General features: G+C 42.1%; 20 protein-coding genes, 2 long non-coding RNA genes and 11 other non-coding genes across 48 annotated transcripts; 18 read left to right on the top strand and 15 right to left on the bottom strand.

Annotated features, from left to right (window-relative positions):
- The first annotated feature begins 10,426 nt into the window (after positions 1–10,426).
- LOC122845422 (hepatitis A virus cellular receptor 1 homolog) lies at positions 10,427–14,102 on the top strand. Of its 3 annotated transcripts, none has more exons than XM_044141713.1 (7): positions 10,427–10,514; positions 11,629–11,830; positions 12,381–12,520; positions 12,608–12,679; positions 12,824–12,897; positions 13,126–13,234; positions 13,330–14,102. In XM_044141713.1, the coding sequence occupies exons 1-7, from the start codon at positions 10,481–10,483 to the stop codon at positions 13,407–13,409; spliced, it is 711 nt and encodes a 236-aa protein (XP_043997648.1). In that variant the 5' UTR covers positions 10,427–10,480; the 3' UTR covers positions 13,410–14,102. The 3 variants fall into 3 exon arrangements, with proteins under 3 accessions (XP_043997648.1, XP_043997649.1, XP_043997650.1); XM_044141714.1 differs by having other exon boundaries at positions 13,126–13,228; XM_044141715.1 differs by having other exon boundaries at positions 12,459–12,520.
- A 17,524-nt stretch (positions 14,103–31,626) lies between these two features.
- Positions 31,627–33,316, bottom strand: LOC122845283 (hepatitis A virus cellular receptor 1 homolog). The gene is made up of 3 exons (XM_044141491.1): positions 33,181–33,316; positions 32,719–32,843; positions 31,627–32,087 (listed from the first exon to the last, which is right to left on the bottom strand). The coding sequence occupies exons 1-3, from the start codon at positions 33,215–33,217 to the stop codon at positions 31,821–31,823; spliced, it is 429 nt and encodes a 142-aa protein (XP_043997426.1). The 5' UTR covers positions 33,218–33,316; the 3' UTR covers positions 31,627–31,820.
- A 2,052-nt stretch (positions 33,317–35,368) lies between these two features.
- On the top strand, positions 35,369–55,712 carry havcr1 (hepatitis A virus cellular receptor 1). Of its 6 annotated transcripts, none has more exons than XM_044141721.1 (7): positions 35,369–35,524; positions 35,862–36,203; positions 50,342–50,410; positions 50,629–50,690; positions 51,934–52,018; positions 52,982–53,006; positions 54,561–55,712. In XM_044141721.1, exons 1-7 carry the CDS (start codon positions 35,488–35,490, stop codon positions 54,703–54,705), a joined length of 765 nt encoding a protein of 254 aa, XP_043997656.1. In that variant the 5' UTR covers positions 35,369–35,487; the 3' UTR covers positions 54,706–55,712. The 6 variants fall into 6 exon arrangements, with proteins under 6 accessions (XP_043997656.1, XP_043997654.1, XP_043997653.1 ...); XM_044141719.1 differs by having other exon boundaries at positions 35,371–35,524; positions 50,626–50,690; XM_044141718.1 differs by having other exon boundaries at positions 35,372–35,524; positions 51,931–52,018.
- trnad-guc lies at positions 47,344–47,415 on the top strand. The gene has a single exon. It is a non-coding gene; the product is annotated as a tRNA-Asp (tRNA).
- A 1,050-nt stretch (positions 55,713–56,762) lies between the features above and the next one.
- On the bottom strand, positions 56,763–60,637 carry LOC122845425 (phospholipase A2 inhibitor gamma subunit B-like). The gene is made up of 5 exons (XM_044141722.1): positions 60,010–60,637; positions 58,863–58,967; positions 58,614–58,769; positions 58,428–58,535; positions 56,763–57,175 (listed from the first exon to the last, which is right to left on the bottom strand). Exons 1-5 carry the CDS (start codon positions 60,056–60,058, stop codon positions 56,883–56,885), a joined length of 711 nt encoding a protein of 236 aa, XP_043997657.1. The 5' UTR covers positions 60,059–60,637; the 3' UTR covers positions 56,763–56,882.
- Positions 60,638–60,779: 142 nt separating this feature from the next.
- On the top strand, positions 60,780–62,400 carry LOC122845427 (cornifelin homolog B-like). The gene is made up of 3 exons (XM_044141724.1): positions 60,780–61,302; positions 61,589–61,743; positions 62,212–62,400. The coding sequence occupies exons 1-3, from the start codon at positions 61,197–61,199 to the stop codon at positions 62,332–62,334; spliced, it is 384 nt and encodes a 127-aa protein (XP_043997659.1). The 5' UTR covers positions 60,780–61,196; the 3' UTR covers positions 62,335–62,400.
- Positions 62,401–63,253: 853 nt separating this feature from the next.
- On the top strand, positions 63,254–64,811 carry nhp2 (NHP2 ribonucleoprotein homolog (yeast)). The gene is made up of 4 exons (XM_044141723.1): positions 63,254–63,563; positions 63,652–63,721; positions 63,950–64,055; positions 64,397–64,811. Exons 1-4 carry the CDS (start codon positions 63,395–63,397, stop codon positions 64,520–64,522), a joined length of 471 nt encoding a protein of 156 aa, XP_043997658.1. The 5' UTR covers positions 63,254–63,394; the 3' UTR covers positions 64,523–64,811.
- Positions 64,812–72,704: 7,893 nt separating this feature from the next.
- Positions 72,705–83,779, bottom strand: lcp2a (lymphocyte cytosolic protein 2a). 3 transcript variants are annotated; one of them, XM_044141726.1, is made up of 26 exons: positions 83,723–83,779; positions 83,033–83,093; positions 82,664–82,745; positions 82,456–82,523; positions 82,053–82,365; positions 81,796–81,972; positions 80,966–81,028; positions 80,834–80,880; positions 80,636–80,698; positions 79,762–79,787; positions 79,397–79,434; positions 78,549–78,726; positions 78,356–78,441; positions 77,500–77,551; positions 77,023–77,100; positions 76,902–76,927; positions 76,690–76,709; positions 75,078–75,188; positions 74,986–75,004; positions 74,862–74,871; positions 74,693–74,777; positions 74,003–74,043; positions 73,809–73,879; positions 73,526–73,600; positions 73,294–73,443; positions 72,705–73,174 (listed from the first exon to the last, which is right to left on the bottom strand). In XM_044141726.1, the coding sequence occupies exons 6-26, from the start codon at positions 81,865–81,867 to the stop codon at positions 73,028–73,030; spliced, it is 1,458 nt and encodes a 485-aa protein (XP_043997661.1). In that variant the 5' UTR covers positions 81,868–81,972; positions 82,053–82,365; positions 82,456–82,523; positions 82,664–82,745; positions 83,033–83,093; positions 83,723–83,779; the 3' UTR covers positions 72,705–73,027. The 3 variants fall into 3 exon arrangements, with proteins under 3 accessions (XP_043997661.1, XP_043997662.1, XP_043997660.1); XM_044141727.1 differs by having other exon boundaries at positions 74,862–74,874; positions 78,636–78,726; positions 83,723–83,772; XM_044141725.1 differs by having other exon boundaries at positions 74,862–74,874; positions 83,723–83,771.
- Positions 83,780–89,204: 5,425 nt separating this feature from the next.
- On the bottom strand, positions 89,205–92,264 carry zmat2 (zinc finger, matrin-type 2). Its single transcript, XM_044141729.1, has 6 exons — positions 92,160–92,264; positions 91,088–91,187; positions 90,850–90,973; positions 90,699–90,772; positions 90,271–90,416; positions 89,205–89,714 (listed from the first exon to the last, which is right to left on the bottom strand). Exons 1-6 carry the CDS (start codon positions 92,175–92,177, stop codon positions 89,571–89,573), a joined length of 606 nt encoding a protein of 201 aa, XP_043997664.1. The 5' UTR covers positions 92,178–92,264; the 3' UTR covers positions 89,205–89,570.
- Positions 92,265–92,365: 101 nt separating this feature from the next.
- On the top strand, positions 92,366–99,409 carry slbp2 (stem-loop binding protein 2). The gene is made up of 9 exons (XM_044141728.1): positions 92,366–92,559; positions 93,851–94,006; positions 94,457–94,528; positions 95,272–95,352; positions 95,480–95,623; positions 96,434–96,586; positions 96,669–96,819; positions 97,774–97,900; positions 98,836–99,409. The coding sequence occupies exons 1-9, from the start codon at positions 92,507–92,509 to the stop codon at positions 98,898–98,900; spliced, it is 1,002 nt and encodes a 333-aa protein (XP_043997663.1). The 5' UTR covers positions 92,366–92,506; the 3' UTR covers positions 98,901–99,409.
- A 1,537-nt stretch (positions 99,410–100,946) lies between these two features.
- Positions 100,947–109,173, top strand: fam53c (family with sequence similarity 53 member C). Its single transcript, XM_044141731.1, has 5 exons — positions 100,947–101,326; positions 103,870–104,228; positions 104,307–104,364; positions 106,805–107,802; positions 108,491–109,173. Exons 3-5 carry the CDS (start codon positions 104,358–104,360, stop codon positions 108,776–108,778), a joined length of 1,293 nt encoding a protein of 430 aa, XP_043997666.1. The 5' UTR covers positions 100,947–101,326; positions 103,870–104,228; positions 104,307–104,357; the 3' UTR covers positions 108,779–109,173.
- Positions 109,174–112,859: 3,686 nt separating this feature from the next.
- Positions 112,860–114,492, bottom strand: LOC122845435 (heat shock protein beta-11-like). The gene has a single exon (XM_044141732.1). The coding sequence runs from the start codon at positions 114,475–114,477 to the stop codon at positions 113,773–113,775; it is 705 nt and encodes a 234-aa protein (XP_043997667.1). The 5' UTR covers positions 114,478–114,492; the 3' UTR covers positions 112,860–113,772.
- A 2,081-nt stretch (positions 114,493–116,573) lies between these two features.
- trnaa-agc lies at positions 116,574–116,646 on the top strand. The gene has a single exon. It is a non-coding gene; the product is annotated as a tRNA-Ala (tRNA).
- Positions 116,647–119,615: 2,969 nt separating this feature from the next.
- Positions 119,616–123,664, bottom strand: ccdc65 (coiled-coil domain containing 65). Its single transcript, XM_044141733.1, has 9 exons — positions 123,558–123,664; positions 122,762–122,948; positions 122,260–122,427; positions 122,023–122,192; positions 121,662–121,812; positions 121,423–121,581; positions 120,933–121,151; positions 120,753–120,860; positions 119,616–120,129 (listed from the first exon to the last, which is right to left on the bottom strand). Exons 2-9 carry the CDS (start codon positions 122,888–122,890, stop codon positions 119,770–119,772), a joined length of 1,464 nt encoding a protein of 487 aa, XP_043997668.1. The 5' UTR covers positions 122,891–122,948; positions 123,558–123,664; the 3' UTR covers positions 119,616–119,769.
- A 2,182-nt stretch (positions 123,665–125,846) lies between these two features.
- Positions 125,847–128,694, top strand: LOC122845437 (early growth response protein 1-A-like). The gene is made up of 2 exons (XM_044141734.1): positions 125,847–126,329; positions 127,463–128,694. Exons 1-2 carry the CDS (start codon positions 126,140–126,142, stop codon positions 128,494–128,496), a joined length of 1,224 nt encoding a protein of 407 aa, XP_043997669.1. The 5' UTR covers positions 125,847–126,139; the 3' UTR covers positions 128,497–128,694.
- A 1,441-nt stretch (positions 128,695–130,135) lies between these two features.
- On the top strand, positions 130,136–141,197 carry LOC122845448. Its single transcript, XR_006373048.1, has 3 exons — positions 130,136–130,232; positions 138,708–138,837; positions 141,129–141,197. It is a non-coding gene; the product is annotated as an uncharacterized LOC122845448 (long non-coding RNA).
- On the top strand, positions 130,750–130,822 carry trnav-cac. Its single transcript has one exon. It is a non-coding gene; the product is annotated as a tRNA-Val (tRNA).
- On the bottom strand, positions 131,475–131,547 carry trnav-aac. The gene has a single exon. It is a non-coding gene; the product is annotated as a tRNA-Val (tRNA).
- Positions 131,751–131,823, top strand: trnav-cac. The gene has a single exon. It is a non-coding gene; the product is annotated as a tRNA-Val (tRNA).
- On the bottom strand, positions 132,566–132,638 carry trnav-aac. The gene has a single exon. It is a non-coding gene; the product is annotated as a tRNA-Val (tRNA).
- Positions 133,068–133,139, top strand: trnad-guc. The gene has a single exon. It is a non-coding gene; the product is annotated as a tRNA-Asp (tRNA).
- Positions 133,595–133,667, top strand: trnav-cac. The gene has a single exon. It is a non-coding gene; the product is annotated as a tRNA-Val (tRNA).
- On the bottom strand, positions 134,093–134,165 carry trnav-aac. The gene has a single exon. It is a non-coding gene; the product is annotated as a tRNA-Val (tRNA).
- On the top strand, positions 134,277–134,348 carry trnad-guc. The gene has a single exon. It is a non-coding gene; the product is annotated as a tRNA-Asp (tRNA).
- On the bottom strand, positions 134,640–134,712 carry trnav-aac. The gene has a single exon. It is a non-coding gene; the product is annotated as a tRNA-Val (tRNA).
- Positions 134,776–141,482, bottom strand: timd4 (T cell immunoglobulin and mucin domain containing 4). Its single transcript, XM_044141743.1, has 8 exons — positions 141,122–141,482; positions 140,260–140,438; positions 138,662–138,824; positions 137,531–137,635; positions 137,345–137,424; positions 136,979–137,090; positions 135,818–135,851; positions 134,776–135,667 (listed from the first exon to the last, which is right to left on the bottom strand). The coding sequence occupies exons 1-8, from the start codon at positions 141,210–141,212 to the stop codon at positions 135,583–135,585; spliced, it is 849 nt and encodes a 282-aa protein (XP_043997678.1). The 5' UTR covers positions 141,213–141,482; the 3' UTR covers positions 134,776–135,582.
- Positions 141,483–142,301: 819 nt separating this feature from the next.
- On the bottom strand, positions 142,302–155,475 carry si:ch211-197h24.8. The gene is made up of 6 exons (XM_044141742.1): positions 155,100–155,475; positions 153,267–153,790; positions 151,729–151,934; positions 149,676–149,781; positions 146,811–146,988; positions 142,302–144,098 (listed from the first exon to the last, which is right to left on the bottom strand). The coding sequence occupies exons 2-6, from the start codon at positions 153,669–153,671 to the stop codon at positions 144,088–144,090; spliced, it is 906 nt and encodes a 301-aa protein (XP_043997677.1). The 5' UTR covers positions 153,672–153,790; positions 155,100–155,475; the 3' UTR covers positions 142,302–144,087.
- Positions 155,476–164,125: 8,650 nt separating this feature from the next.
- On the bottom strand, positions 164,126–177,970 carry LOC122845439 (GTPase IMAP family member 8-like). Of its 4 annotated transcripts, XM_044141737.1 has the most exons (8): positions 177,830–177,905; positions 176,516–177,048; positions 175,774–175,979; positions 175,568–175,682; positions 174,963–175,149; positions 174,662–174,781; positions 173,260–173,648; positions 164,126–165,988 (listed from the first exon to the last, which is right to left on the bottom strand). In XM_044141737.1, the coding sequence occupies exons 2-8, from the start codon at positions 176,981–176,983 to the stop codon at positions 165,932–165,934; spliced, it is 1,542 nt and encodes a 513-aa protein (XP_043997672.1). In that variant the 5' UTR covers positions 176,984–177,048; positions 177,830–177,905; the 3' UTR covers positions 164,126–165,931. The 4 variants fall into 4 exon arrangements, 3 of the variants coding, with proteins under 3 accessions (XP_043997672.1, XP_043997675.1, XP_043997674.1); XM_044141740.1 differs by lacking the exon at positions 176,516–177,048 and having other exon boundaries at positions 177,830–177,970; XM_044141739.1 differs by lacking the exons at positions 173,260–173,648; positions 174,662–174,781; positions 174,963–175,149; ... (1 more) ...; positions 175,774–175,979; positions 177,830–177,905 and adding exons at positions 167,752–167,856; positions 168,435–168,621; positions 169,030–169,144; positions 169,462–169,664; positions 170,416–170,754 and having other exon boundaries at positions 164,126–166,377; positions 176,855–177,366.
- Positions 177,941–182,750, top strand: pgap2 (post-GPI attachment to proteins 2). Its single transcript, XM_044141744.1, has 6 exons — positions 177,941–178,599; positions 179,805–179,973; positions 180,719–180,968; positions 181,041–181,147; positions 181,817–181,925; positions 181,997–182,750. The coding sequence occupies exons 2-6, from the start codon at positions 179,806–179,808 to the stop codon at positions 182,125–182,127; spliced, it is 765 nt and encodes a 254-aa protein (XP_043997679.1). The 5' UTR covers positions 177,941–178,599; position 179,805; the 3' UTR covers positions 182,128–182,750.
- Positions 182,751–183,696: 946 nt separating this feature from the next.
- On the bottom strand, positions 183,697–197,938 carry rhogb (ras homolog family member Gb). Of its 3 annotated transcripts, none has more exons than XM_044141746.1 (5): positions 197,767–197,938; positions 191,122–191,243; positions 188,404–188,550; positions 186,552–186,722; positions 183,697–184,895 (listed from the first exon to the last, which is right to left on the bottom strand). In XM_044141746.1, exons 3-5 carry the CDS (start codon positions 188,530–188,532, stop codon positions 184,620–184,622), a joined length of 576 nt encoding a protein of 191 aa, XP_043997681.1. In that variant the 5' UTR covers positions 188,533–188,550; positions 191,122–191,243; positions 197,767–197,938; the 3' UTR covers positions 183,697–184,619. The 3 variants fall into 3 exon arrangements, with proteins under 3 accessions (XP_043997681.1, XP_043997680.1, XP_043997682.1); XM_044141745.1 differs by lacking the exon at positions 197,767–197,938 and adding an exon at positions 196,381–196,743; XM_044141747.1 differs by lacking the exon at positions 197,767–197,938 and adding an exon at positions 195,792–196,039.
- LOC122845438 (stromal interaction molecule 1-like) lies at positions 192,805–211,441 on the top strand. Of its 2 annotated transcripts, XM_044141735.1 has the most exons (15): positions 192,805–192,926; positions 193,016–193,149; positions 198,807–198,944; positions 202,205–202,335; positions 202,403–202,517; positions 202,671–202,782; positions 202,853–202,968; positions 203,451–203,625; positions 207,215–207,392; positions 207,461–207,628; positions 208,356–208,456; positions 208,567–208,802; positions 208,920–209,006; positions 209,088–209,151; positions 210,812–211,441. In XM_044141735.1, exons 1-15 carry the CDS (start codon positions 192,820–192,822, stop codon positions 211,260–211,262), a joined length of 2,313 nt encoding a protein of 770 aa, XP_043997670.1. In that variant the 5' UTR covers positions 192,805–192,819; the 3' UTR covers positions 211,263–211,441. The 2 variants fall into 2 exon arrangements, with proteins under 2 accessions (XP_043997670.1, XP_043997671.1); XM_044141736.1 differs by lacking the exons at positions 192,805–192,926; positions 193,016–193,149 and adding an exon at positions 198,089–198,221.
- A 1,244-nt stretch (positions 211,442–212,685) lies between these two features.
- On the bottom strand, positions 212,686–221,431 carry LOC122845447. Its single transcript, XR_006373046.1, has 3 exons — positions 220,292–221,431; positions 218,976–219,082; positions 212,686–214,274 (listed from the first exon to the last, which is right to left on the bottom strand). It is a non-coding gene; the product is annotated as an uncharacterized LOC122845447 (long non-coding RNA).
- Positions 213,678–221,820, top strand: dub (duboraya). The gene is made up of 7 exons (XM_044141741.1): positions 213,678–213,780; positions 218,982–219,071; positions 219,145–219,213; positions 219,920–219,985; positions 220,059–220,268; positions 220,351–220,902; positions 221,359–221,820. The coding sequence occupies exons 1-7, from the start codon at positions 213,775–213,777 to the stop codon at positions 221,371–221,373; spliced, it is 1,008 nt and encodes a 335-aa protein (XP_043997676.1). The 5' UTR covers positions 213,678–213,774; the 3' UTR covers positions 221,374–221,820.
- Positions 221,821–224,461: the final 2,641 nt, after the last annotated feature.

Genomic DNA, 224,461 nt, shown 5'->3' on the forward strand with positions numbered 1-224,461 from the left:
CTCTGTTTTAATGTCCATATTCTACTGGATAAAATATGAAAATATAACCGAACATTAAACCGACGTCCTCGTTGTGTGAAACTCCCTGGGAGACGAGGCAGCAGGCTTTTCGCTTTCACCATGGAAAACTGCCAAGAACAGCTTCCATGCTCCAAGTACAACTGTTGGTGCTTTTCTTTTCTTCTTTTTATTTTTTTATTCACACTTCTTCAGTTGGATTTACTTTTTCCTGCAGCAAAAAGTCCTTTGGTTTATGAAGAGAGCCACAAAAATATCAAGAATCTTTGTCCCTTGTACACAAAGAAAGAGAAACATTCAGGTTGTTCATACTAATTCACTCCTGCTTATGTTGTTGAATTTAACTTTGAACGTTCCTGGATTTCCAAGGTCATACTGATTTTCCTGAAATATAAATATTATGCAATCTGTGCTTCTGAAATCTTACACATTTCCAAATATGTAAGAGACTGTACAGTGGCTTATTTGGTGGTTAATAATTTTAATTGTTCTTTTTTTAACCTTGTAGAAGTGATTTTACTGAGTATAATGTTTAGTTGCTTATTGATTTTACAGTTACTAATTATAAATGTAACTTTTAATTTAGCTTGCTAAAGTTCTTTGCTTTAATCTGTTAATTTATACTGTTTTAAAATGTGGTCAAAGGAAACCTAATAGTTGCTATAAATGTACATTTAAATAAATTAGGACCAAAGAGAAATCTAAATTAAATCTAATAATGTTCTTGATTTTATTTCTGATCTTTTGGTTTTTATTGATATAAATATTTTCCACATTTGAATTTCTCTCATGTTGTAAATCAGTTTCAACATTTCTTTAAAAATGTTTCCACAGCTACATTGCATTATGAGAATATTTTTTTAATGAAAACTAATAACTTAGTTTAATTTTGTATGCTTTAAATCTAAGTTCTGCATATTTCTTATATAAATAATATATAATTTATATAATAATCTTATATAACAATCTGCATATAAATAATCTTTCTTCTTGCGTGCATTAATGATTCCCTTAATAATCCTGGGATTCTCCACATGTTTGTTTATTTACATAATGAGAGGTGATTTTCATGTCCGGTATTAAAATGGCCTCTTAGCTTCGTGAGCCTAAGCTACATTTTAATTAAGTCAGAATATGTTTGACCTGGTTCAATTTATTATCTTAAAAAGCAACATGAAGAGACAGAAGATCAGTTATATCATTAAATTAAACATTTATGCTCAGATTTTATGCTAATGTTGCTATAATCTGAGGTAATAAAGTCTGTTATGTTTCTGTGATCAAATTTAACAAATTAATATTCAGATCTTGACAATTTAAATATTCTTATGCTAATTTTAAAATGCAACAATTACATTATCCAGAAATATATTAAGACATGTCCTTGAGGGTTGATTTATAAAAATAACACAATTTTATACTCCCAATATTAATTCCTAGAGGTAAAAATTATAATTACTTTTAATTTAATTTGGACAGACTTTGTTGTTTAGAAATACAGTATCAACATAACATCCGATTTCCCTTCACTTTCAAATAAGTGCATATATATTTTTTAGATTAATCTCATTAATTTTATTAGGACCGTGCACATTAATCAACAGAAACACAATTCACAGCAGTGTAAATATGCAGGAATTAGTATTGAAGCTAACAGAAGTATAAAAAGCTTCAGATGAAAATCTGCAGAATTTTCCAATTTTTTATCCAATTAATAAGATAATTATCAGAATATTTGATAGAGCAATCGATTACTAAAATAATCGAAAGTTCCAACTTTTATACTTATGCAAAACTCAACTTTCTGGTAGCAATCCAATCAATCAATTTATCAGTCAATCAATCAAGATTTCACTGATGAATAAGATATTCATCAGTGAAATCTTCATAAATTCTGACTCTTTCCTTCCTGTTTCTTTGATTATAAAAGTCAAGTTGGTAAACAGGAAGTGCACCATGCTCATTTACCTTTAACCGATACAACAAGCACCTTTAGAACAGACACTTTTCAGCAGAGAGCCTGGTCTGAACTGATACAAACAGACGTTTCTTGAAGAGCCTCAGTGGGAGTTTAAACCGCAGAGCAGAAAATAAATCTCCCACAACAGAGGAGGCTGATCCACCTACAGCAGCTCGGCTTAACTCCTGCAGATGTACAGCTCGATAGATTTATTCTTTCCATATTGATTATTTATAACCTGACCCGTGTGCGTGTGTGCGTGTGTGTGTGTGTGTGTGTTTATTCTTGTCTTTCTGTCTCCAGGGGACACAAGGCAGAAATGAACTTTGTGAGGACATCATGTCAAATCTTCTAATAAAAACAAAACTTCTACTTTTTTATCTGGTGACTAACCTAACATTTGAATTCTTGTGAATGCTCTTAAATTTTTTTTGGTTTGTTTTTGACTCTTACTTTTTTCTAATATGATGTTTATCCTCTTTGCAAATTATAATTTTCTTTGTATGTTTTTGTTTTTTTGTTTTTTTTGCTTGGAGCTAAATAGGGTGGATGAAAGATGCTGAAATACTTCCATCCTTTACACTTTCCCTCATCAGGTTAACATAGAGACCTGGTCAAATTAAAATAGAAATTTACTTTACCTAGACATGTGAGAGTTTAACAATATCTAAAAAAAATTTTCCTCTATTATAAAAATTATCATTTCAGTCTGTAGTCAGAGTAGAATCAGTCTAAGCATAATTTAATCTGTCTGTGTCTAGCTTAATTAAATAATAGCTATATAATTGATTGCATTGATGGGTTTTTCTTAAGATTAATAATTAATGTTCATTTCAGAATTGGTCCCAAATAAATCTGATACAGGTTTCGCCTTGCCTCTTTCATCTGTAGTAGATCTTTAACTCGATTCATCCCTTGGATTATGCAACTGATTAGTTTATGAAAATTAAAATCATTCATTGTGCTTCAACATTTCCACAGTTGTACATTAAATTCAGCAAAATAAAAGTGAGGTTTAATATTTTGTAAACATCGTGTAAAACATCAGAAGCGATCGGTTTAATGCAGCAGCCTCCAGTCGTAAAGCACTTTACTTTATGAGCACTGGCTGGCATGTTTCCATCTCGGCTGTTTGGGGCTGAGCGCAGATCAGAGAGAATCACAGCGAACATCTAAAGCAGCTGCTGTCTTTAATCCACAGCTGCTCTGAAAGGATCCAGGTATTTGATGTCGTCTCCGCTCCGTAAACAGCCGGCTGCCCTGAGTGCTCGCATTAAGGAAGGAGGTGAAAACATGAATACTGAGTGGCCCCAACATCACACAGGGAAGCTGACAATGGAGGAACATCTTCACATCAAGTCAACCCTGAATCGTCTCTTCATCATTTCCATGAGGAACATAAAAATATGAGCTCAGGGACCAGCAGCTCATATTAATGAGTAATATGGAGAGTTACTCATATTTTTAACATTTTTATGTACTTTATTGAGTTTTAATGTCACAGTTTTCCATTTTCTTCCACTTTATTTTTAACTTTATTCATTAATAAATATGAATAGTTTATGTAACAATTGAAAGAAATCCTGAAAGAAAAGGAGCAGAAAGAAGTACAAACTTATTGTATTTAAATTAACCCTCTAATTAGGTTTATTATTTAGCTACATAAAGACAATATTAGGGATTAATCTCAGGAGACTATAAGACCATATTTTAAATACATAACAAAATATCAGTTCATTCAAAGCCATTTTGCTTCATCATGATTTTCAAATGCCTTTTTTCATTTTTTGTTAAGTTGTATTTGCTTTCTTTATTTATGAAGTGGTGAATAATTTTGAAATGAAAGGAAAATAAAGTAGTTTTTAAATTATTTTTCAGAATTTTAGTTCATCATTCTGCTGAGAGAGGAAAACATTTCAGAAATTCCAACAGATTCAGTCCAATCAATTAACCAATTAATCGGGCAATAAATTAAAATAAGTTAGATAATTTCCATTCTGATGATTCATATTTTTTGACGGATAATTTTGTTTGCAGAATCCCTTTCGTTTTGATTGTGTTTGTGTTTTTAAAATTTTATTTCCAGTTTTATTTAAATTTTTTGGTTGTCGTATTTTATTTTGGATATTGCAAATATCTTTCAGTTCAAGTGTGAAGTGATCTTTACAAGATCTTATTAAAGAGCTTGAACTTGCATTATTATACCATTATATGTATATTACTTGAAAATGGTCTCAACAATATCATAGTTTATTGCAATAATCATTGGGATAATTAATCATCCACTAAAACTTGCCATTGTGACAGCCAATGATTCTTGTAATGTGGCAGGAAATGGATAAAAACTACTTGAATTTGCTTGATAAAAAATAATATTTAAGCACACACCTGTTCCCTTAAAGTGTCTATTTGTGAGTTTCACTAAAGGGCCACATGGGAAGCTGCGGCGGGCCAGATTGGGCCCCTCCGCTATCAGTTTGACTCATGATCCAAACTCTGCTTTCATTGATGTATTTATGGCTTGACTGTGTGCATCTTCTGCATCTGTTGCTATAGGAACATCAGGTCTGACATGTTGCTCCATGCCTCATCCACTCCAGCGTGCATTAGCCTCCAGCTAGCCACTGATTGCTTTATGCTAATGTGAGCAGGCGGTGGCGGCGGCCATCATTAAGGCTGAGAGGCTCCATGAGCTGCTGCTGCTAAAAGGCCTGCAGCTGCCCTGCATGAGGCTAATTAAGCCGCTAATGTGAGAATGAGTCGCTGATGACACTTGAGTTGTCGCGCCCGTCATCTCTGATCTCATCCACAACCAGAAACTTAGCAGCTTTGATTCAACACTTTCCCGGTTTAATTGGTTTAATCTCAGTAATTGGTCCCGTTTACATTGGAAGAGTGTTTCCCATCTGCATGCAGAGATGTGTTTGTTGGAGCTTTTTAGCACCAGGCAGAAAGACTTTGGATTTTTGAGGAATATGTATCGATGCAGGAGTGTGGAAACGTCAGTCACAATAAGAGCTTTTTAAATCCATCAATCCTTTCCAATCTGACCTGAAGGATGATTCTTCATCACTTTAGGATACAAAACATCAAAACATTACATCAGAGAGATGAGTCAGTTGGAATGTTATAACGAATTAATGTTTTCTGATGTGTATTAATATTCAGGGCTCAGAATTAGAACTTTATAGAACCTCGTTCCTCTGTAGGTCCACTGGGTCAGAACCCTGAATCTGCTTTGGTCTAATCAAAGCGTTTCCCCACAACCCCCCCCCCCCACTAAAGCAATGCCATTATTTTTGTAAACTTGTTGCTCTTTGTACATTTAATTTCCATCCACACACGTTTGACTGATGTTCTGTGGTTTACAGGCTTTAGATTTGTTTTAAGAGCTTGTTGTGAATGAACAGGCAAAGCAATAAACTTGATTTAAATGTTGTAGAAATAAACACATTAATAAATGGACGCCATTTAATTACATACAGTCAACATTTTACAAATAAACCAAACAATCCCAGTTTTAAATAATCCGATGCAGTTTCATTAACGCTAAACTGGTAACATAAACAAAACTGGGCCTGAAAACAGATTATAGTGGTAAAATTAACAACCCTCGACAAAACGATACGAACAACCTGAATGTCGAGTAAATCAATGTTGAATTTTGTACGTCCATATCAAGTTTTCACAGCCGGCAGTTTAATGACAGCGTCCCCAGTGGCTGGATGAATGAATGACTTGGTGAAATGACAGCAGTTACTTTTTCTTGCAGATTTTTTTTCCCCTTATTTTTCCTTAAAATTTACGATGACAAAATTAAAACATTTATGGGGTTCCATGTTTTTTTACATGTTTTTTCTCTTTTCTCCAACTTTCTGGCGGCCGTCCCACTTTGAAAAACGTTGCTCTACAGAATCTCTGAGACCAGAACCAGATTAAACGGGCCTCTGGTGGGTTCTGACCTCTGCAGGTTTAAATGGTATTTATTGGCGTAAAAAAAGGGGAGAATTTTTAGCTTGTTTTGGTTAAAAAAAAATAAATCCATCCATCCATTTTCTGGTCACCCTTGTCTCTAATGGGGTCAGGAGGGTTGCTGGTTCCTCTACTTTCTGGGCGAGAGGCGGGGTTCACCCTGGACAGGTGGCCAGTCTGTCGCAGTGGTAAAAAAATTTTAAAAATAAAGAATGTTTTCTCCTCCATGTGGGACGTTTTGTTGCTTGATCCAAAGTTTTCAGCCTGGGTTTCTCTGCAGCTCGTTCTAGAAACTCAAAGCTGTTTTCCTGCCTTTAAGATGCTGGAAGAAATAAACATTTAAACACAAGCTGCTGCCTGAGGTTGCCATGGCAATCACCAATAACCTGACATCAGACGGCTGCAGGTTGGCCTCGTATCCGTGGCCAGGTTAACGAGTCCCTGACCTTCATCCTCCTCCTCCTCCTCCCAGCAGGCGCTGTGTTCCTGTTGTTGATGCTGCAGCAGCGACACGATGTTCTGCCGCTCAAATTGAAGCTGATTGCAGTTTAGTATTCAGTCAGTCAGGAGACGCTGCTTTATGAAACACAAACTGAGCATTTCAGGTTCTGCATAACTCAGATATAAATATTTACATTCAGACCCGCTGCCGGTTCTGCTGTTTTTACTACAACGGTTCTGTTAAAACAGGAAATGTTTGTTTCACATCACACATATGCAAACACACCCAGTAATGTCACACTAAATGTTTCCCAGCAGCTGAACTTTGACCTCCGTCTGACTGGTATTTCACCTTTGACTCTAAGAACTCATTTGAAATATTAGAATTTAGATTTATTTCATAAAGGGGACAGTGCATATTAATCAACATGAATAAATCACGTAAATATGAATTAACACACATGAGCTATAATTTATGACAGATTTCAATGTATAGCTAAAAGAGAAATAATTCACAGTAAATATTTACAATAAAGATAAAAACAAGTCACAGCCGTAACAAAAAAACCCATGAAAACATTAATTTAAAACTGATCAAAGAATGAGAACAAGCCTGATTATCTAGTAAAAAGTGATTTCCTGAGCGAGTTCAGCAACGTGATATTTCATAGTTTTACAACTGGAAAACCATCACACAGAATAAAATGCACGTTTTAATAGAATAATTGAATTTCAATTCAGTTAAAAATGTTGCAGTGTGTTTTATCTTCGCTGTCTGTGGAATAAAAACTCTTCTTCTCTTGAGGCTACAACTAGCTGAAGAAGGTCTGAGCTAAATTAGCTTCATTCTGCAGGATTAAAACCGACACACGAACAGAATTTATGAATTAACTTCTTGTTTCTGAATATTCAGCTTGCTGGTTTCTGCTCCTTCCTGCACACCTGGTCCTCATTTCCTCATCATCATCTCAGCTGCACACAGTTAGTCAGAGGCTCCGTAGGTTATAAATACTTCCCAGGATCTTCTGGGATGTTAAACATCAAACATGAACAAACCAGCAGCTCCTTGTGAAGGTTTGGTTTTAGTTCAGGAACTGGATAAAAAGTCATCAGTTAAACACACTAGCATTGATCAAACCATTTATCAACCAAATAAGCAACATTTTCAATTCGAAACTTCTTTTAGTGCCAATTCATTGAATAAACAGCCACAGATACTTATAGTTTTTAATCTGTTCAGGTTCTTCAACCATCAGATTTGGAGCAAAGTGTTTCAGGACGTCCTGATCATTCATGGAGCTTCCAAATCCAACTCTTGAATCACACTTTTGTTTTTTAGTGTTGACGGCAGGAGTTAAGGCTGCAAACAAAACTTACATAATTGTCAAATGTTGCCGTTGTTTTATTGATCATTTCATATCATAATTTCTGGCTGATCCTTCAAACAAACGAATATATTAATTTTTACATTTATAAAATTGCTTATTAGCACCTAATTCCTGACGGGGAGCTTTTTTACTCCTAGATAAAATAGAAGACATATGTCTCTGTAATTTTCAGCTGAGTCTCCTCTTCCTGTCTAATAAAACTCTTGAATTGTCTCAGCTCTTGTTCCCTCCCTCTGTGTTTGTTGTGATCTGCTGACATGAACTCCCATCCGCTCTGCTTTGTCGGCTGTTTGATGGTTTTGAATCTTCTGTGTAAATACCAAAGTGAACTAATAGCTGCAGTGTTTGTTTGTGTCGTGATGAGCTTTGAGTCCACAAACAGACGTCTGCCTCTCGGCTGCTGTTCAGACGGAGTTTATAAATAAAGGTTGAACTGAATCTGGATTAGGCAGATGATGGGAGCTCCACCGCGACATGAACTCACTTTAATATGCTACAAAAATACATGAAGTGTTTTCCTCCCAGCTGCAGGAATGCCATTAAACAGGAATGTGGCACAAAATCATGTTGGAGAGACCAGGAGCTAAAAATAACTGACCTTTGACCTTCCAAATATTTTCACTGACTGACGGAGTAGAAGAGGCAATACTTTCTGAACTTTAACTTTTATTTAATTATAACATACTGGGAAAAAAACAGAAAATGATACAAAACAAAGATTTTCCCCATATAGAATAACATTCGCCCAGCGGCGCTGCGCTGCCTTACCAGAGGAACCAAACTGAGAAATATTTGAGATGAAGGGCCGGCCTTCAACATGGCCGAAGAGGCTCCACCTTTAAATCTATGACAACCTCAGGTCTTCTGGGAAGATTTTCCTAGAGAATTAGGATTGCTCATGGGAATTATTGACCACTTGTGAGGTCAGACACTGATGTTGGACGAGGAGGTCTGATCACTAATTCAACCCAAGAGTTTTCTATCAGGTTGGAGTCAGGCTCTCATTCATCTGTTTATGAATTTTCTTCATACACATTATGATGTCACCAGGTGACTCTGAACACACCCAAATTGATTCAAGGGTGCCAATACTTTCTCCAGCTGAGCAGAAGCTAAACACAAGTTATTAAAGAGGAACGACCTCGAATCAGCACACAGAGAACTAGAGATCAGGATGAACTGTGGGTTTGAACATTCAGAGTCACAAAAAGGCGGTTACAAAGTCAGCCTTCCATCAGCTGAAGAACGTTTCTGATACTTTAAAGATCTGCTGCTGTATCAACCTTCATCTGAAGAACGAAACATGGAGAAACAGCATTCAGCTTCTACGCACCACAATCTGGAACTTCCAGAAAACTAATAAACTGCAGAAACACTGAGTTTTTTTAAATCTAGAGTGAAAACCCAGTTAGTTGGAGCAGCTATTCATTCATAACGACTGGAACATTGATCAATATATTTCAGTATTGATGATTTTGATAAATTGTAAAGCTTATCATTTCATTCATTAAGATAACTAAAGTTAATTTTAGTTTTATCTTCTGACCAGCGACACAGAGCAGTGGTTCTGGTAGAGACGGTTCAAAGATACCAAAACAAACTAAAGTTCTTCTTTATTTGGACTTTCATTGTGAAAGTCCAGCAACAGCAGGCCTGTTTTCTGATTGGCTGCAGTCGGCTCATTAAGCATTTGGTTTCTGTCATATTCATTCCCAGCCATCTGTTACTAATGATGTTTTACACTCACACACTGATCAGTCACTAAAATTATATTAAACACATTTCACCAATAATCAGGTGTAACAAAGTGATTAACGGAGGCTAAAAACATTCTTTACCTACAAAAATAACAAATCGTGCAAATAAGCAGATAAAACAAATAATTATTGATAATAATAATAATAATAAAAACACCAAATAAAAATGAAGATACATTGATCAGTTACTTTGGAAATGGTGAAGATTGGTTAAAAGACAATGGAGAGATTTGGACATTTTAAACAGAGAAGGATTAAATAAGTAAGTAAAACATTAAAGTTTGGACCAGATGATAAAAGAAACCAACACAAAGTGAAAGCTGGAAGGGAGTGGATGGCGACCTGAGCTGGATCAGGATCGATGTAGCTTCAGTTGAGCCACCAAACCAACAGGGTTTCAGTTCGATATTAAATTATTTAATCCTCCTGGTAAATCAGAAGCCGAGCAGAGCCTGCACTTCTCACCATGATGTCATGAAGTTTCCACTTCAGACTGAGTGCACCTCTCATCATGCTTTAAATACTGAATGAGTTTATTTCTATTCTGTCAAGTCAACCTAACATATGACTTAACTGATTTAAACCAGTAAAACTATAACACATTAATGTTGGACCTGTCTGGTCATGTGACCCACCGATGGAACGGATGGACGATGGTTTGGTTTAATGTTGGGCCTGACAGTGAAATTTACTCCATGTTTCTTTTATCAGGGAGAGTAGTCCACAGCGCTATGCCATGTTTCCACATCATAAAACATGGAGGCCTTGTTTTATGATGTTTCACTCTGAATGTTGGACAGTTTGAGTTAAACTTCCAGGCCGTTTTGTAACAACAGTCTGGCTCTATAAATACCCGGCTGGATGGAAAAGGGAAGTGAGGAAGTTTAGTCATCTGTCTCGTCTCTCTGTCCGTCTCTCTGTCCGTCTGCAGGACACACAGCAACATGCTGCTGCTCTCCTCCGTCTGGCTCCTTTCAGGTGAGAGACCATCGGGGACAGAGGTCATTAAATGGCTCTTTGATTAAATCAGGATTTAACAGAAAAGAGCCATTCGAATAGTTCACAAGGTTGATTTTTTTTTTATTGTCATACCAACAATTTATTTATAGATTCTTATTTCCTGAAACTCCCAGATTTGGTAGAGTTTCAAACTGCACAGTTTCTGTACAAAGTTAGAAACAAATTATTACCAGGAAATATTAAAAAAAATATATTTACTGATAGAGTGGGGGGACACGACTACAGAGAAAACCTGAACTTCAGAACTGTGAATGTTTGAACAACAATGAAGAGAATGTGCATTTCTGTCATTGGAGAGAAGATCTGGAATAAACTCACTAAAGAGCTGAAGCAAAGTCCAAGCATGAGGCATTTTAAGAAAAGACTCAAAATGGTTACTATTCAAAAGTATAAGGATGAATTTGGCTGGGAATTACAGCACTGTGGATGACTTGGGCAACTGGTCCAGGTGTGTGTAAATAGATATATATTATTTATGTATATATGTAGGGAGATGCGTATGTATATATGTATGTATTACTTCCATCTGGTTCAGGAAATATTATTGTAGTTATTATTATTATTATTGGGGTTTTTTTAGTTTGGAAAAAACAGGAGTACATTTACGCCAAAAAACTTTGAACTTCATCTGTGAAGTTTTCTAGAAAAAACAAGGAAATTTGAGTTTAGAAGGTCAACATTTTACCAAAAAAGCCCAGAAATGTTCAAATTAACCTCAGAATTTTTCTAGAAAAATAAAAATTTCTGAATGTTAAGATAAAAATCTACAAAATTTGAGATAAATTTTCTTTTAGAAAAATCCTAAATTTTGGTTTATTTTGTAATGAGAAAAAAGTAGGTGTACATTTTTCAGCTATTGTTCCACCATGTTTAATTTATGAATTTCTGTTTCAAACTATTTAGTTTGTAAACTAAATATTTAGTTTACAAACTAACTACGAGGCGTTTCCTAACTACACGGATCAACTCATTCAGTTCTGGATTGGATAATCACTTCAGGAACCCAAATATGAGTCTTCAGAACAACAGAAAATGGGAAAATTACTGAAGCATCCCTCCGTTTCTGTATCAGTGGCGCTACGTATGTCAGCTGTTGCCACGGAGACAGTGGTGGGTGTGGCCGGCCAGGTGGTGAAGCTCCCATGTCGGTTGGAGGAGGCAGGGAAGAGCGAAGTGGAGGTGTGCTGGGGCAGGGGGAAGCCGTCGCTGTTTACCTGCCACAACACCTTGATCAACGGCGCCGGGGGTCAGGTGACCTACCGACAGTCAGACAGGTACGCCACTGATGGTCACACAGGTGCGGGAAAATTCTGATCCGCCTGAACATCTCAAACTTGTTAAGGAGAGAAAAATGTTTATTTGATTGTTCATCATGCTAGCCAGTGAGGCGGTGTCCATCTGTCCTCTGTAGGTTCTCGGTGTCCATCTGTCCTCTGTAGGTTCTCGGTGTCCCTCTGTCCTCTGTAGGTTCTCGGTGTCCCTCTGTCCTCTGTAGGTTCTCTGTGTCCGTCTGTCCTCTGTAGGTTCTCTGTGTCCCTCTGTCCTCTGTAGGTTCTCTGTGTCCGTCTGTCCTCTGTAGGTTCTCTGTGTCCGTCTGTCCTCTGTAGGTTCTCGGTGTCCGTCTGTCCTCTGTAGGTTCTCGGTGTCCCTCTGTCCTCTGTAGGTTCTCTGTGTCCCTCTGTCCTCTGTAGGTTCTCGGTGTCCCTCTGTCCTCTGTAGGTTCTCGGTGTCCCTCTGTCCTCTGTAGGTTCTCGGTGTCCCTCTGTCCTGTGTAGGTTCTCGGTGTCCCTCTGTAGGATCTCGGTGTCCCTCTGTCCTCTGTAGGTTCTCGGTGTCCTCCTCCACCTCCGCTCTGTCCATCTCTGGGTCTCGCCTGTCAGACGCTGGTTTCTATCACTGCAGAGTTCAGCTGCCCGGACCCTTCAACGACCAAACGTCCACCGTCCACCTCATCATCATCCGCCGTACGCTCGCTCCTCTGATTCTGATGACGTAGGCTGTCACGTCTCCAGCTGCTGGCCTGAATCGTTTTGTCTTCTCCCGTCTTGCAGCTCGATCTGTGATCTCCAAACCTCTGGGCCGCGAAGATGTGGAGAAGTTCAACACACCAAACCCCATAACGAGTAGGTGCAATCTGATCTGAGAGCAGGCGGTATTATGCTAACTCAACTAGTCTTAGTTTTTACATTTTTTAATGCTATACCCTCATCAAAAACAAACTGACACTTTCAAGCGTGATTTCTAAACTATTCTGGATTTATTGACAGGTTTCAACACAAATCAAAGAGGAAGTGATGTCACAGGGGGTGCAGGAACAGAGCCAATGGTAGCTCAGGTTCAGGTGGGCTTACACCATCAATTCAACATCAACTTGAATCATCTTCTGCACCAAGAACAAACTCAAATCATTGTTGATCAATTCATTAGTTTTAATAAATTAGTAAACAGCTTTTCTTGTCTAAATTGTTTTTCATTTGTTTTAGTTTTGTTTTTGTACAAAATAATTTTCATACTTCCTATTTTTTTAAATGTTTGTACTGATCCACTGCCTGTTTCTTCCTCCGGTCAGTCTCCTGTCCAGGAGGAGCCGGTGGACTCTCTGCAGACCTTCATTGGAAGCACTCTGAGACTGGCCTTCATCATCTTCATCCCTGCTGTGCTGTCTGCTGCTGGTTACAGTCTGTGCAAAATAACAAACTGAATCAAAAATATTTAGCAACATTTTTAAAAATGGTTTAAAGTCGAACTCTTAAAACTCATCTGTTGGCTGCAGGAGTTTGGAGATCTAACCGGGAAGCAGAGACTGAAAGGAGACTGGACCAATCAGAGGAGGAGGAGAGCAGCTCCGTGTGAAGATGAACAATCACCAGATCACTGTGACCCCTGACCTTTAAGCAGCTTCTCCAATGGTCCTCTTTCAGGACTTAAAACGTCAGAGTGCCATAAAACCAAAAGTCTTCATTTATTGTTTTCTCTGCCAGAACTGAAGCATGAAGCCTTCATCTTAAGAACAGAAAGATGTTAAAGATTGCCTTTTTTTTCTTACCCGCATTGTGTTTATTTTATTCTATACAGATGAGATTTTGATCAACTGTTCTTGAGGCCAATTTTCTCCAGTAACTGCTGATGTATTTCTGTCTTCATTCTAAATTCTTACAGCAACTCAAGAAATTCAGCCTTCTACAGAAGCTGCTAATCATGTTTTCTATCTCTATTATTCAGTCTGTCATGCATTCATCAATCACTGTGTGGACAGAGTACTGGTCAGCACCATGCAGTTTCTTTCCCCACTACTCAGTTGTTCTTAAAACAAAAGTTTTATCCTTTAATCAAACTTATTTTTCTTTTTTGCTTAAACAATGATGGAAAATAGTACATGTACATATTATTCTTTTATCCTTATTTTATTTCTTCTAAAGCTTATACATTTAAATACTTTGTCTGCATACTGTGAGTGTTTGAGACCAAAGTCTGTTTCCTCATTTTCGCACTAAATCTTGGCCAGTAAAGTTGTTCTAAGTAGAAATAAATGTGGCAAATGACAAAGCGTGCTTTCTATCATTCAATGTTGTTAATATTCTAACTGAGGTTTGACCATTATGAGTGATTTAGATGTGGAGGTGGACCTGGGGTTCCCACCTTTCAGAAATTAAAATATGGGACGCCCAGCATGGTGCGTCACCCTGCTGTCATGGGACGGGACGTTTGCTGCAGTGATGGACATTATTGTATGGCAGTGTTTTTGTTTTTAAAAAGTGATCCATGGAGCAAACGTTCATTCATAGAGCTGTTAGAATACCCCAAAATTTAACTCCAATCAGGGTAGCATACCTTAAACACGTTTAATTAAACAAGTACTTGGTCAACTACTCAAGTACTGAGTAACTGATCACAACACCTGATTTAATATTTAAAATGTATCCTCAGACAGCCAAAAGTATAAAAGTTATGTGAACATTCTGGTATTTTACAGAGTATTACCAAAATATTTATACAAATGAGGAGTTAGGTTTGGAGTCTGGTTCTAGACCAAATTTACCACAAACCCAGGGTAGTCAAAACTTAAAAAAGAATTAAACAAACAAAAGAGAGCAATATTTCATCATTTGATGTATTAAGTGAGCCATGGAGCCACTTTTGTCTCCGGAGACCCAGGTTGCAGATCCCTGCAGATGGAAAGCGTGATCCTATACAGCAGCTGCACTGTAAATTTTAATTCATTGTTAAAGTAAAATTGTGAAGGTTAAAAAAATTCACCACTGAGTATTAACATAAGACATTTATTTAGTATAACTTCTTTGGCACCCCGTTGGCCCCCGTCTAGATCCGCCCCTGGGCTGCAGGTCTTTGTCTGGTGCATAAATGACCCCTGAACAATGAATTCATAAAATATATAAACATTTCAAAATAAGACACACATAAATCTCTAACAAACCTTTTAAAGTAGGAACTATTTATGTATTTACTGTTAATCTATTTGTATGACTTCTTCCTTAAATGACCATTTGTATTATTTTGGCTGATATTATTATACATTAAATAAGCAATTACTCATAACAATATCGTCGACTAAAAGCACAATAAGAAACTTAATCATAGCTGAATGTTCTGTACTATGTCAGCCTCAGGAGATGATTGATGATGAAGAGACGGTGCTGTCTGGTTCCTTAGGTTCTGCAGTTCCTCTAATGATCCATTCTGTCTGATATCATACAGCAGCACAACGCGCCATGATGAACACTTTTTTTTATTTTCTGTCCTTTCACCAACATTATTCAACCTGGGATTTGTGTCTTCCCTATCACGTATGTATCTTTACGAGAGGTTTTACTTCTAAGAACGGTGGAGAACGAGGACGTTGTGGACGTTTTAAAAAGACGCGTGTTGATAGCAGCTCACCGCAGCTGCGCAGTGTCCGTCTCTAGGCAACCGTGACAACAGCGTCGGTCCGTAGCGTTCCGGGGTCCTTTAGCTCCCGCCATGACAATTTAGTTTGTTTTTTTTTATTTGTTTTTTTAATTTTTTTTATTTTTTATTGCAAACAAACAACATATATGAACAACATAGAACGTTAATAATTACACAAATACAACATCAGAGGGCTTTACAGAACATAGAACAATTATTTCACAATGTCAAAATTAAATCGGTGCTCGAGGGTTGTAGTTCTTTAAGGGCAGTTATGATTTGAATGGCTTTAACATTTGAGCTGATTTTTAAAGATTCTTTAAAGATATTAATAGAAGATAATAAGATCTGGAAATTAGGCTTTTGTTGTAAACATTTGGAGGTATGAATATGATATTTACCATAAATAATAAAAAAGTTAACAAGATATAAAAATTCTTTTTTGACAAGTTCACATTTCTCTATCCCAAACAAAATATCCTTATCTGTTAAAGTAATATTGAGCTTTTTTGATGAAAAAAAATTGACATATCTCTCCAGAATATTTTGGTGTAATTACAGTCCCAAAAAAGATGAACAAGCTTTTCTTCATTATTTTTACAAAAAGTACACATAGGGTCCAAATTCCATTTATATCTTTGAATCAAAAAGGCTTTAACGGGATAAACATTATGAATAATTTTATAAGAAATTTCTCTAACTTTATTGTTTATTAAGTATTTTTTTGGGAGTAACCAAGTCCACTTCCAATTTATACTTTCAAAAATGCTGGACCAATAAGATATACAAGCCGGTGAAAAAACAACATCTCGCAATAGAATATTTCTTAACATTTTGTTGGTTGTTTTCTTACTTAAAAAAGGGCAATCATAATCAATATAAATGGAGTTTGGATCAAAATTTGGCATTAAGTGGATTTGACCTGAAGGTATAGATGATAAAAGCTTTAATGACCCACTGGGGATTGCGTCAAACACAATAGCATATTCTTTAGGGGTGTGTTAGGATGGCCCTTAGCGGCTGGTTTACAGAGGAGTCTTGAGGCAGAGAAATAGTGCAGACCAACCAGGTGTTTATTTTCCAACATTTAACATGGAGACAATCCTGCTTACAATGGCCATGGGTCTTAGCAGCAGCCACACCAACTAACCTGCAATGTGGCCAACATACAGGTTTTTATAGTCCCTAGCTGCTCCCATTAACAACCCCACCAAGAAACAGGGTAGGACAAAATACCTATATACAGACAATCTTAACAAAACAACTAAATCTTCAACATAATCATAACACTCTTCATTTTTAAGCTGCCCTTTCATTTCTAAAATACCTTTCTATAAATATAAATCCAATCATTACACTTCTAAAATACATAGTTTCATCGCTCCCCCTCTTCCATCTGCATTTGGTCTCTTCCGGAACCTTTATAAGGTGTTCAGGCCCCCGGGGAATCTTTTAGCCTGAACACCCTGCAGAGGAAGAGACAGAGGTAAGCCATTTCTACAAACATTTCAGTTTATTTCAGACAGTTACAAAACCCATCCATTTGTTTGTTTTATTTTAACAGGACACCATCAGTTCCAGCTGAGGTGCCACTCGACAAAACACAAACAATAAAATACTTCAATTTGTATTTGTCTCCTCATTCAACCCCTTTTAGGTGTTTTTATATAAGTAATGAAAACCTTCATTACAGGGTGACAGGAAATTGGAAAAGTAACATAAAATCAGAATAGGATAATAAATGACCATTTGGATTTAATAACTGGCTTACAAGTAATATTCCCCTATCAAACCATTTTCTATAAAAAATTGTCTTATTTTTGTATTTAATGTCTTCATTATTCCAAATATAGTATTTATGGGGAGAAAAATTGTGTTTGTACAAAAGTGACCAGCTTAACAGCATTTGTTTATGAAACGTAGATAGTTTTAGGGGTATTTTGGGTATACTATAATTGCATCTAAGTAGAAAGGGTAATCCTCCAATTTTGTCAAAGTTGTAAATGGGAATAGCATTCCATATAGAGTTTGGGTTTTTTAGAAGATTTTTTAAGTATTTAATTTTGAATGAATTGTTTAAAGATGTAAAGTCAAGAGCTTCAATTCCACCTTTTTCAACTTTATTCATTAGAATATTTTTCTTGATGAGATGGCATTTCTTTTTCCATAAAAAGTTAAAGTTTATTTTATTAATATTATTACTGATTTGTTTGGGAACATCAAGAGCAAGGGCCGGATAAACGAGTCTAGATATGCCTTCAGCTTTGATTAATAATGAACGTCCTAAAAGAGAGAGATCTCTCTGGAGCCACAAATTAAATCTTTGTTCAACTATTTTAATTATAGAGTTAAAATTGTCTATTGATCTTATATTTTGATCTTTAATTATTGTGATTCCAAGATATTTAACTTTGTCTTTTATTGGAATATTGAGGTATGTCCCTTTTAAATTAGATTTAATGGAAAACAGTTCACATTTGTTTAGATTTAAAGTCAAACCAGATGCTTTGGAGAAGGTGTTGATGATTTCAATAGAGTTTTTTATTTCATATTTATTTTTTAAAAAAAGTGCAGTGTCATCAGCAAGCTGGGAAATTATGATATTTCTATTTGCAACATTAATCCCTGTAATTTTTTCCTTGATTTTAACTGAAAGAATTTGCATGGCCAGAATGAATAGATATGGGGAGACTGGACACCCTTGTCTCAGACCTCTTCTCAAATAAAATCTTTTAGAGCAACCATGTGACAATTTTACAGATGCATTACAATTCCTATATAACATTTGACAACTTTTAATTAAGACTTGTCCGTATCCAAATACTTCTAGTGCTTTAAATAAAAATGTATGTTCCACTGTGTAAAAAAATCTAGAAATAATATAAGACCACCCCCCTCTATTAACTCTGAGTAATCTAGCAAATCCAAAATAAGTCTAATATTATTAGTTATGAAGCCTAGGCGAAAATTCAAGCTGGGAGACAAAACACAGCTGTCCCACATCAGACACTCAACACGCCCCCGCTGCAGCCAATCGGGACAGGTGCGCCGCACCGCTTCAGCCAATCGTCGTTCACGGATCCCTTCAAAGGACAAGCTTCCCCGGATCTTCTCGCTCGTCAGCCGTGCTTCGATTCTACGTATGCGCTTTCCAACCTCTCCCACATTCAGTCAGCTAGTCAGCTGCCTCCCGTCCGCCAGCAATACCGGTCCTTCAGTCCCTAATTCAGCTCGCAGAAGCACCTTCCGATCATCTTCGCCCTCTTTCAGAACCAGATACAGGGAGTGTCCCTCACCTGCCGGCTGCGCTCCTGTCGACTCCCAGTCATTCCTCACCGATCTAACCACCCCATCAAGCCTGCATTCGGCCTCCATTGATGTCTTTCCCTCATTGATGACGCAGGCGTCCTCTGCCATCCGCCTGGCTCCCCGCTCCGGCTCACCATCGTCAGCTGCTACGCCTCACTGGTGCTGTCAACCTGCAGCCAAGCGCTGGTTGTCTCCACGATCCGCCGTGGCTCCATTGACGCACGTCGGCTCTTCCTCCTCGTCCCATCATGGACTCTATCCGTTGCCCCATGTTCTCTACCAGTCCACCTCCAGGAGAAAACCGAAATCAGACCGCTACGCTCACCTCCGCGTATCTCAGCTCGCAGCTGACTCTTCAGCCCCATCAACCGGGAACTTCGTTTACGCCCATCGGGCGTCGTCTAGGTAAGACGTACCCACTCCTGATTCGTTCATTTGATATGCATCATGTCACCGTCAGCGCACCAGTACCTTTAATTCAGTTTATCTCGCCTCCTATTGCTGGTCAGTCGGCATCTTCAGGGTCTCGAGTAGCTCAATTAGTTAGAAGAGCCGGGGTTCCCACGGCCCGCCATTTAATGGCGGACGCTCTTTGTCAACCTCATTCCGTTATTTCCCCGCTCAGGCCGCCGTAGCCCTCTCTTTCCTCTGTTGCTTAGCTCGCTCCAAATTCTGTCAGAAGTCCCAGTTTGTATCTCAGCACATTCTGCCCTCCAGCCCAGCTGCGCTGGTCTCCTAATCACAGCACCATATTCTTTAAGCTCTTTTCACTAATAGAGAGGAGTCTTTTAAAGCTACACACGAAACGCACCTGAAAACAAACGAGTTTGGTGCAATCTTTTATTTACAAATTCCTCTTTTATTGGAGGGAGAGAGAAAGAAAAAAAAACAAAACAAAAAAAAACACGTTGGACCTGCCGCTCTCGTCTAGTTTCACACTCCTTTTATCAGGGTCAAAGGAGACGTGCTTGCCCGTCTTTCATCCACGTAGTTCCAGTCGCCTGTGTAACTGGGTTTATATTGTTAGTTATATATTTCCACAAAATGTTTTCTTTAATTTATTTGTCCTCTTATATTTGTCTATCCTTGTGTTCCTCTGTGTCTGCTATTAGGGGTTTGGCCCTCCAGCTCCGCCCTTCTTTCTTCTTCTTTTGTTCAGGGTCCTCCAGGACCATTATATATACTCAGTTATTAATTTCCTCTTCCCTTTTGCTACTTGTTCCACTGGGGAGAGGCAAGTTTTATAATCCGTTGTATTCCTTTCATTTACATTGTTCGAATGTTTATTTTTCCGCCTGTATTAATGATGGCTATTTTCAGTTTAGTTGCTATTACACCTTTATAACATCTGATGCATGTTAATACTGTTATTTTGTACAGATCGGGCTGGCGAACTAGAGCACATGCTATGTGCTAATGCTAATGTCTCCCGATTGACAGGTATGTTAGCGCGCCCTTTTGTTACTTGTTCCACTGGGGAGAGATTGGGCTGGCGAACTAGAGCACATGCTATGTGCTAATGCTAATGTCTCCCGATTGACAGGATAAATAAACGGAGACCGCCTCCAAACCCTGATTCGGAGTTTTGTGGTTTGTCTGATTACCACACACAACGCAGAAGTGCACCGGTCACACCTGCGTCAACCTCAACCCTCTAACAGTCAGTTTTCACCTGCACAGCAATCCGAACTTCACGAGCGTCCTCTTTCAAGTCATTCACACGTGGCAATACCACCCGCACCGACGGCTTCCTTTCCTCCTCATTCAATGGTTCCGACTCCTTTCAAGGAGGCACTCACGCAGCGAATAAGCAGGCATGCGCTCTAAGAGGTCCGTGCCATCTGCACAGTCGCCAGTCCAACAAACGCGTCAGGATACGACTAGCCAGCGTTTTGATAAATGCACGATCTCTCATGTTTGTCACAATTGCTACGTAATCTCTGCTGGAGCTATTCGCAGTGAACCACAAAGCGCACTCGCATAAACAAGCAGCGTCCTTGATAGCCTGACGGCTTATCACCAAGTCTAACCGTTGTGGGGAGGCCAAGTTAATGTAGAAAATATTCAGTTACTGTAAAAAACTTATTCGTTTAATTAGTAATTTAATAAGAGAATTTGTTGAGGTTTAGGAAGTATTATTATATTGCATGTAGCTAAATTCATAGTGTTTTAAGTGTTTTATTTTAAGTTTGTATGCCTTATAACTTCATTGGCCACTTTGCAATTTATGCAAAAGAGGCGAGGAGCCTGGTGTTAACGGAAGGGAAGAGAGGGAAAAAGGCGAGGTCGCTGCAGTGAGAATTGTCAGAGCCACACAGTTTCAACCGTAGTTTGTATTATGGAGGTTATTTAAGATTTGACTGCTCATGTAAAGGATAACACAAGAAACTGTGGAATAAATCTTTTTGTTTTACATCTTTACATCGGAGCGCTGTGGAAGTTTTTGTTTTTCCTCCTCAAACACACAAGTGAAATCAGCGAAATTAACCTTGTGGCAACACACGTCGCCTGCGATAAAGCTTACAAAGATCTAACTTCCCTGGCATGTGGCCGTTTACCTAAAACCGTTATCGTTTGTCCCTCCCCGTCGGTTGCAAACGTAACCCAGGCTTTCCCTCTTCAAACCTGCAGCTGGTGGAGACACCCTATGGGTTCTGCGTTGCGTCATGTTGTATGTGTGAAGGTAGGATGTGTTCCTTACAGAAGAGTAATCAGGCGCAGGGCTGTTCGTTGTGGGGAGACAACGCAGCTTACGGCCATCAAGTCTCACAGACTGCAGGTCCCTGTCCACGCGGCTCGCGCCTAACAAGTCTCACAGACTGCAGGCCCCCGCAGCGCAGCTCGAGCTAACAAGTCTATCAGACCGCAGGCCCCCGCAAAGCGGCTCGCGCCCAACAAGTCTCGCAGACTGCACACCCCACCACGCGGCTCGCATTCAGCCAACGTCATTCTCTCGACCGACTCGCTTCAGGTCTTCACGGACGCCGCCCCATCCTCTGGTTTTGGGGGCTTTAAAAGCTAAATGGTTGCTGGAAAGTTGCCTTCCTATTTTCCTCAGTCCGAATCCTCTACATTTTATGAAATATTTCCCTTTGCCGTAGCTTGCCGCCTCTGGGGCCATCCTTGGAGCAGAATGCGTTTATTAGCGCGCTGCGATAATATTACCATGGTCCAAGCATTAATAAAGGCCGCCCATCCGTTAGCTCCATTATGCTTTTCATTCGCCGCTGCACATGGCAAGCTGTCAACAACATTTCATCATCTCAGCTCAGCACGTTTCCGGTTATTACAATGCTATCGCGACTCTCCGTCCCGTTCTAAGTTTCAGGTTTCGCTGTCCATGCCTTGCTGCCGATGCTCAACCCGAGCTAACGCAAGCCTTCGAAGATCTGACGCTTTTTAAATGGCTCTCTCCACTCCCTCTCGCGTCATCACGCCACTACATAAAGTCGGGCTCCGCCCCATCTACCCTCTTCACATACTCTCGCCCGGCAAACCTTCACCAAGTTCTGCTCTGCTATCAATTCTCCCCTTTACCCTGGTAGTATATCCACAGTTCTCGCTTTCATCACCTACTGTTTCGACCACCGTCGATTCGTACTGTCCTACATCCGCAGTCCGTTCACGGGCATCAGTTTTTACGTGAAGCTACAGAAACCTAGTTAATCACCTAGCCTCTTCTCGAACTCTGCTGCGAAGCTCCTTCTCAAAGGGATTGCTAAGCACAGCCCCTCTATTCCCGATAGCAGAGACTGATCACACTCCTACTACCTAGGAGTCTCATCACTGCGCTCCGTCCAGAGCTTTCTCCTCCTACACCTAAGCGCTCCTCCATGCGCTTTCCTGCTAGCCTTCCATGGATTTCTTGGGCTGAGTGAGTTCACGTCTGCATCGAAAGTATTCAGTTTGTCATGAGATTTATCTATATCTGATCTAAAATTCTTCGCGGACCACTACAATCCTTCACATCAAACACACCAAAACGAAAGGTTTGTGTACTATCGCTATCGCACGCATGATCGGTCCGTTCTGTCCTTTTTGCTCAAATTCACATGTAAAGACATCAACTCTGCCACGAATCCAAATCTCTGTTTCTCACACCTGAATGCTTCGCCGTGACTGCTAACTGGTTCACTCACCACCTCAGACTGACGTTAGCAGCTTGCGGTCTTCCACCTAGTCACTTTTCAGGCCATTCTTTAGAATAGGCGCCGCTACATCTACTGCCGTTCAAGGCGTCCCTGTAGCTTCTCTCCTTCAGCTCGGACGCTTGGCGTCCTCAGCCTTCTCATCTTACATCAGACCCGATCTCTCAATCCTACTCAAAGCTCAACGTTCCATAACTGCAGGTGAGCATCTCGTCATATCTGGTGGTGGAGCGTTCTGCCATTTCTAACATCTCATTCTGCTAGGAGATCCGGCCGGACCATCGGTCCTCAGCCCTCGGCTCGACAGCAGCCATTCCATCCTCCACAGGTCACCAAGCGGTTCGTGCCTAACAAGTCTATCAGACTGCAGGCCCCCGCCAACGCGGTTCGCGCCTAACAAGTCTATCAGACTGCAGGCCCCCGCCAACGCGGCTCACGCCTAACAAGTCTTGCAGACTGCAGGCCCCCGCCAACATAGCTGTGCCTAACAAGTCTTGCAGACTGCAGGCCAGCTAGGCCTCAACCCGGCACCCTCTTTTGGGGGGAAGACTACCCCGAGCTAAACCTGGACCGATCACCTGCCTGGTGATCCTCAGCTCACAAGTCTTCCGCCGGGTTCGAGCGCCAAAAATTTCGGATCATTAAATCCTCTAACTGCTTCTCTTTCTCTGTGTGAGTCTATCCAGATTGAAATGAAGCCTAGGCGAAAATTCAAGCTGGGAGACAAAACACAGCCGTCCCACATCAGACACTCAACACGCCCCCGCTGCAGCCAATCGGGACAGGTGCGCCGCACCGCTTCAGCCAATTGTCGTTCACGGATCCCTTCAAAGGACAAGCTTCCCCGGATCTTCTCGCTCGTCAGCCGTGCTTCGACCCACCTCCTCCCCATCTCCACCATCATCCCAGGGACATCTTCCTAGCTCCCTCTCTGCTCCTTCGTTCAAGGCTCCGTTCCACCACCAGTATTCGGACCGGGGGGAAGACTACCCTGAGCTAAACCTGGACCGATCACCTGCCTGGTGATCCTCAGCTCACAAGTCTTCCGCCGGGTTCGAGCGCCAAAAATTTCGGATCATTAAATCCTCTAACTGCTTCTCTTTCTCTGTGTGAGTCTATCCAGATTGAAATATGTCTACCTGGTATGAATCCAGACTGAGTTTCATCAACCACTTCTTCAAGAGTATTCTTAATTTTTGTAGCAATACAACCTGCAATAATTTTATAGTCATTTTGTAGTAATGTAATTGGTCGCCAGTTATCCAGAAGTAGCTTGTCTTTTTTTGGTTTTGGAATCAGTGTAATCAGACCTTGGGTCATTGTTGGTGGAAGTGATCCAGAATCCAAACTTTCAAGATAAACTTGATGTAAAAATGACAATAGTTGATCTGAAAATTTTTTATAAAATTCTGCATTGAGGCCATCAGTCCCTGGTGATTTATTTAGTTTTAGTTTATTGATGGATTTTTGGATGTCATCAAGTGAAATCAAGGAATCACATTCTTCTTTATTATTTATACTAATTTGTTGCATTTTATTCAAAGAGTTAAAAAATTGTGTAACAGTTTCATCAGAACATCTTGACTGATAAAGTTCTTGGAAAAAAGTTTCACAGTAAGTAGAAATTTGAACAGGGTCTTCACAGATATTATTATTGATTTGAAGTTTCATAATACTGTTAAATATTTGGTGTCTTTTTTCTAGACTAAAAAAATAAGAAGAATTTTTTTCTCCTTCTTCTAACCATTTCTGTCTCAATCTGATGTAAGCTCCTTTAGCTTTGGAAACGTAAATATCGTCCAGGTTCAGTTGTAAATGGTTTAATCGAATCTTTTGTTCTTCAGATATATTTTCTGGCAGAACATTGTTCAATAAGATAATTTCTTTTATTACTTCTGATTCTACTTTCCTTTTTCTTTTAGCAATCTCAGCTCCAGTTTTCATAAACATTTTTCGAAGTTCATATTTTAGAAGTTTCTAATTTTTACTAAATTCCTTCTGACTGCAAGCTGTATTCCAATACTTTATAATCTAACAGTGTAGAATTGAGTTTCCAGTAAGCTGTAATTTTATTTTTCCCGTACTGGTTTAAATTAGTTTTTTCCATTAAAATAAGCTTATGGTCTGATAAAGGAGCTGGAAGAATCTCCGACTTAATTTCATCACCTATTAAATCAGACACCAGCCAGAAGTCAATTCTTGATTTAAAGGAGCCTGTTTTGTTTTTCCATGTAAATTCAATTTTGGAGCAATTTTTTTGTCTCCATACATCAATCAGGCCAAAGGTTGACATAAAGTTTTCTAGAACTGTGTTTGTATTTGTATTAGCTTTTGGAGGAAATCTATCCAATGCATCATTTAGAGTCAAATTGAAGTCCCCACCAATAATAATATTCATATTATGATATTTTCCATAAAAGTAATTAACCCCGTTACTTAATCTATCATAAAGTTGCATATTTTCTGCTTTGGTATTGTATCCATATACAGAACCCAACAAAAGAATTTCTTCATTTATTGATATAACTAATAAAGCAAAATGTCCATATGCATCTAAGAGTGAACATAATACATCTCCACTGAAGTTGTGTTTTAATATTGCTACTCCTGCTGATTGAGTAGTGCCATGTGCCAGCCATAGTTCGTCCCCCCATTGACTTTTCCAGAATTTGGTATCATTTGCAGTTGAATGAGTTTCTTGGATAAAACAGAAATCTGCTTTAAAATTTTTAATATACAAAAAAGTTGCCTTTCTTTTAATGTTGTTCCTTAACCCTCGAGCATTGAGTGAAATAACTTTAAAAAAAGAAATGCTACTAAGTGTTGTAGCTTCTAACCCTGAAAATTGAGTTGCAAAACAATCTAACAAGCTCTCCCAATAGAAAAATTATAGAATAAACGGAGCTCTTTCAATATTTAAATGTCATTACTTAACTTTTAGTTCTGATTCTCAAGATGTCTTCTAGTCACTAGCAGGTTCAAGTTCTTTTCTCTTTCCTCCTTTGTCAATAACAAAAGCTCTGGGACCGATGTAAAAGGCTGTTTTCCCTTCTTCACGTGCTTTTTTCACCAGTGGCCACAGCATGTTTCTTCTCTGACGGTCCTCTGGGGAGAAGTCCTCCTTGAAGCGCAGGTTGCTTGATTTCAGAAAAGATGACTGTTTGGCCGCCTTCCATACTGTATCCCTGTAGTGTCTCATGGAGAACTGGATAATCACTTCTCGAGGACGACCAGTGCCTGTAACGCGACCCAGCCGGTGTACGCTGTCGATGACGTCTGGTAGTTTCTCTTTGCATCCAGGCGCTGTCTTCTGGCAAATGGAAATAACCTTGCTACGAACATCTTCTCCTTCTTCTTCGTTTATTCCCGAAAGCCGCAAGTCCCATCTTCTTTTATAACGTGAAAGTTCGAGCAGCTTATTTTCCATTTGCAGCACCTTTTTTTCTGATTTCTCAACTCTCTTGACGGTTTCGGTCATCTTTTCTTGTATTTCCTTCATTTCAGCATGGATATAATCCACCGAATCTTTGAGATCATTTATGCTTGCTTGAAGACTGTCCGCTCTCTCGTTTATCGTCAACTTTAAAGTTGTTATAATATTTTCAGCGAAGTCATGGTCTTCCGTCGATTTATGACTTTTAGCCGACATTTTAGTTGGTGTATTTTCTGTGCTAACGGATTTGCGCTTACCACTTGCAGCCATTCTTGAAATTATTAGGACGTCTTTTTCAATCAGCTTTAAGCACAATATTTGACGAATGTCTCAGAATAAACGCTTCCCTGCGTTAAAACAGCAATAATAGCTCCTTATCCAGACAATCACGGGAGAGCTTGCAAAGAACGACCACTCACGCCGCCATCTTGTTCGGCTCCCCGACAATTTAGTTGACCGTATTATTTCCTGTGTTTTATTTTTGTCATTATTTATGTGTGCGATAGGCATGTCTATCGGACATTTATATAAATACGGAACAAATAGGGTCCCATATCGGTTCAATACGGGACACAACATTTAACAGCCAAATATGGGACGATTTCGTATTTTACAGGACGGATGGCAACCCTAGGTGGACTAGATAGCAGCTTAGCCCCACGGTGGTTACATACTCTTCATAGCCCTTTAGCCAAGACTCCTTTGGCTAATAACTGAGATGGTTAAGACCACAAGAACAAAAACAAAATGTAACAGGATTTAAATATCTGAAGAATGTATTTCTTCTATGTTTCTATTATTAGAAACCTAAAAATAAAGTTATTAGCTAAAACGAATAGTAGTAAGCTAATAGTTGGTCACGTGATCCAACCATTCCCATGTGGACCGTCGCCATCTTTATGGCATTGGAGCACATGCTGGAGACAGACTGAGGGGTTTCTGGTTGGGAAAAATGTTGTTCATGTGGAGAAAGTAAGTTTTAAGTAAGTAAGTTTAACATACATTTCCCTGAAACTAACTGCTGTGATGCAGTCTGTCAGCGCCATTCCATTAGTTTAGGGTGACCAGATTCGGGTTTCTGAAAAGTAGGACACTTTATTTTTTGTTGGCGGGGGGGAATTGTGTCTCATTACTGACCTTATACTGCTTAACAGTATGGAAAGCAAAGCTGCCTTCTGCTGCAGTGACGGCTGCACTGTCGGACTTTGTCACAAAGAAATTTGTGACTTTAGCCGAAGAGTTTTCGCCTCTGGCTGCTTTCACGTGCTTTGCTGAATTCACGTGCACTTGCAGGTCGTTGGCACCTTTATTTGCCACAGACACATTAGTGCCTGCCTTACACGTCAAACACTCCGCCTCATAGGGATCACGACCTTGACGAAAGCACGGGAATCTTTTCTTTAATTCCTCCGTAAACGTACACTTTCGTTTAGGCATTTTTGCCGTAGAATCGGCGGACACACATGTTCTATCGCCTGTCACACTTAAGATTTAACTAGTCTAGCGGCCGGTGTACAAGTCAACTCTGCTATCTTTACTTTTCCCGCATACACTCACACACATAATGCAACGTGATTGGATTTGGGGAGAAGGGCGAAACTAATTTGCCATACAAAGAAACCTGGAATGGAGTGGCAATGTAATCACAATGCACTGTAAGCTATGTAATGTGTTTTGAGGCAGTTGACCAAAATCCCGGATGATTTTGAAATTCCCCCCGGACATTTTTTTAGGTCTGAAAAGTAGGACATGTCCGGGAAAAAGAGGACGTCTGGTCGCCCTACATTAGTTATAAAGCAGTTTTAATCTTGATTTGTTTTAGACTAAACTTGGTGTAACTATAAAAACGACCAATTTCGGACTGTTTTCGGTTATGTAAAGTGTATTGCAGTTAGTTTTCTACTTCTATACAAAACAGTGTTAATTTTATTTTTCTTTACACACAATGGACCTTACCAAGCTCTGCTCACAACCGACCCACGTGACCACAAGTCTCAAACAAAGCCTCGTAGCACATTGTTTCCATGTAAACGTGACTCCATTAGTGCATCATTTTTACTGGATCTTCACACTATATCAGCTACTACAATGGACAGAGGAACTAACAAGTTTATGTCATCATCTGGGAGGAGGTTACTGGTTTCTCAGTCACAAGCTGGTTGCAAACCTGAGGACAGCAGGTGTCAATCAGTTATGGAAGATCTGAAATTTGGTTTGATGACCTCAATATGAGAAGCTATAGACTGATAGGAGGAACCAAAGAGCTCTGTTAAGGTAAAGGCAAATCTTCTCAAGCTGGGATATAATTAACTTAATTTTACATAATTATCACGGTAAAAGCCATTTGTTTGTTAAAATTTTATGAAATATATTTGTTCTATTTGATGTTTGTTGTGAATGACGTATAGTCATAAATGAACGAGGTATTTAGTCCAACGTTTAGAAACTACAGCGGCTGTAATGAGCCACAGCAAAGGTAAACAAAGGTAAAATAATCCGAACAAGTGATCAACTCAAAACCACTCCTACCTTTTTACTCTCCCTCTTTGTAGTTTAAGCACACCTGTTACCGTGGCAACCGCCTGCTCCCCGCAAGACGAGCAAAGATTACGTTAAAAACATAACATTCAGTCCGTTACGATATCAAGTTTTAATTTATTAATCAGCGCTTCCCTGAACACAGCGATGGTTGATTTACTAGCTGTACTTCGTGCTAGAGTGGCTAACATGAGTAACAGTTTAGTCCAAAGCCTTTTCTGCTAAAATAAAATCTTTAATGTATGTCAGATACAGTACACATTGCATATTGATCTGTGTAGCTAACAGGCTGTAGAAGTTGTATCAGTACTGCCATAATGGTGTACTTCGCTAACTGGGAAGCGTGTGTTTGTGAGATGGCCACGCACATTGTAGCCGCAATAACTACGTAGAATAGCATCAGCCAACGGAAAGCGGCCCCTGTGGTAAGGTCCATATGGTCTCTTCATACCTTACAGCAGTGGTCCCCAACAGGACCGGTCAAGACTTGGCAATTTTGCTGCGGCCCGAGGGGACGGGGTGGGGTGGGGAGAGGTGGGTCAGATAATGCTTCTGCATGTTGGCGTTCCAACTAAAGCCTTTTTTTTGTTTTACTTTTATCAGCTCGTGTCATCGTGCCATGTGAACCAGACCTAAAACTCACAAGCTCCACACCTCTCATCTCGTCTCGACCACTGCTAACACTCTCTGACTCTGATCGCTATGGTAACATTTACATATCCCTTCAAAATAAAATACAGATGTGCTGCAAAAGTGAACATTTTACTTTTGTGAAAATTTTAACTCTCAATAAAGACTAATGTGAGCCCTGAGCTTGTTTCTCTGCAACCAGATGGTCCATCTGGGAGTGATGAGAGACATTGACACCCAAAGTGTTGCTTATGCTCAGGATGTTTGGTCTCTACGTGGCGAAGCAGTTTGAAGCTTCAGTGCCTCATTAACGAGCCGGTCACCACATCATGCAGGGCTTGGAATGTGGGAATAACCTACCGGGATAAATCCATTCTTCTTTGTGGTTCTCAGCGAAGCAGTGATGGTCTTCTGATCATAGAGTCCAATCTCTCCGTCCAGCACATTTTTGACTGAGGACAGGAAAGACAAGTGAGCGTGCTCATACTTCAAATGAAGGGCCTCGTTCAGCTGATTGGCCATATCATTTGGAGATCTCCCTGAGCGCCGCAGCTCGTCCATCACGGTCCTACATAAGCCTTTTTTGTGTGTCAGATAGGAAGGAAAGATGTTCTTGAGTCGACCTGGCAGCATGTTAATCCATTGAGGCTTATCTGCAAACCAGTACTTTTTACAGCCTCTGCAGCTGAGCCATGAGGCCAGGATGTAATACTGGCAGGTTGAACTAATGACAACACGGGGCTGGCCAACTCCTGATGACACAACATGGGGTTTTGTACAGCTGTAAAGACATGGAAGTGAGTAATTATTTCGCACTCTTTCCATTATGGCATGCTCAGGTTTCCAGATAAAAAACGGATGGAGATGAAAATACTTAGGTGATGGGATGTTTTGGATAGAGTCAATAAGCTCAGGCTGAGGATGGTAACGCCACAAAGAAATCATGTTCATCAGATGTCTCACTGGACGAGATCCAGGCCACAGACCCAAGGATTCCATCTCTGTTTTCATCCAAATCCTTTGCTGGTGAGAGCAGTTCCATCGCTTCACATCCTGGTCGTAGCTGGGGAGTGGTGGAGCCGTTGGCTGGTCACCAAACGCAGCTGTAGGATCTCCTGCTGAGGCTGCAGGAAATGGTGAAGGTGGAGCAGGTGTGGTGGAGTGTGCCACATCTGGCTGACCAGAAGCTGCTGGTGATGCAGAGGAACTTGAGGATGCTGCAGGGGTTCCTGGGAGGTAAATTGTACAATGTAGGTAAGCATAATTAAACAAAAATGTATCAATGATGATGATCTGTTTTATTCTTGAAACAATATACAGGCTCTGGTCTTAAGGGTGGTGTGGTTTTGCTTAATGGAATTTTGAGAGCAAGCAACCTTGGAGATACTGGTACAGGACGCTTCGAAGAAACTGGGGGAAAAAAACTGAAACTTAGTATTCTGTAAACACATCAAATGCACCCAGATGTGCATTTATCCACCTGATGTAGGAGCGACAGGTGCTGCAATCACCAGCCTGGTCTGGTTTTGAGACTGCTGCCGCTGCTTTGAAGTTTCCTGAAGCAGAAAAATATATTTTTACCACAATTACCCACATATGTCTTCTTGAAAAAATACATATAAAGATAATGGATGTCATCAAATAACATGTGGGTGTGATATGATAAATGATTTATAATTCTTTAGCCTATTTAATTATGTGGTGGGTCATCATCTCAGTTTGAATGAACGATGCATTTTTAAAAATCACACAATCACATTTATTTTTCTTTCACTCAAAAATCAATTTCATATTACACCTTCAGCGTGTAATAGAACACAAACATGCAAATCTTAAATTCTTACCCTCAACGACGCAAAATAAAAGCCTTCAGAGAACACAATGAACACATACATTAGATCAAGCCTGAACGTGGCCAACCAAGAAACGAGAACGACGGACAATAAAAAGATCAATTCATGTCAGAATAATCTTCATGGTTGGAAGGAAGGAAACCTTTGGCCATAGAGACTCCATCTGAAGCTGAAAGCACAGCCAAGACCATAACATTAACAAAGCAGTCATGACTTCAATGCCATTATTTTTGCTGTAACAGAAAAATTTAAATATTGTAAAACTGAGCCCTTTGTGATACTAACATATAATTGAGTTTAGATAAAAATGTACAAGGTCTGTGTTGTTGAAATAAAGCAATTGATTAATTAGAAGATTTTTATCAAAATCATTTAAACATTTGAATTGTAATTTGATGGTTTTGTCCAGTTTTTGATAATTGGCTTCAGAAAATAAACATTTAAATTAAAATCTGAGTAATTTCTCATCTCTTTCAAATGCCAAGTCAAATTGATGTTTTTCATCATTGAACGGTCCTGTTATCTGCACTCTGCAGCCGTATCTTCCAGCATCTTCGTCTGTGAAGTTGAGGATGGTCAGAGAAACGTCTCCTTGATCCAGTCGTCCCAGTAGCTGATACCTGCTGGAAGCTCTGGTCTCAACTTTATATCCTTTTGTAGAGAGGAGCTGATTGTTGCAGCCATATGCTGGTGTGCTGTAGTGTTGTTTACACTACTCGGGTTCAGAATGAAAATGGTGATCGCAGAATGTGCACCAATTAGATGCCCAGATGACCCCGAGCCAATAATGAAGCCAGGTGATGGTTTGACTCTTTAATCAGCCGGTTAAAACTGGTTTACAGGCCGGATGTGTGGATTGAAGGAAGGCGTATGCATAAGTGTGTGTGTGTGTGTGGTTCTACAAAGAAAAGAATAAATACAAATTACAATCCACCATGAATACAGATGCTCATTTACAAACATATTATAATCATATTATATGTCTGTTTCATTAATATTAAAGTTAAGTAAAGCAAAGGAAAGCAACTAAACAGAATATGGTTTACCATTTAAGAATATAAATTAGCTTAGCCTAGCCTTCGCTTGTTCTAAAGAAAATCTTACAACTGAAAATGTTCGAAGTACTAAAACACACATATAATGCTACTAAAACATAAATACACTGCAACCTACCATTCATATGGACGCACACTCGAACAAAATCCCAAAACCACCTTCAAACACCACGTCTACTGGCCTGCACGGCTTCTCAAACAATGTTTTGGTATGAAAAAGAAATACTACTCACAAACGGCCGCGCCACCTAGTGGCGAAGCTCGGAACTACAACATGGCCTTCAGAACAGCTGGTATTTCTCCTTTTCCCCAGCAAACTTCTACTGCTCCATGGTATTTTATATCATATTTACAGGGCAGAGTCACATTCTGACCCGTCTGACCAACAACTCTCATGCCGTCACATCCTGACACTGAAAACAGAATATTAACAAGTTAAACGTCTCCATCTCTGGCTCATTTCACAGACAGAAACCAGTTTATTGTAATTAGGTGGTTTAATATAATTTTATGTTCATCATTGACTTCAATGACTCTTAAAGTCTGAAACTAAAACCAACTGAAACTACAACATGTCAGTGATCAGCAGAGCTTCGTCTCTGCAGCTGATTTGATCTGAGAAAGTTTCTAACAAGAACCAGAACCTTCAGAGACAAGATGGAAGTTCTTCAATTAAAAACACTGAACATCCTGCATGTAGAAACACACAGAACTGTAACAACACAAACTAGATCAGAACAGGATGATTACCTGTGAGCAGCACCATCAGCAGCAGCACAACCTTCATGATGAACAAGCAGCACGTTTTGACTACCAGCTGCTGAAACTCTGCTGTCACCACAGCTGCTTCACACGGGGCGGCAACAAGAACTAAACCTCAGAGTGGTCTGAGAGGAAGTAGAGAGAGCTGAGGGACAGAAAACAAGCCTTCACAGCTTCCTGGAACTGGAGACACCAGTTTATTAGTTAAATAAATTAACTAATAGACTAAAAAGTGATAAAATACACAGGTTTCTTTAGCTATAGCTTGATAGATTTTTAAAAACTTTTAACATCTTACCTGTTTACAATTGGATTTTAATATAAGCTAAAGTTGCTAACTTGTTCCAAATCTTAGGTAGTTTAAAATTAAATTAAATTTAAAAAACTATATATATAACTAACATTCTGCTGAAAATGATCATTTGCGTTATTTGGAGAAGGATGGATACCTCAGATGCAATTGTGAGGGAAAGTCGATCAGTGATTAAAGTGTTTTGGGGATTTTCCCGACGCTACTGAGTCGCTAGATGCAGCCCGCCAAACACAACAGCCTCAAAGTTCTTCCTTATTGAAATCACAGAGAAGACGTGGAAACAGCGCCCCCAAAATCCCGCTGCTGGTCAAACGGCGCATTACATCCGTATTGTTAAGAACTACCATAGAGAATGGATGGGAAAAGTTAAGGAATTTAAGCTTAACTATTTACGCCGCCCGCGCGGGAGACCGGGGTTCGATTCCCCGACGGGGAGGCACAACTTTTTAATTTTTTTTAAGCAAACAGTTTAGACGCATACAGCCGAGTTTCCAGGCCAACTAACATGCAGAGCAATTATTTCACAGTAGCTACTGAGGGAGGTAAATATGTCCATTTACTTTTGAAAGTAGTCATTGCTCTATTAATAGCAATGAATTAAATGGAGATCAAACAACAAATACAGTAAATTTATTTAGTGTGGTGAGGTAGATTTGATCATTAATAAGAACTCATAAGGATTAGATTGTCCTGTCAACTACAGGAGTTAGTTTATGATTGTATCAAGAGCAGCTTTGATGTTGTATGTTGGTCCTTTTACTTTGTATGAGTGGCGCCCCCCAGTGGACACTAGGGCAAATAGACGGTGTTTACAACGTAAACTCTTATTGATGATATGTATTAACTTGGTGAGACAGCCAAGATCTGGAGCCAAGACCCAAAGTAAGTTTTATAATCTATTTCTAGATATTCATTTATAGAAATGAATATCTAAAAGCTTATTGTCGGTTTTGTTTGTCTAATAATTACCATCATGTTGTAACCACAGTAGAAACTGAGACCTCTGTGGTCTCTGTCTGTATTCATAGCAGGTGTTTTCTGCAGAGCTGGTTTCTGCTCTCGCCTCTGAAGAGAAAAATTACATAAAATGCACATTTTGAGGCTGAGATACAGAGAGTACTGACAGAGTCCAAATACTTGGTCATTACTTGGACTGAGTAAGTTTCTGACGATGCCAGAGACATTGAGGCTCTCTGGCATCGTCATGAAGCAGAAGGTCTAAGTTGTGATGCGCTGTTAATTTTATTTTTTTTCCCCTGTCATATAAGGGCCTACTGTCCCTTATATGACAGTAGGCTGACAGGAAAGGGGAAGAGAGAGGGGGGAAAAGTCGCCGGGTCTGGGAATCGAACCCACGATGGCTGCATCAAGGACTCAAGGCCTCCAAACGAGGGTCACGCTATCCCCTACGCCACCACAGCACGCCCCCATGTGCTGTTAATTTAATCTGACTCAATGACTTGAGCTGTTATTTGTGATCATTAATAAAACAATGATGTGGTTTTGCTGCACATCCTGTTGATTCAGTTAGTGTGAAACTAAACTTATTGTAACATAATATGAACAACGCCTTGATTCTGATGAACAAAACGACCCACTGAAGCCACTAAACTTTGAAATTATTGCATGAATAATTTAAAGTTGAGTTGTAAAGTTAGAAATAATGTTTATCATTTTATTAAAAGCTTATATTATAACTGTTCGCTGCAGAGACATTTTGAGACTCTATGAAACGTGAAGCTGTTTCAGATTAAAGTTGTTTCTGTCGTTTAGATATTCATTAAAAGATAAGAGGAAGCAGCAGGTCTGGTTTGGTGTCTCCAGTTCCAGGAAGCTGTGAAGGCTTGTTTTCTGTCCCTCAGCTCTCTCTACTTCCTCTCAGACCACTCTGAGGTTTAGTTCTTGTTGCCGCCCCGTGTGAAGCAGCTGTGGTGACAGCAGAGTTTCAGCAGCTGGTAGTCAAAACGTGCTGCTTGTTCATCATGAAGGTTGTGCTGCTGCTGATGGTGCTGCTCACAGGTAATCATCCTGTTCTGATCTAGTTTGTGTTGTTACAGTTCTGTGTGTTTCTACATGCAGGATGTTCAGTGTTTTTAATTGAAGAACTTCCATCTTGTCTCTGAAGGTTCTGGTTCTTGTTAGAAACTTTCTCAGATCAAATCAGCTGCAGAGACGAAGCTCTGCTGATCACTGACATGTTGTAGTTTCAGTTGGTTTTAGTTTCAGACTTTAAGAGTCATTGAAGTCAATGATGAACATAAAATTATATTAAACCACCTAATTACAATAAACTGGTTTCTGTCTGTGAAATGAGCCAGAGATGGAGACGTTTAACTTGTTAATATTCTGTTTTCAGTGTCAGGATGTGACGGCATGAGAGTTGTTGGTCAGACGGGTCAGAATGTGACTCTGCCCTGTAAATATGATATAAAATACCATGGAGCAGTAGAAGTTTGCTGGGTAAAAGGAGAAATACCAGCATATGGCTGCAACAATCAGCTCCTCTCTACAAACGGATATAAAGTTGAGACCAGAGCTTCCAGCAGGTATCAGCTACTGGGACGACTGGATCAAGGAGACGTTTCTCTGACCATCCTCAACTTCACAGACGAAGATGCTGGAAGATACGGCTGCAGAGTGAATATAAGAGGACCATTCAATGATGAAAAACATCAATTTGACTTGGCATTTGAAAGAGGCAGACCAGCTGCAGCTCAGACTGCAGGTAGAAACCTGCAGCAAGAAGCTTGTGTCTGCAGGGTCCAGATGATTCAGATTTTAATTTAAATGTTTATTTTCTGAAGCCAATTATCAAAAACTGGACAAAACCATCAAATTACAATTCAAATGTTTAAATGATTTTGATAAAAATCTTCTAATTAATCAATTGCTTCATTTCCTAAAATGTTGTCAGCTTTGATGGGTAGAATTGGTTCCGGACTGAATCAGATGGTGAGCTGTCAGATGAAACAGTTCAGTTTATTATCAACCAAACAGACTAGCAGCACCTAAAATTCTCCTTCTTAAAATTATTCCTGGCTGTAATTTATGACACAAACACTTTTCTTGTTTTTCAGTAACCCCGTTAATATTTTATTATAAGAAGAAGTCAAATCTAAACACTAACGTGTTGGGCTTAGACACTTTGTTAGCATCTTAACTCGTTTAGGTAGAAAATGTCCTTCTTTTCAACCAACAGCTCAATCACTAAAATTTAATTTCTAACTTTGGGATTTTTCAGATGTTCAGTTGAACACGACCTGGAAAGAAGTTTGTTTTGATTGAACTTGATCCCTGATGATGCTTTGTTTGTGTCCAGCTCCAACCAGCTGGGCTCCATCAGAACCTCAGACGTCCTCAGAGAGACCAGCTGCTGCTCAGACTGCAGGTAGAAACCTGCAGCAAGAAGCTTGTGTCTGCAGGGTCCAGATGATTCAGTCTGATCAAAGTGTGAAACTTCCTGTTAGTAAAACAGGAAGTTGATTCTAAGACAGATAAATCAGAAACTGTCATGTTTGTTCTGTCTGCACAAATCTCTCCCTCTTCTCTGTAATCAAGCTTCTGATGCTGCTTGACTTAAAAAAATTATTTATCTGAAGATTGTATTTTGAGACATGACAGCAAAATTACGACTGATTTAAAAAATTTCTTTCTCTTTCTCCACCTGAAAGCATTTTATTATTACAGATATTTTGTGGACATATAAGGAGCTTTTATAACAGGATGTCTGTGCATCCTTAAAAAGTCTTAAATTCATGTATCTAAAATGAAGGCCTTCAAATGTCTTAAATTAATTAAGTCGGCCTTAAATCCATTAATCTCAGGCCTTATTTTTTGTTTTGAAAACTGTTTAATCTCTTATATTCCATGTAGATTTTTTTCTGTTTTGTTGTTGTTCTTGCTGGTCCTTTCTGTCAGGAAAAAGCTTGAGTCACACTCAGAAATTGTCATTGCGTTTTGCTAAGGTTGCAGCTACCGCTAACTAGCTGCTAATATACCTTTGCTACCTATCATGGGTAAGTCCAAGTTCATCGTCAGTTGGCCGGACGATCCTCAGTTTTGTTGCTAAACCCGTACAATGCTAGGTTCTAAACACTCGGCCTTACGGGGTTTAGGCTGCAGAGATCCATATGCAGAGTTAGAGTCACACAGCTGCTGCCCAGAGACAAACAGACCAGAAATGTCTCAGTTGATCTGCTCTGGCACGACTAAAGCTCCCCAGGAAACGACCGGTTCTGATGCTACTTCAACCTTTCAGTTCAATTCAATTGATCAACGCTTTCACACTGTTCAGTCACCTGTGATTTTTGACCTTGCAAGTAGGATTCACATCTTTCTACAAGTATTCACAACCCCCGACGTAAGACTTTGTTCACTCTAACAAGCTGTTCTAAAATGATCTGCTTTCATTTCCTCTTTCAGCAGATCAGCTGACCACAGAGAGCCTCCTGACTTCAGCTGAGGTGAGGAACATGATGACCCAGTCAGCTTTAATTAATGTCTGATGTGACTGAGGGAAAACTGCAGTTAAAACCTGGATGTTAAACAACACAAATGTAACACACAGACAACATTCAAACAGTGACAGTTTTCATCGAACCTGTCCCTGTTTGAAAACCGGAGCTGATTTTAGAGACATTTAAAAACAGCAGTGCTTCCATCCCAGTCAAACAACCTGACAGGTTTCTGAACAGTAATGATCACTTCCTGAAGGATTTGATGATCATTCATGTGTCTCTGTTGCAGCATCAGCAGGAGGGCAGCATGCTGTCTCTGGGTCTGCTGCTGGTGGTTCTGGTCACTGCAGTTGGACTCTTCAGGAAGGGTGAGTTTGCTGTGGCTGATTTAGCATCAGTCAAGGACAAATGGTGAATGTGTGAACCTTTAAAAGGGAAATTCCTCAAAATGAGAGCCAGTTATCATGTTTGTTGGACCCTGCAAACCGGATCAGCGAGATACTGCTCTCAGTTTTATCAGAACTGCCCCACCACCTGCTGAGCAACCTGGCCACGCTAACAAAGGCTGTTCATTTTTATTTCTTAGCAATAACTTCTATTTAAAGCATGGAGCGGCTTCTTCTTGACTTTAACTAGGATAAAGCCATAAACAAAAATCACTGTTTTATTAGAGATCGGTGGTTTTTATCTCCCATCTCAGCTTTTGCTCTGCTGACTTTTTCTACTTTACTTGCAATGTGTCACATTTTGTTTCGATGGCAATTCTTGGATATGTTTGCACAATATTTTTGCTTTTTTTTTGTCCTTGTTGTCCTTAATTCTACTAATTAAATACGATCACATACACAGAAGATGAACATAGCTGTCATTGAGCAGTGCACCAATGATGGCCGTCGGTGTCTATGGGTGGATTTTAAAGCATGGTCACCAGATCAGAACCGGTGACCATGTTTATGTTCTTCAGCCATTGTTTATGTTGAGATTGTTGTCTGTTGTCTGGCTTCTTCTGCTGCAGAATTATGACGTAATTATGACATAAAATTATGAGATAAAATGCGATCTAACTGTTCAGACTGCAGATGCTTTGAAATCTATTAAATGCTTATCTGATTTACTTCCACATATAGTAGTTGCATAAATTTGATTTTTCCTTAGTCTTTTTTACAGCAGTCTGAACGGCTCAATTCAGATCTATTCAGACTGACATTGGGTCGCATACGCCTGCAGTCTGAACGCAGCTTCACTAGACTAAATTTCCCACTCCTGCTGCACATGGTGAATTACGGTGGTAGAGGAATGGTGATCTGGGTTTGTTTTTCCCCCACAGGACCAGAACACCTCGAAGACTGTGATTGGACCAGAACCTCCTGTGTTTACCAGACAGTTCTGGAGTCAGAAGTGAACCAATCTGTCCAGCAGCTGGAGAGGAAAACAACCACTGAGGCCGTTTACTGCTGCTGGTGATTCTACCAGCTCTGGGACAAGAGTTGGGCTCGATTATTTTATATTTTTAAAATTGGTTCTGGTGTTTTTGTTTACAGCAAGATGCTGTGACTTGACTGTGACTCTTTGATTCTCCTTCTGTTCGTTTCTAGAAACTCTGAACCGTTTCTGACATCAAAAGGTTAAAGGTCGCCGTCAAACTGAACTGTGGATTCATTCATGACTCGGCTTCATGAGCCCCTCCTGGAAACTTTGATGCATCGTCATCGTCATCACTCAGTGATGAGAGGAAGCGGCTGAAACCTCAAACCTCATGGAAAGTTTCAGTCCAACTCAGCCAGGAGTCGCTTAACTCCCAGGATGCAAAGCGTCCCCAGGGGTTTTACATTTTTCCTAGTAGCTAACATTTGACCATGATGTGTGCAGTTCTGACTTTAGCCCAGGTGATCAATACAGGTAAGAGAGGAAAGAAGGATCTGAAATGGCCAGACATGTTAATAGAGAAGCACACGTTTGTTTAATATGGTGTCACTTTTTTCATTTTTATCATGTCGCTTTTATTTCAATGTTATTAGAAGAGGTTCTTAAAAGAATGTATTAAAAATTAAAAATGGACATCTACAGCGGACACAAGGAAAAGTACGTAACAATGCCCAAACAACATGCTCAACATGCAGTTTCAACATTAAGCAGCTAAATAAAAAACATGCTAAAGTTTCATAGTCGTCAAAACACACTGCAACACTATAGTGCAACACTGTCTTGGCAACATAAGCAACCTTTAATGTTAAGGCACAAAAACATAAATTCAGCATTACCATTAATGTTATATGGTCTTAATCCGTGTTATATAAAAAATTCCCACTTGGCTCCTGTAATCTGTAATCCCTGCATCATCCCTGTGGGCAATATACATTTTGTAAATCCCATGGATTCTATTGGCTCTGGAAATTTTGGGAATTCCTCCTGTGAGGCCTGCCTGCATGGACTAATAATAATATTAAAATGCCTAATAATTTGATGTGTCCAGGAGACATTGTTTTAAACTGTAAGCTTTTTAAACATCTGAGCTGTTTCTATTAAGTCGATCATATAAAAGGACTTTTTTAATATGACAAAACTCTCACTGTTTTTTAAATGTATTATACAATTATAGTCCTGTGTTGATAAATTCAATTTAGAGAATCTGTATCTGTGTGACTGCATTTCATAACTTACACTTATTTTGACCATTATTAGTCTAATACCAAGACGTAGTTTTGGTTGAGTAACCATTTTACATTATTTTTTTGCACGTTGTCCTGGAATTTTGTCAACGTCATGTAGCTACATTTGGAATTGGTTTTGGTCTGAACAGTCTTGACTCCATCTCTGGTCATTACAGAGATGGAAATAGTCACCCAGAATAACAACAAGTTGAAGCGGATTTTAAATATCTGAAAATCAATTTTCTTTTTGTACAAATGTAAAAACAAAAAATGAATAGCATAAAGCTAACGTTAGTCACGTGATCCAGTCAGTCCCGGGTGTGGACCGCCGCCATCTTTAGGAGATTTGAGCGGCCATGTTGAAAACGAGCTGAGAGATTTGGAAAAATGTTGGCATCTCCCAAGGAAAAAGTAAGTGTGGTGTTCCAGATAGTAAATATAACAATTCGCCAGTGGTGGCGCTCTTGCGTTATACAAGAGCGTGAGCTGGACCGCAGAAGAAGAAAAAGGGGTTCCATGTTCGATAATAAAAGTTTGCCATGTGTTGTTCCAGTTGCCTACTTGGACATCATTTATTTTAACCCAGTGTTTCATACACAACAGAATTTTGGCGACGAGGATGGGATGTTCAAGTTGGAAAGCACAGAGTACGCAGGGAGCGGCTCCATAGAGGCAAAACGGGACCGTAAAAGCCGAGCGTTTTGGTGAGTGAAAGGACCGCCGAACCAGAGCTACAAAGATGGCGTTTGGAAAGCCAGAAGATTTTCACTTCGAGGAAAGTGAGGAAAGTTTTGACAACTACCGCGAGCGTTTGGAGCAGTATTTTGCGGCAAACGACTTGGACACTAACGAGGAGAAAACTAAGTCGGTGTTTCTCACGGTGGTGGGAAAAAGATCCCATAGCTTGCTCATGGACCTATGTGCTCCGGATAAACCATCAGAGAAAAGCTATGAGGAGTTGGTGGAGTTGCTGCAGAGGCACTACGTACCAAAGACGAACTTTATTGCAGAAAGGTGCAAGTTTCACGGAAGAAACCAAAAAGACAACGAAACTATCAGTGAGTACGTGGCTAGTTTACGAAAATTAGCAGCTACATGTAAATTTGGGACTTTCTTAGATGAAGCACTGCGTGATAGATTTGTCTGTGGGGTAAAGAGCAGTGAGCTCAGAGATCGGCTGCTCAGCACCGCGCACACCAAAGACTTGACGCTGCCGCTGGCTGTAGAAATGGCGTTCTCCTTTGAAGTAACTAAGGACAGTGCACAGCAATTTGCACAGAAAGCGTTCAAGGCTCATGTAGTGGATAAGAAAGCTAAAACACAATACCGCGAAGCTGAGAAGAATAGAGCTACCGGGAAGCCCTGTTATCGCTATGTGGAAAAGTCACAACCCAATGACTGCAGGTTTAAAGAAAGCGAGTGCCATGAGTGTAAGAAGAAGGGACACATAGCAAAAGCCTGTCGACATCAAGAAAGAAGGAGGCCGTTCGAGTACGACCAAGGGAACCATGCATCTGGATGTGAAGAGACGATCCAGCGCTCTCAAGCAGCGCCATGATGTCGGCGTTCTTCAACAGCAGGATGTCTGCAGCTGGCCTGGTCCGCAGTACCCTCATGAAGGTGCGCCTCAGTATGCAGATCCTGGCAACAAGCACGAGTTTAAAGGGGATTCAGACGACAACCAATTTCTGTCACATCAAGTCAGAGAAGACAGAGCAGCCAGTGATGTTGTGGTTCAGTGCAAAATGGAAGCTGCACCAAACTCTGACACTATTCCAGATCGGGCATCGGACAGTCCAGATTTTGGTTTGTTTGAAATGAACACAGGTAATGGTGACATTGTTAAGCCTTATTATGTGTATGTCAGTGTAAATGGTTCAAGAGTGAAGATGGAACTAGACACTGGTGCCGCAGTGTCAGTGATATCTGAAAATCTGTATAAGCGCAGATTTAAATCAGTCAAACTTAGTTCAGCAAATTGTGTACTTAAAACGTACAGCCAAGAGTCATTACCGCTGATGGGTAAATTTGTGGCAAAAGTGAAATGTAAAGAGACCACTAAAAAACTAGAACTGTTAGTAGTAAAAGGAAGAGGCCCTGCTTTGATGGGTAGAGACTGGATTAGCCAGCTGAAGCTAGACTGGTCACAGGTGAATAGAGTGGCTCCAGAAACAGTGGAAGATGTATGTGCTCAGTATGCATCAGTGTTCAACCCTGAGTTAGGCAAGTTGAAGGGTATTAAAGCCAAGCTACATGTTGCTCCAGAAGCAGTGCCGAAGTTCCATAAACCAAGAAATGTTCCATATGCATTAAGAGAAGCTGTGGAAAAGGAACTGACTAAATTGGAGGCAGAAGGAGTTATTTCACCCACTAATTACAGTGAGTGGGCTGCTCCAATAGTGTGCATACCTAAAAAGGATGACAGTGTGAGATTATGTGGAGACTACAAGGTCACCATAAATCCATGGTTAAACGTGGACCAGTATCCACTTCCAAAAACGCAAGATCTGTTTGCAAAATTAGCAGGAGGTCAGAAATTCACCAAACTAGACTTATCTCAGGCTTACCAGCAAGTCCAGTTAGAGGACAGCTCTAGGTGTTACCTGACCATAAACACTCACAAAGGGCTGTACCAATACAACAGGTTGCCTTATGGTGTTGCAAGTGCTCCTGCAATTTTCCAGAAAATAATGGATCAAGTACTTCAGGGCATGGATGGGGTTATCTGCTATCTTGATGATATTTTGATAACTGGTAAAGATGCAGCAAGCCACCTGACTAACTTAAAGGAGGTCCTTAAAAGGCTCGAAAGCTACAACCTTAGGGTAAAGCGAGAAAAGTGTGAGTTCATGAAAGACAGTGTTTCATATTTAGGACATGTCATTGACGCCACCGGCATTCATCCTATGAAGGAAAAGACAACTGCCATTCAGAAGGCTCCAGTTCCAAGAAATGTAACTGAACTTAGGTCATTCTTGGCTCTGTTAAACTACTATGGAAAGTTTATTCCAAACTTATCGACTCTTATCCAGCCAATGTCAGCATTGCTGCACAAAGACGCAGACTGGGTTTGGTCAGAAAATTGTCAAAATGCCTTTGAGAATGCAAAGAAGGCTCTTCAATCTGACAAAATATTGGTACATTTTGATGCAGAACTGCCAATTATCTTGGCATGCGATGCATCTCCTTATGGAGTTGGTGCTGTAATCAGTCACCAAATGAAAGATGGAAGCGAAAGACCGATTGCATTTGCATCACTTAATGCTAACTAAGACAGAACAAAATTACTCACAGATTGAAAAAGAAGCACTTGGTTTAGTGTTTGGTGTTATGAAGTTTCATGACTACCTTTATGGTAGGAAATTCATTTTGGTGACGGACCATAAACCATTGTTAAAAATCTTGGGACCAAAAACAGGTGTGCCTACGCTAGCTGCTGCTAGATTGCAAAGATGGGCTCTAATCCTAGCTGCATACAAGTACGAGATTCAGTACAAAAGATCTGAGCAACATAGTAATGCAGATGCTTTATCAAGGTTACCGATGAAACCAAGTGTGGATGTGGTGTCAAACCCTATTTACAAAGTATCTTACCTTGACGAGTTACCTATTACTGCAAGGGAGATAGCAAAAGAAACAGACAAAGATCCTGTGTTAAAGGTGGTGAAACAGTTAGTGTTAACTGGCTGGCCTAAACATGTGCAGGATGAGTTGCTGAAGCCATATTTTCAGAGACGTTTTGAGCTGACTGTTGAAGATGATTGTCTGCTGTGGGGGTTACGAGTGGTGGTTCCTAAGAAATTAAGGGATCAGTTGATTTCTGAACTGCATGAACACCACTGGGGCATGGTAAAGATGAAGTCCCTCGCCAGAAGTTTATTCTGGTGGCCAGCAGTAGATGAGTGCATTGAACAGGAAGTCAGTGAGTGTACCATTTGTCAAAAGCAGCGTAGTATGCCTTGTACTGCACCAGTGCATAAATGGAAATGGGCTGCAAGCCCCTGGGAGAGAATCCATCTAGACTTTGCAGAGGACCACAAGCAGATGTTTCTGGTAGTTATGGATGCCTATGCTAGATGGCCTGAGATTATTCCTATGCATACTACTACTTCAGTTAAAACCATTGAAACACTGAGGAATTTGTTTGCTGCTTACGGGTTACCAAAAGAAGTTGTAACAGATAATGGTCCTCAGTTTGTTTCACAAGAGTTTGAGGCATTTCTAAAGAAAAATGGAGTGCAGCACATTAAGTCACCTGCATACCACCCTGCCAGCAATGGATTAGCAGAGCGCTTAGTCCAAAATCTTAAAAGGTCGCTAGCAAAGAATCGAGCCATAGGTGGTATGACACTTGAGCACTGTGTTGCAAATTTTCTTTTAGGGTATCGAAACACACCCCATACAACTACAGGGAAAACTCCTGCTGAGTTATTTCTAAAACGACAGGTTCGAACAAGACTGTCACTCATCAGACCCCAGTTCTCTCAGAGAATGCAAACCAAAACAGAACCAACTCTTCCACGTGTTCGAGTTTTCACAGTAGGTCAACCTGTATTGGTTAAGAATTACAGGGGAGGGGAGAAGTGGTTGAATGGAGTTGTACAAGAAATCCTGGGTCCTGTAACTTACAGTGTGGAAGTAAATGGAAAGTGTGTTAAAAGACATGTAAATCAGATTCTGGGTGTAAATGGAAATCCAGCTCATTTGACACAAACAGACTCTGGTGCTGGAAACTTTTGGAATGATGATGATCTCGATACAACCGAAGATGTGGATCAACAGATGGAAGAAAAAACTGTTGGGAATCAACCAATAGACTTGCCATCATCTACAGTTGAAAGAAACACTCGTCCAGTGAGGAACCGGCGACCTCCTGATAGACTGAACTTGAAATTGCAACTCTAAATGAGGGTTTAAAAAAAGAAAAGTGCTTCTTAATTTTCAGTTGTATTTGTTTTAAAAAAAAAAAAAAACTGAAAAATGTTTACTGAAAAATGTTTGATTGAGAAGTATTGATTTTACAGGGGAGGAGCTGTGGTGTTCCAGATAGTAAATATAACAATTCGCCAGTGGTGGCGCTCTTGCGTTATACAAGAGCGTGAGCTGGACCGCAGAAGAAGAAAAAGGGTTCCATGTTCGATAATAAAAGTTTGCCATGTGTTGTTCCAGTTGCCTACTTGGACATCATTTATTTTAACCCAGTGTTTCATACACAACAGTAAGCGTATTTAATATTTTACTTATTTCAGGTTTAATGGCATCCTTTCAACCTTGTTCTTTTAAGTAGCTGTGTAGTTTCGCGGTGTTTTTTCAGCCATTAAAACATCGCTAACTGAGTGACGCAGTTAAATTTATTCTCTGTTAGCACCGCTTGGTTAGTTGTGAAAACAGTTTTTGTTGCTACTCGGCATGTTTACGCTTTCTTAGGAAAACTGTAACTATAAAAACGACCTAATATTTTAGGCTAAGTAAGATATATTTTAGGTGTTTACATGGTCTTTTTTTTGGACTGTACAGCATAGGCGTAACTTCCCGAAGAACTGGTGTGGACATGTCCCCACCAATATTTCCTTCATTATTTTTCTTTATGTGCCTGAATCTGTGTGCGGACAGTAACTCTGCAGCAGCTGCGCGCTGTATTCAAATCATTAACTTACAGTTAATGTTTGTAAAACGTAAATGGCAAGTCCGCTCATTGATCTAGTGGATTGGACCTCATGTGGCTTACTGTGCGTGGCAGTGCTTTACATGCTCTATTGTTTTACATTGAGTCAGTAATATCAGTGGTGGGGAAAAGACACAATCAAGCAAAGAATCTGAAGAAGGAACGAATAGTTTTGATATTTATTGTCAAGACTACGACAGCAAGATGACAAGGTCCAAATGGATCACATTTCACAGGTAAACCTTTAACAAGGTTTAATTAATAAATATATATAAAGAAAGTGAAGAGTGGGTTAGCTATGCTAGCTGTGCTGTTGCTGCGCAGTTCACCAAGTGAAAGACATTATGTAGATTAATTAGATTGCGTTCATTTTAACATATTTATATTTGTAGTATGTTTAATACATGCTAAAAATGTACTTTTGAAAGGTACTATTAATCTCACAAACCTGATCAGGATATATAAAGGTATTAATTAAGACTTTAAGGCACTCACATGTAAGTTTTGGCTTTATTCTTAGCACTAAAAAACACAAGGTGCTGTATTGGTATTAGCTCGTCATCTTTTAGCTAACATTACCTGAATCCAATTGCATTACTGAACTCAGTTTGTTAGTTTGGGGGGAAAACTCAAAGTTATTTGCATTTTGCTGGTTTGCTGCCATCATTCTAGCACACACCTGAGTAGCTCTGCACAGCAGCAGCAGCAGCAGCAGGTCTCCTTCACTGCCGCACAGGTATAAACCTGCGCGAGCGTCAGTGACCAGGTTGTATTTAAAGGAGGCGTGGAAAAACAAGTTACGACGTGTTAACGGATTAAACAGTTTTCCCTACTGAAAAAAGTGACAAAAGTCACAGACATGGGAAGTGCGGAAGTCCATACTGTATCAAATCGATATAGGATTAACAGAGAGTTGGCCTCTTTAAGGTGAAAACAACAAACAGCTTCCAGTACAGGAGGGTCAAGGTTGACTCTGTGGGCAGGCTGTACCGCCACATGCAGGCAGCCACTCCGTGTTCTCACAGTGGATAAAATCGGTACAGGCATGGTGCGTTTTCATGGCATTCCTCGTTAGTATAGTGGTGAGTATCCCCGCCTGTCACGCGGGAGACCGGGGTTCGATTCCCCGACGGGGAGGCACAACTTTTTAATTTTTTTTTTATTTTTTATGTAAACAGTTTGGACGCATACAGCCGAGTTTCCAGGCCAACTAACATGCAGAGCAATTATTTCACAGTAGCTACTGAGGGAAGTAAATATGTCCATTTACTTTTGAAAATAGTCTGTCATTGCTCTATTAAAAGCAATGAATTAAACGGAGATCAAACAACAAATACAGTAAATTTATTTAGTGTGGTGAGGTAGATTTGATCATTAATAAGAACTCATAAGGATTAGATTGTCCTGTCAACAGGAGTTAGTTTATGATTGTATCAAGAGCAGCTTTGACGTTGTATGTTGGTGCTTTTACTTTGTATGAGTGGCGCCCCCCAGTGGACACTAGGGCAAATAGACGGTGTTTACAACGTAAACTCTTATTGATATGTATTAACTTGGTGAGACAGCCAAGATCTGGAGATGTTATCAAAGTAAGTTTTATAATCTATGTCTAGATATTCATTTCTAAAAATAGGAATGAATATCTAAAGGCTTATTGTCGGTTTTGTTTGTCTAATAATTACCATCATGTTGTAACCACAGTAGAAACTGAGACCTCTGTGGTCTCTGTCTGTATTCATAGCAGGTGTTTTCTGCAGAGCTGGTTTCTGCTCTCGCCTCTGAAGAGAAAAATTACATAAAACGCACATTTTGAGGCTGAGATACAGAGAGTACTGACCGAGTCCAAATACTTGGTCATTACTTGGACTGAGTAAGTTTCTGACGATGCCAGAGACATTGAGGCTCTCTGGCATCGTCATGAAGCAGAAGGTCTAAGCTGTGATATGCTGTTAATTTAATCTGACTCAATGACTTGAGCTGTTATTTGTGATCATTAATAAAACAATGATGTGGTTTTGCTGCACATCCTGTTGATTCAGTTAATGTGAAACTAAACGTATTGTAACATAATATGAACAACGCCTTGATTCTGATGAACAAACGACCTACTAAAGCCACTAAACTTTGAAATTATTGCATGAATAATTTAAAGTTGAGTTGTAAAGTTAGAAATAATGTTTATCATTTTATTAAAAGCTTATATTATAACTGTTAGCTGCAGAGACATTTTGAGACTCTATGAAACGTGAAGCTGTTTCAGATTAAAGTTGTTTCTGTCGTTTAGATATTCATTAAAAGATAAGAGGAAGCAGCAGGTCTGGTTTGGTGTCTCCAGTTCCAGGAAGCTGTGAAGGCTTGTTTTCTGTCCCTCAGCTCTCTCTACTTCCTCTCAGACCACTCTGAGGTTTAGTTCTTGTTGCCGCCCCGTGTGAAGCAGCTGTGGTGACAGCAGAGTTTCAGCAGCTGGTAGTCAAAACGTGCTGCTTGTTCATCATGAAGGTTGTGCTGCTGCTGATGCTGCTCACAGGTAATCATCCTGTTCTGATCTAGTTTGTGTTGCTACAGTTCTGTGTTTCTACATGCAGGATGTTCAGTGTTTTTAATTGAAGAACTTCCATCTTGTCTCTGAAGGTTCTGGTTCTTGTTAGAAACTTTCTCAGTTCAAATCAGCTGCAGAGACGAAGCTCTGCTGATCACTGACATGTTGTAGTTTCAGTTGGTTTTAGTTTCAGACTTTGAGTCATTGAAGTCAATGATGAACATAAAATCATATTAAACCACCTAATTACAATAAACTGGTTTCTGTCTGTGAAATGAGCCAGAGATGGAGACTTTTAACTTGTTAATATTCTGTTTTCAGTGTCAGGATGTGACGGCATGAGAGTTGTTGGTTATACGGGTCAGAATGTGACTCTGCCCTGTAAATATGATATAAAACGCCGTGGAGCAGTAGAAGTTTGCTGGGAAAAAGGAGAAATACCAGCATATGGCTGCAACAATCAGCTCCTCTCTACAAACGGATATAAAGTTGAGACCAGAGCTTCCAGCAGGTATCAGCTACTGGGACGACTGGATCAAGGAGACGTTTCTCTGACCATCCTCAACTTCACAGACGAAGATGCTGGAAGATACGGCTGCAGAGTGCAGATAACAGGACCGTTCAATGATCAAAAACATCACTTTGACTTGGCATTTGAAAGAGGTGAGAAATTACTCAGATTTTAATTTTCTTAAGGCAGCAGCTCTTCACACGGGGCAACTGTAGTGACTGTTAATGAAAACTATATTTTCTTAAAATTCATAAAGCTTAGAGACTAAAGTTTAGTTTAACTCTGAGATGTTATCAGTGAAGAAGTAAAGTATAAAGCATCTCCTCTTCCCAAACAGTGACAGCAGCCGATGTTTAGTTCACCTGAATGGTTATGACGGATATCAGGTCTTAATCCTTCAGAACCTGAAGAGGAGTCTATAGAGTTTATAGTTTTAGCCTCCTGTTAAGTGTTGTTGAAGGAACATGGTCCACCATCCCTGAGCAGAACCACATCATTACAGAACAGAACAGAACATCCATTCTTCATTTTCCTTCCAGATTTACCTGTAACCTTCAGAAACTGGTCTAAATTATAATTGTCCAGCTCCTGTCCTCTTGAGTCATCGTCCTGTCAGTTTTAGTTGAGTCTCTGCTCCATCATGGCTCATTCAGGTGGTCCAATATGTCCTCAACATGTCCTGAGGTTCTGCTGAAGAGCCATGACTGGATTCAGGTTTGTGGAACCAGAGAAAGAACTGAAAGATGCAGCAGCACAGCGGCTCTGGAGGACTGACTGTGGACACCATCAATAGTTTTAGTTCTTCAGATATTTGTTGGTTAAAGTCCAAATACCTAAAACTCATCGCTGTATCGACACAGAGCAGAGACACTGGCAGAGAATCATTTAGGTCTGATCTTTTGAACTTTATTAACATTATTTTGGAGAGTTTTCTGAGACGTTTGAACATCGTGTCTCATATTGATCTATTAGTTAGCCGATGATGTTGATGGTGATGCTGTGTTTGTGTCCAGCTCCGACCACCCGGGCTCCATCAGAACCTCGGACGTCCTCAGAGAGACCAGCTGCTGCTCAGACTGCAGGTATCTGTGCATGGAGGCTGCAGGGTCCAGGATGACTCTGTCTCATCAAAGTGTGAAAGATTAAATCTTGTTTTTAAAACAGGAAGTTGGTTCTGAGAAAGAAACATCATTCCCTGTTGTTTTGTAATGTATTTGGTTCAGCATGACTCTCTCCTCTGTTGTCAAGCTGCTGATTCTGCTGTTCTAAACTCATCTGCTTTCACTTCCTCTTCCAGCAGATCAGCTGACCACAGAGAGCCTCCTGACTTCCTGTTCGAATAGCAGCAGCTTCACACAGGAGGTGAGCACCATGAGGTCATCCTGAGAGGCAACAACCAGAAAACACAGTGGCCGATGCGTTCCAGTTAGACTCGTTTCTGCCTCTAGACCAGTGGTCATAATGTTCTGCTGCTTTACCAACATGAGTTTAGAGTGAAATAATTGGTCCGGGTCGCCACAGTGGCAGATTTTATCATGTGTTCTACTTTTAAACCAGAGCTGTGGCTTTCTCAACCAGATGCGGTTCAGAACCACATCGACCATCTGGATCAGACGGACCGCCATGTTGGTCCAGTTCCTGTTGGATCTCAGCAAACAGATCCGATTTGTAAACACAGTCTCATCATCAGGCGGGATCCAAAGCTCATGAACTCTCAGTTGTGTTGAAGCTCAGAACTTGCAGATGAGGATTGCTAGCCTCGTGTTAGCTAGCCTCCAGGTTTGTTTGTTGTGGCTGAAAACTAAAACTATGATGGAACTACAAATCCCATAATTCAGATAATTTATCCCAAGTTTTTCCTGCTTTCAACCTCCTGAGAACATCTTGCATCATCTACATGATGATGCAGATGATTCAAGCCTCTATTGGCTAGTGGACAGTTAGCTAACGGTTGTGAAACTGTCTGTGCACTTGTTGAAGTTGAGTGACCAAGGGTCAAAGTTCACATGGAAGCACTGGAAAACACCAGCTGACAAAGCAGAGCCTGGCTTCCTGAAGATGTAATGCTAATGCACTAATGGCGGAGCAAAGGATTTTTCTTAGCTTTAGCTAAATATTATGCATGTATAGCGCTTTAGCAATAACTGAGGTAATATTTGTAACTAGTGGACTTGGGTAACGCAGCTAGCTTGAATATAAACTATTTCGTTATATTCATGCTGTTTTTTTATATTTGATGTTGATCATAAATTCATCTTAATAATTTATAGAAACTTGCAGAAACTCTTCGTTTCGCTCCATTTCTATCTGCGGTGCTAACTGAGGTTAGCATGGAGCTCTCAGTGTTCTGATTGGTTGCTGCTGTCCATGGCCCCGCCTCCAGATGCTGATGGAAGTGGTTCCTTCAGATCTCCAGTCCTGCTGCTTCCACATGCATGCTGCTCAGAGTTCTGGTTCCGATCCATTCTGCCGGTCCGGCTGTTGGAGAGCAGATAATTGTAGAAGCAGCAGGAGGTTCGCTGGAGTTTGGTTCTCCAGCGGACGAACCAAACTCATCGGTTGATGAGTTTGGTCTGATGACGCTTCATGGTTCTGTCTGCAGCAGCAGCAGGAGGGCAACATGCTGATCGTGGTGCTGGTTCTGTTCCTGCTGGTGGTTCTGCTCACTGCAGCAGGACTCTTCATCATGGGTGAGTTTACTGTGGCTGATTTAGCAGAATAAAGAGCAAAGAGTGAACATGTAGAGGAAGCAACCAGAGCTAGCTGCTAATCAGTTTGGTCCAAACATCACAGGTTTCAGCTGAAGCAGAACCACATCAACAGCTAGAACTTCCTATTTTAATCAGCACTAGAAAACAGACCGTTTGTTCATGAATACGGGTCAAATTTTCACAACTAAACGAGTTCCTGGAGTCAGAAGTGAGGCTTTAGCTTGTCTAATTCAGTTGGTTTTAGTTAGTTGTTTAAAGTGTTTCCTAGTTTTTATTAGTTAAATATTGTTTAGGTAGTTTTAGTTTTTTCACACTTTGGTTGGTTTTTAGGTGGAGAATTCAAAAAAGGTGAAAGTATTGTGATTATGTAAACATGGATTGGGTCATGAATACTCAGCAGAAGAATCCATTTTCTAAAATTTTATTTGGTTTTTGTTGAACAACCAGCTGACTGGAGTTTTCTAACAACTTCTGCTGCTGGCATTTTGTGGCCTAGCGTAGCCTAGCCTAGCCTAGCCTAGTGTAGCTTAGCATAGCGAAGTCGCCAGGAGGAATATAGAAGCCATGATTTACAGACGGCTAAAAAACTAAAATATCACTAAAACGTAACCTTTGAAAGGCTAATGAATAAATTCATAAACACAAAGGATATTAAATCTATAATTTTTGAATGTTATTGGTAGTTTTATAGCAGTTCCAGTTAGTTTTAGTTTTTTACCATTAAATACTGTTTCTATTTATTTCAGTTAACAAAATGTTTCAGTTTTCATAATTTTCAGGGTTTGTGGTCATTTGTTTTAGATTTTCCTGTTTTTGCATCCGATATGCTTTAATTCTTACATTTAATTAAAGTTATAATCTGAAACCAGCCAGATTAGCGTGAAACTGTCAGAGGTTGTACTTTCTGTTTTATTACTGAATCCAAAATGTTTCTGTTTGCAGCCAGAAGATGGAAGCAGCTCAAACTGTGAGTCTTTGATTCTTTCTGTTCATTTTTAGAAACTGAACTGTTTCTGTCACCTAGAGGTTAAAGGTCGTCGTTAAATGAACCGCTGATTCACTCATGACTCGGCTTCTCCTGGAAACATTGATGCATCTTCATCATCATCATCATCTCTCGCCTCGGTGCTCAGAGTGAAACTCAGGCAAAGCGGCTCAATCCTCACCGCAGGTTTCAAGCCGTTTAACTCCCATGATGCAACGCGGCCTTCATCAGCTGCTGCTTCATGACCCGATCAGGAGGTCTGAGCTGAGACTGTCCAGACTTTTAACAGTTTCCAATCAGGCGGTTCTGCTGGCGGTTTAACCCATTAACCCTTTACTGCCTGGATTAATCTGATAAACCAGTTTGATCCGCTCACTCTTTATATTTCATATCTTACTAGTTAATCAGCTAGAAACAACCAAACTCTGCAGCTTTAATATTGAGACCCCTTAATAAGTGAAGCTCTGAGTCAGATTTCCTTTTTCACAAGAAAGCGAAACCTGAGCGTTTTTCTCTGACTCATGTCATCCTGTGGGCGTTCAGCTGATGCAAACAGTTTAAAATGTCACGGTTCAAACGTTGCGATGAGAGTCGAACGTCACGAGACCACCGGGAAGACAAAGAGTTAACCACAGGGTGACAACAAGCTGCAGAAGAAGAAACGACCTTTAATGTTCCTCTCAGTCAGCCACAGAGTGACCCACATCTGCACGTTTAAAGGAGCATTTCTCTCTAAAACCCACGAATCACCACAGCAGGAGTTTCACTCATTCATTTCAGTTACTAAATCAGACAGAAAAACTTTGATTCATTCTCAGCAGAAGAGTAAACTAGTTAAAATTATTTACTTCCTTTAATTTTTATGATTTCAGCTCAGAGAAAAAAACCAAAAAATCTGACAATTAAAATAAAATACAATAAATAAATCTGATCACCTCGAGGTTTTCTTTTATCTCTCATTAAAAATAATAATCCATTAAATTAATTTTGACCTTTAATATATTCCACTGTCTGTTTATTTTTGGAAAATCTAAAATACTTTGGACAAAACAGCCAGAAAAACATAGGAGAGGTTTAAAGATGTTGATTTTATTTCTAGATTTGGGTCTGAAGGTGTTGAAAAGATTTAAAGTGAAACTTTTATTTTTGTTTCCCCTGAAATGTAAAAAGTTGTGTCAATTTAAATGTGCTTTGAGGGTTAATTTATGTCAGTAATTAACTTTAAAATGTGTCAGTGTTTTTTCTACCACAGTTTTTCCTTCCAGTCAGTTTTCCATTAGCATGTCTGGAAGCAGCCTCTGAATTACTGGCCTTTTGTTGCTTCTTTTTGTCCTGGGGAAAGTTAAACAGCTGAACATTTTTCTGTTTTTAATATTCCCACTTCCTGGATTTCAGTTTTTATTATATCACTGAACGATTCCAGCTTCTCTTTGCTGAGTTTCTCTGCAGTTTGTTGTGATTCTTGTAGCTTTAGTGGTTATTAAATCTCAGTGGGTTCTGCTTCATCAACTGGTTCTGGTTCTGGTTCTGGTCCAGGCCTCCCCAGCAGCAGCAGCTCCAGATCCAGTTCAGCTCCACCTCCTCCACCCTGCAGCTGCACCAGCGGGCCTCCGTCGTGGAGAACGTCTACCAGATAGACGGAGCCGCCGACAGGGGAGGAGACTACGAGTTCTGCCCCTGAGGCTCCGCCCACTTCCAGCATCGCCATGGAGACGGAAACATAACGGGAGCCGTCCAATCAGAGCTCAGTTGGCAGGTTGATGTTCAGGTCAGAAGGTCAGGTTAGGATGAGGTTCATCATTAATATTATTATCGTTACTGTTACTAATGTCTGACATGAAGCTTAAATGTTTAAAACGAGGATTAATGAATCATTTTTAATGATCTGAGCTTCGTTTCTGACCGTGATGCTAAACACTGAAACACTCATGAATCAAAACCTGGAAGGTCAGGGGTCAGAGGTCAGAGAGTGGAATGACCTCACTAGAGAGGAAACTTCCTGCTGGGAACCGTTAAACTCTGTGGGGAAACATAAAACTTTCTGCTGGATCAGAACCGGTTCTGGTTGGTGGGGGAACCCAGCGCTTCTGGTTCTGGTTCTGGTTCTGGTTCTGGAGCTCCTGTAAGAAGCAGGTTCTAACCAGACGGCTGCCGTTCTTATTTTTCTGTTTGTGAACTTTGTGATTTTATTTCTGTGTTGATAGAAATAAATTTGACTTATTAATTTCTGCCTGGAAACCTGAGAAACTGTTGATCCATTAAATCCACTGAAAACTTTTTACTGCAGACCATGAACAGAGTCTGACTGACTGAAGGCTGAGGCTCATAGTTAATCTTAATCCCAGTGTAAAGTCAGATTAAAGTGTTTCTGTATTTTAACATCTGTTTCTTTGATGCTTCGTCTCCTTTTTTGTTTTTTTCTTTGTCGTTTTGTGAATCCGTCTGGTTTCCTATGGAAATAAAACCTGACGGTTTTTTTCCAGTCACCTGCCGACATTTGAGACGTTGAACGTGAATCTACAACAACAACCTGGAATATAATCCATATAATCCCTCCCTAATCTGCTCCTCTAAAGCTGAGCTGGGAGTCAGACTGTCTGGATGCTTTGGTCTTCTTCCTACCTTGAAATAACTTCACTATTTATCAGTAATTATATTTAACATCTCAATAAAATCTGTTTAAATTCACTTTTTTGTTATTTTGTTTAAAGTTGAAGCCTGAAAAATGAATCCAGCACTGAGACAAATTTAGACAAAATAATGCAAAACTGAGCAAATTTACAGGAAAATGACAAAATTCATAAAGAAAAAACAAATAAACCATTTAGACTATTTATCAGCAAACAAAAACAAATGACTTAGGTTTTAGTTACACTTTAAAAAATTAATCCAATGAGTTAGGATTTGTAAAAAGATCAGATCGTCCAATTTATTATGATGAAAATTATGTAATTAGACAAAAAAAATAGAGACCAAATTCTGGAGTTTTAAGCATTAAAATTATTCTGAACATTATATAAAACTTTTGAAAATAATACAGCAAGTAATCTAAAGTGTTTAGTATTTTCACTTGGTCTCCAAATGTCTCAGCAGACAGAAGATAACAGATTAATTCATAACGCTGAAAAGTAACCGATGTGTTTTTGTAAAGTGAGTACCTGGTACCCGGCCGGTCCCAGAGTGTCCGATGACTCACAGTGAATCAGAACCAGAGGAAAGAGAAGCTGACCCAGAAACGTTTCCAGTTCAGCGTGACAGCAGCAGATAGCTTCTGTTTGCCAATGAAATCATGTTGCTCTCATATTTACTCGCATGTCATTTCATTCTTCATGTCTCCTCCTCCCAGGCGCCTCCAGCCAATATAACGTTACAGTCTCAGTCATTTCCCTGTTGTTTACGACATAAAGGCCTCCAGGAGACGAAAAACCAGCCGAGAGCCTCTAGAAAACAAATTCTGTTGAGCTTCTCCCAGACAAACTAACGTTAAAAAACTAAGATAATAAAACATTTTATCCACTTTGTGTCGGTTAATATACTGAGAACAGGAGAAACCCGAAAACAAAACCCTGAGGAACTGAAGGAATGACACAATCAGATCTATATAACAAAGAAAAATGAAATCTAGACCGGTCGTCGGCTGATTCATTACAGATGATGATCAAATAGAAAGAAATTGCCATTTTTTAATTCAGAGGAATCTGAAATTAAACGAGACGTAGACTTAAAAATCACATTTAATCTGTTTTATCAGCTATTAAAGGCTGAGATAAAACCAGGAAAACCAGTAATTGACTTTTTTTTTTTACAGTTTTATACAATTAAACTTATTTAAAACATATTAAGTGCAATATTTAACTCCTACCAGCCTTGCATTGATTTGTCATTGATTAGAGTGCAGACCAGCAAACCAAGCAGCAGCTGGAGCAGCTCCAGTTTCACACCAGAACCACCACTGGTTGGTGTAGGCTTCGCTAGTGGTACTGGTTTCATTGGTGGTACTGGTGGACTGTTGCACAAACTGTTTCCACAGCAGCTCAGTCTGCTGATGTTGAGAGGAAGGTTGTCTTCCTGGAGCAGGCTACCCAGGTCGGCGTTACACAGGTTACGAGTCATGCAGCCCATAAATGGATAAGCTTGGTTGTCAATATTCACTGTGGAGAGAAAAAGCAGAACTGATCAATCAGATCAACCGATATTCAACAACTACTGGAACTGATCGATCAGATCAACCGATATTCAACCACTACTGGGACTGATCGATCAGATTGACCGATATTCAACCACTACTGGAACTGATCGATCAGATCAACCGATATTCAACCACTACTGGAACTGATCGATCAGATCGACCGATATTCAACCACTACTGGAACTGATCGATCAGATCAACCGATATTCAACCACTACTGGAACTGATCGATCAGATCAACCGATATTCAACCACTACTGGAACTGATCGATCAGATCGACCGATATTCAACCACTACTGGAACTGATCGATCAGATCAACCGATATTCAACCACTACTGGGACTGATCGATCAGATTGACCGATGTCCAGGAACCACTAGGAAGGAAATCCTGGCTTCCAGCTGCTCTCAGCCTCCCTGCGTCTGCAGGGCCTGAAGTTTGATCCAGGATCTGCTGATGATGTGATTTATCTGCGTCTGGATGAAGGACAAAACCTCTGGGACAGTTTATTCTGGACAGATGAGACCAGAATGGAGATGTTGGACCAGGATGGTCAGAACCAAACACCCCATAGTGGCACCGCTAACTAAACAGCTAAACCCTAAAGCATTAATCATAATGCATCATATGCATTAGTTTACCTAATGCTAACACTAACATGGTTTTAGCATAAGCTAATGTTGAAGCGCTACATTCTATCATGTTCATACCCACCATGTCTCAATGGGTTTGAACTTTATTCATCTCAAAGTTTACAAAACAGCCAAGACTTTATCTGGAGAAATTAATTGAGGAGAAGCTAAAGCCGCTAAGTCTAAAATTAGCTAATCTGCTAGTGGATTTGCAGAAGTGTGCTCTGATGCCAACTATCGAGTATGGTGGAGGAGGTGTGATGGTTGGGCTTGTTCTGCGGCCATAGAACCTGGACAGCTTGGCATCATTGTTTGGACCAGGTGTCCAACAGTTAAGACTGGGTCATCAACAAACCCAGGAGCTAATCTACAGAAGAACAGCTGAAATTATTCCTGGTCCAGTCAAAGTTCAGACCTGTGCTTGACTGAACCATGGGACCTACAGGGAGCAGAGCATAAATCCACCACAAGAGGCTGCTGAGGTCAGACAGAAACCTTCTGCTGGACCGGGGGGTGTACTTAGTTTGACATCAGGTTGTTTCTCTCAGTGAGTTGTTCAACTGTGACCAGCAGAAACTCACAGGTTGATGTGAAGCACTGACTCTCCTCTCCTGAGCAACTGATATTTCTGCAGTCAGCGAGGTCACAGGAGACACACTGCAGGGTGTTTGGCACTGGAGAAGCAGGGACTGAAACGAGACGGAGAGAACATCTCAGGGGAAAAGAAAATTGAATCAGAACCAGCTTTAATGTGTCATGAATCTCACCAGGGAGTGTTGAGTTGTTGCAGTCGCTGGTGTTGCAGCACAGAGCAGATGCTACGATAGTCGTCTCACCTGTGCTGAGTGAAAAGGTTGTATTGCCTGAGCTCAGACACTCAGAGGCAGATCCACAGCCTTTATAAATGAGCTGTTTTTCTGAAGCTGAACCAACAGGAGAATCAAAGAGTTGTTAAGAGTTGATGGAAACCAGGCAGAAGCTCATTTCATCATGTAAGAAGACCAGGAGGACGTTACCAAGGATAGATGCTGTTATGCACATCGACTCAGATGAGGAGCATGTCTGTTTTCCTGGGCTGGCACAACGTGGGTCTGTGCAGTTATAACAGCTCAGAGCTTCAGCTGCAATCAGGAGAGGAAGATCCAGAGACACACTGTCAACCAGTGGTGCACACAGCCAGTCAGAATGTTAGCTGCACTAACCCTAAAGCACTAACTGTAAACATTAGTTCCACTAACCCTAAGGCACTAACTGTAAACATTAGTTCCACTAACCCTAAAGCACTAACTGTAAACATTAGTTCCACTAACCCTAAAGCACTAACTGTAAACATTAGTTCCACTAATGCAAACTCACTACACACAGTATTAAATGGAAGCTAATGCTAATGCGCTGCACCAACACATTTAACACAGTTTCAATTCTCCAAGTTGCAGTAAACCATAAATTGATTCATCTTCTGTTTCAGTGTTTTCTCTGATCATTCCTTCTGAAAACCCACTTTTTATTATTGTTAAAAGAGAAACATTACATGCTGACCGTATCAGGGTGGACACATGCTGCATTGATACAGTAATTCATGCAAAAGGAGCCCAGACCAACTGCTGAGAGCAGGTGCAGTTCTAGTGGAGTGCCAGCGGTCCAACAGAACCAGCCTGACAAGTTTCCAGCATGTTGTTCCAAAACAACAGAACAAGCAATCATTAACTTAAATTTATAGGGTTCTGAAACTTTTGGTGTTTTCCTAAAATTATTCACAGCCCTGCAAATTCAGAAAGTTAAAGATAAAAAAACATTACAGATGGTTAAAATGCTTTTGAAAACAGAGAATTATCCTGTTTTTAATTTTTTTAATTATGTCCTTTGCAATAGTAAATAGAAATATCATTATGAATATTACAGTAAAATAAAAGTGTCTTCTGGTTTTTCTCCCTAATCTTCACCTAGCGTCACAGATTCTCTCAGTCAGGACTTTGACTGGACCGCTCCAGAACCTTAGTATTCCCTCCAGTCAGCAGAAACTTGCTGGTTTCTGGTCCCTTCAGCGCAGGTTCTGTTCTGACTGAACCAAAGTGATCCAGATAAACAGAGAATGTGTTTGTCTCTCGCTGGTGAGTCAGTCCTGAACTGAAGAACTTTTCCATCATGTTCTGATGTGATTACCTGTTCTACAGAGGGTCCAGATCAGAGTCAGAGAACCGATCAGCTTCATCCTGATGTTCCGCTGGATTCTGATACCAAACACACAAACTGAGCTGCATTTATATCCAGGACAGAACCGCGTCACTGACCAAAACAACAGCAGGGCTGGATCATTGGTCCGGGTCAGCTGGTTCTCCTCCTGGGCTAAAACCAGAAACCAGTGGTCCAGATGGACCTCCTTCTACTGGTTTCATCATGTTTCATGTTCCTTTTGTGTCCATTTACTCACGTGTCATTTCCTTCTTCTTCGTCTTTATCTGCCTCCATTGTTCATCCCATCCAGACTCCCAGGAGGCATCTTGGAGAAACCAGGGAGCCGAAAATGGGACACAAAATTTAGAAACAGTAACAGATACGGAGCATCGTTTATAAAGTTACCAAAAATGAACAGCAATAACCTGGATTATTTACTCTCAGAAGACAAGGAATGGGAAGTCACATTTTCATCATGTTATAGTATAATTTATAAATGTTACAGTTTCAAACACAATGCTTAGTTAGCAACATGTAGTTTGGAGCAAATATTAGGTTAGAAAGCTAATTATTTAGCTCCAATTTAAATATTTATTCAGCTACCAAGCTAAATATCTAGTTTGTTAACTAAAACTTTAGCTTGCTAATTAAATATTTAGTTTGAAACCTTGACATCTATTTTTTTCTCTTGTGACAGGCTAAATGACTCAATGTTATGCTGTTAATTTTTGACTGTTGAACTTCATAAACTGATTTTAGGAGGTTTAGGTGATGGACATTTTTGTAGAAAAGCTAAAACAACGACTGAAGCTCCACAGTTTCATGACGCTACCAAACCAGATTTCTCTGGGCCTCATCTGAACAATGTGGGATTGTCAGATCTGCTCCTCCCTGGACTGGTTCCACTGGACCGACTGGACCCAGCTGGACACCTGCAGAGGAATCAGGATCATTATAATGAACCAGTGGTTCTGGATGAGTCAGGATGACAGATTCTCCTGAGACGGATGCAGTGACAGACTCAGGAGGAAACCAGCGGAACGCGCCCATCAGGTTCACCTGCAGCCCTGCTCCGTCCAATCAGAGCGCTCCGTCTGGCCGCTCCCAGGTGAGCTTCCTCGGCGTTCAGGAGCAGATTCTACCTGTTAGCTGCTGAGGTGAGATCCTGCTGCAGGATGAGCTGGACCGTCTCCACGCCGCCGCAGGCCGCCGTGCTGGTTTCCTCTGAGGAGGGCGACTGGTCCACCGGGATCTGCGACTGCTGCCAAGACAAGAAGCAATGTACGTACACAGCACACACTAACACTGACCCGGACCGCACTGTGAAACATGGTGGTGGCAGCGTTATGCTGTGGGACCTGCAGGAGGCTGCAGACCAGAGAAAGAGGTCAAAGTTCAGCTTCCAGCAGTACAACCACCTGAACATCCAGCCAGAGTTATTATGAGAAAGCAGATTCATGGGTTAGAATGGCCTAGTCAAAGTCCAGATGTAAATCCCACAGAGAATCTGTGGTAAGATGTTTAGTAGTGAAGGTCCAGACCCTGAGCGCCTCCTTGTGGTCCTCAGGCTGCTTCGCCTTCTGCTGCTGCCCCTGCTTCGCCTGTCGGACCACCAGGAAGTTCGGCCAGTGCCTCTGCCTCCCCCTGCTGGACGCTCTGGGCTGCGTCCGTCCCATCGCCATGTCCGTCAGGGTGTCTCTGCGCCAACGCTACGGCATCAGAGTAAGGACAAAAAGCTGCTGCCTCCGTTCCTGTTCCTGATTAATTCAATAAAATATTTTACTGAGTCTAAATATTAACATCAACGGCTCAGAAAATTAACATAAAAATCTGATAAATTGGTCAACAAAGCAGATTTTTATCTTTAATTAATTTATTTATTTTTGCTGAATTTAATTAGAATTATATAATTAACTGCTTATTTAAACATTATTTAATAATAATAATGTTTGTTATTATTATTGCTCTGGTTCTGGTTGGACCCTCTGACTGGTTTTGGTTTTGGTTCTGGTTGGACCCTCTGACTGGTTCTGGTTCTGGTTCCAGTTGGACCCTCTGACTGGTTCTGGTTCTGGTTCCGGTTGGACTCTCTGACTGGTTCTGGTTCTGGTTCCAGTTGGACCCTCTGACTGGTTCTGGTTCTGGTTCCAGTTGGACCCTCTGACTGGTTCTGGTTCTGGTCGTTTTCAGGGCAGCTTGTGCAGCGACTGCTTGTGCTCCACCTTCTGCCTTCCCTGCGTTTGGTGCCAGATGGCCACAGAGATGGAGAGGAGGAAACTCCCGACTGTTCTCAGTGACATCATCAGCAGATGATGACGACATCGACGGGCGATGACGTCATCATCAGTCGCCTTTGATGAATTATTTCAACATGTTTAATTGATTTAATATCCTCCTGTTTGTCATGTTTGAATATTCTCATTTTTATTCAGTTTGTTTCTCAAGTTTTATTTAATTTACTTTGTTTCTGTTTTTATTTTTAATCTTTTTTGATGTTTTGATGTTAACCTTGGAACTTTGTGAAAATGCTCCATATAAAGATTTTATACATTTTATAACTGTCTATTATTTATGTTTATTTCCTTATGAAAATATGATAATTATGTAATAGAAACATGAAAGAGGAGCACCCTGACCAGGAAGTTAAAAGCTTTGTTCAGTGGAGAAAAGCCCTGAAGGAAAACTGTGAATAAAGAAACAGAAAATGTTCAGATAAAATGAACCAGAACCAGAATACTGGTACTGGAAAACCATCGTAAATATAGGCTCAGTTTCATCAAACAAAAGAATGTAAACATTTATTTTTTTATTATTTAAAAAAAAAAACATAAGAAAACAGACAAATTACTCTTATACCTCTAATAAAAAGCAAAGAATAAATATATTAAAAGTTTTATTGAAGGGTCTCAGACAGAATCTACTAAATACTCAAATATTTTTGACAAATGCTCAATAAAAATTTTGTTTTACTTTATTTATTTTTTTTAAACCTGCCCTCAGCCATCAATATATTATAAAAGAATAGAATAGAACATAATATATCAATGTCAACAGCTTTTATATCTATAAACTAATTTAAACACTCTAAAAACATCAAAAACAGAGTCAGATTATCAATTTAACTGGATTCAATGTAATTTTAATAACATAGTTTAATTAAAATGATATTCTGCTCCCATCTGACGTGGAAAGATTTATTGTAAAGTAATAATATAACGAGTGCAGTTCCCTTTCTTGTCGCTGGTGGCGCTGTAGTCGTGCTGTTTTCCGGTCAGAGCAGAAGAAGAAGCTGAACCTCGTGTGTCTGCCTGCTGGTTGTTGTGATTGACTGCGATCATAAACCAGGCAGCAGATCATCGATTATCGATCAGAAATGACTAAAGTGAAGAGGGAGAAGGTTTCGGACGGAGAGGAAGCCGCGGCGGCGGAAGCGGGGGGACCCGAGCGGAGCTACGCCGAGCTGGTCGCTCACCTCAACCCCATCGCCCAGCCGCTGGCCTCCAGGAAGCTCAGCAAGAAGCTCTACAAGTGCGTGAAGAAAGGTAGGAAGCCCGGGAAGGTTCTGCACGTTTCCGCGTCCCGGTTATCTGGTACTGGAAGTTCCAGCTGCTGTTTGTGTTTCTTCTGTAGCCGCGAAGGGGAAGAACATCCGGCGGGGAGTCAAGGAGGTCCAGAAGTTCATCAACAAAGGAGAGAAAGGGTGAGTCCCAGGGGTCAGAGGTCATATAAGCTGGTAGCTGGAGGGTGCTAATACTTCGGGGAAAGTATTCACACGCTAAACACGGAAAACTTTAATAACGACTGGTTCTGATACCAAATATTAATGGAGAACATCTGAAGCTCTGAGGGCTTTTAAACATGTGAACAGGTATAGCTACCCATCATGCACTGGGGCTCAGGTGTGCTAACGCTGCTGCTCTACCTGCAGCATAGTGGTTCTGGCCGGAGACACGCTGCCCATCGACGTCTACAGCCACCTTCCGGTCATGTGTGAGGACCGCAACCTGCCCTACGCCTACATCCCGTCTAAAGTGGTGAGTGGGACCAAACATCCGGTCCTGTTTGGTTCTGTTGCTTTAAAAACCCGTCTGGGCTGGGGAAAGAACCCCATCTACAACCTGGAAAGTTTTTTTTTCCCTTCTGCAAACGTTTATTGTGAAATGCATGTTTATTTCTGGCATTTATTGTGAAAAGTTTCAAGGGGGCTTATTTTGAAGAGCACAAATTTTATTGAAGCATTTTGAAGACTCCTGATGTATTTTATTGTGAAAAGCTGGTCTGTTACCACTCTTACTTTGAAATCTGCTGCTTTTAATTGACTTTTTCTTATTTTGCAGTCTAATTATGTTCCTCTTACTTTGAAATGCCTGTGCAGGATCTGGGCTCTTCCGCCGGCTCCAAGCGGCCGACCTGCGTCATCCTGATCAAACCACACGCCGACTACCAGGACGCCTATGATGAGTGTCTGGATGAGGTGTCTCACCTGCCCAAACCGCTCTGAGCCAGTCAGGATGCAGCTCATCTGAACTCAGCCAATCAGGACGCAGCGCCCACCTTACATTTAAAGGCGCAGTACGCCCTGATTCCTCCCAGGTTTCATGTTTCTCTGCTGCGCTAGCCGTTTTTACCTGTTTCCAGTGTTTGTGCTAAGCTAATGATGGACTGAAGGACGCTGCCCCCTGCTGGACACTGGAAGCCGTGTTTCTAGTTTTTTTATATTAAAAATGTTAAAACTGGAGTTTTTGGAGTTATTTGTTTGAATAAAGATTATTCATAAAGTGTTTAAAGGATAAACGCTGCAGGAACTTGATTTTCCCGGTTTCTCTTGTGCAAAAGTTTTCAACCCCCTTACTCTTTGTGAACCCTGGGAGAAAAATATTTAAAAAAACAAATTTTTCATTGCCACGAAAAGTTAAATAATTAGTTCAATATAAATATCACTTCCTGTGTGTTTTGTAACACATATATTAAAAAACTGAGTTTTGTGTTTCTCACTATAACCTCATTAAATGTTTTTAGGTTTTTCCAAACAGTTTTGTTTAAAACATTTCTTCCACTTTACATAACACAATTTGGTTTTCTAAACAGAATAAAACTATAATAGCTTCAGTCATGAGATTTGTTGAGCATCAACATTTTTAAGTGAGTTAGTTTAAGAAAGTGCTAAATTGTTGCAACAACATAAAAAGCCCAATCATTCCACCAATATCAATTTCATTTAACATTTGAAAATCTGTTTTCTTATGAGCTGTCTTTTATTATTTCTTAAAACTACATTTTTCTGCTCGGGCTGTATTATTAAATGGAACATTTTTAGTTGTGATGTGCGACTTTAAAAAATTTTTGTATCTTTAATAAAGATTTTTTTAAATCACCTGCAGTTCTGCGGTTTGGCCACGTGGTGGCAGCAGATCTCAGTTTAAGCCGAGATTGCGGAAGAACAAGTCCCATTTATTGCCATTAATTTATTATAAATGTTTACTTTTACTTATCCGTGTTTTATTCTCTTTTTTTTGTCGCAAGTTTGTTATTTTAAATCTAAACTTTAAATGTATTTTTTTATTATTAATATCTACAATTAACCTGACCTCCGGACCGGTTTTATTAACTGGACCGGTTCTGCTGCGGTCCGTTTGTCGAACCGTGAACTTTGTTCTCAGATGTTCTGAAGAGTTCGGGTTCTGTGAGTCCAGAACCGGTTCCGAACTCTCAGTAGCTATAACCCGTTCGGAATAAACCCGTTCTGACCCATAGAACCTCTTCAGTTCTCTCTTTTATCTCCCTCACCTGCTGGCCTGACCTATGACCCCGACACTGCTGAGTCCGTTTGGGCCGGCCGGTTTCCGACGGCTCCGGAACTGCTGCAGCAGCTGCAGGTTCCTCTCCTCCTTCCCGCTGCAGACCTGCCCGGGCTGGCCCCGAACCGACCCGAACTCAACCCCCCGCTCCTCTCTCTCCACCGTTGCCCGGGGCAACGGGAACTTTCCACTGCCGAGCCGGAGGAGAGAGATTCTTCTGTCAGCAGGTAGCTACGGGTCGGTTCCGTTAAAGCGGGCTAGTGGTTCTGACGTTTTATTAAGAACCTCACAGTTCTGCCAAATCGTCTCGTGGTTCCATTGGGTTCTGTTTCATTTTCCAGCTTTGTGTCGTTCGTTAAAGAGTTTCAAATGGACCCCAAAGGTTCCAGAAACTAGAAGCTTCTGCTGACCCAGAAACAGCTGCTCAGATTAAATCCATCCTCCCATGTCTGGACCGGGTCTGGAGAGGTTCTGAAGGTTCTTAAATTTGGTCCAATCATTTTTGTCTTTCCGGTTCTGATGCGGTTTCAGGTGGATGTGTTTATGGGTCCATAAAAGGTGTTAGAAGTTCTGGAAGAATTATTTGGTTCTGAAGGTTCTGTAGATGTTTCTGGGTTCTTTAGATGCAATAGCAGAAAGAAGAAGAGAATAAAAATATTAATTCATTCATTCATTCATAAGTTGAACATCATTCATGTTTCACTGAATGATTTATTCATAAATGTCAATTTAAAAATTCATCTAGCAAGATAAATAACCTGATTGTTGCTTTTAAATTTTCACTCTGACTTTATTAGCTCTAGTAGTTTTACTGGCTCTTTGTGATTAAATTTCGTTTTTACATTTATTGTTGGAAAATCAACTTTTTCTGTGATTTTTATCGTCCTGTCTGTGTGATGTGTGTGTTCTGCTTCAACACACACACAGTCTGCTGCTGTTGGATGTGTGTGTGTGTGCATGTGTGTGTGTGTGTGTGTGTGTGTGTGTGTGTGTGTGTGTGTGTGTGTGTGTGTGTGTGTGTCTGGGGGGCTCAACCATCTAACTGCCAGTAAACAAAATTACTGCCTAACATTTGCATAAAGTCACATACATACACACAAACCCCACCTTGATGGAGCCTCCAGGATGAACCAAATATCTCAGCCTTCGTCTGTCTGACTCTTCATCGCCTCAGTTCGTTATCTCTGAGTCAGGAGAAAAAACTGAAATTAATAATAATAATAATAATAATAATAATAATAATAATAATAATAATAATAATAATAATAATAATAATAATAATAATAATAATCAGAACCGTGAAGCTCGGGTTTAGACCAAACAGAGTCCAGCAGAGTTTAACTCACTGCTGTGGAGTTCAACCATAATTAGGACACTAACTTTTCACTTTGCTGCTGTTGCAACTTTTCTAGTCTAAAACTAAATATTTCCTCTGCAAAAGCAGAACATCACCAACTATTTCTGTCAATTTATCTTAGTTCACTTGAAATGCGACAAAACTAACTTGCAAGCAAGATATGAGCTTGTTTAAAGTCAATATTAATATTGCCTTAATATAGACTTTTTTGAAAGTAGTAATAACATAAGACATTTTCTCCGTGGTATGACTGCAATAATTTGCCAATGTAATTAATACATTAAGGAATTATCATATATCTTGCTGAAAATTTTCTATTTACATTAAAACTATACAAAAAAATCCCTTTTGGATGGATGCTGTGTTTTTGCAGTGAACACTCATCTGTCTTGCTGAAAATACACTTTAAATTAGTTTAATTTGTTTTTCAGCTAAGGTTAATTTTAAGTTTCACCTCATTTTAAAGTGTACTGAGACATTAGAATATAGACTAAGATTGGAAAGATTGGTAAGATTTTGTATTTAGAATAGAAAATACCTTTAGAATAGAAAAGGTGCAATAGTAGCAAAGTGAAAGGTAATTAAGCCAATTTTATTCATAATCCCTTTAAAGACAGCAAAACTGAAACAACATCATATACAAACATCAAAATAAAACCATCAGAAAAGATGAAACAACTTGACAAACAAAATGGCCTCCATTCATTCTGGGTCACAAGCTAGAGACAACAGAAGGGTTTTAAAAACAGTTTTTAAAATAAAATTAATAAATCAAAGCAAGATTCATACAAAGATTAGAAAATAAAACATAAAAACAGAATAAAAAAATAACATTAATTCCTCTGTTACATAATTAATAGAAAACTAAGGAAAGTGTTGAATAAATATTTTTAATTCAGCCAGCAACGGTGACATAAAAACAATTAAAAACACCTTCACCATCACATGTAAATGCTGCACGGCCTGTAAGCTGTGGCTGCGACTGGGGGCGTCACCTTGGCCAGGGGCGACGCAGCAGCTGGTGGTAAACGAGCAGCACACTCTGGAGTCTGTGATCCTGATGCCGCTGATAACTGCTGAGTGTGTGAGTGTGACAAGGTGTTGAGTGTCAACAGACGCAACACTTACAAGATGTTATCACACACACACACACGTCTATATGCGCACCCACAAGTTTCCATTTCAAAAGTTCAGATATTAGCAGATTTATTGATGACTTGAAGGTCTTTGGTTCCAGTGAGAAGAACTTTCTTCTAAAAGCTGAAGCTACTGCACTGGACCGATCCGGATCGGTTTCTGAGGGAATAGTGGCTGGAAGTTTGTGTGACTTTTAGATAAAATCAAAGAAACAAGGCTGATGAAAAAAAAAATACTCCTTTATCTACAGGAACGCTACGGAACTAAAAAGGATCATGTTTGTGTTTTTGACGGTGATCCGGGTCAGAACTGTAGTCATCAACCAGAACATGAACTGGACCTTTATGGTGCATTCAGGTACAACTCATAACCTGGATACAAACCCATTCAATACATTGGAATATTACTGACAAGCCCATTTATTTCAGGAACTTTATCACTTAGTAAGTATCATATAGATTACATACAAATGGATGTTTGAAAGACTTTATTTATCTTAATTATGATGAAAACTTGACATTTAAATTAGAACATCACATAAGACTAATAAAAGAAAGTTTTGATACTGAAGTGTAGACTTAATAAAAAGTGTGTTTAATACCTGCTTAAAGGTTATTGATTTCAAAGGATACATTTAATCTGACAAAGAAGATTCATTGGGACTATTATTATAATCTAATTTATCTATACTATGGGGTGCTGCTGTAAATACTAGCTAAATAGGCCAATGTAAGAAAAGCTAGTTAGCTAGCTCCGAGCTAAATATGTAGCTTGTTAACTATATGTTTCGTTTGTAAACTAAATATGTAACTTTAATCTAAATATTTAGTTAGTACACAACGCATTTAGTTTGCAAAAAAAACGTTTAGTTTGTAAAGCAAATATTTAGGTCAGATATTTAGAACTAAGCCAGTTAGCTCCTCGCTAGCTAGATAGCTACTCCGTGCTAGCTAGATTTTTAGCTCTGAATATTTATATTTTGTAAGTATTCAGCTTGAAACGATATATTCACTTTACAAACTAATACTCAGTTAATATTAAATATTAAAAATATTTATTTTGAAATTATAAGATTTATATATGAATGAACATGGTGAAATTATGACTTTAACAGGCTAAATAACTCAACTGTTAATTTTTAACTGTTTACCTTTATAATCGGCTCCCTTACGGAATACAATTTTAAAAAGTAATTCAATTTATTATTATTTATCGTCAGATTAATTCCTGAAGAATAACATCAATGATTTTCAGATGTTTTATTGTGTCAGAAACTTTATTTATAAATCTAAACGAAGTAAATCAGCTCTAAAATGGACACTTTTAACAGAACGAGGGTTGAACCACAGACAGAAACAGAAGCAACAGTTTTTAGGAAAACCAATATATTTACAGTAATACAGTTTATGGCTTTTAAGACACACATAAACAATTAAAGTCAGACTTTAATTGACTTATTTTTAACGGATACATTAATTAATATCTGATTTTAAAAGACATATTTTAAAAGACATATCAGATTTTTTTTAAGTTCCTAAAGGTGATTTTATTTTCAAAGTTCATCACCAGATTTGATCAGATAAATATAAAAGTGGAGTTTTTTCACTAAAGGAGCAGAAGGTCGAGCAGCAGGGCATCGCTGAAGAACTCGGAGAAACCCGAATCAGAACCAGAACCGGGCTCCATGCAGGCCTGATGGTCGGACAGGCAGGGAAGTGGGGGGGGAGTCCACTGGGCTGGAGGGAAAACAGGAAGAGGAGGAAGAGGAGGAGTGGAGTCTGGAAACAGGAAGTTCAGTGATGAAGAGGAGGAGTCAGAGTGAGAAAGAGCAGAGCTGCTGCAGTGCATGCTGGGAAGTTTGGAGCTGGCCTCTGATGATGATGATGATGATGATGGTTTCCTGTCAGACTTCCTCTTCCTCCTGCGGCGGAAGCTGCCATTGTCGAACCTTTTCCCGCAATCCGGGTCCAGAGTCCAGTAGCTGCCCTTGCCTGGGGAGGAAGCGGAAGGTTACAGGAAGTGACGTAACAGCTTACAGGAAGTGATGAAGGCGGGCGCAGACCTGGGTCGTCATCGCCGCGGGCGACCTTCCTGAAGCAGTCGTTAAGCGACAGGTTGTGGCGGATGGAGTTCTGCCAGCCGGCCTGGTTGCGGTCATAGAATGGGAAATGGGTCGACACGAAGCTGTAGATCTGGCTCAGCGTCAGCCTCTGATTGGGCGAGCTCTGGATCGCCATGGCGATAAGGGCAGAGTACGAGTATGGGGGCCGCACCGGGCCCAGTGGATCCCAGGAGCAGAACCAGACCGGAGCGGTGCCAGGGACCTCATCTGGAACCGACCAGGAAGATGGAGTGGCGCTGGGGTAAAGGGTGCAGGTGGACCCGTCCAGAACCAGAGCCTGGTCCATGCTGTCTGAACACCTGCTGCTCACCTGGGCTTCTTATAGCCCCAAGCCCCGCCCACTGCCCACTGATTGGTTGCTGGCTTGATTTGAATAAGAACAGGCAGAATATCTGCCCCTGGGGCAACAGGGTGAGACGTTAGGACTTGAGTCAGCCAGGGGGAGATTCTTCTACCAGAACCGGTCCTGGTTCTGATCCAGTCCGGTTTCTCATCCAGTCCAGGGTCTGATCCGGTTCAAGTTCTACATAGTTTTACTCACTTCCTGAGAAGCTGTGAAAAATATTTAATCCCTGAAATCAGAGCCAAGTTTCTCTGAAGTAAACAGAACCAGTAGTCGGATCAGAACCATGACCTGTTTCAAAGTGATTCATCACTTTATTTATCAATCAGTTTCATTTATCAGTTCATTACGGTTGAATCGGTTCACTCCTCCAGGTGTTTTCGTTCCCAGGTTTCCAGTTGTTGACGTTTCCAGGAATAAACATTGAAACCGGATCGGACCCGGAGACTTCCTGAAGACGTTGTAATCTGCAGCCATCAGACAGAACCTCTGTGATCGGATTAGAACCAGAACCAGAACCAGACGCTGACTCAGCTGGTTTTCTGTTTGCAGCTGAAACTAGGATCATCGTATCAGGCTTTACTGGTTTCTGGGTGCCATCTTTAAAAACATGGCGGCTCAGTTCAGCTTATTAATGAGGTGAAAGGTCAGCCGAATGATTCCTCCAGACTGAGGTCACTCTGGAAGATACTGACCGCTCAGAGCTACTCCACACAACCCACTGAGCTCACAGCACTGACAGGCGATACAAGTCTATTAAATAAATTTGTTTGATAAACTAAATGTAACAAATTCACTGAATCTTTAAAAGTTGGAGCTCCATTCTGTTTTGTTTCTGATCCTCTTATCTTGTCTTCTTCTTCTTTTGTTTATCTGGTCAAACATCCAGGGTGAAACCCTGAGGAACTCCACATCCAGACGTTGAGCTGATGGATTTCTGTTCTAACATTTCCAGTTAAAACACACACAGTTCCCAGCTGATAAATGAACTGCCAGTCTGTCAGCAGCGAGCGCTCAGACTGGATTTACAGATTACCCCTGACACACACACACACACACACTCAGATCATTAATTCATCTCCATCAGTCAGGCTGCAGCTATCGGATTCGTTATCTCATCACTTCCTGATCCGCTCAGTCTGCTGGCGGTTGGAGGCGAGCGGCAGTAATCTGCGGAGGGAATAGTCAAAACATCAGCAACCGACCACTTGGTGTGGGGCTCTGGGGGATGAGGGGGTGTTACCATGGGAACAGGTAACTGAACACCTTCAAATGTCTCCAGATGTAAAACCTCCAACCAGCAAAGGAAGCTAATGAACTGAATGTTTTTACAGTGAAACTAAACCTCAAGCTAAATTTGTTTTTTCCAAATAAACTCTATAAACTGATACTAGCTTCATGTTTCTGTGTAAATTTGTTTAAAGGGCCTAAAGCGTCTCATTGCTGCCCTCTTTACGTCGAACGGTGGTACTGCAGTTTCCCTGTTTGTTACATCACATCCTGTCCAGGTTTTAAAGCATCTCAGTCAGACGCACGCCCCCTGGTGGCGAATCAGGAGCTGGAATAGCGAGTGTGTGGAGCAGAGATTGTCAGCGTTTCTCACAACAGCTCTCAGGAGTCGCAATAAAAGTATCCAAAATTTGAAAAAGTTGCTAAATTTGTTGCTTTTTTAAATAAAAATATACCGGGTCTGAAATGCCGCTACTAAATACTGCAACAAAGTTTGTAAGTGGCAACAGTGAAGCTAAAGCATTTTACCAGCATGGTATTTACTGAAAGCTAATGTTTAATCAATATACCAACATGTTATTTAGCAGATGCTAAGGCTAATTGGCTATCCCTATTTTGAGTCCAGTTTTGAACCTGACCACATAATGATCAGAGTTCTAGAAACTCCCTGACTGAAATAAAACTCCAGAACGTTTCTGATGTTTCCAGATGATTTAATGAGATCAGCTAATGGCAAACCAACACATTTACATTTAGCATCAATGAGTAAAAGAAAAGAAGAAGAAGAAGAAGAAGTCTTATAGTTAGTTTGTTTGTGGGTCCAAATGGAACAGAACCAACATAAGCTCTAATATTTCTGAAGAATATTCTTAAAGGTTTAAAAGTTGAAACTGAAAAAAGAAGAAACAAAACAAAGCAGCACGTGCAAAGATGGAGGCCTTCCTGCTCATCAGACCTTTGAACTGAACATTCATCTGAACCGGATCCAACTGGAACTGGCTTCGCTCTGGTTCAGTCTGTCAGGACCAGCTCTGCTCCAAATAGTAACCGGCCGGGTCCGACAGCAGACACTGGTTCTGGTGGCTGTTGCTCCGGTTTTTAGCATCAATGAGGACCAGAGGGGACTGGGAGTAATGGTTGATGATCTCACTGACTGACTGGAAGAACTGGAGACACAAAACAGCACAGTTAGAGCCGAGAGCACTGCCCCCTACAGGCTAAATTAAAACGACATCAGAGTTTGTGGCTCCTGTCTGTGACTCCAGAGGCCGGTGGTGGTTCTGACCTCCTGGGCTTTGAGTCCGGTTCCCAGCTGGAACTGCTGGCTGTGCTGCCGGATCTGGATGTTGTAGACTTTGTCCTGGTAGAAGACCATGAGGGTGAAGGGCTGGTTGGACTGCTGCCGGGTGCTGTCCCTCACCAGGTAGGCCCCGTCCTGCACACACACACAGACACACATTAACACCGGCTGTCAGCTCATCCTGTAATCAGAGTCCTGATGCTGGATGGATTCTCACCTTCTGGACTTTCTTCAGGCATCCCTCAGCCTGTCCACGGCTCACCTTCCCAACGTACCAGTTTGGGTCCAGAGCCTGCAAACCAAAGCACACACACTGCTGAAGCTGCTGAATGTCCTCAGGCCTGCAGAGTGCAATACAACAGCGCCCCCTGCTGCCCAACCAGGGCACATCAGCTGGTATGTGTCAGATTTTGAATCTTCAGGGTCTGAACAGTATATTGTGATTATTCTGGACTCCCGGCAGTTTGAGGTTTAGTTTTAGAGCTCAGGATGTCTCTCACCTCGCTGGTGGCCACGGTAGGAGGTGTAGGACGGCTGGACGCCGATATGCTGCCTCTGTGTTCGGCTATGGCTGAAACAGACAGAAGACACTCAGCAGCCAGTTTCTGATTCACAGTGAGATCAGCTGGAGCGAACTGAAGGTTTTATTCAGATTCAACCAGGAAACGTTTGAACTCCTTCAGGTTTCTCTTACCAGACTGCAGCTTGTGAGGCAGAGAGGCCGAGGAGGAAATGCTGCACAAAAAAAACAAACTTGTTAGAGATCATCTGAGACAGAAACATTAAAGATCCAGGAAAAAAATTATTTTGTAGTATGTGTTGAAACTATTACTTTAATATGTTTAATATGAGACAGATAATCAGTGAAACAACAATCTTCTCTGCTCCTCCCATTTACTAGAAACAACCAATCAGAGCAAAGAGGTGGGACTTAGCGCTGTCAATCACCTCAAGTAAAGGCTGCCTAACTAGCTGGTGAATGCTAAGATCAATTAGTATGGCAGATAAACAGTTTTCATGTAATGGTAAGTTGTTTCTCCACCATTAGCACATTTAGCAGTGAGATTGATTGACAGCGCTAAGCCCCGCCTCCTGGCACTGATTGGTTGTTTTTGGTCAGGAGGAGGTGAAGCTGAATGTGTCTCATAAACTGTCATGACATGGTGACAGTTTTAACATCCATGTAAAAACAAATTTTTTATAAAAGTTACTGCAGCTTTAAGTGGAGAGCCCCCAGGGCCGCAGCCGAGGCCTCCGGGGCCCCGAGCAAACTGCTCCGTGCTTTACTCTGATTTCACTTCCTCATTTAAGCAGGTGAGTTATGAAAAACAAACTGTTATTTACGACCTTCAGATGAGACGGGTGAGTAGGAGTGAAGGCTGACCTGGCGGCGTGCTGCGGCAGGGGCCCTGGGATCCCGGGGCGCGGCGGCAGATTCTTGTGAAGAGGGAACGTGTTGTGTTTAGGGACTGTGGGAAAACAAGCAGGAGGAGGAAGCTCCGATTATTCGCTCTGCGATGCTTCAGGGTTTCAAACTGGAGGATGAAACTCACCATCTTGTGTCTGCTGAAGAGAGAAGAAGGGGTCAAAGGTCAGTCTCCATCACAATCTGTTCTATGTAGCAGTAAACAATCATGTTCCATCCAACATGAATTAATAAAAACCGGAGCAGCTTACCTCTCTGTGTCCATCGAACCTGAAAACAAAAACATAAAATTATTATCAGGAACTTCCTGGAACCAAACGATTCGACCTGAACCACAGAGGACCTGATAGGGGGCGCTACTCTGGCAGAGGAGTTGCTCCTGCTGACGGAGGAGGTGGGAGGAGGAAGAACCGGAGGTTTGGACCTGGGTGGTTCCGATGCGTCCGCCGGTGTCCTGCGAGGTCAGACACATTAAAACTCCTGATGAAGCTAAAGCTAAACATGGGCATCTAGAACAGGAAACATTCAACACGCAGCAAGCTAAACTAGAAGCTGCTGCTGTTCACTTCCTCCTGCTGGGTCTGCCTCCATCGTCTTTTTTCTGTCTGCATCGCAAGCGCATCACTGCAACAACATCGTGACTGAAGTTCACTAACAGTCAACGGGGGCCGCAGTTTAATCTGACCTGTTGGACGTAAGCGGCCATGTTTAACACCTGAGATCCAGACGTAGCTGTAATCTTTTAAACCCGTCTTCAGTTTTATTTATAGACTTTTTCTGCAGCGTCACTCACTTTCAGGTTTTGCCATAAAGACACAATTTGTTCCCATTTTCTTAGAAAAATCTACACAAAAAAAATCCCCAAATATCTAAATATGTCTCTGCTGTAATGAAGTGTGAAAAACCAGAACAAAAATACATTTCTGTTTTTTAGAAACGTAATTTACTGAAACCAGCTATTATTGGCTCTACACACGTGGTTTACTGCTAACAAAACTGTTTCATTTCTTCAAAAAAAAAAAAAAGTTTCTGCTTAGCTTACACCAGATTAGCTTAGCTTCTTTTAGCTAAAACTCATTTAGTTTAGCTATTCTAGCTTCTACCACTTTAGCTTACCTTAACTTAGCCTAACTTGCCCAAGTTCATCAAGGTATCACAGACTTTACCTTAGCTTAGCTAAATTAAGCATAGCTTACACTACTTTATCATAGCTTCAGACAACTTGCCTTATCCTAGCTTACACTAGTTTAGCTCAGCCTAGCTCACATTAGTTTATTGAAGCTTCCTCTACTTTAGCTTAGTTTACTTCAGTTTAGCATAAAACCAACCCAGTGAATATATTAACTCTCATGTCTTACAACGTTTTTGAGTTATTAATTTTATTTTACTTTTTAAAGTGATTAAGAATATTCATGTCTCCACATGTAGAGAGGTGAATAAACAAGCACCTAGATGTTAGCTAACCTAAACTCAAAGACTTTTGGAAATCCTAGAGAACCGCCCATGAAAAAGACTTCAGAAGATTACATAAAACTATAACAGGAAGTAAAAGAGGAAGTGATATGAGATGCATGGCGATGGGCCAATCCACCAATTCACGTCCTTTGCAGAGTCATATCCACATTTTATAGCTGCTTACTTTAACTTCAACCCTATAAAAATATTTACTGGCATAAAGCTTAACCTTAGTGTATTAGCATATTTTCCATTGTAGTGTTTTGGATATATTATAAAGATAAATACTATCAACTAAAGCTGCTTTATATCATCTCATTCATCCATTTAAGCCAGTTATACAATTTCATATTTTATATTGTAATCTGATTTCTATGAACAAGATTTAACTTCATGTTTTTGTTAAAATACGTATTCCCTGTGTGTGTGTGTGTGTGTGTGTGTGTGTGTGTGTGTGTGTGTGTGTGTGTGTGTGTGTGTGTGTGTGTGTGTTTACACACCTCCAGGACTGTGGACCAGGCTGCAAAAACAAAAACAAAATGAAGTTTTGAAACATTAAACTTTACATTTCAGTTTGATGTGTGTGTGTGTCTGTGTGTGTTTGGGGTTCCTCAGGGTCGAGTTGTCGTACTCCCTTTTTTTTTCATAATAAACTTTATTGTACAGCGTTGATAAAAGTGCAGCGGCTGAATTAGATTTAAAGGTCACTCACTCTGTCCGTTGAGTTGAACTGCTGTCCTGAGAAACAGAGAAAACAGAGTAAACGTCCACAGATTATTCTAAAGTTTCAGCAATGGCAGCAGGAGCTGCTGGCTGAACGTCTGACCCAGTACCTCTGACGGGGGACCGGGTGTTTCGTGACTCACGGCCGGGTTTGATGTCGCGACACACCTTGGGAGGCCCTGAGGGAACTGAACACCAACAACAGCAATGAGGCACATGAACAGGACAAGGTACTGAGGATACCAAAGGTTTTTAAATGACCAGAATACAGACAAAATATTATTATTATGATGAAGTTGTAATATTAGTAAATCAAAGTGGCAACTTCATAACTCTTACATGAAAAGTAACAATAAATTAAAATGAGGAATGTTTAACATCTTGTGATTTTCCGCTTACAAATAAGTGAATATTTCATCTTTCAACACGTCAGCATTAAATTGTTTTCAGTAGCAGCACTCTGAAATGTTTTTAACAAACCTTTTCTCATACTTTGCATCTTTACTTTGCTAATGTTCTGACCTTACCCCTGTAATATTTAGACTGTAGTGAAAATAATCTGTTTGTTTCTGTTTTTATGAACGTACAGTTTCCTGGTCCTCGTCCGTGAGGAGACGGGTCCCTTTTGGACTCTCCAGGCTGCACAAACACAAACACAAAAACAGTTAAATAAAAATGAATCAGATGGAAGAACTGTTCAACTCTAAACGTCACATCCAAACAGCTCGTTTCCACTAACCAGCATCTTTATTCCATCCACACAATACACATCGCCGCTGGTTTGACGTAATCCCAGAATTATTCATTAATTAGTCAGTGAGGTGGCACACGTTACTTTAACTAGACCTCATTTAGGTTTATTCTCTCTCATACACTTTATAAAAATCTGTGATGGTTCAACTTTCATTTCCTAAAATACATCCAGTTTCACATTAAGCTGAAAAAAAACACTTTGTACATGAGTTTTTGTTTTCTAATGTATTTCTGAATTTATGATCAATTGTATTCTTGAGTTGTATTACTTTTTTTATAATATTTGTTTGGATGCTTTACAGGAAACGGAGCAGAAAATGCAGCCAAAATGTTTCAGAACGAAGTAGAAACATCCAGCTGCTGATCATGTGACTCGTGATGCGAATAAAGTGTTTCCACTGCAGTTGTGCAAAATAAATCTATTTCAATACGAAGAACCACCTCAATGTTTTAAAAATTTCCATTAAGCAAATTTATTTGTATGAGTTTGTGTAATTCTGTGGCTGACGGAAACGAGTCCTGAATGACTGAATGAGTTCAGGAGCGACTCAGAGGGGAAAAGCTGAACTGAGTCCAGATTTTATAGAAATATAAAACAGATGAATGTCAAAGCAGGAGAACTGTAATAAATGTAGGAATGAAGTTTCAAACGGTCTGATGCTGTTTTTCAGTGTAGCTGTCCAGACTGACCATGCGGGGTGCAGACAGCGAAGTGGGGGGGCGGGGACACAGAGCGGGGGGCGGGCCTCTGGCCGCCGCGTTGCTGTCCCTCCGGTCTGCACACAGAAACAGAAAGCGTTAACCTCTGATGACCTGTGACCTGGTGACCTCGCTGTGGGGCTGATGCGGTCGGCGTTGAGCGACTGCTGCGCCGTGTGAGTACCGATGTAGTCCCCGTCCCCAATGGGCTGGGACGGGCACAGCTTGTGGTCCTCTGCGGGTTCAGAGGGCGGCGGCTCGTAGTCGTTACCAGCGTCCAAGTCGTCGTTCGGGGACTCGTAGTCCCGGTCGTCTTCGTCGCTGTACGGACTCTCGTAGTCATCGTCAAACTCTTCCTCGTCCTGCAGAGCAGAAGATCATCTCATAAAGAGGTCGGGTTTCCATGCTGACGACGACGAAACACGAAGCTTCACTGCGTCGTTCGTTTTCATAAACCCCCAATCAAAGGCCAGGAAGGAGACAGGAGGGAAAACATCAACCTAGGAAAGGGTCAAAGGTCATCTTCAAACTGTCTCAGAGGAAAACATCTCAGACGTTCCAGCAGATTCAGATCAAGGTCAGAGGTCAGAACGTGAAGCTCAGAGAAACGAGTAGAATCCCAAATCGCTTTGGGGTTACAGTCAAAACTGAACAGCAACAATCATTTAGTGTTAAGAGAAAAAATAGGTTTTAATTTCACCATGTTATTCTTTAGTGCTAAAGAATAGTTTTCAAACTAAACAATTAGTTTGAAAAACAGTTTGAAGATAATTGACTTAGCAGGCTAAATATATAATTAAAAAGTAAAATATTAGTTTAACATTTAGAAAGAGTTTGTGAATCATTTTGGACAGACTGGACACGTTTTAGTGAATCCTACAGGCTGCTGGATCTTTCGTGTTTCAGTCGATAAATAATGATGCAGCAGAATGAGACGTGTCGTTCATCTCATATTAAAATCATTTTTCCTTCATTCGTGTTTAAATAAATCAGCAGGAAAACTGGGTTAAAGTGAAATCCGGTCCGACTCACAAACTCGTCTTCGCCCCATCCTCCATCAACGTTCATCTCTGCAAGACACAAAGAAACACGTTACCAACGTCTCACACTAGCTTCTGTATCGCTACACCCCTTCAGCATTTAGAGGCCGTTTCCATGGAGACCAACTGTTGTTGTCTTTCACATCAGCAACAAGTCAGAACCTTGCAGGACCGGTCATCTCAAGGGTAACAAACTGGTTTAATACCAACTGATCAGAATTCAACTGGAGCCAAACAGAAAGAACCGAGCCGATCACTTCCTGTTCTGGTTTATTCAACAAAAACCCGATCAAACCTGATCAAACCCGATCAAACCTGATCAAACCTGATCAGCTCAGGAGACAGAAACTAACTCACCTGGTTCGTGATACTTAGGAGTCGATCTGTGAAGCAGAAGCACACAAACAGGATGTGAATCAGTTCAGTTATGAACCAGACGAGTCGTTCATCTCAAAATAAAAGTCATTTTTCCTTCAGTCCTGTTTCAATTAATCAGCAGAAAAACAGGCTTATTAGTTCAGCAGCTGGGATGAGTGTCGTCTGCTTTACGTCTGAGGTCCAGTTTCAGGTTTTAGCAGGACTGTCGTCATGGCGACGGACAAAGCTTAGCTTAGAGCTGTTTGTTATGGGAAATTGTTAATAAAGTTGCAGTCAAAATTTATAACAGTTTGAGTTATTTTGGTCATAATTAATTTTTCAAAGTCAAAGTTATTCCTTCATTTCCTCGAGTCACAGTTTGAAACTAAGAATTTAAAAAGCCGAATAAATATTTTAGCTTCTTGTTCTGAAGTTGAAGTAGATTACGAAAGTAGAAGCTGGATCTGCAAACCGATTATGTAAACTGAAAAAAGAAGAAATGAAAAAGGAGCAAAACAAGAAACTGAAACAAAGAAAAGAAATAAAAAGTAATTATTTTGTTTACCTCTAAATATTTTAGCTAATGTGCAAATTCACTTGTTTTCCAGTTGGAGTAGACTATCAAAGTAAAAGCTCTGGCAAAACCAGAAGATAAACTGAAAAAAATTAATAAAATTAGAAAAAAAGAAGATAGAAAATAATGTTTAGCTTCAAGCTAAATGTTTAGCTATTTAATTTGAATATTTAGTGAGAATAACTGGATGAGAGTGACTGAAATTATTTATTTCTCCAGGCTGAATGACTCAAATTATTTTAGTTTTTTTATAAATAGCTCCCTGGAGTTAACAGAGGTTTCTGTTTGTGTGAGACGTACTTTTTAGAAAACAATCCTTTCTTCTCATTCTTGTAGATTTCATTGCTGATCTTAGAAATCATCCTGCAGACACAAAATCACACGCTAAGCAAACACAGCCAGGAAGACAAAATGGAGATAAATGTCTTTAACGTCTTTATTAACAGAGTGAATGTGTGTTAGAGGAGGTAGAGAGATGAAAACCTTCCTCTGACTTACGGAGCGTGAAGCTTGGGGAACTTCTGCAGGTCGTTATCCGTCAGGTTCTACAGAAACAAAAACATCAGTGAGGATGATGGTCCTGGCCTTCGTCACTCCTCTTCCTCCTCCTCTTCCTCCAGAAACACTCACCACAAACCTGGAGCCGCTGATGGAGTTCTTCAGAACCACCTTATCACAGCCGGGGAGGTTCATCTGCCACAAACACAGTTCGTCCTTCAGCACAACTTTACCAGACCGATAGACAGAGGCCAGGGCCGGTCCAGACCGGGGGCCGAAAGGGGGCCATCAGGAACCACTGACCCTGCAGAACTGGTTCTGGTCCGGCTACAGCTGGGTCCAGAATGAATCATCAACACAGCAGCTCATCTACAGCTGCTTGAAAAACTAAAGAATCAACATGCTTCAATGGCCTAGTCAAAGTCCAGTCATTTCTCTGCAAACATGGAAGAGCTGAAGCAGCTTTGAGAAGAAGAACTGACCCAAAACCCTAAAGGTTTTACAGGTTCTGCAGACGGCTGGATCCGATCTGCTCTCACAGCTCGACCTGGAAAATCACAGGAACACAAGAATGCATCCTACCCGGGCCTACCTGGTTCCTGCCCGGTTCTAGCCCTGTTCTAGCCTGGTTCTAGTTCAGGTTCAGCACCAGGCTCAGTAGCTACTTCAGGTCATCAGTAGATAATTAGCATCTGCATCAGCAGGAAACAGTTCCTGTTTGCTGCATCATTCTGGACCTGAAACAACCAACTCAGTGCTTCTATCTGACCCAGTTCGGTTCCCAGCATGCATCGAGAATCTCTTCTCCTGCATGACATCCACCATCAGCTGCACTGTAATGGACCAGAACTGTCCCGATTCCTCCAGAACCTGATTCTGAGGACTCCCAGGGTTCAGGGCTATTTAAGATGTGGAAACAAAGATAAAGAGGAAAGGTTCTGGTTCTGGTTCTGGTTCCTCACCCGCTTCAGGTAGTCAGCCAGCTGCTGGGGGCTCCAGCCCATCACCACGGACCTCTGGGGAATCGAACTCATACTGCGTCTGTCCAGTTAAACTCGGCACTCAGAGCAACATCAGTGGAAACGCCGCGGATCTCCGGCGTTCAGTTTCCAACTTCTTCAGCGACTCGTCTCTCCTTCCTGTCAAAACGCAAAACAAAACTCAGAAAAACCAAATAATACCTGCCGGGTTTCCTCAGCTTCCACTTCCCCAAACGTACCGTCTTTTCGTCTGCAGGAACCAGCGCCAGAGAGGGGACAAACATGTCACAAAGGGCCCAAGATGGCTTCCTTAAGTCTCTCCCCTCCCTCTTTGAGGAAGTGAGTGTGCAGCGGGGGGGGGGGCAGCAGCGTCTTCCTCCTCCCCCTGCCGACCGCAGAGTCAAACAGCCGCCGCAGCTGCACCCACTCGCTGCAACACGCCGGCACAACGCAACCGATAGCAAACTGACTCAGAGTTCAGACCAAAGCCACCATGCTGCTCTCAGCCGGGCCCAGGTCGGTTCTGCCGGACCTGGGTCGGTCAGAACACTCCTGCGATAAATAATAATAATATAATAACTTTATTCATGTAGACGTCCCCCTCGCTGCGTTAATTACAGAAGTTCTGAGTTCACTTCTCACTTCCTGTTTCCTGGTTGAAACTCGAAACACTTCGAGGGAGGATTTATTTTTTCTTCTTTTTTCTTCAACTGGAAAAACAAAACAAGGTCAGATTGAGAAAACGGAAATCATGGGCAGAGATAAAACAAACAAAAAAACCTGTCAAGAATGAGTCAACGTCTGAATGGTAAAGGTCAAAGGTTACTGGAGTGGAGAGAAAAACACCTACTATCTCCGCTACAGTCCATGGTGACTCTGAAGGAGCTGCAGAGATCCACCGCTCAGGTGGAGGAAAACCATCACATGGATAACTGTTGATGAAAGACAGTCAGAAGAAGTTATATTCGAAACAATTCATCAGATGAATCGATTATTGAAATAATGAATTAATTCAACAATCAATTAATTATTAATTTGAGTATTGAAACTCTAATAGAGACCATTAGCTAAGAGAACAAAGTCAGAGTTGTAATGAGGCCAAAAATGAACAATAAATATGAACATCTTACATTTAAAATGAATAAAAATGTTATGTTTGCAAATCTGTTATTTAGCTTCACTTGGTTCAGAATCTGGAAGAAATCTCCTATTAAATCACCTTTTCAGCGATTTTACAGGTTCTGCAGACTGCTGGACCTGATCTGCTCTCACAGCTGGACCTGGAAAATCACAGGAACACAAGAATGCGTCCTACCTGGGCCTACCTGGTTCCTGCCCGGTTCCTACCCGGTTTCTGCCAGGTAGGAACCGGCAGTAACCGGGATGACTGATTAATCCTGTTATCAGTCATCAAACACATTTTTTAAATGTTATTATACTGAGCGCCAGAACCTGTATGTAAATTCACACTATATTTGGTATGATTACCCACAGTTTGACAAAATTTTACCAACTTCCGGTTAGCTACCAAGGAATATTTATCCGAAAGAAATCGTTTGCTGACGAAATTTTATGTTGCATAATTTAGCAGAAACGAATAAAATTTGGGACAAAACACAGATCTAAGTTAGCAGCTACATACTGGAAGCAGCAGCAAATGAATCTCCTTTATAATTTAGTGCATTAAAACACAGATTTAGGTAACGAACAAAATAAACTCAGAACGAAAGATGTGCATCGTAAATTTAGCTTGATTTAGCCTAGCTTCTATGGTTAGCTTATGCTAACTACACAAACATGTGGATACATCATAAAATATTTTATTAACGTTATTTTTAAATATATTTGATGGTTTGTGGAGTTTATAAGTTTAGAATAAGAATAAATTATCTGTTATAAGTTTTATTACCATGACGACACTGGCAGTTGCAGCAGCTGGTGGTCTCAACCGGTCTGAACCAGTTTCTGAACTAGCTTAAAAAACTTTATCACCCTTTCTTCTGTAGTTCTTGGTTTTAACTTAAACTTAGTTCAAATATTATGTCCTAAATATAGATAAATAAATACTTGATTGATAGATGCAATGTGATACAAAACAAATACATTTATTCAACTTTCAACCAGATGTTAGCATGTCAACATTTATTCTTTATCTCTTTAATGCTTCAGCTCTGTGTTTTATGGGCCTATTGTTTATAACATTACTATCTACATTGACTGCAGTGTTTTCTGGTAATTTTTTTTAAATTACCATAGGCTTGAACATTAAGATTTATTATTGCTTGATGGATGGATCACCTGCTAAGCCAACTTTGGAAAGTCAAAAGTTTCCCACCAACCTTAACCTAAATATCCAATATGGCTCCCAGAACACTTTAAAATGTGATGATAGCTGCAGTATTATTTCTTATTCTGTGAGTTTGTGTCTTTATGAATTAGTTGCCAATCATTTTTATGTGATCTTCCACTAGTAAATGTATTGGTAATAACTAAGATGTTTTAGTTTGTAAACTTCTGTTAAGAACTGGAGTGCTTCTCTGACGTTATCTTGCCATGATTCAGATACCTATAGTTGGGGGAGGAAGTGCATTGAGGGTGTGCAGATATGAAAATAAGGAGCCTTCAGATGCAGAAGTGGTTACAATTAGAGCAAGAGCTTCACTGTGGCATGAAAATGTAAATTTATACAAATAAGCAACTAGCCCACTTATATGTATTTATAGAATTATGAAACATTTACAAATGAATGATTTGTGCACATAAACAGGTGTGGTTTCTGATGAAGCAAGTAAAGGATAAAACTTTGAAGAAACCAAACTGTTTAACTGTGATAAATGTAATCAAAATTTACTTAGGTTAGCCGAACTCAGTTTAGCATACCAAGCTAATGTTAGCCCACATTAGCTTAGTCTTCCTTAGTTTCCCATCTTGCTAAATTTACCAATTGCTCTGTTTGTTTCTGAAACTCTTTATATCCAAGTGGAGAGCATTCCAGTTACAAGTTGGAAAACAGTGAGACTTGCTAACTGATGCTAACTAAGCACTAACAACATATTTCTCTCAATTTTATGAGTTCAAACACCAGTGAACTCATAAATCTCTTGGCCTGATTCAGTCTAGATGACAGAAATCACCAACAGACGGATTGAATCACCTTTGAAATCATGTTCTTTTATTTTACTTTTATCTCTACAAAAATATTTGAGCAGTTTTGTGTAAACATTTTGGTAGGCCAACAGACTTTCAGTTACTGAGGAAATAAATATAAATCAGTTAGGCTGTGTTCACACCAGCCTTGTTTAGACTGTTAATCTGACTTTAGTCCATTTGCCTAGGAAGTCCCTTTACGTTGGTGAGTTGTGAATGGTTATCGACCTCTGACCTCTAGTCCTCCAAACCTTGATCTGGATTCAGTTGACGTTCAGTTGAATGTATATGTGAACAGCAGGCGAACGGCAGACCCCTCCAAAAGCAGGGAAGGGATTACAGCGCAGGGCGTCCTGGGTAAATACAACCAAAACAAATGCATTAGCCTAGCAATAGTAGAAGAAATATCTCGTGTTCTTTAACTAAACACTAAAGAGAAATTCTCCAACCGCTAAAATCTGATGCTACTTCATTTTTGGTTACCTTTTACGATGAGGAAGTTGTGCTCAGTGTCTTCTTCAGAGGTTTTTGTGTTGTTTCCTTTAGTGGTTCGCCCCCACAGGCGAGGAAGGAACAGTTTTCTCACAGGGTTTGAGAAAGAACTCCAGCAGCTGGAAATGGGAAACATTTCACTCCAGTCTCTTTACGTGTCGTTACATGAGTAAAACCAGATCTTATGAAGAAAACTTGGGTTAGAATCATGTTGGACTTCTTGTGTCTATTAAAGACCGGACTGTCAAATACTCATCATAAGGTAATATTTGTAGCTGTCTGGCACATTTCACACCATGATGGTTAAGACTCAAACCACAAAGAAAAACTCTGAAACACCATCAGAAAGTTTGCAGAACCTCTGATTGAGACGACTTCAACCGTCCACAGGGCAGTCTGGAGCAAAATGAAAACATGAAAACTGAACGAGTGTTTTGTTCTGTGGTTGTTGCTTTGTCTTTAGAAGAATAAAGGTCAAAATTAGCTCATGTGGTCCCGGAACAGAGCGATGGCGGCGCCGGTGGAAGAGAACAACATCCTGTAATGATAACAAACCCACAAAGCCACTCTGAGAACCAGAAGCTGCTCTCCATCACAGGTCCAGCAGCCAGCTGAACCGGGTCGGAACAGAATCACCTCAACTCCACAAAGCTCCAGGAAAACATGTTTAAATGTTGGCGTTCATTATAAATCAACGAACATAAATTTCATATGAGGTTGCATCATTAAATGAGATTGTTATAAAAATAATTTCTATTTCAGCAACTCCATCACCCATGTTATTTTATTTAGCCTCACAGAAACGAATCGACTAATTCTCTGACTGTAAGGGAAGTAAACATGTGAAATATTGACTGAAGCAGTGAGTCATAAATAAAAACCCCAGGTCGGGTTGACTAATGACATCAGACCGCAAATAAAGGCCACATCCTGTCTTACAGCGAGCCGCGCAAGCTAGCTGCTATATTCTCGTAGCAGCAGCCAGTAAACAAGCAGTCAGGGTACAATACAGACCCGATTTAAAACATGACTCAATGTATTCCTGATACCTTGATGAAGGTTCTTCTATTTCCTGTGATTAAAGACAAAGCCGGAAAAATTGGCAGCTCTGATAATTATAGACCCATTGCCCTAGCAAGCACACTGTATAAAGTCTTAACTAATTCTTTTGCCAAACTTAACTAAGATAGTAATGTCTACAGACGATAAATTTGGTTTCAAGTCCAAACATGGCACTGACTTGTGTATATATGGCTTAAAAGAATTATTGAATAATTACAATAGCAAAAATTCTATGGTTTTTCTGTGTTTTTTAGACGTCACTAAGGCTTTTGATTGTGTAAATCACAGAAAACTATTTTTAAAATTGTGCCAAGCTGGTGTGCCTAAATGTATAGTAAAATGTCTGTCCTACTGGTGTGTTAATCAAACTATGCAGGTCAGATGGGACAACTGTGTGTCTGTATTCTTCCGTGTCAGTAATGGAGTCAGACAAGGAAGCATTTTATCCCCATATCAGAGGTGTCCAAAGTGGAGGGCCGGCATCCTGCATGTTCTAGTTCTCTCCCTGGTGGTGGTAACAACTTCCTCAGCATGCTGATGTTTTTGTTAGTCCTTTTAATGAACCATCATTTGGTCCAGGTGCGTTAAATTAGGGAGAGAACTAAGACATGTAGGATGCCGGCCCTCCAGGACCCACTTTGGACACCACTGCCCTACATTGTTTAATTTTTATATGAATGACCTCTCAAAGCAGCTAAACCTGTGTAGAACTGGCTGCATGCTGGAGATGCAATTATAAACCCTTTAATGTATGCTGATGACCTACTGGTTTTTAGTCCAAGTTCAGCTGGTCTCCAGGAGCTGCTTAATGTCTGTTCAGCATACGGTGAATTAAATGATGTTACTAAAGAGGACAATAACAAGGTTTTCCCAAATTTCAAGTTGTCTGGGATTTTATTGAACGTCTCAAATGAAGTAAAGTATCTTGGCCATGTGTTGACAGACCGTCACGTTTGAATGTTATACGCTCAGGCAAATAAGTTTGGATTCTGTTCTGATGAAGTGAAACTGAACTTGTTTAGATCACATTGTACATCACTGCACATTTGTGGTGCAACTTTTAAAAAGCCAGTCTTCAAAGACTGAATGTGGCTTATAATGATGCATTAAGGCTTTACTTAATGATGCATTAATACTTTAGTTAATGATGCATTAATACTTTAGTTAAAAGGCCCAGATGGACCAGTGCCTGTGGACTGTTTGTATGCGTCAACACTTCGATGGCTGCTTTAAGAAAGCTTATGTATAAATTATTTGTTGTCTAAACGAGTCTAACAACAGAATTATCTTACTGTTGACTAATGTTAAATACAGTGCCGTAAAATACTCATCTGTACTTTGGAGACATTATTAATTGTTTTTGTTTTTATGTAATTTGAACTTTGAGTGTGTAATAAAATCTTTTTATTCAAGATTTCTGCTCCTTATTTCAGAAAAAAATCATATTCCACTAATATAGCATGAAAATGTTAATATTTGATGATTATGAGTTAAAGAGAATAAAAACTCTCAGAAACATGTTAAATATTAGAAACTTCTGGTGTTCCAAACACCTGCGAAGGTTTCCTGAACACAAAAGGTGAAGATGGTTGTTCAGAGTGCTGTGCTACTGAAGGAAAGTTGAGTGGAAGGAAAAAAGTGCAAAAAATTAAAGGGGCAGTATTATGAAAAAAAGACTTTTGTGAGCTTTACATCCTGTTGTGTTGTACTCGCATTAAAAACAAACCTGGAGTGTTGCCCTGGTCTCCATGGTAACCATTCAGAAAGTCATGCGCCTATTTCAACAAAGCTCCACCTCCCACCCCGCTCCTGCAAACTAGCAGCAGCAGCAACTAGCAAACACCTAGGAACTCCACATCTACTGAACTCCTAATGACGGTTGTAATCGGTTTCATGACGTTCTGAGTGTCGGAAAGAGCAGGAGCTTCTTAAAGAGACAGAGGCCCAATTGTAAGGCAATAAATAACTGAAGGTAAAATAGTCACTTGATTGTGCTATAAAATGGAATTATGTGACTGAAAAATATGATACCGGCCCTTTAAGAGCAGTGTGATGAACATAAAAGTTTCCATTTAATTTAGAATCAAACAGACATCCTGCAGAGTCTGGAGGAAGAGGAGGAACCAACGATGAAGGTGAAGGTTTTATCAGCAGAAGCTCCTTCATGCCACTGATGCAGTAATTAAAGCTCAAGGAGCCCAGACCAGAACTGAAGAACGTTTTTCTGTTTAAATTGTTTTATTGATCTCATGGAATATTCTGATTTCTGTTTAGTTCTCTGGTCCAGAATCATGGACCAGAACATGATTCTGGACAAATGAAGGCTGAAATATTTCACTGTGTGATTCTGGAAAAAAAAAAAAAAAAAAGTAATTTTCTAATGTAATTTTTAATTTTTTTGTGTAAACATCCAGGATATAGATGCTCAGCACAGTAAAAATAACATTTTGTTCTGATCTGGATGATCAGATGGTTCTGGTCATTTATCAGCCTCTCAGAGGAAACAACCAACTTCCTTGTCTACTTCCTGTTGATCAAACGCCGCGGCGCTGCAGAGAGAGGCTGAACCCGCTCAGCGTCTCGGATCAGAAAGAATCTGCTTTAAAATGATCAGATTAATAATCCATCATCCTGCAGATGAACTGAATTATGCGATTAAAACGTTTCAGCAGCTGAAACTACAACAACCGTCCAGAAGTCAAAGATTTTATTAAAATATGAACAGAAATAAAAGCAACTTCTCTTCCTGATTCCAATCATTTCCACTTTCAACAGAAACGCTGAACGCAGTGAACCCAGACGACGCTGGATGCTGATTGGCTGGCGGGTCGCAGTCCGACTCCGCAGGAGAACCGCCTACTGGGCCACGGCGTCTGACCAACCGGCTGCTCAGAGCCACACAACCCGCCAAAATAAGAGTCTGCCTGGGAATAAAGAGCAGGACGAGTCCTGATCTGAGTCTCTGAACTAGTCCCAGTGTGCAGCAGGAACTGGTCCCAGTGTGCAGCAGGAACTGGTCCCAGTGTGCAGCAGGAACTGGTCCCAGTATGCAGCAGTCAGTGGCTCTTCTTGGACGAGCCGAACCCGGAGAATCCCATGACGGCGGCCATCTCGTCGTCCTCCTCCAGCTCCACGTCGTCCTCGGCTCGCCGCTTCCTCTCCTTCTGCTTCTCCTTCTTGTAGGCCTTCGCCTTCTCCTCCTGCAGGAGACACGGACCGCAGAGAGAGGCTATGAGGACAAGAGGCGTCACTCTGACTAAACAGACTGCAGTACAGACCATCAACCGACCAGCTTGACCAGGACCTGCAGCGAGGTGATTAGGGGCATTGTAGATAGAAAGAAGGATTAAATTTAAACCAAAAAAATTTTAACTCCTGATTTGGTATATTGAGTCTTATTTTGTTTCTTGTATCAACCAATCATAGCCAAAACTAGACCTGCTGCTTTATCTCAGAAAGACTTCAGAAGTAAAAAGCACCTGGGCAGATTCTAGTGTTAACAGTCATTTCTTTCTTTGGGCAACATTTGGCCCAAACTCCTCACCAGTAGCTGGCAGTAATGCTCCCTCATTAACATTTTATTTTCTGGATAAACTCAACTACTAATTATACAGATAAAATAAAAATTAATTGATTTCTAAGACAGAAAGTAAATAAGGTCTGGATTGGGAATCTGCTTTGTTTCTGATGGATTTACTGTGCATGTGTGGAGCGCAGTAACATCGGGGGGCCAGCAGGGGGCGTAGCCTGACTCACCTCCTCCCTCAGCTCCTTCATTCGCTCCTCAAAGTCATACTCCTTCTGCTTCTCCTCCAGCTTCTTCTTGTTCACCTCAAAGCGTTTCTTCACCTGATCCAGAGACGAGCGCTCCACCCGCATCGACATGCCCAGGTTCCTCTGGTCTGCTCACACACACACACACACACACACACGCACACACACACACACACACAGTTTACATATTAGGACTTTGACTTTTATTAGGACCACCATCTCTACTGCAGTGAAAATAATGGCTGCTCTTTCAGCTATCAGCGGCTAATTCTTAGCAACTGGTTACTATGGCTACAAGACTCAAGTCCAGACTAGAGAGACAAGTCTGAGTCAGCCGGCTCAGCTGCTGGACTCACACTAAGCCAAAACACAGCGTTTCCATGGTAACTGCTGCTGGTGTGAGGACTCACGTTTCTTTCCGTTGATGTGATCCAGGAAGTTGATGGAGTCCTTCACCACACAGTCGCACACGTTGCAGTAGTACCTGGAACAGCAGAAGAAGAAACAAGGAGTCAGCACTGGCCAGGCGGCGTGGGGGCGGAGCCAACTCTGCACACCCACCCGCCCATCTCGGCCTGTGGCGTCGTCTTGGTGATGACGATGGTCTTCCCCAGCTTGGACTCCAGGTCCACCTTGTAGTCCCGGTGACGCAGGAGTTCCCGCTTGACAGGCGGAGCAATCTTCCCTGGAGGAACGCAGAGAAAAGCTTTAACCTATGACCCCTGGGAAATCAGAGCTCTGCTTCTAATCAGCAGACAGAAACAAGAAGTGAAGTCATGTTGGAGACAGTTCTCCTCACCATCCCTCTTCTCCAGCTCCCTCTCCTCCACCAGACGTTTCTGAGCCAGAGACTCGTACTCCTCTTTGTCCCATTTCCGACGGAAGTCGTTCTTACTCGACTGGAAGAGGTCAGAGTTGAACATGAGAAAAACTTCCAGAGAAACGGATCCTCAGAAACCTCCAGTTTTCCTTTCCAGATTGAACGATTTTTGTTCTGAATCAGTGAGAAGTAAACTGAAATAAATTCTGAAAAATTAACCTTTGGCCAGATGTGTTTTTCAGCAATGATGAAGATGTTTATATTATAAATACTTCACTTTATCATATAATAATTTTTTATAGTAGTTATAGCTCCTCAGGAACCTGAAAAGATTTAAACATTGCTGTCATACAGTAAGTCTTCAGTCAGAGGCCTCTACCGATTTCTTCCATGACTGCTACTGGAGATGAACAAGGATTCTCTGAAGATACTCAGGTGATCAGTTACAGCAACATTTAATTTCCCTTTAGTGATAAATAAAGTATTGTTGAACTGAATAAATAATTCTATGCATTTTTTATTCTTTAAGATGATACAGATAATGATGTAGAACCTAAAGTGAGATTCAATTAAGTAACAGCAAGAGGGTTAAAAACATTATTTTCTACTTTAATACAGAATTATGACTCTTACTTTTTAAATCTCATACAATTAGTTTTTTAAAATCACTGTTCAAGCAAAGAATTATTTTATTTTGACAGACCGGAAGTTGGGTTGTAGCTGTTAGCTGAGCTTCTGCTAAAAGCTAAGCGTTTATCATCAGTTTTGCTTTAGAATAAAACCAGAGACACACGAACGATTGGTACCGACTGAAGCTCAAGTTTAAATTTACATATGGTCACAAACTGTGACTAAAAGCCTGGTTATTGTTTTCGTCGCCGTCAGTTAGCATGCTAGCCGCTAGCATCAGCGCTCAGAAGCTCTATAAACGGCTTCAGGTGGAGCAGAGGGCGGTTCCGGTCGACGGAGAAACCCGAATAGTTACAGACACTTAAGGCTGGATGTTTATAAAGTACAAATGAAATATTTACTATAATAGTGAAAAACTCACCCCACTGCCTGACGCCATCTTGTTTACTCGATTACCGGAAATGGCTGAAACTGTCTTTTAAATTTGTGATTAGCAGCGCCCCCTGCAGGAGGTAATGATGACAAACCAGGCAGATTTTAACAGAGGAAAATATAAACAGGTAAAATGCTGTTCTACGGGTGAGCGGAAGTGAGTAAACTGGTTGTTAAATTATGACAGTTTCAGAAGAGAAGCGCCAGAGACGGAAGGTAACCCAGGTGTGGTCAGGTGAGCTTTGGGCCCCGCCCCCTTTCCAGCGCCGCAGGTGCGCCTCATTATAAGGCTGAGAATCAGAATGATGGCGTGTCTGTCTGAAGAGAAGAGCAGAAATGTCAACCAGCGGAGTGGAACCCGCAGCCCAGAGCCCGCTGCTGTCCTCCAGGTACGAACCAGAAACAGAACCAGAACCTGCAGGCAGAGTTTGTAGAACCAGTTTCTAATTTAGAAGGAAACTCTTTCCTGTAGTTTACATTGAGCTCTATCTTTCTGACCTGTTGGCTGTTAAACTGATTGCACTCTAAATGTTAAAGTTCTGAGCTTTGAACCTATTTTGGATTTATTTCTTGACCCATTTGGACCAGCTGGTTCAGACTCTTGCTGTGTTTGGTCCTTAGTTTCACCTCCCAGGCTTAGTGGTGTGAATTCAGAGGGTATCACCCAGAATCAGTCAAAAAAAAAACAAACAACTGATTTCCACCTGGGGCGTCACCCAAACGTTTTTTGGTTTTGATAAATTTAAATGTAAAACTTTTTTTCCCCTCTTACGGGTAATAAACTGTAGAGTTTTTCAGATGATTAAATCAATAAAATTGATAATTAATTCAGTCATGAGGAAGTCTGCTGACCCAGACACTCGCTTTCTGCACATTTAAGTGACAAAAGGTCACACCTAAAGAAGCTGTTCGTTCAGCGTTATGTATCAAAACATAATGGAAAGCTGAGTGGAAGGATAAAGTGTGGTAGTAATAAAACTGAAGTCGACCTTGAGAGGATTGTGAAGCAAAATAAAATGTTCTTTGTATACTGGAGGAAGGGTGGAGAGAACCAGATTGCTTCCTGTTGGTGATGATCTGGGTCACCATGACATCACCTGGTTCTGGTCCATTGGGTCTTCTGGAATTCAGTCAATGCAGTGGAGGAGTTTAGAGCTCCTCCCGCTTCCATTTTCCAGCTGGACTTGGTACCGACCCACAGCACCTGCTTTAATCACCATGGTAACACCGGCAAACTGATCTGACCTTTAACCTCATGGAGAATCTATGGAGTCAAGAGGAACATGAGACGCCAGAACCAACGATGAAGATGAGCTGAAGTTCTAGCAGAGTAATCAGAACCTCCTCCATGCAACACCACATGGATGCAGGAACTTGTGGAGAGCAGAAGAGGAGAAATGTCTATGGATTAAAATAATTTTATTGGTCGGATGTAAAACTCAGGCTTAGAAATTATTTTTTTCACAAATTTGAGATTTTTAACTTGAAAATGCATAAATAAATGCTTGAAATATTTTACTGTACAGAACAGCTGTTTTCTAACTTAAATTCAGATCTTTAGGTGAAAATGTAAAAAGCTTTGAGATTAAACAAACTTTACTAGTTTATCAAACAAAGTCTAAATATTGTGGGGCGGAAAAACTGAAGTAAAGAAATGTCCCTCTGACCCGGTTCTGCCAGCTTCTCTTCCAGCCCCTGGTCGTGTGTTTGTGCCAATTCTTGGTCCGCGGCCATGTGGAGCGGCGTTCCCGACCTGATGCCTGCCGCCTCGGGAAGTTCCTCCCCCGAACCGTGGCTCCTCCCCGGCTGCAGTTCCGTCTACGACACGCTGGTCAGGTAGGTGGCTCACCTGGCCATCGACTGCTACCGGGAATTCTGGTAAGTGCTGCCCCCTATAGGAAGGGATGGATAATTAACCTGCAGCTGGTCTTATTTTGTTTTGATCCCGACTGCAGTTCAGGTTCCTTCCCTCCAGGGGGCAGCACAGCTGGATTTTTTTATTTTTTATTTTAATTTATTTTTTTATAAAAACAGATCTCTGCCATGGAATAAAAAATAAAAGCCCAACTTTAAGTTATTATTATTATTATTGTTATACTGCAGCAAGACTTCGTAGAGAGTTTTATTCTCACTTTTACTCAACGTCATGTTGGAAGTTTTTTTTCTCTCTTCGGGAAGCTGGTGTTTCCAGATTTTTATTTTTTATTTTCCTATTGAGTGATCTTCTGAATTGTCTGCATTGTGTTGGCTATTTGCACCATAATGGTTTTCCTTCTGGTTTTCCAGCAACACGTCTCCCATCCTGTCTCCCCCGGCTGCAAGCGGACTTCGAGGACGAGAGCGAAGCAAGCCTCGCAGGTTTGTGTCTCCACCGACCCGACCGAGCTGCTTCTCTGCACCGCAGAACTTCATTGTTTTCTTTCTGGGATCCAGACTCTTAAAGCTGTCTGGATCCACTTCATTCAGTACTTCAGGCTGCTGCTGGATGGAAAATGATCAGGACAAACCTTCAGTCTGAAAAGTGTTTTTAATGCAGGAGTACCCAAAGTGGGCTGCACAGTGGCGCAGTTGGTAGAGCTGTTGCCTTGCAGCAAGAAGGTCCTGGGTTCGATTCCCGTCTGGGGATCTTTCTGCATGGAGTTTGCATGTTCTCCCTGTGCATGCGTGGGTTCTCTCCAGCTTCCTCCCACAGTCCAAAAACATGACTGTCAGGTTAATTGGTTTCTCTACAAAATTCTCCCTAGGTGTGAGTGTGTGTGTGCATGGTTGTTTGTCTTGTATGTCTTTGTGTTGCCCTGCGACAGACTGGCGACCTGTCCAGGGTGAACCCCGCCTCTCACCCGGAACGCAGCTGGAGATAAACACCAGCAACCCTCCCAACCCCATTTAGGGAAGAAGGGTGTAAAGAAAATGGATGGATGGATGGAGTACCCAAAGTGCGGCGCTGGGGCCAAAATTTAGATGAAGTATTCATCCTTTAATAACCAAACCTTCTACTTACTGTTTTATTGTTTAAAAATGTCAAAATGTCCTCATTTTTAAGGCAGCAGTTTTAGAAAATGTGTTTTTGAGTTGCTGATTCTTAAGGTTTTCCTCGGCAGGCCGTCCATCCTGGAGCGCTGCATCCTCAAGGTGTCCACCAGCAGCGTGGCGGTGGGGACGGACGACGTGGACGGGAAAAGGTCAGCGCAACGGTGACCCGGATTGGTCGGGTTTGTTTGAACCTCGGCTGATTTGCGCAGCCAGTTTCGGCCTGCTTTATGGCGGGTTTGGTCTCCATGGTGATGGCTCGGCCTCCGTTTCCTGCAGGGCTCCGTTCCCCCGCTGCTACCCCCGATTGCCGGACCCGGCCAACACCGAGACGAATGCGGCGGTCCTGAAGCGTCGCCAGAAGCAGATCCAGTACGGGAAGAACACCAGTGGCTACCAGAACTACCTGCAGCAGGTCCCCAAGTGAGAAACCATCTCTGGAGTTGGGAGATGCAAACTATTAATTACTTTTTAATAAACCCACAGTCAGTGGATAAAGAAACATTAACTATTAGGATGATTATTATTTTTTTCACCATTTAATTAAATTCATTTAGCATAAATGATAACTTCAAACCATTTGAATTTTAGATAACCTTGGCAGAAAATTATATTTTATTGGAATATATTTTTCAACACAGTCCCGTCTTTCGATTACAGGAAAATATGTAAGTTTTATTCATCACATTAATATAAATTAAGTTCTTATGATTTGCTGAATCATGGCTCCTTTGTCTTGTCAGCAATGTTTCCATTTCTAGCTGCTAGCCTGAGGAGCAACACAACTTGATGAATATGACTGGCAGCCAAGTAAATTACATTTAAATAAGTTATTTAAACTTGTATTTAACAAAAAAAGATTGGAAAACGGAAAAAAATCAAGATAAATGAAAGATTTAAACATTTCTGGGAATACATTTTTGTTAATTTAATTTTTGCATTTTTTTTTCCCCCCCCCTCTTCTTCTCTCCGTGTCCTCCACAGCGCCCCCTGTTGGGTCCTGCTGTAGGACACTAGTCACCAGTATCACTGAACTGCACACAATAGCTGCAATTAGACATATTTTCAAATTTGATGTGTAATAACATACTCATGGCATAAATAGTGGAGAAAATATTTAAATCACTATATGGACAGTTTAGGAAGTTTTTAATAATAAATTATCATGATAAATGCCCACTTGTACTCTGAAGGCTTAGGCTCCGCCCCCTGATTGGTTGATCTCCTCCTCAGACACCTGCGGGACCCGAAGCTCCATCCAGCCACGCCCAACAAGTACCGGAAGTACAGCCGGCGCTCCTGGGACATGCAGGTGCGTCTGTGGAGGCGCGCGCTGCACCTGTGGGACCCTCCGGCCAGCGACACGCCCGACCCGGTGGAGCAGCTGTAGGTGGAGCCTGTGCCGCCCCCTGCTGGACGTTCTCAGCTGCAGAAAGCACAGCGTCTCATCCTCCTCTGGTGTCTGCAGGCAGAGCCAGCTGGCCAAGATGACGTCGGACCTGTGCGAGGACGGAGGAGACAAGCAGAGAGAGAAGGAGACTCCTGCAGCCTCTGATGCCTCCTCGGTGTCTCCTCTGTCTGTGGATGTTCCTGGAGCCTGGAACGTCCCGCTGTCCCCAGTAAGGCCTTGCCTCTGTACTTGCTGATTATTGCAGGAGGAAGTGGTTTCTGCCTCCAATCAATGACGGTCTGATGTAAACATCTAGCTAGTTTTCTACAGCTGCTTATCAGTCCTGCAGGTCAGGGAGTGATCAGTCATATGTCGGTATTTATATAGCTTTCTATTGTTCACCCAGCAGGGGCTACTTCCTTGTAGCAAGAGGCTATATCTGTCCCAAAGCCATCTACTGATCTCATTAATGATGGCGGCCCGGTAACTAAGCAAGTGGCTAACATGCCTAGCTTGGTCATCCACTGGATTGTCTACTTAATCTGCTGTTTGTCAGCATTGGATTGGCTAGCAGCTTCACCTAGGCTGGCCCCATGCAACTTGTACTTGTTTCTTTGAAGGAAACGTTAAGAGAAATTGTTGGCATACAGTGTTTGTAGTGCCATGTGAAGTAGCCACTGCTGGTTGTGCAGTAGTCTTGACTATGGTTTTAAAACCACATCATACACTCAAAAGGTTTGCTTCTTTGACTGAAACTAAAGTAAATCTAGACCAACCAGTTTATAGGTTAATATTTGGATTCTGACAGACTGCAGATATCCCAAAGTCTTTATCTGGGCTCATGGGTCGCGGACTTTGGGTTAACCTTGGGTTAGCTTCTCCTCATACACTCGCTGATTAACCAGCTGCAGCGTAACTGGAAAAGCTTGGCGATTTAAACGGGTCTGGAACCGAGCCTGGCCCCTGATCACTGAAGTGTTTCACGTTGACCCTGTGAGCCTGATTCCCAACATGGAGACGTGTATGGTTCTCCTCAGGGCTGGTTCATAACAGAACCCTGCGGGGTGATTAAAACTGGTTTTATCCAGTTGATTGGTTAGTGCTGCAGGTAGACTTAATGACGTCTGAACGCGGTTCTGAGCCAGAACTCTGCATGACCGACCTGTTTTCCTTTGTCCGGCAGCCGGAGACAAGCCACCGGGCTCTTCGCTCTCCTCCTGGCCTCAGCTACTCCAGCAGGAGTCAGCTAACCCCTGATGACGGAATGAACGACTGGCTCCGCCACCTGATGGAGACCGATCACACCCCTGGTGAGGCCACACTCATCCCTCACATAACACCTTCCAATCTCTAACTGAACCAGGGTCATAACTTTAAAAAATCTATATATTTTAGTTTTATTTCTGGTAGATTTGGATCTAAGGTTGTGTTTCCTCCTGATCGTCTGGTTGACTTGGTTCTATTGGGTCCAAATCTTTATCTGTTCCGTCTCCAGCTGCTGTTCTTTGTCTCTGCTCTAAGTCAAACCAACAAAACCCTTTGAGGGTTGATCCCCCTCCTGGCCTGTGGGGGCGCTGCACCAAGAACCACTGAAGGAAACAACATGTAAACCTCTGAAGACACTGAGCGCAACTTCCTCTTTCCCTAAATGGAAACTAAATTGGAGTGCTTTTTAGCGGTTGGAGGATTTATGTCTTGTCTTTGGTTAAATACCACAAGTAATTTCTCTTGCTAGGCTAGCACATCAGCTTTGGTTGTGCTTACCCAGAATGCCCTGTACTGTAGTCCCCTTCCTGCTTTTGGAGCAGTCTCTGGTCCGCTTGGCGTTCACATATGAATTCAAACCGAACCAGAGTTCACTTCAACCAAACCCAGACCGAGGTTTGTAGAATCATTAACGTTCACACCTCACTAACCAGACTTTATCAAGCGGACTGAACAAACGTCAAGGTGGGTCCAGCAGGGACTTTGTCTTATTTCTTCCATAGAAGTCCTAGAACCTGCAGTTACTCTTGTTGAACACTTGGGGGCAGCAGATATGTGAAACCCTGCACTGACGCACTTTAGTTTCTGAATGAATGAAAACTTTAATCTAGAATAATTTTTAACCAACTGACTTTTTCTGGAAGCAGATTAAAATCTGAAGCTATCTGTATTAATTTTTGTTCCTGCAGGTCACAACCGGACCCAGAACCTTTTTCCAGATCTACAATTTAACTGTTATTCCTCGGATCTGTCTCCTCAGATTTCGGCTCTGATGACCAGCAGGTTCCTGTGTTCTCCGACCAGCTCTTCTGGAATCCGTACTGATGACCCGATCCAAGCCCCGTTGGACCTGATGTTGCCTGAACTGGACCTGACCTGTTTCCTGTTGATTCTGAACTCTTCCCAATGTTCTGGGGTTTTGGAGCCAGAAATTCACTCGAATTTTAAAGATCACCACAAACCTACGTCACTGCCGGTGGCACGCGACCCTGCAGCGGCGCGTGACCCGGTCCGGTCCGGGCCCCCGGCGGTTGGACGCCTTACTGTTAGCACTAGTTTTAGTTGAACTGCGTCAGAATGTGCACAGTCACCTGCATCACGCCGGAATCCTGCACTGAGGGAACGTCACCAGTTTGTCCCGTTCGTCACTCGGTTCTTCACTTTCATCCTCCGCTGCTCCTCCTCATGTTTCTTTTTAAAAATTAAGCTCCTGATCAGTGGAGTCGAAGTGCTGCCACTTTTGTGTTCTGAGATTTCTTTTACTTCTACCTGCTGCTTTATGAGTAAAGTGAAATGTGATTAATAAAGATGTAAATAAAGAGTTGAAACCTAAAGCCTGACCTGATCTCTGCTTCAAACTGGGACTACTGGGAGAAGATGTTCTGGTCCTGCTACCAGTGCAGGGCCAGCTCTGCGCTGGTGGTTCTGGAAGAGAAAAGGATGGCCCAGATGTTCCTGAATCGTTCAGCTCTACAACTGAAGTTCCAGTGGATGAAGAATTAGTTCTTTATGCAGATATTCTATTGTGGCTGGTTTTTTAATGCCATTTTGTTTTCTTTTGGTCAGATATGGATCATTTAGATTTTTAATTTTAAATTTTTTTTTTCCAAGTCAGAAGAACTGAGCTACATTTTTGCAGAGGCCTCTTTGGCCTCATTTTGGGGGTGGCCCAAAAGATTTGGCATGTTATGGTTTTACAAACTTTAAAACTCATCAGCTCTCACAAAGTGTTTTAATGTTACATTTCTATAAATGTATACAACACTGAAATATTTTAACTTAAATATTTCAGTGTTGAACATGGAGCCATTTCAGGTGGGACATTTTGCTATTGGTCTAACTATATATGTACTGTAATTTTTTTTATTTTATTTTAATGAAGCTATTTTCAAAGTATAAAATCACATTTGAAATGATCCATAAAACAAGGAACATTTTTACCTGAGACTTTTTTGCTGCTAAATTATTGAATAAGCAGACATGAGCAGAACATGACAGATATTTGTAGTTTTAATCTGTTCTTCTTGTTCTTTAAGCATTGGAGCAAAGTGTTTTCCTATCCGTTCATCTTTCCGGTGTTTCAGGAAGATCACTCATGGAGCTTCTTTAAAACTGTAGACTCTGACATTAACATTAGCTGCTACATGTTAGCATTGAGTTGCTATTTTAGGCTGAAATAGCTTCGGTGATAGGCTAACACCTTTTAGCACAACGTGAACACAACAGTATTCTTTTCCAGTCTCCAATCAGATCGCTTAGAAGCAGAAATTAACCCTTAGATTAACCCTTAGTGTGCCGAGAGAAGACGCTTCGTCGGCCATTACTGTTAACGAATGTCGCTTGTGCGTCATATTTATGGGCGTACCAGAAACATGCAAATACAAAGGTGCATGTTTCACAATGCAATTAATTTCATTAAAATCTATGTAATTAATAAAAAATAAACGTGTTTAAGTCCCAGACCTATTGTTTTTTCTTTGCTTTGGGCACCATAACAGGTTCCCGTATCCTTCTAAGTTCAGCCCTCCAACATAGGATGCATGATCCACCTGCTTAGAAGCATTTTCGACCTTTTTTCATGTTAATGAGTTTTTCCTGGTTTTGTTTTGACCTGTAATGTGTATTTTGGAAGCTCTGCAGGTGGAGGTGTGTGTCTGCAGAGACAGGTGGACGTGTTCATATGTGGACAGGTGAGAGTGGAGGTGCTCAGCTGCAGGACTGTGGTTTCTGCAGGCTTGTCCTTTAACAGCGGATCAGAGCTGCTGCTGTAAACAAGCTGCCTGGGAACTACAGCTCCCATCATCCCCTGCGCTGCGGGCTTGTTTTGGTCCAGCTGGATTATTTTTTATTTCTGCAGGATTTCTGGCCTGATGTTCGACTGTTTGCGGTCTGCAGAGGCTGGAGGAGTAAAATAAGAGAAGAAGAGGAGCAGGTGCTGATGATGAAGCATGAAGCATCGCTCCTCCTCCTCCTCCGCCTCCTCCTCTTCCTCTTCATCCTCCTCCTGGCACCGTAAATGTTATTTATGAATGCCCGCCGCTCACGGGCGTGTGCGCGCAGGATTTCCATTATTATGCTGGATAATTAGGAGACATCGCGCTGAGATCATAATCGAGCTGCGGGTCGGTACCGGAGCCGAGCGACATCATCCGTGCTTTGATTCATTTCGGTGGGTTTGGTGCCGCTGCTCCTCGGTAATACTGGGTCAATACACCGAGCACCGGAACCGCCTCACTTCGACACCAGACCAGGTAAGCTGCCTGGGACCCGGGAGGAGGGGGAACGACTCCATGTTCGGTTCGGTCGTGGTTCGGGTCGGTCTGCGGCGGGCTTGCCTCCCGTGTCCCCGCTAAGGGGCTCCGCGGACCGGCCTGTGTGTGCCAGCAGCTCCGCTGTGACCATCCAGGCTGGCGGGGAGGCAGCAGGCCTGTAGCCGAGCATCAGCGGAGGATCTCCGCTTGTTTATTCAGGCTGTGCCGCTAACAGCGCCGTTAGCTGCCGCTATCTGGGCTCTGGTTGCTGCTGTTACCCCCGGTTAGTCCCCTCGACGCACCCCATTACCCCCAAAACCTCATTAGTCTTCTCATTCGGCCCCATTATTACCCAGTAGCCCCCAGTTAGCCCTTGTTTTACTGTTACCCCCTCTGTTACCCCCATACACTATTTTAGACCCATTACCCCCCCCCCCCCCCACACACACACATTTGCCCGTATAATTCCCAGTAAGCCCTCCTTAGTGTTACCCCCTCTGTTACCCCTGTACCCTATAACCCATTAGCCATTGTCACCCCAGTTTACTCCTGTTAATGTTACCCCCTCTGTTAGCCACTCCATTAGCCTTTATTACCCATTTCTTAGCTATGTAGTCCCCGTTACCCTGAAATACCCCATTTGGCCCTCGTACCCCTCTTTTAGCCCCATTAGCCCTGTCAGTTGTACTCTCCTTGTTAATCCTCCTTCTGTTCAGTCACCCCTACTTTGAACCACTCAATTAGTCCCTGTTACTCTCAATTAACCCCTATGGTATTTCTGGTATTTCCCCTCTGTTAACCATCACATCAGTTTTTTTTACCCCTCTGGTAGCTATGTAGTTAGCCCTGTTTCCCTAAAATACCCCATTTTGCCCTCCTACCCCCTCTTTTACCCATCCCATTAGCCTATTAGTGACATTGTTAGTAGGTACCAGCAGTCTTTTTTTTTTTTTGCTTAGATTTTTAGTATTCTAAATACATTTTTCTATTAAGTGTATTACCAGAAAAGAGGAGAAAAAAAATTCAGCCCATTATGTCTAATGGTTTTTGAGAATTTGGGGGATATGTGTACCTTGCCACAAACCCACCTTTGAGTAGAAAAAGATGGGATTTTTGAAAGCCGATTACTTAAAAATAAATCAATTTGACACTTATTGGTAATGACATTCTTTAAATATATGTAAATCATCTTGCAAAACATGAAAATGCACAGTATAAATAGCTTACTTTAAAAATGCAGATTCTTTGAAAATGTCATTTTGAAAATTAAGACAAATTTCAATTTTGGCCCTAACAGCAGACATGGCATTTTTGGGTTACCATATTAAAAAAATCTATGTTGAAACCAAGCCCCAAAGCTATTTTTGGGGCTTGTGGTCTTAACAGGCTAATTTTTTTGTAAGGGTCTGGGACTGTTCACTAAAGATTTATTTGGCTGCAAAAATGCTTCCAAAGTTAATTTGACCGATGGAAAAAAAATTCAAAAATTGACAAAATTGAGTATTTTTTGACCACTCCCCAAATCAGCATTTTTCATCAGATGTCAATAAAACTTCTCTACTACAGATAAAATAGGCTACTGAAAAAAAATAAATTCATCCATTTTTGTTCATCTTTAATAGTTTCCTTGATGTTGCTGGTAGGATTTAGGGATTTTTTTGTTTGTTTATTAAAAAATCGAATTTTAGAGAATTTTTGACTGAGATGATATCACTGTTGGCTCATTTGGTCATTTGTTCGCGACGCCCGAACCGGTTTTCTTGGACAATGTTTCAGTACCGTGTCAGGAGAGGCGTTCGAATTAGCATGAATGATGTGTTCTAATCAGGCTTTTCAAACTATGTATGAAAACTATTGGGAAAATTCAAGTGTTTTATTTGCTTCAATATACATAAAAATGGTATCATTGGGAAGAAAAATTTATAGACCTTAACACAGTCGTGTTGCTTTTGGAAAAAAATATTTTCAAAAGGACCTTTGATGATGGGAAGTATTTTCCGTGATCAGCATGTGTCCCGACAGGGGTACCGTGGACCTCTCAGGAATAGAGAGCACGCTTCAGTCAGAGTGAGGAAACAGACTCTGACTCTACCTACTGTTAGCCACTTGCCAATCTTCCTTCTGTCCAGTTAAGCCACCCCTTTAGCCACTCTGTTAGCCCCCTTTTAAAATGACCTCTTTTATTTCCCCTTTGATGCCCCTTTTTTGTGTTACCCCTTCATTTAAGCCCCATTAGCACCCCACTGCTGCATCCACCTCTAGGGCCACAGTTGGATCCAGATAGAGGGACACTTGAGGGGAACCATTGAATTCGGCTCTATGGGAACCGTTACATCTGATTTTAGCGTAGCTAGCTGTTGTAGCATGGTCTTGTTGTAGCATGGTCTTGTTGGGTCTGCGGTTAATTTGCATTCCATTGTTTTTAAACCATTTGTAACATTCTTTATCATTGTTTGTTTCATTAGCTGAGCAAAAGCATTGATAAATTCAGCTTGTAGCTTGATTCTTCAATACTAACTTGAACGTGTGTTTCTCTTTGCCAGGTGTGTTCCCAGGGCAACAGGTGAATTATGATGCCCTTGTATTAGTGGGCGGGGCTGCATGGGCCTGAGGGGGTAAGGAGGCGGAGTCTCTGCCTTAAGCCCCTCCCCTCTCCTTCCTGTCACGGACCAAAAAAAAAAAAAATCGCAAAAAAACACGGCCAGAGCTCTCCCTTCCCTCTTCCTCCTCCCCCTCTCTCCTCCCTGTTCTTACCCCATCCTGACCCCACGTCTTCCCCGCCACCATCCCCTGTCTCCCCCCTCGGCCGCTGCCACCATGCTGTGGTCTCGCTGCTGGTGGAGAGCCTGAGAGGAAACAGACTCTGGCAGGCGACCCTGCTCAGCCGGGGGACTACTACCTGGTGAGGCACTCAGCCAGAGAAACCCAGATGAACATTCAGATCTGAGAGTTTCACTGACGCCAAAGCTTTTTCTTTCAGTCCCTGCTGGACCCGAAAACCCTCCCAGAGTGCTGGCCCCCAGATGGCTTGATGCCTGGTGAGTGTTTGGCCGAAGTGGCAGCCCGCTGTTCAGGCAGGAGGCTTAAGAAGTACTAGATTCTTTTAGCCATCAAGTATTTATCGACTATTCTGGCTATTAGTTTTTTTATTTTTAAGCAGTTTTGAGTAGAGTTGGGTAATATGAATTTATCACGGTATTTTGTGGTATTGTGATAACCCTAAAAGCGACAATAAGAAGTATTTATTACATGTGTTTCAGCTAACCTTGAGATTGTAACTGTCACAGCAATTACAGCCCCACAAACACTAATATTGCTCTTTAAAAACAATCTCATTTGTAATACGAGAAGTGCGATTTATATCACACTTAACTGCATTTTCAAATTTATTGGTATATATTGATGTTTTTATTGTGAAGAAAATAGTAAAATTAACCCAACAATAACAACAGCTTTGGAAGGTCTTAAACATAATTAATTACAATGTAACGTAAGAACCATAAATAAAAATTCTTATAAGAAATTCATCACAATACAAAAATGTCCACCACTAGTTATGAGCACGGCTGCGAAACCTTAAACTGCTACCATGTAAGTTACTCAGCAGGTTGTTGCTAGGCAACCAACAAGTGAGTTGCTAGGCAACCAATAAGTGAGTTGCTAGGCAACCAGTAAGTTAGCTGATAGGCAACCAAATAATGAGCGAGTTATTTGAAGCCACCCAGCTAGCTTAACTGGCTGTGATAGTTTGAGCAACTTATGTCTACATCTCCCAGAATACCGTGCGGTTCCTGATTGGAGTTCTGTGAATATTTCATTTGTTGAATATTCTGTCAAATGTCTTATCTGTAGATATTGATCACATGTCTATTGCGATATATATTGTCATTGATTAATAGTCCAGCCCTACAGCCAATCAGAACGCCGGACCAGGTGTCACTTCTGTGGAGAGAAAAATAACAGAAAACAGAGTTAGTAGTTGAAATACCAGCAAACTGGAGAGTAGTAGGGAGAAAAATAAGAGTGAAGAGACAGAAAACTGTCATGGTTGCTTTAAAGATTTCTACTTATTTAGGTTATTACATTGTGTTCCAAATTATTATGCAAATTGAATTTAAGTGTCATAAAGATTAAACTTTTTGTTGTACTATTATGGTATTGTGTGTCAGGGCTCTTTGAATCACTATAAATTTCAGAGAGCTGGTTGATTAGTTTGTCTGGTGAGCTCAATTAAAGAAAATCTACTTAAGAAGGATGTTCCACATTATTAAGCAGGCCACAGGTTTCAAGCAATATGGGAAAGAGAAAGAAACTCTACAGACAAAAATTATCAGATAGTGTAGTGGCGTATGACAAGATATGAAAATATTAGATATTTAATGAAAATTGAACTGTTATCATCGTACTGTGAAGAGATTTGTGGCCGATTCAGAACAGAGTTGGGTTTGTACAGATAAAGGCAAAATGAGGAAGGTTTCTGTTAGACACATTGACAGGATTAAGAAAGCAGCTGTTAAAATGATCTTAAAGCAGCAAACAGTTATTTGAAGCTGCTGATGCCTCTGGAGCGTCAAGATGGAGGATCCTCCAGAGGCTTGTGGTGCATCAACCTACTATTGGGCCCCTAACCAGAATCATTGGTCGGGCCCTTCAGACTCCATGGAGGTTTGAAAATGACCTCAGCAAAGTATTTGGACTTTCTGACTGATCACTTTCTTTCATGGTTCAAAAAGAAGAGCCGAACCTTCAGTAGCAAAATCATCTTCATGACAATCCACCATCTCTTGCTGCAAGGAATACCTCTGTGTCATTGGCTGCTATGGGCTAAAAAGGGGAGAAACTCATGGTGTGTTCACCATCCTCCTCTGACCTCTGACCTCAACCCCATTGAGAACCTTTGGAGTTTCCTCAAGCCGAAGCTCTGAGGGTCTAATACAGTTAATATCAAAACAGCTCTGGGAAGATATTCTGACATCCTGCAGAGAAATTCAAGCAGAAACTTTCCACAAACTCTCAAGTTCAATAATTGTTCTGAAATACCAAAGAAGTTTCTATGTTAACATGTAACTCATCTGTTAAGATGGTTTTGATTGAAATAGCTTTTGATTTTAGTACATGTGACCATTTAATGCTGCACATTCAAAGAATGACTGTTTGCAGTTCTTTATAATCCATAAAATGTTTAGAAAATCTGCTGTGCATAATAATTTGCAACAGTGCAGTTTCAGACTGCTATTTTTTTTTAAACGCTGTTCTCATGGGGAGTTTTATTCTGTAAAATTTGATTTATACTGTAATAGTTCATGACTTGAAAATTATACTGACCATCATTTGCATTGACCATTTAAGAAAATATGAGAAAATACCACTTGCATCATAATTTGGAACATGGTGTATTATTAGTTCAGTTTGTTGCATGAATAAAACCTAAAATAAAATTCATCCCTGTAGAATCACTTCCTGTTTGTGTTTCCCCAGAGAGCAGCTACTGGCAGCTCTGCCCTCCCTCTAAGACCAGCCTTCAGGGGGGGTTGCTGAGCTCTAGTTTCCCCCCCGGCCCTGTGCCCCTGGTGCCCCCCAATGCCCACCTTCAGGAGGCCGGCGACCTCTTGCAGGGCGGTCCCTCTGACCCCCAGCGGCCCCTGGCACCCAGCACCTCGGCGTCAGAGCTGTCCCTGTCTGGGGCGGTGGCGCCGCCCCCCCCAGGGCCTGGACCACCCCCTCCTCCACCCCCGCCCCCCAAGCGCCACTGCCGCTCGCTGTCGGTGCCGGAGGACCTATCGCGTTGCCGCTACACCTGGCGGCCCAGCGCTTCTCGAGTCTGGACTCCCGTCAGCCGCCAGCAATGCCACGGTGGCACGGGCGGAGGCGTGGTGGGAGGGGGCGTGGCGGTGGCGGCAGGGGGCGTGGGCATGGCGGGGGGCGGAGCCTGCCCGCTGCGCGCCCCCAGCTCCTCTCTGACCTCGTCGCTGCACTCCTCTTCCAGCCCCACCTTCTTCAGCCTGGCGCTGTCGCCGGACTCCCCATTGCCATGGAGCTTCCCCTGGGATCCCAGTGAGGCGGCGGCAGGGGGTGGAGCCTGCTGCTGCTTTTTTCCCTCCCCGTCCTCCTGCTCGTCATCGCCCTCTCCCCTTCACCCGCCTCCGCCCCCCCAGCGGCGCTTCTCACTCTCGCCAGTGCTCATCAGAGACTCGGCCGCCTCCACCTTCCTTCCTCCGCCTCCGGTCCCCAGCCAGGCGGCACCGCCCCCGCCGGGCTACGCCGCCGCCGGAGCCGCCGCTGGGGGGCCGGTACCTCCTTCGCCCTCTTCCGCCTGCAGCACGCCGTCTTCTCTCCGCCGCAGTCTCCCGCCGCAGCTGCCGCGCTGCCACTCGCAGCCCTGCGACCTACTGCTACTGAAGCCGGGCTTGAAGCGGCGCCGCGACCCCGACCGACCCTGCGCCCGACCCGTCCTCGACTTCACCAAGATGACGCAGGTAGCCGATTGGTTGGCGTGTTTGCTATTTTTTCGTGCTAATAATACTAATTTATTCTTACGACTTTATTCTCGGGCTGCACAGTGGCGCAGTTGGTAGAGATGTTGCCTTACAGCAAGAAGGTCCTGGGTTCGATTCCCAGCCCAGGGTCTTTCTGCATGGAGTTTGCATGTTCTCCCTGTGCATGGTGGGTTTTCTCCGGGTTCAAAACAGTCCAAAAACATGACTGTCAGGTTAATTGGTCTCTCTAAATTCTCCCTAGGTGTGAGTGTGTGTGTGAATGGTTGTGTGTCCTGCGACAGACTGGCGACCTGTCCAGGGTGAACCCGCCTCTCACCTGGAACGTAGCTGGAGATAGAAACCAGCAACCCTCCAGACCCCATTAGGGACACAGGGTGAACAGAAAATGGATGGATGGACTTTATTCTCATGTTATTACAACTTTATGCTGGTGTTTTATTCTCATTTTATTACGACTTTTATCATGTTAAAACGTTGTCTTTTTATCTCACCTTTATTCTCGCTACGTCTTATCATATTTCAATTACTTTCTTCTTGTGTTATGACTTTAATGCAGTGCTTAGCTCCTTCCTTATATCTTTGCTTAGCGTCTTTAACGAGTTTAGCACCATGTTTATCTCTGTGTTTAGCCCCTCCTCTTGTTGACTGCCTCCTTTCATCCCTGCAGACGCGCAGCATCGACCCGCAGTGCCTGGAGCGCGGCGGCGGTAGGTTTGCCTGTGGCGGCGATGTCTGCATGGGCATGGAGGCCTTCATGGGCGACTTTCGGGGCTCCTGCTCGCCCGCTGAGTGCCTCGGCCGCACCAGTATCGGGCCGCTGAGCGAGAGTGACGAGGAGTGCCGTGAGGACGATGAGGACGAAGAGGAGGAGGCGGAGGAGCGAGAGGCGGCACAGCAGGCCGTATTTGAGAGGGATTGTACAGAACTGGACCTGAACTTGATAGAAGAAAACTGACTTGTTGTAAATGAAGGCTGTTTTCTGTTTCTGTTTCCTATCTGAGTTTTATTTTGAAATGACCTTACCCAAGCCCTTCTTCCTGTCCCACCATCTTCTCAACACTCGGCGAGTTCTCGCCACCAATCAGCAGAGCTCTCAGGAACAACATCTTCTCCCATTGGACGAGCTGATTATTGGCAACAGTGATGATGTGGCGGCCGGCAGACCTGGACAGACTGGTCCGTTCCAGTTGGACCAGTACCAGCTGCGGTCCAGGTAACTTCCAACATGTCTGACGAGGCGAACGCGGCGCTGCAGCGGCCGATCCAGGCGGTCCTGAACCGCCACAGAAACGTAACCCAGAATAATCTTCACACCAAAGATGAAATGAAACATAAATACTCTCATAGATATAAAGAATTAGGTGAGTTCTGATCTGAAATAGAGATTAAAAAGTTAGTTTTGCATTTAAAGACAATCAAGAGTCTAAAAAATAATTTAATCACAAGGACCTTTTAAAGGTGGAAAACCTGCAGATTTATGAATTTAAATTCCTCCAAAAACAAATGATTTTGCGTTGCTGCAGTCATGTGACCCATTCATGGCGATGCATTCAGGGTTGCTGCGGCGGCGCCTGTCAGTCGTCACTGAGGGCAAAAAGCCACTGATGCTGTTGTTCAGCCGAGTGTTCGCACATTCGCAACTGTCACTGAAAACACTACAACTGAGTGTGTGTGTGTGTGTGTCTGCGTGTGTGTGTGTGTGAGACATCACACCCTGCTGGTCATGTGACCTGTGTTTAGATTGAATCCAATGGATTTCTTCTGACAGTTTGTGACAACAGTTGGTGTTTTAATTAAAATCGTTCAGTCATCTAGGTTTGGATTAAACCATAAAATCTGTTGAGTGAAGCAGAAACTTCAACTCATCTCTAGTTTTAGTCTCTGTAATCTTGCCACAAAAACAACAAATTATTTAAGAAATAATGGAAATATATTAATACAAACTGAGAATTAACTTTGGGTTCAAAACGGAACTTGGAAAAATATCTTTAGATTGCAATAAAATGCAAATTACAGCCATGAATCTGTTAAATTCGGCATTAAAAAAGGTGAATCTGGGATTTGTATGAAGATGGAGAGTTTTAATCTCCAGTGGAAAAATTAATCCCAAGGAACAAACTCCCTCAATTTTCAGTTAGACTTCATCAGATTTTTTACTGGAGTCTTACTGGTTTGGTGAAATAATCCTGATTTAAAACTATAAAAATTTTACTTTGTGTAAAAAAGACAAGGGTGTTTTTGTTTTAACTGGTAAATCTTACATGTAATGTCAGCCACTGCCAATAGAGGGCGATACAAAAACTTAATATTATTGATGTAACTTTATTCGTCTCTGTTGAATCCAAATATAAACTGAAAATGACAGAAGAAAGAATTTTTTTTTGAGTCTGTTTCAAAATCTGAGTCACACAAATGAACAAGCCATGCTGAACTGTGATTTGTTAATCTGACAGAACCACTTAATCTGGATTCAATCTGAGCACTGAGAAGTCACAGAAACTGTTAAACATTTTAGTTTCACTGGTCATTTGAGCTGATTGTTTCACGTCCTGCCAGGTTTATGAAGTATTTTTCACCCGTTAAGAGTTGGATAACCCAGCCCAGTTGCTGTTTAGCAGCGTTTCTGTTAGCTTCGATGCATAAATGACACAGCGATTTTATTTTCCTTCTTTGGGTCTTGATCAACTCAGAAAAAAAAATCCAATAATAAAGATGATTTTTGATATAAGAAAGAACAGAATATGATGCATTTCAGCATCTGAGATTGGGAAACGCCCTTAAATGTATCAAAACAAGATTTTATACCGTTTTCAAGCCGAAGCTGTTTAGAGGCTGGTTGGTGGATTATCGGCATTCTGCTGTGGCTACTTTACTGTTAAACTTTTATAAATAATTTAAACCTAACACCATCTGTGTGTCTGTGTGCTCTGAAGCATCTCTGGCCTCCAAAGATCCACATAGCAGTGATAAACTGGTCTGAAACTCAGAATATAGTCCGGTCACTTCATGACAATGATCTAGAAAAAGGAAATAAAAATTAGCTAATTCGCTAACGCTAATTTGCAAACCGTTATCTGTTTTATATCAGAGGGAAACTTTACTCCTGTGTGTTTGGGGATAAATAATCATTTAATTGTACATCCATTTTGTAAGTTAAATTACAATAATTTATTGTTAAATTATCACACACCTTGTCGATTTTATTTTTTTCTAAAGTTAAAAGCAGGCCTTTTTGTTAGACCAGTGGAGTTGGTGATCATTTAATTGCATAAGGAAAATGCTTTGGCGTGCAGTTGCTGCTGTCTGCCTTTGTGGGGCAGTGTTGCTACCTGAATGTCTGGGTTGTGTGTGTGAGGCGGTTAATTTCTGCCTGCTGTGGGCTCCTAATTTAAAACACTTAAAGGAACAGTTTAATGTTTTTAGGAACAGTTTAGCCTCATGTTTGTGCCTAAGCTTTGAATCCTGGAGTGGAGGCATGATCAGCGGAGCTAGAAAGGTCTTCCATAAGTTTTCATGCAGCATTCATATCATTTAATCCCAACTATAACTTGAAGCATGAAATCATCTCTACTCCACTTCTCTACAGCTGATTGCAGCCTTTCAGGTTCATCTTAGCTGAGAAGATCATAAACATGTCTGGAAGCTAACAACTGTCTACTGCTTTTATAAAAACTTTCATGTACATCTTTATGACGTTTTTTTATTTGCCATACATGGACAATGATGTGATCATAGAGTATTAGCACAGACATTGGGCATCAGGAGGATGGAAATGCGATACTTCGAGGCTGTCTATCCACCGTGGCTAGATTACCAGATTAGCATTGGCACAAATCTAAATGAGATTATTTATCAAAATGTTGAATTACTCCTTTAAGATAATGTTGCATTTAAAATTAAGCCTGTATTTTGCTGTAAAATAAAGAATTGTAAATGTTAAGGCAGCAGTGAAATAGAGACGAGGTTCAACTGAACTTATGAAGTAATTACAAAGTGAGCAGAGTTTCCTCATGTAACATTTATTTACTGGTTTCCCTCAAACACTGAAGTAAATCCTGAACACATAAATTAAACAAAAGGCGTCAGAAGGCGGAGTCATGGACGGTCCCTGGAAGATGGGTCTGGACATGGCGTCCCCATAAAATACAGAGTCCCCAATTGGTGGGTAGAGAAACGCTTAGTGTCCCTGTAAAACGCAGAGTCCTCGATTGAAACAGAAATATTAATCAACCCTGTAAATTTAGCCCTTTTCAAACTTTAGAGACATTTTTCTAACTGCTTACGGTTAGGCTCTCTATGATTTAATTTCTGAAGGAGAATATTTTTGTTCCAACTGTTAACATGGGCTGAATGGTCAGCCATCTTTGCACTTAGTCAGTGCAGTATAGTCCTGTTTTTCCTATTTATAAAACAATGCAGTAAAGTTTAGTTGGTAAAAGGTTTTCTATCAAAGGAAACTCTGTAGATTGTATCAAGTCAATTCCTCCTGCTGAACAAGCATGTGGTGACAGTGGGAAGGAAAACCCTGTTTAGGATTGCAGTTATTTCCGTACTTCCTGGAGTGCGCGACACAATGCAACGTCCCAATAAAACCCGTTAACTTAGAAAATCCTGATTAGATTTCAGGGAGGAAAACACTTTATGACAGAAACTCATTAGAAGATCAAATGTCTTCATTTCTCATGTTAGCTGCATTCACCCTCTTGTCTTCATCCACCTGATCTGTTTCTGTTAAATATCATGCATAGCATCCAGCATAAGCCTTAACTGAGCGTATTCTGTTATCCTGTAACCACAACATTTAAAAGAATAAAGGGAAAAGAATAAACCAACAGAACAAAAGGAAAATGTGTACTGTAGCTGTTAATTTTTTTAGTCCTTCTGTTAATCATTTTCTGCTGTTTTTTCTTAATATTTCTAATCTGATGTCTGAACGCAGTAAAGGTGTCGACATGAAGACATCGAGTTGGAAAACCGTGTTGTTTCCATAAGGATGAGTAGTCATGTATAGTTAGTGAAGAGTCTCAGACATCTCCTGTCTTTTAGAAATGTTTTTTATTGTATGTGATTTACCAGAAAAGACAAATGTCAACACGACAATTTGAAAAGCAGTTTGTGAATAAATTAAGTTTACTGAGAATTATTTTACAAGGAAAGTGGAAAAAAATGGTGTCCTGTGTTTTATTTTCCTCTCCCGTTTTGCTGATGATGGGTTTGGTTTCTTCCATCTGGGTTCTGTTCATCATAGTCCAATGTCTCCACTCTGGTCTCATCAGTCCAGAGGACACTGTCCCAGAGGTCTTTGCAGTTTTGATATGCTCAGTCCTGCCACCACCTTGTTTCTAGAGAGAAGAGGCTTTCTTCAACTCTTTCAAGTAGCCATATGTTATGTCTTGACCTTTAACCTTTATCTTGCTAACTGAGACCTTCAGAGATGAGCTCATATCTCTGAGCATCTTGGAAATGACCTTCGACCCTTCCTGGGTTGATGAACAGCAACGGTTGCTACTCTGACCTTAGTTTGTGTCAGGAGGTCAACAGATTTTTGATGTGAAATGTTAAAACATGACATTGAAATTATTTATAAACATAAACAAAGATCCTGCATGAAGAACTAACTAAATAAAAACACTAATATCAAACTGCTCTGAGGTCAGAAAAATAAAAGGATTAAACAGCTCATAGACCTGCTATCAACAGATGCTTCACTGACGGTTGGTTTTCAGATTATAGACAAAAATATCTAAAAGTATAAAGATTAATAGATTTACATTTAAATTTAGAATGCATTTTTAATTTTATTTAGTGTTAAGTTAATATAATATTTGACATTTTTTGTTTAATTTTATAAAAGAAACAACATTAAAGCTATTAAGAATCAAAACGCAATGAGAGAAACTTCCTGGTTCCTCCGGGAGATAGGTTATCTGTTGAGATGTGTCACTCTGTTCAGTTTTTTTCGGCCGGGCTGCTCTCTGCGGGGGGGCTGCTGTTCTCTGAGGTGATGGCCGGGGTAGAGGTGACGTTGATGGGGACGATCCGTTCCTTCCCGTCGCTTGGTGGTTTCTCCCGGGGCGCCTGGATCTGCAGCCGTCCCCCCACCAGCGAGCAGCTGACAGTCTCTGGGTCGACGCCGTTCGGCAGGTCAAACTCCTGCCTGAACTCCTGACACCTGTAGGAATATGAGCCCTTCCCGTCCTCCTGCTTCTTCTCCGTTCTGCCGCTCACCCGCAGCTTCCTGCCGACCTGTTTGACGGACAGCTCCTGCGGGGCAAACTCGGCCGTGTCCAGACTCAGTGCGAACGTGTCACCGTCCTTCCCCAGCTCCTGGAAGGCGATGGGCCTCAAAGCCCCCACAGAGCAGGAAGTCTGGTCGATCTCCTCGAAGATCTTCTGGTGCAGCCGCTCCATGTACTCCATGCTCTGCCTCATCTCCTGCATGTGGCGGATCATCTCCTGCTCCATTTGGTAGAAGAGCGGCCGGGTCTCGGGCCACAGGCTGCGGATGGGCCAGTGCAGCTCCAAGAAGGGCCTCATGGCGGCCGGAGTCCCCTGGAAGACGGTGGGACACAACATCCTGTTGGTCTGTTGGAGGCTGAGAGGATCTCTGATTTGACGCTGCTTTGTCTGAGAGATGTCTGTCCCTGGTTGCATTTATACCCCAACAGCCCCAACACGCCTCAGCAGGAAGGTTCGGGATGCATTCCTCAGTGTGTGTGTGTGTGTGTTTGTGGGCGTGTGTGAGTGTGTTCAGTGGCTTAATACAGACTATGACCGAGTCCTGCAGCAAAAATAGAACAAAGCTGAGACGGTCGGCATGTGGCACATGTTTGCAGAGACTTCTTTATGAGGTTCATCACTCACAGAGGAACACACTCCGACCCAAACGCCATTCTGACTCATAACCCCTAAAGGAGCTTGGGACTCTCAACCAGAACCAGAGAAAATGTCCTGAAGAACTCCAAACCAGAAGACTGCCCTCACAAACAGGGCTACATGAGTGTAAAACACTCACGGTGTCGTGTTTCCACTCACAGGGCAACAGCAAGTTTGTTGGTCAACTTTTTGATCCAGAAAACCTCATAAGATATTGCCTAGATTTCTCTAGGAAATCTTTGAAACATTGTCAGACATTTGAATGTCTTTCTCTAACAATGTTTAATTTTTCCCATCAGCTCATGTGAATGACATGGCAGGTCTGGTTGCATTTGGTCGTCTTATATCACTTTTACTTAGTTGAGTTCACTGTAAAAAGCATAATAGGATGTTGCACAGTCAACTGCACAAAGAGACACAAATAATACCGAACTGCAATAAACCTTTGATGAGGAAAGAAGATGGCAATAGCTAGTAGCCATCAGTCAGAATGACTGGCAGCCCTCGATGTATTCACAGATTTTCAACTGAAATGTTTTACGGGGTAAGAAGATTAATTTTCATACACTTCCCAAGTAAGTAAGAGACAATCAAATATTATGCTGTGGAGAAAGTACGCAACTATCGTATTTTCCGCACTATAAGGCCCACCTAAAAACCTTCAATTTTCTCCAAAGCCAACAGTTCGACTTATAATCCGGTGCGCCATATATATGGACCAATATTGAGCCACAACAGGTCTCGCAACTACAGTAAGCAGCCGCCGACTTCATTTTACCCCGTAAAAGAAGAAGAAGAACTACAGCCGCTAGATATCGGTGTCACAGGGCATTCAAAGCTAGACTGTGAACTGCGTGGGAACAGTGGATGACCGAAGGCGAACACACGTTCACCAAGACGGGGAGACAGGACCGGACGACATGCGCCACTATCTGCCAATGGATCGTAAATGCCTGGGCTGATATGTCATTCTCAGCTGTGGTCCGAGCTGCGGACAACAGCAGCGACACTGACCAGATTAATGACGACTTTAACGAGACGGAGCCAGTATGTTGGACGCCGTATTCGCCCAGCTGTTTAATTCAGACACTGAAGAAGAAGAATTCGAGGGATTTGTGGATGGAGGTTTCTGCTGCACCGGTGCCACTGGAAGTAAAGCAGCACCACAGCATGACCCTACCACCATGAGCTGGTACAGATAGTTTGTGAGGCTTTCAAACAATTTTCTTGTTATTGTGATCAAAGAGCAAAATCTGTTTGTCTGAGAATCAAACCTTTCTCCAGAAGACATGTGATTTCTCCAGGTGACATATAACTTAGAACAATAATTATAAAATAATTCATAATTAGATATAATTGGGTCCATAAGCTGAAATTTAGCATCCTGGGTTTCTAATAAGTACAAAACATTTATTCCCTTTTATGGAATTATTAAACTGAATACAATATCTGTAATGTAATAATTTATATCAATAATGTCCAGACAGGTAATAGCTGAAGTATTAAACAACTTCCTGCTTTAACCTCCGAGTTTAATTCCTGCTGTCATTTCTATTTTCACCAGCAGCCTGAGAGCTCCTGCCTCTAGCCACTGGCCAATGGTATTAGTCCCTGGTCTACCATTAGCCAATCAGGTGTTTGCTGTGAGTAGAAAGTGAATGACTACCTTGTTGCTAATTCAGGTCTGGAAGCTTTGTAAGATCTTTAATGGGACCTGGTGACGCAGCTGCGATCAGACATTTCTCAGGCGGTGTGACTAAACTTTCTTCAGGAAGTAGTAGAAGAAAGAATGGTGTCAGCCTCCCAAGAGGACCAGAACAGACTATCTCCCCCTTCTCTGTTGAAATTGGTGACATGGTCTAGAGTGTATAAGTGGGGGATTAGCTCAAATGGTAGAGCGCTCGCTTAGCATGCGAGAGGTAGCGGGATCGATGCCCGCATCCTCCAAGCTTTTTGATTTTGTTTTAAAGTGCAAGACTAACTCCGAATCCACAGTAGAACTCTGCTTTTGCACTTCATTGGGCTTAAGGCTGAATGTATAAACCTGAGGAGATGTTCTGGTTATGGAAACCTTTTGTCCAATTTCTGAGAGCTCTTGATCGCAAAGACTTTAGTTTTTCCTACAAGATTATAGCAAAGGCATTATCTTTTATAATATTACAAGAGGAATAATTGCTCTTTAATTCATTTCACAATCAATAAACCGTTAGTTCCCAAATTAAATGGACCAATAAGAGCCGTTTATGTTATAAAAACAGATGATGATTAATCAAGAAGAGCAGCTAAGTCACAGGTTATTTTAAGTAAGACCACTAGAGGGCGCTACCCATTCACATATATCAGTCCTGGAAGCGGAACCCGAGTTCACGTCCCAGTCAGACTTGGCTTGTTTCCATTTTGAGTTACCGTAACAACTAGAAAAGACAAAGTCGTATTTAAGACGCAAATAAAGTAACACTATGAACATTGTTGTCTTCCATATATAATGGGCTTTTAAGTTTTCATGGATTCCACAGCACCAAATTGTTGTGGAAAAAACTATTACCAAGCACTGTTCAGATAAAATCACTCAATCAGGGTTATTCGTGAATTGTGCACAACTCAGAGAGCTCATAGGACAATCAATAATGAAGCAAGTCTGGATAAAAAGCCCTGCCAGGCAGAATCAACACATGAGTTTTATACCAAGGATAAATGCTCCAAAACAAGGGGTGAGACAATCTGGTTCTGATGCAGCTGTGGAAAACAACTCACAACCTAAATATAAACTAAATATAACTAAATATAAATAGTTATATTTTAGTGGGACTATACAGGAACTTGGAATAAACATATAGCAATACAACTAGCAGATGTGACCTTATTATAATTTTCCACTTCAATCCTGAATTAAGAAGACGGTGGCTTGTAAATATTCGTCTCCACCAGTTAAACCAACGCTACACAGCAAAGTTTGCAGCCTTTACTTCACTCCGTATCACCTTCTTCAGCCTAAAGCTACCGGAGGGAGACAGATGGTAAATAAAGGAGCTGTCTCTGTGTTATTTCCACGGAATCATTTCTGTATTCAGCCTGAAAGAGCGAGTTTATGGGAACGACCAGCAGACCCTAACCGATCCGCCTGTACACACCGCTGTAAACACAGTCCTATTTGAGCTCTTCACAAGAAGCATGTAAATGTGATAAAATGACATAAAACGGAGACCTAAAGAAACACGGACAAATTTTTCCAAAAGCAAGGACTTTGAACCTGAACAGCCAGCTGAACTCGAACCGACACCAGAGCCCCCCTACTGTTAAGCTATGGGGCTTCGTCATGCTTCGGAAGCAAAAAGCCCGAACCGTAAACTCCCCCGTTACTTAGACTCTGTTCGACACTAAAGACAATACATACACATAATATACTTGAAAATAAGTACAAAATAAGGTAAAAACATTGTCCGTTAAAATGGATTAAAATGTTTAGATACATAAATAACACATTTTCACAAGAAAAATGTCCGAGAATATTGCCTACTAGCATAAGCTAAAGCTAATATTAGCCACAAAGAGTAAAGAAAGTAAAACTCACCTTCGTACCTGTGAGGGCTTGCATCTTAAAACCTTTCTCCAGCTTACTTGTTGGGGCTTCGAATCGATGTTTATCATTAATTATTATCTTAGCCAAGCCCTGCAGGCACCGAGAAAAATGCCATTTTCAATAGATCTTCTTCTTCTTCTGTTGCGTTTTATGGCAGTTTACACACTTTGTGCATTACCGCCATCAACTGGACGGAGATGTAACTTCAGAAATTTATGTTTACTTACGTCTTCCAAAAAACAAAAATTGCTAAATTATATTCATATTTATACACTCACACACACATACATACTAAATCCTCTCAGCTAATTTTTTGTATCTTTTAAACATTTAAAAAGTGCTTGAATTATATCATCTGATTGATGTTTCCCTAATAAATTAGTCATAGTCACTGAACTCCCCATTACCCTTTCCAGTTCTTTCCTCTCTCTTATATATTTTCTACAATAAATGAACACATGTTCTACTCCTTCTGTTTCCCCGCAATAAGAACAATCAACCGATGGATGTTTCCCTATTATTTTTAAACCACTGTTTAAACTAGTATGCCCAATCCTCAACCTGTTAATCCATATTTCTTCTTTCCTATTCATTATGCTATTATTTCTTATGATTACCTCCTTCTGTATTTTATGTAAATGCCTTCCTCTTTCTTCTAAATTCCATCTCTCCTGCCATATATTATTTATTTTATCTTTTATATCTGCTTTACTTAGTGGGACATCATATTAAATTTCTCTTGCCTTGACTGCTTCTTTAGCCAACTTATCTACTTTTCATTACCTACAATTCCTTTATTTTCAATAGATCGGAAACGACCGAGCTGCTTATCCCCGAACATGGAAGCTGACGTGCAAAGAGCCTATTTGCATGTTCCCTCCGGTCTGTGCCAGCTCTTTCTGGGTATTCTGCCATCCTCCCAGTCAGAGAAGTCAGGTTGCTGGATCTCTCTAAGTGTTGGGATCAAATAAAGCATTTTTTAATTTTAATTCAATTAAGCAGCCAGTGATGGTCCAGAAGACACCAGTGTTTCTGGAAATATTATCACATGTAGAAAGCTTTATAGCTCAGGTATCAAACTCCAGTTCTTAAGGGCCGCTGCCCTTCAGTTTTTAGATGTGCCACAGGTACAAAACACTGGAATGAAATGCTTAATTACCTCCTCCTTGTGTAGATCAGTTCTCCAGAGCATTAATGTCCTAATTATTCTATTCATATGTGGTGCAGCAGAAGCACGGCTAAAAGTTGCAGGACAGCGGCCCCTTGAGGACTGGAGTTTGACACCCCTGGTTTATAGTAAATAAATCAGTCGTTAATGAGGAAGAACGAACCCGAGTAGCAGTACATTTCATTCAACATTTTATTTTTAACCAGTCCTGCCTCAGACCAAAACTAAACTGTTCTGGCTCTGACCCGTCACGAGGCCGGAGCTTGTTGTTGAGGTCATTGTTGTACTGCAGAGTTCTGCAGGGGCCGTTTGGACCTGGCCTTCAGCTCCAGCTGTCCACCAGGTACTTAGCGACATGCGCAGCCTCCAGGATGTTGTGGTGCATGTCCCCGGCGGCGCGGCTGGACTCGACTGGCGGCTGCAGAGCCGGCAGTGGGGTATGGCGTCCGTCAAGGATGTCATCACTGTGATCCAGCAGGACCCGCAGCTGCTGGTTGTCCTGCTTCAGAACCTGGTTCTGCTTCCTCAGAGCCTCCCGGTGCAGCAGGGCAGTGTTGAGGCGCTGCTGCAGATCATGCAGCTCCTTCAGCTGCAGCTGCTCCTGCAACTGCTGCAGCTCCTTTAGTTGCTGCAGCTCCTTTAGCTGCTGCGGGTTCAGGGTGTCCTGCAGGTCCAGGACCTCCTGCACCCAGAAACAGAAAATGGTTGGACCTCTTGGAGAGTTGGGTCGCACCAACAGGGTTTTCTTTGTTTCAAGCAGAAATGTATTAGATAGATAAATAGAAACTTTATTAACCCCTTTGGGATTTTCCCTCAGGGAAATTGTAGATTTTTAAATAAAACATATCGGAGCAGACAGAAGTCACATTTGGGGTTCCCCAAAGTTCCATCCTAAGACCCCTCTTATTTAATATCTATATGCTCCCACTGGCTCAGGTCATAACAATCAGATCACCTACCATAATTATGCAAATGATGCACAGCTCTACATTATGATGTCACCGGGTGACCTTTGACCCCATCCATTCACTGGATGGGGTCAAAGAGAATTTATCTGTTCTCGCCCTGAGAACAGATAAATGTGTGGATGTGCCAAAACTCTCCATATGAACAGAAACTGAAGTTATTATCTTTGGACCTAAACGATCTAGCGTTATAGATCTAGAGTCAACCCACAGCTTCAGTTATTGCATCTGGAAACTAGAGATCAGGCGGAACTCTGGGTGTGGTGATGAAGTCTGACCTGAACCTTGTTGCTGAACCTAATACTCGGTCCAGAGGGTCAGTCCGGTTTGTTTGCCCTACCTGCTCCTCTGTGCAGGTACTCTGTTTGTCCTCCGTTGTTCCTGGCATGATCTCTTGCTGTTTCTTCATCTTGCGGCAAAGCTCTGAGACTCGCAGGACCTTCTCGCCCTGAAGCAGCGCAGCAGAGGGGGATCAGCAGAGTCTCGGGTGAGGTGAGGGGCTCGGTCAGGGTGCTCTCACCTTGGTGATGACAGCCTGTAGGTTTTTGGTGGCGGCGGCGCCCTGGATGCTGAGGATGGTGAGCTTCTTCCTGGCATCCTGGCGGTCTCGTGAAAGCTGCTCCTGGAGGTGCCGACATTTCTGGTTGATCTTGTCTGTGGTGAAGTTCCAGTTCTGCTGCATCAGATCCCTCTCAGCCTGACAGGAAAAGATCTGCTGCCTCAGCTTGATGGCCTTGCTCTGTTGGAGGAGATCAGAGGCTCAGAACCAACTGGAACCAGCTGGACGACTCAGAACCTTAAAGGGATTCGCGACAAGTTGAGCAGGTTGGCCTAAATAGGTTTCCTAAAATTTGTTTGTGATGCATAAAAACTGATAATTACTTAAAAAATTATGTATATTATTGTATTTTTCACATATGGAAGTCACCATTTCAGAGCATCTACCAACCCTCCGAAAACGTCTGCAAACCTTCCAGTACGTCTGCAAACCTTCCAGTACGTCTACCGACCTTCAGCCTCTTGACATTCCTCAGCTCCATGCTGATCTCCTGCTGATCTCTGGCAATCCGCTTGTCCAGCTCAATCAGGCTGTTTCTGGTCTTCTGCAGAAGATCACGGTTCAGAGCAGATCCGTCCTCCTGGTTCTTCACTTCGGTCCTCAGAGCGTCCTGTGGTCAGAGACAAGAGGCAGAGCTGAGACACACACCAGGGCCAGGCAGGAGGACAGAAAAGTGTTCCTGCTCTGTACCAGGTCCTGGTGTGCGTTCTTGTACACATCCACGACTTCTTGTTGGACCTTCTGGAGGTACTCGAACATGGCCTTGTCATGCATCTGGGCAGGCAAGTACAGGTCCACCAGGCCCAGGTTCTGTTGCCGGAAGTCGTCCAGTGCCTTCACCCTGCAGACATCAGAGACGGTTCAGAACTGACCGGTCCAACAGATCACCACCTGACCTGCAGAACCCAGAAATCTCCTAAACAGAACCTGTCTGGCAACATGAAGCAGGTTGATTGATCTCAGCAATCTCCGAAGAAATCTAAGCATGAAAACCTGCTCAGCAGTAAAACATGGTAGTGGTGGCAGCATGGTGTGGGCCTATGTGACCTACTCCTGGTTGAAGCACATGGCGTTGAGGTCCCGCAGGCTGCTCTCCCACCGCCGATGCAGACTTTTCAGGTGCTTCTCCTGCAGCTCCCACAGGTACTCCACGTGCTGCAGGTGGCAGCTCTGCACCCGGTCCGCCTGACACTGGCCCTGCTGCAGCTCCCGCATCATTTTCTGCAGCACAAACAGAGTCCCAGTGAGAAGGTAGGGGCGCCAGGCACACCTGAGGGAAGCTCCTCACCTGGATGATGAAGTTCAGCTCCTCCAGCCTCCTGTCAGACGTCTGCTGGTGGACCGCGGCCTCGGTGAGCAGCTCGCTGTCCCGAGTCTGACGCAGCACCTTCCTCCAGCTCTCTGTCAGCTTCAGCAGGTTCACAGCCGTGTTCTTCTGCTCCTTCTGGAGCTTCTCCTGGTTCCGTCCAGAAGCGGGTCAGAACCTGCCACTTTGTTTCTTATAATAAGTGATGGACTCTCTGCTGCTAATCAGCTGTTAGCAGATACATTCAGTGCTTAATCCTTAGCTTCCACTAAACACCACGTTCATATGGCCCTTTACAAATAGCTTCCACTAAGTACCGTGTTGCCATAGCGCTTTAGAGTTAGTGTAGCTAACGTTTTCGTTAGCGGTGCCCACCGCTGACTATAATCTGCTGTAATCTCTGATCTAAACATTTTCCTTCTCCAGTTTGCAACCTGGACCTGGATGAATTGCTTCATGCTAATGCAGCTCCAGGTGATGTTACCTTCAGGTACAGCATGAGCGTCTCCTCCTTCTTCTTGGCCATCTCCTCCTCCGCCTGAGCTCTCTGCTGCATCTGCAGGAGTTTCTCCTCCTCCGTCAGCAGCTCCCTTTTCCCTCTTTTCTTCGGCATGATTCCTCCTCCTGCTGCCGCCGCAGCTTCACAACCTTCCTGGTTTGATCTCCTAAAACTGGGAACAGCAACATCTCAGCAGAACTTCAGTTGCTTCAGTCCTCACTTTGGTAATCTCCTCCAAACTCTTCAGCTGAACACACTTCTTCCTTCCACCAAACTTTACATTGACATCTACCGCTCTCTTTTATCAGGACAGTGGTGCCCAAACTTTTGTTGAAAGCAGTTGGGCCCACAAAATGTTATATTTTTTCCAACAATTTTAAAATTAGGTTTTGTGCCTTCTTTCATTTCTTCTCAATAATAAACTAAAAAAGCAAACACTTTGTGAAAAAGTGGCCATTTGCATCAGCCTCCTACTCTTGCAGGTCAGAGTTGCATCTTGAGAAGGCCGCAAACGGCCCGTCGGCCGCATGTTGAACACCCCTAGGTCAGTACGTCATTGACTGTCTGCTGGACAAATGTCAATCCAGCAGTTTTCAGCTGGACTGTGTTCCCACAAATGTACATTTCTGGATTAAAGTGAAGCAAGCTTCTGAAACAAATCACTCTGCATGGATTAACGGAGAGCTCCCGTTTTTAAACTGAAATAAATCAACCTACCGCGGACGTGACGTCATTCAGACGCACCTGCAAATGCTGAGATGGTCCCCCAGGTGAGCCTTACCTGTCCTATTGAGACCGTCCGATGAACAGATCCAGGTTTTTCTGTAGGGTTTAGGTCGCTGTAGCTCTTTTGTGTTGGTACTGTGTCACCATAGCAACCAATTCAACGCCAAGTCACGTGACGACATTTTTAAAAGCCGTGGGAGAAATGTTTGCTCAGCCAACGTAAAATAAAAAGGAATACATTTCCGCCAAAAAAATAAAAAATAAACTCTGGAATTTTTAGATTAATCTCAGAAATCTTCTAAAGAAAATGTTAAATTTCTGACTACCAAATAACAATTTACTCGAATTAACAAACATGTAGATATTAATTTCAGAAATGTTCTGGAAAGAACAAGGACTTTACTGAACTCGAATACTGGAAATAGTTACAAAAAACAAAAAGTCTGAAATTTTAGATTAATGTCAGAAATTATCTTGAAAAAAAAGAAATATATATATCTTTTAGATAAAAAAAATACAAAAAGTCTAAAAGAAAAATAATAATAATAAAAAATAAATATATAAATAAATGAATCTGAAATTTGGAGATTAATCCAAGAAAATTTCTAAAATAAACAAAAAAAAAAAAAATTCTGAGCCCCAAAAGTTGGACAAAATGCTAGAAAAAAATTACAAATTCAAGATTTGGAGGAGAAGTGGCATTTAGCATCGATGCACCACAAATCTGGAACAAACTTCCAGAAAACTGTAAAACAGCTGAAACACTGACTTCCTTCCTCAACTAAAACCCACTTGTTTAGAGTTGTATTTGAAACGTAATCAATTACAAATTTATTGACGGAATCTGACTTAATGTTGTGTTTTGATTGCTGATTCTATGTTGCATTGTGTTTTTGTGTTTGATTTGATGTAAAGCACTGTTGTGGCTACTCTGGCTTGCTAACAAGCCTCCAAAAATCAAAGGGTGCCAGAGTAGTTTCCATGAGGAGGTTTCCAACTCATCCAAAACAAAAAGCACTCGCAGAGAGTTTTCTGGTTGAAAAATATAAGCTTATTTTATGTATAAAAATGAACAGAAATATTCTCCGAGTTGACTTTCAAAAGATGTAAAAATAAACTTTATTTTGGCGATAGAGAAACTATTTCACTCCTCACTCCTTAACCAAACAATCAGAACAATCTCAGCTGCTGCATCTGCTTGTTAATCAGAGCAGGAAGCTGACTGACAAGGAGGGTCCAAGCACTAAAACAAATAAATAAATAACAATAGATCTACCATTCACATAACTTCAGATCTGTAACATTAATACATTAGCAAAAATAAATAATTCAAATTCTTTAGAATTAGATTAATTCTAATTCTAAGAATTAGAATCTTCTTAGAATTAGGCTCCAACAAGCTCTTTGAAATGCCTGGCTGCTGAAATGTGCTATACAAATAAAATTTGATTGATTGATTGAAAGATTAATCTCTGAAATTTTCCAGAAAAGACAAGAATATATCTAAGACCCCTAAATTAAAATGCAAAAACAAAAGATCTGAAATTTTGAGATTAATCAGAAAAATTTACTAGAAAAAAAAATCAGAGCTCCAAACATTGAAAGATTGCGAGAAAAAGAAGAGAAAAGTTTTGACATTCAGATTGAGATTGTTTTAATTTTCCTTCAACAAAACATCAGAGAGACATTGCAGAATGAAACAATGAAATTACGCCACAGTATTCAATATCCAGAAAACCACCAGGATGAACTATAAATGAATATAAACAGGAGAATAAAGCACGTTAGTTTCATCTTCTGAATTCTATTGCTATTTCCCAGAATCCTCAGCTTCACACCCGGGGTCACACCCGGGGTCACACTGGGAACCTCTGATCCAGATGACTGACTCTCACAGCCCGGCTCCGGAAGCTTTTATTCTGAAAAGCGGCCAGACACTCAGGTATTTGTATTATTTTTTTTATCCGCAGCTGGTCTGCAGGATGGCTTTGGCTCTCAGATCAACGGTCTGACAGGAAAACTCCCAAATAAGGCTCGAGGAAGTCGTGACGTTGCTGGAATATCTCCACGTGACGTCGAGTCTGGAGAAAACAAGATGTGACGTGTCTACGGGGTTTCCGGCCATGGCGGCGAACTGTACGCCGCCTGCACTGCGCTCCGGGTTCGGTCCGGCGGCCGGGCTCGCGTCTGAACCGAACCAGGGTGTCCGCGGTCCGAAAAGCGCAGCACAAAGAGCGCAACAGCACCCGGAAACTGGGGCCCCTAGTTTCCCGGTATGCCCATATATGGGCTTCCTCCCTCCATATTTGGGAACATACGTCACGAAGGAGACTTTATAAAGCCGGGAATCCTCACTGAGGTGCCGACAGAAGTTAAGCTGAGGTTGAGAGCGGCCGGTTCGAAAACGCCTGATGTTATTTAAGTCCCGCGGTGATTAATAAACACCCGAACACACCCGGTACCAGAACCAGCCACCCTCCAGCATTGGCTTCCTCCGAGCACCATCGAACCCAGCCGCTGCTCCTGCCCCACCAAAGCGCCTCTCCGCCGGGCTTATCCGCGGACTCCGACCCGCCGCAGGACCGGAGCTCCACCGCTTCCTCCTCCTCCTCCTCTTCCTCCTCCTCTTCTAGAGAGATGGCGGCCACCAAAGCGGAGATGCTGCTGTCCGCACTCCAGATCTCAGAGCCGCTTTTCGGACACCCGGCGCCGCCGTCACCGCTGGACGGATACTCGAAGCTGGAGGAGCTGCAGATGCTGCTGCACAACGCCGCGTCTGCAGCCGAGGCGGCCGGGCTGCTGGGCGCCGAGCCCTGCGAGTTCACAGGTGAGCAACCAAAACAAACTACACAACTAGGCTAAACAACTAAGAAAAACAACACAAACAAAAAACCTAAAGAATTATTTTCATGAGCTGTTAGGCATGAAAAGAGGTAATGCATACTCGTCCCAATAAGTAATAAATTCAATTCATCACAAAAAATTAAAACGAGCTCATTAATTTCCTTTTGCATGATTTCTTTTTATTTCTTTCTAATTGGATGATAAAAGTTTTCACTCTGCTGCTTTGATCTGAATTTAGACATTTTATTTACCATTTCTGTTGTTTTTGTTTATTTATTTTGGATATTTAAAATGTGTCCAGTTCCTGTGTTAAATGTTAATTTGTGAGTTTATTGATCTTTGAGAATGTTTTTTTGCATTATTATGCCATTAATATTAGAGTATTGGAAAGTGGCCTCAAAACAACAATATCTTACTTTTTAGAAAAATCTTCTGCAATGATTTATCATCGAGCTACATTTGTTATCAAGACAAGCCTAGATCTGCACGTTTGAAACAAAATGTGCACAACAAACTTTTATGACGGGGTGTCCAAAGTGTAGGCCAGGGGGCCGTTTGCGGCCCTCAGAATGGTATTAGGCGGCCCAATTCAAGAATAGCCTAAATTTAGCCTAAAAAAATCTAGAAAAGTCGAAAAATTACCTGAAAATTTTAGGAAGTGGTTTGCTGTCTTGTGTTTTAAATCTGTCAAATTATTATTTTTCAATTCTAAAAGTAAAAGAATACTAAAGGTTTGATTCACCCAGCATTAGCTTGACATTTTTGGCCTCATGCTAAAACGTTTGTACGCCTCTGACGTATGGAAACCTGTTGGTGGAAAACTTTCCTTTGATTCGATGAAAGTTGCTTCTGACGTCATGATATATTGATAAAGCGGCTTAAGAGCTGCAGCAAAGTGCTGAACATCAGTAATGAGATAAAGTGACAAAGCTATTCCTGAACTCAATAAAACGATGTTAAACAGATAAAAGCCTAACAAATAAAAATAAGCTTTCAGTGTAAAGACGGACGGTGATATTTATGAAAATGTGTCAGAGCTGAGATTAAAGCATGATGTTCTGGTAAGAGCCAATCAGATGCGAGGATGTGCCTGACCTGTTTGTGTTGCTTCCTCAGATTCGCTGTGTGACCTCTCTGACTTCCAAAGCCTGCCTCCCTTGACCCCCCGCCTCGCCTACAGCGGCCGCTTCTCCTTCGAGCCGTCCACCTCCTGCGCCACTGCCACCAGCAGTCAGTGGGCGGAGCCTCTGCTCAGCTTGCTGTCGGGGTTGGTGAGCATGGCGGCGCCTCCCTCTTCCTGCAGTCTTGCCACTTCGTCCTCATCGGTGACATCATCAGTGACATCGCCATCAGCCTCTCAGAGCTGCGGCTCTGCTGACGTCACCTCCATTTTTTCTGTGACGCCGGCATACGGGTCAGAGCTCCTTCCTCCGGGCGATGCTCCCCACGCCACGCAGGCCTTCCCGCCTCAGGCTCCGCCCTACGCCCAGCCGGCCCCCATCCCCATGCTGCCGGACTACCTGCTGCCACAGCCGGATGCTGAGGTGGACCAGAAGCCGGTGCTGCCGCCACTCACACCGCTACCCACCATTAAAGCCTTCTCCTCGCAGTTCCAGCCACAGGGTGCCGGCTGCAGGAGCAGGAAGCCGCCAGCAGGGCGGCAGTGCAAGGCGCCGCCCCACGAGCGCCCCTACGCCTGCCCCGCTGACGGCTGCGACCGCCGCTTCTCACGCTCTGACGAACTGACGCGCCACGTGCGCGTCCACACGGGCCAGAAGCCGTTCCAGTGTCGCATCTGCATGCGCAACTTCAGCCGCAGCGACCACCTGACCACGCACATCCGCACGCACACCGGGGAGAAACCCTTCGCCTGCGCCGAGTGCGGCCGCAAGTTTGCCCGCAGCGACGAGCGCAAGAGACACGCCAAGATCCACCAGAGGCAGCGGGACCGCCGGGCGGACCCTAGCGCTGCCCCCACACCATGCGCTGCCACCACGGCGTGCACCTCTATCGCCACGCTGTCACCCCCCTCGCTGCCCCAGGTCTACGCCTCCTCCCCGTCTCCCCACCTGTACTCGTCATCCTGCTCCTCCCCCATGGGGAGCCCCCTGTCAGAGCTGCCGTCCCCCCACAGCTCTAACATCTGCTGACATACCCCGTTGTGACCTCTGACCTCAGACTGTTACCTTGCCGGTCAGAACCCTGAGCCTGGACTCTTTTGTGCATACGTGTGGATATTGTACATACGTGAACGTGCATGAGCGTGCACGTGGTGTTTCACCTACTGAGTAGGTTATGGGATGTTTGTGTGTTAACACGCTGGAAAATAAAACCCGTTTAAATCCTGACACTGGTTTATCTTTAATTGCTTCCACTCAGATCAAAACATGACAGACAACATCATTAAAGGTAACACAGTTACTTGATAGTGCTATAAAACGTCTCTACGTGCTTGGAAAAGACATGATACTGCCCCGTTAAAGTAACACTTCTTTGAGAGGTTGTAGTGTATCTCAAACTGAGCTGAAAGAAAATTCCACTGGTATTATTAGTGCAATTTTAGGTTAAAACATCAGTTTAAAAGAATATTCTGGAGATTACAGAATGACTCTATCTGTAGGCTTTTATGTCAGAAGTAAATCCTGAGTGTGTGTGCGTGCGTGTTTGTGTGTCAAACAGCCAATGGGATCAGACTTTGTCACCACCGGCTCAGCCTGCTCCCTACAGGAAAATCAACACAGCTTTCAGCCCAAATATGGTGCTTCCTGCCGCTCCAGCGGATGTCCTCTAGTCCTTATAAGGAGTTTCCTGCTGGCTGAACGCCGAGCTCTCTCTTTCTCTGTCTTTCTGTGTCTCGCTCTCTCTCTCTCTTTGTGTGTGTGTTTGCGTGTGTGAGATGTAACAACACACTGGGACGGCAGGTCAGACTGGACTGAGTAGAATGATTCTGCAGCCGTTAAACTAAAAACAGTGATCAGTTACTTTCAACAAAAGTCACAACTTGTTCTTTAAATAAAGATTTTCAGATTGCTCAATTTGACTGATTCTGATTCGTTGAGCCATTAATCAGCTGATGGTGTTGACCAATAAGAGAGCAGCATGATGTCTCTTACCTTTACAGTCAGTCCACTTGTTGGTTTCCATCCTAGTTTGGTTTAAAGCAGTAGAATACACAACGATAAGGCACTTTGTGCTTCAAACAAACCGGTTCATTATTTTAAAAAGTCAAAATAACCTTTAAACCGAGGCTAAAAAACAACAATCTGACAATAAATCAACACAGCACCTTGCATGTTTAATATTTCATACGTTTTCTACTTTTTCAATTTTAGGACCAAAAGATGTCAATAAATTTTACTTTTCTTCTGCCCCCTTTACTGCGATACCCTATAAAAGGCATTATCCATCCATCACAATAGACCTTATCTACATGTCGCTTTTATTGTATAATTATTTCTTTTTCTACAAGCATTTTGGGTAATAATTTATCAAAGTTAAAGATTTTATTTTTAGTTTTAGTTTTGTGGGGTCTACTTTTTGCCCTACCTCACCATTACAATCAAATATGACTAATTGAGAACAGTCAATTTCGGTTGTGTTCGTGTGTTTCCTTCACATCTCGCTTGACCTCATTAGATTTCGCATAGATCTGAAAGAAAATTGCGTAGGAACCGAGCTAAGGACGCATTTTTACATAATAAATAACAGCGGCCTTAGAGCCAGGTGTGTGCGGACGTACACGAAGCCAAAGTACCAAGTGAGAGGGGGATAAATGCGCATAACTTTGAAGTTCCCTAAAACGATTAGGCTAGTTTTCGCCTGGGAGTCTTACATTGCTTTCGCAAACTTGGAATAATGTGGACCTGGAGCTTTGTGGTGAAAACAGGTGAGAAATATGTTTCATTAGGTGCATTTTTATTGCGTATTAAAGAAAAAACCCCAGCACGTGCTAATTCGGGTTAGCGAGGTGAAGTACAAGGTTAAGCTAGCTTTACGTCACCACATTTGGCGACTTTGTCGACTTTAAAGTTGCATTTTTTTTTTAGAAATAACATGTCAGTATGTAAAGAGGAAATCATAATTTTTAATTAAACATGGTAGTTGGACTGGTGGGTTTGATTGTTGAGATGATATGTTAATCAAATGGTACTTTAAAAAATTAACTCATAGGTAGCAATTTCTTTTTTTCTTTTTTTTTTTTTTTACCCTGTCCACAGTGACCATTTATTGAGGATTTTGAACTTTTTAAGAGTCAGCTGCACGTTTTTGGCGATACTCTTAATTGAAATGGCAACTGAAAAAAGACATAAGGGCTGCGCAGTGGGACATATTTGAAGCCTTTAACGCCTTGGTCTGTTTATTTTAAATCATTTTTAAAAGGTGATTCCGACAGCCTTTAACAGGTTTCCGTAGTGTAGTGGTTATCACGTTCGCCTCACACGCGAAAGGTCCCCGGTTCGAAACCGGGCGGAAACATTTACGTTTTTAATTTTTCAAGAAACCAGTTTTGTCAAAGTTTGTCAAGGGCGTAATTGTGCTACGCACAATTGTTTGGAATCGAAACCAGCTCCATGCATTGGCTTGATTTTCTTTCTATTCTTTCAACCTCCCGTTAAATAGGAGACAGACGTAGACGGACTTTGACATTCAACTGTACATTTAAAATGTACATATTGAGCAAAATTTCGTTGCAAGGCTCCAGTAGTAGTAAAATAAATTAGTAATAGAAAGTATTAATATATTCAATAAAAAAAGACTAATGGAGCTTAGTAGACTGATAGCACGAGGAATGACGCTGTTGTGGAATCTGGTTGTTCTGCATTTGAAACTGCTGAGCGTTTTGCCAGAGGGCAGCAGGTGAGAACAGACCATGCTGAAGGTGAAAGGGTCTTTTGAGGGTCTGAGCCCTGATTGCTCAGTCTGCAAGCAATGTGAAGAATGGAAGGAAGATGCTGCTGGTCAGTGTGCTCTTTACAGTCCCTCTGTAGAAAGTGGACAATGGGAGACTAAAGTGCACTTACTTTAAAAACAGTTTGACAAAATGGTGATTAGGAAAAGTGTTTGATAGTATCAATGTGTTATCACTACTTGATGTAATAAAGTATATGTGGAATTTAAAGAAAAACAATGTTTCCGCCCGGTTTCGAACCGGGGACCTTTCGCGTGTTAGGCGAACGTGATAACCACTACACTACGGAAACCCATGGTATTTGGTAAATACATGTGGATTTTAGTAGGTGTGGCCATCCGATGGTATGTGTCTACAGTGAAAAGTCACAAAAGAGCCCAACTCATTATGAGTAAGATAGTTATTCGTCAACAGATAGGAAGGAAAAGTGCAAACGGAGTGATGTCATGGTCTACTGATGTACAAGGATCAGTGGGTGGGCAGGGGCTATTGTGAGTTTCCGTAGTGTAGTGGTTATCACGTTCGCCTCACACGCGAAAGGTCCCCGGTTCGAAACCGGGCGGAAACATCTTTTCTTTATTACTGGAAGTCGGTCCTAAGCTCCGTTTGCTTTTTTGCTTTTTATTTTTTTTATTTATTTATTTTTTTATTAGGTTTTAACGTCAAAATACAAAATGTGCAAAAATATATGAACAAGATATGTAGACTTTTTTCTATAACAGAACCGAACATGTCGTACAGTACACATGGATAAGCCTTCCCAAATAAAATCCAGAGGAATAAGATTAATAGTGAGAGAAAACAAAAAAACAAAAAACAAAAGAAAAAAAACAAAAAAAGGAGGGGGGGAAGGATTTAAGAAAAAGGTGCATCAATGGGTATTAATGACAGAATAAATAATATGATAATGTAAATAAAAAGGTCAGGCAAAAGCAAAATTTAGTTGGGCACCATACGGGACGGCAATGTCTGAATAAAATCAAAAAACGGTTGCCAAATCTTCAAAAATTTAGTTGTGGAACCTCGTAGGGTAAATTTAATCTTATCAAGTTTACTAAAGTGTAAAGCATCTTTAATCCAGATTTCAAATGAGGGAGGTAAAGCTGATTTCCAGCACAGCAATATTCTACGCCTCGCCAACAAAGTGAGAAATGCAACCAGATCAGCCTTAAGTCTTGACAAAGAAACCGTCTCAGAAAGTACCCGTTTGCTTTTTTTAATCATGCTGGAATAGTTAAATAAAAATGTTCCATCACATGCTTCTCAGACAAAAACAAAAAAAAAAAACAGCAAAAAACAACGAAAACATCTGTTTCCGCCCGGTTTCGAACCGGGGACCTTTCGCGTGTTAGGCGAACGTGATAACCACTACACTACGGAAACCCATGGTATGTGATGAATACATGTGGCTTTTAGTAGGTGTGGCCATGATATGGAACCACTACACTATGGAAATTCACAAAAACCCCTGCCCATACACTGATCCTTGTACACCATGACATTGTTCCTTTTGCATTTCCTTTCCTAACATCCATTTTCTGGTTACCCTTGTCCCTAATGGGGTCGGGAGGGTTGCTGGTGCCTATCTCCAGCTGCATTCCGGGTGAGAGGCGGGATTCACCCTGGACAGGTCGCCAGTCTGTCGCAGTCCTTTCCAAACAGTTGATGAATAACTACATATCTTCAACAATGTTGTTGGATACTGGTATTGTGGTCCCCAGCTATCAGATCTGTATAGAACAATGCCATGTCCCCTGTAAGGAGGATCTGCCAGGGTTAGATATGTTACATGACCACTCTCCTTCAGGTCACTCCTCGTTAGTATAGTGGTGAGTATCCCCGCCTGTCACGCGGGAGACCGGGGTTCGATTCCCCGACGGGGAGGATTCATTTTTTTTGCATATTGTAAACATGTTGAAATATAGACCAACTAAAGAGTTGCCATATTTTATTAAAAAGGCTTAAGTATTATAAATGTAATCCCTTCACTAAAAATCTAATAGCTCTGATCTCAGTGCCATTAGATTTCCATGTCTTCCCTGTGGTTACAATAAGGAAGAACTTTAAGGCTGTTTTGATTGGCGGGCTGTATCTATTTAAAACCACAGTGAAAGATCACTGAAGAGCCCAACGTCTGCGCCTGGAAGCAGCAGTGTCATCCATCCATCCATCCATCTTCTTCCGCTTATCCAGGGTCGGGTCGCGGGGGTAGCAGCTTCAGAAGGGAGGCCCAGACTTCCCTCTCCCAGTGTATGCTGCATTTTTGGGAAATTAATGTCAGCACATATGGAGTGCCGTGTTACCTACAAAAATCCACATGTACTCATTACATGCCAAGAGTTTCCGTAGTGTAGTGGTTATCACGTTCGCCTCACACGCGAAAGGTCCCCGGTTCGAAACCGGGCGGAAACATCTTTTCTTCTAGTTATTTATTACTGGAAGTCGGTCTTAGGCTGCATTTGCACTGCATCTTGAAGTGATCTTATTCCAAATTTTTGTCAAATCGGATTTTTAGAGTAGGGACATTTGTCGAGTATCAGTGACATTCAAGTCAGATGAATTTCGACCTATACGTTAGGTCACATTTGAATTGGATACGTTTTGGATAAACAAGTGGCTATGTTTGATTTTGAAAAAATTCCGACCTGTAACTTCAAAAGTCAAATGTTATTTGCTTAAATATTTTATGACACAGTTGTTGTCAAAGCTGCTAAGATTAAGGTGGTTCAAGTGATATATGTCTGTTGCTTTTCTCCCCATTTGTTTTGTTTTATCATGCTGGAATAGTTAACTAAAATGTTCCAACACATGCTTCTCAGACAAAAATCAAATATACATGTTTCCGCCCGGTTTCGAACCGGGGACCTTTCGCGTGTTAGGCGAACGTGATAACCACTACACTACGGAAACTCTGGTATGCTGGTCCCCAGCTATCAGATCTGTAGAGAACAATGCCATGTCCCCTGTGGGGAGGATCTGCCAGGGTTAGATATGTCACATGACCATTCCTTTTCAGGTCACTCCTCGTTAGTATAGTGGTGAGTATCCCCGCCTGTCACGCGGGAGACCGGGGTTCGATTCCCCGACGGGGAGGATTAATTTTTTTTGACAAACAGAGGAGTTGCCATAATTCATTAAAAAGGCTTAATTATTCAAAATATAACCCCCTCATTGCCATTGTCCCTTCACTAAAAATCTAATGACACTGATCTCAGCAGATGCATGCATTTGCTTGATTTCCTATTATTTTATCAAGCCACTGTCAAATAAGAGACAAGAGCTGCACTTAGATTGGAAGTATTCTGACAAAATGGTGAATAGGAAAAGTGGTTAATCCAGTACTACTTTAAGTAAAAAGTAAATGTTGAACTAAAAGTAAAGTAATGTTTCCGCCCGGTTTCGAACCGGGGACCTTTCGCGTGTTAGGCGAACGTGATAACCACTACACTACGGAAACCCGCATGCTCAGACACACTTGTGCATACATTTAGGTAGGAAGCACAATCAGACAGCCATTATGGGTTATGTCAGTGTTTTTATTGTTTAACCAAAGTATGACATGAAACTATTTAAAACCACAGTGAAAGATCACCGAAGAGCTCAACGTCTGCGCCTGGAAGCAGCTGCGTATGCTGCATTTTTGGGGAATTGGTGTCAGCAATATGGATCCAACACTTTCCAACTTTTGTGACTCGTGTGATGCAAAAATAGTGTTTCCATTGTAATTTCACAAAACATCAATTTCAATACAGCGGAAACATGAGTTTTTCAAAACTGCTGCGTTTCCATTAAGCCAATTTATTTTTGTAATTCCAATTTGCACAACTTTATGGTCAATGGAAATGTAGCTACAAGTTCATGGGGTGTTACAACTTTACAAATTATTCTTCCAGCCTCAGTCTCACATGCTGAAACTAACACAGAGCTTTATCAGAAATCAGCAAACACAGGATATGAAACTTGCTTGGTTTTTCTACCAACAGCAAAATCATATTGCAGGAATAAAACATATAAAATACAAAAATTGAAAACATGTCAACTGCAAACTGCAGCTCTTACTCAGCATATCTGGTCCGTGTGAATGATTCTGTTTGAGTTTTGATTATACACTTATATTTTCCATTGTACATCTATAAGCCAAGAAAACAGACTTTTTCAAAACAAAATCATCCCTGTCCTTTTACCCCCGTATGGATAAATGTTGCTTTAAGCCGCAGTTAAAGAGTCAGACTCATTAGAAGTAAGACATAGAATCCCAGGCTGGATCCGGACTTTTTTATAGTTCTGTCTTTGTGAAGAGGCCGTTTGTTTCTGTGCCATGAATGTTCTAGTCCAGAGTGTAGATGTTCTCCTGCACTGGTCTCCTCATGCGGATCTCGTAGATGATGTGAGGCGGTTCATCTGAGGACAAACTGGGGGGAAGAGAAGAAAAACTGGTCACAGTGTAGGTCAGAGACTTTCATCGGGATAAGCTCTGATCCTCTGGTGTTTTAAAGACTAATCAGAACAACATAAGAGAATGAAATAACCAGAAGTTAGTAGTTAGTAGACAGGTCACTCACCATGCTGTCTTTAAACCGCCTCTGTAGATCCTACCTGCATCAAAAGCCACAGGAAAAATTATCTAATCTTTGGGATTGACAGAAATCGAACAAATCATTTTGTAAACCATAAGCTATTAATTAATTTAGTTTTTCTTTGGGCAGTTGGAATATACTTAAGTTGGCTTAGAACCAAAATTTGTATATTTGGAATTGTTCAGATTGCTTTGGTAACTTTCAAGAACCAAACCACCTGGAACCAAACAACGGCCCTTCTTGGAAAATTTTGGTTTTGGACCTTAGAAGACCATGACATTGAAGTCCATAAAATCATTTTGGATCCGCTTGAAAAGTTTGGAGATCAGAACTTCAAGGGCTGCAATAATTATCTACAACTAAATGCTGACAAAACAGAAACTCTCATTTTTACCCCTTGTGACAAAATCCACGTTATCAAGCAGCATTTTAATTTGTTTGGCACCCTTGATTTCTATCCCTCTCTATATAAATCTGTAAACTGTTTGGGTTCTGTCAGTTTTGTCAAGATCCAAGAGCACTAAACACATTTCTGTTTCATTTTGGACAATTACTTTATTTTTACATAATTGCTGTTATAGGAGTTACACTTTGGTAAATACATTATGGAATATTTTATGCTATTTGATTACTTAAATCATCGACAAATGAAGCAATCAGTCTAGTTTTTGTTGTTTACTGAACTTTTTTACGGCCTCAGGTTGTCAATGTCAAGCTAGCGTAACTGAACTACTCCCCTCTTTCTCACCATTTTTTTAATGAAAACCTTTTACTGACCTGTGAAATGTGAAACCCTTTTATCTAGTTGTTGTGTTGGGTTCCTTTGGGTTCCTCTTTCTGATTTTTTTTGCGTGAATGTGTAATTTCCCCAACTAGCAATATTCCTGACACTGTTGCCTTGTTGCTGAAAGGTGCTATACAAATAAAATTTGACTGATTGATTGATAGTAATCACGCTAGTTTGTAAAGTCATACACACCAAGTGTAGCGCCTATCTGTTTCTGGTGTTGTTTGACTATTTTTACGATGATCATGTCTGTCTGCTTGTAAGGAAAGCCCGATCTGGACATGCCCACAGCTGTATGTGACATTTCAAAAACAGAAATATAAGAGTGAAGTCCTGTGAACCAAAGCTTTGTGACGTACGTTTGAAGGCCAGGAAGAGGAAAACTGCAGCAACGAGCAGCAAAACGCTGAGGGAGAGCGAGAGGACGGGAGCATTGATCTGAAGAGACAGGGACGGTAGAGGATCCTCCACCTGAAACACACAAGACTGTCAGTCATGGAGGCAAATCCGTTCACTCTGAGGTTGATCTGTAAAACACAGTTTGTTATCCTTTACGGCTCCACGATAGAGCGACACTTTTACTGTTTCTGGAAATAATTTCAGACGGAACCCAGAGTGACCAGAAATCGACAGTGTGTCCTTCAGGGTCCTCTGAAAGCCAAAGCTTCAGCAGACCGTCACAAAAATCTGCATAGTATTAGAGTAGACATGGTGAGGATCCTTACAGTGATGGCGTCAGAGCGCAGCAGCGTGGAGTTCCTCCTCAGCAGGTCCAGCTGGGACGACAGCAGGGTTTTCCAGTTGACTAGCAGGAGACACAGGAAGACAACGTTGATACCCAGAGTCAGGAGAAGGAGTTTCAGCCTCTGTCTGGATCTGCTCAGCCTCATGGTCCTCATGGACCTGCTAACCTGTGGTGGTCAGCTCTGTAGAGACCTCAGTGGCCCTCGCCTCTGTGACTCTGCTGGTTGTCATCACCATGGTTGTGGTTGTTTGAGGAGGATTGGTGGATGGTGCTGAGAGAAAGACACTGTTAGCTGGGTTCAAGAAAAGAGGTCCCACCGCACTAACTGTACCTGAAGTTAGGTAGACCAATGAAACTGAAAACTAGTTGGCTGTGATTTGACATATACATGTTTTTAACATATACATATACATGTTCATATACCGTACATGTTTTAAGGCCATTTTTCCTCCTGATAGTCTGGTAGATTCAGTTCAGTTGGAGACCAAAATTGCAACATTCAGTGTTTCCCTCGGTGTTTTATAAGCCTGGCGGGCGATCAGGCTTTACATGCCTCTCCACCAGGCTGTTTATTTAATAGGGTTTTTTATACACCAGTAACAATGACAGTAAAAACGGATTACACTAGGTTTTACACCTGGACCTGCCCATTGGCTTCACATGCTAACATTTCCAAATTATGATGCCTCCTCATGCACCTCTAAATTTGTGTAACTTTTGACATTTTTAACACAAAACGTTTTGTGCTGCTAATGGACCACCCTAACGCCCCTACCACCGGGCTTAGCAGGTCTCCTTGGGGAGACCCAACATCGGCTCCATCTCCAGCTGCTGAGGTTCTTTTTCTCTGCTGAGACAAACCAACCAACCCTTTGAGCAACCAGTTCCCCTCCTCGACTGTGGGGGGCACTGCACCAAGAACCACTCGAGGAAACGACATGAAATAGTGAGGGCACTAATAATTTTTTTTTGTATATGAGATTTTCCCACATACACTTGAAATTAGGTGTTTATGTACACTGTGTAAAAAGACAAATATATTTTCACACCGTCTGAAGGTAAATAAACCTTCTCTTGTTTTATTCAGTTAGAATAAACAAAATCATTTCTATTTGCTAGAAGCCACAATAATGAGGGAATGAGAGACCAGTTTTCTGTAAATTTACACGATGAAGGGTGAGTAGGAGGAAGATGCTAATACTCTGAAGAAACATGAACAAAGAGCTTCAGCATCTGATTTCCCTTGAAAAATGTTTAGTTGCAGTTCTGTTTAAACCGAACTCATGATTGATCTCACCTTTGACCACCCTGAGGTTCATGATCATCTTCTTGTCGTTAAACAGGCCGTCAACGTTGACCCTGCAGCAGTACGGCCCGCTGTCTGTCCTCCGCACATTCAGGATGTCCAGGTCCATCTGTCCATCCAGGATGTCCCCTGTCAGCTGGTACCTGCCGTCCACCTGAAGGGTCAAGGTCAGGTTCAGATCATTAGCTGTTGGAAAAAGGTTGAGCTGGCTGGGAAGCCTCTTGGAGGACACTTTCCTCTCTGCTGCTTTCTCCTCCTACTCAGAGTTTAAGCTATCTGCAGATACCGCTACTTTAACTCGTGTGTGTAAAATGAATCAGCACCAGAACATTGATGAACATGTTTTAAATACAAGTTTTATAATGATGATCAGTATGAAACTAATTCTGTCAAACTCCAAAGAAATGTAAGTGGATTTTACAAGTGTCTATTTAACTAGATGAAAAGAAGATTTGAGATAAATCTCAATAATCTGAAAATTAAGAGACCTAAAATAAAATTTCATAGTCTGTTTAAATATTTCAGTTTTCTATTAAAAAAAATCCGGCAATTTACAAATGATCAAATTATTCCCTATTGACCAGAAAGATGATGTTTGCAGATTTGTATCAAAACCAAAAAAAAAGCCAGAAACGGGTTTATGTTGGACTTTTCTGAAAAACGTTTTGGCTACATTTTAATGAGTTCCTTTAATGATAACATGTGCTTACAGCCGAAGCCCCCTGTCACATGCTTGTGTTAAAATAGAGAGATGTGATGTTTGAAACTTATCTTACAAAGCAAACGGGGAAAATGGCAAGATGTCTAGTGAAAAATAGACTGGTTTTTGTCAGTGGTTGGGGATCATTGTAGTTTTGAGTTGAGTGTTTTTGCTGTGGACTCCAACCTGTCCATTATTTAAATAATAGAGATGTTAAGAGGAGGACGTTTTTGCCTGTTCAGGAGCGCTTTGGTCAGATTTCTTCCTGTAAGGTGTTTATCAAAACAGGATCCAGCTACAGAAGCAATTTAGGCAATTACATCTTTATATTTATCACAATCATCTTCACTGAGATTACCTCATGGACCCAGGCTGCAATTAACAGTTCGCTATGTTAATCGCAAACTTCTTATTCTCAAGTTCATCATTTAATACTATTAAGACTTGTGGACTTGACAGATTTTTCTAGACATATCAAGACGTCAGTGCATTGTTTCAAGTGTGGGAACCTTGCTCATAGGAAAAGGCTTTTTGTGCAGTATTGACAGAACCTTCTGTAGAGAAGTTTGTTAATGTCCAGATTTACCAAGCCTGGCTTCCCCTGTTTTGACGAAGGTCTCGCGTCAGTGAGATAAAATTAGAATAGAATCACATGACCGCTCTGACTACAGTCATTTTGAAAACTATCGGAAACATATCCAGTTTGGTTCCACACATGGTGGTGGCACAAATCAGATTTGTTTCGGGTGAAAATTCCAGATTGAGACATTCACACTGCAGTGAAAAAGTCTGATTTGGGTCGGGTTTCCCTGCTGTGTGACTGAGCCGTTTACTGCTGCCAGTTGAAACTGATTGAAGCTGGACTGAGAACCAAAGGAAGATGGCAGACCTTGGAGATGGCACCGTTCTCGTCTGTCTGCACCAGGATGTTGTTGCACCAGAAGGTCCCGCAGCCTCGACCCCAACAGACCCGACTCAGACCGAATCGCTTCACGGAGTACTGACAGGACAGAGAGGCCACGCCCCCTTCTGTCACTTTAAAACAGGACACAGACATCAGCGGTCCACCTTAAGAACACAAAGATCAGAAAACAGATTTTACATTTTACATACCTGTTTGTTAAGGACACATGCAAGAGCAGACAGTTTCTTAGGTTTCAAGGTTTTGTCAGGTGTTCAGTTATATTTATACCACAATGTCAAACCTGATTAATGTCTCTGGTAGCCTTCCTGTCATCCAGACCTCCTTTACAGTGAGTTAGCTGGTTTATTTTTAATCATGGGAAAGAGCTAAATTTTCCAGCATGGTTGTAATCCTAAATGGAAGAAAAGCCAAAGATGTCTGGTTTATCAGTCTGAGGAGCTGTGATTTATATTCATCGTTCTGATTACATTATTCCCCCTTCGAAGCTACTATGAAGTAAAGACTGCACTGCTGCAGTAATTCATGCTAAAGGAGCCCCAACCAATCTACAGTATATGATACCATGCTTTAGATCCTGGAAATACAGAAAACAACAATGAAGCACAAATTAGCTAAACCCCTGAGACACTACATTTAAAACATGACCAATAAAACAAGTTAGAGACGAGCAGAGCAGAGAGGCGGAAAATATCCTCAGAGATAATAAAAGCTTGAAGCAGATTGAAATGGACAAGCAGCTAATGATGAAACAACATATTCAAAACTCAAAACAATGAGGCTGTTAACAAAACAAAGAGAAACCCTGGTTTAGAGCGGAGGGTCTCACCTGACAGGATGAAGATGAAGGTGATGAAGGCCAGAGGTGACGGACATGACGCTGCAGCCATCCTGTCAAACAGAGAGTGTTTCTGCTTCATGTTTGGATGAGAACTGAACAGTGAGACTCTGTGACGGAGGTTTGGGGGTCACCGAGGGAGGGGCGACACACACACACACACACACACACACACACACTGCGTCTGTTTGTGTCAGTTTGGATGGATGATGACGATGATTGTAGCCTCAAATTGAGAACAATGATAATTTTACTTTGGCCTCAAAAAGAATTCAGATCATTTTACAGTTGGAAGATTTAACAGGGTTAACGTTATCCACCTTCTTGACTATTTAAATCCTGGTATCATTTTTAAAAATTAGACTTTAGTTTTTGAGGAATATGAGCTGATAATTATTTTTTTCCCCTAGTTTTTCTTAGTTAGAAAATATTGTTGGGTATGTTTGAGATAAAAATTAAGCCAAACACAGATTTTAATGTGTACATCATTGAGGATGGCTGCAGCGTGTGTACAGTGAAGAAAACTGAAGACAGAAAGACTTTGTTTCACTGTAAGACACACTGTGGAGACGTCGCAGTCACACAGAGGACTCCTTTATTCTCATTAGATGTCACCATCAGACTCTTTCTCCTTAAATTGAGACGCTAAAATACTTTTTAAAATCTGCTTTTAAACCTAGTATTTCTAGACAGGGTCAACAGAAACAATCATTGACGTTTAATAATGATTAACACAAAAAAAATCAAATGTGCCCCACGCAGGAATCCCTGAAAACCCCTGGAAACTCAAATAAGGTGGCAGAAGTAACCTTGAAGTGGATCTGAGGCAGGTGGGGGTGTTCAGGAGGAGTCTAGTTACCTAGATTACCACACTAACTAACTAACTAAACCTCACTAGCAGTGGCGGTTTAGTTGGAAACAAGAGGCAATGAGGACATCTAGAGGTTTCAGCATGTCACTGCAAGGACCAATGTTATCCAACAAGACTGTTAATTTCCAAAAAGACACAGAAAAACCCAATAGAAGCAGACCTGAGGTCAGTGTACAATGGACCGTCTCTGTTTTTAAAAAATAAGTCTTTACTCCTCAAACTGGGAAAATGCTAAAACTCTTTGAATCTGTGGCAGCTGCTACCAGTTTCTACACATAATTAATGAAGGAAAACATAACATCATGTTTGATATATTTATTATATTCCACATATCACCATCAAATGATCATAACAGAAAAATGTTCCATTTAAAACATATATAACACTAAAAATGTTATATAAGGCATTAAAGTCTTATAATCATTGAAGTTATTTGGCCACACTGTTGCAGTAAATATAGACAACATCTCAGATACATTCATTATAAACCTTTCATAAAACATTAAAAGTACACTTTAACCTCTTTCCCTAAATTAAAACGGAAATTAAACCCTAAAGCCACAAAATAGTAATAATTAATAATAGTAATAATGTTGTTTTTTATGCTTCACTCAACCCACAGCAGAAATTAGAAGAAACGTAGAATCCAGAGAAACTCCTATTAGTTCATAAATTGCACATTTTTGTTTTCTTTTGCTTTTCTTTTGTTTGTATTTCCTCTAATTTATGTGACGCACTTTGAATTTCCTTGTTGCTGAAAATGTGCTATATAAATAAAATTACCTTACCTAATGATCATTAAAAGATTAAAATAATTTAGATAATTAAAGATTCCTTCTTTTATATTAATATTATATCATAATACTATATCTTTTTTTTAAGTGGAGAGAACAGCAGCAGTACAGTTCAGAATCAGATTTAAATTCAAAGACAAGTTTAGAAAACTGTAAATGATCTAAAATATAGAAATTTATTGACTGCAAGGACTGAGGAACATTTTCTGTAATTATTGTTTGTCTCAGTGTCTTTCTTGGTGCTGTTCAGGTTTAATCTTCATATAAAGACGGCCCAGAGACTCACAAAGACTAAAACATCATAACTATCAAACGTCCATAAGTTTGATTCCTCTACGGGAACCATGCTCGGTTCTGGTTCGTCTGAATTCACAGGGTAGAACTGCTCCAGAGAACGGTTCTGGTAGGGAGGCAGGACTTTTTCATTAACCAGGCGTGTTAAAAATATCCACAAATAGTTGAACATGTTGGCCTAAATATGTTGTAATTTTTCTCTTCACTAAAAAAAATGACTGTTTGAAGTGGCTGTTTCTGATGTGGGCAACATGGGAAACCACCCAGGGCGGCATCTTGTGTGGGGCAGTATGAGCGTCCCCCCCAGTCCTCAAATAGCAAACAGATTGCTTTAAAATTATGATCTGCTGCACTTAAATTATTATTGAATTGACATGTATCTTTATATATGAACATAAACATTAAAATATTGGTGTCTGATCTGCAGTGATTTCAGTCAATGCAGCTCTTTAGCTGCTGGACTGAGGGTTGGGTTTGTAGGAAAAACATTATTCTTTAATGATTAGTGAAGTTAGATGTTCCATAATGACGGTGATGATTTATAAAACATTCTAGCATTCAATCACCCCTAACATCTTCTTCACCTCTCTCAGGAGATGTGAGACCTTTTGAGGATCTCTGTCCTCCAGGCTGTTGTTGAAGACAAGGTATCTGTTGCCTACTTTCTCAGTCAGGAATTGCTGAACCTCTTGCATAATTTTCTGGATGTCTGGTTCTGTCTGGCTCTGGTGGGTGAAGAGAATCATGGTGCGTCTTAAGGCCTTTTCCTTAAATATTGATTCAAATTGCTCTACAGTCTCTCTGATCAGATCTGCCCTGATGTTCTTCAGCCCGATGACCAGCAGGAAGACATGAAGAGCAGGGCTGGAGAGTCTGATGTGGTCTAGAGTATTCTTTTTCACTTCTGCTGAGGTTGTGTTGTGCATGGAGGGTTTTAATTTTGAGAACTCTGGAGTATTGATGATTTTCACCACCAAGTTGTCCACTTCCATCTCAAATTAATCTAATCCTGTGAGGAGAGTAACAGGATATTATTGTTAAACAGGATCACACTTTCACAATGGGAACGGAGCTCAGAAAAGGTCTGGGTGGAAGAATATAAAATAAGACTAAACAAACATGCAGTCACGGAGGAGGGCTGCTCTGTGGGACTTCAGCTCTAAGAAGGAACTTTGTGGAAAAGGTGAAGCTTGGTGTTAGCAAGCGTTTAGGCACCCCAGAAAGGTTGCCATGGGAGATTGAAGGATTTCTCAAACATGCATAAAGGAATCAAGACAACACTCCTGTGCTCTAGTCGATCCTTTGTAACATTTTCACCAAAAAGTCCTGGGCTGTTTATTGTGAACACTAAATATCTCTTTATTCAGTCTGACTTTAAATGTTCCCTCTAGGGATATTCCAGCTGAATACTTTGAGTTTGTGAATTGGCTGATATCTAGTCCTGATCCAATAGTTCAAAAATACATTTACAAAACAGAAGAAGTCGCTAGATCCCTAATTTGGATATTTGGTTGTGTGATCCAGTCTGTATAGAAATTGATATCAACACTGGATAAATAAATGTACATATATATCCAGTCCCTGATCAGGATGTAATACCTGATTCCAATCGAGTCTGACACCAAGTGATCAGACCCGATTTCTGATCACACAATCAGATCGGACATGCCTAACCTTCACTTCTAGTGGCATGGAGTGTTTTTGAAAGAGTTACTTTCTTAATTGATAACAATACTTGATTGAAGCCAAAAGATGGAGCCCACGGAAAAAATAACATCTAATGTCTTATTTAATGGTGAACACAAATCCTTCCACGTACAAGCCAGCCTTTTATTTTCCCAAGAAAGCCTCCAAATGCAGCATCAATTTATTTACTCCAACTGATAATAATAAAGAAAAACAGAAAAATATTTTTTCTTGATTTCAGTGAGTTTTGTGCTTTGTGGTTAATTACTGTCAACCGACAAGGTTTGATTGGTTGCCACACATTTTTCAGCAGGTAAAACAAAACGTTCATGCATATTCATTTCTACATGACTTCTGCGTGAAACGTTGCACCGAACTGGTTTTTGTGTGCACACAGTTTACACACGAGGCGCCAGCAGTGGTGTTGACCAGGAGGCACAAGAGAGGGAGTCAATCTAAAGCTTGGCAGGAGGTCTTTGCACCCAGCCTCAAATTCTTGGTTAGAAACATGCAAAAGTTCAGTTAAACTTTCCAAAACCCTGAAATCTACCAGGTGATGGTTGTTAACTTCAGGTTTCAGACACAAGTTGATCTCTGGGTGCATCCTGCAGCTCATGGTTGTCTTTTTTCCAGCTTTTCAGGTTTTCTTTGTTTTGTTGGTTCAATGTTTCTTGCTAAGAACATTAGTCTGCATTGTTTCCTTCTTGTAGAGAGCAGATGCTGAGCCTCTGGGTTTTACATCGTTTCATCAAACCTTCAGGTCCAGTATGACATTATGTTCTCAGAAAACCAACCTTACATCCCTCCATGTAAGTTCGTCTGCCTCATTCTAGTTTTACTGTTTCTCTTGATAAATAATTTTGCTGGGGATTTTTAAAGACATGAGTTTAACTTCAGCTCAGTAACTTGAAAAATAAAAGGTTTGCCTCCCACATACAGTGTTTCCAGTGGAGGTGGTTTCCTCTCCAGAGCTCCCAGTGAGAACCAGTTTGGGTTCTGTAACTGCAATGTGTTACCTCTTGTTACGACTATTCTAACAACAGTGTGTTAGATTGTGCTTTCACCTTTAGTACAGTCTGTTTTAAAATGCTTTATATTGTGTTTGAGAATGTGGAAACTCACTCTCCTCTTTATTAAGTACACCTTAGAAGCATGAAATAATAAAATCATTTAATAAAACATGGTTGACTATAATACTCTCGTCTTCACCGAGTTTTAAAAGTGTGTAGTCATTGTGTGAATTAAGATAATTTAACAAATCAACAGCTAAAGAGGTTCAGTCACTATTCAATATTCTCTCACAGAATATTGAATAGTTGTATAAACCATTTTGTCATTTTGTTTAAAGAACTGTGTAAAACTAAGAATTTTATATTTTTCACATTTTATGAAAGAAAATCTTCCTATTAAAAATGTTTTATAGTTTATCAACACCAAAATGTGTCTCAAGAGAAAACCTGTAAATGGTACAATACAGCCAGGCGTTCGCCTTCCGATGCTAATCTCCCTTCAGCTGTCAGTCTGCGCTTCCTCCTATTGAAATGGATTCCTCAGGCCACTCAGTGAACATGATATGTTCTGAAGGATGATTTTCTGAGCTGTTTCAGGTTGTAGTTTGCCTGTAGTTTTAGCGATGGCAGTGGAGGAAGTGTTGGTCACACTTCCAAATATTGAATGAACACATCTCTCTTCACAGTGGAGGACGCTTGTTTACAATCTAATATATAATTTCTGATTCACCTCCTGAATCTAATAATCTTTTCATTTCACAAAGTCGTCTTTACTGCCTGCTAGTGAAACTTGTAGTTAATGATACTTAAAGATCCTTAGAGGCCTGATCTCTCTCATTCTGATGGTCAGTTTGAATTTTACCAGCTCATCTTCATCACAACTAAATAAATGCTTTGAATTGCTGAAGAAAACTAATGATGCATATGTTTTGTTAAAAACTAAAAGATAGTTGGAGACGAGAGGAACTGTTAGATCGATGCTGTGTTGCATGAAGTCAGTGATGCAGAGTTCATACGTGTCTTACCTTGGTAATGCAGCTGAAGCGGACGCTCCACCTTCAGAGGACCCTCCCATTCTGGCCACGACTCCTTCACCAATTCATTGGCTTCTTCAAGGTTTTGAAATTCCGAACGATATGTCACATCATCTTTCTCACAGTACGTGAGGAAATCTTCTGGTTTATTAAAATCAAGCTTCAGCACCTGATGAGAAGGAAGCAGTCCAACAAGATGAGAGCAAGAGGAAAAGTTGAATTGTTTATTTTTCAACAAAACCACAGATAACCGAATACCTCAAGTCTTTTGTATTTAGTTCATGTTGCCTGTTGGACTGTAACTTAACCACCAGCTCCAGGTTCAGTCTATGGTTGTCTCCCACCCTGACTGCAGCCTAACTGCTGTAAAACCTTTGGAGACAGTCCATAACGTGGCTTGTCTGGTTTTAAATCAGTAGAGCCTGCAGTGGCCGGCCCTGTTGTACTACAGCCTCGGTTGTGTTTGCACAGAAATCACAGAACAGTTTTTCATTCCTTTTCTTATCCAACACCTTTCGTACATGCATGTCAGCAAAGAAGTTAGGAGGAAAGAATTACGTCAGCTTTACTTTAACTAGGCGTGCTGCAATACTGATCCCGATCCCCAATCAAGGGGATTGGCTGCTAATGTTTTTTATTTCAGTATAAAAGTTAATGGCTATGCCATCTGCTAAAAGTAAGTATAAAATCACCTTAGTTTAGACAAAAACATACAAAAAAAATCTTGCAGGCACAATTCAGCAACTATTCAGTGAAAAGAACGCCTGAAACACCTGATATCAATAATATTTAATAGATTAAAAGCAATAAGGCTCTCAACAGCCTGAATTATACAGAAACTCTACTAAATATCACAACACTGCCTTACAGGCAGTGTTGGCATAGCTACTTTGAAAAAGTAACTTTAATCGGACTACTGATTACTCCTTGAAAAAGTAACTTAGTTATATTACTGACTACTTGATTTGGAAAGTAACTAAGTTACATTAAAAGTAACTTTTTAGTTACTTTCAGCAGCTGCTAACAACAACGCTCCGCCTCCTGTGAAAATCACATTGAGCTTTGCCAATTCTTAATTGTAATTTATTTTATAATGGTAACATCAACAATGTGTCTCCACTGATAAGGTTGAACTGAAGAGGAGATTGTACAAAAAAATAAAAAACGTGAGTAATTTGTGTGGTCCACTGTTGTCTGGAAAACTCTAAGAGGGATTTTAAAGCCCCCCTCCCCCCAGCCTCCAGATTCTGTGTTACGGCCCTGCATTTGGTGTCACAGAGCTCCTCCTGCAGCTCCACAGCTCAGATGGCTGCACAGATTTGTGACACTTATCTTAATATTAATAATTATAATGGCGTTAAGTTTCCATTATAATTATTGGCAACTACGGACACGTTTATTCGTGGCTGTTTTCACGTTTATTGCGCTGTTCATATTGGTCTCGATGTTTGCCGTTTTCTGGAGCGCAACGTGAAGCTCGACGTCATTCAGAGGTAATATATTAACTTGACATTAACAAAGACACAGCGGGACGGATCATCCGGGAAATGATGGACAGGGAGAGACTGAGTAAAACTACCTTAATGACGGACAAATTCTGGGATTTATTATGAGTCTCTGCTTATTTCCAAGCCCAAATGAGCAACTTCACGTTCAAAAACGAGCCCAAATAGGCGCAATCCGCCACTCATTAAATTTGCAAACGACTTTAAAGCCGCTTATAATAATCGGACTTGGCGACAGAAACTGAAAATAGTTTCAGTTTTTCCACCAACAAAATCTTCCTCCATTGTTTACATTTCTGTCGCATAGAGACGTCGGTCACTCGACAAGACGAGTAGAGGAAATACGATTACGGTAAATAAAAAAAAAAAGAAGATAGTAACGCACAGTGATTTTGATAAGTAACTGTAGTCTGACTACTCGATTTGAAATAGCAACGCGTTATATTACTCGTTACTGAAAAAAGTGGTCCGACGTCAGTAACGCGTTACAAATTAACGCGTTACTGACATCACTGCTTACAGGCTGTATTAAAATAAACAATCCTGTTAGTAAATAAAACCTTGCAGAGAGCGTGGCTGGCTGTGCTGCCTCTGATTGGTTGTCTCTGGCTGAGTGATGTCATCATGCAGAACACAGGGAGGAGGAAGAGGAGCTCAATGTTTCTCACAGATTAACTGCCTCATGTTGGGACGTGTAAAGGTTTTAATGCATATGTAAAAATGTTTTCTTTTTTTAACTTACATGCTGTTATCACTACGTGTTGAACACACTGTGCATGTTAAAGCAGATCAACAGCAAGCCAAACTCACTTTTCATGAGCCAGGAAATCAAGCATCTCGCTCCATTATTACGGTCTTCTTGACATTTTACAATTCTGTACAATTATTTGGAAAGCTAAATGAAAGCATTGAGGGAAAAGCCATTGCTTTCGGAGGTCTAAGTAAATATTTTAGACACAAGAGGGGAAGTTGGTACATAGATAAGCAAGCTTTCTCTGTAAAAATGTCTACTGCTTCGCTACCCATAATGCAATGCGACTTCAGAATTCACCTACAAAATAAAATACAGATCAACCAATGTTAACTATATAGACATTTTTAAACTAAATGGCCATTTTTTAAGCATGAATTATTACATAAATATTTACATTTGTGTCACTAAATTGTTAAGAACTATTTCTAACTTTTAGAAGTTACACTGATTGATTCTGTCAGCTAAAGAGGTTTTCCCCCATTTGTTTTTCAGTTGTCACGTGTGACAACCAACCCTGAGAGGCAGAAGTGTCCAACCATTTTGAGACCAGCAGCTGAACTGAATCTAGTCTGTCAGCAGGTCGGTCAGTGAAGGTACCTGGTTATTCTCCACATGCAGGGCCAAAGCAACGTTGTCCCAAACGTAGAACTGTTGATACCCCTCAACAGGTGTGGCTTCCATCTGATCTTTATCATATTCATACCTGTGAAAATATCCGGAAAGAAAATCAAAAACTAAAGTACAGTTTGTCAATTTGTCACTTGGCGTCAAGTTGTTACTTTCTGCTTCCATCCGTTAGTCATGTCCTTAAACAATACAAATTTAGTGTTTCCTATGGTAGCTACATAGTAATTAAACTGGTTACACAGTTAGTAATTAAACTGGTTACACAGTAGTTCAGTGGGTGCCACTGGTGTTGTTTAGCAAAAAGGTTCTGGTTTGAATCCCAATCTTAGTGGAATATGCATGTTCTGTTGACTGGGTTCTCTAAAAGAGATAGTTAAATCCTATTTAAGGTGAATCACTGAGACAATCAAGAATGAATCAAAATTCATTATTATTATTATTTTATTCAATGATTAAAGAGGAATAAAAAGACCAATTGTGACTCTCGATAACCGAGAGTGAAGAGAAGAGAGTACATTTCTTTTAATATTCACCAGCCCTCTACGGAGAGGAGAGGGAACTTCATATCAGTTTATTTCATAACTCTGACATTTGTAGACGGCGACCCTGAAAAGTTCAAACAATGTTCAGAAAAACAATCTCCCAATAGCACCCCTATACATGTGCTTCCAGCAAGAAAGATGCTTTATAAATAAACTAGATTGATTGAAACAAATCAAAGCTTTGTCATAACTACTCCAGCTTTCTCTTACCACAAAACGCAGCACCGAAAGCAGCGCTGATGTCAGTGATGCTGTAATGAATTCATGTCTCCTCCAGGTGGAGGTCAGTGGTGATAACTTCATCTAATGGCCAAAGACAGCTGTCAGGCCGACTGGCTCAGAATATTATCTTATCTTGAACAGCAGCTTATCAGCTGCTCCATTTGTAAAAACTAGCTACAAAATATTAGCTTGGCTCTGCAGTTCAGTAGCAGTGAAAATAAAACATGAGGCAGAATCAGCAGGAAATGTGATATTAGTGCTTCTCAAGAGACACAGATCCAGTGTGAAGAGGAAATGTATGGAGTACTGATCCTGCCAAAATATTGAAATAAATGGCTTGATAAAGTAATTAATGTGGCAAATATTGCATCCAAAAAATCTGAACTTTCCTAAAATTATACTATGTGACTAGTATGATTTAGTTTTGTATTTCATTTCCCTTATTTTGTATTCTTAATTCTTTGTTCCTTTTTATCACTTCTATATTTATTTTAAAAAAAACTTTAGAGACTTTTTTATCATATTGATGTATATCCTCCTTTAGTGTTTACTCTTCACATTTTTTCTCCCTGTCCTGGGGATTGATTCAACTGATATTAAACACTATAATGATCATTTATTTACATCTTCTACATGTCAGGAGTTCACAAAAAGACACAAATGACTCTAAATAAACGTGTTTTAGTTACATTTTTAAAAAATGTTTGCACAAGCACTAAGTATTTTTAGATGTGACAAGTTCATTCTAGGGCTGCACAGTGGTGCAGTTGGTAGAGCTGTTGCCTTGCAGCAAGAAGGTCGTGGGTTCGATTCCTGGTCCGGGGTCTTTCTGCATGGAGTTTGCATGTTCTCCCTGTGCATGGTGGGTTCTCTCCGGGTTCTCCGGCTTCCTCCCACAGTCCAAAAACATGACTGTCAGGTTAAATGGTCTCTCTAAATTCTCTGAGTGTGTGTGTGAATGGTTGTGTGTCTTGTATGTTTCTGTGTTGCCCTGCGACAGACTGGAGACCTGTCCAGGGTGAACCCGCCTCTCGCCCAGAACGCAGCTAGAGAGGAACCAGCAACCCTCCTGATCCCATTAGGGAAGAAGGTGAACAGAAAATGAATGGATGGACAAGTTCATTCTTTTTTGTACAATAACAAAACAGCAAGAACTCCTTTTGATTTTTTATTTGTGAGGCATTTTCTAAATTGTTGAAGTAAAAAAAAGGCTGATTTTGAATGTAAAACTTCAAGGCAGAAGGTTTCTTTGTTCTTACCAGTGAGTGTCACACATGGCCTCTGACCTCCAGATGAAATGTCCATCTTTGTAGACACAAATGGCGTTTGGGTCGTCTTTCAGTAGAGGGTGTTCTTTAAACTTCTTATTTAAGTGAGGACTGTGAACCAGAACAGCATACATCACTTCCTTTTTATACAGATCAGTCTGTAAAACCCGCATGACCGGCTCAGCTCCAGAACAAATCTGTGGAAAGGAATACCAACTTTTAATAGAACTCATTATTCATATAAATTATTAACTTAATTTTTTATTCATGCCAACACCTAAAGGTTACAGACCAAGATAGACAAGAACAGGCGCAAAGATCAGGGACAGGAAATGAGATGGAGGCTCTGCTCTACTTCGGAGTGAACGCATTTCCACAAGCTCGGTCTGTAGCAGGGTGACCCTTCCTCCAGGCGGTGTACTTCGTTACTATGTGATATAAATACTTAGGACTGTAAGAAATTATGTCTGCTCTTAGAGTGTGTGTGTGTGTGTGTGTGTGTGTGTGTGTGCGTGTGTGTGTGTGTGTGTGTGCTTTTAAGTGATGTTAGCAGCAGGAAGCATGCTGAGTTGGGGAGCAGTTGGCCTGAGATAAGAGTTGATACTTGGCAGGAAAGTACATCAGAGACTAAGGGTCAAAGTTTTATGACCTAGAGGGACTGAGGTTTATGACCCACAGGGGGTCGGGAGCTGGAAATGCAGAATGGCACCGTTGTTTAAATAGTGACTTGTGACTGACTTTGTGTTGACAGCTGTGTTTTCTGTTTGACATCTATGCAAATGATTTGTAACTTAAACCACACCTCAATGTAATAAATATGCAGTTGCAAAGGAGCACATTAGAACTGGTCCAGAGACAGACATGGAGATTTTCCTGGGCAGAGTTCTCCGTTCAATTGTAAGAAATTTAACCGTCTCCCTGTTTTTACTTTTGTCCAGCGACAATGTCAGGTTAGAGATCTGACACTATGCAACCAAATACAAGTTGTTGTTTTTCTGAGACAGAAGAAGAATAGACAGCTGAGCTATTGATTTATAGCCTGGTTGATATTTCTGAGATTTCAAGAAAATGTGCGGTGGGAGGAATGCTGCGATTGTGGCAAGGAGGAGAGCTGATTGCCGGCTCCAGCGGGAGGAAAGCAGGTGTTATTTTCTGCTCCAACTCATTCCTCACTGCTCCATGGAGCTGCCACTGAACATTTGAATCCAAACCAAAGAAAGGTCGGTGTTCACCGCTTGCTTGTAGCGTCCATCACTTCCGTGCTGCAGCAAGTTTGAAATGTTGCGCCTTAATTTTTCTTCTCTCTTTGATCTGATCATGCCCAGTGCCAATCACTGAACTGGAGCTAAGCTTGCAATACCCACAAAAGCAGGGCTGGCCGGACTGGGCCTACTCCGAAACAGGGCCAGCCTTGAAAAAAGGCCGGTGGAAACACTCACAAAGTGAGCAGAGTAGAGCTGGAACCATTAGAGCCAGTGGAAAAGGGACAATAGGTGAAGTGAGGTGTGTGACCAGAGGAGAGGTGTTACCTGGTCGCTGTAGGCCGTCAGCACCTCCTGCAGGGGGAAGGTGAAGCGGAAGGAGCCCAGCCGGGACGTCTCCTTGAAGGCTGGAGACGTGGCAAACCTCCACAGGAAGTTCTGCTGCTCAGGAGCCACTGTCCCCCGGAGCCTCGTCTCTGCATTATTTATCTCATCTGGTCCCACAGACAGACTCCACCATATCAGAGATTCTCCTTTTGTATCCCTGAAGCCCCCATCCGTCTTGATCTCACTTAGTGCTGATCCTGAAGTTTCATGTTTCAGACGACTCACGTGGAACTCTGGTTTAGGATATTCTGGGATGTTTTTGTTCAGGTATTTTCCTGAAACTCCAGGTTGCCTTTTTAGGTCTTCCAACTTCAAATGCTGATTAGGGAAAACCATTTTTTCCATGGTGCAACGTGAGATGAATAGAATGAAAAACTAGACGATTTGTCAAAAATGTCAGGTTCTACTTTCTCTGACCAGTTTCACCAGTTCAGACAGAACCCAGTGAGTCAATCAGCTCTGGCCTGCAGAATAAACAGAAGACCCTCAGTGTCTGTTACAACATATGATTATTAAAGAATTAGTGTAAGGAATAGCTGAATATAACCACACAGCTCTTAGAGCAGCACCATGCGAGAGCTGGTGAGAAACATTGAGAATGTTTTTCCTTTCACTGCTCAGTTCTCATTCTTTCTGGGAGCCCCATAAATATAAGTGACGCCTGCTAGAGAAGCAGCATCAGGCTGATTAAAGATATTATATTGTACTAAATTATTATTATGGGTCTGTTAGTTTGTTTGTAGTGTTTGGTTCATTTGTTTTTGTTAAAAATTAAAAGTTTCATTAAAATATACAAGAGCAAAAATATCTGCTACAGAACAAATACATAAAATTAAGGAAGTATAAGGCTTCTTATGTAAGGAACATTCATTGCAAAAAGATTTATCATATAAAACATTGTTAATTGACAAGTCACGCTAAAATATGGGGCTGCAGACAATAACTACAGAGCAGCTTGCAAGTCGAAAGAGGTGACTCTCTGAAAAGAGATGAACTTCCCATCACCAGACACTGGCAACAGAAAAAAGCTCTGCCAAGCAGGAGACAAAAAGTGTCAAAACTAAACAGAAAACATAGATCAGTACATGTCAGTTTAATAAACTTGTTACAGCCTGATGACCTTCTGACCCTTAGTTTCTTTCTTTGCTCACCAGGTGAGCTTCCTCTTCTATTTAGACTTAAATAAGTAGATTAACATGTTCACATCTTGCATTCTTGCTCAGTTTTCTCTGTGCCATATATCTATTACAGGCTTATTAAAAACATACCGTAGAAGCCCAAACCAATACTCCGCCCCTTTCTGGTCAGACTCTGCCTGTTGATCTAGGAAATGGACGCTAAAATGCTAAAGCTTTTATCTGTGATTATACAGAATCTGGTGAGTTAGACGTACGAGGAAATACATTTTGACTAACATTGTACTCTGATAAGGAAGAGTAATGAAAAAAATAGAAATGTAATTCATAGGAAAGCTTTTTCATATTTCAGAATTGAAGTATGAAATGTATAATATTTCCTTGTTCTCCTTAAACAAGGAAACAAGCTCAGGAACGTCAGCAGGAGCTGCTGACCTCCCAACCAGGATTCTTGGGAACGAATCTCCTGAACCCAGAATTTTGTTCTCATGCCTCCGTTACAGACTGCTGCTTTTCCCCCACTGTAATGATGACTGTCAAACTACACCAAGGACAAAACGGAAAACAAATGTTTAAAATAAATCCCAAATCTTTGATAACAAGGTCCGAGTCACAGCAGGATGCTCAGGTTACTTACGTGTTCGCAGCTCAGCGGAAACAGAGAAAATGTGCTGCTGATGGCCAATCCAGTTCAGATCTGAGTCGGTCCGTCTGTTTCAGCTGCTTACAGGCTCTTAAAAGTCCTGACAGTCCTCCCCAAACCCCTCCTCCATCTTTTCAGTTTCACTTCTGAGAAAAACGAAACTCATATGTGAGGGTTGGGAGAGGGAGCCTGGGGCTGGACAATGAGGACTGGAAGAGGCTGGGCCCTTCATCCTTTATATTTGTTTAAAATGTAAAGCTTTTATTACTTTATTACCCAGCTTCAGCTTTTCCTACAGGTCCTGCCAGAAGCCCATACTGCTGAGTCTGAATGCAGGATTTGTGTCTGGAGGTGAGACATCATGAATGAACCAGGACACTGCTGTCAGACCTCAGCTCTTAAAGGACAGCCCCTGGTATTTGGATTTGAAATCTAAACATCTCAGACAAGCAGAAGCTCTAAAGTAAGAGGTATGGACCACAGAAGAAGAGTGGCACCATTCATTAAAGTTACAGGGGAAGTTTTATTCCTCTTCACAAATCAAAACCACACAGAGGCTGTCAGTAAAATCATGCAATATTTGTGAGCGTGAGGGCGAGTTAAAAAATGATTTGGGGTCAAAATGTCACTCTGACTCTCACTCTAGCGGAGCGGCCTTCACACTGTGATTTTTCTAAAAATCAAAAACTTTGGGTCGCTTAGATATAAGTTGTGGACAAACCATAATTCATATTGACGTGCTGTCTTCACTTTAAAAGAGATCACGGACGTATCTACAAAATGAAGTTTGAATGGTGTTTCTACATAAAGTTATGACGACACAGAAAATCCTCAAAAATAGGGTATTTTCAGGATTTAGTGGTTGCCTCGTCCCCTTGACGACGAGACTTGCACCTGGTGAGCTCGTTAGTGATTTTGGGGTCGGTTTTTGTTTTTTACGTCGCTAAATCCCACCAAAAGTAATAGCTCCCCTCCCGGGATCAAGCCACAAGTTCTGATACCACTTTTGTGGGTGGGCTCGCAGCGGTACGAGCCGCATTCCGGTTGACGGAAGAAAAAGTTAAGAATAATAAAGAAACATTCTATTAGGTGTAGAACAATAGGTGCCTGCCATGCATTGCTATGGGTATGCCCCATTTAAGGAAGTATAAGGCTTCTCATATAAGGAACATTCAATACAAAAGGATTTATCATATAAAACATTATTTGCCAAGTCACGCTAAAATATGGGGCTGCAGACAATAACTACAGAGCAGCTTGCAAGTCGAAAGGGGTGACTCTCTGAAAAGAGCTGAACTTCCCATCACCAGACGTTAGCAACAGAAAAAAACTCTGCCAAAACCACACAGAGGCTGTCAGCAAAAGACAAAGTTTATTTCCCTGAACATTAATTAAATCCAGTTTTTGCTGTATTTTTAACATTTTTAATTAATTTCATATCTTTAGCACCAAGCCAGCCAACAGCCTGATCACACCAGGAAAACACCTTCCTTAGAACAAACACGTGACCAGTCTAAATGTTTCATAAAGACTGATATAAATGCTACAGACCAGTTCAGGCTGAACTGGTTCGCCACTCCTAGGCTGAGGAGTGGTGAAACAATTCAGGCTGAACTGGTTCGCCACTCCTAGGCTGAGGAGTGGTGAAACAATTCAGGCTGAACTGGTCTGTAGCACTGGTCTGAAGAGCCAAATTAAACTCATCATCACCGTAAAGAGCCACACAGTGTAGGGGAATATAATTATATTAATAGTTAAAAGTTATGTTAATTGGTTGGTTTGCACTAAAATATGTTTTAACCTAAAAGAAATGTATTGTGTCAAATAGACTGGGTCAGTCTGACCTAGAAGTCAGGAAGGAATTCAGATTTGGAGAGATGTGGAATAACAATCACTAAAGAGAGGAAATACTTTTCATGGAGTTACTATTCACGTAGGAAATCTGGCGCTGTTAAAGGTCAATTCAAACTAAACTCTCTTTTCTTTGCTTGTGTGTGAAGCACAAGGTTAGACGAGTATGGCTTGGAAACCAAATGGTTAACTGAAGGGCTTGGTGATAGTATCTGAAAAAACTGCAGGCATCCGATCAAAGATGTGGCGTCCTTTTATTATCACTCAACTTACAATTGTTGATGCAGCCAAACAAAATAATCAGCAAATATCAAACTTAGAACTCCTTTCTGATAATACAGTTGTTAAAAACTACTGAACTACTGCAAACTATTACAGAAAACACATGTTCTGCCACATTCTAGAACATTCCAACCCATTAAGGCTCTGATAGGTTGTTGTCGACCATGATTGACAGGCAGACCAGCCAATCACAGTTCAGACAAGCCTACAAGGCGAAGTCCAGCAAAGCTGTGGTATTTTCCACAGCCGCCCCCAAATTGTCTATGATAATTTGCAGCTTGGAAAATATTAACTGAAGATCAGCCCTTCATTCTGGAACTTCTGGAAGTTTCACTAGACGTACTACAGGGCGAATATAGTTGCGCTCTTTGACCTGCATTTCAGCTGTGCGGATTCTTCCGTCTGCTCCAGGGAAAACCGTTTTTATCACTCCAACAGGCCAAAGAGCTCGTGGTAGCTGTGGGTCTGCTATCATCACAACGGTTCCAACTTGCAGGTCTTCAGTGTGCTCTTGCCACTTATTCCGAGCCTGGAGTCCTGGCAGATAAAACTTTAGGAAATGTTTCCAAAAGTGGTCAGCTAACACTTGACTATATCTCCATCTCCTCCGACCAGCAATCTCTACTTCTGGGTATTTAACTTGAGGAAGAGACGGGTCTAGCCGCCCCATCAACAAGATGTTAGGAGTGATAGGATCTGGGTCAGCTACATCTGTTGAAACATAACCAAGTGGTTTGGAATTAAGTATTCCTTCAACTTCCACCAAAAGTGTGCGCAGGACCTCCTCTGTCACAATTTGGGCACCCAAGGTTGTAGTGAGGGCTGATTTCAGGGATTTAATTTCCCTTTCCCAACACCCACCGAAGTGCGGTGCTCCTGGAGGGTTGAATCTGAAGTCTTATTTGTTGACCAGCCAGTTGTTCCTGGATTTGTGGCTGAAGGCTCCTGAATGCCTCTGTCAGTTCACGTTCTCCAGCTTTAAAATTTGTGCCTTGATCACAAAGTACTTCATAGGGCTTTCCTCTGCGTGCTATCAGACGTCTCAGTGCCAACAAGAATGAGTCGGCATCAAGGCTGGACAGCAGATCTACATGCACAGCCCTTGTGGTCATACATTTGAATATGATGCCCCACCACTTTTCATGTCTTCTGCCAACTTTGATAATGTAAGGTCAAAAGCAGTCTACTCCAGTAGAGTAGAAAGGTGGTTTGAATAGTCTGAGTCTGGATGGTGGCAAATCAGCCATTTGGGGAGCAACAGGTTTTCCTCTCCATCGTTTGCAGCCAACACAATGTCGCTGATAGCACCGTACAGCCTCCCTGCCCCGTAGAACCCAGAATCTTCTCCTTATTTCAGCAAATACCCTTTCTGGTCCTGGGTGGTGAAGCTCTGCATCAATATCCTTAATGATTAATTCTGTCACAGGATGACGAGAATCGAGTACGAATGGGTGGATAGAATCCTCTTCAAGTCCAGAGGCACGTCTCAAACGGCCTCCCACACGAATGAGTTCCATGGATTGGTCAAACTGTGGATCCAAAGGATACAATCGACTGCTAGGTCCAACCGTTTGGCCTGATTTGAGCTTAGGAAACTCAGTAGGAAAGCTTTCCATTTGGGTTTGGCGCAATATTTCGATTTCAGCTTTTCGATAATCATCTGCTGTGGAGCTGCCAGAGGTGTGAGCCGCCCCATGAGCACGTTTCACTGTCGCTTCTATAAGATCCCTGAAAGTTTGGTACTGTGTAACCTCAGGGATGGTGGAGCTTGGAATGTTAGAAATGGTTCCACAAAATGATGAATGTTTTTGCTCCTCTTCACCATCTATGGTGGAAATTGAGGGCATGAGCGGCCATTCATCGATAGGATCTTGAAGAAAGAGAGGCCCATGTGTCCATCTGGAGACATCGGCTAGTTCGGTCAGAGTTTTTCCCCTGGTTATGTCATCAGCAGGATTCTCCTTTGATGGCACAAAGTGCCAATCCTGGGCTGAAGTCAGCTCCTGAATTTCTGCCACCCGGGTCCCAACAAACACCTTAAAGTGGCATGACTCAGACTTTAGCCAAGTTAAAACAGTGGTGGAGTCTGACCACAGATAAACCTTCTGTATAGGTATGTTGAGTTCAGTCTTTAGCACATGAGCTAACTGTGCACCTGTGAGAGCTGCACACAATTCCAATCTTGGAATGGACAGCTGCTTTCGTGGGGCTACTCGTGACCTGGCTGCTAGAAAAGCAATTTCCTGGATTCCATCTGGAGATTCTGTGACCATATAGGCAACTGAGCCGTATGCCTGCTCTGACGCGTCACAAAATATATGGATGTCTCTTTTGCTGTCCGGTAGATCTAACTTTTCCGTGGTGTAACATCGAGGTAAAGAGATCTTCTCTAGGTCGGGCAGCTCTGCCTGCCAGGTTTTCCATGTCTGTAGCAGGTCCTCGGGAAGTCTTGGATCATCCCACTCTCTTTTTTTATCCCAGAGACGTTGAATGACAATCTTAGCTCTGGTGGTAAAGGGGATAATATAACCAAGGGGGTCATACAGGCTAGCCAGAGTTCTGTAAATGCTTCGCATTGTCACTGAGAGGTCACCAGTAGGAAGATGTTTGTAATGCAGCAGATCTGTAGGACAATGCCAGTGGAGTCCGAATGTGGATTCAAATGTGTCAAGCTGATTCTGATTTATCCACAAATTGCTGCTAGTTGATCTGGCATCTTCTGGGAGATGACTGATTACGGATGGCACGTTGCTCGCCCATTGTCTTAGATCGAATCCTCCCTCAGCCAGGACATCTCGGAGTTTATCAACTAACATCTTTGCCTCCATTTCTGAACTGAAACTGTGGAGACAATTGTCCACATAGAAACTTCTTTCAACTGCCTCTCGGATGTCCTCTTCAGGCCGGCTGTGATCTTGAACATGCTTTTGCAGTGCATAAGTGGCACAGCATGGACTGCAGGTGGTCCCAAAGGGGAGCACCTGCCACTCATAAACACTTGGCGGTTCCTCCCTTTTTAAGTCCCTCCAAAGGAACCGCAACAGTGGTTTGTCCTCAGGGAGAAGTCTCACCTGGTGAAACATTGCTTTAATATCACTAGAAATGGCCACTGTATGTTCAGGAAAGCGAAGAAGCACTGCCAGCAAGGATGGGCCTAAAGTAGGACCTGGTAGGAGTAGTTTGTTTAAGTTCCTGCCTTGATATTGGAATGAACAGTTAAAAACTACTCTGCTTTTATTGTTGTGCTGTACCAAGTGATGTGGGATGTACCAGGCTTCATCAGATTTCTCCACTTCTTCAGGCTGTAACTTCAGTATGTAACCAGCATCCTCCAGTTTCTTCATTTCAGCCTTATATGTTTCTGCTTGATCAGGATTTTTAGTAAGTCTCCTTTCTATGTTTCTGAGGAGTGGAAGAGTTGCTTCAGGAGTAGCATGCAGGGGTTCTGTGCCTTTAATGCGGAGCATTGGGGTAGCATATCTGAGTACTCCACTAACTTGAGTTCTGACAGTCTTTTCTTGAAGGGTGCACAAAGCCTCACTATCTTGTCGGGACCTGGTCACTTCCTTTGTGCTCCGATATGGAAGAACATCAAGTTGCCAGAGCTTCTCAACTTGTTGATGCAACTCAATGGTGGGAGACTGAAATGAGATGAAATTACATTGTTGTGTGTCTGATCCCGGTTTCACTCCTTCCGCAGGGCCCTGTAATGTCCAACCTAAGCGAGTCCTGACTGCTGCTGGGCCACCTTTACTCCCCAAGAGGACTGGTTCCATGGGAGTGATTAAATATGGGAAGTCAGATCCAATCAGGAGAAGTGGCTGAACCGTGTTTATTGGTTGAAGTGGTAAATCTTGCAGATGTTTGTATTTTCTCTGAAGAGCAACAGTGGGTTGACTGTGTTCTGCAAGGTTTAGAGATTTAGCTGTGAAAGCCCGGTTAATCCAAAATGTCTTTGCTGGTTGAGTTACAGGGGAGACAGAGAACGAAACTGCATGGCCATGGATAACCCTTGAGTCCTTTTTCACTGTGTGGAGTACAAGAGCTTCAGCCTCTCCTTCCAGACCAAGCTCATGTGCTGCACTGTGGAGCAAAATGGATCTCTCCGATCCATCATCCAGAACAGTGAAGGCTTCCATACTTTTGCTCCCATTACTCAATCGGACCTTGACTATTTTTAGAAGAACTTTATGCTTGGTTAGAGAACGTCCAACATAAAGTTTGTCATCCACACTGCTTGTTAGACATGCACCCACAATGGTTCCCTGGTCTGGGGGTTTCCCCTTCTCTGCCGTCTCCTCTTTTTCCTGCCACTTCTCATTTACATCATGTAGTATCAGCAAGTGCCTACGTCCACAGGTTTTACACGTTGCCTTGAGAGTACATTTGGCAGACAGATGTCCTCTCCCACAACGCCAGCAGCGGTTATTTGTTTTGATCCACAGCACTTTCTGTTCCTTTGTAAGCTGCTGAAAGTTCTGACAACCATTCAGGAAATGACTGGAATGGTCACAGTAGGGACAATATGGTTTATTCTTGACCTTCTCAGGTGTAATGGCATTTTGTGTCAGCTCAGAAACCTTGGTCTGTCCTGATTTCCCAGAACTGAGCAGTAATGCTGTAGTTCTTGACACCACCCTTTTGTCCTTTTCTGTGCCTCTTTTCTTTTGGCTGTCTCTGACAGGAGTACAAAATCTGGTACTATCTTCATAAACCTGCATTTCAAAATCCAGCCATTCTCCAAGATCATACAGAGTTGGAATTGGAACCTTACTTGGATGCACTCTTCTTCTGAAACTGCTTCTAAGCTCGTGTGGAAGCTTGCTTAGCAATCTGGAAACGTGAGATCCACAATGGAGTTCAATACTGCCTTCTCTTCCTAGTTGCTCTAACATGCCCAACAGGGAACGTATCCGTAGTGCAAACATGCGAAATGCTTCCCCATCCCCGCTGCGTATATCTGGTCCATCCATCAGTTCTGCTATTCGTGCTAAGGCAAGCTGATGTGGCTGGCCAAACTGCATGAACAGGGCATCCATTGTGTCGGTGAAAGGATGTGGAGAGTTGCTAAATGAATCTGCTATCAGGAGAGCTTCTTCTAGCTTGAGATGATCTGTTAGGACCTGATATTTAAAATGTTCAGAAGCACCTGCTGGCAGAATGTTATCAAGAGCAATCCTAAGCCTGGAGAACTCACGTGGGTCTGGATGCACAAAATAGGGTATAGTTGGAGCAGGACCATTATATGTACTTCCATGTTTAGGTGTTGAATGTGAGCTTTGGATCCTTCTAGAGTCATAAGGATCTTCTCTTTCAAACAGAGCAGAAGCAGAAGAATCTGGGTGCTCTAATGGTGTAAAGGTTCTCATTTTCGCTGAACTTCGTGGCGAAGGAACTGGAGCTGCTGATAGGCTTTCCGACACACTCTCTTCGCATATTTTATTTCCATACCTGTAGCCTCGGTCTGAATGATGCACACGCTTATCTGAGGGCCAGTAGACTCGTCTCTTATACTTGCTGAAAGTGAATGATGCTCTACGTCTTCCCTCGTTTTCTGTAGTGTGCGAATCCTTGGCTTTGGGACAGGAAATGCTGTCGAGTATACATTATGTGTTGGTGGTGCAAAAGAGTTATCTTCAGCCTCGCTCGCTGTGAGTTTCTCCATTTTGTGTTCCATCACCTTCAATGTCTCCAGGACCGTGGACAGCTGCGCTGCTGTTTGTCGCAACTCCTGCAATTCCCTCCTCATCTCATTGTTACTGTGATATAGATCATCTCTATCTCTTGTGAGCTCCAAAATAGCTTCACGTTGGCACTGATTTTCTTTCTGTAAACACTCCTTTTCTCTCTCAGCTTCATCAGCATCCTCCCACTGATCCATCATTCTCCAATGGTTAGGACTAGGTTGCTGGCTGATGGGTGCACTGTAATGATCTTCAGCATCTGAATCGATGATATCAGATAAGAGCATCTGTGCTCCAGAAGCAGGCTGATGCACAGGCTGATCCAGTGTATAATCTGCCGTATAACTTCGTGGACGTGCAATTCGTCTGGGTCTTACCACGGGCTGCATCTTGGGTTCTTCTTCTCTAACTGGAGTACTTGTCGCCATGTCCTGCAGCATTTCCCAATCCGGCTCGAAGGACCACAATTGAACTGAAGGGCTTGGTGATAGTATCTGAAAAAACTGCAGGCATCCGATCAAAGATGTGGCGTCCTTTTATTATCACTCAACTTACAATTGTTGATGCAGCCAAACAAAATAATCAGCAAATATCAAACTTAGAACTCCTTTCTGATAATACAGTTGTTAAAAACTACTGAACTACTGAAAACTATTACAGAAAACACATGTTCTGCCACATTCTAGAACATTCCAACCCATTAAGGCTCTGATAGGTTGTTGTCGACCATGATTGACAGGCAGACCAGCCAATCACAGTTCAGACAAGCCTACAAGGCGAAGTCCAGCGAAGCTGTGGTATTTTCCACAGATAAGAACAACATTTTGTGATAAATTTGCTTATTTGGCGCTTTTAAAACGGAGCAAATGTGAGGTCAAAAGGATCTGAACATTTCCAAGGAACTTCCAATACACATCCAGTGTGAAATGGAGCCAGATGAACTACGCAAATGGTCAAGGCTATTGGTCAAGGCTTCCCAATACACACCAGTAGAGCTGGGACTCTATAATAACCTGATGTCAGAAGTAGAAGTTAAGAGATTTTGGATTACTGTGACGATGTGTATGATGTTGTAGATCCGCAGATGTGCATTAAAAATCTCTTCTTGTTCGACCATGAGCAGACGGAGTTCAGAGTCTTGTGTAAATCTTTATTTATACATATTTATGAGTTTAGACACCTATAAATTCTCCCACAACAGCAATTTCAAGATTGCTTTGTACCACATTACCTGAGAACAGATCTGAAACAGCAGCACCTGTTTATTTTTGTACAGGTGTCGTCTTTAGGTTTGTTTTGTAGTCTAACTACTCAAAGCAACTCTTTCACATGCGTGTCAGTGAAATCCAGACGGTGAAAGTAGGACGTTTTTGAAACATGTAGGAGAATTTTCTGGCATGACTCAGATTTTCACCTGTAAGGGTTTTATTCTACCATTTGCATACTTTACATGGCACTTTAAATACTACTTTTGGTGTAACACCCACCCAACATCATCACTAGTTCTCTTTAAAAGCTTCCTGAATTCAGCCCTGCTCAATAGTCGTAAGGAGACATTTAATATTCAAGCATTAATACAAATTAAATCTCACTCAAAGGTTAAACACAGCAGATCTGACGCATCATGATAAATATTGTTTTAATTTAAACTCTTTGGGGAGTCTGTTTATTTCTGATTTTTATCACTTTTGTTCTGTTTTTTTCTGCAGTTGATCAATCTCTGCCGTTGCGCCGTGTGCACAACGTTGATTTATTTTCCCCCAGCAGCACAAACTTTGACTCAGGCTTGTTCAGCTTCTCTTCCATGTCTGCGCCATAATCTGGAGCTTGGATGCAGCACAAAGTGCATCGATGTGAAATCCTGCAGCCAATAGAAATTCACAGACGTGTTAAGGAGAGTTGTTGTCATGTGTGTCCCTGCTGTCACACAGAGACCTGAACGATGATCGTTTTCTGTTCATCCTTAACATTACTTTACATATTGATTAGTGATTAGTTTAGATTGTTATCTTTAAAGTTATTTTCACCAGTCTGACTCTTTAGTCAGTTCTTTGTATTTTTTGTCAGTTACCAGTTTCCTCTGGAGCTCCAGAAATCATTCATGGCTGTCAAACCTCCTCAGTGGGTCGTTCCATTTGGAAACATTAAGAAATTAATTTGACCATTTCTTTAATGTTTCTTCTTTCTGGAAGTTAGTTCAGTTCTAATATTCATTTAATTTAAAGATTTAGTAACGTGTTGACCAGTATTTGTTTAAGTCCTTGTGTGTGTTAGTGGTCTGATCAGCCACTATTTAAGTTCCCCTCATGTCTTCTTTGTTAGGTCTGTTTGTGCTTGAGTTCTTTGTGTTTTCACCTGACTTGTAGTTTGTTATGTTGACCTCAGTTTTGGGCCCAATTTATCATTTTTGAACTATTTTTGGACCTTTTATAATAAATTAGGATTATTTTTTGGAATCCATTCAACGTCTCTCGTCTGGTTTGTGTAAAACATCATGGAAACAAATTTAAATCCTAGATGATTCAGTAAAGTCTCTCCTCCCAGAGCGACTCAACTACTGCAGACTTGTAGAATATTGCAGAATATTACCACCTGTACATTATGCACTTTACACTGCTTGTGCCAGTGCTGCCTTCAAAAATTGTGGGACATTTCAGTATTGTCACAGAATCACATTTGTTGAACACAAATTTTAGCAAAAGAAAAAAAAAGACGCAGCATGCGACTCTCAGATGATTCCTGCAGCAGGAAGCTGCTCTCGCTAGAAACAAGAGTTCACTTGGATGTTTTTTCAAATCTCTGTTGATCTGTGTGATAAACTTCTGCTGCTGAGAATGAATTATGTGCTGAAAAGCCAGGAGCTTATCATGTGTTGAGGCGGAGATCATGCCAGTGAAGGTGCTTTTCCATCCCTAAATGACAGTTCAGATGATTCGAGCCATTTCATCTCTAAAACATTCCCTGCTACTTGATGGAGCTCCAAACGTTGAAATCGTGGTTCTGCCCCGTTTACACCAGCTTATTGTTCACCAGCATCTCCTTCACCTCAAACAGCAGATCCCAGACCTGCTGAACGTCTCTGTGATGCGGGTTGTTATTTAGGACCTGAAATCTGTTGCCTACTTTCCTGAACAGTTGGTTTTCATTCTCCTTCAGATGCCTCTGGATGTCTGGTTCTGCCTGGTTCTGGTAGGTGAGCAGGATCATGGTGCGCCTCCAGACATTTTCTCCAAACATCTTTTCCAGCTGCTTCGCCGTTTCCTCTACATGCGTAGTGAGGAACCCCAGTCTGACGACCAGCAGGATGGCGTGGGGCGCCGGCGTCGACCGGTTGATGCACCTGAAGATCTCCTTCCTCACCTCAGGGTCGGATGTTTCTGGGAGAGCTGGAGTGTCGATGACGGTCACCTCCCTGCTGAAGACGTTGCCTCTCTGCAGACAGCAGCGGCTTCTACCTGAGGACAGAAACCAGCTTTTATCCCTGAACATGAGACAACCAGAGATACTCAGATAATGGAGAGAATGTGAACAACAAATCTTAGCTTAAAGTCAGGCTGAGGTAAGACGAACCAAATCTGTCAATAAAAGAAATATTTAGTTTTTATTTTGAGGCACAAATAAAAACACTGGATCAAAAATGGATCTTTAAGGAAAAAATTAGGTTCTGGTGCTGCTGCAAAGTTTCCTCTGGTTCATTCCTATCAAGTCTAATTATTAAATATCGGTGAACGTTATCAACTTCCTCCAAGGGAAGGTAAGTGACGTGACGCCGGCTCCGCCCCCATGCTGACGTAGAGCAATCCTCCCCCAATCACTCCAGGTCAATTGTCAGCAACTGACCAATCAGTGTTGAAAGTTGCACGTTAACTTGGTTCTCCTCAGAACTAGAGTTCAGGTTACTTGCCAGATGAAACCATTTGAATCGTCGTATCCACTTGGCCCACTCAAAAGACTCTGGCGGCTGGATGCTGAACGTTGCACATGGACCAGCAGAACCGACTCTGTGCGTTGTCGTCAGCCATGTCTCCGGTAGCCGAATAGAGTTGCAGCCTCACGATGACTTACAGCCCTCCTGACACCATGTCGTATCATTAATGATACTGTTATTAACAAACTGTATCATCACTATTGGTTTATTCAGGATCACCAAACCTCCAGGTGATGTTTCATCATAACAATCAGCATCGCCTGGACTACCTGAGCCTGACGCTCTTTTATGATGTCATCACAGTTCGCTATTTGTAGTTTTTAGCCATGCGTAATATTAACACCACACACGTACTCCGACAGTATTGACAGTATCTATACATTTTCCTGAAGGCAGATTTTCACAAGCCGGTTTTATTTAAGTCATTTCTCACCCATATTTTACATGTAAAGTGCGAACCACAGCGTTCACTCACATCCAATCAGACTTTGTGTCCCTCTTCATTTTTCCTGATTTCTCCATTATTTCCCGCAAATAACCTCATAGACCTGACGTAAACCGTCTTTACCTCAGGGTTGGTTTATAAGTCAAAAATTATTTTAAAAAATGTCTGAGGTATCACATTGAGGTCCGTTAGTCCGCCATAAGAACAGTTTGTTTGTCGGAGGAAAGCTCCAAACACAGGACAGGGGCGGCGTCATGTCAGTTATGAATCAGACTGTAAACACTGTAAAATAATGGGCTCTGGGTTATAATCCTGACTACAGCTCTTCTCGGATTGTGTCAGAACCAGAGAACAGGAAGTTTGGGTCTTTGCTGTGGCTGCAGTGGTGGGCAGGGAGACAGGTCTGGTCTTGGTGTAAAACTGGTCCAACATCATATTAGAACTAAGGTGGTTTACCAAATGGTGGACTTGTCCTGAAGGCGTTTCTTCCCAGGATGGTGTTCCCACTAGAGCTCTTCCCAACTCCAGCCCACCCAACCAGAACCAGGCGCAGATCTGAAACTGGAGCAGAGGGAACATGAAGTCCAGATCTGCAATTTGAATCTAAAGATAAGTTACCGTCACATTTTTAGATCCAGATTAATTCTGCAGCTGTTCTTGGGCTAATTATTTTTCTGTATCGTTTCAGTCCTTCCTGTTGGGTTTCCTTGTTCGACACTTTTGTTTAATTTTTAGTTGGAGATTTAGTTCTTGGCGTGTATTTGGGTAGATGTGCTAAAATATCTTAGCCTAGTAAAAATGAGTCCCTTGTTTTTTGCTTTGCTTCATACAGAGATTCTGGGCTCTCGGCTATTGAGAAAAGATTGTTTCCTGAAGGCATGGACTCTGCTGAAGTTTTAAAAGCGTGAATTTGATTTTACCCAATCACTAACGTTGATTGGGTAAAATCAACGTTAGTGATTGACGAAGCTGGTGCCTTACATGAAGTGTTTACCTCACTTCATGTGAGGTAAACAATCCCATGGGCAGTAGGTCCATGACAAGCAGAATAAAATGTATCAACCATTCATCCTGCTCCAACTTTAATGGCTAAACATTTGGAAGCAAGTCGTTCCCAGGATGTAGTGTTGTTGGTCTACCTGATAAACTGTGCAGCAGTGAGCTCTCCTCCTCCAGAGGACCAGTCCAGCCCGGCCACAGCCTCTTCACCACCGTTTTAGCGTCATCAAAACTGACCGGTGTGTGATCCTTTGGAAGGCAGTTAATGTCATCCAGGAGACAATACTTCAGGTTGTTTCTCAGCCGATCTGCATCAAACTTCAGCACCTGCAGATGGAAAAATGATGAGAGAAACAATATTTTTCATGGAAAAGATGCTGATTAAATGATGCGATCAAAATTACACTGTTAACCAAAACATAAAATTTTTGTTCTGACGCTCCTGAGATTGGACTGGATTCACGTGGACTGGATTCATCAACATCATCTTCTAAAATACTGACACTCTGTTGAGCTGTAATCATTGTGTGATTGTTTTCTGGGTCCTTCAGGTCTTTGGGGTTAATAAATGTTAGATTATCAACATCCTCTACCACAGTGGAAGCATGTCGTTGCTGGTCTCCACACGTTGCGGATGGATTAGTCATATCTTTATTGTTTGCAGACAGCATAAAAAAATCACTACAATGGGAAGAAGATCAATAAATGACACCACAGGGTGAGCAGGGTGGGTACCTGTGTCTTCCCTACGTCCAGAGCAACAGCAACCTTGTCCCAGACATAACAGAGATCCTCAGCTACACCACAGGCCTCCAGCTGTCCGCTGTCAGGTCTGCAGATCAGCTTCAACCTGGAAGGAGGAGAAAACAAAGGCGTTTTCAGACACTGAGAGTCCAAAGAAAAAGGATCTGAGGTCTTCAGCAGGTTCTGGAAGGATTTAGATCAAGCTTGATCCAAACTGGGTCACTGACAGAACCATGATCCAAACACAACAGTAGATTCTGTGTGTCGCTGCTTAATTACAAGAAACACTAGATTTAGAGAGCGTGTACCTTCTTCCCACCATAGTTGTGTAAGTAGTTATTGTGTAAAAACACTCCCACCTCTGATGAGGCAAAACCTTCATCAACCTGAGGACGCTGAGCCGTTCCTGTTCGCTGCTCTTACCAGTGTTTCTCACACATGGCCTCTGGTCTCCACACAAAATGTCCGTCTTTGTAAACACAAACAGCATCTGGGTCATCGGTCAGCAAAGGGTAGTGTGAGAAGTTCTGCTTAGCTGGACTGTGGACCAGAACAACATGCATCACTTCTTGTCTGTATAGGACAGTCTTATAGACCCGCATGATGGGCTGAGAACCGGAGCAGAACTGAAGAGAAGAAAACAGCAGCTTTAGCCTAAGAAGATTGTCAACGAGATTGTCAACTGTAAAACTGCAACATGACCAGAACAGGCTAAACTTTACAAGAAACATCAACAACTCATCTGAATGGCAGCAGATTTAAATGCATTCAAAAAATGTGCATTTGTTGTAGTCATCTCCAGAAGGTTAATGTTCCAAATCTGCCTGTCCAAGACAGACGGATCTAGAATGCCAGGACGATGATTTCAGGTGGTGGATAGATGGATGTTCTAACCTTCTGAATGATCAGAAAGTGACCACCTAGTGGTGAACCTAGCTCAATAACAGGGAGATCTCATCTAGACCTGGACAGCTGTCATAAGACATCAGAGACACACAGGATAAACATGGAGACACTCATACCCAAGGACAGTCTAGAGACTAGTTATCAGATTTGTTTTTGGACTGTGTGAAGAAGCTGGAGGATCTAGAGAGAATCACACATGCAAACTCCTTGCATGTTGGAACAAGGCAACACAGCTAACAGTGGTTGACGTGTTGCAGTCTGGAATCATCAAGCGTGAGAATGTGCGTGTAGTTGACACCTGTAAATGCTCCTTTATCTCCCATATGAGTGAAACTGTTTTGCAGTGTCATGTTTTCCTGAAAATCTTGGAGCCTCTTTCTTTGGAAAACCACCAAATAATATTTTCTTTTTATCCTCTTAAACTGACACCTGCAGTTGCAGTAAAACTGGATCTTTATTTTGAGGTGTTACCTGGTCTCTGTAGGCCGTCAGCACCTCCTGCAGGGGGAAGGTGAAGCGGTACCAGCCCAGCCGGGACGTCTCCTTGAAGGCTGGAGACGTGGCAAACCTCCACAGGAAGCTCTGCTGCTCAGGATCTTCAGCCTCCATCCGGTCTGGGAACGTCTTCTCCAGGAGCCTCGTCTCTGCGTCCCTCATCTGGTCTGGTCCCACAGACAGACTCCACCATATCAGAGATTCTCCATATGGATTTCTGAAGCCCCCATCCCTCCTGATCCCACGTAGTGCTGATCCTGTAGTTTCATGTTTCAGAAGACTCACGTGGAACTCTGGTTTGGGATATTCTGGGATGTTTTCAGTCTGGAGGTATCTGTTTTTCAAACCAATCCTTTCTGCTTCCAATTTCAGTTCTGTCAACTTCAGGTGTCGCTGTTTAACAAAATGTTCAGTGTATCTTCTCCTGTTTGTTCGTTTCTGCATGATCCAATCCTGCCAAAGGTAGATCGAAGGAGTCCTTTTGGTCTAAAACATTTCAGACAGAATGTGTTGGTTCTGTTTGACAGCCTCACACAGCACAGACGGCTCTGCTCTTATCTGCAGCAGACAGTAAAACTGTCAGGGCGTCTCTTTACAAACTGTCAGACTCTACACCCTGTTACTGAAGCTACATAATCATTAATGATTCCTTTGTGCAAGGGAGACAACTGAGAGGAGCAGTTCTCCAGACTCAACTGTTCTGATCCAACTTTCATTTCTTTAAATTCTCCTTTCAATGAGCGGGAGGTTCTCCTGACCTCTGAACCTGATCAGCAGTTCTCCAGATGTTTTGAAGGTTTTTCAGTCTCTCTCCAGACACTGGCTGCTTTCCCGCTCACGTTCAATCCTGTCCTTGTTCCAGACCACCTTAAGAAAAGTTTCTCAAAACCAGGAAGGAAGGAAAGGCTGCTGCATTTCACACGGTGCAGGATGTCATGACAGAGTGCATGATGGGAAGTGTGGTGTCAGTGGAGGTCTCAGGCTCAGCTGACTAACTTGGCTGTCCTCTGAGACTCTGTTTTGTCTCAGTTAATCCTCACAGCCACGTCTTTCTTCTGCAACCAGACCTCGGTTTCAGCTTCAGCCATCCTGCTTGTGTCTGTTTGTCAAACCTCTTGGTAGAAAATGTTGTGCACTTATAATGAAGACACAATCCACTTTTATTAGCAATGAGCACACCAACGAGATTGCAATTCACCATAACGCTTTTCTCAAAAGAAAACTTGGTCTCCAAGCCTCTCAAAGCTCCTATAATCATCATCACTATTACTGACAGGAACATCTCTGTCCTCTTTAGAGGCTGGAACCAAAACAGCAGCAGACAACAACAGACATTTTATTATCTGTAAAATGTTTATCTACCATGTTTAAAGATAAGCAAATGTCAGAGGTCACTCCAACACCAGTTGTTGAATTGAAATCTGCAGCAGGTGAGTCGATTGTCCTTCATGTTTCAGAAATGTCCTCCAACGTTTGTAGTTCAGAAGATTTTCACCAACACTCAGAAAACTGGAGCTTATAACCGTCTCCATCCCTCAGAGCTTTTTAGCTGCAGGTTAAGGTTTTTAAAAATGATTCTCCTGAACCACAATTAAAAAACATAATCTGATTTTCATTGGTTCATTTCCGATACATTTTTTAGTTTGGTTCGCATCTTCTTTTGATAGATCATCATGATTTTTAAACATGTTTTCTTCTCAGGCTAGTGGGGAAGAAATTTGATGTCAGTGATCCCTATGAATGTATTAATTTTTTGTCTATAAACTCACAGCCATTAATAGTCATAGATTGTTCTTTTGAGTAACAGTTGAATATGTAATCAATCCTTTAATTAGCTGAATCATAGCAGGAGGAGGAATTGGCTTTGAGACTGTTAAATTGACTGTAGGTACATCTTAAACGGCATTTTTCATCAGAAAATAAAAAGTTGCCATTGGAAGTATGGCAGATCGAAGGCAGTGTTCACAGAACAAGCTGTGAACACTGCCTTAAAAATCAGTTTTCAATTGTAAAGTTTTGAAATAAGTTTGGTTTCATTGAACATGTGTGAATACGATCAAATTTTGATCTGCATTATTCAACAGGTCATATCAAACACATTTGAACAGACCGATTTCTCCTGCAATGATTTTGTAAACCAGAGATACCTTTACTCTATATTTAAAATAGATATTTTTGTTGTACATTTTAGCAGCAGAAATGCCAAAACAGTGGTCGCTGTTTTTATGCCGAAGTCACAACACGGGGGCGTACTGTTTTCTAATTTTTGCACACTTGTAACCTGTGCAATCGAATCCTGAAGTTCCCTTTGACTGAGTCCACACTTCATAAAGCACGTAGGGTGAAGGGCGAGTACTGGGACTGTGCCTAAAGCAGGGACTGGGCCTGCAAGTAGAAAAGTGCTTTTGGGTTCTCTGGACGTCATAAAGCACTTTGCAAGAACAGTCCTTTTACCCTTTACCAGGACTTATCCGATTCAAGTTATTTCAGTGACTATTGTGGGTTTTTGGTCACTGACAAAGGGGAGCCAACAGTGAAGTACATTCTTTAAATTCAGGTCCAGTAAAATAAAAATTACTGTAATTTACTAAGCTTTCTGATCGTTCCTGTATCCCTGCATTTATCTATGCTTTAGCATCAATGATTGGATAAAATCTACTGAAATAAAAACGACCAAATGTCAGATGTTCTTCAGGTGATAAAAGATCCTTTAAACCCTGAAAATGATCTGAGGTTTTGACCTGATCTGAAGGCTTTATGCTTTAAAGTCTACTTGAGATCACTGAGCAGCTGGGTGACCTTGTGCAGCAGATCCCAGACCTGCTGAACGTCTCTGTGATGCGGGTTGTTATTTAGGACCTGAAATCTGTTGCCTACTTTCCTGAACAGTTGGTTTTCATTCTCCTTCAGATGCCTCTGGATGTCTGGTTCTGCCTGGTTCTGGTAGGTGAGCAGGATCATGGTGCGCCTCCAGACATTTTCTCCAAACATCTTTTCCAGCTGCTTCACCGTTTCCTCTACATGCGTAGTGAGGAACCCCAGTCTGACGACCAGCAGGATGGCGTGGGGCGCCGGCGTCGACCGGTTGATGCACCTGAAGATCTCCTTCCTCACCTCAGGGTCGGATGTTTCTGGGAGAGCTGGAGTGTCGATGACGGTCACCTCCCTGCTGAAGACGTTGCCTCTCTGCAGACAGCAGCGGCTTCTACCTGAGGACAGAAACCAGACCACCAGCTCCCAGTCGGTCTTTAAACTGGACTCTACAGGAAATGGCTGAATTATCAGCTGACCCAAGAACGGCTGAAGACACTCAGAAACTTTTTATTGATCAATAAAATCTACAGATCAATAAAATTACTTATATCTGATAATCATGTGGATAATTAGATGGAGGTTACATCCGTCTCCTCGGTATTTAGTGGAATTACTTTTAAACTGACTCAGGCCCAATGTTCTGGTTCTCCTTCCAGAACCTTGACACCATAGTTGACTGGAATTTGGGCCCAATTACATAATGTTCCTTCCTCATGTTGAGATCTGAGTAATGAAGTGCACCGGTCCCTCCTGCTGAAGAATGACTGATTCTGATCGATGTTCTGGGACCTGGAAGCCTCTCGATGTGACGATGTTCGTCATCTGCCACGTCGGATGAGGAGGCCTGACAATGAGGCCTTCAGCTAAAATATTATTATTTTATCATCTTAAGTGAAATTTTCCCAACAACGACCTAAGCTTTTATATTTCCTGTTTATCTTAGTTCAAATTAACCTAATTAAAACACCATTATTTCTTTACTGTATTAATCATCTGACATAAAACCTTCTCGGCGTTACAAATGCTGCTGCTGCTAACTGGATAAGTTGAACCAGATTCTGTACTTTTTTAATTATTGAACTAAATAAAGTCTTAAGTAGTCAGTTGGGGGTGGCATGATGGTGCAGCTGGTAGCACTGCAGCGAGAAGGTCCTGGGTTTGAAGTTGCATGTTCTCCCTGTGGATGTATAGGTTCTCTCTGGGTACTCCAGCTTGACTGCTGAGTTAGTTGGTCTCTAAATGTCTCTCAGGTGTGAAAACCTTTTGGTTCTGTGTGTCTCTGTGTTGCTAGGATACATGGATAAGAGAACTTTTCCTGGATGGTTGCTTTGTGAAGTTCTCAGGGTTTTTGCAGAACAGATGTTAGTGAAGATGACTGGTTCCTGTAAGCTGCTGGGGGCGGGGCTACCTGAAGGTGGACTGGCTGCAGCCCTGCTGGTCCTGAAGGCGTTTCTTCCCAGGATGGTGTTCCCACTGGAGCTCTTCCCAACTCCAGCCCACCCAACCAGAACCAGCTGGATGTCTGAAACTGGAACAGAGGGAACATGAAGTCTAGATCTGACGGAGGAGGTGGAGGCAGAGCCTCTCATCAGTTGCATTTAAGACGTCATTAAAGCAGAAACAGGTGTCCGTGTTTTATTAATTTAGCTATTAATGTTTCAGTGTGAGAGATTGAAAACTGAACTGCTGGAGTAACCACACGGTCCAACCTGTCAAGGTCTGCTTCAGGGAGCGCTCCACCTGCAGAGGGCCGCTCCAGCCCGGCCACAGCCCCTTCACTGCCGCTTTAGCGTCTTCAAAATCCTCTGGGTTTTCACTGGTTGCACTATAGTTCACTGCATCCAGCTGGCAGAACCCCAACCTGGCTCTCAGTTGATCAGCAGGAAACTTCAACACCTGCAACATGAAAAAGGAAGAAGGAAACCTCTGCTTCGTCATCCATCCATTAGTCTCAACAAAAAGCTTGTACATGTTTGGTTGTTTCAGAGCCTCTGCTGCTTCAAAATAAGAGCATGTCGAACTTTATTCAACTGAAAGTTTACAGCTAAGTAAGTTAGCGCTCCAGAATTTATTCAGAACAATTAGTTGAGGTGAAGCCAAGTGCGCTCAATGTTTTCAAAGTTAGCAAAAATGCAAAAGCACTAAATGAAAAATTAGCCTTGCTGTTAGCGACACTGTTCCCACCACTGGCAGGGAACAATTTTAATGATGATATTTATAAAATCAAACCAGATAGAATCCAGTTCTATCTGGAACCCAGATATAACTGGGTTTACTGGGTCTGAGCCAGAACCAGTCAGCTGTTGGTACCAACCTGGTTCTGACCCACATGGAAGGCGACAGCAACGTGATCCCAAACATAGAACTGAGGTGAGGAGGCGCTCCAGGCTTCCAGCTGATTGGTTCTCTGCCGGCAGATCAGCTTGTACCTGACAGGAAGAGACGAGGACGCCGTCTATCAGAACATTGCCGTTTCCATGGCAACAGGCGGCTCTCCTGTTAGATGTTAGGATTGGTTACCAGTGAGTCTCACACATGGCCTCTGGTCTCCACAGGAAACATCCGTCCCTGTAAACACACACAGCATCCGGGGAGTCGCTCAGGAGGGGGTACTGGGAGAACTCCATCTCATTGGCAGGACTGTGGATCAGAACCACATGCATCACTTCCTTTGAGTACAGCACGGTTCTGTACGTCCGCATGATGGGTTGGGCTCCAGAGCAGAGCTGAAGGAAACACAAACAGACAATTTAGAAACAATCTGACATTCTAGGACAGTTCTGGACAGTCGGACCTGTGTTTGCAGGAAGAACGGGAAAAATGGACACCTGGAAATATGTACGGACCCAAACATCTGTATATCCGTCTGTCCGTACTGGTATATACCTTTATCAAGTCCTCAAGACCCCCAAACGCTTCACACTACATTCAGTCAGTCCAGTAGCTTTTAATACTGATGGTGAAAAGCTACTGGATAGTAGCCACAGCTGCCCTGGGCAGTCTGACAGAAACTGATGGAACTATGCCACCATAGTCCCATCAGTTTATCCATTCATTGATCCATCTGTTTTTTCATTCCTTCAATTGTTCATTTATACATCCATCTGTACATCTATATGTGTAAAGATGGTGAAGTTGTGAGTTTGACTCCTGCTCCCTCCTCCCAATCCCACATTGAGGTTTCCTCCAGCAGGTCCTTGACCTCCAGATGACCCTATGACCTCAGCAGAGATTCCTGGAGTGACCTGTGGTGAGGTGTTACCTGGTCTCTGTAGGCCGTCAGCACCTCCTGCAGGGGGAAGGTGAAGCGGTACCAGCCCAGCCGGGACGTCTCCTTGAAGGCTGGAGACGTGGCAAACCTCCACAGGAAGCTCTGCTGCTCAGGATCTTCGGCCTCCATCCGGTCTGGGAACGTCTTCTCCAGGAGCCTCGTCTCTGCGTCCCTCATCTGGTCTGGTCCCACAGACAGACTCCACCATATCAGAGATTCTCCATATGGATTTCTGAAGCCCCCATCCCTCCTGATCCCACGTAGTGCTGATCCTGTAGTTTCATGTTTCAGAAGACTCACGTGGAACTCTGGTTTGGGATATTCTGGGATGTTTGTTTTGTGCAGATATCCATTTTCCACACCTGCATCTAGAGCTTCTCTTTTTAGATCTTTGAGCTTCAAGTGCTGCCGTTCAATAAAATTTTCCGTAAATCCTCTCCTGTTAATTTCTGTCTGCATGGTCCAACCCAACACTGAGCAGAACGTCTTCAGCAGAAGCCGGTTCTCTTCTCTTTGGATCCGACCTGCAAAACACCCTCAGTCATTCCCTCAAACTAAAACATGTTCCTCTACGTGACTCTCTTGAGATTTGTTTACTTTTCATTACTTCCGGTTTTAATATAAAGCGTTGTCCCGTGTGGAAAGACAAATAAGTGATTTATGACAGTGGGGAAGGGTGCGCCCTCTGCTGGACAGATCCAGTACTTCCCCTCTGTGTGCCAGAACCACCAGTTAGTTTGGACCGCCTCTATGAAGCTAAACTGGAATAATAAAATAAAATAAATAAATTGAAACTGAAAAATATTTTTGTGCTAAACTAAGAATTGAAGATTAAAAAAAACATTTAAGAAAAAAAAGAATTGATAATGAAAAATATAAACAGTAATGTAAAATTTATAAAGATTTGAAACTGAAACACAATTTCTAAACTGGAAAAATATTTGTAAACCAAAAAAGTGGAAACATTTATGCAACCTTTATGGCCCCAGTGTAGAGCCAAACGCCTCCAGTTTCAGATAAACATCGGGGCAGTTATAGATAATAACTGACTAAATCCACAAAATAAAGAAAACAAAGAAATGAAATATAATCTACGAAGTTTTATTGAGTTATAATAACAGATATTAAAACCTCTTAGAGAAGTAAAACTGTAGTAAACGTGTAATAAAACCAACTATCGCTGGATCAGATGGTTAATCATCTATCAGCAGAGGCTCGCTAACATGACAGCAGCAGCAGATTAATGAACCTCGGAAGGTTTCAAACCTGCAACCAACTAAATCTGCCCCACACAGGAGAACTCACCAGCAGGAACTTCAGCTCCACGGGTTCTAGATAACTTTCTGCTTCCCGCTGCCGCCTCAGAAGACCAGCTGGTTCGCTACGTAAAGCTGACGTCACGCATGCCGAACTTCCACGTACACTCGCAGTGGCGTCTCCACCCATCAGATCATGACTCCTCCGTTGTTCTTCGGTTTATTGGGAAACTTCTCCAGATATTAAGATTAAACGGCCAGAAGGTTCCGGAATGAGAACTGGACCGGACCGGATTGTGCCCATGTAGAAACTGAGGAACTTCCGTCCTTTAATTACCTTTATTTGTTTTGTTTGTCGTGTAGTCCACACACTTTACCAGTTGGTGGCAGTAATGCTTCCTTCAGTTATTTGCCAACCGCTAATATGATAAAGAAGAAGAACGAGATACAATCGGAAGTCAGTTCACGTAGCTCACGAAAGAAAGTGAAGCAGTTCATTTGGGTCAGAACCATTAACCTTTGACCCGTAGAAGAACCTAAAGCGTATCTGTGAGTCTAGGCGGATCAGAAGGACCTTAGAGTTGAGAGTTCAACCACCGAGGAGCCGCTGAGCAACTCAAACTGGACCAAAAACTTTAGCCGCGGAGCTAACCTGGGCTAAAGGGGGATCAATGGGAGCGAGGCGGAGCAGCTGACCGAACCGGGCTGGACCGGACCGGACCGGACCGGATCGGAGCCCTGTGAAGGTCAGACCTGTTGAAAGCGGACCGGAGAACTGATGATCGACTGCTGACGTCAGCACAGTGCACACCTGGGCAGGTAAAGCTGGACTCAGAACAGCAGCAGCCGTAACCGTAGGTTATAAACATGTTCGATAAAGTTCTGTTCATCTGGACGGGTTAAATATCTGGCTCCGCTTAACGGGTTAAAAGTCCCTCAGGACGGAAACGTCTTGACCCAAAATCATAAAAACGCACAATTTCATAACTATCAATAGATGACGTCAGCAAAGGTTTAACAGGTGAGTTTCGGAGTTAAAACATTTCAGAAACACCTTCAGGTAAATTCAAATTAACTAAAATCATAAAATCAATTTTTAGATCTGAACTGTTTATTCACATATGATAAAGGTTTTACACCCACACAGATTTATTCTCAATTTTCACTACAGAAAATACATTTTCAAGTAATTTACTGGTTTTCTCAGAAACAATTGATGCAAACCAACATTAAGCCATTAAGTCCATGTCGTTAAACGAACAGAACCGTCTCACAACACAAAGCAGGCTAGACGGAAAGAGCTGCATCTATCAGTCTGGAAAGAGCTGTAAAACCATTGGTCTAGTCAAAGTCCCGACTTAAATCTGATGTAAAAACCTACAATGAGTCTGAATCAAATCAGTTCAGCAAGTCAGAGGGTCAAAGGTCATTCACAGTCAGTTTGTGGGTTCAAGGGTTTTGCATCCATTTTTAACATAATGAATAAAATCCGATTTAAAACTTTTATTTTGTTTTAGTTTTATGATCTGAAACATTTAAAAAATGCAACAGAAGTTGTGAATACGTTCCAGTGCTCCGGAACCAGAACCTCTGTCTGCATCATTGGAACAATCAGCCAATCACAGCCGGGCTCCTGGTCTTTCAGGAAGTCTGAGCTGGAAGCTGGCTGATTATCAGAACCTGAATGGGTCAGAGGAGTTCCAGAACTCTGGCTCTGGTTCTGGTCCTGAGCCAAACTGGGTCTGAATCCTGTCTGGTTCTGATTGTGTGTTTGTGCTGTTTCTAACCCTGCGGTCCGAAGGAGACATGAAGTGAGTTCTGATGAATGTTGGCGGTAGAAGCCCAGTGGTTCTGTGCTAGGTGTAGAGCTGGTTCTGATCCGTTCCTTATAGTCAGCGTAATGGACCTGTGTAGAAGAACCTTCTGGGGGACGGGTTGGTCCGATCCAGGACATCTGTGCTGGTTCTGCTTCCTGCAATTGGGTCGAGTTCTGGACCTCATGTCTGGTTCTGTGTTTGATCCAGGATGCTCCAGGGCTTGTTGAGCAACCTGGACCGGGACCGGCCTCTGATCCGGGTCCAGTTCACCAGCTTTGCCGTGGCAACGGTTCTGCTCCCTCTGTCGGGCCTGCTGGCCTGCCTGCTCACCTCGCTGATGTACCACTACGAGGAATCCACCTACACACACTGCCAGGTGAGTCGGGCCGGTTCTGATCCGGTCCAACCCAGATCACCGGATCAGACCTTTAAGTGGATACTTTTACATCTGTGGTCCAGTTGGATCTCCTAACCGGTTCAAGAACCAGGATCCACTCCTGGACCAGAACCTTCATCACATCTCCATTATGTTCTGACTCACTGAGGCTAAACGCTAGTTAGCTTCTAATAATAAACTAGCTAATAATAAACTAGCTAATAAACACTGGTAGTTAGGAATGTGCTGTTTAACAGAAGCTAATGCTAAAGCGCTACACCAACATGGTGTTTAGCAAAAGCTAATGCTAAAGCGCTACACCAACATGGTGTTTAGCAAAAGCTAATGCTAAAGCGCTACACCAACATGGTGTTTAGCAAAAGCTAATGCTAAAGCGCTACACCAACATGGGGTTTAGCAAAAGCTAATGCTAAAGCGCTACACCAACATGGTGTTTAGCAAAAGCTAATGCTAAAGCGCTACACCAACATGGTGTTTAGCAAAAGCTAATGCTAAAGCGCTACACCAAAATGCTGTTTAGCAAACGTTAATGCTAAAGTGCTACACCAGCCTGCTATTTCAAGGTTATTCAGTGGCCTAGTCAAAGTCTAGATTGATATCTGACAGATGCTCCAGCTGGAAACACTCCGGTGAGTCTAGGCTAAACCAGTTCAGCTGTGGGGGTCAAAGGCCACCTACATAGCATTAGAGAGCTGTTCCATTTTGTCCCCTGCTGTCTGTCCAGGTGTCCAACTACCTGCCATCCATCAGCTCGGCCATCAGCCGCGAACCAGAGATCTACATCTGGCGCAGCTGTGTGGGTCTGCACTCGGCGCCGCGCTACCTGGTGACCGTAGCCTACTTCAACTTCTACCGCGGCCGCTTCGCCTCCAGGCTGCCGGAGCTGCTGCTGAGCGCCCTCGCGCTGGTCAGCAGCCTGGCCGAGAACACGGGCCTGCTGCTGCTCACCTACGTGGCCTCCACCGAATCCTACAGTGAGTCAGCAGGAGGGGGCGGAGCCTCTCGCCACACCTTGGTCTAACTCTAACCTGCTTCTCTGTCTCCAGAGATTCATAAATACTCTTTCGTCATGTTCATCGGCTGCTCCCTGCTGCACATGCTCATCACCTGCAGGCTGTGGTACGTCATCAAGAGGCACTACGTCAATCCTGAGGTAAACGGACCCGACCTGACCCAAGTTCTACCAACATTTAACATCCCAGTTTAATTTGCAGCTCCTTCATAAATCATCTTAGCTGTAGTTATTGGGCCGAAGCTAATGCTAAGGCCACCAACTTGATATTTAGCAGAAGCTAATGGTTAAACGCCACACCACTGATGGTAAAGAACCAGATATGTAAATTAAATAAAAAATTATAGCTTGAAAATGAGATTGGTATTTGAGGGTTGTAGTCTTTCAAAGGCAGAAATAATTTGAATAGCTAAGGGTAAATACTGCATTGGTGTAACACTTTAGTGCTAGCTTACGCTAACTATTGTTGGTATAGCACTTTAGCAGTGGGTCCCACTAAATACCATATTGATATAACACTTTAGTCATATTGGTTTGTAGCTCTAGCTAAATACCAGGTTGGTATAGAGCTTTAGCGTTAGCAGAACTAATGTTTATGATTATTGCTTTAGCGTTAGCGCAGCTAGATTTTCCCATCACTGCCTTCGCTCCTGTGTGATCAAAGACTTGCAGCCACTTCCTGTTGCTAAACAACTGCAGGAAGTTCTGGTTTGATCCAAATGAACCGATTAACTGGTAATAAGTGGTTCTCAAGCGGGAGAACGGGTCAGAACCTCCTTCACCTCTCGGTTTCTTCCATTTCTGGTTCAGGAGAAAACATCCTTCCTGTGGAAAGCCCGCATCTTCCTGTTCAACATCAGCTGCTGCGCCGCCGCCGCGTACTTCTTCAGACGCCACAACCAGTACTGTGAGACTGGAGGTGAGTGGCTTGTTGTCACGGCAACGCTGCCGCCGCCCTCTGCACATGCTCACTGTGTTTCTGTCCTGCAGTCTACACGCTGTTCGCTGCCTTCGAGTACCTGGTGGTGTTCTCCAACATGGCGTTCCACATGACGGCCTTCTGGGACTTCGGGAGCGCTCAGGTGATGGTCGCCACGCTGCCGGAGGACAAGCGGTACTGACGGGGACAGGACCGGTTCTGACCCACAGGACCAGAGCCGACCAGTCAGTCCCACAAGGAAGGAACCAGAACTTCAGATGGAACTGCTGGACCAGATCACTGAGCTAAAACCCTTCAGGATGTTCTGGTTCTACTGGTTCCACTGGGTTCCCGGCCTGGACACTCCTGGTTCTGATCCCAGAGAACAGAACGATTCTGCCTCGGTTCTGAACTGTTGGACTTTCATTCAGGAACAGAACTGCTTTTAATAAAAACCTAAACTTCAGACCAGTTTGCTGTCTGCACTGGGTTGCCATGGTGACGGAGGCGGGTCCTGATGCCGCTGGGTGTGTGGGTCGATACCGGCTCCAGCATCTCCATCATGAAGAGCTTCCTGATGGAACCCAGTGAACCAGAACCAGTGGTTGTCATGGCAACCCAGATCATCTCATATCCTGGATCATGAAGGTTGCACCAAAGGTTTTGCTTCCACCTAATTTTCTACTATCATGGCTGGACACAGCACAGAGCTACGGATGAAGTTTCCAGATTCTCTAAACTTTTCATCAAGAAACAAACATTTTATATATCTCCTGCGCTGTGTGGATTCTCAGGATTCACTGAAATAAACCAAGTTTTAACGAAGCCGCACCGCCTCACTGTTTCTGTCTGCAGGTCAGCAGGGGGCGCCGCTGCATCAAACAGGGACAGCTGTCCCTCCCTGACAAACAGGTCTGGTTCACCTGAGTGATGTCATCAGGCCCTCATCCAATCACATACCACCCGACAAAACAGGCAGCGCCATATGCAGCTCTGGTTTCCATGGAAACCATCCTGTTAACTGGACGCTGTGGCTGTAGGCGACCTTTGACCCCCAGCTCCAGGAACTGATCAGAAGTGGCCTGTGTGATTTGATTAGACCATGAAGGAGTCCTTTTGTGGTTTGAGGAAGTTGTTTCTCCACAGGTTATTTATTAATCCTCCTCCCAGCAGCCAATCAGAGCCTGATCTCTGATTGGTTGCCCCGCCAGCAGCCAATCAGATTGTTTTGGGAAGCGTCTGTGAATGATAATGAGGTTTCTTGTTACCGTAAAGCAGCTGTTTCTGCTGGAAAATACATCTAACTTTAGATCACGGTTTCGGGAAGCAGCCGCAGCTTTTTATAACCATAAAAGAGGAAACTAGAGTCCGGTCTGATTGGACGGCCCGGTCCTTGGCTCACAGCCTGATTGGTTCTGACGCTTTCTGAACCAACCCAGAACCCGATGAGGCTGTGGCGGCGAACACCATGTGACAGGAAACGGCTTCATTATCTTCTATCTGGTGTTGAATCACTTCCTCTGCAGCGACATAACCCAGAACCCATATCACCACCCCGCCATCACCGTGCTTTGTAGCTGTTGGTGCTGCTTGGTTCTGTCCATCACGGTCCAACATGTCCTTTCTGGGGGACACTGTCCCAGAAGTCTGATCCTTCAGCTCTACTGCCCTCAGTCCTGCCGCCATCTTGTTTCTAGAAGAGGCTAGCTAAGGGCTAACCATGTTAGCTGTTAGCTAAGAAGAAATCATTGAAATAAAATGCAGCAGACGATCAATATGAAACTTGTTTTTATTGTACTTTCCACTTAAATAAAATAATGTAAATTACTTCAATAAAAACAAATTATCAATAAATTTAACAGAAGATGGAAGCAAACGAAGCTAAAGTGGTTTAGCTGGTTTAGCAGCTTAGCTAAGAAAAACAAACCTGCAGAAACATTCAGTTTGAAATCAGACGTTTTAATTTAAATAGCTTGGATATTTAGCTACGACTGGTTATCTTGGATATTTAGCTTCTTCGCTAACCTTTTAGCTTTTTAATGTTGCAGTTGCTGCATTCCTGCTCTTCCTGGTTCATTAGAAAAATCAGATTTATTATTTTTGTATTATGTTTAAATTGCTGTTTTTGTTTGATGTTTATTAATTTCCCTCCAGAATCGGCAGATGAAGCAGAAAGCTACAGTCTGATCAAACTAAACGTTTCCCAGCGTTTGTAAGGATCTGAGTGCGAGTGACTCAGAGCAGACGGGGTTAGATTATTGCATTTTCATCGGAGCCATCATGTAAACAGTGTTTCTGCAATTAAATTCTCAGTTTAGACACCAAACCTGTTCCTAGATCCGGACTCCACCAGAGCCACTGGTTTTACTGGTTCTTTACTGGTTCATGGATGCTCCAGCAGGACTAAGATGTCTTTAGGGCCATCTGAACCTGAAGCTGATTGTCGGGGATAATTTTGGACCATTTTGATGAAATTTGAGTTAGTAGAAGATCTCAGACATCCTGCACATGCTCAGACGGCTCTGGTTGAGTCTGAACCAATCACAGCAGAGCTACACATTCAACCCACAGCCGGTCAATTTGCATCACAAGTTCTGGAAAACCTTTAATCTCTGTCTTAAATTGCGTTTTTCTAATTAAAGGGTAAAAATCTAATGAGAGGGAAAAGGTTGAAACATTTCTCAGAGCAGACTCTCAGAGCAGGACGCAGGGCTTCTTGCTGACGTTTGGCTGCGGGTTCAGGTAGGACCTCACCGCCTCAGCGAACACCTCCTTGATGCCGTCCTGGTTCAGCGCCGAGCATTCCATGTAGCGCACCGCCTGGACCTGCTTGGCCAGGCTCAGGCCCTGCTGGTGGGTGATGGGCACCTGGTTCTGCTCCTTCAACTTCCTCTGGATATCGGCGTCGTTCCGGAGGTCGCTCTTTGTGCCGACCAGCAGGATGGGAACGTTAGGACAGTGGTGGGAAACCTGCAGAGGAGACCAGAGTCACGGTTTGTACAGGAACACCACTGGACATAAAGAGGTCAAGATAAAGACTAGACCCTTTGAAAAAGATTTTATTTCTTAGCTGCTGTCATCTATAACTGGGCCTTTCCACTAAACAAGTCCAATCTGCTTTAATCCAACTCCAGTCCATTTGCCTATAAAGTTCAGTCTGGTTTGTTTGGTGTGAATGCCAATCGACCTCTGACCTCTGGTCCTCCAAACCTCAGTCTGGGTTTGGTTAACCTGAACTCTGGTTCAGTTTGAATATGTGAACGGCAAGCGGACCAGAGACCGCTCCACAAACAGGAAGTGGACTAAGGCGCAGGGCATTCTGGGTAAATACCCCTGGAGCTAGCAAGCTAGCCTAACGCTAGCAGGAGAAATGGCTCTTGGTTTTTAGCAAAAGACTAAAGAGAAATCCTCCAACTGCTAAAGTCTGATGCCTCTATTTCTGTTTCCATTTGGTGAAGACGGAAGTTGTTCTCAGTGTCTTCAGAGGTTTTTGTGTCATTTCCTTCAGTGGTTCTTGGTGCAGCGCCCCCACAGGCCAGGAGGGGAACAAAGGGTTTGGTTGGTTTGACTCGGAGCAGAGAAAGAGAACCACAGCAGCTTCAGATGGAGCAGATGAAGTTTTGAACCCAATAGAATCAGTTCTACTGGACTATGAGGTGAAAAATGCTTCAAACCTGGTCCTGGTCCCGGTCTAAAGAGAATCACGATGCTGATCTAAACACCTCCGGGTCTTTGCCTCAGACTGCACCAAGACCTGACCGAGTCGAACAGCCACTCTAGCAAGTTATGCATCCTCATCACATAACCAGAGGAGGTCGTAGCCATGACAACGCCTTAATGACCAACCAGACACACTTCCACCATCACATCAAATAGAAGTGTTGTCCATTCTCTGAACCCTCAATGACCTTCCAGGTCCTTATACAACAACCGAGGAGCTCTAAATACGCCCTGAAGACTCTTATAGACTCTCTATCTCCTGGATGGAGTTACTGGTGCCAGTCCGTAGCTGAAGACCCACTACAGAAAGATTTAAACTCAAATGTGGCAGACAAGGTTTTAGGGTTGATCAGGTCAGACAAGCCGATCAAACGTTTGACATCTTTGTTACGGCAAAGTGTTTGACACGACATTCGGGTTAAAAAAGTCCAAAGGACAACAATTGACCCAACGCCTGAATGGACGTTTGGTGTTTGGACAGTCTGAGCAGACTAAAGTGGTCTTGATCATCAGTTTTCCAGGTTTCAATAAAGTCTTTAAAGTTTTTCTTTGGACTTTCCTCTTTTTCAGCTCAGTATTCATGTCCAAAGAACAGATCTGACCTTTGAACCTTGCTGGCAGGTAAAGACCTCTTGTTTTGACTTTCCACTTGTCATACAGACTTCAAAGAAAAGATCTTCAGAGAACCTGGAGAAGGAATAAGCAGCAGAAAGACAGTATGAACCCTACTGGATCCCAGTCAGCTGTAACTGGACCTGAACTGGACCCATCCAACCCAGAACCACAACTCTTCTGACGGTTCTGGAGGGAGTGAGCATCTTCAGAACCTCAACCCAGTGACCTCCTGGATTCTTCTGTACCACATCATGTGCTGTAGCTGCGTTTGGGGAATGTGTGACCTCTGACCTCTGGGTGCCACTTGTGTTTGACGTTCTCGTAGGAGGCGGGGCTTGAGATGGAGAAGCAGATGATGAAGACGTTGGTCTGCGGGTAGGACAACGTCCTCAGCCGGTCGTACTCCTCCTGGCCCGCCGTGTCCCACAGGTTCAGACTGATGACCCGTCCGTCCACTGTCACCTGAACGCACCACAGGTAGAGACAGGTTCATGAACTGGTCATTCAAACTGTGACAGCAGTGATTGGCTCTCAGAACTCGTCAGAGAGCTCTGATTGGCTGGTTCATACCTTACAGAAGTCAAACCCCTTCATGGAGTAAACAGCCTGTGCAGCCTTCACACTACATTCACACCTTCACCCATTCACATGTTCACACGTTCATGCTGTGACATTCACTGCGCTGCATTTTGACACATTTTTCGTAACATCTTTTATTGGAAATTTTATTACATTTCTTTCCTCTAAAATCTTCGCAGATATTTGTTTCTGTGAAAACCTTTCTGGTGTAGCATCAGCCACTTCAATTTCACGGAACTTTTTCAAGACACCCACAGTTTCTGAGTCTTTAAAGCCAATTATTGCAATAAAATGTTCCTCATTGTCATGATTTGAATTCATTTTATGTCACATCATGTTTTTGTTCATCCTGTTCATACAACATTGAAGTAACAATATGTAGCGGAATCAGAAACTGAGGAGTTTACTGTTAGTCTTAATGGTTAGCATTAGTTTCTGGTAATCTTTGATGTGCTTAGCAGTTTAGCATTAGCTTTCACTAAATTTTTGCATGTATTTAGTGGTTTAGCTTTAGCTTCTGATAATATTTTTATGTTTAGCATTAGCTTTCAGTACTTTTTTATGTGATTAGCAAGTTAGAATTAGCTTCCTTAACTTTTTAAGTGTTTAGTAGTTTAGTTTTAGCTTCTGCTGATTTTCTATGTGCTTAGCATTGACTTAGAGTATATTTTGTTGTTATCAATGTAGAATTAGCTTCCTCTACTTTTTATGTGCATTTAGTGGTTTAGAATTAGCTTCTGATAACATTTATTTAGTGGTTTAGTGTTAGCTTCTGCTAATTTTTTAATGAGTTTTGTTGCTTAGCACTAGTTTCTGCTATGATTCTTGTTTTAGTAGTGGTTGCTGAAGCTAACTTTTTCCACCACTGGCACCATCTTCTTCTGATTTTAGTGCAAACATATATTCTCCTTCGCAACAACGGTGGCCATTTTGAAAAATGTGCACCATTAAAAAACACACAAGGTCAAGAAAATGTGATTTCTCTGGTTGAAAATATGCATGATTTGATACCAAACATGTTCCTCTAATTGGTGATTTTCCATGACGTAAATGGAATTTCTTTTGGTTTTCTGTTTTCAGTCACAGTCTTAAACTTTTCTTCACATTGTCATAATAGGCTTGAGGAATAAGGCTAAAATATAAATGTGGAAAAAGTGAGGTGGTGTGAATGCTTTCTGGATGGACATTTTGTACTTTTGGAGGATCTGGAGTATCCAGAGAGAACTGCTGCATCCACAGGGAGAACATGCCTGTGGATGCAGGCATGTGAGGGATTCTGTCAGATCATTGCATACAGCTCCCCCTGCTGTCCAAACACAGACGCTTGTGTTTATTGTTCATTTTTTTATTATTTTACTGTTTTAGTCTGACCGCTTCACTCAGAGTCTCAGGAGTTTTTCCTGCAGGACAGAAAAGTTTGATCAGCTGCCTGGTCCAGAACCTGCAGCCAGCATGACTCATGCTAGCTTCCAGATGTTTTCCAGATGCCTCTGGTTCTCACTCCACTTTGACTCTGTTTCTTCCTGAACGCACCGGCTGAGCCGAGGTGCCTTCAAGGACCCACCTGGCTGCTGTAGTTGTCAAACACGGTGGGGATGTACTCTTTGGGGAACGCTCCGGTGGTGTAGGAGATGAGCAGGCAGGTCTTCCCCACGGCGCCGTCGCCAACGACGACACACTTCACGGTCTGCATGATGGCGGCGTCAGAAACCTGCGCACACAGCAGGGAGGGCTCAGAGGGTTCACACAACACCTTCTGTTGCTTCACTCAGCTGCTCGCCGTTATTTTTATCACTTCTTTTTTTTATGCAAAGCTGAGATCTTTGCCAGCAGGTCAAACGAACTCCAGCGGCTCTGAGGCTTTTCTCTGCTTCACATCTGGTTTCACCTTCCTTCTACCTGCAGGAGCGTCTCACCTGTGGAGTTAGCTAGCGTCTGCTGCAGGGAGGTCAAACTCCAGACCGCTAAAGCTTCTGACCTGCAGATTCTATCTAAATGCATCAAAATGCTGCAGAGGACGGGAAGCTGTTTGTAAAGATACACAGCAATAATCTAAGTTATTTAAGAGAAAACCAATGTTCTATTTGTTAAGTCATATTTTCGCAATGATACTCATTTATAGATGTCACTTTCAAACTACGCGTTTAGTTAGCAAGCTAGACATTAAGTTAACCAACCAAACTTTGGCTCCAAGCTAGTAATTTATCTTTGAGCTAGCTAAATGCTTTGCTAATATGCACTTGGTAAATGTTTAGCTAACTATCTAAAATATGTAACTGACTAAATATTTAGCTAGCTCAAAGCTTAATACTTAATTAATAGGTATTTGATACATATTTAGAAAACGATTTAAAATAATGAACTGTTTAAATAGCTAGCTAGCTAGTCAGCTAAATATTTACTGAATTAGTTTCAATAGTTAACTAAACTATTTTAGTAATTATAAATATTTATTTATTTAGAATGTGCTAAATAGGACTATTTAGCATTTAACTGTTTTACTATTTAACTTTAGCTGTTTTAGTTAGCTAAATATCTAGCTAAAATGCTAATTGAATTGCCAGTAAGTTGAATTGGATGATTCAACTTACTGGCAAACGGTTCTGTGAACAAATTGAATCCCTCAATGTTGATGAATTACTGTTGCTGTATTAAAATAGCTCATCCTTTTGTTTTAAGCTGAAAAGTTGTACAATAAATGAGGAAATGAAACATTGGTAAAGAAGTGACTCGCTAGCAGAAGTTTATAAAGAGGTTTGCAAGATCTAATTTTATTTTAATCGTCCACTTCTGCTTTATACCTATATTATATTACAAAAATGTCTCTGAGATGCATATTTAGCTTCAATTGTAATGTTTAGCTTACTAACTGAACACGTAGCTAGAAGCTAAATATCTAGTTTCCTAACAAAGGTTTTGTGTGAAGATCAATATTTAAATAATTTTGCTTGAATGTGTGACATTTATAAATGAATGAACATGCTGAAAATGTGACTTTGTAAAATGAACCCAAGCTAAATAAATGATATTTTTTACAGTGTAACTGTAGAAATGTGTCCCCACAGCAGAGCAGCAGCTCTGATTGGCCCCGGAGCCTGACTCAGAGTGTATTGGTCTCTGATTGGCCCCGGAGCCTGATTCAGAGTGTATTGGTCTCTGATTGGCCCCGGAGCCTGATTCAGAGTGTAGTGGTCTCTGATTGGCTCCTGGAGCCTGATTCAGATTGTATTGGTCTCTGATTGGCCCCAGAGCCTGATTCAGAGTGTATTGGTCTTTGATTGGCTCCCAGAGCCTGATTCAGAGTGTAGTGGTCTCTGATCGGCCCCTGGAGCCCGATTCAGAGTGTATTGGTTTCTGATTGGCTCCCGGAGCCTGATTCAGAGTGTATTGGTCTCTGATTGGCCCCGGAGCCTGATTCAGAATGTATTGGTCTCTGATTGGCCCCGGAGCCTGATTCAGAGTGTAGTGGTCTCTGATTGGCTACTGGAGCCTGATTCAGATTGTATTGGTCTCTGATTGGCCCCGGAGCCTGATTCAGAGTGTATTGGTCTTTGATTGGCTCCCAGAGCCTGATTCAGAGTGTAGTGGTCTCTGATTGGCTCCCGGAGCCTGATTCAGAGTGTAGTGATCTCTGATTGGCTCCCGGAGCCTGATTCAGAGTGTAGTGGTCTCTGATTGGCTCCTGGAGCCTGATTCAGATTGTATTGGTCTCTGATTGGCTCCCGGAGTCTGATTCAGAGTGTAGTGGTCTCTGATTGGCCCCTGGAGTCTGATTCAGAGTGTAGTGGTCTCTGATTGGCCCCGGAGCCTGATTCAGAGTGTAATGGTCTCTGATTGGCCCCGGAGCCTGATTCAGAGTGTAGTGGTCTCTGATTGGCCCCGGAGTCTGATTCAGAGTGTATTGGTCTTTGATTGGCTCCCAGAGCCTGATTCAGAGTGTAGTGGTCTCTGATTGGCCCCGGAGCCTGATTCAGAGTGTAGTGGTCTCTGATTGGCCCCGGAGCCTGATTCAGAGTGTAGTGGTCTCTGATTGGCCCCTGGAGTCTGATTCAGAGTGTAGTGGTCTCTGATTGGCCCCGGAGCCTGATTCAGAGTGTATTGGTCTCTGATTGGCCCCGGAGCCTGATTCAGAGTGTAGTGGTCTCTGATTGGCTCCTGGAGTCTGATTCAGAGTGTAGTGGTCTCTGATTGGCCCCCGGAGCCTGATTCAGAACTGCAGGTTCTCCATGTTGACTCCATCAGGACGTTGGAGTGACTGGATTTTCTGCTCCGCCATGTTTACCTTCAGACGTTCGTCTCACTGGTGTCTGGTTGTTTCTCTGCAGGAGGTTCCTCGGTCTGAGATGCTTCAGGTTCCTCAGTTGGACACAGTTCGCTCAGAAACACGTGGCAGCCATGTTTCCCCTGGGGGGAGGGAGGGGTGTTATTTGTGTTTATGGAAATGATCTGCAAAGGAAACTTCTCTAAACAAAGCAGAGATGTTATCCTGATCCCCACACACATTTGCATAGAACCTGTGTATATATTACAGTTTTATAGCCACACACACACACACTGCGGTGTGTCGTCAGGACAACAGGAACCCATCTGACTAACAGGTCCATTGTTTCTGTCCGACCCGATTCTCCTTCAGTGTCCATAAACTCAGAGTTCTGCTTTAGGATCCAGAACTTCCTGTTGGGTGTTTGAGTCCAGGTGTTTGGACCAATCAGAACCAAGCGCTTAACTGACATCAGGTGAAGTTCTGATCTCATGGGCTACAAGCTGAGCAGAGAATGGTCAGAGGTCAGCGACCTTTCCAGTCCTGGCAGCCATTTTGTTTTCAGTCCAGACCTTCAAAATAGAATTTAAATAAAAGAAAAAGAACAACTAGATTTTATCAGCATCAAACGTTTCCCTTAAAGGGAATAAATAAGTGTTCTATGACGGAAAGTTCAAATAAAAAGCCTTTCGAAAACCCGGCGTACCTCAAAAAATAAAAACAAAATAAACATTCTGCAGCTTCATAATAGATGCAGTGGAGGTCAGAGGTCAGCTGGGTGGACCCCGCTCTGGTTTTACTCAGCTCTCTGTTTTTATGCCCTTTGATCTGTTTAAGATTTTCCTTCCACCAAACCTTCTGGCTGTGTTTGTAAAGCGGCTGACGGAGACGCTTTCTGTCTGAAGAAACAGAAACTGCTGATGAGAGTTTTCTAGAAATAGCAACGGCTGATGAACACGTTCTGACTTCCTGTTTCAAGTGGAACCGAAAGCTAGAGCCGCTGAATGAAGCCGTCCTCAGAGGTCAAAGGTCACAGAACAAAGGCTCCCCGTTTCAGACCAGATCAGTTCTGGGTCACGGCTTCAGGAGTTTCTGTGACCTTCCTGTTGACCTTCATGGACAAAGACAAGAAGCTCAGAAGCAGAAGTGAACCGGGTTCATGTTTCCATGGCAGTCCGGCCCGATGCGATGCGATGCCACGCAGCTTAACAGAGCGCGGCTTCCTGTGCTCAACCGCTGCAGGTCCAGTTCTGAATGTTCCTGTTCAGACAAACTAAAAGCTTAGTTTGACATCGACGTTTCTAAATGAGCATCAGGGCTTCATCCGTCAGCACTTCCTCATTCGCTCATTTAAATCTGACCCAAACCAATCACTGCTCCAGGAATTTGGTCGTTAAACATCAAAGTTAGTTGGACTGATCTAAGGAACTGGTTCTGGAGAACTGGTTCAGTTCACTGATCTGAATGTGAGTCATTCTCAGGTAATGTGACAGAACAGATCAGATAGTTAAGTGGAAGGAAAACGTTTCGCTTTATGGTTTATCTGTAAAGCTGAAAAGTGTGGAGTGCATCTGTATCAACCCGCCTGAGATCATCAGTTTTGAATCCTTCCCACGGAAAAGGTCTGAACTTTGACTAGGCTATCTAAATAATCTCATAACGTTCAGGAATTGAACCTCCACCTAAACTGTTTTCCTCCAGGATACATCGTCCCACAGCATGATGCTGCCTCCGCCATGTTTAACTGGAAAGCAGAGGCCTGGTCCTGGTTCTGGTTCTGGTCCTCTGATGAAGAGGAAGTGCAGACATCGTTTCCAGCCAGTCTGGTTAGTGACAGAAATAACCGGTTCCAGTTCTGGTTCCGGTTCTGTTTGCTCTGTGAAAAATAAAATCTCTTGCTGATATTTCCTCTCAGCTGCTGCGGCGTTTTCAGATCAGACCCAAACCGTCTGAAACCAGAACCGCAAAGAAAGAGTCGGGCCGACAGATGGATGAAAAGAGGAAGAGGCGACCACGGCTTCAGAAACAGAATGCTGCAAAGCATCATGGGTAATGTAGTTCATAAAGTAGATCTGGATATAAAGACGAGGCCCGGTCCAGTGAGACTGAACCCAGTGACGGGTCCACTGGTTCCAGTTCCGTCCAATCAGCTTCAGCTGCAGATTTATTTATTCTCCACAACCGATGACCCGACAGGAAATTCTGGAAGTCGTTTCCTGAACAATTCATTGTGAGAATTGGGTTCTAGCTGAATGGGCCGGGTCTCAGCAGGTCAGAACCAAACTGGACCATCAGGTCCAACTGGGTCCTCCAGAACTATTCTATTCATGATAATGGAATCAGAACAGAACAAGAACCTAATGAACAAAACTGGACTTTCTGGCGCAACAGAACCAACCAGAACCGGAATGGTTCTGAGAGATGGAAAACAAATAAAGTTCTAGTGAAACGGGTCAGAACCAGGAAGCACACTGAACTGAAAGGTAAACAATCGGATCAAACCCGGTCCAAAGTGGAATGAGTCACGGCTGCTGTGACGTCCGACTTCCTGCTTCGTTCTTCAAATGCTAATATTAGGCTAGCTGCTACTGATTCACATCTGAGCACGTGCAGAAGATGATGATGTCATCAGCTGATGTTAAACAGCCATGAATGAAACCAGAACCAGAACCAAAGCACCCAAACAAGCAAGAAAAACCCATTTCCAGCTGGAATAAGAGACCTGAATTGTTTGACCCGTCCGGATCAGAACCACCTGGTTCTGATCAACTGAAACAACCAGGCCTCAAATTCCAACAGGAAACTGGTCCAAATCAAATAGAAGCTGCAGGCACACCAAACCCAGGAACGAAACGGGTTCAAGAATTAGAACCAACCCAAATCAGAACCAGAACCAACCCAAACCTGACCAGAACCAGACCCCAACCAGCTTCACCCAGTTAATTGGATCCCTCAGGTTGGATGGAACTGAACCCAGAACCGACCCAGACTTTCAGAGAGGATCATCAACTGATGAGAGTTGGACTTTATGAGCCTCCAGAACCGGTCAAAAACGCCTCAGCCGGGTCCAGAACCTGACCCATAGAACTATGGCTCACTACCCAGCAGCCATACCTGAACCAGAACCAAACCGGCTAACAGTTTCCAAGTTAATCCACCATGTTGGAAAACGTCTGCTAGCTAGCTAGCTTGGGTTCTGTTGGAGTGAAAGTTCTGCCACGTTTTGGTTCTGACCGGTTAGGAAAATCTCTGTGAGCACCCCCAAGTGGTTGGATCATGAAACATTCAGAAAATAGGTCAGGCTGTCAGTTCCCCTGGTAGCTTCATGCATCCAGCGTGCTGAGGTGAGTGAATTGAAACGCACCAGAGTTGGTTTGGATGCGGAACGCCTCAAAAAGTGGCTCTGCTCATTTGGACCGCACCACTGTGAACCCACAAACTGGTTCTGAGGCAGGAATTTCCTAATGGTCTGGACCCGACTGGGCCCATCTCAGTACACGGTCCAGAAGAGTCTCCTGAAATGGGTTTGGCGTTGTTGTTGTTTCAACCTTCCAGACATCTCAGGTTCTGGTTCTGATTCGGCTGCTGAAATGTTCTATGCCAGTCAAGTTGAGTTACAGTGTCTCAGGAACCAGAACCTTAAACTGGACCCAGGTGACCAACGGTTCCCCTGAAGAGTAGGTTCTGTTGGACATTTAGGTGAATTCAACCCCAACGCTTTTGATCCGCTTTAAACGGACCAACAGGTTCAACAGGACCAACCGGTCCACCGGGTCCAACAGGTCCAACATGTCCAACAGGTTCAACAGGACCAACAGGTCCAACATGTCCAACAGGTCCAACAGGACCAACAGGTTCAACAGGACCAACAGGTCCAACATGTCCAACAGGTCCAACAGGACCAACAGGTTCAACAAGACCAACAGGTCCAACAGGTCCAGACCAACTGGGGAAACAAATTGTATTCATGTAAAGGTCCAATAGGACCTTCTCTTAAGGGGAACCGATGCTCAGCCAGATCCAATCTAAGGTTCTGGTTCCTGAGACACTTTAAGATCCCAAAACCCATTTCAGGAGACACTTGTGAACCAGAACCAAGATGGGTTTTGGACTCCTGTAGCGAGTTGTTGTGTACAGACCTGTAGAACCGGGTAGTACCAGTCCAACCAACTGGACCATGTACTGGGACGGGTCCAGTCGGGTCGGGTCTCCAGACCCTCAAGTTGGTTCACCGACCCATCGTGTGAAACGGGCCAGAATCCAGAACCAGTGGAGAACCAAATTGTTCTTACTGGTTTAGAATCTGTTCTTACTGGTTTACAGTCTGTTCTTACTGGTTTACAGTCTGTTCTTACTGGTTTACAGTCTGTTCTTACTGGTTTACAGTCTGTTCTTATTGGTTTAGTAGCTGTTCTTACTGGTTTACAGTCTGTTCTTACTGGTTTAGAGTCTGTTCTTACTGGTTTACAGTCTGTTATTATTGGTTTAGTAGCTGTTCTTACTGGTTTAGAAGCTGTTCTTATTGGTTTAGAGTCTGTTCTTACTGGTTTAGAGTCTGTTCTTACTGGTTTACAGTCTGTTCTTATTGGTTTACAGTCTGTTCTTATTAGTTTACAGTCTGTTCTTACTGGTTTACAGTCTGTTCTTATTGGTTTACAGTCTGTTATTATTGGTTTAGTAGCTGTTCTTACTGGTTTAGAGTCTGTTTTTCTGCATTGTTTTCGTCCCAGAACTTGAGGCTAGAAGAAGCTGAATGTTGGTTTCCAGCAGCTGAATCTTAGTTTGGTCTATTTAAAGTAACAGCAGCTCTTCCTCTTCTCCTGCAGTTCCTGATGTTCCTCTCAGCTTTTGTTTCCTGGACTTCAGATGTTCTGGTTTCTGCTCTACTGGGTCGGTGAAACCCAGATCTGCTGGTTCTGTTGGCCCGTTTCAGAGATCAGTGAGTGTTTCAGGGCTCAGCAGAGAAAAAGTTAAAAGAAGAAGTGAGACACACACACACACAAACACACACACACACTCAGGGAGTGGTCGCTCTCCATCTCCAGCTTCCTGCTCAGAAACTCGATCACACAAACAATCTGACTATTGATCCACTGGGGACAAGGGGAACAGAACCAGAGATCCAGTTGAAGTTTGGATCACAGCGGAACACACACCGACACACACACACTCACACACTCTCTGACACACACCGACAGCTCAGCGTAGCAGCGACAAACGCACACACACACACACACACACAGAGTGAGGCGGAGTGGAGCGTGCTCCGGCAGAACTCACCGCTCATCAGTCCGGTTTGGTTCTGCTGCGCTCGGTCCGGCTGCGGCTGCAGTGTGTGTCCCAGTGTGTGTGTGTGTGAGTGTGTCGGAGGGCGGGGGTAACGGGGAGGAGGAAGTCCGAGGGGAAGTGGTGGAGTTAAAGTTTGAGGAAGTTTCTCTGTGTGTGTGTGTGACAGTGGCAGTGGCGTTACTGGCCTGTTGTGAAACGTCAGAACCAGGCTGATCTCGGTAAGCCCCGCCCCCGGGCTCTGACGGACAGGTACAGCGCAGGTGTGTGTTATTTATTTATATGGATCATAAACTGTAAATTCCTCCCAAGCTTCTCCTGTTTGTTTCTTTGTTTTTCTCTTAATTTCTCGAGTTTTGTTTTCGTATTTCCAGTTTTTATTTTGTTTTATTTGTTGCTATTCTGTCTATTTTGTGTTATTTTGTGTTTTAAATCAGTTTTCTGTTATTATTTTTATTAAACTTTGATGGTTTTAAATATTTTCTGCTTAAATCAAAATAATCTGAGTTTTTTTTAACTGTTTCCTGTTAATTTAAATTTTGATTTTCCATTTGCTAGTTGATCATTTTCTTGCTTTTTATGTAAAACTTCAGTTATTTTTCACTTTTTTATTCATTTAATTTAAAATGTGAATTGTAGTTTTATTTTTCTCTGCAGCTTTTTTTCATTTTAAATTTAAATTCTATCTTGTTTTAGTAGAAATATATCCCTGTTCACTCAGGAACAACCGGCAAGGATTTGAACCCAGGACCACCTTGTTGCAGCTCATAATGTTTCTGCTGATTCTGGTTTGGTTCTTTTGGACTTTTGATTAGTTCTTTCTGACATTTGGATCTCTGTTTCTATCATGTTTTTTTCCAGTCTTATTTTGTTGTATATATTTTTTTCTTTTATTCTAAAAGTTCCTGTGTATTTTTAGAGGCTACAGTTGAACTGGACCGTTATAAGGTTTTACCAGAACCAAACGGAGGTTTCCTATTTCTGTGGTCTAGTTCTGGTTTTTGAGGTTCATCTGGTTTAATTTGCAGTTTTTGCGTTTTATAAACACCTTTATGTTTATGAATTGATATTTTATTGTTGTTCTTGGTTATTTTTTGTTTATATTTCTTGATATTTTTAGTGTTTATGTGAAGTTAAAGTTTTAACTGTTTGTATATTTTTCTTAATAATCTTTGAACATTTTTTATTTCTTTGTATTTGCTGTTTTCTGCCTTCATCTTCCTCTCGATGTTCTTACAGTTAGTTTAGCTTAGCTTATAGCAGCTGAAATCAAAAGGAAACTGTTGTAGTGTCTCCTTTATTCAATATTTAATTTATTTTAACTCCTTCAAAGATTCACGGAGCGGAAAAAGGTTTCAATTCGATATTTTAAAGCCAAACCTTTTAACTTGATGGTTTTCTTACTTCGGCTTGCACCGCCTCTGAAAGGCCACACGATGGCGCCATAATTCCGTTTTCCAAGAGTTAAATGCTGCCTTCCAGTGCCGGGGGAAATAGGTGTAACAGAAAGAGAGCACGATGAGCAGCTTCAGATATCTGCAGCATTTCTGGAGTTTAAATACATTTTAATTAAGTAAATATTTACCGAACTTTATAGTAAATAAAACTGGACCGGCGGTTCTGCAAAATTCTGACTCACTGGAGCAGAATCTGGATGAACGTCACATTTTGGAGTTCGGAGCCTCTTCCGAGTCCCTGAACGCACCGCAGGCGGTTCTTCAGCGGGTTTTTTCCTTCAGCTGTAGTTTGTTGAGTCTCTGCTGCGGGTCGACCAGCCGCTGCCGAACCAAACCGACCGCACTGGACACATGGATTAAAGGACCGGATCAGCAGAGGTGGGTGCAGCTGAACCGACCCTCACTGTGATGAAGGTGATGATAATGATGATGTTGGTGGGAAAGTGAACAGCTGTGTGACCTCTGACCCCAGAGAAACTTTATTGAGTTGGAGACAGAGACTGTAGATGACCGGTTCTGGTTCTGTTGCTATCGGGCTTTAAAGTTCTGGCTCTGGTTCTGGTCCCTGAACGGCAAAGGAGCATCCAGGAAGTTTGGTTTCAGTTTGTTGACGCTCCTGCGACAGACTGGCGACCTGTCCAGGTTGAACCCGCCTCTCGCCCGGAACGTTAGTTGGAGATCGGCACCAGCACCTCCCGACCCACTAGGGACATGTAAGAAAATGGATGGATATTGACGCTCCGGTTCTTTAGGTTCCTTCCAGAAGCTTTGACTTCACGACCTGTCTCCAGGACATGTCCAGGTCCCAGTGTGTCCCAGTGTGTCGCAGTCTGTCCCAGTCTGTCTCATTCTGTCCCAGTTGGACCTCTTACTGCCCAGGTCCAGACAGTCCATCAGTCCAACCTGCTCTTATGAAGTGCTCTTATTCTGAAAGGTCTAACAGTGGTTCCTCTCTCTCCTCAGGTATGGAGTATGTGTGGTTGGTGTGTGTGTGTATGCTGAGTGTGTGTGTCGGGGATGACAGTGGATTGGACAGAAGTGGCCACGCCCACCAGGACCGTCATCGCCTGCAGGTGGTTTCCAATGGCGACGCAGCAACAGGTAATAACATCCCAGAATCTGATCTGTAGCCACCATGTTGGACTGAGTCAGAGAGGAGACATCTTGACAGACGAGATGAAGATCTGGATATATTACGTCATCATCATCACAAACATCAACCACACGATTCCTAATGAGCCCAAAATAAACCCAACCAGAACCAACCACTAGCCAATCAGTATCAGCCAATCATTCAAATTAAATAAAAATTAATCCATAAAGTCGACCTCATCCAATCAGGACCAACATTCCTATAACAACCAACAAACAATAAACCCCAACCATCATCAACCACCCCACCATTTAACACCAACCAGTACCAATCATTATCAACCGATACGAACCATCATCAACCAGCCCAGCGTTCTATACCTTGTTGGTTTCTTTTCTCTGCTTTGCTTAAGTCAACCGTCATCAACTGGTAATAAATGATGCTAACTGATATGAACCAATACTAACTTACGCCCATCTGATCGGCAGCAGTCGGCATCCGATGATTGCCCAATGGCACTTTAGAACAAGAACTTCTCAGCCACCGTTTTCAGTTGGCGACTAGACCTTAGTACTTGGCTATACGGTAAATCCATAACTTCATGGTCAAACCTTGAGGTCCAAACCTTTTTATTTATTGTGGCAGAAGATCTAGACCAGGGATGCTCAATACATCGATCGTACTGAGCACCGCTGGAAGGTTTTGAGTCGATCTCGGCAGAAGGTGACAAACTGAACGCTGAGATCAGAACTTCCTCTTCTGACGCGCTTATCAAAATATTCACTAAGATCCTAAACGTTTGTAGCTTCGTTAAAGAATGGTCATTAAAAAAAATCAGCAAAATATGTTAAAATTAATCTTATTCGTAATTATTGTTTCAACAAAGTGTTGCGCAATTCAGTGCATTAAAAAAATAAACAATTCGACTCAAAGACCGACTAGCTAATTTAAACTCCTGCTCAGCTGGTCAATCAACCATCTCTGAGTTCAGGGAAGCGCTGATTAATAATCGAGAAATAAATATCAAGCCTGGAAACTTGATGTCGTAACGGACTGAATGTTTTGTTTTTAACGTAATCTTTGCTCGTCTTGCGGGTCGAAGGCGGTTGCCACGGCAACAGGTGTGCTTAAACTACAAAGAGAGAGAGAGTAAAAAGGTAGGAGTGGTTTTGAGTTGATCACCTGTTCGGGTTATTTTACCTTTGTTTACCTTTGCTGTGGCTCATTACAGCCGCTGTAGTTTCTAAACGTTGGACTAATTACCTCGTTCGTTTGTGAGTTTACATCATTCACAACAAACATCAAATAGAACTAATATATTTCACAAAATTTTAACAAACAAATGGCTTCTACCGCGATAATTATGTGAAATTAAATTAATTATATCCCAGCTTCAGAAGATTTGCCTTTACCTCTACAGAGCTCTTTGGTTCCTCCTATCAGTCTGTAGCTTCTCATATTCAGATCATCAAACCAAATTTCAGATCCACCATAACTGACTGACACCTGCTGGCCTCAGGTTTAATTTACAATTTTTATGTCTTCGTGTCATGAGGTAGATCTCAGCCAGCCGGTGAGAGAAAAACTAGATCTTGGTCTCAAAACGTTTGGGCACCCCAGATCTAGACAATGTCAACTGGACAGAGTAACCCACAGTGGGCAATAATACAGAGAGACTTCAGTGCAACTGGCCACCCAGTGGTAAACGCGCATGCTCAAACGGTACCACGCAGATTTCAAAAGATGAAGATGAGGCCTGGTGGCCCGCCAGGTTTATAATACACTGGAGGGAAATCCTGTATTTTCTAAATGTCCTTCAGGTGATAGAAGGCTGATTTTGGAACTGTCTTTATGTGGCTTTGGATATTCAGGTCAGAGGTCATCCTGATCTCTACTTTCCAGCTGGAAGAACTGAAGTTGTGTGTGTATATCTCTAGATCTATAAGTCTAGATCGTTCCTCTTTAGGTCCAAAGATAATAAGTTCAGTTTTGTGTCTGTTCAGATGGAGAGTTTTGGCACATCCTGACATTTATCTGTTCTAAGCATCTGTTCAGTGATTGGATGGGGTCAAAGGTCACCTGGTGACGTCATAATGTTGAGCTGATTGCTAGTCGTGTTTCCTGTTACAGCCTGAGCCAGTGGGAGCATAAACATATTGAGGGGTTCTAGGATTGAACCTTGAGGTAAACCACTTGTAACCTCTGACCTCTTTGATGAGAAGTTTCCTGTTGAAACAAAGAAACCCCGGTTCTTAATGCCGCACTGGAACCAGTTGAGTTCTGGATCGAAGTATCAGACCCAACTCTCCAGTCAGGTCAGTAATAGGATCAACACTGAGGTCCAGCAGAACCAGAACCAGCACTGTGGTTCTCCCACAATCTGTGTTTATGTGGGTGTGATTGAACACTTTGAATAGGCCAGTCTCAGTATGGCGGCAACCATGGAAACCAGACTGAAAGACATCAAAGTGATATCATTCTGGGTTCTTGTTATTGAGCAGCTGCCGGGTTAGCAGAATCGGGTCCGGTTTGATGAGTCTCCTCTGTCTCGTTTACTTGGCATGTTTCTTTAGACCATTCTTCTACTTTCAACATCTTGCTGGATGTTAATCCAGCTTAACATCCAGCACAACCAACCGTTTGTTAGCCGCACGGCTTATACCAGAGATTCTGGTTCTGGTTCATCAAGTTCTGGTTCCTGGTTCTGGTCTTCGTTGTTCAACCAGGAAGTCTCAACAGCACAGAAACCTGAGTTAATGTTTGCTGAAGGCGACCGGGATCATCCAGGATGTTGTTGGTTCTGACTCAGTCGGGTCCGGCAGCCCGCAGTATCACCCTCCTCCGCCCTGCTGCTGGTGGAGTCTGCAGCAGCTGTTGGCGCGGGAGCTAGCCGCTGGCAGCTAACCACAGCTTCCTGGAGATGACACGCTGATGATGTCACAGGAAGTGAAGCGGGAACAACTGTGTGCAGGGTGCAACGCTGGCTCCGCCCACTCAGGAAGTGGAGGATGTGAAGATGGACAGATATAGTGTTCCGGCACTGAGGTTCTGGTTCTGACCCTGAAAATTCCCTCCAAGTCTCTAGCAATAAATCGTGAATAAAGAGTTAAATCACAATATGATTATTTAAATGAATTTGTTATCAAAATGATTAAAAGTATATTACTGTGCATTATTTAATGAGACATTGAATTTTGTCCTTTTTGGCTTTCCATACACGCATTAGTCTGGTTCTGTTTGGTTCTGATGATTCTGCCTGGTTCTGTAGGTCTGTGCGCTGTGGACCCGCCTCTCTGCGGCGATCAGAACTCCTTCCTGAGCTTCGAGGCGATCCGCAACATCCACAAGCTGATGGACGACGACGCAGACGGCACCGTGGACGCCATGGAGACGGACGAGGTGAGACGGAACCAGACCCGTCCTCTGGACCCGTCCTCTGGACCAGGGCTGAAAAAGTTCTGCTCAGTTCCTCAGGGAGGACCTACAGGACCGCAACCCGAAAGCCAAGCACCGCAGCTTCCACCGGGCCGACCCGCACATCAGCCTGGAGGACATGTGGAGAGCCTGGAAGGAGTCCGAAGGTCAGAACCAGAACCTTCTGGGTTCAGAACCAGAACCTGTTGCTTCTCTGTGTCAGTAATGAAGTCAGTATGATTAGACGCTGCTGCGCCGGGCCTGGACCTGGTCCAGTGTGTTCTGACGACCCGGTCCGGTCCCTGGTGTTCTGTGTCCAGTGTATAACTGGACGGCGCTGCAGGTGGAGGAGTGGCTGTCCCTCAGCGTGGAGCTCCCTCAGTACGCCGCCGGCTTCCGCATGCAGCAGCTGGACGGGAAGGCGCTGCCCAGGTAAGCGCTCACCTGGTGGCTGGTTGGGTCAGAACCGGACCCAGTGTGACCTCCCTGTGTCCTCACGCAGGCTGGCGGTGAAGAACGTGACTCTGACCGTGTTGCTGCTGAAGGTTCTGGATCGGAGCCACGCCCAGAAGCTGCAGCTCAAGGCCCTGGACGTAGTTCTGTTTGGACCGCCAGCAGGTCCAGTTCTGACGGCTCTGGTTTCAGTCTGTTAGACTCTTGTTACTCTAATAACCAGGAAGTGATGCATTTAGAATGTATTTACCACTTCCTGCTGCATTTCAAGATAAAATCCCTTCTGAATGTGATGACACACGTCTGTGAGGCTTTTATTTTGAAATGGATTTGAAATAGTTAAATAATGTGATAAATAGCATCCAACCGTCCATCCAACCATCATCCATCCATCCTAAGCAGTGAAACTTTTGACCAGTGATCTGAACTGACGTTCTTTGTCCGACTCAGTTCAGCTTTCTGAGATAAAATCAAGATAATCTCTGAAATCCATCAGATTATTCCAAACTAAACTCTTTAGCTGCTCTTGATGCTCAAACCAAAGAGGCTTAGAGCTCAGTGATTCTTCTGAAAACACTTTTAGGAGAATCTGATCCCCGTCTCCTATAAACCATTGTTTCTATATGTGTGTGTGCGTGTGTGAGCAGGCCGGCAGAACCAGTGGAAGGACCTGGTTCTGGGCCTGTCGGTGCTGATGGCTCTGGGCGGCTGCTGGTTCGCCTACATCCAGACCAGGAAGTCCAAAGATGACCTGGGGAAGCTGATGAAGGACCTGGAGGGCCTGCAGAGGGCCGAGGAAAGTCTGCTGGACCTGCAAACAAAGTGAGTCCATACCAACCGCAGGAACTTCAACCCGATCCAGAACCTCTGAGGTGTTCTGGATGCAAGGGAGAATTATTATTATCTGTTTGTTTACGTCTGAGACTAGCTGTGGTTCTTCCCACCAGATGACTGTAGTTTCATTTGATGAACTAAAGAAGTAGCTTTCATCATGAACAAAAGGAGTCCAAACATGAAGCCTTGAGGAACTCCTGAAGAATTAAACCTTGATAAAACCAGTGGCGGTTTTCTGCTCCTGAAGTCAGACGGAGATGATGTCGGAACCAGAGGAGGCAACTGCTAGCTAAAGGCTAGCTGCGCTAATCCTAGAGTGCTAATCTTAAACAATAGCTCTGCTAATGCTAAAGCGCTACACCCGCACTGTAGTTGGTGGAAGCTAATGCTAAAGCGCTAAATTCAATCCACTGCTATCCACTGTGTGCCAATGACTCAACATGTGCTACGTAATAGCACATCTCCCTCTACAGGATTAAGCTTGTTACTACACTTCTTCCTGTACGGATTGTAAGTAAGCTAGGCTTGTTTGCAAGAACAAACCAGACATTATTTTTGTCCAATGATAAAAGCTAGCAAAAGCCCTGACACACTGACTGAAATGTTAGCTTTGGTGTTGGTGCATTAGCTACAGTTCAGAGCCTTTCTGCTCCTGAAGCCGACAAGGACTCCATGTTATTTTTAGCTGACAGCTACACAAAGAATTAGATGAAAATACTCCCTGCTGTGGCTAAAAATACCTCTGTGTATCACAACGCGGCGACCTTCCACTGTTACCATTGAAATATGTCCGCTGGCCTCTGTGTTTGTGTTTCTGAAACCATGAGATCTGATTTATTTCATAATTAAATGTAATTTAGATGATAAGGAAGCTGCAGCCAGGAAAATAGTCCCGTATCGTGAGAGAACAGCGTCTGCTGGAGCTTCGTTTGAAATCCTTATATGGGCAAAGAATAGCCAGCAACTCAGCCTGCACCTCACACACTCACACTCTCTCAAACACGCACACACACACACACACACTCTCACACACACACCTGTCGGAGAGGCTACTGTACAGCGGACTGAAGAGTGTTGCAACATGCTGGTTTCCTATGGGTTTCATTGAGCTGCAGCCCTCAGTTCCTCTTTTCTGCAGTGGTTGTGAAAGGTGTGAGGAAAAAGAGGAGTTGGAGACGGAGATGAAGATGTTCAGGATCAGTTGAGACGTTGAGCCGCAGCCTAGCAACAGATGGATAACAGTTTGGGAAATTGAATCCTTCTGGAAGTTTTCCTCTTAACTTCTAGTTTAGCACCTGAACACATCGGCACGTTTTCCTCTCAAAATAAGGAACAAGATATGTCTCCTGGTGATCTTTACGAGTTTGTGTTGACCCAGGTACCAGCATAAATTATGACATGGCAGCTGGTTAACCTGAATACATGAACAGGAACAAAACAGAGAAAGAGAAGCTAAAGTGGACAAAAGTACAATAAGCTAAGCTAGGAAGAATAAACGACAGTGAAATAAGTTATGATGATTTAAGATAAAACATGAAAAACCAGGATACATTAGAATGAGTTAAATGAACTAAGTTGAGTGACGCAAGCTAAGTAATAAATGTAAAGTTAGCTAAACTAATGGAAAATGAATTAAAGTCAACTAGAAAGCTAAGTTTATGACATCAGTATTTGAAACTGTCAAACTTTATTTAACTGAACATGAAAGTAAATTATTCTTTAGGATTTATTCTGAAAAATGCATGTAGGAGAAGCTAAGTGCGCTAAATGTTTTCAAAGTTAGAAAAAACGCTAAACGAAGTATTAGCTCCTGTGTTAGTATATTATTGAAGGTGTGCCCCCTGGTGGTGGACCATGAGGAGCCGGCTCTGTTTGGGTTTGTGAACTAAAGTTTTCCTAAACCCTGGAAGGTTTTGCTGCTGAATGTTTTCAGATGACCGACTCTTGTTTGTTTAGAAATGTTTTAACTTTTCTCATAATGTTTGAATAAAGGCCCTGTGCTGTCAGTCTGAGCAGCAGCTGCTGCACCGCCGTTATTTTCAACCCCAGCACAGCTGCTGATTGTCCTGAGCAGTAAAGTGAAGCCCGCAGCGGTTCTGCTGCAGCGCCCAGTCAGCTGACGGCCGGCTTCAGTCTGTTTCCTCTCTGGGATAATTCAGCTGCTTCATCTCTGTCCTTCATCTCCAGAAATAGTCACACACATCCACTTCCTTTGCAGAGCGCCACAGCTCCCCCTGCAGGCAGAGCACAGACTGGTTATTCAGGAAGAGAAATATAAATATCTGATCAATTTCAGCTTGGATCAAGAAATGATCCTTCAGAAACCTGCGTGACGTTTCCCCAAACCTTACCCAAATCCAACACAACTGGTGTCAAACGTTTTGCTGCGTTTGCTTTGAAGATATTAATAAAAGTTTAAAGGTCAGCCAGCCCCCACACATTTACTCAAATCTAGCAAAATTGGTGTCAAATGTTTGATTTGATGTCATTTGAGTCACCAACATTTATAAAAAAGTTACCAGATAACAGTTCTCTGTTTTCCTCTCTATTTTCTCTAAACAACCTCAGGTGGTTTAGAGGTCAACCAGCAGACTCTGGTTGACCTCTAGTGGTCAACCACCATAAGACAAACTAAATGTTTTTCTGCACAAATGTTTGACACCAATTTTGTTGGATTTGCAGAAGGTGGGCGAACTTCGGTCAGGGCTGAAGAAAGTGAAGCGTCAAACATCAGAAAGTGAAGCGTCAAACATCAGAAAGTGAAGCGTCAAACATCAGAAAGTGAAGCGTCAAACATCAGAAAGTGAAGCGTCAAACATCAGAAAGTGAAGCGTCAAACATCAGAAAGGGAAGCGTCAAACATCAGAAAGTGAAGCGTCAAACATCAGAAAGTGAAGCGTCAAACATCAGTGTATTGGCAGCTTCAAGGTTTTATCTGGTTGTTAAAAAGCTCAGAGTTCTCTGATGTCAAACCAAAGAGGAAAGACGGCCTTCAGTTTCAGACTAGTACATGAAACAACCAGCAGCTTTGGTCACATGACTCCTGGTGTGATTACAGTGAGAATCGACATTAAATGTCATTACTAACATTTAATTACTGACAGAATTTGTTTGGTGCTGTCAGTCAAAATGGCCGAGGACCAAAGAGTCCAGCAGCAGCTCTGCTCATTAGGCTGAGAAGAGACACATAACTGAGAGTCATCAGCATAGCGGACTATTAAAAATACAGAAACAGACGGAGCAGGTCGACCTGAAATATCAGGGAGACCAAACCAGAACCCTCATTTAACCCCAGAACCCTCATTTAACCCCAGAACCCTCATTTAACCCCAGAACCCGCCGTGCTCCCACTAATATGGGAGCACGGCGGGAAAGGGAGGTAAAATACGGTAGTTGCCCCCCCAAAAAACGGGAGACTTGACAGGTATGCTTAGAGAGCCAAACCTTCTGGCTCAACCTTCGCTCAGCGCCCCCACATGGCCTGACAGAGAAGTGCAACAGGAAGTGTGTCATGTTGCAGTGTGTGCTCCTGCCAGCATTAGGTTGCTGCGCCTCTGACCTGCTGTGTCTCTGCCAGGCTGCGGCGGGCGCAGGAGCAGCAGCACTGTGTCCAGGCGGAGAAGGTGAAGGTGGAGGAGGAGCTGCGGAGCGAGATCAACTCGGCCAAGCAGGAAGCTCAGCGGCTCCGCGAGCTGAGGGAGGGATCTGAGAACGAGCGCAGCCGGCAGACATACGCCGAGCAGGAGCTGGAGCAGGTATCGCCCCCTACCGGACGCCGGCCAATCGGAGGAGTCGGCCCTCACCGCCTCCCGCTCCCCCGCAGGTCCGGACGGCGCTGAGGAAGGCGGAGCGGGAGCTGGAGTCGCGGGCGCGCTGGGCGCCGCCGGAGGCGCTGCAGAGTTGGCTGCAGCTGACGCACGAAGTGGAAGATCAGCATTACAACAACAAGAAGCAGAACGCAGAGAGGCAACTGCTGCAGGCCAGGGAGGGGGTGAGGGCCCCGACACACCACAGGCTGAGGGCCCCGACACACCACAGGCTGAGGGCCCCGACACACAACAGGCTGAGGGCCCCGACACACCACAGGCTGAGGGCCCCGACACAGTGACACTACTGTCGTGTCAATTAGCTTGCTGATATTTAATTAGCAAGCTAATTGCTTAGCTTGTTAGCTATATATTTAGCATGAAAAAGTTAAATATTTACTTTGAGTTCCAAAGTAAATATTTATTTTGTAAACTAGATATTTAGCCAGTGATCTAGATATTTTAATAAGCTTATTTACTTTGGAACTAAATATTTAGTTTCAAAGTAAATAGTCAGTGAGGAAGATATTTAGCTTCAAACAAAGTAAGTATTTAGTTTGGAGATAAATGCCTATTTTGCTGAAATAAAGTTTCTAGTTTGAATTTGTGAACTCTATAAATGAATGGTGAAAATATAACTTTGAATGAACCTCCATTTTTTTCTCCTATAAGAGGCTAAACCTAAATTATTGCTGCTAGTTCTTTACTGTGTAATGTCCAGAATCTGTTTGCTAAAGACCAGACCAATATGACAGGCAGAACCCTTTGGGTTTATCCTTCTGGTTGGGTTTCTGTTCTGGTCCAGTTTAACTTCCAATGAGCCCCAAAACCTGAAGTTCAGCTGACCCACTGTGGGTCGGTGATGACATCGACCCAACATGTTTGCAGAAGACGTCTTGCTTTCTGTTCCAGGCGGAGAAGATCAAGAAGAAGAGGAGTTCTTTGTTTGGAACGTTCCACGTGGCTCACAGCTCCTCACTGGACGACGTCGACCACAAGATCCTTTCAGCCAAGTGAGTCACATGACCCACGACCAGCTGGTACCGTAGCTGGTACCGTAGCTCCGGTCAGGCCAACAGTTGAAGACATTTTTTCTCGTGTCGTTGCGGTTTGGTTTGGACAGACAGGCCCTGGCTGAGGTAACGGCGGCTCTGCGGGAGAAGCTCCACCGCTGGCAGCAAATCGAGTCTCTGACTGGGTTCTGTGTGGTCAACAATCCGGGTCTGGGAGCCCTGGCTGCTGTCCTGAACCTTGACCCGTCTTTCCTGGGCCTGCGACCTCCGTCCCCCCAGAACCTGCTCCTGTCTGATGACCTGGATGACATGGACGAGGACATCCTGTCTCCAGGGACGTTGCAGTGTAAGCCTGACAGATTCTTCTTCTCCCAGTCTGAGTTGGGCAGAGCAACGGCGCCCCCTGCAGCTAAACAGGAAGTCAGCTGACCTCTGGTTCTCTCTCCTGATTGGCTGCCTGTAGACGCAGCCTGGCAGATGGACCGGCGTGTGAGCGACCTTTTGCCTCTGAGTGGCATTCCAGACACGCAGTTACCATGGAAACAGTCAGGTTGACAACCATTTCTGATTGGTTCTTAACCAAATAAATAGCAGCTCAGACTCAGTGTGATTCTCTTCCTGTTCCCTGCAGCTCAGAGTCTGATGCCCCTGCGGCAGAGGGCAGGAGACCCCAGGTTGACGTTTGGCTCGCAGAGGTTAGTTGAGGGGCGTGTCTTATCGCAGGGTGGGCGTGGCTCGTCCACAGAGTCCCACCTGCCAAGTGGACGCCCTCGGCAGAATCGCAGCCTCTCCATTGGCCAGATAGAGTTCCTTCCTTTGCTTGCACCGCCTCTCTCCTCCTCCCTGTCCCACCCTTACATCGACCTCACTTCCTGTCCTCCTCAGCCAAACTCTTCATCTTCCTCCTGTGCTGAAGGCTCGGCTCATTTTTCTGCTCTGCTCTCCCGACCTTCTCACTTTTTCCCTCTGGATACTGCGCCGGACCTCCAGACTCCAGGGGGCGCTGTGGCTAGCCAGAGGCAGCGCTGTCACTCCGGCAGCTTGGGGTATTCTTCTTCTTCTTCTTCTGTTTTGAAAACGGGGCTAAAAATATGAAACCAGAGTCAAACCTAGAAATTTTAAAAGATTTTGCAGATTTAACCTTCATAGCTAAACTTTGGTTGATCTGACATAAATTTTACAAATAACACGAAACTAAGTTTACAAATGTCTTACATTTTGAACCTTCAGTTACTGTCGACGATAAAATAATACAGTTGTAGAATGAAGTGAGAGAAAAACTACATTTTAATCTGAAAGTTATTGCCTGAGTCTCATGTTTAGTAAAGTTTTGTAAATCATCTTCATCTCATCTAATCAGAGTAAAAGTAAAAACATAAACGCAAATTTAAATACCTTTAATGAATGATTAATGTTGCCCCCCCTGAGTTACCAGTGCACGCCAATGACTGGTTGTCATGGTAACATCTCCTTCACTATGTTGATACCAGTTCCAAGATGAACGACTTCTCCTGCCAAAGAGTGCGTTTGATTTCTAGACCAGAGCACTTGGTGGACACAGCTTGCTTTCTCTTTCTCTCCTTTCCATTGTTCAGCAAAAACACTTCTCGTTCTTCCTGTTCTGATCTTCCTGTTCTGTTCTTCTGTCTCCCTCTTCATGTCTCTTTATTTGGGAAGTTATTAGAGGGCTTAATAGAATGAATGCAAGAGTCTTCCCTGGATCCCAAGGGTTTCCAAATGACTCCCAGCATCTTCCATGGATTGCTAGGGAATTCCATTGACCCCTACTGTCTCCAGTTGACCCCTGGGTTCTCTGAAGAACCACAAGAATCTCCCATTGACCCCTAGGGTTTTCAAATGTCCGCTAGAGTCTCCCTTTGACCACTGGGGAATCCCATTGAACCCTGTGGTCTCTGATTGACCCCCCAAGGTCTCCCATTGACCCCAGCAGTCCAAATGACTGCTTTGGTCTTCCATTGACCCCTATGGTCTCAGAATGACCACAAGAGTTGCTTTTGAACCATAATAAATGGGACATTCACCAACAAATTAAACATGTATTGATGATTTTGATGATGGCATTGGTCGAAATGTAATATTTCTCACTGATTTCTCAATTGTTGACTGGATGTTGTTTTTTTGACTTTTTATTTTTGTGATGCAAAGCACTTTGAATTGGCTTGTTGCTGAAATATGCTATCCAAATAAACATGATTGATTGATAGAGTCTCCGATTGACCTCTAGGGTTTCTAAATGATCACTAGGGTCTCTGATTGACCCTTCATTTTTCAGAGAACCTGGGGTGTGATGAAGGCTCTGGTCCATGTCTGATCATCTCCTCCTCTTCCTCTCAGGGACATCATGAGCCACTCAGACTCTGACTCCGCCCTCGCTCTGTCTCTCAGCGAATCACGCTCTCTGCATCACTCCAGGCCCCGTCTTCTGGACTCCAGGCCCCACCTCCTGCAGGATCAAAGCTCTGCCCACAGAGGAGGAGGAAGAGGAGGCGGAGGCCTGGAGAAGAGCTCCAGCCTGGTGGAGCTGAGAGGCCCCCCCTCCTCCGTCCTCACCTCTGCCTGCTCCACCCATTCCCTCTGCATGGCCACGGACGACAGCGCCGCCTTCCTGTCCTCGTCCGCCTCGTCCAGCTCATCCGGCATCGGACAGGGAGCCGGTGTCCCGCTGCCCAACCTGAGGAAGGACAGAGCAGACGGTGTGGAGGCGTCTGTTAGCCGCAGGAAGAAAGCTTTCTACACCGTCTTCAGGAAACGGAGGGACAGTCCAGACGCTGTGAGCCAGAGATGAAGGCTCCCCGGTCAGGATGAAGCATCGTCTTCATCACCCAGGGAAGAAGAGGAGGAAGAGGAGTCAAACACCGGCGAGGAGCTCCACTTCAGTCAGCAGCTCCACCATAAAAACTCAATCTGTGAAAATCCTTTTCTGCTCTTGGAAAAATTAAGACAATAAAACAGAATTGAAATATTTTTCATTTTTTCCTCATTTCTTTGTAGAAACCTATCTTAAAGAATGAAATTATTTATTCCCTGCAGATTGTTCAAATTCCCAACTTGTCTTTTTTTATTTCTGTACATATTTCTTCAGTTTCTTGCACTTTTTCTGGTTTCAGTTGGAAAACATGCAGCTGCTCCAGATGATGGATACAGATTAAATTTTTATTCACTAAATGCGTCTCTGAGCCATTAATCCCAGTTTAAACAGACTGAACACACTATGGTGGGAGCAGGTGATGAAGATCTCCACCTCCTCAGGGCTGAGCTTCCGCTGCCAGCAGGTGGCAGCACTGAGCCACACACTGCGCACTGCAGAAACCAGTAGAGACCAGTATCTGGACTGGGAGTTAAGTCAGCAGGTTCTGGAGCCAGAGGTGGGAACATGGATTCTTCAAGTCATTTATCCATCCAGTATTGAGTCAGTGACTGACGGTACATATTCAGTACAGTATGACGTTTATAGTGAGCAGAAATTACTCCTCCATTGCTTCATCCATCCATTTCTCAGTCTAAATAACTTCAGGTGGAAGAAACCGACTCATCCAACCTCCAGTCTGTTTCTACATGTAACCATGGTGATTCATCTGCAGCCTGTTTCTGCAGATGTTCTGGACGGTTTCTGTCAGTCAGCTGCTGCTGTTGAGCAACATCTCCATCCTGTTTCTGGGAGCGACTAGTTTTCACCTTATAAGGTTTCCTCTATCATCATCATCATCATCGTCGTCGTCTCTTCCTGTCTGCTAACCCAGCCCCTCCAACCACTTCCTGTCTTCCAGCAGCGCCGCAAAACCAATCAGACTGCCTAGACCACGTCTGATTGGTCTAGGCAGTTCATGTGTGGAGCGAGCAGAACCATAGTCCTTCCTCAGGGTTCCACTCTGAGACCCAACAGAACCTCCAGCTGGGTCCAGACGGCCACGATGACAGTAAAAGAGAGAACCGAGAGCTGAAGAGGGAGTAACTTCCTCCTGCAGAGCAGCAGCTTCCTCTTTATCAGGTTGCACAGAGCAGCACAGCAGAGAGATGGTTGTTGGTACCAGACAGGCCCAGGTGGTTCAGAACTCAAAACCGTCTGAAACATAAAACATCCAGTGAGCCTCTGGAGGTTAAAGGTCAGAGGAGATCGGCCGACTGAAACACAACTGCTGATCAATTTGGTGTAAAACAAAAGTCAGACATGCAAACAGGAGCAGGTGGAGACAACACTGATGACATCACTTCCTGATCATTTGCATTTAATTATGAACTAACCCAGATGGCCAGTTTCAGTTTTCATAACTTTAGTTTTCCTCAGAGTTGTTAACTTTTTAACTTGAACAACCAGTTTCTATTTTAGTCGTCTCCAGTTTGTGACTGGCCACAACCAAACCAAGAACAAGCCGCAGATGTTAAACGCACAGACGCTAAAATGAAACAGATATGAACATCTGAATGTTAGCACCAGATGACCATATCTGGCCTCAAAGATTCAGAATAATTTCCTCCAAACCTGGTCAGACATGCAAGTTTGAACAAAAACGAAATGCGTTTGTTTCATCTGCTTAAAACTGATTTTAAAAAACGCATTTTACCATTTTTAAAGTTTTTATATCGATAAGAGGCTTCTGGGCCTAAAACTGCTCCCTGTGGGACACCACCAGTAACCTGAAGGCCTGTTCACACGCAGCTGCAGCTTCATAAACAAATCTCTCCACCACATTGTTTTGAAGAATAACATCGAGCACAAAGGATTGTTGGGAATTAAACATGGCGCCAGGACTGAATTAGAATATAAAGTTAATAAAAAGCAAGACAAAATTGATTTGTGTCAAATCCAGTCTGTGTGAATATTGGTACATTTTTTAAAATCACAGACTGGCTCCTAAAACTGTTTTCCTGTACACACAAACACAAATACAGAGCTTTATCACATCATGTGAATGTATTCATTCAAATGTAATCCGCTGCACCACTCCTCCTCTACCGTGCTTTTGACATCTTTTCGCCTTTTGGAATCCTTTCTGGTTTCTCTGGAACAGAAACTGTCTAAAAGTGAGAAGCTTCATGAAAAGGATCATTGTTTTGGTCAGCTGTTCTGGTTCTGAGCTGAGATCAGCTCGGTCCGGCAGCAGATATCAATGAGTTTATCAACACAAACATGGCCACCATGTGACAGAACATGATCCGCCTCTCTCTCTCTCTCTCTGCCAGTAGAGAGTGGAGGTCTCTCTCCAGACGTAACTCCAACTCTATATTTAACCCCAGCCCCTCCCAACTTCGTTCACACATACTCGACATATTGAGGCGGCAGAGAGACGACCAGCAGGATGGAGGTAAAGCTCTCAAACTTTCTGTTCCTGCTGCTGTTGCTGCTGGCTTTGCTGTGTTCTGATGGGCGTTTGTGGAAATGGCCCAGAAATCCCAGCAGCGTCTCATGAATCAGACGAACAGAGTCCTTAAAGTGACTCGTTCGTTTTCAGGACCTGCAGGGTAGACTGGGTGGTGAAGAGCGAGCTGGCGCTAACAGGAAACCTAAGTGTGCATCAGGTTTCGTCGACATTACAGCTGTGGATTCTAAGGTGTCGTCAGATTATTTGACACTTTTATCACCTTCAGTCAGGCAGCACAGATGGAAATCTGGGCGGAAATATCACAAAACTTCTCATAATTTTCTAAATATGCTTGTTGCGTCTTTAAAACAGGTCGAACGTGCGTCTGGTAGCTTTCCTCTGCAGTTTTAGCTCCTCAGTTCTGGAGTACCTCAGGGCTTCATCCTCGGTCCTCTGTTGCTCTGCATTGATCAACCATCTGGTTGACAAACACAAACCTGCAACATGTCAAGCAGAAACAGGAACCTTTCAGACCAAACATAGACTTTTATCAGCTCTTCTCTTTTCCTCCACCACCATCTGTTTCAGATGTGAACTGGGCCCAGATGTTAGCTGATGCACCTGCTCAGTGGTGACTTTCTGTTTTGTTAGCAGCATCCTCTAGAGAGAACAGAAGTCAGAGATGTGAAAAGGTTGAATTCCAACCTTCCAATGTAAAATTAAACCACACGGCACTCAAACAACAGCAGACAATACGCTAATGCAGGTCAACGTTTCATAAACACGAGAGTTAAATCTGATAAACCACACCCACTTTTTCTGTTCCCACTTCGTAAGAAGGAACCTGGACTGGACCAAGATGCCTTCATGGAGTCACTGTGAGTCCGTCTGGGTCATGAACAGCATCAGGATCTCAAACACAGCAGCAGAACGACTCAGGCAGAACAGAATGGAGGGGCTGCAATGGCCTAGTTAAAGTTCAGACCCTAAACTGACTGTAGTGCATTTTTCCCCCTGTCGATGTTTGTTCGTGAAAAAGGATAATGGCTCATGTTGTTCCTCTGAGGTTGGCTGATCATCAGGTTATTGTTTTATTAAAGTTCGATGCTGATGCTCTGGACAAGTTAGTGGGAATATTGAGACACAGAGAGAAGAAAGGAGATCCGAAAACTAAATGAGGAACAACAAAAAGGCCTCTGATCAGATGTTTTTAAGCTGCCTTTTTCATAATTTTCTTAGATGCTCTCTACTGTTAAACTCCTGACTCTCTGCTGCTCTGTTCAGTTCACCAGTTTGGCTCCAGACTGAAGTTTCTCTTTTTTAAAATATCTGAGGTTTTTCAGAACCAGAGGAAAAAATCCACCTGTCAGGTCCTGAAACAGGACCTGAGACATGATGATTCACGATTTCTACTGAAAGCTGTTTGGGAATCACCTGTTGGAGATGAAATCTGTTTTTCTGTTTGTCAAAAGTCTCTTTGGAAGTTTCCATTGATCCAACCGAAGGAATGGAAACAAACCAGTTCCTTCAGACAGGGTGGTGGGAAAGAGGCTAAAGCTCTGGTTTAAAACTGGTTCATCGTTAAGGTGTCAGCTACATGTTAACAATAGTTTATCAGCCTTTCATGTCTAGACCAATCAACACCAACTAAAAACCTAGATCTACGGTATATAGAGATGCTTAGAGTCAGAAGATTATCCATGCAAAACATACACAAGATCCAACAGTCGATAAGAAACAGTGAATTATACCGAATTACAATTTGCTCTAACAAAGCACTGGGAATATGAGCTAGCAGCTGGCTAACTGAACACAACAACAAAGTCTTCATAAAGAGAAAAACAGATATAAAAAGGGATCAGATGAGCATGTGTGTCAGATTCACTGGTTTTATAAAAAGCTAAGCTAACTTCAATATAACTGACACAACTTAAATCAACTGAAGGTAGATTTTCCTTTACAAAAGATGGGAAAGCTAAAACAAGCTAAGATAAGCCAAGGTATTATTGGTTTAAATAGAGCATAAAGAGCAGAAGCAAGCCAAAAACAAGCTAAACTAAGATATTCTAATGCACATTCAAGCAGGTTATACTAAGATAAGATGAACTAATTCAGGATAAAACTAAAGTGAGATAAAGCAAGCTAAATTAATATACACAATGCCAGTTATTTAGCAGGCTAAGATAAGATATGCCTTAACATTTAGCTATCTTATCTTAGTAGATAAGCTAATTTAGCACAGGACAATACAAAATAAAGCTAAATTAAGTTTGTGGCCTTACAGTATGTTAAGCTTAGGTATGTTAAGATAACCTAATATCAGGGGGGACCAAACTCAGCTCCAACGAGCTAAACTATGCTAAAACAGGCTAATCTAGAGAGAGCTGATTTAAGTTCAAACAGGCTAAGGTGGGCTATGTTTAGCTAAAATGAGCTAAATTAAGCTGAGCTAGACTAAGCTAAGGTGTATGCTAAATTAAGGTAAGCTAATAAAACCTTAGCTTAGCTAAAACCAGATAAGCTAAGCTAAACGCAGCTAGGTTTAAAATGCTACGGTACGTTTAGCTTAATTAAATAAGTAAATAGGACCAACACGATTGTAGCTGTTGCTTTGAATTGTGTTTTTCAGACTGCTAAAGTTGAACAGAAACATGTATTAAATGCTTAATTAACCAAGACGTCCAACTGAGATAAAAAAATTTTAAAAAAATCTCTTCTACAAGCAGAGACCTAATCAAGACATCAGCCACACAAATCAGAACCATTTAAAACAAATTCATTTTCACAATACATATTACTAATGACATGGTAAGTATGTCAAAGATCATTTTTATGATCCTCAGTCTGTAATGGATGTAAGGTTTTATTGTAAAATCCCTGAGAGTTTAGTGGCAACCAGTTAGCGGTTTGCTCATGGTAGTTATTAGATTACTGATTAAAGATGGCCTCATCTGAAATCTATAGATAAAAACACTCATGATGTCTGCAGAGAGTTGAAAAAGATTACAGAGCTCAGCAACGAGTCGGAGGGATAAAGAATAAGACATAAAGAAGCTCGAAACTTGACGAAGAATCTGCAGTTTATCACTGGTTGATTACAGAAAACACACATATTTCCAGAGTACTTATTTGTAGCGCTTATCTAAAATACTCAAAAGGAAATGCAGCTTGGAAAGCTAACAGCTAACATAACTCTTAGCTACAACAAGCTAAATATGGTAAAATAGGCTAATCTAGAAAAAGCTAATGTGATATAAGCTAAAGCAAGCTAAGCTAAGGTAGGCTATTGGTTTTAAGATTTATAAATGTATTTCTCGGTTTAAATATTTTCTTTATTTTTCTGTCTCACTTATTGGTCTTAAATATACATTAACTGGGTTTATTGATTTTAGCTTTGATGTTTTCTGGCTTTATAGTGGTTTTATGGTTATTTACCTTTTAATAAATTATTTGTGTTTTATGGTTTTTATTTATTTATTGGTTATTTGGTTATTTGTTGTATTTTGGGTCTCTGAATCAGATGCAGTGTGCATTTGTGTTGCTCAGACAGTAAAATCCTCCAGTTTATTGATGAACGGCTGTAGATAAGATGATAGAGCAGTAGAAGTCCAGAACCGGGCTGGACCGCTCTGTTCCTCTCCAGCACCGACCCTGACACCCAGAACCTCCTTCACACAACCAGCAGCAGCAGGAAGTGGGCTAACGGCCGCTCTCTTTCGTCACTTTCCTGCCTCTGAGGAAACAACGAGTGAAGCCGAGTTCATTATCTGCTGAATGTCAGCTATGTGGAGCCTTCAGCCGTACCCGACACAGACCGTCGCCACGGCAACAGCTGGGCCAGACAGCAACACCCGCCCACTGTGGGGTCATGTCCAGATGGACACAGAACCGGAAACAGGACCAGAGACAGAACAGGAGTCAGAACCGGAGTCAAAACCAGAGTCAGAACCAGAGTCAGAACCTTTTCCTCTAGACTTTTGCTGTTTTCCTCCAGAATGATTCAGAAAGGTCTTCAGATGAAGTTTTTCTCGCTCTGCAGTCTGGATGTTTTTCCACTTATTGAATTAAAATGACATTTTGATTTAAACGCGCTGCAGTTTGAGATTGCAATGAACCCTGGGATAAAACATGAAGAGCAAAAATAATTAACTATGAAAACTACGCAGCACATTAGTTTTCTACACTGGCTCAGAGAAGTGTGGAGGCCACCAGGGGGCGTCGTGGGGCCTGAAAAAGCTGGAGAGAAGATGAGAAAGAAAGATTCAAAAACTTTTTAAAACTTTTTGTTGTCAAACTGTTTTATTGAGGAATCAGACATGAAAATTGAAGCATCGATACAAATTTTTCCTCTTTTTGATGTGAACATAAAACATAAATAAATCAAAACAAAATAAAAGTGACATAAATAAACGGGGACTTTCTCAAGCTCCACCCACCTCCCCTTTCCCCAGGACTTACATCTTATCACACCAAGAATCAAATCAAATCCTCTTTAGAGCTATCAATATATTGCTGAAGGGGTAAAACTTTTTAATCTTAAATTTTTCATTATATCTTTAGTTTAATGTTTTTAATCATTTTTATATAAAATATAAGTTTAAATAAATGATTTAAATGTGATTTCTGGTTGACTGCCAGTCAAATTCACCAAGTTGCTCCTCAGGCTAACGAAGCTAGCAAGAAACGGAAAAGATTCTGACCAGAAAAAGACCAAAGGAACCGACACTGCTGAAAAAAACCACCAGAACTGTGGGAATAAAATCAAATCTGAGTGATTCATATGAAATATTACTTATTTTCTTAGAACCAAGAGAGAATTGAGATGAAAACATTTATTTGGTAATAAAACTTCCATCACAGAACTCATGGCTAGCTAAAGTCAGACGGTATGATGCAGCATTTATGCAAAATGCATTGAATGATTATTGAATATTATCGAATGTAATATTTATATTGTAATATTTTTTACAATAAAAAATATTGTAAAAATTGATGTTTCTTTAGATATTGTGTAGGATTATCTAGGTGTGTGAGGAGGTCAGAGGTCAATGCTGTTTGGAGGACATGGATGGAAAAATACATTTTTATTTATAACTAATTTTAAATGGAAATCTCAAAGTGCAATGGATGGATGGATGGACGGACGGATGGATGGATGGATGGACTGATGGATGGATAAACAGGAAGTTGTGTTTTACCTGCAGAATGAGGCTCCGCCCCGCCGCTCTGTGGCTGAACTGGCAGGAAGGTTCAAAGGTCAGGCTCCCGACCCGAGCGCCACCTCGGGGAATCAGGTGAGCTTTACCTGCACATAAACAGGAAATATGGAGAATATAAATGTTTAAATGTCATGTTGCTGTTCACCAGGACAAACCTGTGAGGCGGCGGCCGCCTCGGACCCTTCAGCTGCCGAACCCGAACGCAGAGCAGAACCAGGTGAGACGCCGTCAGCCAATCGCAGCCAGAGATTAACGCAGCTTTATCCACATTTTAAAAGATTAGGAATTAAAAACTTTCAAAGACTGAATTATCCTGAGAAGATTAAATTCTGAAACTTTTAGAATTATAAGAAAAAAATAATTTAAATAATTATAAATTATAAGAAAAAAAAACCCAGCAGGGTGGCAACAACCATGAGCCCCGCCCCCAACCCTGACTGCAGCAGAAAGACAATAAAAGACTAAAAGATTACCTATAAATATGAGCAAAAAGTAGAATAAATACGTAAAAACATGAAATACAGAAAACTAAAGCAGCAAAATCACTCAAAACAAAAATTTTATGAAAATTTTCTGTTCTGAAAAAACTAAGTCATTAATATTCAACTTTTATAAAGAATATTATGTTTCCTAGTGCTGTCGATCAACCTCATGTACAGACCGCTAAATGTTCTAATGGTGGAGAAACAGCAGACCGTTTATCTGACATCATAAGTAGCTTTGCTAACTAGCCTTAGTATGCTAGCTAGCACTGGGAGAATGCAGAGGAGATAGCACCAAACTGTCATGGTGACATTTTCAACATGTTAAAAGATGTTTTTTAATTAAAGTTTGTATCTGAACTGCAGATGAACCAGGAAACAAAAAATTGATGTTTTATTTGAATTGGTTTGATTTCGGGGTAACGGTTCTGTCTGTTTCAGCCCCCATCAGGCGTCTCGTCTCCACCCAAAGCCAAGAGGAACTCAGCTCTGATTGAGAAGCTCCAGGTGAGTCCAGGCGCTCTGACGTCACTATGACATCACAGTGACGTCACAGTGACATCACTTTCTGTGTGCTCAGGCCAACCTGACGCTGGGCTCGCCCACCGCCGCGCCGTTGAAGAGCCCCGGACTGAGGACGCTTCCTGCTGGCTTCACCCCGCCCTCCCCGGGCTCCGGCCCCCCGGTTTCCATGGTAACCCCCACCAGCCCCGCCCCCACAGAAAGCCCCACCTCCTTTGAGGCTCCGCCCTCGGCCGCAGAGGGAAGCATCCTGCCTAGCATCAACAAGGTGAGCAAGAAACTACTCATTACCTCTTTTACGTCACTAATGACGTCACTGCTGACCTCTCCTGTGATTGGTCCGTCTCCAGGCCAGACCACGGGGCTCCATCAAGCGGCGTCCTCCGTCCCGCTGTCACAGGAAGTCCAGCAGCGGGGACGACGCAGGACTGGGACAGGAAGGGGCGGAGACACACCTGGAGACCCAGACTGGTGGTAGTCCGGGGGACGCCACGGAGAAAGGGCAGGGAGCACTTGGAGGAGAGAAAGAGGAGAAGGAGGTGTTCAAAAAAGAGACCGCATCACCGCCAGAGATTAAGGAAACCCATGAAGAAGAAGAGACGAAGAGAAACAGTGTGAGGGAGACAGAGGAAGAGGACGGGACGTCTTCATCACAGCTGAGGGTAGAGGAGGAGGAGAAAATGGAGGAAGAGGAGAAAAATAAAGAAGAGGAGGAGAAAAAAGAGGAGAAAAAAGAGGAGAAAAATAAAGAGGAGGAGAAAAATGAGAAGAAAAAAGAGGAGGAAAGTAAAGAGGAGAAAAACGAAGAAGAGGAGAAAAAGGATGAGGGAAAGGAGGAAAAAGAGGAAGAACAAAAAGAATTGACTGATGGAAGAAGGAAAGAGGAAGAAATGGAAATGGAGGTTTGATTTCTGATCGTTCTGCTTCCTCTCTTGGTCCGGTTCTACTTTGGTTCTGATTCAGCAGAACTACATATAAATACTTATAGTTTCATCTACACTAATAGATCAAACTCCTTTGTCAGAACCGCCTGGAATTTGATCTTTATCTTGTTATTATGATGCTTTTATTTTGAAATAAGGACGCAAGCACCTACAGTATGAATATAGCTGAAGTATTTTATAGTAAATAATTTTTTTAAGTTATCTTTAATTAGTAATCACTTCCTGCCATTGGCTGCTATCGCCATGCTAACAGGTTGTTTGAGTCAGAAAAAGATGTGGCTAAAAGACTCACTGAAGCGTTCAGGCATCAAAGGTCCATATGACCCACACCGAGCCAAACTGGGCCGGTTCTGAGCCAGAACCCGGGAGTGAAACCAGAGTTTTCTCTGACCTATTTTCGCGTTTTTTCGACAGAATTCTTCCCGATGAGGAATCAGAAGTTTGGCCGCGTCGGAGCGAGGTACCTGTCGAGCCCCTGGAATGCAGAGCGGGAAACCCTGCAACAGAAACACTTTAGGGAAAATGGCCGCCGATGCTGGGTAGAGAAATGTCTGAAAACTCTTGAGCTACCGTTTGAAACTCAGATAGGAAACTCTTTCTGAAGCTTTAGTGAAGCTCCAAAAGCAGTTTTTTACTAATACAAGCTTTTCCACACTGCGGCGCCGCATTTCCTAATTTTTTTAAGAACAATGTGTGAATTTTGTGGGGGGTTTTGTAATGGTTTATTGCTGTTTGGTGTCTTTGAAATTTTGATGTTAATTTCTAGAGTGTACAGAATCAAAATCTAAGTTTTACCAATGTTCAGAGCTGTGAGAAAAAACACATAATGCCTTATTCTGAGGTAATTAATAAAAAACAACTTTTTACAAATATAAACTGATTTTTTTTGTTTCATTTTAACTGATAAAAAAGCTGATAAAACATCACGCTGTGGTTGGATGGGTTACCCTTATAATAATACCTAATAAGCTAAAACAAACCAACCAACTCTGAACTAAGATATTCTAAACCAACTTGGTGTTATTTTTGACATTATGATTTTGTGTGACCCCTTGCTAAATAGCTTTTAGGGTGATAAATTAAATCTTAAAGTAGTTTAAAAAAAATGTTCTGTAAAAACACGTTTATAAATTATTGTTCTGATTTTTTTCACCCCTTATACCACCATTAGTCACTCTTACATAAACTAAAATCAATAAACTGTCTCCCTGACTGACTTTGTTTTTAATCTTAAATGATTTACAAAACTCCTTCCTAGAATAGTCCAACTATTTTGTTTGTCTCAATAAAATTTTTACATGTATTAGTTTATTTGAGCAGATAAATGATAAATGTTACATGAATCTCTGGGTTTAATAATAAAAAAATAAAGTGTCCTCTACTGAGCATGCTCAGTGAGGATTTCCCTCGGCTGGCCGAGGAGCTGTAATCTGCGGGGACTCCTTCCTGGAAAAACAGGATTAGATGCTGAAGCGTTAGCTGGCTAGCTGCCGCTGGCGGCGCCTTAATCTGATTCTGCTAAACTGTTTGATCCTCAGATTGAGGCGCTGCGGCCCGAAATAAAAACCGGCAGCAGCAGGAGTGGAAACGGCCGCCTCGCTGCCAAGAACCACCCAAGTTACCGCAACACCTCGCCGTGACGGACAGCTGCTGCAAAGGTCAACCAAACACCTGGACCGCACGGCCCAGAGGGCTTTGCTGCTGGAGGAACCAATCAGAGAGAAGAAGAGTCTGGTTGGCGGTGAAACCCTGAAGAACTAAACAGCACCAACCTCTGCAACCAAAGACCAAACACGTGGAGCCGGGTGTCCAAATGGTACCACAATTTAATATGGCCCCCAACTGCAATTCAAGAATGGTATTAATTTATCCCTCTAGTGGACACTTTTATCATTTTTTAGCACGAGATTTTCTGTGAGAAAATTTATAATTTTTTTTAAATAGTTGTATTTAATTTTAATTTCATAGTAAGTAGGGTTGTAAGTATGCAGCAACTTTTTACTTAAAAAAACCCCATTGTAGCACATTATTTCACTAAACTTGGTTAGTAAAAGAAGGTTTGCCTTTTTGTTACTGAGAATAGTAAAAAGGCGGACAGTTAGAAAACTGTCGACCTTTAATTAAGACAAACAGAATGTTGCCACTTTCTTTCATTAAAATATTGCATATTTAATTTATTGCTAAGCATAAAAATAATCATTTTACGCTAAAATTATTTTACATTTTCATTATTTTTGCTTTTTAAGTGTGAAAATCAATATGATTATTTTCTGCTGTGGGATTCTGGGCGAGGCTGCAAAACGTTTGGACACCCCTAATGTAAAGAAGCTTCAACTATTAAAATGTTTTATTCACAATTCAATAATTACAAGTGTAAAGGTGTACTCACTTTAACGGTTAGATTAAGTACACCTGGTGTACTTACTAACCAGTGACGTGCGGTGAGGTTCATAGCTGGTGAGGCACTGACGTCATCAGAATCAGATTTGCAAATAGATGCATAGATTGACAGCAGTTTACAGGTTATGTTTCACTTCTGCATCCTTACACATACAAACTGTAGCTCACAAAACACACATTTCCTTAAAAAACAAAATAAAATAATCCATGTCGAAAGTCGGGATAAGCGAGAGGAAAAAAATCACTATCTCTATTATAATCTATCGCTGCACTTGACTTGCTTCCCGAATCGTTTAGCCTAGCTCGCTGTCACTTACTCGGCAGTTGAGGAGTGAACAAGACGAACGTCTGGGATCTTGAGCGCCCCCTGCCATGAGGCAAGAGAACTGCCTGCCTCACCTCGAACCTGTTCTCTGCCGTTTATAATCGCTCATTACACGAAACACGTTACACAAAAACAGTTGGTGACAAAAAGCACTGTACATTATATACATCAGCTAAATTATTGGAAATAAGTTCACATATTAAATTTGTTTAAACCATTTTATTGACGCCGTACAGCAACATGCTCTCTCCGCTTAGCAGCCAGCGCAGAGCCAGGGGTTGCGCAATCCAAGGTGAGGCAGAGCTCGCTGCTGCCTCACCGGCATCGCTTCCAAGCATTTGAATGGGAAAATAAGAAAATTCAGCGATTTTGAACAAATAAAAATCGAAATTGGTGAAGCTACATGAAAAATAAACATTTTTTAGTACAAACCACCAGATGAATATAACAATTGAAATTACTTTATGATTATATATTTTCTTTCTTTCCATGATGGCTGGTGAGGCACTGCCTCACCTGCCTCCCCTGACCGCACGTCACTGTTACTAACATAGAACAGAGTGTACTTACTTTGACATCTTTCGTCTATGTTAAGGTAAATACACACTGTTCCATCCAGGATGTACTTACTTTAACCTAGATAAGAGGAAAGATGTTAAAGTAAGTACACCTCAGATGAAAGAGGGTGTACTTACTTTAGTCCCTTGTGTGGCAGATGTAGTTTCTATGAGCGAGGCTTCATGAGTTTAACTGGTTTTATTGGTCTGAGCCCATTACTGGACCTCCTTCTGG

Source organism: Gambusia affinis, linkage group LG15 (genome assembly GCF_019740435.1).
Source record: "Gambusia affinis linkage group LG15, SWU_Gaff_1.0, whole genome shotgun sequence".
NCBI classification, from domain to species: Eukaryota; Metazoa; Chordata; class Actinopteri; order Cyprinodontiformes; family Poeciliidae; genus Gambusia; species Gambusia affinis.

What these genes read in the sequence shown, in the direction of transcription:
- LOC122845422 (XM_044141713.1), top strand. Translation starts at nt 10,481, where the DNA reads ATGCTGCTGCTCTCCTCCGTCTGGCTCCTTTCAG. An exon ending in ACCTACCGACAGTCAGACAG is followed by an intron (nt 11,831 to 12,380) that starts GTACGCCACTGA and finishes TGTCCTCTGTAG; the next exon opens with GTTCTCGGTGTCCTCCTCCA. An exon ending in CCACCTCATCATCATCCGCC is followed by an intron (nt 12,521 to 12,607) that starts GTACGCTCGCTC and finishes CCCGTCTTGCAG; the next exon opens with CTCGATCTGTGATCTCCAAA.
- LOC122845283 (XM_044141491.1), bottom strand. Translation starts at nt 33,217, where the DNA reads ATGAAGGTTGTGCTGCTGCTGATGGTGCTGCTCACAG. An exon ending in GCTGATGGTGCTGCTCACAG is followed by an intron (nt 32,844 to 33,180) that starts GTAATCATCCTG and finishes TTCTGTTTTCAG; the next exon opens with TGTCAGGATGTGACGGCATG. An exon ending in GAAAAGGAGAAATACCAGCT is followed by an intron (nt 32,088 to 32,718) that starts GTTCTGAAGGCC and finishes GAACCCGAGTAG; the next exon opens with TGTAAACAACACTACAGCAC.
- havcr1 (XM_044141716.1), top strand. Translation starts at nt 35,488, where the DNA reads ATGAAGGTTGTGCTGCTGCTGATGGTGCTGCTCACAG. An exon ending in GCTGATGGTGCTGCTCACAG is followed by an intron (nt 35,525 to 35,861) that starts GTAATCATCCTG and finishes TTCTGTTTTCAG; the next exon opens with TGTCAGGATGTGACGGCATG. An exon ending in AGATGGAAGCAGCTCAAACT is followed by an intron (nt 53,007 to 54,560) that starts GTGAGTCTTTGA and finishes GTTCTGGTCCAG; the next exon opens with GCCTCCCCAGCAGCAGCAGC.
- LOC122845425 (XM_044141722.1), bottom strand. Translation starts at nt 60,058, where the DNA reads ATGAAGCTGATCGGTTCTCTGACTCTGATCTGGACCCTCTGTAGAACA. An exon ending in CATAACAGCATCTATCCTTG is followed by an intron (nt 58,770 to 58,862) that starts GTAACGTCCTCC and finishes CTGTTGGTTCAG; the next exon opens with CTTCAGAAAAACAGCTCATT. An exon ending in CAACAACTCAACACTCCCTG is followed by an intron (nt 58,536 to 58,613) that starts GTGAGATTCATG and finishes GTCTCGTTTCAG; the next exon opens with TCCCTGCTTCTCCAGTGCCA.
- LOC122845427 (XM_044141724.1), top strand. Translation starts at nt 61,197, where the DNA reads ATGAGCTGGACCGTCTCCACGCCGCCGCAGGCCGCCGTGCTGGTTTCC. An exon ending in CTGCCAAGACAAGAAGCAAT is followed by an intron (nt 61,303 to 61,588) that starts GTACGTACACAG and finishes TGTGGTCCTCAG; the next exon opens with GCTGCTTCGCCTTCTGCTGC. An exon ending in GCCAACGCTACGGCATCAGA is followed by an intron (nt 61,744 to 62,211) that starts GTAAGGACAAAA and finishes GGTCGTTTTCAG; the next exon opens with GGCAGCTTGTGCAGCGACTG.
- nhp2 (XM_044141723.1), top strand. Translation starts at nt 63,395, where the DNA reads ATGACTAAAGTGAAGAGGGAGAAGGTTTCGGACGGAGAGGAAGCCGCG. An exon ending in CTACAAGTGCGTGAAGAAAG is followed by an intron (nt 63,564 to 63,651) that starts GTAGGAAGCCCG and finishes TTTCTTCTGTAG; the next exon opens with CCGCGAAGGGGAAGAACATC. An exon ending in CCTACATCCCGTCTAAAGTG is followed by an intron (nt 64,056 to 64,396) that starts GTGAGTGGGACC and finishes ATGCCTGTGCAG; the next exon opens with GATCTGGGCTCTTCCGCCGG.
- lcp2a (XM_044141725.1), bottom strand. Translation starts at nt 81,867, where the DNA reads ATGAGTTCGATTCCCCAGAGGTCCGTGGTGATGGGCTGGAGCCCCCAG. An exon ending in TTCCCCAAGCTTCACGCTCC is followed by an intron (nt 80,699 to 80,833) that starts GTAAGTCAGAGG and finishes TTGTGTCTGCAG; the next exon opens with GATGATTTCTAAGATCAGCA. An exon ending in CGGACGAGGACCAGGAAACT is followed by an intron (nt 77,101 to 77,499) that starts GTACGTTCATAA and finishes GTTGGTGTTCAG; the next exon opens with TTCCCTCAGGGCCTCCCAAG.
- zmat2 (XM_044141729.1), bottom strand. An exon ending in GGAGCTGGAGAAGAGGGATG is followed by an intron (nt 90,974 to 91,087) that starts GTGAGGAGAACT and finishes GCGTTCCTCCAG; the next exon opens with GGAAGATTGCTCCGCCTGTC. An exon ending in CCACAGGCCGAGATGGGCGG is followed by an intron (nt 90,773 to 90,849) that starts GTGGGTGTGCAG and finishes CTGCTGTTCCAG; the next exon opens with GTACTACTGCAACGTGTGCG.
- slbp2 (XM_044141728.1), top strand. Translation starts at nt 92,507, where the DNA reads ATGTCAACCAGCGGAGTGGAACCCGCAGCCCAGAGCCCGCTGCTGTCC. An exon ending in GAGCGAAGCAAGCCTCGCAG is followed by an intron (nt 94,529 to 95,271) that starts GTTTGTGTCTCC and finishes TTTCCTCGGCAG; the next exon opens with GCCGTCCATCCTGGAGCGCT. An exon ending in TACCTGCAGCAGGTCCCCAA is followed by an intron (nt 95,624 to 96,433) that starts GTGAGAAACCAT and finishes TCTCCTCCTCAG; the next exon opens with ACACCTGCGGGACCCGAAGC.
- fam53c (XM_044141731.1), top strand. An exon ending in ACTTCACCAAGATGACGCAG is followed by an intron (nt 107,803 to 108,490) that starts GTAGCCGATTGG and finishes TCATCCCTGCAG; the next exon opens with ACGCGCAGCATCGACCCGCA.
- LOC122845435 (XM_044141732.1), bottom strand. Translation starts at nt 114,477, where the DNA reads ATGCAACCAGGGACAGACATCTCTCAGACAAAGCAGCGTCAAATCAGA.
- ccdc65 (XM_044141733.1), bottom strand. Translation starts at nt 122,890, where the DNA reads ATGCCGAAGAAAAGAGGGAAAAGGGAGCTGCTGACGGAGGAGGAGAAA. An exon ending in GGAATGTCAAGAGGCTGAAG is followed by an intron (nt 121,152 to 121,422) that starts GTCGGTAGACGT and finishes CTCCTCCAACAG; the next exon opens with AGCAAGGCCATCAAGCTGAG. An exon ending in GTACCTGCACAGAGGAGCAG is followed by an intron (nt 120,130 to 120,752) that starts GTAGGGCAAACA and finishes TTCTGGGTGCAG; the next exon opens with GAGGTCCTGGACCTGCAGGA.
- LOC122845437 (XM_044141734.1), top strand. Translation starts at nt 126,140, where the DNA reads ATGGCGGCCACCAAAGCGGAGATGCTGCTGTCCGCACTCCAGATCTCA. An exon ending in CGAGCCCTGCGAGTTCACAG is followed by an intron (nt 126,330 to 127,462) that starts GTGAGCAACCAA and finishes TTGCTTCCTCAG; the next exon opens with ATTCGCTGTGTGACCTCTCT.
- timd4 (XM_044141743.1), bottom strand. Translation starts at nt 141,212, where the DNA reads ATGAAGCAGAAACACTCTCTGTTTGACAGGATGGCTGCAGCGTCATGT. An exon ending in TACAGAGCTGACCACCACAG is followed by an intron (nt 137,425 to 137,530) that starts GTTAGCAGGTCC and finishes GTCTCCTGCTAG; the next exon opens with TCAACTGGAAAACCCTGCTG. An exon ending in GGCGGTTTAAAGACAGCATG is followed by an intron (nt 135,668 to 135,817) that starts GTGAGTGACCTG and finishes TCTTCCCCCCAG; the next exon opens with TTTGTCCTCAGATGAACCGC.
- si:ch211-197h24.8 (XM_044141742.1), bottom strand. Translation starts at nt 153,671, where the DNA reads ATGGAAAAAATGGTTTTCCCTAATCAGCATTTGAAGTTGGAAGACCTA. An exon ending in TGACGGCCTACAGCGACCAG is followed by an intron (nt 151,935 to 153,266) that starts GTAACACCTCTC and finishes TCCTTTCCACAG; the next exon opens with ATTTGTTCTGGAGCTGAGCC. An exon ending in GCCATGTGTGACACTCACTG is followed by an intron (nt 149,782 to 151,728) that starts GTAAGAACAAAG and finishes ATATTTTCACAG; the next exon opens with GTATGAATATGATAAAGATC.
- LOC122845439 (XM_044141737.1), bottom strand. Translation starts at nt 176,983, where the DNA reads ATGCAGACAGAAATTAACAGGAGAGGATTTACGGAAAATTTTATTGAA. An exon ending in GCCATGTGTGAGACTCACTG is followed by an intron (nt 175,683 to 175,773) that starts GTAACCAATCCT and finishes TCTTCCTGTCAG; the next exon opens with GTACAAGCTGATCTGCCGGC. An exon ending in TCCATGTGGGTCAGAACCAG is followed by an intron (nt 175,150 to 175,567) that starts GTTGGTACCAAC and finishes TTCATGTTGCAG; the next exon opens with GTGTTGAAGTTTCCTGCTGA.
- pgap2 (XM_044141744.1), top strand. Translation starts at nt 179,806, where the DNA reads ATGCTCCAGGGCTTGTTGAGCAACCTGGACCGGGACCGGCCTCTGATC. An exon ending in GGCCTCCACCGAATCCTACA is followed by an intron (nt 180,969 to 181,040) that starts GTGAGTCAGCAG and finishes CTCTGTCTCCAG; the next exon opens with AGATTCATAAATACTCTTTC. An exon ending in GGCACTACGTCAATCCTGAG is followed by an intron (nt 181,148 to 181,816) that starts GTAAACGGACCC and finishes TTTCTGGTTCAG; the next exon opens with GAGAAAACATCCTTCCTGTG.
- rhogb (XM_044141746.1), bottom strand. Translation starts at nt 188,532, where the DNA reads ATGCAGACCGTGAAGTGTGTCGTCGTTGGCGACGGCGCCGTGGGGAAG. An exon ending in TTGACAACTACAGCAGCCAG is followed by an intron (nt 186,723 to 188,403) that starts GTGGGTCCTTGA and finishes TGGTGCGTTCAG; the next exon opens with GTGACAGTGGACGGACGGGT. An exon ending in AACACAAGTGGCACCCAGAG is followed by an intron (nt 184,896 to 186,551) that starts GTCAGAGGTCAC and finishes TCTCCTCTGCAG; the next exon opens with GTTTCCCACCACTGTCCTAA.
- LOC122845438 (XM_044141735.1), top strand. Translation starts at nt 192,820, where the DNA reads ATGATGCTGCCTCCGCCATGTTTAACTGGAAAGCAGAGGCCTGGTCCT. An exon ending in CATCGTTTCCAGCCAGTCTG is followed by an intron (nt 192,927 to 193,015) that starts GTTAGTGACAGA and finishes ATTTCCTCTCAG; the next exon opens with CTGCTGCGGCGTTTTCAGAT. An exon ending in GTTACCATGGAAACAGTCAG is followed by an intron (nt 209,007 to 209,087) that starts GTTGACAACCAT and finishes TGTTCCCTGCAG; the next exon opens with CTCAGAGTCTGATGCCCCTG.
- dub (XM_044141741.1), top strand. An exon ending in GCGCCACCTCGGGGAATCAG is followed by an intron (nt 219,072 to 219,144) that starts GTGAGCTTTACC and finishes GCTGTTCACCAG; the next exon opens with GACAAACCTGTGAGGCGGCG. An exon ending in CTCTGATTGAGAAGCTCCAG is followed by an intron (nt 219,986 to 220,058) that starts GTGAGTCCAGGC and finishes CTGTGTGCTCAG; the next exon opens with GCCAACCTGACGCTGGGCTC.